The following is a 288,358-nucleotide window of genomic DNA, read 5'->3' as shown; positions in this document are numbered from 1 at the left end:
AAATTTATCATTATAAAAAAAAAATCATACCCTTTTGGAGAAGATTATCTCATATAGTGATTCATTTTTTATTTTTTTAATATTATTTCATATTTTTTCAAAATTTTAAATCAACGTCTTTTTGAACTTAAAAGACCTACTTGCAATGTTTAAAAAATTAAAAATATTAAAATTAATCAAAATATTTAAAAAATTATACGTCCAGATTCCTGACTTTGAGCTCTACAAAAGGGTATTTTTAAATTTTTGTAAAATAATATTTTGCTTGAAGAAAAATAGAGAAAAAATGAAAAGTTTTAGAATTACAGACAAAATGGTGATTTTGTTGCCACATCACCTGACACATAGGCGAGTTCAGTTGAACTCTTCATAATTATAACTCAGTTCGGTCGAACTTAGTTCGGTGAGTTCGGTTGAACTCTTAGCACCATGTAGGCACCGCGAGGCGAGAAAATAGTCCGACCGAACTTAGTTTGGCCGAACTAAGTTTGGATGGACTACCCCAGTTAGCCTAAAGGGTGACACAACTTTGTTCTTTTGCCCATTACAAATCTTCTCTACTTACAAGCCTATTCATACATTTAACCAAAGATATATATTATTATATTTATAGTTCTTTATGGATCCTATGCATAGAAATTTCAAGAACAAATTGCAAGATTATACATAGAAGTTGCATTTCACAATGTTGATTTATGAGTGTGAATGAAGGGTTTGTCCACCTACCAAATTTTATATGTTTTGTCATTATCAATGGGTAAAGATACAAATCCATTGGTGCACCATTGAGGATTTGGCCAATACCTAGCAATTTGAAGTGATTTTTTAAACTTATTATCTTAACCCAAATTCTCAAAATAAATTTAATTTCTAGAAATAATATCTTTATTTGAGAACTAGGAATACTAGTCAAAATGCAGATTACACATTTAATTGGATAAAACTAAACGTTGAAGGATGGACTGGATTGCTTAATTATCTTAGGAAGAAGTTCATATATAGCAAAGAGCACTACCACCTAGAATAATAAGCAGCGGAGCAACAGTCTTTTGAAAAACAACACTTGGGTTTTGTTCGATCTTCCTCCAGGAAAGAAGCCCATTGGCTGCAAATGGGTGTTTAAAGTCAAGTATAAAATTGATGGGAGCCTTGATAAGTACAAGGCTCAATTGGTAGCAAAAGGGTTTTCACAGAAGGAGGGCATCGACTATGAGGAGACATTTGCTCCCACAACCAAGATGAGTACCATTAGTCTTGTTCTCACTCTCTCAGCTCAATTTGGATGGAAAGTCCATCAAATGGACGACAAGAGTGCCTTTCTCAATGGTGATTTGTAGGAAGAAGTCTACATGACACAACCTCCAGGTTTCAAGGTTGCCAGTAACGAACACCAGGTATGTAGACTAGTCAAAGCACTCTATGGCCTCAAACAGGCTCCTTGTGCATGGTACATCAAAATTGATAAGTACTTGATTGATCAAGGCTTTTAGAGGAGTCCTTCAGATCCCAATTTGTATGTCAAACATACTAGTGATGATATTCTATTTCTAGTAGTCTATGTTGATGATCTCATAATTACTGGCAATGCAGCACATCTGATCATGCAGGTCAAACAAAATTTGTGTCATCATTTTGATATGACAGATTTGGGACTTCTCCATTATTGTCTCGGTGTAGAAGTTTGGCAGACTGATAGCCACATATTCATTTCTCAGTCAAAGTATGCCAAGAGCCTACTAGATAAGTGTCAAATGCAAGATTGTAAACTTGCATCTACAACTATGGAGATAGGGCTCAAATTATCAGCCAAATTAGATTCACCTGTAGTGGATGAGTCTTCATTCAGGCAACTAGTGGGCAGCCTCATCTATCTCACCGCCACTAGACTTGACATCAGTTATGCTGTGAGCTATATTTCTCGCTTCATGTCAGCCCCAAAAGTGATCAAAAGGCCTGCAGTGTCTTCTGTAGGGTAGTTAGTAGATAGAATGACCATTAAGGGAGGGTATTAGAATATTTAATTATATTTTAGTCACCTATATTTAGTTCCTTGTTTAATGGTCATTTAGCTTTTTAGTTAATTAGCTTTTAAAGCTTTATTTAGCATTTAGCTTTTTCTTTTAAAAATTAATTAGCTTTTAAGTTTTATTTAGCGTTTAGCTTTTTAGTAGTTCACTTTAAACAACTTGTTCTTAATTTATAACGTCGTCTTGTAATCTCTATATATACGCTTGTATATTGTTGAATACATTATCTGATTATTGAAAAAAAAAATTTTAAAAATCGGTTTTCTGATTTTTTCCACAAAAAATCATGGGAGGGTTTTCATGATTTTTTCCTCTAAAATTGTTCGCAGGGTTTATAATTTTCCCTTAAAAATTATCTCATCTGTAATTTGCGATATTCACGTAAGATTTTAGTTATCTGGGTTTTACCTTTTTTTTCCACAAAAACAATGATTTGTAACCTCAGATTTCTTGGTTTTTGATTTTCTCCTCAAAATCATAAATTCTCTTTTCGAGGGTTCCTATTTTAGGGTTTGATGGTTTTTTCCTCAAAATCATGCTTTGTTGCAGTTAGTTTGGGTCGCACCTGCCAGGGCGAACATCTGCAACTGTGGTATCTTGCAGTCAATTTTGGAGTTGATTCTCTTCTACAAAAGGGTTTGCCGATTTTCCTCAAAATCATGGTTTCAGGATTCAATTTGGTTACCCAACGTCAGGTTGGATGGATTCTGGTATTCTTGGTCATTAACACTTTTCAGATCCAAGGAGGGTCTCCATCGCAACAAAGTGTTCTTTTCGTTTGTGATCAAAAGACCTGCACTGTCTCCGATAGGGTAGTTAGTAGATAGAATGACCATTAGGGGAGGGTATTAGAATATTTAATTATATTTTAGTCACCTATATTTAGTTCCTTGTTTAATGGTCATTTAGCTTTTTAGTTAATTAGCTTTTAAGCTTTATTTAGCATTTAGCTTTTTTCTTTTTAGTTAATTAGCTTTTAAGCTTTATTTAGCGTTTAGCTTTTTAGTAGTTCACTTTAAATGACTTATCTTCAAGTGATCAAAAGAAAAAAAAAACATGATCTGCTGCCCAATAGAGAAATTCTAGAACTCTAAAAAAACATGAACTGTTGCCCAACAGAGAAATTCGCACACAAAAAAAAACTCCAGGTTGCAGGCCCGAAAAATTTCCAGAACTCTAAAAAAACATGAACTGCTGCCCAACAGAGAAATTCACCCACAAACTAAAAACCCTCAAAAAGCCTTCTAAAAAGCAAAATCATTTTTTTTTATAAAAAAACAATAAAAACAAATCTAGAAAATATTCCAGAAAGAAGGCCATGAATTTTTATTAAAAAATTCGCCAAACTTTAAAGAATCCCATCGACCCGCTCTGATACCATGAAAATGGCGCTAGATGATTTGTAACCTCAGATTTCTTGGTTTTTTTATTTTCTTCTCAAAATCGTAAATTCTCTTTTCGAGGGTTCCTATTTTAGGGTTTGATGGTTTTTTCCTCAAAATCGAGCTTTGTTGCAGTTAGTTTGGGTCGCACCTACCAGGGCGAACATCTACAACCGTGGTATCTTGCAGTCAGTTTTGGAGTTGATTCTCTTCTGCAAAAGGGTTTGCCAATTTTCCTCAAAATCCTGGTTTCTAGTTTCAATTTGGTTACCCAACATTAGGTTGGATGGATTTTGGTATTCTTGGTCATTAACACTTTTCAGATCCAAGGAGGGTCTCCACCGCAATAGTGTTCTTTTCGTTTGTGATCAAAAGACCTGTAGTGTCTTCTGTAGGGTAGTTAGTAGATAGAATGACTATTAAGGGAGGGTATTAGAATATTTAATTATATTTTAGTCACCTATATTTTGTTCTTTGTTTAAGGGTCATTTCACTTTTTAGTTAATTAGCTTTTAAGCTTTATTTAGCATTTAGCTTTTTTCTTTTTAGTTAATTAGCTTTTAAGCTTTATTTAGCGTTTAGCTTTTTAGTAGTTCACTTTAAATGACTTATCTTTAGTAGTTCACTTTAATGGTATTAGATTCATCTGATATCCATTTATCTTCAAGTGATCAAAAGACCTGCAGTGTCTTCTGTAGGGTAGTTAGTAGATAGAATGACCATTAAGGGAGGGTATTAGAATATTTAATTATATTTTAGTCACCTATATTTAGTTCCTTGTTTAATGGTCATTTAGTTTTTTAGTTAATTAGCTTTTAAAGCTTTATTTAGCATTTAGCTTAACTAGCTTTTAAGCTTTATTTAGCGTTTAGCTTTTTAGTAGTTCACTTTAAACGACTTGTTCTTAGTTTAGAACATTGTCTTGTAATCTCTATATATTCGCTTGTATATTGTTGAATACCTTATCCGATTATTGAAAAACAAACAAAAAAAAATAAAAAATGTTATTTTTGTTTGTGATCAAAAGACCTGCAGTGTCTTCTGTAGGGTAGTTAGTAGATAGAATGACCATTAAGGGAGGGTATTAGAATATTTAATTATATTTTAGTCACTTATATTTAGTTCCTTGTTTAATGGTCATTTAACTTTTTAGTTAATTAGCTTTGAAGCTTTATTTAGCATTTAGCTTTTTTCTTTTTAGTTAATTGGCTTTTAAGCTTTATTTAGCGTTTAGCATTTTAGTAGTTCACTTTAAACGACTTATCTTCAAGTGATCAAAAGAAAAAAAAAACATGAACTGCTGCCCAACAACAAAAGACCTGCAGTGTCTTCTGTAGGGTAGTTAGTAGATAGAATGACCATTAAGGGAGGGTATTAGAATATTTAATTATATTTTAGTCACCTACATTTAGTTCCTTGTTTAATGGTCATTTAGCTTTTTAGTTAATTAGCTTTTAAGCTTTATTTAGCTTTTCCACCGCAACACAGTGTTCTTTTCGTTTAACACTTTTCATTAAACGAAAAGAAAAAAAAAACATGAACTGCTGCCCAATATTAAGGGAGGGTATTAGAATATTTAATTAAGGTAGGGTATTAGAATATTAGAATATTTAGGGTATTAGAATATTTAATTATATTTTAGTCACCTATATTTAGTTCCTTGTTTAATGGTAATTTAACTTTTTAGTTAATTAGCTTTTAAGCTTTATTTACCATTTAGCTTTTTTCTTTTTAGTTAATTAGCTTTTGAGCTTTATTTAGCATTTAGATTTTTTCTTTTTAGTGTTCTTTTCGTTTAATACTTTTTATTAAGGGATAGCTTAAGGGAGGGTATTAGAATATTTAATTATATTTTAGTCACCTATATTTAGTTCCTTGTTTAATGGTCATTTAGCTTTTTAGTTAATTAGCTTTTCCACTGCAACAGAGTGTTCTTTTCATTAAACGAAAAGAAAAAAAACATGAACTGCTGCCCAATATTAAGGGAGGGTATTAGAATATTTAATTAAGGGAGGGTATTAGAATATTAGAATATTTAGGGTATTAGAATATTTAATTATATTTTAGTTACCTATATTTAGTTCCTTGTTTAATGGTCATTTAGCTTTTTAGTTAATTAGTTTTTAAGTTTTATTTAGCATTTAGCTTTTTTCTTTTTAGTTCACTTTAATGTTATCAGATTCACCTGACATCCATTTATCTTCAAGTGATCAAAAGACCCGCAGTGTCTTATGTAGGGTAGTTAGTAGATAGAATGACTATTAAGGGAGGGTATTAGAATATTTAATTATATTTAAGTCACCTATATTTAGTTCCTTATTTAATGGTCATTTAGCTTTTTAATTAATTAGCTTAAGGGATACATTAAGGGAGGATATTAGAATATTTAATTATATTTTAGTCACCTATATTTAGTTCCTTGTTTAATGGTCATTTAGCTTTTTAGTTAATTAGCTTTTAAGCTTTATTTAGCTTTTCCACCCCAACAGAGTGTTCTTTTCATTTAACACTTTTCATTAAACGAAAAAAAAAAGAAAAAAACATGAACTGCTGCCCAATATTAAGGGAGGGTATTAGAATATTAAATTAAGGGAGGGTATTAGAATATTAGAATATTTAGGGTATTAGAATATTTAATTACATTTTAGTGACCTATAATTAGTTCCTTGTTTAATGGTTATTTAGCTTTTTAGTTAATTAGCTTTTAAGCTTTATTTAACATTTAGCTTTTTTCTTTTTAGTGTTCTTTTCGTTTAACACTTTTCATTAAGGGATAGCTTAAGGGAGGGTATTAGAATATTTAATTATATTTTAGTCACCTATATTTAATTCCTTGTTTAATGGTCATTTAGCTTTTTAGTTAATTAGCTTTTAAGCTTTATTTAGCTTTTCCACTGCAACCGAGTGTTCTTTTCATTTAACACTTTTCATTAAGGGATAGCTTAAGAGAGGGTATTAGAATATTTAATTAAATTTTAGTCACTTATATTTAGTTCCTTGTTTAATGGTCATTTAGCTTTTTAGTTAATTAGCCTTTAAGCTTTATTTAGCTTTTCCACCGCAATAGAGTGTTTTTTTCGTTTAACACTTTTCATTAAGGGATAGCTTAAGGGAGGGTATTAGAATATTTAATGATATTTTAGTCACCTATATTTAGTTCCTTGTTTAATGGTCATTTAGCTTTTTAGTTAATTAGCTTTCAAGCTTTATTTAGCATTTAGCTTTTTTCTTTTTAGTCAATTAGCTTTTAAGCTTTATTTAGCGTTTAGCTTTTTAGTAGTTCACTTGAAACGATTTATCTTTAGTAATTCACTTTAATGGTATCAGATTCACTCTATTTAGCTTTATTTAGATTCATCTGACATCCATTTATCTTCAAGTGATCAAAAGACCTGCAATGTCTTCTGGAATATATTTAGTTCCTTGTTTAATGGTCATTTAGGTTTTTAGTTAATTAGCTTTTAAGATTTATTTAGCTTTTCCACCGCAACAGAGTGTTCTTTTCGTTTAACACTTTTCATTTAATTTTAGTCACCTATATTTAGTTCCTTGTTAAATATTCTAATGAAAAGTCACCTATATTTTAGTTCCTTGTTAAATATTCTAATTTTAGTCACCTATATTTAGTTCCTTGTTAAATATTATATTTTAGTCACCTATATTTAGTTCCTTGTTTAATGGTCATTTAGCTTTTTAGTTAATTAACTTTTAAGCTTTATTTAGCTTTTCAACCACAATAGTGTTCTTTTCGTTTAACACTTTTCATTAAGGGGTAGCTTAAAGGAGGGCATTAGAATATTTAATTATATTTTAGTCAACTATATTTAGTTCTTTGTTTAATAGTTATTTAGCTTTATTTAGATTCACCTGACATCCATTTATCTTCAAGTGATCAAAAGACCTGCAGTGTCTTCTGGGATATATTTAGTTCCTTGTTTAATGGTCATTTAGCTTTTTAGTTAATTAGCTTTTCCACCACAACAGAGTGTTCTTTTCGTTTAACATTTTTCATTAAACGAAAAGAAAAGAAAAACATGAACTGCTGCCCAATATTAAGGGAGGGTATTAGAATATTTAATTAAGGGAGGGTATTAGAATATTAGAATATATAAGGTATTAGAATATTTAGTTATATTTTAGTCACCTATATTTAGTTCCTTGTTTAATGGTCATTTAGCTTTTTAGTTTATTAGCTTTTAAGCTTTATTTAACATTTAACTTTTTTTTTTTTAGTTAATTAGCTTTTAAGCTTTATTTAGCGTTTAGCTTTTTAGTAGTTCACTTTAAACGACTTATCTTTAGTAGTTCACTTTAATGGTATCAGATTCACTTTATTTAGCTTTATTTAGATTCACTTGACATCCATTTATCTTCAAGTGATCAAAAGACTTGCAGTGTCTGCTGGGATATATTTAGTTCCTTGTTTAATGGTTATTTAGCTTTTTAGTTAATTAGCTTTTAAGCTTTATTTAGCTTTTCCACCACAACAGAGTGTTCTTTTTCGTTTAACACTTATCATTTAATTTTAGTCACCTATATTTAATTATATTTTAGTCACCTATATTTAGTTCCTTGTTAAATATTCTAATGAAAAGTCACCTATATTTTAGTTCCTTGTTAAATATTCTAATTTTAGTCAACTATATTTAGTTCCTTGTTAAATATTATATTTTAGTCACCTATATTTAGTTCCTTGTTTAATGGTCATTTAGCTTTTCCATCGCAATAGAGTGTTCTTTTCGTTTAACATTTTTCATTAGAATATTTAGTTCCTTGTTTAATGGTCATTTAGTTCACTTTAATGGTATCAGATTCACTTTATTTAGCTTTATTTAGATTCACCTGACATCCATTTATCTTCAAGTGATCAAAAGACATGCAGTGTCTTCTGGGATATATTTAGTTCCTTGTTTAATGGTCATTTAGCTTTTTAGTTAATTAGCTTTTAAGCTTTATTTAGCTTTTCCACCGCAACAAAGTGTTCTTTTCGTTTAACACTTTTCATTTAATTTTAGTCACCTATATTTAATTCCTTGTTAAATATTCTAATGAAAAGTCACCTATATTTTAGTTCCTTGTTAAATATTTTAATTTCAGTCACCTATATTTAGTTACCTATGTACTGTTCATATGTGGGTGTGAGAAGTTACCTACAAGGCCTATTAGTACACATCCCCTAGGGGAAAGGACCCAGTAGTTGAGCATGTTCCAATTGTTGTGAGGGTTGTTGATACCTTTTGTTCCAAAAATTGAACAAATAAAACTTATTGTTTGAAACAAAAAATATCAATTTTTGTTAGGAAATGTACCAACAGTTGTTAGGAAATGTACCAATAGTTGTTAAGAAATGTACTAATATTGTAATAAGTAACCAATCAGGTGATGCCACATCGGCTGCACAACTATTGGGGTCTCTAATGCACGCCTATTGGTCTCACTTTTTTTTGGGGCTGTTTTGGACACCTTGGCAAAAAGCATGCTGATGTGGCATCATATTTGATGATGTGGCCCTGAAACCTTAGTTATAAGCAGGGGACTTGCCAAGTAAGCTGCTGTAAAAAAATCAGAGTGATTCGAAATTTCCAAGTAAGATTTTGAGAAACGTGAAGTTAGGGTGCACGACTACTGAATCCTTTCCCCTAATACATTATTTTTTAAGAATATATTTGATATAAAATCTTACAAGAAATAAAGTACTCACTTTATTCATTTTAAAAACAAATTCATTAAAATAAAATTATAGATTGTACAAATCTGCTACCATTAAATAGATTGTCTACATCCTTCCAGTACAAATCAAAATTATAGATTGTGAAAATTAAATAGATTATCTATGTCCTCTCAGTACAAATCAATACATTCATTATACTTGTACGGAATCCAAGGTGATTAATTATTTGTCCTAAATAAAAATACAAAACTAGACACTCATTACTGCTACGGTAATTTCTATCGTTTCGGGTGTAGAGTTTCAACTTTCACCGACAGTAACGAATTGAATGAGTTAGATGGGTGAATTGAATGGATGAGACCAATCGAGCAGAGAAGTCGGCTCTCTCTGCACTCATGTACGTGATTTAACACGTAACTATTGCAGGGACCTCACAAGTCGAGACATCCAGCTTTAAATCATCACCCAAATGTTTAACTTCTCTTACACTCAAGGCAAAAAGCTCCAGCGATATGAAGTTGCAGCTGCAGATCTTCTGTTTGATCTTCGCCACACTTTGGGTGGGATGCCTGTGCACTCATGGAAATGCAGGCAAGGCCTCTAAAGAAGGATGCTTCAAAACACTCTTTCAATTCGGAGCATCGCTCTTCGATACAGGAAATGCAGTCATTGCATTTCCACGACAGGCATTTCAGCCCACCAGGCTGCCTTATGGCTCCACTTTCCCTGGCTATCCAGCCAACCGATTTTCAGATGGAAAGCTCATCATCGATTATTTAGGTAATTACTATGCACAACCCATTCTTTTTTCTTATCATGCTTTTTTTGTTTTACAGTGTTGTGTGACTATGGGGTGTTTTCAGCGGATGCTTTCAAATTGGAACTGCTTCATCCTTATCTCGAGAGTGTGGGGCCCGAGACGACGAACAGAACGGTAAGAGACTACAGGAGAGGAGTGTGTTTCTCGGTGGCCATGGCAACTGCACTGTCTGTGGAAGAATTAAATTCCACAGGAATTGAGGGCAAAAAACTAGCGTTGAATCCTTTTACTTCTGATTCACAATTCGAGTGGTTTCAATATTTCAGGGAGCGCGCTTTGGAAAGCGGAACCAAGTCTAGAGGTATGTATGCAACTAATTAATGCTTTTGGTTTTGATTATCAATGTTTCATCATCAAGATGAAAGAATGTTCTGAATTAGAAAGATAGACTATTGCAGATCAATAGAAAAGGAAAGCACAGATGTAGTCGTCTAAAAAAGAAGAATACCCATTTTTGTTCGAAGCAGGAAATTTAAGCGCTGTTTTACCCAGTAAAGAGGCGATGGTAAACGCGCTTTATCTTCCAGGAGAGTTCGGCGTTAATGACTACCGCGTGGGTTTACTGTCTGGTCTAAGGGTTGCAGAGCTGAAGAAGAAAGTGCCTTCAGTCGTTCACAAGATCGTCACTCTAGTCAAGGTACTTTTAAAAAGAAATCTTCACAAATCTTTCATCAAGTTACCAATTAAGGAAGTTACGGCAAAGTCTAATGTGGCGTCAATTTTCATGCAGAAGCTCCATGGGACAGGTGCCAGGAATTTCCTGGTTGTTGGGGTCCCACCTCAGGGATGCAGCCCATTTTACTTGACAGTGTTGAGCGGAAGCAAAGACCGATATAACTGCCTGGTTGAGGTGAATGAAATCCATCGTCTACACGAGACAATGCTAAAAGTGGCACTGCGAGACCTGCGGGAACAGCTGAGGGACTCGAACATAATGTTTGCGGACTATTACAGGGCGTTCATGAGCGTGATCAAACATCCTTCAAAGCATGGTGGGTAGAAAACTGGTAATGCTTGAACTAGTTTTGATGGCTTGTGTTGATTGAAATTGGGTGAAAAACTAATAAAAAGATTTGGACAGGAATGAAAGTGAGAAATGTTGCCTGCTGTGGTGGGGGTGGAGAGTACAACTACAATCCTGCGGCTGTTTGTGGAACGAACTCTTCAAGGCGATGTTCAGAGCCGGAAAATCACATGTATTGGGATGATTTCCATCCAACTGATGCGCTCAACAAAATAATCGCTGCTAAATTTGCTTCCGGGAAATATGTTGAACCTCCAAACGTCTCGCTAGGCTGTTCCTGAGCACTAATAGTATATTTCTTAGATGTTTGTAATGGCAGGTCCCCTCTTCGTGGAAACAAAAGTGTTGTGTCGTGGAAACAAAAGCTGTGGCTTTAGATATCTCTATAATTATATGGCTCAGGGATGCTATCTTCTATGTTTTCTATGTCTCATAGGTTTCTCGATCTTATAGAACTGGGCTTATTATCGTACTAAATGTATTGAAGATAACGATGGGTACCGTTTCTATGTTAAAGCTTCTTTATAATATTATATGTAAAAATGGGAGAGGGCCCTTATTGTTGTTTAAATTATTTGTATCTTTGTGCTTTTATATTATATTTCTTAAAGTGGTTACAAAGCTTGGTCCATGGAATCATCCATACCAAATACGTATCTTTGCATTCATGGAAGGCATTTATTTCTTTTACTATTTATTTGTTTTTTCAAAAAAAAAATTAATACTAATATATTTGATATGTATTTTTAAAGAATAATGATCTTTATTAATCTAACGTTATATTTTCAAGCAAGAATTGAATTCTTAAAATATGGACTTAGAATAAAAACAATAAAATAAAGCTTTTTTTCAACAAATATTTTTACAACATAGAAAAAAATCACTCTTATCAAAAGTGGGATTTGAATGCTATATATAGTGAATAGCAAGACAAATACAATCAATGAGAGTTGCATCTCCAAACATTAAAAATAGGTGGAAGTTATATCAATTTAAAAGATGTAAAACAAATGGTTATGTAATCTTAATAAAAGACAATTAAATAAATAAGAGAGGTGGCACATACATCCCATCAAGAGGATAGTAAATTAACTATTAATGATAGGTGTAAGGAAGATGCTATTTACCTTCATAATAATCATTTATAATAATTTAAAAAAAAAGCTTAAATGAATGTGTGAAAAAAAACTTCAAATATAAAAGAAAATAAAAACTTACACTAGTGCTCCATTAAGGATAGCTTAGGTGGGTTAAAATATGGTATTTTGACATATAAATTTTGATGACAAACTCATGTACATAAAAATTCCACTCAAAAAGTAGGCTCCAAAGAAGTGAAAAGATCACCATCTTGCACCTCTAACAAACTTGTAAATGAAGAGTTTGGTTATGATGTTCATTCTTGGACTATTGTCTATGGAGCATGTAGACCTTGATGCATTTGGATTGTTGATTGATGGCTCAACACATTTTGAGAGATAGAGATAACACTTTTGGTGCAACAAAATAGGAAAAACATGTGGAATCAAACACTATAGGACCTCAATGGTAGCATCTATGGCGCCTTGATACTCAAACATTTGTAGAAGAAAGAGGAATAACATTTTTCTTCTTGCTCAACCAACATATAGGGACCAAAACCAAGTGAGAATCTATAGTGAAAAGTGTACTTGTGATCTCTAGAATTGCTCGCCTAATCATAATGAATGCACCCAACCAAGTTAATATTAATGTCTACTACATAATGAATCCCATAACTATGGTTTTCAATGTAATGGATGATCTACTTAGTTGCCATCTATTGTAGTTCATAGGATCTTACATAAATCCAAGAAAATCTGAAATGTTAGGCCTAGTATGAATGTAATAAACAAAGCTACTAAAAAATTGTTTATGAAAAGTGGTATTAACCATTAATAAATAACATTTTATCTCAATTTTAATTGTAGAAAGATGTGAGTTGAAGCAACTTTTTTACGCCAAAGGCGTCTCTTATATGAGATGCACCGACTGGTTTTCAAAATCAAAGGTTCAGAATTCAGTAAAAGTACTCTTGCAAGACGACTCAAGGTGTTTCATCCATTGATTTTTTCCCTCCACATTGGTTCATTGCCAGTCCTTTTCCATGCAGTTTAGTACACAAATACGATCGTGATTGACTAACCTGTCACTAACACATTGTAGAAAGGTCTGTTTTGGAGCTAGAATAGCTTCAGCTCTCCAATACACCATAATGATCTCATCAAAATTTCACCATTTGGTTTTCTCCGTCGTGGTGGCCAGTTTCACCATGCATAATGCGCATCATATCCGTTCAATCTAGCAAATTGTACTTTAGTTGGGTTTCGTAATATTTTATTTTTCCATTTTTGCTGGTACCGTTGACAGCATGTAGCATTCAATACTTCGAGAGATGCACCATCAATCCGCGTTAAATCCACCTCAACCCATCTTTTGCCATTGCTTTTTAATTTTTCCTTGTTTTCCCATGTAGGGGAAAGGATCCAATAGTTGTGCACCCTAACTTTGTGCTTCTCAAAATCCTACTTGGAAATTTCAAATCACTCCAATTTTTTTACAACAGCTTACTTGGCAAGTCCCCTGCTTATAACTAAGGTTTCAGGGCCACATCATCAAATATGATGCCACATCAACATGCTTTTTGCCAAGGTGTACAAAATAGCCCCCCCAAAAAGTGAGACCAATAGGCGTGCAAAAGAGACCCCAATAGTTGTGCAGCTGATATGGCATCACATGACTAGTTACTTTTTACAATATTAGTACATTTCTTAACAACTATTGGTACATTTCCTAACAAGTGTTGGTACATTTCCTAACAAAAATTGATATTTTTTGTTTCAAACAATAGGTTTTATTTGTTCAATTTTTGGAACAAAAGGTATCAACAACCCTCACAACAATTGGTACATGCTCAACTACTGGGTCCTTTCCTCTAGGCGAGTTTAATTTAAAAGATGAAAAAAACAATTTGATCTTCGTATGAGGGTGGACCCACGTATATAGGGTGTACTTTTTTTCTTAAAAATTGGGTTAATATCACAACTTTTTAAAAGATTACGTAAGTATTTTGTTATTAATAGTTTGTCTTATTTTTGGATAGTTGATTAGGCATTGAAAAGATATTAAATAGATTTATTTATTTTTTTAATTTTTTAAAAATATGATTAAATTGGGTTAATATCACAACTTTTTGAAAGATTACGTAAGTATTTTGTTATTAATAGTTTACCTTATTTTTGGATAGTTGATTAGGCATTGAAAAGATATTAAATAGATTTATTTATTTTTTTAATTTTTGAAAAATATGATCCCTGATGGATCTTTCAAGTTGACAGGCTGTAATTTTTAATTATTTATTTTAAAATAAATTCTTCCTGTTTATTAAATGATCTTTCAGAGAGAGACAAAAGTTGCAGAAAGGTTGTGTCTTTTGTTTTTGTTTGTATTTTTCCAGATATAGGTAAACAATGAATAACAACAACAACAAATATGAAATAGGATGGAAAATAATGTGCAATAATATAATATTCAGCCAATCTAGAATAGCTACAAATCGTACCAGGCAAAATACATAAATGATATGCCAGCAAAGTATCTACCAACCAAAACAATGTTGCCGGCTGCAAGAAAGACTATCCATGCACAATGAAAAGAGATGGCTGATGAATACCAATCAGCAACCCACGTGCCAACTGGAAGGAGGTCGTACGACTGCTGCAGTCACATCCAGGCAGCCAAGGAACTCCCACGTGACAAGCAATATACCCAATGTCCAAAGCCAAAGCTCTTCCAATGCTGAACTTGCACTCCAATCAAAGTCTGAAACCAAATGAAGTTGCTGAAACCTTCTATTGGGGTTTGCATCCCAATATCCAAGCCCTGGGGTTTGCGTCCCAATTCTCCAGAAATCGCTCCTCAGAGCAAATTCACAAATGCCAAGTTTGAAGATGTAAAAAGATAGTAAAATAATGAGCCAACATCTCCTTTTATCTCCCTCTCAAAGCTACTCGAACCCTAAAGGGAGAATATGCTTTTACCTTTATTAAATAATGGCATGTTCTTAATTAAAAGGCCTCTATGTATAGGAAAAAAACCCCTTTCATCAAATAACAAAACTCAAGGTGCCAGAAGGTCTCCGAATGATGAAAATAAGTTATAATAATTCAAGACCTTTCCAACGAGCTATAACACATATGCCCGCCTGACCAGAAGAAGCCAAAATCCCCTTATTACTCCAATTAGCTATATAAATAGCTTTATTTAATTAATAAGATGCTAACTTAGGAAATATTAAAAATATATCCCAAATAGCCGTATAATGCTCATCTGACTCCACAAGTCTGAAACAGAGCCTGCCACCTGTCTGTGATTGTTGTCGGAAATCATGGATCCTCGAGCAATCTTGTCCCTAAAATCTAGGGATGCTTCTAGAAGCTAGGAAACATACCCAAATCTCCTGAAACTGAACCCAAGGAATAGTCTCATGGTAACCCAACCCTGGGTACTGTCAAATCCTCCTAAATAGTAGGAATAGCCTCCACAAAAGAAGGAAATGCCTCCTAAAATTAAGGAACTGCTCCAAACTGGTCCACTACTGCCAGAATACCAAATCCCAAACACTGAATATCCTCTCCGAGTCTCTATCCACCACTGTCAACCTACAAGACCCTAAAATAAGCTGACTCACATGTCTTTGTTAGACATAGCTAAAGAGGGGACATGACAGGGAAATGTACCAATAGTTGTTAAGAAATGTACTAATATTGTAAAAAGTAACCAGTCAGGTGATGCCATATCAGCTGCACAACTATTGGGGTCTCTTTTGCACGCCTATTGGTCTCACTTTTTTTGGGGGCTGTTTTGTACACCTTGGCAAAAAGCATGCTGATGTGGCCCTGAAACCTTAGTTATAAGCAGGGGACTTGCCAAGTAAGATGCTGTAAAAAAATTGGAGTGATTTGAAATTTCCAAGTAGGATTTTGAGAAGCGCGAAGTTAGGGTGCACAACTACTGGATCCTTTCCCCTACATGGGAAAACAAGGAAAAATTAAAAAGCAATGGCAAAAGATGGGTTGAGGTGGATTTAACGCGGATTGATGGTGCATCTCTCGAAGTATTGAATGCTACATGCTGTCAACGGTACCAGCAAAAATGGAAAAATAAAATATTACGAAACCCAACTAAAGTACAATTTGCTAGATTGAACGGATATGATGCGCATTATGCATGGTGAAACTGGCCACCACGACAGAGAAAATAGAATTGATTATATAAAATAGAAAATAGAAACTAAATAATAGAGATAGTTATTATATATAATAAATATACCATTCTATACGATTATTACGTGTGTACCTCCTTCCCTCTCTTTTCCCCTCCCCTCCTATCCTTTTTAGTGTGTCTTGGTCTGCAACTTACCATTTCGCCTCCTTATGCATTCTCATACATTGATGCAAAAATTCTCACACGATTGAATCCAAAAATTGCAAACTATGAACATAATAGATTGTGGAAATCTGATGTCATTAATTAATAATATATTTAAATTTTAATAGTATATAAAAAATATAATAAATAATATTATAATTAATAATAATACAGAATCATAAAATATTTTATAATAAAATATATTTATAATTAAATAATAAATAGTTATACATATCAAATATCTAATACATTTAGTATTTCTCTTAGTCCACATTAAAACATGGATAATATTAAAAAATATTCAAATCCATGTTATTGATACATTAGAAGTAGGCCAACAATCTTAATATTTGTAAACATGGATAAAAGTTAAATGGGATAAACAATCAATAACCTACAACTTACATCAAGTTCTTTAGATTTTTAAATATAGATCACAATAAAATGTAACCCATAATTGGGATATGAAAATTCACTTAACATACTTAAAATTTGTAATTGTAGACCATAATCAAATATTAAAGGTTTGTTGACCTGAAATATGGTCAAATATACTCATCATCAATACAATACAACTTTTATCACATTCACAAGTTTTTAAACTTGTATTAGAGATAGATTGGCACCATACACTATGCTCCAAGTAAGTTTGGATCTTATGATAAAATATACTCCAAATTTGATACACTACAAATTTTCATACATTCCTAAGATTTGTAAGCACGTCTCACAATTAAATGTAACCCATAATTGGTATAAAAACTTACCCCGCATTTTCAATATTTAAAAATATACATTGCATGCAAATTGGTACCATACAATATATGCTCACATTCTTCAAAGTTACATAGTTTACAATCAAATCTAATCGCACAATGGATTCAATAAGAGATCCTATTAATTCCATTAGCCATTCCAAACATATTTTTAAATATTTTTAGCCATGAATTACACACATTAAACAAGACAAGGGGAAAAAGAACAACATGATATTTGATTTCCATAAGAATTGTTTACTTCTAGTCATTAGATGAAGGAGATTTAATAGGAAGGAAAAGGCTTTCTTCTTTTCAGTTTAATATATTATAGTTATCTCAATATCTTATAAAATGATATTACATTAATATTATAGTGTAATAACTCCTATTATCAAATCATGAATATACTTATAACATATTATTTTATACATACAATAACTCACTTTTCTCTATACATATCCCTCTCTATATCTCTCTCTATCTCTCTTTAGAGCTATCTCTTTATTAATAGTCTATGCCACCTTCTTTGTCTCACTCTTCCCCCCTCTATCTCTAACTCCCTATCTTTCCCTCCCCATCTCTATCTATATCTCATTATCACCCTCCCTCTCTCATTCACTCCATCTTTCCCTCCATCTTTCCTATTCTATATCTTTGTCTCTTTATTTATACTACTCGTCATTATATCTCTTTCTTACCTCCCTCTCTATGTCTCTCTCCCTCTGTCTCTTTATTTATACTACTCGTCATTATATCTCTTTCTTACCTCCCTCTCTATGTCTCTCTCCCTCTCTCCCTCCTTATCCCCAGGTATATGTCTCTTTATCTTCACCTAAATCCTTCCCCCTCTATCTTTGTCTCCCTCTCTCTCCCTCCCACTTTCTATCTATATCTCATTATATCTACCTCTCACTTATTCACTCCATCATTTTTCATCTCTATATCAATCAAACATTTTTCATATCTTATTATCTTTATCTCTCCCTCTACCTCTCTATTTCTCTCTATTTATCCTTTATCTTCTCCCCCTTTATTTTCATCTCTCTCTCTCTCTCTCTCTATATATATATATATATATATAGCTCTCCCATCTTCATATATCCTCTCCTATCTCTCTTGAACTCTCCCTCTCCTTCTCCATATTCATATCTATATCTATCTTTATCTTCCTCTGTACCTTTTCCCTCTACCTCTATATCCCCCTCTCCCTATTGCAAATATAACATGATCCTCTTGGTAATGAAATATACTTTTCTTTGTGATTCAAAGGTTTTGTTGTAATTGTTTTTTTATCCTTGTAAGTAGATGCATAGTTGATTTGAAGTTATCACTTCTCCATTGAGACCTTTGTTACATAAACAACATTTGCTAAATAGAGCCTACCAATTGACCACATTTACAACAAATTTGAATGCAAGAAATAAAACAAAATTATTCTTAATTTACCTTCCACACCTTTTCGGCGTACCCATTGCACACCAAGATGCAATTGCTAGTAGGTAGCTATGTGGAAACATGAAATAAAATCAAGTGTTTAGCTATGATACATTATAAAAATTAATTTTCTCATTAGTATGTCTTATAGATATTAACTTAATATGAATATCAATATATATTTTATTAGCTCACCGAAAAATTAACGCATGATTAAATTGATTGTAAACAACCAATCCCAAATCGCTTTCTTTTCAGTATTTCCCCTTTATCTTATATGCACCTTTGGAACCTACATATATTTTACCGCAAATGTTGCATGCCAATATTTTTTGCTCTGCCTATTGGGGTTGCAGGGTTTGCAGAGGCCTGCTCGATTTCCAACTACAGAGAATGCACACCTCCTAGGATCTTTAGCAGTTACACGTTGAACAAGGTTGTATTGCAGAAGGCTGCAGGTGGTAGGTGGCATTTGCAAAGCCGTTCTCATGTGTTGTCTCTGCTAAAACATATTGCGTACATGTAGGGAGCTCAAAAAGATTTTGTAACTATGACCTAACAAAATTATTACAGTGATTGCTGGCATTGAGGGTATGTGGCTCTACCGTTAGATTTCCCTTGCATGTATAGATTGTTGCCTCATGCATGCTCTCTAGTTCATGTGCCTTGTCTATACTTGAACGTTTTTACACAAACCATATAAAAAGTTCATGTACAACATACAAACAATCCATCTACAATAGCATTTCAAGAATGAGCAGGGAGAATTTGTTCAAAATAATCTTCGATTCTTTGTAAATTAAACAACAGTTAGAGGCTTCCACAAGCTTCCCTTCTGAATTTGATGACATCGATGGTCTTCCAGGGGTAAATTTGTTAGGTCCCAGAGACAATTGAGAGGGGGGGGGGGGGGTGAATCAGTTGTCTAATAAATTCAAACCAAAAACTTATTAACCAACTTAATGCTTAATACCGGTAAACCAGTTAAGTATGCCGGTAGACAATGTTAACAGTAAATTGCCATACCGGTAAGAATTAATGCATGAAACATAAACACAAAGTCATCCACAACACATGACACCAATATTTGTACGTGGAAACCTTGTAAGGGGAAAAACCACGGTGGGAAACCTTACCCACAATCAGATGATACTACTGCAGATAGTAAGTGTACAAAGAGGGGTCTGCACATGCAGAAAGGCCAACAGCCTAGAGCTCACTGCTCAATCACAAATGGGAGTCACACTGACTACAATTGGATGGTTATATCCAATAAGAATGTACTGTAGAAAATCGCATCTTCATATGCTGAATTCAGTACCGGTGTAATGCTGATATGCTTCTACAAAAACCTAACTTCACCTTCAGATGATGTCTTCATGTATGCCTCTGCTTGATCTCGCATATACCTTCACTCAAATCTTTTTCGCATTCCACACTTGATCTTACAAATAAGATCTTACATTTATACCATACCCTAAGACCAATTTTAGTAGGTCGGCTCTACAAGATATTACAATAAAACATTTTACAAATAATATAATATCCGATGCAATAATCGATAAAACATGTCGGCTTAATGCATTTATAACAATAATAAATCATCTCCATAGCATGCCATGCTGATCTGGAAAATATAGACCTGCCGGTGTAACCTTAGATAACCTGGACCTATTTGCCGGTAAAAGCAAATATGCAAATAAGAATATATCAATGATTAGTACTTCAAAATTGTATATGGTGAAAATGGATAGCAATAAACAACAATATTGAAAGACTAAAATGGATTCAACCACCAAACCCTAGCCTAACAATGAACAAAGATCCACCATAACATATGAAGATAACCTAAGACAATGCAAAACAACTCAAAATCACAAAGATTATACCATCACATGTCCACTAGGGTTTTGATCTCCATTCTTCCTATCTCCATTGATCTTGTTTGATATACTTGCTCTCAGATTTTTGTATGCACAAGAGCTCAATAAAGAACAGAATGTGGTTGCAAGTGGTATTGTAGTGTAGCCAAGTCCTCCAAAATCAGTCATTAGGGTTTGTCAATGAAGAAAGCATCTCCTTAAATAGAAGACACAATAAGAAATGGAGGGTTAAGATTGAGAGGTGTAAAAAGAGAGGTCGGCTAGGATTGAAGGGTAGGTATAAGAAATACCAAAATAATGAAAGAGGTAGGTAGTGTAGGAATTAAGAGATGAATGACATGTGTCATGTGTAGAAAAGATAATGAATTAATTAAATAAATAAATATTTATTTAATTAATAGAAGAAGTAGGACAATTAAATAAATAAAATATTTATTTAATTTAAGAAAGGGATAATTTAAATAAATAAATGTATTTATTTAAATGAGAAATAAGGCTAGAAGAGGATAAATGAATTAATTAAATAAATAAAGATTTATTTAATTAATAGAAGAATTAGGCTTAGATAATTAAATAAATAAAATATTTATTTAATTAAACATGACAATTTTGGGTGTCTACATTTTGCCCCTCTTTGAGACAATGCGGCTTGTCGCGTTGTTTCAAAGAAAAATAAGATGAACTGATACAAAGTTGCCCCAGAATGGGAATGATATGCCCCCTCGAGAGATTGGATGAAAATGTCTGAAAAGATTGCAGACAATCTCTCGATAAGAAAGATGGGATAGAATGGGTTGAGCGAATAGAGTGACAAAGTCACGGGATAAGGAAGAAGACTGACGCGGGAAAATGCAGGCGAGGGCTAGGCTAGGCTATAAGATAGGCCACGAGCAAAAGACATCCTCATTGTCATCCACACCCATAGAAGATCACAGTGCAGAGCGAGAAAAGAGCAGCAGCAGTCAGCAGCGATGGCATTCATTCATAGATTCGATCGTGTCCGCCGATTCCAGCGACCAGCTGATGCAGGAGAGCCGGTAAGTACCCGAAAACCTCCTCGTACTTTCACGCATTTCGAGTTTTGTCATAAATGCATGTTTAGGAGCAATAAATGCGCTAGAAATAGGATAGTTTAAAAGTGCAAAAATGCGCAACCGCGTCTGTGTCAGCGCCAGGCGCGTCTGTGTCCAACAGGCGCGTCTGTGTCGGGTCCAGGCGCGTCTGTGCCTGGAACCGCGTTTGTGTTGATTGCGGACGCGTTTGTGAAATGTAGCAGCGTCTGTGATTTTTAGGAGCGTTTATGCCATGTAGGGACGTCTGTGTTCCCTGGTCGCGTTTGTGTCTGGCATATGCACGTTTGTGTTCAGAAAACGCGTCTGTGTTGCAGAGGCGCGTTTATGCAGTCTATAAGCGCGTTTAGGAGTTAAAAGCGCGTTTGTGTGGTAAAAGTGCGTTTGTGTGTTTAAATGCATGGTTCTAGTCTTTTAGGTCAAATCGGCAGTTCTGTGATGAACATACGTTGTCGATTGGATAAGCTGCTGAGAGGATACACTCAAGCAGGTCCTCTAGGAAGATTAGGATAGATCAAGGCACTTTGTGATGAACAGGGAGCACCAGGATAGGCAGCACTTTGTGATGAACAGGGAGTGCGAATGTGAGTGACACTTTGTGATGAACAGGGAATGTCACACACGTAGTACTTTGTGATGAACAGGGAGCACTACTAGGATAAATAGCAACACTTTGTGATGAACAGTGAGTGTCACTAGGGTAGATAACCATATGCATTTAGGTAGCAAGTAGCATTTTGTGATAAACAGTGAATGCCATGATAACTGACAAGATTGATTGTGTGACTGCAGGAGTATTTGCCGATGTTGGAGTCACGGGAGAGATTCCCGTCGACTCAGAGACTGCGACCAGAGTTGTCGATTCAGGACATGATTTCCATTGAGGAGATGGGTCTCACACATATGCTCTATGTGCCTGAGTTTCGGGCAAACATGGGGTTTGCTGACTGCGTTGGCTGAGAGATGGCACTCTGAGACGTGCACGTTTCACCTGCCGATGGGTGAGATGACAGTGACATTGGAGGATGTGTACAGGATACTACATGTCCCTATTGATGGAGAGTTGATTCCCTATGACCGTGACGGTGACAGGGAGGCATTGAGACGGGTGTTTCAGGATCCCGGTTTGGAGATGCGAGCAGGTCATGTAGCCTGGGATACCATGACTGCCACAGGGTTAACATTGCCGGCAGTTGTTGGGGGAGTGATCAGTGAGTTCCTCTGTATCAGTTTTGTACCATTTTGTATAATGATGTAGACACCTGCGGGTGATTGTAGCCATATGATTTTGACATCATTGTATCATGACACTTTATAATTATATATGAGATGATTCATCTTTGTGGCAGCTATATGCATGTGTACCTATGTGATGAGATGTTCTTATGTGATGCTTATGATATGGATGCAAATATGTATATGATGCAATGCAATATTTTTGTTCTTTTATGATTCTATATGTGTATGCATGATGCAAATGTGAATGTAAGTAATGCAAATGAATATGATAATGCAAATGTAAATTGTGCTAACAAGTGTTGTATGCAGGATGTGATGCAGTTGTGATATCTATATGTATGTATGAAATGCTTATATGTGGTAATGCAGGTGCAGCTACATGAAATGTAAATGTTTTTGGTGTGTCATTATACTCAGTCATGTGATAGCAGGCTACGCGGACTCGAGAAGGACGATGAAAGTCAATCAAGAAAGGGGGATGGAAGACAGAAGATATGAACGTGAAAGAGCTTCTTGTGCGTTATCATCATTGAGCTTTATTATGGCAAGTAGGTTATGACAATCAAGGCATATGTTCGACCCAGAAAGTCATTGTACCTGTTTGCATGGAGATAAGACAGTCACAAACAAGGAATGCCCCAGTTTACACTAGACTCACAGTGTCCTCATATCCTTGGACCAGTCATAGCATTACTAAGAGACAATCCACAGACAGCAAATGCAAATAGGTGACGATACCCCATCCTCGCCTTTCTAGTCAAAGACATCCTGGAGATAGAATCTCTAGTCAAAGACATCCTGGAAAAGCTAAAAGACATGTCACCAAAAGATAAAATCAAAAGAAAACCAAGACTCGATACCAACATCCACTGTAGTCCTCAAGTTTAGTGTCTCTTGTCACTTGTTTAAGTCTTATTCGATTGTGGTCACAATGTTCACTTTCACAAAAAGGATAGATAGCACTGAACCATATGTTGTCTGAGTCTGTTGAAAGATTTGATTTTGTTGAAGCTCATTGTTGCTACTGTGTCTCATCTGAAACTGACTAAATCCATGAAACTGATACTTTATTGCGGAGAAGATGAAACTTTATTGCGGATCTTCGATGCAAATGTTGCTTTATTGCGGATTGTGCGCGGATAGACTTGAAGGAAGCTGGAAGAAACTGTACTCCTCGAAACATGTGATGTTCTCAGTTCCACACCCATTACTAGACGTAGGAATTGGCCGTAGTCACAGATAGGATCTGATTTATTATGGATGGAAAAGGGAGTGAAAGGGGAGGGTTATGGATGGCTAACCAATCTTAGGTAGATCAATAACAAGCCATGATGGGAATGGGCAAGTTTATTGTGAACGAATAGGTTGTGAGTGTGTGCAAAGTGAAAGGATGAAAGTGAATCCTGAAGGAGGGAGGAGCAAAGTCCCTACGCATGGCGCTGGTGACCCAGTTTTCACCATGGTACTTGCCCAGGGCGCCACCGAAGTGGTTTTCACCGTTGGACGAAATTATTTCTCTTTACTTTTTTTCAATTTTTCAATTTTTTTGTGTCACAAGGCGCCTGTTTGCCAGGTTTTCACCAAGTAACGATTTTTTTGTTTTATAATGTTTTTTGTATTTTTGAATTAGGATATTCCAAAGAGCTTATGTGTAGAACCTGCGAAGGTGCATGCTGTTGATAGGATCCTCCAAGGGTTCACCTTCTGTAGTTGAGAGCTGATATGCCCCAGATCCATATACTGTTGTGATGATGTAAGGACCAAGCCAGTTGTGTTCAAATTTGCCCTTCTTTTCTCTATCTTGCTGATTCTTGGGGTTCTCTCTGAGGACTAAGTCACCTACCTCAAATGTGCGAGGCTTGACCTTGTGATTGTAACTGCGACTCATTCTTTGTTGGTAAGCCTTGAGATGATTAAAAGCAGTGTGTCGTCGTTCCGCCAGCAGTTCTAGTTCTTGTAAGCGAGAGACCCTGTAGTCTTCGTCGTTGATTATGTTTCTTAAAGAGACCCGTAAAGAAGGTAACTCGACCTCAATAGGCAAGATGGCTTCAGCGCCGTAGACAAGTGAGTAGGGTGTAGCTCCTGTAGGTGTGCGGACACTGGTACGATAGGCCCAAAGTGCGGGATTGAGTTGGACATGCCAGTTACGGCCAGCGTCGTCGACTGTCTTTTTAAGGATTTTGAGAATTGTTTTGTTAGACGCCTCAGCTTGGCCATTACCTTGGGGGTAGTATGGTGTGGAGAAACGATGAAAGATATGGAAGCGCTCACAGAGTTCACGAACATCCTGGTTCTTGAAAGGACGCCCGTTGTCAGTGATAATGGAAGTAGGAATCCCGTATCGGCAAATGATGTAGTTCAGGATGAAAGTAGCGATTTGTTTCCCAGTAACTTGCGTGAGAGGCACGGCTTCAATCCACTTTGTGAAATACTCTGTGGCTGTGATAATGAATTTATGTCCATTGGAAGAAGGAGGGTGAATCTTGCCTATGAGATCGAGTCCCCACTGACAAAAGGGCCAAGGAGATGCAAGTGGCTGTAATTCCTGTGCTGGTGCATGTATGAGGTCTCCATGAATTTGACACTGCTTACACTTCTTGACAAACTGATATGCATCTTTTTCCATAGTAGGCCAGTAGTATCCAGTCCTGATGAGTTTCTTAGCCAAGGTAGGACCACTAGTATGCGGACCACATATCCCTTCGTGTACTTCTCGTAACGCAATCTGAGCTTCGTCACTCTCTAAACATCTAAGGAGGGTGCCATCTAGACCTCGTCGGTATAGGATATCAGCTAGGATAACGTATCGGGAGGATTGGCGGATGAAAGTGCGTCGTTGGTTGTTCGATAGATCGGGAGGTAAGATGTTGTCGCGAAGGTATGTGAATATGGAACCATATAACTGGGATTCAGGACCAACAACACATATCATTTCCGTAGGAGTGATCTCATATGATGGAATCAGCAGGTTGTCAACCAGGAACTCATAGCAAGTCTCATTTTGCGGCAGATCAATGAGCGAAGCAATTGTAGCCATGGCATCAGCAGCACGATTCTGTTCTCTTGGTATCTGCTCAAACTCTATCTTTGCAAAGTGCTGTTTCAGATTATCTACCAGTTGTTTGTAAGGCATTAGCTTTTCATCTTTTGTTTGATAATCATCAGTTGCTTGACGGATGACAAGTTGAGAATCGCCAAAAACACGAAGTTCCTGGATCTTCCACTGAACTGCAATTCTTAGCCCCGTTGTTAATGCCTCGTATTCCGCTATATTGTTGGTGCAAGGAAATGATAAGCGGTATGACTTTGGTATAGAATCACCTTGGGGAGTTATAAAGAGTATACCCGCTCCTGCCCCGTGCTGTGTGTATGAGCCATCAAAGTATAGTTGCCATGGCTTTGCAGGTGATATTGTTAGAATAGACTCATCTGGAAATTCTGACTGTAGAGGCACATCATCTATCATGGGAGCATCTGCCAGTTGATCTGCGATGGCTTGTCCTTTGATTGCTTTTCTGTCCACGTATTCAATGTCGAATTCACTCAAAATCATTACCCACTTGGCCAGCCGCCCAGTAAGTGTAGCTTTGTTGAGAAGATATTTTAGTGGATCAATTCTGGCAATCAGCTTAGTCTTGTGAGTGAGCATATAATGTCGTAATTTTTGTGAAGCGAAGACCACAGCGAGACATGCACGCTCAATTGGTGTGTAGTTTAGCTCATATCCCACCAATGTGCGACTGATATAGTAGACTGCTTTTTCCTTGCCGTCAGGTATTTGCTGTGCTAGGAGTGCCCCTAGTGCTGTCGGAGTAGCTGATATGTAAAGTAGCAATGGTTGATCTTGAATTGGTGGCATCAAAACTGGCGGGTTCAAAAGATAGTCTTTGAGTGCCTGAAAAGCCTGTTGACAGTTCTCATCCCATTTGAACTTGATGTTTTTGTGTAGCAGGTGCTAGAAAGGATTACACTTATCTGCAAGTTGTGCTATGAATCTTCGTATGGACTGGAGTCTCCCTTGTAAAGATCGAAGTTGACTGATATTCTTGGGTGGCGGCATGTCCAAGATAGCCTTGACCTTCGCTGGATCAGCTTCTATTCCTCTTTTAGACACAATGAATCCTAGGAGCTTCCCGGAGGTTACTCCAAAGACACATTTCTTTGGGTTTAATCTTACCTTGTATTTTTCCAGCCTATCAAAAGCAACTGAAAGTATGTCCAAGTGTGTATTTCTGTCTATTGATTTAACCAAAAGGTCGTCAACATAATCTTCCACCGTTATATGCATGAGATCATGGAAGATAGTAGTCATAGCTCGTTGATACGTGGCACCTGCATTTTTCAGCCCAAAGGGCATGACATTCCAGCAGAAGGTTCCCCATGGACAAGTGAATGATGTTTTATGTTGATCTTCAGGTGCAATCCTGATCTGATTATATCCAGAGAATCCGTCCATTAAAGATAACATCTCATGTCCTGCTGTGAGATCAACAATTAAATCAATGTTTGGTAATGGGAAATCATCCTTCGGACAAGCCTTGTTGATATCCCTAAAGTCTGTACATATTCGGATGCTGCGATCTGGTTTGCTAACAGGTACTAAATTGGAAATCCATTCAGGATAATCAATTGGGCGTATGAATCCGACATCTAGTAATTTCTCCAGTTCTGCCTTGACTAGCAATGCCACCTGTGGATGCATTTTCCTCAATTTCTGTTTTACTGGTTTTGCCCCCGGTTTGACTGTTAAATGATGCATTACTAAATCAGGGTCTAGTCCAGGCATATCAGCATAAGACCATGCGAAGTTGACTTGTCGTTCCTTAAAGAAGCTTATGAATTTTGCTCTCTCGGTCTCTGTCAATGATTGAGCCAAAAATATGTTGTGTGGAACCTCTGCTATACCAATGTTTGTTTTTATAGTCTCCTCTACCAGCATGGATGATTTTTCCTCGTATGATGCTGGGAGAATGTCAAGCCTTCCATCTTCGGGCGCCTCAGAGAGGTTTTCACCCTCAGATACGTCCTTTCTTTTTACTTTTTTAGAGTCAGATAGCGCCACAGTGTGGTTTTCGCCATAAGACCCTTGTTTTGTTTTTACTTTCACATTTTTGCGACTAGAAGGCCCGACACCCTCACCAAAGTATGCCATGTTATTAAGCTCTATGGCGTATCCTGCTTTATGGTCTCCAAGAGGAAGATCATCGCGAATGCTAAGATAATCAACAATAGCTTCGTCATTTTGAAATGTATCAAGCTGTAGTGGTCCATCCTGATCCCAGTCAATGAGTTGGGGGTGAACGAGGGGAAGGTCTTTAGTGTTTTTAGAGTCCGCAAGGCTAATAGTGAAGATGTGGTTATATTCAGGTATGTCAAGATAGTCATCGAGGTCGTCAATGGCACTTTCCTCATCAGTTTCGATCGTGAGTGAGCCCAAATTATCATCACTAGTAGCACCCTCAGGGATAGGTGTCCTCATCCTATGTGATCCTGACCTAGGGCCTTGAAACGAAGCTTGTGCGGGATCCTTATGGGTCGGTTCTTGACCGACTCTGAATTTCTTGTAAAACTCCTCCTCCTCTGTAGGTTCATCTGGCTCTCTAAATGTCTCATTGAGCTCATAGTCGCTGGAGGATTTGTCTGAACCCCATTCCCACTCATTGGAGTCTGTGGAATAATTATCTTCTTGTTGAACTTCAGCCACTTTGACTCGCCATATTTGTTTTGTTCTCTTATTTTGAATCTTGGGATTTAGAAAACCAAGCCCCTTAGAGCGTTCCCTTCTTGTAGTTAGCTCAGGTTGTAAAGGCTCCACGACACCTTCTTTGCGTAGTCCGAGAGGGCTCTTTCCATCATACCCGAATCTCTGCAGAATTTTGAAACCTTTGCCATAGTTCTCATAGGGTATTATAATTTGATCATGTGTATCATCTTCAGCGTCCTTGTATAGCATTTTATATAAATTTTCTTCCTCTAGTTCGCCCCATTTTTGAAAGACAGTAGGATCCCATTTGAGTAGCATGATGGAGATTTGCTTATTAGGATGTGGCCTCCCGTATTCCTTAGGGGAGTTCATGACTTGTCGTAAGAACATTGTTTGATTCAGAGTGTATTCTCCCATGCCTTTGTCTTGAAACTTGGCTCTAAGTTCACCTTGTTTGGATGTCGAGGGCTTTAATGACTCAAGATCAATATATGCTGAAGAAGGAGTAGCCTCACGATTGCTAGGAATGATAGTCTCAGTATGTGATCTCAAGTTATTGCAATATATGAATGGATTTGGATCACCATTGACCGTTACCTCGACTCCATTATGAGGAAATTTTATGCACTGATGATATGTTGATGGGACCGCTCTCATTTCATGAATCCACGGACGTCCTAGCAATATGTTATACGTGAGGTCTAGATCCAGGACTTGACAAATCACGTCCTTTGTGACTGGCCCTATTCTTAGTGGTAAGATGACCGTGCCCTTGGACGAACGCTCTTCATCATCATAAGCCTTAATGGTGATTTGGTTTGTAGCATTCACAGCTTTGTCAGAATATCCCAATTGTCTGATGGTGCTCAATGTACAAATATTAAGACCTGCTCCTCCATCTATCAGGACTCGTTTTATTCGGTGTTTATGTATGAAGGCTTCAATATGTAGAGGTGCATTATGAGGCTGACTTATGGAGGCGTCATCGGCTTCTGTGAATGTGAGGGAGTGTGGAACGGATAAGTATCCCACCATGGCTTGAAACTGGTCCACGTTTAGATCAGTAGGGACAACAGTATCTCTCAAGGTTTTGTCAAGGACAGCTTTATGTGCAGGGGATATACGTAAGAGCTCAAGAATAGAGATGAGCGCAGGTGTCTTCCCTAGTTGCTCTACAAGATCGTACTCAGGCTTGGTAGATAAAGGATTGGTATTCTTAGTAGAGGCACCTGGAAATGTGATCTTACCTCGACGGGTTGTAACATGACATTCAGAGGTAGATGCGGACGAAGATCCCACACCCTTTAGGACAATTTTAGGTCGCTGAGGAGGATTCTCAGGATTTTTATTTTTGATAGTAATGGTAGAGATATGATTGTCCATTGAGATGTGATTGATGGTAGAATCATAATTGTAAGATGCTCTAGTGTAATTGGCTTGATCATCTGTGACTTTGCCTTTTCCTCTGTCATGTTTTGGGAATGGTTCCTTAAACACCTCATGCTCTTGGTTAGATGAATGTCCCTCAATCTCAATATCTCCTCTGTCAATGAGATCTTGTACAATGTTTTTCAATCGATGGCAATTACTTGTCTTATGACCCTTGCTCTTATGAAATTCGCAAAATTCATCATCATTCCACCAATTCGGTTTTACCTTTGGTTCATATGGAGGAAAATCTGGGACTGTGATCACTTTGTTTGCTACAAGCTTTTTGAATACTGATTCAAGTGGTTCTCCCAATGGAGTATATTTCCTTCGTGGTTTAGCAGCCATTTGATTGTTCACTTGATTGTTGGTAGAACTTGATCCAGAAAAGACGAACTTTGGTCTCACTGTGTTGGCATCAACAACACCATCACTAACTGTGTTCTTGTTCTTGTTCCAAAATTTTGGTTTGTCCTTTCCTTTGAAGTCCTCTTTGTTTTCTTTGAATAGTTTGATAACTCCTTGTTCAATTAAGACCTTTTCTGTTGCTAGGCCCTTTTCAATGACATCCTTGAATGTAGACAAACAAGCTTTTCTGAGATCATAGCCAATAGCCTTGTTAACATTTTGTGTGAACATCTCTACCATTTGTTTTTGCGGGATCTCACAAGAGCATCTGCTAGCTAGGTTTCTCCATCTTTGTAAAAATGACGCAAAGGATTCTCCTTCCTTTTGTTTCGTATTGCACAAGGTAGTAACTGAGACATCTGTTTCAATGTTGTAAGAGAAATGTTGAATGAATGCTTCTGCCAAGTCGCCCCATGACTTAATACCGGGAGGTAATTGAGAAAACCATTCCATCGCTTGATCTCCTAAGCTCTGTGGGAACAACCTCATTAAGTATGTTTCTTCTGCGGCTACCTCAATGCAAGCTGTGAAGAATTGTCTTATATGTGCCTTGGGGTCTCCTCTCCCTCTATATTTGTCAAATTTCGGCGTTGCAAAGTGCGGAGGAAATGGAGGCATTGGAATGCTCTTATCAAAGGGATAAGGGCATATATCTCTCATAGTATATGTGGGTTTTGATGTGCCCATGTCTTCCACTTTCTTTTGTAGATCTCTAATTTGTTGCTCCAAATTATTTTTGGGAGGAGATGGATTTCTTGTAGCATATCCCATGTTTGAAACACCCATTTGAGGAGGAGCTTGTTGCATATATGGATGATACTGATCGTAGACATGTCCATATGGAGGTCTATATTGTTGCGACATGTATGGAGCACTTGGCATAACTTCTTGTTGAGGGACCCCATATCTGTTTTGTGTATATAAACCATATTCAATAGGCCTTTCATTTTCCATTGTGTTGCCCCCAATTTTGGCATGAGGTCTCCTTGTGTCAAAATTTTGAGGAAGTCCTTGAGTATCCATTTGTCTTGGTTGACCCATATCTTGAGCATATGTTTGAGCATAAGGCCTCCATGATGGTCTTTGAGTGTAAGTATCATGCATTTGAGCTTGTGTATGTGGGATTGCTGGTTTCTGAAGCAAAACTGATGGTGACTCCGGCATCATATTATTGGGTCCTCCACTATTTGGTTGAGTTTGTTGTGAAGGTCTACTTTCCATAAGTTGAGATAAGTCAAAATCATGTGGTATTTTAGCTCCACTTTGTGCCATCATGTTTAGGAAATATTGACGATCTCTCCTCATTATCTCTTCAACCAATCTATTGAATTGAGGATCCATTATAGACTCTTGTATGTCTGCTGATAGTATTGAAGAATTGTCCACATTATCATTGTGTGTAGCGTTGTGTATAGCATTTGCACTTTCCATATTTGGATTGTGTCTATAAACATTCATGTTTGGTAATGTAGTGTGCTCAGGATTGTAGAAGACATCATTGTCATACTCATAAGAACTCATGTTTACGGACCCTTGAGCTTCTTTAGCTTTTCTCCTAGATTTTTGAAGACGGGTTTCAACCATGAACTAGGTGTTTAGCAATATGTGAGAGACTGGACGAAAATGACAAGAGTATGGAAGACCAAGAGTTGTATGGAATGTAAATGAATCTGAAGTTTACTTGCAATGTCCAAAGTGTAAGACCAAATATGTATGTAGTAGAGTAGGTGTGACTTCCAAAGAGAGGATAGTTTCTCTTGATGAGGTAAGCTGACCTTGACTCTAAGTAAGACCAAATGAGACCCAAAGGTAAGAAACCTTGATGAGGGACCACTTAGCAAAGTGTAGTTGTATGTTGACAAAGTATGATGAGGACAAGCAAGTGACTTTTTGACTCAAGTTTAGACAAGTATGAATGTAAAATGAGATGTGAAGCAATGATGGATTGTGTAAGACCTTAGAACAGGCTGAATGCTAGATGAAACCTGAGGAGACAACCTAGGAAGCTCAAGTATGCCGAAACTGATTTCTTTGTTTGCTTGACTGTTAAACTTTTCAAATCCTGACACAGACGCCTCTGTATACTTCACAGACGCGGTTTTAAGACACAGACGCTACTCTGTTTGATGCAGACGCGATTCTGAGATTTTCCTGTTGATGTTTGCTGAGACTATAACAGTTTTTTGCAATTATGGACACAGACGCGCCTGTATACTTCACAGACGTGATTTACAGACACAGACGTGTCTCTGTTCGACACAGACGCTGATAAAAACACAGACGCTATTCTGTACTTCACAGACGCGTTTATCCGACACAGACGCGGTTTAAACAGACACAGACGCGTTTCTGTAACCTTAGTGCAATCTTTCCTATCTGTGAATTTGTTTTGCTGTGACCAAATCTGATTTTTCGACTGTTTTTCGTGACAAGAGGACACAGTGTTGATGACCCAATGTTTGCAGACTGTTTAGACTCCAAAAAGTGTGTTTGTTTGATGTAAAAAGTTTTTTGCATACACTTGAAGACACAAAAGACACAAAGTTTTGCTGTTTTGTCTTTGAGTGTTTGAATGTTTATCATAAGTCAAGCACAATTCTTATGGCTGGCCAGGACAATAATTGTTGATCCCACATGGGGTTTTACCCCCGAGGCTACGCTATTCAGAGCGGATACTTAGATGCTTGACCTCACTGGCTCCACCCTCGGCACTCACTTCTCGGGTCAGCCAAGCATCAGTCCCCATGAAAACTCCCCATGGCGAACTTTGTATCTCTACTAAGAACCGTATGTGTGTGGGCCGCTACCAGAGGTCCGACCTCCTGCCTCAACAACTAGAAGGATTTGGGCATCTAAAACAAAGAGGTGCTAGTAAGGGCATCCGCTCGTGTGGCCATACATGCGGCACTTTCAGCTCTGTAAATACAGAAGGCTCCCAGCCGGTAGGGGTTACGCCCTACAAATGATCAAATAAATTTGATCAAACGGGTTTATGGGGAGACATAGTGTCGGTATGAACTAATCAGCACACGTTATTCATAGTTTTCACCATGAATACATTTGATTATAGTGGCTTGGAAGAAGATGGCTTTTCTTTTGCTACCACTTGGGTCGTTCTCTTCTCACTAGTAGTCCTAATGACCACACGGGAAGACAGACCCTCTAAAGAGTAAACAAAAAGAGCCTATTGCTCAAGACACAAAAGACAATGATTCAATTTTAGTGCACCAATTGAAGTGTTTGCTAAACTATGAAACAAGGCACACAATAAAAATTACAAAACCCTAGCCAAGGCCCTGCAACAAAATTGTTAGTAGTTTGGGTTGTTTCAAATGATAACCCCTTCCTGCAAGCACACAAGTTAGGTAAATTTTAGAAAACCCAAAAAGACTTTGTGAAAAGGGGCCTTCAACAAAAACATATTTGCCTCCAAAGCAAGCTGCACAAACCAGGTTAGCTAGATCTGCAAAGGTTAGCCGAAAATAAACCAGATCTGAAACCCTAAATACAAAAATCCAAAAACCCGAATCACAAAAAAACTTGAAAAATTTGCAAAACAGAATGCACAGACGAGGTTATACCAGACACAGACGCGTCTGTGATACACAGACGCGGTTCTGTGATTCACAGACGCGATCTCAGAACACAGACGCCTCTTTCTGCTACAGACGCGATAAGATGATTCACAGACGCGATTCCGAATCACAGACGCGACTTTCGGAAACCTGCAAAATAGAAAATGACAGAAACACAGACGCGATCTAAGATATCACAGACGCCTCTGAAATACAAAAACGCGATCCGAACACTCGCAGACGCGGAAAAAACCTAAAATATCGTCGAAATCGGCCGATCTGCAACTTCAAAAATGCGAAATCTGCAACAAAAATGTTAAATGCAAAGGGACAAGTGTCCCACCGGGCGTGCCAAAATGTATATGGTGAAAATGGATAGCAATAAACAACAATATTGAAAGACTAAAATGGATTCAACCACCAAACCCTAGCCTAACAATGAACAAAGATCCACCATAACATATGAAGATAACCTAAGACAATGCAAAACAACTCAAAATCACAAAGATTATACCATCACATGTCCACTAGGGTTTTGATCTCCATTCTTCCTATCTCCATTGATCTTGTTTGATATACTTGCTCTCAGATTTTTGTATGCACAAGAGCTCAATAAAGAACGGAATGTGGTTGCAAGTGGTATTGTAGTGTAGCCAAGTCCTCCAAAATCAGTCATTAGGGTTTGTCAATGAAGAAAGCATCTCCTTAAATATAAGACACAATAAGAAATGGAGGGTTAAGATTGAGAGGTGTAAAAAGAGAGGTCGGCTAGGATTGAAGGGTAGGTATAAGAAATACCAAAATAATGAAAGAGGTAGGTAGTGTAGGAATTAAGAGATGAATGACATGTGTCATGTGTAGAAAAAGATAATGAATTAATTAAATAAATAAATATTTATTTAATTAATAGAAGAAGTAGGACAATTAAATAAATAAAATATTTATTTAATTTAGGAAAGGGATAATTTAAATAAATAAATGTATTTATTTAAATGAGAAATAAGGCTAGAAGAGGATAAATGAATTAATTAAATAAATAAAGATTTATTTAATTAATAGAAGAATTAGGCTTAGATAATTAAATAAATAAAATATTTATTTAATTAAACATGACAATTTTGGGTGTCTACAAAAATAAAGTGTCCACATGATGTCTTCGACATTACCAAGTGTCTTCCATGTCATTCCAGGTACCGGTGAACATTATATCTTGTCGGTTGATCATATACCAGTAACTGTTGCACAAATTACTGCTTGTCGGTGAATGTTGCTAGATCTCCAAAGTAGGTGTATTTAGTAGGTGTTGACATCAATGATAAAACCATACCAAAATACCAACAATCTCCCCCTTTGGCATTGATGGCAACACAAGATGGAAAAACCATCAAAGTGCCAAAACAGAAATGCCAAATACAAAAACCAACAATCTTCATTTCTCCCCCTGGGAGTAACAATACCAATCTTTCAAAATTTTTTTTCCCTTAAAATCTCTTTTTCTTTCCAAAAGGATAATGTGTTTTTCCATAGATATCTCTCCCCCTTTGACATCAAATGCCAAAGTCACAAAAGGTCAAGTTCATACAAAATACCAACCAATTCAATATACCAACTACTCCCCCTGAGAAGTAGCTTCCTCATCAAATACCGAAATAAAAGATTTGTCCATTTAATTATGCCGGTTGATGACAATCATCAACTGTCTAAGTCTCTACCGGTGGTGGTATGACTCCGAGCTGTTCTCTGAGATACTCAAAAGTTTCCTTAGGCAAAGGTTTTGTGAAAATATTTGCAAGTTGTTCTTTAGTATTCACATAAACCAGTTTTATCTCTTTTTCTTCAACTTTTTCCCTTAGAAAATTTAGTTTGATAGAAACATGTTTTGTTTTAGAATGTAATACCAGATTTTTAGATGTATCAATTGCTGCAGTGTTATCACAGCATATAGTAATAGGTTCCTTCCATTTTACCTTTATGTCTTTCAACATTTGCTTAAGCCAAAGTACCTGTGTACAGTTTGTTGCTGCTGCAACATATTCTGATTCTGCTGTTGATAAAGATGTACAACTCTGTTTCTTACTCAACCAAGAAACTAATCTTTTTCCAAGAAAGAATGCTCCTCCAGTGGTGCTTTTTCTATCATCCACATCTCCTGCCCAATTTGCATCTATATATGCACATAGATCAAAATTTTCATCTTTAGGATACCATAATCCAAGATTTGCTATGCCTTGCACGTACCAGAAAATCCTTTTCACTATTGATTCATGATTTTCCTTAGGATTACTCTGAAATCTAGAAACTATACATACTGCATTCATAATATCAGGTCTGGTTTGTGTCAAATACAGTAAATCTCCTATCATAGATTTGTATCTAGTTGGATTAATAGGTGTAGATTCATCCCTTTGAGATAATTTGTCATTTGTAGTCATAGGTGTGCTTACCGGTTTAGAGTTCTCCATCCCAAATTTCTTAAGTAGTTCTTTCAAGTACTTAGATTGACTCAAAAATATACTTTTATCAGTTTGTAAAATCTGCAATCCTAAAAAGAATTTTATTTCTCCAATCATAGACATTTCAAATTCTTGCTACATTTCAAGAGAAAATTCTTTGCATAATTTATCTTCTCCTCCAAAGATTATATCATCAACAAATACTTCAATAATCAAGATGTCATCATTAGTTACTTTGTAATATAAATTTCTATCCGCATTTCCTTTAGTAAAATCAATCTTTAAAAGATATTTATCCAATCTTGCATACCAAGCTCTTGGGGCTTGTTTTAATCCATATAGAGCTTTTCTTAATCTGCAAACCATATCATTGTCATCTGTCAAAGAAAATCCATTAGGTTGTTCAATATAGGCTTCCTCTTCAAGATCTCCATTCAAAAATGCACATTTAATATCCATTTGATAAACTTTGTAATCCTTGTGAGCTGCAAAAGCCAAGAATAATCTAACTGCCTCAATTCTGGCTACTGGTGCAAAGGTTTCATTGTAATCAACTCCTTCTTTCTGAGAATATCCCTTACACACTAGTCTTGCTTTATTTCTGACAACCTTACCATCTTCATTAAGTTTGTTTCTAAATACCCATTTGGTTCCAATTACATTTTTATGTTTAGGCCGGGGAACTAATGTCCAAGTATTATTTTTCTCAATTTGTCCTAATTCTTCTTCCACAGCTTTAATCCAAAATTTATCTTCACACGCCTCATTGATAGTTAATGGTTCAATTTGAGAAATAAGACATACCTCTTCATTTGCCAATCTTCCTCTTGTCATAACTCCTTTAAATTTGCTTCCAATTATCTAATCTTCAGAATGATTCAGTCTTACATACCGGGGTGTCTTAGTCTGTTGTTGTTCTTCAATTACTGTGGAATCCTCTGATGATACCAGAGTAACTAGATCATCATTACGTACCGATGGATTTATTGTAGGTTCATTTGTCATAATTTTTGTTTCCGGTTCAGAGTCTATATATCTTGAAGTTCCTCTGAATTGTTCATCAATCTTTACATTTGTACTCTCAAGAATTTTCTGTAATCTTTTGTTAAAACATCTATATGCCTTGCTCTTAGATGAATAACCAATAAATATTCCTTCATCACTTCTAGGATCAAATTTTCCAATATACTCATCTCTTCTAATATAACATTTACTTTCAAAAATTCTGAAGTACTTAAGAGTAGGAATATTACCAAACCATAATTCATGAGGGGTCTTACTGGTTTCACCTTTGATGTGAACTTTGTTGAATGTATAGACAACAATTCTTACTGCCTCTCTCCAGTACACATGTGGTAGATTTGCTTCTGATAATATACTTCTTGCTGCATCCAAGATAGTTCTATTTTTCCTTTCAACAACTCCATTCTGTTGTGGTGTCTGAGGTGCTGATAACTGTCTTTTGATTCCATTCACTTCACAGAATGTATTAAAATATTTAGATGTGAATTCTCCTCCTTGATCTGATCTTAAACATTTGATTTTCTTACTGGTTTCATTTTTAACCATTGCTTTGAATAGTTTGAACTTCCCAAGTGCTTCTGATTTTTCTTTGAGAAAAGTAACCCAACACATTCTAGAATAATCATCAATAATTAGCATGAAATATCTATCACCTTGTAAGCTTTTAGTTCTAGCTAGACCACATAAATCAATGTGAATTAAATCAAGAGCATTATTGGATTTTTCTGGAATACTTTTGAAACTAGCTCTAACTTGTTTTCCAAATTGACATTCCTTGCAAATTGTATTATGAGGTTTCACAATTTTAGGTAGATCTCTAACTGCCTTAGAAGTACTGTTTTTTACCATGCAATCAAAATTTACATGACATAGTCTTTTATGCCATAACCAACTTTCATCTATATGTGCAATTAAGCATGCCTTTTCACTGTTATTCAAATGCAAGATATTACCTCTAGTCTTATTACTGGTTGCAATTTCCAAACCAGTTCTATTCATGATTTTGCATTTTCCATTTTTAAATTGTAACTGAAAACCTTTCTCAACTAATTGACCAACACTTAAAAGATTATGTTATAATCCTTCAACATAGTAGACATTGTCAGTGTTATGTTTACCATCAAGAGATATTGAACCCTTACCTTTGATTGAACAGACTTTGTCATCTCCAAATCTTACTAAACCTCCATTGTATTCTTGGAAGTTCAAGAATTTACCTTTGTCTCTAGTCATGTGATGTGAGCATCTTGAGTCAATAATCCATTCATCCTTTGATTCAACTTTAGTTGCTAGGGATTTTTCTACCGGTTGAGCAATAGGTGCCGGTTGATCTTCTGTTATAGCAACAAAGACCCATCCATTGTCTGCTGGATCCTCATCAGAATCATCAGTCACACCTTCATCAACAATGTAACAAGATTTATCTTTGTTTTTCTTAAATCTGTATCTCTGATATTTAGGATTAGGTTTGTATGTTCTTCTAGCTTCTTCTCTTAGTCTAGCATGTATATCAGTGCATCTTGAAGCCATATGACCAATCTTATTGTAGTTAAAACATTTAAAGGGTGCTTTACCTTCATACTTACTTCCAATTGGGCCTTTTGTCATTTTTCTTGCAAATAGTGCTTCAAGTTCTTCAAGCTCTTCATTTTCCTTCCTGGTTTCTTCAAGTTCTCTTGCATAAAATGCTCTCCAGTCTGATTTGTCAAAAGATGGAGCAGATGATGTTGATGCTTTGAAGGCCAAATCAGTTTTTATAGTAGCAACAGGACCAAATTCCTCAATTTCAAAAGCTGAAAGTTTTCCAATCAATGTATCCCTAGTTACTGATGTATTAGGCATTGTTCTCAACTCATTTATAGTAGTAACCTTCATTTTATATGCCGGTGGAAAACCTCTTAAGATTTTTGAAACAATCTCATCCTCACTCAAGGTTCCTCCACAACATTTGATACCCAAAACAATTTCATTTACTCTTTCCATAAAAGCAGAAATCCTTTCATCTTCTTCCATTTTCAGATGTTCATACCTGACTCGGAAGCTTTCAAGTTTTGCAATTTTGACTATGGAATCTCCTTCATTCAGTGTTTCCAAATGATCCCAAATAGCTTTAGTAGTAGACCTATCTGATAATCCCATGATTTGTTGATCTGATAATGCGCACAAGAGTGCTTCTCTTGCTTTGCAATCATTTTCTTCATCTTTAGCTAAAGTAGTTGGAGCAGTCTGACCAGCTACAACAACAGTATAACCATTCTTAGTAACTTCCCAGATGTCTTTACCAATGCAATTCAGATGTGTCTCCATTCTGATCTTCCATATCCCATAGTTGGTTCCATCAAGTTTAGGACTATCCTTTCTGAAATAATTAGTAGACATTGGATCTCTTCAAGTTGTTAAACTTCTGCAAAAAGAGGACTAAGCTCTGATACCAATTGTTAGGTCCCAGAGACAATTGAGAGGGGGGGGGGGGTGAATCAGTTGTCTAATAAATTCAAACCAAAAACTTATTAACCAACTTAATGCTTAATACCGGTAAACCAGTTAAGTATGCCGGTAGACAATGTTAATAGTAAATTGCCATATTGGTAAGAATTAATGCATGAAACATAAACACAAAGTCATCCACAACACATGACACCAATATTTGTACGTGGAAACCCTGTAAGGGGAAAAACCACGGTGGGAAACCTTACCCACAGTCAGATGATACTACTGCAGATAGTAAGTGTACAAAAAGGGGTCTGCACATGCAGAATGGCCAACAGCCTAGAGCTCACTGCTCAATCACAAATGGGAGTCACACTGACTACAGTTGGATGGTTATATCCAATAAGAATGTATTGTACAAAATTGCATCTTCATATGCTGAATTCAGTATCGGTGTAATGCTGATATGCTTCAACAAAAACCTAACTTCACCTTCAGATGATGTCTTCGTGTATGCCTCTGCTTGATCTCACATATACCTTCACTCAAATCTTTTTCGCATTCCACACTTGATCTTACAAATAAGATCTTACATTTATACCATACCCTAAGACCAATTTTAGTAGGTCGACTCTACAAGATATTACAATAAAACATTTTACAAATAATATAATATCCGATGCAATAACTGATAAAACATGTCGGCTTAATGCATTTATAACAATAATAAATCATCTCCATAGCATGCCATGCTGATCTGGAAAAGATAGACCTGTCGGTGTAACCCTAGATAACCTGGACCTATTTGCCGGTAAAAGCAAATATGCAAATAAGAATATATCAATGATTAGTACTTCAAAATAAAGTGTCCACATGATGTCTTCGACATTACCAAGTGTCTTCCATGTCATTCCAGGTACCGGTGAACATTATATCTTGCCGATTGATCATATACCAGTAACTGTTGCACAGATTACTGCTTGCCGGTGAATGTTGTTGGATCTCCAAAGTAGGTGTTGACATCAATGACAAAACCATACCAAAATACCAACAAAATTTAGCATCATATTTTATTTTTTTATTTCATTGTGATTTGTGATCTAAATAATGCAAATTTTGATGCTTTTAATGGTGAAATGTTGGAAGAGTTATGTGGAAAACTATTTCTTTTTTATTTATTTGTTCACTGTAATTGCTAGATGCGTTAAGTTTTTTATGTTGGAGAATATTCGTTGTTTATTGTTTAATTTCTTTGCTTTTCTATGTTTGAATTATGAAAATCTATGAGTAGCGAAATGTAGGGAAAAGTTTGTGTAACAATATATATTCTTTGAAGTAGATTTCAGAGATTTGATCTAATTTGTTTGAGTTCATATATTTTCTTAGCTACTTTGGACGACCTCTTTGAAAACATGGAAGAATCTGTAGTGACCAAAGGTTGCCATTCCTGCCTTCTTTGCTCCCTGTGCAACTTTCTTACACGCTTTATTTGTTGCCGAACAATACAATTGACTGCTTTGAATAATTACCTAAATTGTGATCTCTAGATATGGATCCCCCAGAACCATAGGCACCCCTATCACTAAGAATTTCAAGTGGGTGCGGAGTGTTAAAAAAGGTATTTTGAGTAGTTTGAACTTCAACTATGCCTGAAAGTTCATTCTTATGTTCACTACTATCCTTCTCCTCATGACAGAGAGTGTAAAACCCTCACCTAGAAAGAAGTAATGGATGAGAAGGAGAGAATCCATAGATCCATACAAAAATTTCTATATTTCAAAGACACAATTAATGTACACTTTAAAAAACCAGATGAAACATGTGCCAGGATAGTTTCATTGAACACAAGTGTGAGATTAGTATCTCTCCACCATGCAGGTTTTACCTGAGGCTCATAGTTTGATGTTTTAGGTAGAGTGACCAAATTTTGAGAAATGAGTTGTCGCAATACTATTTCAATGGGTTCCCCTAAGGGAGTGTATGTTCGTTTTTGTTTTTGCTGATGAGGTCTAGGTTCATCATGAGCTGTGATGTGACCTTGATTTGAAGGAACATTTGTGTTATTCTGAGGTGGAGGATTCTATCATGCAAACCAAATGACAGGTTGTGCACTTTTTATAGTCCTGGCATCCACAACCCCATCATTGACGATATTCTTATTTTTGTTCCAGAAGCTTGGTTTATCACTATTGAAGCGTGGGTGAGGACTATCCTTTGGTTCATTATAGATTTTGATAAGTCCCTTCTTGATGAGGGCCCGCTCACATTTCAAACCTTTGGTGATCATGTCATTAAAAGAGTCTGTGTCTTTGACATCCAGGTGAAATTCCATTTCTTCGTTTAAGTTGGAAATGAATATTTCCACTAGTTCTTGTTTAGGTAACTGAAGAGAACATTTGCTAGACATTTGACGCCATCGTTGCAGGAATACTGAGAATAGTTCACCTGGTTTTTGTTTAGTGTTGCACAGATCAGCCATGGTGATGTCGCGTTCAATGTTATGAGAGTAATGAGCTAGGAACTTCAAGATGAGTTCCTCAAATGTTCTAATGCCACCTGGTAGTCGGGAAAAACATGATGTGGTTGTTCTACCCAAGCTTTGGGGAAAAAGGCACATTAGGTATGTGTCTTCATAGGCCACTTCGAGGCAAGCGGAATGAAATTCTCTAACATGATCACAAGGATCTCCCTTTCCTCTATATTTTTTGAATTTGGGTGTTTCAAATCCTCATGGAAAGGGTGGCATATAAAGATTCCTATCAAAAGGATAGGGACATATGTCATTGAGTGAGAATTGGTTAGTTTTGACACCACTATGAAGTTGTTGGGCGAGATTCTCGACTTGTTACCGCAACATCTCCATTTCATTTGGAGGAGGAGGTGGTGGGTTACCTTGAGGAATGTTATATCTGATGGGATCTCTACCTCTTTCCTCTTCATGGTGACTTTGTCGTTCTAATGCTTGTCTTAATTGGGCAAGATCAAAGTCAAAGGGGAGTTTTGCTCCTTCTTGAGCGAGCTTTAAAAAGTGAGCATCCGCATTGCTCCTGAGTATTTCGTCAAAAAGTCTGTTAAAGAGAGGGTTATGCTGGGCCCTTTCTATTGTTGTAGGAGTGGGAGTACTTGGGTTTTCGTCATTTGCATTTCCTCCATGTGCTTCTTAAAATTCATTGAGATTTTCCTCTTCTTCTTCTTCAATTTCTATTTCTCGTTGCCTTGACTGTGATCGGGTTTGGGCCATTTTGTTTACAAGCTTTTGTTGAAGTTGTGTGAAAATGATGATGAGTTGTTGATGAAATAAAAGATTGATGGCTGGTGAATTGTTTTGCATATGGATCTCTAACACTTAAAGGTGGATGTGACCAAAATTCTTTCTGGAATTGCTTGTTGTGTTTGATAAGGTTTGATGTGATAAGGTTTAGAGAAATCTGAGATGTGTTACAGATTTAACTACCTAGTAATGAGAGGATTCACTCATACACTAGTTTTAACCTCTGTAGATATGTCTCTTAGGATGAGCTTATCCTAGATGTAGAAACAATCTAAAAAAGTGATTTGGTTGTGTTTGATTCAAGCAATATCTAAAAGAGATTTTAGGACAAGAACCTCTTAATGTTTTGAGAGTTGAAAGATGGATTGATGATGTGAATGTGAGAATGGATGTTTAACTTCAATAAAAGCTTTGTGTCACAAATGGAACAAACTCTACCTCTTCCCTTTCGGGTGTTGGTGGTATTTCTTGAGCTACGTTGTATGTGATACAGATGTTTGGGAAAAAGTTGGGATTAATCTTACCTCCTTGGTTTTTGTGATAACTCAAAGCTCTATATTGCATAAAAGCTATGCGGTTCAATGACTCTGAATCAAACTCATTTGATTTGCCTTGAAGGTAGAGATGCATGTGACGTAGAAAAACTCTATGGGAGACAAAGATTTGTCTATTTAGATAGAAGAATTTCCTCCTTTTGATCAAAGCCTTTGAGCTCAATGGTCTTCTTTTCAAGTTGATGTTCTGATGATGTTTCTTCTTTCGTAAGATGTGAAGAATGGTCATAAAGTTTGATACTTTGTTTTTGGTATTTTTGTGGTTGCTTTGAAAGATGTTTGGTTGGATGAATACTTTGTTTTGGAATTGATTTTTTTGATGTTTTTTTTGACAAGAAAACAAAGCAAGTACACAAACACAAGGATGTTGCCTTAAAGGCACAAATGAGTATGGGTCTAGATCAACCCAATCCTTGGACTTTTATATGACCCTTCCTTTTAGATGTATTTTAAGGTGTATTTCCAAAGCCTGAAGTCAACTCAATTTGCACTTGGTCTTGACTAAAACGAAAACACTTTCAAACACTTTTTATCCCTAAGGTCAAATGGCCAACTGTGATAAATTTAGCCCACATCTTGACATTTCTTCGACTTTGGTACTACATACCTTATGAATCTTGCCGTGGCAGGTAAGGATGTGATATACTAAGTCTTGCACAAGCATAACAAATAGATGATACCTATGATGGGGGAGTCACCACTTTTATCAAGCCACAAGTGACTTTTCAAAAAGCTATGTTTCTACTCAAGGAAATATGTATGGTGAGTATCTTGGGAGCAAAACCATCTATGCTCTTGCACTAAATTATATCGCAAATATCCTCAATCAATAGAATGGGTGGGCTACTACTTAAAGGTGTTTAGTCATGTTCGATGTTTTTGGACATAAGTTCATTCTGCAGTGACTCACTTAAGAGCCTTGTAACTAGTGGTGGGGCCCATTTGTCCTTTCGGCCAGTTACACTGTAGGAACAACTATACCCAAGGCTACAGCTTTCGCTCTCACCTGATTTCTATAGTGGCTCGAAGGATTTACCGCGCGAGGTCGTTCCCAAGAGTGATGTGTCTCTTGGTAGGCCTCTCTTAAAAAGATAAATTTTTTGAGTGTTACTAACACTTTTCTCTTGCACCTAGGAGCACGGAAGCCAAGGGAGAGGATAGTGTGTGTTAGAAGTAGGACCACTTGACCAACTTTTTGCACAAGTGTGCCAAGCACGAAAACACTTGTTCTTTTTAACTTGCCATTGCAATGTGATCTAACTATTTGGAGATGTTGCTCCAACATTCATGGTGTTTTTTTTAACTTCAAATGCAAAGGTTTGAGTAAACTAGAATTTTGAAAATCCTAGTCAACTGAAATTGAAGCACGTATGCATGAAGGAAAATCACTTTGCAAAAGTTTTAAACAAGTTGATTGTGTATTTTATGTGCACCAAAAATTGAAGTGTGGATTGTAAATTCTTTAGTTTTGATGCAAGAAAATTGAAGTGTTGATTTTAAGCACCAAATAAAGTGTGTTTCCTAACTTGCAAGAAAACAAATTTTGTTTTGTTCAGTTTTAATGCACCAAAAACAAGTGATCCTAACTGGAAAGCAAGGGAAAGTTTGTTTGTTCAATTCTTAAAACACCAAAATAAAGTTTTTGATTTTAAAGAGATGAGTTTTTAAACCTGCACAAACAATAACTAGTTAATAAAATCCATATCTAAGGGGGGCTTCCACAAGCCTAAAATTTTTCACTTTTTCGGTTACAAGGTCATTTTTACAACATTCTGTTACAATAGCGCTAGTCTGTGTTTGAATAGAAGCGCTATTTAACACAAACACGCTAAAAGAATAAAAATGATAGGGAAGGCAAAAGCGCTCAAACAGGATTAATAGTGCCAAAATAGGGTCAAAAGTGCTCAAAAAATTTCAATAGCGCTAAACTTGATACAATAGTGCTATTGTAATAACAATAGTGCTAGAACAACAAGTTTCAATAGCGCTATAACGTGATCAATAGCGCTAAAGCGCAACCTGTGTGACAATTTCAACATTCAAACATGTTATTGGTAAAAAATAAATGATTTTTTGGGTGTTTGGATTCACTAAATGATGCTCTACAAAAAGGAAAAGGTTAGCTAATGATAAATAACACACAACACACAAGAAACCGTTAGTGTTAATCAATCAAAAACTAATCTAAACAGGCATATCAAAAGAGATATCAAAAGCATGACAAAATATCTAACTAAGAAGATAAATATGATGAGGCCTCTCCAAATGCCTCCTAACATGCTCTTGATTTCTTATCCTTTGTTCCTCTCCTCTCCAAATTCCAAAATAGTGTAGCTCTCAGCAGCTTTTTGCACTATGGATGCTTATGGAGGATTGAGATTTAAGTATTTGCTCCAAATGTAGAATGAAAAGTTAAAATACTAGATGCTATTAAAAATGATTGATTTTAACCAAAATAACAAGATATTAGATTGCTATGCTAAATGCTCTCTTAAAATGCCTATAGGTTAAATGCATACAAGTTTTCAGGATCTGGATTATGAAGAAATGAGCTCTATTTATAGGAAAAATGGAGCAATGGATGGTTGAGATTGAGCAATCTCAACAAGGGTCAAGATTGAATGATTTCAAATCCATGTGAGGGCTTTCAACCCAATCCCAGGATGACATGTGTCAATGTGAGATAGGTTGAGAGGAGAGGGAATACGCATTAAATGTTTGACATGACCTTGGGAGTTAAGGTCAAGGTTAGTTGAATGAATAAACTCTTTATTCAAAGAATAAAGCTTTTATCCAATGGATAAACTCTTGTGCAAAGGCAAAAGGGATAAACATGGTCAAAGCAATAAATGCTTGAGGAGACAAGTTGAAATAACCATAAATGGTTATGTAAGAGCCATTAATGGTCATGTAAGAGCCATTAGTGGTTTGGAAGACTTTGGAGGTTAAATTGTTGAACACACAAAGCATTAAATGCTTTTCAAAGACTTTGAAGTCTTTGAGAAGTGACTCCATGTTGCTTAGGAATGTGACAATAATTAGGGGATGGATTAGGCTAATTAGGAAGGGGGTTTAGGAATGCAATTAGATTTGGTGGGTGAGGGAAAATAGGATTTTTAATTAAAATAAATTAATTTATTTCAATAAATGTATGCAAGTTGCATTTTTAGGAGAATGCAAGTGGGGGGGGGGGGGGGGGGATAATGATTTAAATAAATGTTTAATTTAATTTATTTAAAAGAGGAATAGGGGGATTTAATTAAATAAATAGATTTTATTCATTTAATTGATTTGTGAACTTGGTTTAATGAATTAATTAAAATAAATTGAATAATTTATTTAATTAATAGAAGAATATTTTGAAGATGAATTAATTAAATGTTAATTTAATTAACTCACGGCTAGTGGATTTTTAATCAAATAAATAACAATTATTCATTTAATTAAGCTAGACATATTTGTGTGACTACAACTATAAATCTCTAGCAGCTGTTTGTTTTGCAACCTCTCTAGCAACTACCAAAGTAGTGGCCAATGCGGTATCCATAATTGCAGGCATATGATCATATCTAACTTTGACACACTAGAGAGTTTAGTAGACTCAACATGCTATAAATCGGTAGATGTCTGCTGAGTATCTGTATAAGATGCTTTTTTGCTCCACTACAATATCTTCTGCATCCTTCTCACATATAAACCACTCAAAAAAAGAAGGACAATGTAATGACTATAAATCTTTTGTAGCTATTTGTTTTGCAACCTCTTTAGCAGCTACCACAGTGGTGACCAGTGATGTATCCATAATTGCAGGGATATGATCATATCTGACTTTAACATGCTGGAGAGTTTAGTAGACTCAACATGCTGTGAATCAGTAGATGTCTACTGAGTATTTGTATAAGATTATTTTTGCTCCACTGCAATATCTTTTGCATCCTTTTCAAGATTGTTATTCATCTGATTATCATTTGTGCCTGGTCAGGTCTTTTTCTTAGCTCACAGAAGCTAGCATATGCTATAGTTTATGAGTAATGAATACTATGCCTTATGAGTTCACTCCCGTTTGTCAATCTAGAATGAATGCTTTGGACTAAGTGAAAATTTGTATTTATTATGTTAATGATCAAAATTTTAAATAATTTGTATGAGATCTAATAGTTTATGAGATTTTAGAGTTGATTTTTTAGTTTTAAGAAATAAAATTTCTAAACAATAATTCAAAAATTGTACTTTTTATTGTCTTTAATATTTTTTTAGTTCAAAAATGCATATTATACCTCACATTATTTTATACAAGTTGTGAAAGGAATAAGATAACGGGCCACTAATTTAGCTTTACATTTACCTATTATAATTTGTTTGAAATTTTCTAAAACTGTTTCAACAAATTGATTTTGCATGTATCCTGTTACTATGGTGATCAATGACATGAGGTCTCTTTGAGGCATTCTTCTTATATGTTGTGCTCTGCATACAAATTGGCTTGAGCAAATGCAACAAACAACATTTCCTTCCATTATGCTTTTATGGATGTCCATACCTTGTCCAGAATTATGTGAAGTATTTTCCAATTAATTTTTTTTTTGCTTATATAGGTCTTTCACAACTTATCTGGGACTCATGGGGTTCTGGAAATAGTGTCTTTGGCTAATTAAAAGGTGTTTGGAACTGACAAAACATTGAAATATGTAATTTTTAAAGTTTCTAGAATATTTTCAGACAAAATCGCTTATGTTATTTGGTGATCGTACTATGGGAGGGAACTAAAAAGGACTTTGGTGCTGAAGAAGTGCTTAGGAAACACTAAAATGCCAATGAGTGGTCTTAGATCATTCTATTTTGGCAAATTCTATCTCTTCAGTAACCAGTAGTGTTTGTGGAACTGCCTTGCCAACCGAAGATGAGGTGCCAAGAACTACACGAGTGATGAAGGATGGCAAGAAAGAGTAGATCTGAAGAGAGAGAAATTAAAGTTTATCCATCAAGATCAATCGATGGATTACTAATATGGATACTTGACAAGGTTGACATGAATTGCACACTTTCAATCACTAATTGAAGATCACATAGTATTGGGAAAATGTTGATTGCTCTGTTCCCTTTGTAATAATGTAGAGTGCCTTTGAAGAACAAAAATCCATTATTGAGTACTACAAAAGTCATCCATAATAACAATAAATTGCAAGTTGCATATTTATTCACATGACTCAGATGAGATTGAAAATTGTAAGAGATGACATGCTTGGATAAATAGGTGGAAATGTAGAGACATTATACTTTGGAAAGAGTTTAATTTGTGTTGATTAAAATCACCTAACTAAGTTGAGTACAATTTAATAAGTATTGCTATTTGCTGATTTTAACCATCTAAGTCGTTTGATTTTTGGTCTCATAATACTACTAATGATAAATTTGTAATTGGCATTTCAGCAATATGTGGTCTAGGTAAAAAACTTAACTATATCTGTATACAAAATGTAAACAAACAGAGGATTGGGAACATTTTGATGTTCAACACTGATTCTTTTAATATTCGTCATTCTACCTATGCTTGCATTTTGGTGGACATTAGTGTGTCTAAGGGTTTGCCTGCAGAGATCAAGCTTAAGTCTTCTAAGGACCATTGGATTCAGCCTTTGGACTATGAAGGGATTCCCTTCAGGTGTAGAAAGTTCTTTAAAACAGGTCATGTGGCTGCTAAATGTGACTTGGGTGTTACAAAGAAATGTTCTGTGTCTTGGTGGAACGGTGCTTCTCCCAGGTGGTTGCTCAGGCTAGTTTGGTTGCTACTGTGGCTCCTCTGGTAGACTAGGCGGCTTCCTCTAGGGAGGGTGGCTTTGATTCTTCATGGCCTTTGGTGGCTGCTGGGGCTTGTGGTTCTTCTGATGATGTTGTCCTTCCTGTTGTTGATAGGGAGGAAGTTGATACTGCTGGCTCTTTGGATGCTGGTTCTTTGGGCTTGGATGACTCTTTCTTGAGTCCTTTGCACCGACTTCTTGGATGGATTTTGCTGTGAAGGTGGAAGAAGGGTGGATATCGATGAAAAGGAGAAAATTTAAATCTGCGTCTGCTTTTGATATGACCCTTCATTCCCATAAAGGGAAGAAGTAATGTGTTTTCTTTTCTAGTTGAGGGAGCCAGCTAAAACCCTCGTACCCCCTAGTTCAAGGTGCCTGTATTTGGGATAGTATCATGCTATCCTTTTTATTGTGTTGTTCAGGGTTGCTGGTGTTTAATGTCTATCTATTTGGGCAGCCTTATTTGTTGGGTTCCAGTCCCTAGTTCTCTTTTGTAAGGGGTTTCGGGTCCCCTGAAAACCTGTTTTTACCAGAATTGAAAATAGAGGATTGGGAACCACAATTGAAACTGTTAGCTTTGAACTAGAATGGTTGAGAATATATTAATGTTGCCTATCATTTACTTGTGCATTTTTTAAATCTTTGAAGTGTATCAAGAACAGTGTTTTCAATTGGATTGTTTTTTTCGTCTTCAATCAGTAGAAACACTAACAACAAAAATATTAAAAAGTAGTTAAGAGAGAAAAAACCACAAAGCATACATCTGGCTCTTGCGCATACTCCAAGGGTACAATAGTCTTGTTTTATTTGGATGACGTGTGTTTTTCACATCATCCCTCTTCATGCATGAGTATACCTTATCTTTAATACAAAAATCAACAAGTCAATTTTTCCTTTTTTCTGTTCAACTGCAGTGATCAATATAAGTTCATTTGCAAGTGCAACACAATCTTATTTGATTATGATTAAACCAATAGCATAGATTGATTTCATTCAAGTGAAACTACTTGCTTACTTTTAAAGCTTCCCTAGATTTCTAGATGCTATTTTATGCAGTGCATGATCAACTTGAGCTACTAGACAATTTCCTAAGATATCATAGTTATTCACATTTCCAATTTTTCTCTTTACCCTATTATATACATCTATAAAAGCTAGATATTTTTTAGCCTACATATATCTTTGTAACACATACTCTTTGTTGGCCAAATTGCAATTTGTGCCATAATACTTGAAATGACTTTTGGCCAAGAAATTTGTTTATGTCTTTGTAACACATACTCTTCTTTATTTGCAATTTCTTCATTCAGCCTTTTCTTAAATGCAAAAAGTGCATTTTGGGCTTCTTTTTTCCTTCTTTAACATGGAATTTGTTTCTGCTTTTTCATAATTTGTTTAGATGAGCAACAAAGTTGTTGTTTGTAGGATCAATTTCTTTATTTTCAATAAGTGGAGGTTTATCTTTGAATTTTGTCTTCTCGTCGGCAATTAAATTACACTTGTTTATTCCTCTTAGTATATTTCAATGTACATCAAATTTTTTTTGTACTTTTGATGACAACAAAATAAACTCATCAGACAAAGCAAAATAAAACAAATTGTTCTTGCACTCTTTGACAAGAACTTCGCTGCTCTGCAACTCTTGTTATATCCACTTTTTATCACCATAAATTGACTTATCTATTATATATAATAATTTATTTTATACATCATTGTTTATTTTTAAATCATCTTTTTGAGAAATTTGTAGAGAAATATAGAACATTTTAATAAAATTCTAGACTAATATTTATACTCTCTTTTAACATTGTAAACATTTTTTTTCTGTGAAATATATAAACTACAAAGCAAGGAGAATCATGTTAAAGAATCATTTTGAATTTGAATCATTTAGGAGTGTTAATTATATCATCTAACCTTATGTTTCCAAGTGTAACTAATATGATTGTGTAGAAGAACAAAATGAGTATATCAATGATTATGTCATAAGGTTCCAATCCATGTCCAATAGATTTTTTACTCCCATACATGATATTAAATAATTAAAATAATAATTAGGAGATTACTCAAGCTATTTACATTGATTGTATAGTTCTCGATACCTTTGTATCTTTTATGGATTTATGTGCACATGTGAAAATTATAGAATCCAAGTCGCTAGAAAGATTTTATACCTTACTTATAGTAAAATATCAAAGAGAATGGAAACAATATTATACTTTCAATTCTGTGAAGCCCTACCCCGACTCAGTCTAGCATTTCAGTGATTTTTATGTTGAGACTATTATGGATGCTTTATTTTTATGCATTATGGATTTAGAACTTATATGATTCCATGATTTGGATAACATTGCTATATGTTGATGCTTCATTTATATGTTTTATGATATAGAACTCTACATGATTCTAGAATAGGATGAATTTGAGATGATATATGTCATTATTGGATTTGCAGGACTTTACTATGATGATAGAAATAGGATGCATGTTTTATGTGTGGATCAAAATTATGAGAATTATTATAGTTGCTTTTGTGGATCTATTTGGATATAAGGTGTATTGATTTGTTTAAGTGTATATTGTATGTAGAGTGTTTGATGTGTATTCTTATTCATGTGTTTTATATTATATAAGGTTACTTGAAATTACTAATGTGTAATTGAGATGTGCAGGAAAATTATCCATGTGACCATGGAAATATTATGGAGAACCAAACCTAGACCTATGTACATTCGTAAAACTAGGGTTTGTCTATTTGGAGAGACAACACCCCGTTTGTATAGTATTTTATTTGTAAAAGTGGATGTTGCATGTGTTTTAGACTGAATTTATTTATTTGTGTAAATCCAACAAGAGACAAGATTTCATGTATAATTTTTTAAAAGTATTTTTATTGTGTCACTTGACACATGTGTTGATTTATGTTTTGGTTTGTTTAAATTGTCTCTTGGAGGGAGTTGTTTAACCATAGCTTTTTCAACTAATTTAATGTGATTCCATAATTGCCTTGGGAAGAGAATCTTTGGGGTGGTCAACTTAAGTTTGACCCGAAAATTAACTTCAGAGGGGTTTAAAAGAGGTTAAATGGACACCTAGGGGTAGTTTAAGAGTGTTTCCTAAAGCCCATAAGGTATACCTAAGGGTTAGGAGTAATTTTAGGCATGTTTCTACTCCCATGTGACCATTTAGACAGCCTAAAAAGTGGATTTCCTAAGTTGAGCGAAAATTGAAAATTAGAAGGCATCACCTAAGTTGTTAACTTTCATTTTTGATGAGAGATCCTTTTGGATCTTTTTCTGACTTTTCCTTTTTCAATTTTAGAAACCTGTGAGAACTCTCATTGAGGCCCTTTTAGGCAAGAATGAGAGATTTTGCGGGTAATCGCCCACTCTCCATTTTTGGAGACAAGAATTTTTGAAAGAAAAGACAGATTTGGTTTTAGGAATTTGGCTAAGTGTAGAGAAGCCAGGGATTGTGGATTTGGGCTGCTCATCCTCAACTTATCTAGCATACCTTTGGGCAGTTGAAGGTTGGTTAAAATTCTCTTTGTTATGTTTTTATATTGCATGTTATGTTGAAAAGAATTGCATGTGTGAGAAGGCTTGTTTCTTGTATTTTTCCCTTATGAAAATTTATTTTGTGTTCTACATTTTACTCTTGCATATATATTGTGTTTTGGGAGTAACCAAGACCTCTTATTCTTGGGAGAGAGGATGGTCTTGTGGGTGGTAGAATTTTGATAGCCCTCGAGTGAGAGGCTCTTGTTAAGAGAGTGATCTCAAGGGATTCCTATGTAACCCTTGCTGGATGGCTTGTTTATGCATATGGGGGTCATAAGGAGGGAAATAAGGCATGAATGCCTAGGGGGGCATAAGGTTGTGGGGTTGTTATACTTAAGATTTATCATTGTTTGCCATGAGGTGGCCTTGTGTTTTACTATACTTGCAGTCTCCTCAGGGTATTTGGTCCACTACCACCCGTGTTTAGTCATCACATGTGTGGTGTAGTGTAGCCTAGGTTGGGAATGTGTATGTGATTGTTTTTCCCGTGTTTACTGTGTTTGCATGTGTGTTACCTATCTAGGGCTTCGTTCTCCAAGCTCGGGGGTGGTTACTAGTTAGCCTAGGCTGGGAGGTGAGCTCTCCATGGTCATAGCTTTTGATTTATTGTAGGTTGTTGGACGAAAAGAATAGGACATGTAGATGTGGCTAGAGTTATTTGTTGCAAAAAAATATTTGTAAATGTAACTATTATTCTTTGAAAGTCCTCATTTTTTTGAAATGAGAGACCTATTTGTAAAGTGACAATAAAGACTTGGGAATATGTTTTAAAGATATGTAATATTTATTTATGATATACTGCAGAAAAGAAATGAGTAACTTTGGTTTTAGTTTTCCATATTTCTGAAAAATAATATTTGTTGTGTTTAGGATATTTTGAAAAGAAAGTAATTTATTTATTCCCTTTATGCATTTAAAACACAATATTAGAAAAGAAATTAATTAGATTTGCATGCATGTAGAAGGCTGGAAATAAAACAATTAGATCTGTTTATGGAAGTGCAGTTTTAGTTTATTTAAATCTGTCATTTCATTTATTTGCAGAAAAGAAGACCTAAAATATTGTATTCATTTCTAAGGATTCTTTTTAATATTTCCTAGATCTAAATAGTTGCTGTTAGAATTTATTAAATAGTGTCATTTGATATGTGCAGAAAATAATATCTATGGTTATACAGATTAATTGAAATAAATATTTTCTGGAATTGTTGTTTTAAGTATATTTAATTCTGTTATTTACCTTATTTTTGCAGAAAGTAAAATTATAGTTAAATAATCTATCTATTGTTTTTAGCAACTAGGATTTTGATAAAAAAGGAAATAAATACAATGATTTGAATATGAAGAATTTATCTAAACTGCTAAATATGTTTCTTATTGTTTAATATATATATATATAAATTTATACACACACACACACACACACACATATATACATATAAATACACACACACACACACACACACACACACACACACACACACACACACACACAGAGATATATACATATTGTCCTTTTTAATAATAATATACAAAAAAAAATGTGGTAGGGCTCGGGCCAAACACTGTGTTAGCACAGTGGTCGGCGTTTGGCCGGTGCCACTGTGGGCATCCAGGGTCATCCACTGTGGGCGACCATAGTGGTCATTGCCACTGTGGGCATCCACAGTGGACAGCCCGAGGGCCACCACTATGGGTGACCACAGTGGTCGCTGCCACTGTGGTAACCCATAGTGAGCGGCGCCCCCAGGGTCATCGCAACCGCCTCCCCAAAGCTGTCGAACCTTCAATCATGGCCACCGCTCCACCATGAATACATTCGGCCCCTGCATAACATTAAGAATAAAAAAAATAAATATAAAACCCTAGCCCGGGTAGGGCTAGGGTAGTATAGAAGAGAGTAAGGAAATTATAAAATATGAGGTATTTTATAATATACATTCTTAGTTAGGGTTTGCATGAAGATTTTTATAAATATGTGGAAATTATTATAGTATTTATATATATATATATATATATATATATATATAGAGAGAGAGAGAGAGAGAGAGAGAGAGAGAGAGAGAGAGAGAGAGAGAGAGAGATTTTAGATTTAATATTTATTTAAGTGTTTATAATTTATATATGTTTCTAATAAACATATGGATTTAATTAAAGAAGAAAATAAAATGTTTAAATTAAAATATTATGAAGTTTAATCCCTTTAGAAATATTATGACAAATAGGGTAAGTTATTTTGATGAGATTAAACTTTACATGAGAATTTTCCTTATGAATCTAATCGACATCTTTAGTCGATTTAGTTTAAACTACATTTTAATTATTGTTAAAATAAAATATAGACACTTACAAATCTAAGTGCTAGGACTAATTTAATTAGATCCTAAGAACAATTAATGGATATTAGAGATTTATTGTTGCCTACGTTAATTAATTGACTAAATTAGTTTATTGATTAAAATCGTTGAGACAATAATAATTTCTCTGGAGAATTAATATTCCACATTAATTAAATTTATTTTTATCTACTTGTGTTAGTGGTTAAAATTAACTCCCACGTAGTTAAGACAAAACTTGCTAAGTGCATTTTATAATTGCAATTTTAATGTTATTAAGTTGGAATTTCAAATTTTTTTTTTATCCTGATCATGCCCTAAAGTTTGGGCATGACAAATTCCTAAAGCAGCACAATGATTTTCATTTATAAAGCAACATGATGATTTAGCTATAGACCCTCTTCAAACAAGTTGAAATCAAGAACATAAATAATTGTAAAGTTTGTCACAACTGCAGGTTTTACATAAAGGTTAAGTGAAACTAACTATTCATTATGTATAAGAAACAAATTAATACTAAAAAAAAAACCAATTTATTGAGTGAGACACTTAAATTGTTTATTTTTTGTCACATTTGAATACTAAATCAATAAGTTTGTAATGTAATTGACTAAGAGACACAATTGTATGGTGACAATAAAAACCCAAATGAAAGTATATTGGGACTTGTGTTTGGTGACACCTACTTATGTACTTAGAAGATAGAATCACAATTCTTAAGCATAAAAAAGGATGAAGTTATAAGATTTGAACCATTGTATGAAAAGAGAGAATAAAATTTGCCACCTTATATTTTTAATCATAAAACTTTAAAGTCAAACACATGTCAATAATTTGATTAAGTTTGCTTAATTATGACATTGAGAGCGAGGTAATCATTATGGAATATATTATATATTTTATTTTAAAATGTACCAAAAATTAGAGATGTCATCTTTGCCTACCAATTTCTACTCCCTTGAAACTATATAAAAGAAAAATTAAAGTCAATGCTATCAGTAAAGTTATCATAATAGTAAATATATACTATAAATATGAGTCAATACACAATTAATAATACAATGGGTCAATAACTATGAGCCAATTTTGTACATATATAATATGTAAGTCAAAAGTACAAAATACAAATGATCACGTGTCTATCTTGAATATTCAAGATACTCCCTCCATGCTCTCATTGATTATTTGTAATAGTATTAATCATTATCATCCATTCTAAAGTCATCAAAACCTATACATTACATACTTTAGTTATAAATTAATTTATAAATTTAATCTTCAAACTTGTTAGAAAATTATTTCATATTTTTTTACCATCTCCAATTTGCATTCCATCTGTTGTTTCTGGTGTCTGATTAAGATGAATATGAAATGGTAACCTTTGATGTCCACTATTTTGTTGATCATCTAAAACTACAATCACATGTATACTCAATAAATCAACATGGATAAATTGTTAAGTGCAAGAGTGAAATATGTAGTTAATATAAATAATATTGACATTCTTAATTACCTGGAATGGTGTGTTGAAATGTTTGATTGGGAAAGAATCGATAGTTTTTTATTACGGTAAAAATAAGTTTTGAAGGGACCCAAAACCCTTTACAATAGGTCAATCACCAAGATAAAATATGAGAAGCATAACAATTAAGCAAAATGCTGCCAAAAGAGAAAAAAATAGAGAAAAGACAGCCCAACACCACCAAAAAACCTACAAAACACCAACCAAATGCTGAAGACAACTAGGCCAAAGTCTTTAAGGTCTCGACAACCTCTGCCTCCAGCTGATTCATGTTCTGAGCTACTTTCTTCAATTCCTGGATCTCCTCCAGGGGTTTATCAACTTTCCTCTTCAAATTGGCCCGCGTTCTCTTGCTTGGACCCTCAGACTCATCATTTCCTTTTTCCTTTTCCAAGTCTAGCTCCGTGACTAGGTTGCTTTTATATCCCTTCTCCATAGTCATAACCATGGTGTTCATGTTGTTAGTAGTGATCTTGATAACACTGTGACTATGGGACATAATGGAGCGGAGAGTCTCTTTAATGATTTTAATTTTCTTCTCCATGACCACAATAATACTCTCATAGTCCTTTCTCAGGTTGTCCAGGGCTTCAACAATTTTAGTGAGATAATCAATAATTGAAAGCTTTTCCTCTTTCATCCAAAGGTCATTACACTTAGAACCTTGTCTGTAATGAGAGCCCTCATCGCCAGTTTTCAGCCTTTCCACTTTTCTACTGATGGCTCTTTGTATTATATTGAGATTCTTGATCTCATGGAAAGCCCACTTCATTATCTAGAAAGAATTCACCGCCTTGTTTCTAGCGATAGCTAGAATATCAGTGGGTAAGTCCTAGTCCAAATTTAGTACATGAGAGTCTGGGTCAGTTGGTTGGGGAATCGTGGTCTATTCTCCCAGTTTGTAGAAGGGTAATAGTTGAGCGAATGCAGGGGAGATTGGGAAGTTTGGTTATCATGCATAGGCAAATGTCCCTCTAAGTCAAGAGCCTTTCCCTTAGGCAGGGGACGACCTTTTAACTTCTTAGAGGCAATCTTGGCACCTGAGATAGGGGAGGGGCCCAAATCTGAGTCAATAATATTCCCTTTCCCAACATGAGGGGAAACAGTCTTGGCTTTTTTCACAGGGGGTGCAGGGAACTCATCCTCCATGTCTGTGTTCCAATCGACATCATTAGAACTGTGTATTTATGACTCCATATAGTCCATTTGAAATAGAAATAAGGAGGGAATTAGGTTTGGTAGAGATGGCTTTAAAGTGTTCATAAATAAGAACCAAAAGACCCTCATGAAGGATAGGTTTAGCACTAGGATTCTCTCTATGCTTAGAAATGCTAGCATTGAGGGACAACAGAAGATAGAAAGAAAAAGAAACACTAACTTGGTGTTTGAAGTCATTACGAAGAACAAAATGATGCCTGAAGACTCGCGAGTATTGACCATTCATGGTGATGTATTCCATTAACACCTTCAAAACCTCCCTCCAAATCAGTTTAATGGTGTTCACATTGTATAAACTTTTATTTTTCTTCACCAACAATTTCCTTTCTTTGTCATTTTTGGGGAATTTCTTCACTACTAGGTTTGAATATTTTATGTCTCTATAAAATTTGAGACCCTTAGCAAGGAGCCTAGTAAACTCTGCAATAATATTATCATCCACCACCACAACCCTTCCAAACAAGGTAAGTTTGCCATCTTTCCATCCTCTGGCAAAAATCCTAGACACTTTAGGATCCCATCCATGCAGTTTTTAAATATAGGGCGTAAGCTCCCCCTTTTCTAGAGAATTCTCAAGATGGTTTGGTTGGCCCTTAGGCCTTCACAATCCACAGGCTCAACACAATGCCTATCATCACCCATTTTAGCATTTGCAGAGTTCTCAAGTTTAGAGTGGTTAAGCATAATTTGTAGGCAAGTTAGAAGACAAAAGAGCTCATGAAAGACCTAGAAAGCGTGCAAGCAATAATGAAGCAATTTGCCTCCAACCTCACCACAATATCGGCCATGAATAGTAATAATTGTTTTACCCATAATTGAAAATAGAAATTTGATGGAAAGCCACCATGTGTCCCGTGTGATCTATTGTAGCGAAGGAGAGCTTTGACATCATCCTCTATGTTGTTCTCTAAATTCCATGTCATCCTCCCATTGGCAGTTACACCTTTGTTGGTAAAAAAATCCAACACAGTGTTAGCTTCCTTGTAAGCATGGGGTATAAAATATTTATCAAAGGAGAGGATTATCTCTTTCAATAAGTCAATCCAATTGTTGATAGTCCATGAAGCCTTATTGGTCCCCTTAAGACATTGGATGATACTGTTCGAATGCCCTTTGATCCAAACATTTTTTCCATTAATTTGATGGGAAAGTAGCAAGGTCTGATAGATCCCAATAGCTTCAGCAAGGTGGTTGGTTTGGTTTCCCAAGGGGAATTCCGCCACTGCTAAGAATATGCCATTCTCATCCCTTATCACTCCCCCACACCCAGCCGACCCTAGATTTGCCTTGGCCGCCCCATCAAAGTTAATTTTAATCCATCTGTTAGGGGGATAGCACCAAAACATGCCCTTCCTAGACTTTTTAGTAGGCTTAGTGGCTTGAGAGATATCAATTTTTAATTGCCAGCTTTTAGATGTCTCATAGTCATAAGCTTGACAAATTCGTTTCTCCTCCTTAAGTTGATCATCTAAGACATTGATATTCTCTCCAATGGCCCTTATAATCTTTCTGAAAACAATATCAGCTGGAAGAGAGGCATCCCTAAATTTTTTTGTTATTTCTTTCTTTCCATATTCGCCATGCCACATGAGGAAACACAAATGACCATAATAATCGGATAATCTGGTTGTCCTAGGGTGAGTTCCATTGGCAGTAAAAGTCATGAATAGACTCGGGGAAGATCCAAGATAAATTCCACCTCTGTAGAACCTGATCACAAATATCCCAAGCATAGGAGAAATGAAGAAAAATGTGGGAGGAGGACTCCACCTCAGCCATACAAAGAAAACACATGTTAGGAAAAGAGAAACCTCTTTTACACAGATTGTCCATAGTCAACAATTTATTCTATAGTAGAATCCAAAAAAAAAGATGTTAATCTTAGGAATAAGACTAGACACCCATGCTTTAGCCCATAAAGGAGGGGGGGAATTAGATTGAGACAAGAGAGAGACAACTGAGGAAACATAATAAGTCCCAGAAGGAGTTAGGCTCCAAAAAAGAAATATTCTCCACCAGAAAGACTCAAGGAAATAGAATTAAGGGCCAATTGGATGGGCTGGAGAGAATGATTGACAAGAGCAAGATTCACCCATTGTCCTTCCTTCCAATTAACACCAACTAAGTGACCAAATCTATTCTTATAGTCTTCCATAAAAGGAAGGAAAGAGGGAACATTGCTCAGAGGCTCTTGAAAAAGCCAGTTATCTTCCCAAAATAGGGTCTTACTACCATCCCCTATTCTCCAGCTAGCACCCCTCGCAACTACCTCCCTGGATTTGATGACATTTGTAGCGTCATAAATTGTACACTCTTAATTGGGTGGTAAATTCCATGCTTAGGTGTGATAATATGATAAAATAATAAGGATCTGGTCAACTACTGAGAGGGGGGTGAATCAGTAGATACAAAATATACTTAACTTTCACCAAACTTAATCCCAACTCAGAAACAACTTGCTAAACTAACTGGTTTAGACACTGTATCCAAAACTGTCAAAATTTACTGGTTGACCAAAATATCAATGATACAATGTAACATATTTGAAACTTAAATATCATTTAACCAAAACATTAAACCACTTTACTAACACCAATAATAGCTCATTTGAGATCATTTCCGGTCATCTAAACATATCTAAGTTGATTTACCAGTTAATCATATCAACCATATCAAAACACATCTACAAAATCATTCACCACCCGACACAATGATTTTTCACGTGGAAACCCAAATGGGAAAAACCACGGTGGGGATGGATACCCACAAGTATTTTGAACTCTTCTGAAGTTTGCCTTGTTAGGAGCTAAGCCTTGTTAGAATCTTATACAATAATTGTTAGGATAACCGGTGGACAACCCAGTAAAGGGAAAAACCACCATGATTTGTACGTGGAAAACCCGGTAAAGGGAAAAACCACAGTGGGAAGCCTACACACAGTCAGATGATACTTATGCATAAAGTATGTGATACAATAAGGGCCTTGCACATGCAAGAAGACACACTACCTAGAGCGCATTGCTCATTACAAAGGAGTCTCACTGACTACAGAGAGGTTATAACCACCTCAAGATAATTGGACAATAATCCATAAGAATGAACTACCAGAGATAGCATCTACCATGCCTGATTACAGTCCTAGTTAAGCTCAATACCTGAGGCCTTTGACCTCTTACATAAACCCAATTCGATCACCTATGATTGACCAAATCTCCTTCGCATATGATATTTCATTCCATGACCATGACATGATCTACAATGAGATCTTAGATCAATTTATACAAACCCTAAGGCCTAAACCAATTAGGTCAGCCACCTAAAAGATATTACAATAAGATCATTACATACATCCATATTACAATGATATGCCATGTCGGCTTCAGACCAAAAAAACATTAACGAATCCATAAATCATCCTGGTAACATGTAGAGAACACGTAACATGATACTTGTCTATAACCTAGATAGGTACCGAACCTAATCTGGGTCCACCATGCCAAAGGGATGTCTCCAATCAGTCAAGGCATGATCAAGGACCACCTTCTGCATCTTGAATTCCATCTAGAAGCTGCACCAACATTTGTGCATCTTGTCAAAGATTCTCAGCAAAAGCTTTGTCGGTAAAACCTTAAACCCTTACCGATAACACAAGTTCTTCTACCGGTAACCAAAACCTGTTTGTCAGTAACCAACCATAACATCTAGTGTTGACATCAATGACAAAACATCAATGCAACACATAATCAGTTCCTCCATATTGCCAACAATCTCCCCCTTTGGCATTGATGGCAACACTAGATGTGAAAAAGAAAAAAACTAAGTGCCAAGAAATGCCAAACATTTCTCATAGAAGATATAACAATGAAAAACTGAAAAATCCCAGCAACTCCCCCCGAGGAGTGCAGTCCAATCTAAAATTGATTTGAATCTCTCTCCATATAACATTATTTTTCACATATAACTCTCCCCCTTTGACATTAATGCCAAAGATATGACATAGATATCAAAATCATGTGAATCTCAAAGCTGACTACTCCCCCTAAGTAGTAGCACCACTACATCAACCCAGAGCAAAGGATAAAGTTGATGATGCATACCAAAATGATGGTCTGCTCCATCAATTAAGTTTCTATTGGAGGGGTAGATACCCCTAACCTGTCTCTCAAATACTCAAATGATTCCTTAGACAATGATTTAGTTAATATATCTGCAATTTGTTCTTTAGTGTTCACATAAACCAATTTAAAATCCTTTTCTTCCACCTTTTCTTTCAGAAAGTTATATTTTATTGATATGTGCTCAGTCTTAGAGTGAAATATCGGATTCTTAGACATGTCAATTATTGTAGAGTTATCACAATAGATAACCACCGGTTCACTATAATTTACCTTGATATCCTTCAACATTTGCTTCATCCACAAGACTTGAGTGCAATTACTTGTTGCTGCAACATATTCAGCTTCTGCACTAGATAAAGAAATGCATGACTGTTTTTTGTTGATCCATGAAACCAATTTCTTTCCAAGAAAGAAATCTCAAACAAAAGTGCTCTTCCTATCATTAGTATCTCTTGCCCAATATGAATCTGTATATGCACATTAAGTGAAGTTATCATCTCTAGAATATCGTAAGCCATATTTTGTTGTTCCTTGTAAGTACTAGAATATCCTCTTTACAATACATTCATGATTTTATTTAGGATTACTTTGATATCTTGAAACAATACTTACTGCATTCATAATATCCGGTCTATTATGAGTTAGATATAACAAGCCACCAATCATAGACTTATACCTTGTCGAATTTACCAGTGCAGATGTGTCTTTGATAGATAATTTCTCACTTGTCACCATAGGAGTACTTATCGGTTTGGAATTATCCATACCAAACTTCTTCAACAATTCCCTAAGATACTTAGTTTGACAGATAAAAATGTCTTTGTCAGTTTGAGTAATCTGCAAACCAATCATAGACATTTCAAATTCATTCTTCATATTATTAGATAATTCCATGCACAATTTGTCTTCACCTCCAAAAATGATATCATCAACAAATACTTCAATAATCAGAATATCATCATCAGTGATCTTGTAATATAAATTACTGTCAGCACTACCCTTAGTAAAGCCAAGCTTCAAAAGATATTTATCCAACCTTGCATACCAAGCTCTAGGAGCTTGTTTCAATCCATATAATTCTTTCCTTAACCTGCAAACCATATCTTTGTCATCTGTCAGTGAAAATCCAGTAGGCTACTCAATGTATACCTCTTCCTCAAGTTCACCATTCAAAAATACACATTTAACACCCATTTGATAGACCTTATAGTTCTTATATGCTGCATAGGCAAGAAATAGTCTAACAGCTTCAATTCTAGCTATAGGTGCAAATGTCTCACCATAATCAATTCCTTCCATTTGAGAACATCCTTTACAAACCGGTCTAGTCTTGTTTCTTACAACTTGACCATCCTCATTTAGTTTATTTCTAAAAACCCATTTAATTCCAATAACATTCTTATTTTTAGGCCAAGGAACTAAAGTCCAAGTGTTATTCTTCTCTATCTAATCTAATTCATCTTCCATAGCCTTTAACCAATGTTTATCTTTACAAGCTTCAATAACAGATGCCAGTTCAATTTGAGAAATGAGACATACCTCTTCATTTGCCAGTCTTCTTCTTGTCATAACTCCCTTGTTCCTATCTCCAATAATTTGATCTTCTAAATGATTTAATCTTACATACCTTGGTGTCTTCTAAACTTCAGGTTCACTGTTCTGATCATCAGTCATAGTTGAATTTTCTGATTGTATTGATGTAACTGTCTCAGTATCTTGTACCGGTTGAGGCATTGCCATTTGTTATGATCATTTCCACTGCTGGTTCCTTGTCATATGCTATAAATTGATCTCTGTATTGCTCATCCACTTTCACATTTGTGCTCTCCACAATTTTCTGCAATCTTTTGTTATAACATCTATATGCTTTGCTCTGAATTGAATATACAAGAAATATCCCTTCATCACATCTAGGATCAAACTTCCCAAATTGAATCATCCATTTTGATATAACATTTACTTCCAACTTTTTTGAAATATTTAATAGTAGGTGTATGTCCAAACCATAATTCATAAGGAGTCTTACCTGTTTAATCCTTGATATGAACTCTGTTGAATGTATAGACTGTTGTACTCGCTACTTCTCTCTAGTAGATGTGAGGCAGTTTGGCTTCCATCATCATGGTTCTTGCTGCATCTAAAATGGTTCTATTCTTCCTTTCCACTACTCCATTCTGCTAAGGAGTCCGGGGTGTAGATAACTATCTCCTAATCCTATTTATCTCACAAAAACTATTAAATTCGTGAGAAGTAAACTCACCACCTTGATCTGATCTTAGACATTTGATTTTTAATCTAGTTTCGTTTTCCACCTTTTCTTTAAAGATATTGAATTTCTCAAAAGCTTCAGACTTCTCCCTTAGAAAAGTCACCCACATCATTCTAGAATAATCATCAATTATCAACATGAAGTATCTATCACCTTGAAAGCCTCTGGTCCTTGCTGGACCACATAAGTCAGTATGAATTAAGTCAAGCACGTCATTAGATTTATCATGTATTCTCTTAAAAGAAGTTATAACTTGCTTTCCCAATTGACATTCCTTACATATCGGATTATGAGGCTTTATAATCTTAGGTATCTCTAACTGCCTTTGTTGAACTGATCTTAACAATAAAATCAAAATTAACATGACACAACCTCTTATGCCATAACCAACTCTCATCAATATGAGCAATCAAACATGTCTTATTACTAGTGTTCAAGTGAAATATATTATCTCTAGTCCGAGTACCGGTTGCAATCTCCAAACTAGTTTTGTTAATGATTTTGGATTTTCTATCTTTAAACTGAAGTTGGAATCCCTTATCCACCAATTGACCAACACTTAAAAGATTATGCTTTAAACCTTCTACATAATAGACATTATCAGTATTATGCTTGCCATCCAGAGAAATAATACCTCTACCTTTGATCATACATGCTTTGTCATTCGCAAATCTGACTTGACCACCATTATATTCTTGCAGGGACAAAATTTTTCTTTTATCTCCAGTCATATGATGTGAGCATCCACTATCAATTACCCATTCATCCTTGTCTTCAACTTTTTCTGCCAGGGCCTTTTCTTCATTCTTGATAGCCGGTTCTGGTTCATCTTTCTTTATAGCATAAAACACCCATTCTTTTCCATTCACCGATGCACTAGCAGAGTTTGCTGCAGGTTCATCCTCAGAGTCATCACTTACTCCTTCCTCATCCACTATGTATCATTGTTTATTTTTCTTGAATCTATATCTGTTCTGATTAGGCTTAAATGATTTCTTAACTCTTTCTTCAAATCTTGCATTCCTTTCAGGACATCTAGATGCAAAATGACCAATCTTATTACATGCAAAACATTTGAAGGGTGATTTTACTTCATAATTACTTCATGTTGGTCCTTTATGTTGATATGTGGTGACTTATCAGCAAAGTACTATACACTCAGCACGTATCCTCGTTGGGGTCTCGGGCCAGGCCGGGCCCCGGGAACATGGTCGTAACCCATTCTGGGTGAACGTGGATGGTTGTGTATGGTGGACGTAACCCACTCTCGGTGAACCACGTTAAATATTTGTGTTATCCGTGTCCTATTTTATTCCTTTATCTTTTGTATTTAAATCTGCATATAATTGTTAGTTCATATTTGCTTCGGATCTGCTTGAAACCCTAACACTTTAGGTACTCTTCTAGAAAATAAGGCTTCAAGTTGCTCAAATTCTTCATCCTCTTTCCTCATATCTTCCAATTCTTTTGCATATAGGGCTTTCCAATACTTTTCTTGGTAGATGACGATGCATGAAAAGCAAGTTCAAATTTTGTAGCTCTAGAGGGTCCAAATTCTTCAAGCTAAAAAGCAGATAATTTCCCAATCAGAATGTCTCTGTTAACTAAAGTGTTTGCCATTGTTCTCAATTCATTAATTGTAGTTGCCTTCATCTTGTAAGCCAGTGGAAGGGCTCTCAAGACTTTGAAAACTATTTCATCTTCACTCAAAGATCCTCCACAACATTGAATTCCCATGACAATCTCATTTACTCTTTCCATAAATGTAGCAATTCTTTCATTATCTTCCATCTTCAAGTTCTCATATCTTACCCAGTAACCATCAAGTTTAGCAATTTTGATAGTAGGGTCACCTTCACTCAGAGTTTGCAATTTATCCCACGTAACCTTTGTAGATGATTTATCAGTCAATCCCATGATTTGTTGATTAGTAAGTGAACACAAGAGGGCTTCTCTAGCTCTGCAATCATTTTCAATATTCTTGTCCAAGTTTGTAGGAGTAGGATTGCCAAATGCTAGATCATCAGGTGTATATCCTTTCTTAGTGATCTCCCAAATATCCTTGCCAAGACATTTAAGATGAGTCTCCATTCGGATTTTCCATATCCCATAATTTTTTCCATCAAGCTTAGGGATTTCTCTTCTGAAAATAGTTGCCGGTGGATTTGAAGTGTTAGTTGCCATAGGATCTACCTAAAGCAGTTAAGCTTCTACAAAAAAGGACCAAAGCTCTGATACCAATTGTTAGGATAACCAGTGGACAACTGAGAGGGGGGGGGGGTGAATCAATTGTCAACCAATTATATCATTCAAACCACTTTATAACCTTTAACCAGAGCACATAAACATTGAATACCAGTAAGCAATAAAACTTAAGAATAAAATAGAGAATTAACACAATGCAACCATACCACATAACAACATGATTTGTACATGGAAAACCCGGTAAAGGAAAAAACCACGGTGGGAAGCCTACACATAGTCAGATGATACTTCTGTAGAAAGTATGTGATACAATAAGGGGCCTGCACATGCACGAAGACACACTGCCTAGAGCGTACTTCTCTTTACAAAGGAGTCTCATTAACTACAGAAAGGTTATAGCCACCTCAAGATAATTGGACAACAATCTATAAGAATGAGCTGCCAGAGATAACATCTACCATGCCTGATTACAGTCCTGGTTAAGCTCAATACCAGAGGCCTTTGACCTCTTACATAAACCCAATTCGATCACCTAGGATCGACCAAATATCTTTCGTATATGATATTTCATTCCACGACCATGACATGATCTACAATGAGATCTTACATCAATTTATACAAACCCTAAGGCCTAAAACAATTAGGTCGGCCACCTAAAAGATATTACAATAAGATCATTACATACATCCATATTACAATGATATGCCATGTCGGCTTTAGACCAAAGCAATATTAACCAATCCATAAATCATCCTGGTAACGTGTAGAGAACACATAACATGGTACGGATCCATAACCTAGATAGGTACCGAACTTAATCTGGGTCCACCATGCCAAAGCGATGTCTCCAATCAGTCAAGGCATGATCAAGGACCACCTTATGCATCCTAAATTCCATCTAGAAGCCGCACCAACACCACTTGTGCATCTTGTGAAAGATTCTCAGTAAAAGCTCTTTCAATAAAACCTTAAACCCTTACCGGTAACACAAGTTCTTCTACCGATAACCAAAACCTATCTACCTGTAACCAACCATAACAACTAGTGTTGAGATCAATGACAAAACATCAATGCAACACATGATCAATTCCTCCATATTGCCAACAATAATGTCCTATTAAGAACAAATCCGATTAAGGACCACCCGGTTAAGGGATTGACTACAATACCCTGTTAAAGGTAACCTCGGTAGAGGATTTCAAATCCAAGCTAATGGATCACCTTGTTAGAGGATTTAAACAACACCAAGCCTGTTAAAGCTTACCCGATTAAGAGATTTAATTGTTGTAATGGTTAGAGAACAACAAGTTCTTTGCTGATCTGAAAATAGCTCTTCCTTTCTTAATCGGATCCTTTTCTGCTCCTATCTGGCTTCACAACATTCTGCAGACAGTCCTTCTAGTTTGACAACAATCACACTACCACACTTAACCAAGTTTGCCAACACAATATTGAAACAAATCATCGACCTTATAAGCAAATACAATAGGTTGGTAACACAACACAAAACCTACAAATCTCATAGAGATTACAAACATATCAGTTCAATCATAACCATTGGATTACATAGCAATAAACTACATATTATTCTAGACAACTTCAACCACTCCTGGATCACCGCACATTGGATCCTGTAGCTCATCACATGTTTTTCACTTCATGCTATGCATTTTATTCATTCCCAAGATAAATGATTATCTTCATGTGCCAAATCCACTTTGAAACTCATCACGTGCATCATGCTTATGTGTCATCTTCATCTCCAAACATCATTCGGTTATAGATCATCACAACTGATTTACCAAGCTCCATCGGTTAAGGTTCTGCATATCAACTAGTTAGGGTTACCGGTTGATCACTTTGCTTCAATAACAATACCAATATCAGTTTCCTTCACTGCTTTACTACCGATTGCTTTGCTGCATAATTACTGGTTGCAATACAACTTCATTACCGGTTTCTATTGACATAAATGATACCACTATACTTCATCAATGCAATCTTCATGCAATGCCAACAATCTCCCCCTTTGGCATTGATGGCAATATAAATATCAATACCCTTTGTTTGTGATTATTAAGAGTAAAGCACATACATAGGTATAGGTATCTTGGTTTCCATTTTTCATATACTCTCCTTCAACTATATCTTCATCTCTTCAGCTAGTAACTAGCTATTCAAGAATATACAGTTCATCTCCCCCTTTGACAACAATGCCAAAGTGAAGGTTAACCATTCCATGCTTCACCGATCTGCAACTAGCTGCTCCCCTTGTGGAGTAGCTCCACTCTACACCAATCCATCTTCAAGATTTTCAAAAAGCTCTAGGACCGATGCCTGCCACATCTGCTTAATTGACCTCATGTAGGGGTGCAACCCCTAACTTACCTCTAAGATACTCAAATGTAGCCTTAGGTAGAGGTTTAGTAAAGATATCTGCTAGTTGTTCTTTAGTAGATACATGCTCCAGTGACACATCTTTACTTTTCACTTTCTCTCTCAGGAAATGATACTTCAACTCAGTATGCTTTGTCCTAGCATGCAACACCAGGTTCTTAGAAATGTTTATCACACTTGTGTTATCACATAAAATCCTTGCCGGTTCTGATAGCTCTGATACCAATTAATAATATGATGAAACAATAAGGATCCAATCAACTACTGAGAGGGGGCGGGGGGGGCAGGTGAATCAGTTCATAGAAAATATACTAAAATTTCACCAAACTTAATCCCAACTCAGAAACAACTTGCTAATTTAACTGGTTTAGACGCTGTATCTAAAACTATCAAACTTTACTGGTTGACCAAAACATCAATGATACAATGCAACAGATCCAAAACTTAACATCAGTAATAACTCATTTCAAATCATTTCCGATCATCTAATTACTAGTTAATCATATCAACCATATAAAAACACATCCACAAAAGCATTCACCACTTGACACAATGTTTTTTCACATGGAAACCCAAATGGGAAAAACCATGGTGGGGATGAATACCCACAAGTATTTTGGACTCTTATGAAGTTCTCCCTATTAGGAGCCAAGCCTTGTTAGAAGCTTATACAATAATCTGGTTAAGGACCACCTGGTTAAGGGATTGACTACAATACCCTGTTAAAGGTAACCTCTCTAGAGGATTTCAAATCCAAGCTAATGGATCACCTGGTTAGAGGATTAAACAATACCAAGCCTATTAAAGCTTACCCGGTTAAGGGATTTAACTGTTGTAATGGTTAGAGAACAATAGGTTCTTTGCTGATCTGGAAATAGCACTTCCTTGCTTAATCAGATCCTTTTCTGCTCCTATCTGCTTTCACAACATTCTGCAAACCTCCTTCTAGTTCGGCAACAATCACACTACCACACTTAACCAAATTTGCCAAAACAATATTGAAACAAATCATCGATCTTATAAGAAAATACAATAGGTCGGTAACACAACACAAAACCTACAAATCTCATAGAGATTAAAAACATATCTGTTCAATCATAACCGTTGGATTACATAGAAATCAACTACACATTGTTCTAGACAACTTCAACTGCTCTTGGGTCACCGCACATTGGATCCTATAGCTCATCACACATTTTTCACTTCATGCTATGCATTTTCTTCATTCCCAAGATAAATGGTTATCTTCACGTGCCAAATCCACTTTGAAACTCATCACATGCATCATACTTACACGACATCTTCATCTCCGAACATCATTCAGTCATAGATCATCACAACCGTTTCACCAAGCTCCATCAGTTAGGGTTCTGCATATCAACTGGTTAGGGTTACCGGTTGATCACTCTACTTCAATAATAATACCAATATCGGTTTCCTTCACTGATTTACTACCGGTTGCAATACAAATTCATTATTGGTTGCTATTGACATCAATGACAACACTATACTTCATCAATGCAATCTTCATGCAATGCCAACAAGGTGAGCACCTGCCTTAGTGTGTTTGCATCTTGCATCTAAATTTCCCTTTAAGAATTTAATTAATTAATTAAATTAAATCTAAAGTCTTCTTTCATCATTCTACACATCATAAAATTGGGCCCTTTACCCTAAGTGTGCCCCTTTTTATTTTATTCCTCCAATTAATCATTTCATCAAATACCCTAATTATGTCTTATTTTGACCTTCAAGGCCCAATTTCACATATCTAAATGTCGCAAATTCCCACATACTCTTGGAATTTTCTTTAAAATCACAATATCTTGCTTCCCCAACAATTTGGCAAAAAATTGGTCGAACCGTGTGTTCAGACCATCTTGGTACCATGTTCAACATGGTCCCGACTTTTTCTCCCCGAATTTTGGGAGCATGTTTTGGCAATATTTTAATATTCAAATCCAAGATATAGGCAAAAAATATTATTTCTAAGTCAGCGCATGACTCAAAACAAAGTTAGGGTCTCTTACATAAACCCTTTCTTTCCTCATTTGAAGATGGAAGATCTAGCGATTAAAGGAGATTCTTATGAAGTGAAAGTGTAGGTTTTATGAAGACTATAAAAAAAAATCAAGCATTCACCAAGTCCACATCAAGTATTTTCAACACCCTTTAGGAGCTTTGAAGACATTAAAGAATAATAGGAGATCAGCGACTGATGATTGGCTTATACCTCTCCCTTAGGGTTTGGTATGATTTAATGTTGTTTTCATGTCTTTGCATGAGCTTCATTTTCAGATTTACATTCATGATTTAGATCTCTAGATCATTTGTGATTTGAAGCATTTGCATCTACATTTACAAGCATTTAGGGTTTGCTCTCCAAAGCATAGGCTAGAACTCTAGATTTGGTTTCTTGTTCATTTAGGATCTTGCATACACACAAGATTCTTACACACACATTTTCAGTATGTTATCAGCTATTTGTGGAGGTGGAAATTACCAAAATAAGGGGTTTGACTAAGGAAAAACCCTATATAGCCACCTAGATACCCTTTTTCACTTTGTAGGTGTAAGTACAAGAATCCGATGGATGCACTAAATTTGGGACCGACGAAAGACACAGAGATAGTCTCAGGGCTAGAATCTAATCTCAAATCACAAAGACAGGGGCGTGGCGCCCTAGGATAGGACTAGGGCATGGCACCCTAGTCCTCAAGGTTTTGTAGTTTACTATGTCAAATCTGCATTTCAGACCCCCAGGACCTTAGATCCAGAAATCCATCTTTTTGTCTATACAAGGACCAAGGCATCCAACACCCTGGTCCTACTCATTTTGCATCAGTATTTAGCAGCAGGTGCACCTCTGAGTCCATTTTTCAGCCCTTCTTTCTCCATCTCAGTTTCAGTTTACACAAAATCTGCATTTTTAGTTTAAGTGTGCTTCATTTCTCATCTCTTAGTTTAGTCGATTGTTGCATCATATTTCACATATCTACTCCTCATTTACAACAAAGGAATAGAAACCCTAGGATATATTCCTTGACTCTCTCTTCCCTACAAGAAGTAGTCAAAGAGAGATATCTTGGTAGGCTCTTTCATATTCCATTGTGTGTAAATGATAGTGGGATTAGGTGTTAGCTACTTGGTTACACTTTTGTGCTTCACAATTTGGTGAACTCGATGTGAATCCAATCTTCTTAAATTTTTATTTCTTAGTTGGATCTATCTATTGTATGTTTCTTTTCATCAAAAATATTAAAATATCAAAAATATTCTTATATGCATTGTGTGTTCATTTCTTAAACATATAGTTCATGCACTTTTATGTTTTCATTTATTGTATTGGATAATTGCTTCAAATATTAGACATCTAGTTTACTTTCTTTGCTGGAATTGTCTCTTTCATTTCATTTTGTAAAAAAAGAAGGGGACATTTTCAAAAAAATTTATGCCAAAAAGATTTTTTGGGGTATTGCCTCGAGCCCCATCTCTTGCATGTCGGCCTTTGGCCAACTTGTCTTCATATCATGATAGTTTCTTTGACCTTCTTATGACCCTTCACCCCTCTCCTAAAGATACGACTAAGGATTTTATGAGGCAAGAGGATGATTTCAATGACACATGTACTAATTCTCTCCCTTCCATAGATGAAGCATTGATAGATAAATCTATTGCCTCTCCCAAAGTTGTCTCTATGCATGAGGATACCCTAGTTCAAGAAGAGACTATTAATATTTCTTCCAAATATTTCCCTCCCAAGGTTGAGGCTTTGAATAGTGATGTTAATCTTTCTCCTAGAAAGGACCTCTCTCATGTAGATCCTTTGGTGATAGAGGATGATACGATCTTTCCTAATAACACTACACCTTCTTTGGATACTCTTCATTCTAAGGATGAAACATTAATGACTGGAGGTATTCTCTCTCCCAACATTGATATTATTCATGATAACATTTTTGTGCAAGAAGAGACCATCAACACTTCTTTTAATAGTTCTTATCATATAAATGATGTTGATCCTTCTAAAATTCATACCCCTTATAAGGATACTTTGGAACAATAAAATGTTCTTTGGTCACAAGGGTTTACTATCATTAATAATCCCCTATATGAGGATTATCCCTTTCATTCAATTCAAAGAAAGTCCTACCCATGAAGAAATGTTTAAGTTCGATAATCCTCTTCCCAAACCATCTTTAATTAACATGATACATGTGAATGAAACACCTAATAAATCCCTCTTCACAGTTCAAGGTGCTAGTTCTTTTCCAAATTCTCAACCTCTAAACAAGTCTCTCTTGTGGTTCAAGGTGGTTATAGTAATAATGTCTTTGCATCCTAACAAACCAGTTTATTACTATGCAAGGAGGATATCCCACTAAGAGTCCTTGTGAGTATGCTAAACAGATGACCCAAGAGATTTATAATGTGGAGTCTTGCACATATTTAATACATGAAATAATACGCAACCTAGTCCTCCTTCGGTTATTCCTTTTTCATTTCCAACTTCTCAATCTATTCCTCCACTAGCACCTTATATATCACAAACTCTTGGTAAGGAGTATGATCTCATTAAAAAAATTAAAGATACTCCTACCAAGATATCTCTTTGGGATTTGATTCAAACTTTATCAACTCATCGTAGAATGTTACAAGATGCTTTAAATAACTTAGATGTCCCATCTACAGTGACACCTAATAATATGGCTTCTTTGATTGGTCCTATAAAAACTCCTAAAGCTAAAATTATGTTCACACAAGATGAGTTACCCTCCCATGATATTCAACACTATTATGATCCTCTTATGATTGTTGTCATTGTAAATGATAATTCTTTAAGAAGAACCCTTGTTGATAATGGATTTGGCCTTAATATTTAGCGTGGATTTATTGCATAAGATTAATGTGGATCATTTTTTATTCAACCCAATTTTCTTACTATCTATGGCTTTGACAATATTGCTAAACAATCTTTAGGTACTATAACCTTACATATTAGGGTGGGACCTATTACTTTGCCTACACTTATACATGTCATGCCTGATAAGCTTACCTACAATCTTCTATTAGGATGACCTTGGCTTCATAATATGAAAGCTATCCCTTCTAATCTTCATTGCAACATCAAGTTCATCTACACCAACAAGATGCATACTTTGTTTGATGATACTAATTTACAAGTCCCATTGCAAACCAAATCTTCTTATTCAACTACTTCTAATCCTTCTTTCAATTATCCTACATTTTCAAATATATCTATTTCCTTGAATACCCCTGTTCCCTCTAGTGATTCTAAGACTCGTGAAAAGAATTCTACTCAATTTGAATCTTCTCTCAAAGATATCTTTTCTCCCGAAGGGGTACTCTCAAATGACGATTGAGCATCTCTAGACTTTAACCCCACTTTTTTGGGAGGATATAGGGTCTCTTGGAAAGGATCTAAGATTGGGAAAGATAAATCTAAGGAGGAACCTAAAAAACAACCCACTTTGTCTGAACAACTAATTAACAATTTTGTTGTTGCTTCTAATTCAAACGATTCTTCACAATCTTCTTATTATTCATCTAATTATGGCATTGATACCTATCAGGCCCCACCATCTCTTTCTGATATGGCATCCCTTTATGGTCCAGGTTTTCATATCTTAGTTAAGAGTGGATATAATGGCAATGGTTGTGGTATAAATGAACAAAGGATTAAGGTTCCTTTAGAAAATAACATACATGAAGCTTCATTTGGCCTTGGATATATAATCCTTCAAAGCCCACCAAAGCATCTAAAAGAACATCTCTCAATGTGAATGCTATATTTACTAGTGATGATGAATTCCTCTCAATTGAATCATCCTCTATTTCTTTCAAAACTCATCCCTCTCATAAGAAATAGTGACAATTGACAAGTCTCTTTATGAATCTCCCCAAGAGATTTCCAATCCCACTTATGAGGATTTATCTTTTATTCATTCTAATATCTTCTCTTCTAGAAATAAGGCTCCAATGAGTTATACCTATCCGTTTCCTAAGGTTTCTTGTGTGCAAGAGGAGCATGACTTAGTGGCCTATTGTTCTCCTATAAACTACTTTCTTGATCTTTCACTACTCATCATCTTATACATGCTTTTCCTCTCATCGATGGTAGAATGTCATAGTCAAATTATTCATCCAATCTACCATACATTTAAATAAAATTAGCGGCTATTATGTTGCTCATCATTATGTGACATTGGTAGCTCACTTATTGGGGGCTCATTGTCATTCATGATAGTACAATTTCACATCCAATCATACTTTGGAAGCAACATAATAGCCTATTTTTGTCCCATCTCGTCTCTATGTATGGGGGGCAAGACTGATTTCAAAAATTTCTCCTTCTTAAGATTAAAATCTCCCCCTTTGTGAAGTGTTGTCTTCTATAAGTATTTATTATCGATTGTATAGGTTTATATCCCTCTCTCATATTGGAACAAGTATCCCTAATGAGGATCTTAAGTGTAAATGTCCTTAATTGGACCTCTTCCTTGGTGTTGGATGTCTATAATCATTCATTAATTATTTTATTCATTGAGTGATATCTTTTAGAAGAAACACTTCTATGTTGCGAACGTGCATATCCCTGATGAGTATCTCTTTCCTTCTTTTAGAAGAATGTCTCTTTTATAAATGATCTCTCTTTGATGTCCTTACCTCTATAATTGGGGGACAAGGGTGGTATTTCAATCTTCTCTCTTTTTCCAGTGATTCACCTTTCATTTGTTGAGTTGCATTTTTTTTCCTGCATAGAATATGTGCTCCCTATTTAGGACTTAATCTTTGTTGAGGATGGTTCATCTTTCATGAACAATCTCTCCTTAGTGACAGTGTGCAATCCTTTGCTAAGAATCCTCTATTCTTAAATATTGGAGAAGGTGTGTATTCTTATTTCCTTTCTCCTCCCCTTCAAGATGTTATCTTTATCAAAGATCCCCTCTATTCTCAAAGGTGGATGTCTTTGAATAATGATCTCTTCCTCCTTTTTTTCAAAATTTAAAAGGTAATTATTTTCTAAACCCTAATTTTGCATTCTTTTTTCACTTAATCTTTCATCTTGTGTTAGAGATCTCCAATCATAATACTCTTGGTTGTGTTGGAATTGAGTTCAGTTCTCTTTCTTACCAAATGTTCCATCATGTGCTTCGATCTTGTATCAAGCTTCATTGTGAGCAATTGTCATCACCTCTTTTCACAATTCACTGTGGTAAACATGATACCCTATTTCACCTCACTAATTAGCAAGCCGAAATAGGGGGCATATAGCTACCCATGAATTTCATCACTTCCTTAGTAAGAATTTAGGTGATTTTGTGATTTTATCTTACATTTGATTTTGTAGGGTGTGGTTCCTAACAAGTGTACTGTAGATACCACTAGGGGCTTTGTCCAACACCTTATGGATATATCCTTTTTCATGATTTTTTTATACTTTAGCTTTCATACGAACACGGTGTCATATGGCCACTAAAGTGGGGGCTAAATGTAGCATCATAAATTGTACACCCTTAATTGGGTGGTACAATTCCATGCTTAGGTTGGCACCCGCCTTAGTGTGTTTGCATCTTGCATCTTAATTTCCCTTTAAGCATTTAATTAATTAATTTAATTAAATCTAAAGTCTTCTTTCATTACTCTACACATCATAAAATTGGGGCCTTTACCCTAAGTGTGCCCTTTTTTATTTTATTCCTCCAATGAATCATTTCATCAAATACCCTAATTATGTCTTATTTCGACCTTGAAGGCCCGATTTCGCATATCTAAATGTTGCAAATTCGCACATACTCCTATAATTTTCTTTAAAATCACAATATCTTACTTCCTCAAAAATTTGGCAAAAAAGTTGGTTAGATCATGTGTTCAGACCATGTTGGTACCAACATTGTCTCGACTTTTTCTCCCCAAAATTTGAGAGCATATTTTGGTGGTATTTCAATATTCAAATCCAAGAGATTGGAGAAAAATATTATTTCTAAGCTTCTCTATGACTCAAAACAAAGTTAGGGTCTCCTACCTAAACCCTTTCTTTCCTCATTTGAAGATGGAAGATCTAGCGATTAAAGGAGATTCTTATGAAGAGAAACTACAGGTTTTATGAAGTCTACAATAACAAATCAAACATTCACCAAGTCTACATCAAGTATTTTCAACACCCTTTAGGAGCTTTGAAGACATTGAAGAATAATAGATCACTGACTAATGATTGACTTGTACCTCTCCCTTAGGGTTTGGTATGGTTTCATGTTGTTTTCATCTCTTTGTATGAGATTCATTTTCAGATTTACATTCATGCTTTAGTTCTATAGATAATTTATGATTTTAAGCATTTGCATCTATATTTACAAGCATTTAGGGTTTTCTCTCCAAAGTGTAGGGTAGAACTCTAGATTTACTTTCTTGTTCATTTAAGATCTTGCATACACACAAGATTCTTGCACACACATTTTTAGTACATTATCGACTATTTTTGGAGGTGGAAATTACCAAAACAAGGGGTTTGACTAAGACAAAACCATATAGCCATCTAGACACCCTTTTTCAAGTTGCAGGTGTAGGTACAAGAATTCAACAAATGCACAAATTTTGGGACCAAAGGAAGACACAAAGACAGTCTTAGGGCTAGAATCTGATCTCAAATCATAGAGATAGGGGTGTGGTGCCCTGGGATAGGACCAGGGTGCCATGCCCTAGTCCTCTTGGTTTTTCAGTTTTCTGTGTCAGATATGCATTTCAGAGTCTCGGGACCTCAGATCTAGAAATACAACTTTCTGTCTACAGAGGGACCAAGGTGCCCAACACCTTGGTCCTACTCATTCTGCATCAATTTTTTAGTAGCAGGTGCACCTCTGAGTCCATTTTTCAGCCTTTCTTTCTGTATCTCAGTTTCAGTTTACACATAATTTACATTTTCAGTTTAAGTGTGCTTCATTTCTAATCTCTTAGTTTAGTCGATTGTTGCATGATGTTTCACATATCTACTCCTCAGTTACAACAAAGGAATAAAAACCCTACGATATATTCTTGAATCTCTCTTCTTGTCTCTCTTCCCTACAAGAAGTAGTCAAAGTGAGATATCTCCCTAGGCTCTTTCGTATTCCACTGTGTGTACATGAGAGTGGGATTAGATCTTGGCTACTTGGTTCCACTTCTCTACTTCACAACATCATTCCATAAAGAAGAACCAACAAGGAGATTGTTGGATTGAAAAAATTCATTTAGAGAACCAATTAAGAACAAGTATTTGTTGTGCCAAATAGAGTTCCATTCCCTCAAATCAGAAAAAGATCTCCATATCTGTTTAGCTAGAAGAGCTCTGCTGAAAGTTTTAATACTCCTTAGACCAAGGCCTCCCAATCTCTTCGGCTTGCACACAACTTCCCAAGCAATTGGCGTCATTATTTTTCTTTCTTAGACTCTAGACCATAGGAAAAATTTCTGAATCTTCTCAATTATATCAACAAAATTTGGAGGGATTTTGAATAAACTAAGAGCATAAACCAGTATATTTTGAAGAGATGACTTAAGAATCAAGACCTTCCCCACTTGACTAAGTAGATCACCCTTCCATCCAACCAGTTTCCTATTGAATCTATCAATAAGAGAATTCCAAAAATAATCAGATGGTTTAAAACATAAAGGAAGACCAAGATAGGAAGAGGGAAGAGCTTCAATAGGGTAGTTCAGGATGGTAGCAATCTTCTTCTTCTTCCTCTCATCAGGGGTGTTGAAGAAGAAAAGAGAACTCTTCTGCAAATTAACTTTTTGGCCTGATGCCTTCTCGTACAAAGTTGAGTTAATGATAGAGAGCTCTTCCACAAATTAACTACACATCGATGATAGTTAATGATGGTCGAGTTCCACAAATTGTACCTACTAATTGTTTGATTAAGTATACAAAAGAGGTTAGAAATAAAAATTCAGCAATATTACAATCAATGAATCATAATTAATAGTTAGAAAATTACCATCTATAATTTGCATTTCATCTATTATTGATTCGTTTAGATCAATAGAGAAAGCCAATCGAAGTCATAGAGTATTATCTTGATCGTCCAAAGCTAGAGTCACTTTTTTTTACATATGAAATAAAAAGAAGAATTATATTACTATGAAAAACACTAAAATAAACTAGAATAAATATACTCACTATGTTGTTCCCTGATAGTAACCACTTCTTCTTGTATGGCTATGCCTGAAAGATTTAAGACCTTTTTTTTCTTTTGTTTTCTACCACTTATAGAAGGGAATTTGAATCCATGGTCTGGTACTCTTTCAATTATTTCTTGATGAATGGCATCACGTCTTGGTTGAAGAGAATGCCATTTGTGCATTTTGCTTGGACTAAACCATGGTGATTTTTCGTCTCATGGACATGTCCTCTAAGCTAGGAATTGATGAAAACTTTGAAGAGGAAGAAAGAGATACATGTAAATCTTTTTTAAATATCTTGACACATTCAACAAAAATGAGTTTTTCATCTTCTTTGGTTGGTAGATTTTGCAGTAGTGATTTCATATAGTCAACAAGACTTTGAAATTTATTATTGGAAGTACTAGATGAATTCAAACAATCTATAATAAAATAACAATGATTTAGTAAAAAGAATATTACAAAATTTAATATATGTTTAATAAGTTATGATGTTGAAATTTACTAGTTCTTTGGTCTTCACCACTTGCAACCCCAATTACAGTTTGATGTTCTAATGGATTACAAGCATTTGCAATTGGAATAATAATTTACTAAGTTTAAAAACCATAAAAATCAATCAAATTTTTATTCATCAAATACAAGCAAGGTTTATAACTAATACTGGACATGAATAAATTAATAATAAATTCTTTTTTTAGATAAATATACCAATAACTAGATTAATATACATAAATATAGGATCCAAAGGGAAATCCTAATGTTGGATGGTTTCTCCAAGTTGGGGGTATCTGTTGTTCGAACTGCTTGTAGACTTTCCATGCATATGTTCTTATTTGTCAGACAAATTTTCTTTATGGAGGGGTCAATCTACTTAGATCCCCTTTCTTGGCTTTGTTTTGTCTCATCTTTGTTCAGCTTCATTTTGTGGATATCCCTGAATATTTTTAGTTATGGGTTTCAGGTCCTCCCTATTAAACCTGCTTTGTACAGGGTTTCAGGTCCCTTCAAAATCTGTTTTTGACTTAATCAAAACATTGTTCTAGTCACACCATATATATTTGTGGAGAATGTGGAATCCATTGCAATAATTGAGTTATGTGACTATTTTACCATAATTTCCTACATCCATGGTGTTTGGATTCCTATGATGAATGAAACATTTTACCCAGTTTTTGGTGTTTTATAGTAGAAGAAATTATCTTTCTCCTCTACATGCCATAAACTTACACTTTTTGCATCATCTTCATTTTTTTGTGATTGAAGGGAACGTACTCTTTTCCATGCATTCAATACATCTTTTTTCAACAAACATGTGTCTCTTTTATTCAGCAACTCTGTCAGACCATGATCTAAGTAGTTTTGTTCACATATTATATCAGTCCCCACACCCATCGATAATAAGGATTCAATGTATTAGTTACATTCATTTGACAATCTTGGTGCAAGCATGATCCTTGGGTCACTAGAAGGGTCATCCTATCCATGACAAAACTCATCATTAGCATATTGATGACTAAACTCATTATACGTTATAATTGCAACATTTGGCCTACCATACATAACCCTAACCCAAAAGTGGGTTTGACAAACCCTTTTATCATCGGGCCGACAAGCACAATGATATCTTCTTATATGTGTACAAAAATATTAATTGACATAATAAATGGGAAATATAAAAGGTGACATGCTTGATTATTATATAAAATCTAGGAGAACCTTGAATACATCTTGGTAGTGTGGTCAATAGGGTTTGTTGCATTGAACTCTTTATGAAATTTGCGTACAAATGATGTCTTTGTACCATCCAATAAATCTTCTCCTTTGACAAAGTGATGGAGTCTCTCAAGAGGGATAGCAACACATATGTCTAGAACTTGGATATTTTCATCTCCAATAGGATTCCATTCAAGGTTATCACTTGAAAAATGAATTCCTCTGTTGGGAATGTCTTTCTCATCTAGTTGGATGAGTGATTGCCATTTAAATTTTCTATTCATTCTAAATAATATTGAGATTGTTAGTGGCCATCTATCTTGTTCAAATATCTAAGAACTACTATATTGGTATCATTATATGCTCAATAAAATATTTAACTATATCAATTGAATTTCAAATTTTCATTTTCAAGTTCTTTTTCATAATATAATAACAAATAACATTAACATTAACATCACACCAATATGCTGAAAAACCCTAATTGAATATGGTCAATTTTAATAAATCATAATGTCATTTATTCAACTTGATTCTTTATTAACCAATGTCAATTACGCTAATTCAAAATATAACATCAAATGAGCATTTTTATTGCACGTCTAGTCCCTAGCACAAAAGCTTCATAATTCACCATATTATCTTTAGAGCATTGATATATACATAGAACTAAGGATATAATACACAATTGATTGCTACCTTAAGTCATTGCATAAATACTTTAAATTAGAACTTAAGAGATAATCAAAAGAAAGAAAGATATTCCTATTCATTTTAAAAATTCTCTGGAAACACTAAAGCTTTTATATATGTTATAGGGGAATGAAAAGAAATAATTTTTAGATAAAAGGTTTAAGAAAAATATTATATGTAGTTATAGGTCAAATCCATGCAAAAGGGTTAGAATGATAGTTGTGTGATTTGTAGAAGTGGCCCTCATTGTTAAACGAAATTGTTTCAAATAATTTAAACATGGTTATATATATAATTATATGTTATAAAATTCAAATGAATGGTGAGACTAGCATTAGGCTTCAAAATTTGATGTCTCCCTACATACAAATTTCTTTGAGATTATTAGTGATGTTTTTTATGCTAGTCATCGACATTAAGTTTAATACAATAACACTTAATTTGTAGTTCAATTAATATAAAGATTATAATTTTAATTTAAGTTAAATATTTGATATATAGTGTAATATGAATAAAAGCATTTAAATCAATAAAAATATAATTAATATACGTGTTGATGAAATTAATTATTTGAGTTTAATTTTTATGTATTATTAAATTTTATATTGATTTAAATTAAAATAAATTATTTGAAAACCCCTAAATTTATTATATGAACTAATTTTTTGTACTGTAATTTATATAAAAATTAAATGTATTGATTGAATGTATTCTACATACATTAACTTTAATTGTATGTGTTGATTAAATTAATTATTTAAATTTAATTTGTATGTATTATTAGATTTAATATTTATTCTATATTAAAGTAAATCATATGAAAACCCTAAATTTATTTTCTTATAGTATAATTAAACATTATGAAATAGTAAAAATAATCAATTTGTTTGTTGTATATAGAATTTTCAAATTATATTATTACAATAGTAAAAAATTATATATAATTAAAATAAAAAATTAATTTTTGTAATCACGAGATATATAAAATAGTAAAATATGAACTATTTAAAATATATATATACATATATATAAAATAAATGAAATATATTAAAAACTTCAATGCAGCCCGCCTCTCCAAGATTGGGGGTTATTGCATGCCCACAAGTCAACCTAGGATTGTGGCACCGAATTTTTTTTTTGAAATTTTTGATGTAAATCAATAATATATTTAATTTTAGGTTTCTAATAATGTGCCTATTATTCATTCTCTTGAAAAGTAAAAGAAAAATGGTAAAATTTTGGTTTTTTTTGGTTGATTTTATGTATTTAATTATATTGAAAGTTAAATACATAAAACATTAAATAAAAAATTATATGAAAATCTTAAATCATTTTTTTTTTTTGGTCATTCTGATTGAAAACTAAAGAAAAATGGTAAATTTCTGACTTTTTTTTTGGTTCATAAATACATAAAACAATAAGAAAAAATATTATGAGAAAACCTTAAATCATTTTTTTTGACATTCTATTTCAAAAAATTTGTAACATTGAAGAAAAAGACTTTAGAATCCTTACATGTTGCACTCGCTTCTCCGTGGCAAAGAAAATAATCAGACCAACTTCAGTCAGAAATTTCAGCCTTATTTAACAATCCAAGGGGATTGAAGGAGCAAGAATGTTCACAACACAGAGAGTTTGCGAAAAATATGGTTTATTCCTTCAAAAATTGCCAAAAGAAATAGTTGTTGAGGTAATTAATTGAGCATTAAGCGATGCACTTGCAGAGGCAGGGGGATGTGCAGTCATAGGCATGTAGCAGGATAGCCGGCTAGCGAAATATAAGGCTGGGTCGACGAATTGAATGAGTTTGGTGGGTGAATTGAATGCATGAGACCAAGCAAGCCAGCAGAGAAGTCCGCTCTCACTGCATTCATGTACGTGATTTAACTATTCCATCGGCTTGTCAAGTCGAAACAACCAGCTTTAAATTATCACCCAAATGATTAACTTCTTTCTTACTCAGAAGGGAAAAAGCTCCACCAGAATGAAGTTGCAGTTGCAGGTCTTCTGTTTGATCTTTGCCACAATCTGGGTAGGATGCCTCTGTACTGTAAATGCAGGCAAGGCCTCGAACTTCATCTCTAAAGAAGGATGCTTCACAACGCTATTTCAGTTCGGGGCATCGCTCTTCGACACAGGAAATGCAGTCATAGCGTTTCCGCGGCAGGCATTTCAACCCACCAGGCTGCCTTATGGCTCTACTTTCCCTGGCTATCCCGCCAACCGATTTTCAGATGGAAAGCTCATCATCGATTATTTAGGTAATTACCTTGCACAACCCATTTTTTTTTGTTTTCTTATCGTTCTTTTCTTGTTTTACAGTGTTGTGTGAATCTGGTGTTTTCCATCAGCGGATGCTTTCAAATTAGAACTGCTTCATCCTTATCTCGAAAGTGTGGGGTCTGAGGCGACGAGAAAAGCAGTTAGAGACTATAGGGGAGGAGTGTGTTTTTCAGTGGCGATGGCAACTGCACTATCTGTGGAAGAGCTAAACTTCACAGGAATTGGGAGCAAGAAAATAGCGTTGAATCCATTTACCTCTGGTGCACAGTTCGAGTGGTTCCAATATTTCAGGAAGCGCGCTTTGGAAAGCGGAAACAAGTCTAAAGGTATGCAGTACACACATATTAGAATGTAGCCTAAGGGAAAATTTATTGGACGAATGTATGAGTCAGGAAAATGACCCTTGTTTTTTTGTTGAATTGACTGGTGTTCAAAGCAGGAAAACTAAACTCTCTTCTACCCAGTAAAGAGGCGATGGCAAACGCGCTTTATCTTCCTGGAGAGTTTGGTGTTAATGACTACCGCGTGGGGTTACTGTCTGGTCTAAGCGTTGCAGAGATCAAGAAGAAATTAGTGCCTTTGGTCGTTCTCAAGATCGTCACTCTAATCAAGGTACTTTTAAAAAGAAATCTTCACAAATTTTTCGTTTCTTTACCAAATAAAGAAATTATCTCATCAATTTTCATGCAGAAGCTCCATGGGACGGGTGCCGGGAATTTCCTGGTTATTGGGGTCCCACCACAGGGATGCAGCCCATTTTATCTGACCGTGTTGAATGGAAGCAAAGACGAATATAAGTGCCTGGTGGAGGTGAATGAAATCCATCGCCTTCATGAGACAAAGCTAAAGATTGCACTGCGAGACCTGCGTGAACAGCTTAGGGACTCGAACATATTGTTTGCGGACTATTACAGAGCGTTCATGAGCGTAATCAGACATCCTGCAAAACATGGTGGGTAGAAAACTGGTAATGCTTGAACTAGTTTTGATGGCTTGTATTGATTTCAATTGGGTGCAAAACTAAATAGATTTGGACAGGAATGAAAGTGAGAAATGTTGCATGCTGTGGTGCGGGTGGAGAGTACAACTACAATCCTGCGGCTGTTTGTGGAACGAGCTCTTCAAAGCGATGTTCAAAGCCAGAGAATTATGTGTACTGGGATGACTTCCATCCAACTGATGCGCTCAACAAAATAATTGCAGCTAAATTTGCGTCAGGGAAGTATGTTGAACCTCCTAATGTCTCGCTTGGCTGTTCCTGAGCGTCAAACCAAGGACCAATAATATCTTCCTTAGATGTCCTTGATGGCAGGCCCCCTCTTGATGGAAACAAAAGTGGCCTAAGATATCTCTAGATCTATATGGCTCAATCAGGCTATTTCTATGTCTTCTGGTTATATGAAGCTGTAGCTGTCTCATAGGTTTCTAAACCTGATCACTTGACCTTATTATTATTGTACTAAATGTTTTGAAGATAACGATGGGTAGAGTTTCTATGTTAAAGCTTCTTTATAATATTATATATAAGAATGGGAGAGGGTCCTTATTGCATACATTAATTTTTTCTTTGCGTCTTTATATTATATTTCTTAAAGTGGATACAAATCTTGTTCCATGCAATCATTAATATCTTTAAAAAATATGATAATTTGTATATCAAGCTATATATATAGTTTAAAATAGCAAAAATCTATTGAGGGAGCTAGTGTTGGGAATACATAAGACTATTGAATGATGATCTTAGAATCTAAATAATGAAAGAGAGTTAGTTCTCATTAAAGACTTGTAAAACCACATATGCAAAGTTCACTCTCCATCAAAGTGAGTTTTTAATGCTATAAGTAGTACTACTACAACCAATAAGAGTAGCAACTTCTATTATTAAAAATATGTGGAGGCTATATCGATTTGAAAGATGCCAATAAATTGTTACATCACTTAAATAAAAGACAAACACGTAGTTAAGAGATGTGACATATACATCCATCAAGATAATAAGTAACTTGACTATTAAGAATACATGCAAGAAATGTGTCGCTTATAGAAAATGCTACTTACCTTCATTGTTACATCACTTAAATAAAAGACAAACACGTAGTTAAAAATGAAATAAAAACTTAAAGTAGTGCTCCCTTAAGCATATCTTAGGTAGGTGAAAGATGAATTTTGGCCTATTAAATTTGATGAGGTACCCTTGTGTACATGAAAATCCCACCCAAAAAGAAGTCTCACAAAAAAGAGAGAAGACACCCATGCTCTTCTATCTTCAATAGAACATATAAATGAAGAAACTTTCTTTTTATGAAGGGTTCATAAACAATGCTAGCTAATTTCTTAGTGCTTAAGTAATAAAAAGGATCACTGACATGTCCATCATTAAGTTGTCAAATGTAGTGTATGTACTTCAATGTTTTTGGTTTGTTGATGATGGAGCATATGTTGAGAGATTGAGGCATCATGACTTAGGGTGCAACAAATTGTGATAAACATGTGGATTCAAATACTATAGAGCCTCAATTGTAGCATTCATAGCCCCCTTAATACTCAACCTTTGCAGAAGAAAGAGAAACAACATTTTTCTTCTCCCTCAACCAACATAAAGAGACTAAAACCAAGTGAGAATCTATAGTGAAAAGTGGACTTGCAATCTAAGGAATTACCAACCCAATCACAATCAATGCACCCAACCAAGTCAACATTGATGCCTACTACATAATGAATTTTATAACTATGATTGTCATGAGTGTAATGGAGGATATACTTATTTTCCTTCTAGTGTAGTTCATGAGATTCTTGCATAAATCTAAAGTGTATGCCAATAAAATATGAAATTTTAGGTCCATTATGAATCAAATAAACAAGGCTACTAACAAGTTGTCAATGCAAAGTGCTATTAACTATTAATGAAGACAATTTTATCTCATATTTGACTTTAGAAAGAAGAGAGTTGAATCAAGTTTGTAGCTAGCTATGTGGAACCATGAGAGAAAAATTAAGTGTTTACTAGACCTATGTAATGCTAACCTTAGATATAGATGAATGAAACTTAATTTCAAGAAAATAATGCAACAAACACATATTGGTCATCAAAAAAATATCATATAATTTTTTTTTCACTTTCATAAGGATTAAGAGATTGCTATGATTAGCTAGTCATCATCATACAAAACAAAAAACAAAATACATTCATTCTATCAGAATATGTAGATGTTCAAATAAAAATTACATTGAGTGAATCTAACCAAGAGAAAAAATAATCCATCTTGGCATATCAAACATGAAGGGCTTGTTTGATGCCATAAATTTTATAACCATGTATACCAATTAAGAATTGTGTAGAAAACCTTTCCATTACTCCATCCATATATCAAACTTCAGATCCTTTTTGAAGAAAGACACTTTTCACATCCATTTGATGAAGCTTATAACAATATATTATGAAAATAGTAAATGTGAGTTGGATAGATTTTATATTTTTAATAGTGTAAGGTAGGTAAAATTAGGGTTTCACAATTAGAATGGTAAGACCACTAGTTTCACAAGATCAACCTTAAATTTAAAAACGGGGTGTAAATTCCTTAGCTCTAGCCATAATTCAATTAGAGAAGAGGGCTAGGATGATGAATGGATTTACTTTTTTGTTGTTTCCCCCTTTAAAGATTTCAAATTGGATTTGAATTGTAGAGTGGGATCTAGGGCAAAAAAAATGGAGAATCGAACCAAAATAGTGATAACAGAATGTTCTAGAATTCACATAGAACCATAGATAGAGATCTAAGAGTAGAAAGTGAATCAAAGCCTATAGCTGAAAATCTGAGCCGTGTTAGGACCAAGATGGTAGGTTACCTTGGTCCTACAACTTCTGAGTAGGAAAGCAAGATATTTTTAGATCAAGGAGATGCACAAGATCCACTATCAGAAGATTAGGTGAAATTATTGGGACAAGGGTGGTAGGTCACTCTAATCCTCTATTTTTTGTGTCTGTAAAAACTAAACCTGTTTGTCGTCATGTGTTCTATTGGAATCTTTGATCACAATACTTAAATCAATTTGTTGCACAGAGAGAGAAAATGGTGTCGTGGACAAGGGTTTGTTAAGATTAATGATAGTCCCAAAGATATTGAGAAGGGGGGGTGGGGTGAATCAATATCTAACCAGTTAATAAAATATTTAACCTTATTAAGTATTTTGCATTCCAAAATTGTGTACCAGTAAATAAGAATTAATGCAGTAAAGAGGAACAATAAAGACATCATAGAAAACACACCATAACACAAGATGTTTAATGAGGAAACACGGTGTGGGAAAAACCTCGGTGGGATTTGTCACCCACAATATTCACTCATTGGCCAATGAATAAATATTACTTACAATGAGGGGCCTGCACATGCAAGAAGGCCAACTGCCTAGAGCTCACTGCTTAATCTACAAAATAGAAGTCTCACTGACTTACAAAATGGATTATGAAAATCCAATACAATGTACTGCTTCAAATCAACATCAACTATGCCAGGTTTAGTACCGGTTTAAGCTCATACTATACCCATAAACCTTATACAAAATATGTCCTATGCATTCACATATATCTCATCTTCTATTCCATCCACTATCCTTATTACAAAATCATTTACAATATCTCATACATATATGAGTCTATTACAATATGCCATGTCGACTTTACAAAAATATATTTACAATTAAATACAATAAACAAAAGTTTATTCCTGTCGGCTGGGGTGTCGGTATGCATTGTTGTCGTTGCCGGTGAAGTATCTGTCAGTGTTGATGCTTGCCGGTGGTTTACTAGATGAATGTCGGGTGGTTGCCTAAAGGTTACCAGTAGGTTGCCAGTAGATTGCCATCAATGACAACACCATCATTTCTCACTAGAGTGTAGAATGCCAATAGGGTTTTCCATGGGTCAAACCCTAGGTTTTGGATTAACCCTACTTGAAATAGAAATTGAACTTGAATTGAATTAGAAAGGTTTACTTTTGAGGGCAAGGCTAGATCTAAAATTGAAATGCTTGAATTTAGATGATTATACCTTCAATTGGTGATGCAATTCTCTTAGTATAAGTCCTCCATGTGTTGATGCAATAACATGATAAATCACATAAAATCTATCATGACACCATAGATAAAACATAAATGGAAGATACCTTGATATAGTTTGTTGCTCCTTGAATCAAATCTACTCTTGATGAAAAAGAATTTCTCTTCAATTGGATGATAATGTTAGCATAAGATAAGATGATCATAGATGTCAAAATGAATTGAGAGAGATGCCTTTTATACAGATTTAATAATTAAAGTCACCTTTAAGCTGACTTAGATTTGATATATCTTCACACAAAGAAGGATTTAAATTTCAAAAGATTATCAATTTATCCTCCCAAAATTTGCGGAAGAAAGTTGAAGACTAGAGTGGTAGTGCACTCTAGTCCCAACAATATTTTTTTGATTTGAAAGGAATGCAAGATAATGGGGTTCTAATGTTGATTCTAGCTCGGTGGTTCAAAACATAATGCATATATAGGCAAGATATGCTTTGAAATGTGAAATTGAGCTAGGATTAAGACTAAATAAGGATTAAATAATAAAAAGGGTCACACTTAAGATCAAGGGGCCAATTAATGGAATTTTCATTGGTTAAAAAGGACTTAGGTTTACTTTATTTTTTTATTAAATACATAAGGAAGTCCTATAATGCATAGAGAAAAGGGAAATACTAAAATAGGTGCTAAGAGAGTGTGAAATTGGACACACTAATGAAGGTGTACAATTTACAACAGTACAAATAGTATAAGAGATCTCAATGTAGCTATGAAAATCCCTTATCGATTATGAAAACTTTGAACTTGTCAATTGGCCTCCAATATATCCACTTGCGTAGAACTAGTTTCATTTTCTTAGGAAAGGGGGCCAAATGCCAAGTGTGATTTTAAGGTGAGGAATTCTACCCTTTCATAGTTTTATTCAACTTGAGAATTCCTACTATCTCAAGAAAAGACTATGATTGAAAATATGAAGGGAAATGTGGACTAAAAATAGGAGATCTAGGAGGAGATTATACATGTATCTTTAGACTAGAATATTTGTTAAAAGAGGGATGTCGATCCTCATCATGAATCTCATCTTCCAAAGAAGATGAAGATGAATCCTTAGAAATATATTCTTTTGAAATTTTCTGGATTCGATTGTGTGTATTTTTTCCCATCAACGTTTCGAATCACACTCTATGATTCATCATCAGGATGAAAGATCTCTTTGTAATTATTTCATCCCAATGATGAATCACAGAGAGTGATTTGAAAATTTGATGGGAAAAAAATACACACAATCGAATCTAGAAAATTTCAAAAGAATATAACATGGATTGTGGAAATCTCATAGCATTAATTAGAAATATAGTCAAATAAATTTTTCACATTTAAAAAATATCATTTGTCTTAAAAGTACCCCAAGTGACTCAGGAACTATTAAGATTTAGACTTGAGGAGCCCTCCTCAAAGTCAATACTCAATCTATCTGCTTAAATGTTTGTGTATGATTTGGTAGATTTATATGATATTGGCTAGAAAATAAGATACATAAAGAACATCCCAATTTTTATTGTGAATATCCATAACCTTACATTTCTCTACAAGAATGTGGTCGTATGCTAGACATTTGAAGATTCTAAATTGTTTCATTAAAGTTTTTTTGACACTTCAATTTCTAATAGTAGTAACTACTTTCAAGGAATTATGAATAATTCTACTCTATATATAGTTTGCATAGTTAATGGCTTCTATCAAAATTATGATGCAAGGGATCTATAATAGATTATGCAGTTTTCTATTCGATGAAAGGATAATTTTTTGAGTTTTACTACAATTTACAAGGGACTATACAGAGCTGCACATTTTGAGAAAATCCGTCTAAATTTCAAAGCTACTAAAACTAATGGTTGACATGCAACCCAAACGTTATCTATACAGAGTTGCACATTTTGAGAAAATCCCTCTAAATTTCAAAGCTACTAAAACTAATGGTTGACATGCAACCCAAAGGTTATCTATGCATTGAATCATGTTGTCTTTCTTACATAACTTATCTACAAGTGTTTTCAAGTCTTAAAAGTACTCAAAGGTCTTTTACCTATGCCAAATAAAGTGCTCCCTAGTAAATTGAGAGAATTCATTGATGAAAGAATGAAAATATTTGGATCTACTAAAATAGGGATTCATAAATATACTCAAAAAATAATTGTGAAGTATCTCTATAATTTGAGTATCTTTCCATGCTCTATATTTAACCTAATTATCTTACTTATGTTTATTGAGAATGATTTCCTAACATTGGAAACCATTTAACCATGCCTACTACCTAGGTTGTTTTAAATATTGGTAGTTCAAATGATCAAACTATCCATGTCACAACTTACTAACTTCATTATAATGAGTAAGTAGTGTGGTAGATGGTGGATCAACAATAAATGTGAAAAGGCATATACCTAGACTATTGACCTAAACTCTTAAGTGCTTATATGGAGTGACTATGTAACTCATTAATAACCACATAATCTGGAAATAACTCAATCTATCTGCTTAAATGTTTGTGTATGATTTGATAGATTTACATGATATTGGCTAGAAAATAAGATACATAAAGAACATCCTAATTTTTTTTTCACTTGTATTAGTAGAAACTCTTTTTGTATACCTTAGATAAAGAACCATCACCCATCAAAATGTGCAAAAAATCCTAATTTGTTTTTCACTTATATTAGTAGAAACTCTATTTGTAAACCTTAGATAAAGAACCATCACCCATCAAAATGTGCAAAAAAATAGTTAGATTTAATGATGTAAAATTATCTTATTTGAATCCATATGGTGTAAATAATTTGAGTTATAAATCCACGTGGAAATTGGAGATGCAATAGAAAAAAGTGGCTTTCCCTTTCCTTTCCCCTTACTTTTTTCTTCTTAGAGGAATCTTATTTTGATGAACTTTGCTTGATTGAATCAAGTACCACAAATTTGATCTTTTCAAGAAGACGTGTAAGGTGGCTAGTCTACTTCTTCATGAACTCGTTCTTATCATGTCTATATCTTTCACAATACAAATGTTTCTCTTTATTAGGATATTCACCTATAGAAGAAGATGAATCTTATTTTCAGATCATTGGGAGATTTTGTATTCTTACCCTCAAGACCATCTTTCTTGTCTTTGTTCTGTTTTTCTTCTCTTTATTGTTGGTATTTTTTATTATTATGTGTCGTTGTGTGTCATAAACTCATATGAATTATAAGGTGTTAGGGATTTCATCTAAATGTTCTTGTCTTGCTCCACTACAAGAGATAATAAATTCATCAAATGTAGACATGCAAAATGTTGCACTAAGGGTAGATTTTTTTAGCATAAAAAATGGAGATGAACATAGAATAATTAGGACTCAATTGGAAAGAATCCTTTGTGTCCTCTTTTTCTATTCCACATTGCTTCAACTATGCTATGATGATTTTTAATTTTGTAAAGAAATCCTAAATTGTGTCAAAATTACAAGGATTAAGACTGAGGAGTTCATGCTCTAAGATAATTCACATTATATTTTATTTTCCAATTGAATCATATAAATAATTCCAAACATTAATAGTTATGTTTAAAGATGCAAAATGAAATATTTAGTAAAATCCATATACACAAGGCTCAATGGTGCAAATACTGCAAAGATAATTCAGTAGTGTAACTAAATTTAAAAAGATTTGCCAAATTTAGAAAATGAACTAGATTTAGTAGCGCTATAGTAAATAAAGCATCAAATATAAAAAAATACTAGCTAACTTTAGAGGGTCACCAAATATGGAGGAAAAAAAAATATAGTGGAATTACTAAATTTTCTATGGGAGTTGATGGTGAACCCCAAAACTCCTTGAAATAAACTACAAGAAAAATATTTGTCATGAAAAGAGATCAAAACAAGATGTATTTGGTTAACCTAAATTTTTTATTGATTTATTATCTTGAATGAATGATTAAAATTATGAATCCTTGCAAAAATGAGAAAGAGCTTCCCTTGATCAAACCCCAAGTGAGGATTAAATAAAATTATGACAAGTGTCCTCATCTTATGCAATGAGAAAATATGAGATAAAAATATTTCAATATAACAATAGATAAAGTACTCCTAAGTTTATCTTGAATGAATAAATTAAAATAGGTGTAATAATTAATTAATAGCTAGGTGATTACTTATTTACTCCAATACATCCCCTAAGATTAACTTGGGGAGAATATAAAATCTTAATGATGAATACAATAATAGATACATGAATAGGTCTCAATTAGAAGGCTTGATGAGGTACCCATGTATAAATAAATAAATATCTCATAACCAAATCAAAGAAGATAACCTCATGGGAAAAAATCATCTCCAAAAGACAGAAAAAAGAAATAAGAGTTTACATGTGATAAACGAATGTAGGACTCAACATGTCCCTCTCAGTACTACTTCAATCACATAAGTATAATTAAGAAACCCCCATAGGATATTAATAAAGAGATGATGAACCCCTCCAGAAGGATGTAGCTCCTAGTTAAAAGTGAATGCATGAAGAATGCTAAAGATGATCCAAAATTGTCAATCATTATTCCTCCCCTTGTGAAGGAACATGTAGAATAACAAATGTAGATTAAAATCCACTAGGATAAGATGGATCTTGATGAGTGCCTCGAAAATAGCTCAAGCATCCACATAACTGAATCAAAATAATCGAAACTAGATGAAGAAAAATCTAAATAGTTATGATCTGATACTTAGAGAAAATACTCCAAGGGAAATGATAAAGGGATGATAGGTGGGTTGTATATATCATAAAAAAGTGAATATCATCAGTCATATATCCAATATATACAATGTATGACTCAACAAATAAGGCTACAATGTCTATGAATAAGTCTTCTCATAATGTGTTTCGTGTTAAAATAGAACTCGGTAATATTAGGACCAAGATCCACCTTCACACTAACATTGGAATACGAAATCTCCTAATGGAGTGATTGTACTTGACTACTAACTCTTGTGAAAGAGAGTCAAGTGATACTTCTAGGGTTTCTATTCCTTTGCTATTATGGAAGTGAATATGTAATGTTGAGAGAATGCAAGACTATGGTCAAAATATGAAAGAAAATGAATGTAAAGGTAGTATAACAAATTGAAAAAATAGAAAAACTAGAGCAACAACCACAAAAATAACGGGAGAATTTGATAGTGCACCTGTGGTTGAAACCTTATGTTGATTTGGTTGAACTAGGGCACTAAAGTGCCTCGGTCTCCCAAGGTTGAGCTATTGTTAAGAGGCTCAAATCCTGAAGTAGTCTGAGTGCCAACACTAAAATTTGGAGTTGAATTTTGAGGACTAGGGTGACCTAGCACCTTGGTCCTGGGACAAGGGCACCCCACCACCTTGTTCCCTAGGAACTAGCTTCTTGATGCTTTCTAAGGACTTCCAACTACATTAGGTAGATGTAGTTGCACCTGCAAGATAGAAAATGGTAGGGTGGTGGTTATATAGGGGTTTTCCTTGGTCAACCCCCTGTTTTGGTTATTTCCACCTCCACAAATAGCTAGTATTATGATTGAAATAGTTTGCACTTTTGAATCTTTAGTGTTTGACTAAGATTTCTATGAGCTAAAAGGACTAAAATTCACACTAGAGTCTTACTCAAATGTGTTAGGGTAACCCCTATGTGATTGTATTGAGAATACTTTAAATCACAATTAGGATGAAAATATAAAGAAATGATGTAAATTTGAAAACTAATATGAGGTAGATCTAAATCTTAGTTGAGAAACACAAGAACAACATGAAATCATACCCAATCCCTTAGGAAGAGATACAAGCCAATCAATAGTCGGTGATTCCCTTATCATCCTCCAATGTCTCTTGAAGCTTAAATGGTTGAAAAGATGTTGATGAAGAATTGATAATTGATGAATTTTTATATCTGAGACTTCACCTAAAAGCAGTTCACTTTTAATTCATAAGGACCTCAACTTGAATGCAAGATTAGATTCGCAAATGAGGAAAAGGCTTGCCTTATATTTAAAACCCTAAATTTTGAATTTGATCAAAATTCAACCTAGAATTGATATATTTTCACATGGAGAAAGAATTAAATTAGATAAGACTGCCAATTTATCCTCCTACAATTCAGGGAGAAAGTGTGGGACTAGGGTGGTAGGTCTCCTTGGTCCTGACAATATTTTTTGACTTTTGGGGAGTGAAAGATAACGGGGTTCTAGTATTGATTCTAGCTCAATGGCTCAAACCATAATGCATAGGTATGAAAAATATGTTTTGAAAGTTGAAACTGGGGTAGGATTAGGATTAAATTAGGATGAAATAGTAAAAAGGGGTACATCTAGGATCAAGAGCCCAATTTATGGAATGTGAATTGATGAGAAAGGACATGTTTAATTAAACTATTAATAAATGCCTAAGGAAGTCCTATAATGAATAGTACAATGAGACATAGTTAGGTGAGTGCGAACTAAGCATGGAATTGGATGACCTAATTAAGGGTGTACAATTTACGGAGCTATATTAAAGCCCCACTTTAGTAGCCATATGACACTACATCCACAAGCAAGATAAACTATAAAAAGTAAACATTCATGTAAAAAGGATATGTCCAATGGCCATAAATGTTGAATGAAGTCCCCAATAGTATCTATAGTACAATGTTAGGAACGAAATTCTACAAAATGACATTGTTAGTTGAAATCACAAAATCTTCTAAAATGCTTACTAAGAGTGATGAAATTCAAGGGTAGCTACACGCCCCATATTTTGACTTGCTATTTAGGAGGGTGAAATAGGGTATTATATAAACACCACTTCGAGTTATGACAATTGATGAAAAATGCACGTAATGAGGTTTGATAAAAGACCAAAACTATTTGACAATCATTTGGTGTGAAAGAGAACTTAATAATGATTCCAACACAATTAACAGTGTGAGAAACAAATCTCTCTAACTTGAGATATGAAATATTAAGTGTAACGCAAAAAAATAGGGTTCTGAAGAAGAATTGCCTTTTAAATAGTGACAAATACACTATTCATTTGTCTTATTTACCTTTTGTCTTGAAGTGCCCAAGGAGAGTGCACATAGTGAAAATGTCACACCAATGGCCAAATGTGCCCATGAGGATGGAGGATTTGAGGTAGCTAGTAAAGGAGGGTCTTCCACTAGATGAGGTAGGCTTACCAACATTACCTTTTTGATGTATTTTTGAAGAGGGGAAAAGATTGATGAGGTATAAACGTTAGCAAATCATGCAAATCAATCATAGAAACATATGAAATCAAAAGACATAATTTGAATCACACAAAAACAAGAATGAGATGCATATACCTCACAAACCTTATACCTTATCCTTCAGATTGAGCTTGATGAAGTGAAGGCGCCCCTTGATGATGCTCCACTTGATGTGCTCCTTTTGCTTGCTTAATGTGGATGGCTCTCCAATGTTGTGCACAAATGAGATAGATCTTGAGGGATGATAGGGAAGAGATGATCAAGTATGGATAGGAGATGATTTTGGCATGGTAAGGATGATAAGATAACTTTTCTAGGCACAAACTAGCAGCATAAGATTACTAAACTTGGAGATGAAGAATGAAAGGATGGAGTCCTCAATTTATAGGAAGAGGGGAGGAAGAATGGATGGCTAGGATGGATTCAAGATGAACGGCTAGGATTTCTTGTGAGCTCACACAAGGTCCAAGAGCGGGTGTGGAGACCAAGAGATATGCCTTAAAGGCATTTCTTGTCTCCACACTCCTCAAGGTGCATTGGGAAGACTTCCCAATGTGCCTTGAGAAGAGCAAGGTGCATTGGGAAGACTTACCAATGTGCCTTGAGAAGAGAAAGGGATGTGACATTCCTTTGAGAATGGGGAGGAGGAATTTAAAATTCTCCAAAAAGGGATGATCATGGGGATTGGAGGAATAAGAAGGAATTAAAAATTCCTTGGGATAGGAGATGCCTAGAGGAATGTGAGATTTTGAAAATCTCACATTCACTTAGGAAAAGAGCATTTAAAGCTAGTGGTTGGATGGAAGGGACAAGGAGTTGACTTTGTGGCTAATCATGATGATTAGCCACTAGCAACTCATTAGGAGGGGGATTAGAGGAAAGATTAGGTGGGATAGGATTTGTAGGAGGATTTGACTAGGACAGAGAATGAGTGGAGGGAATTAAAAATTAGAAGAATAAGGTTAAGTGAGTTTAGGGAATTTCTAGAAGACTTTATTAGGTTAATGATGAATTAGGAAGGTGATTTGTAGGAATCATGTAGGTTAACTAATTAATTGAAATTAATTATCTAAGAGGAAGATTTGTGAGGATTTAATTTTTAGAAGAATAAAGAGGGATTGATATATTACATAAATCAATTACATACTATAGTGACAATATTAATTTTAATTAATATTGAGGAGAATTTGAATTAACATAATTAATTAATTAATTATGTGAGGAATTAAAAATAATTATAATAATTATTTTTAAGTGTCTACATTTTTACCCCTCTTTTACATAGCAACAATTTTGGCGATGTGTAGAAGATAGAAGAAGAAAAGGATGCCCCAGCATAAAGTATGGGAGGTGTATGCCCCCTTGAGAATTTTTTCAGAAAAGGGACGAAAAATTCTCGAAAAATAAAGGAAGAATAATTTTGGGTGGAAGAGATAAGCGAGGAATTAATATGAAGCAGTCGTGAAGAATTTGGAAAGAAGAATAGGAGATGCGAGACCGCAGAGGAAAATGGGCCCTCACGGGGACCCATATAAGCCACAACGGGCCCAATTAGGGGTCATTGTTACACACAAGCCTTGGAGCCACTCAGAGTGAAGAAGAGGAGAAGGAGAGAAGGGTTTTCTATTGGCGTGAGCACCTGCAAAAGGGCGCAAGCGTCATGGTTTTGGCGCGAGCGCCTGGTAAATCAGTGTGTGCGCTTGGGATGGGGGAAATGCAATTTTGGCTTAGAGTTTTGGAATAGGGGGAAGGGTATGGTTGGTTCCGGAGGTCAGGAGGGGGTTTTGGGATGTGAAAGTAATGATTTGGTGTAATGGATGCAAGTGGAGAGGGGACCACTAGCCTTGAGAGAGCATTGGCCTGCGACGATGAGCCTGTATCATGAGCTAGGCCGCGATGAGATGGAGGTTCTAGATGTGCTGGGATTGCATTATGTAGGCAGGTGCTCGAGGATACGGGCGCATACTGCTATGATGACTATGCTAGTGGAGAGGTGGGATAGTCGGTATAACACCTTCCGTTTGTCGACTGGAGAGGCCACAGTCACCTTGTTAGATGTTTGGAGGATCTTGAAGATCCCTGTTCGTGGCGTGATCCTTGAGTATTAATTGGATGCAGCTGATTTTTATCTGCGAGAGGTGTGCGAGTATGAGACGCCGCCGATGTTAGATAGGAGTAGGATGCACCTGGGTCGGGCGATGGGTGTTTGTTAGATTCCTCGATTGGTGTTGGTGATTTGTGACTTCTTGAGTGGGCGGATCATTCCGGATTTGGGCGGACATGGATTCCCTTTGGGGTGGAGCAGATATGTTTAATTCATGGTTCATGATGGCATTTAGTATGCGTGGGGGTCAGCGATGCTAGCCTAGTTGTATCATGATATGCATCTAGTGGTTTATAGGGAGTATGCTAATTTATCTGTTGGGGTCACACTCTTACACATCTGGGCGTGGCAGCATATTGCGGTGATTCGGCTAGTGGGGGTGCAGGACAGGTGGCCACAACAACCATTTGTGGATAGATACAGGGGAGTGCCGCACTATACACAGACAGTATCTGTGTGGTTCTGGAGGAGGATTTTGGATGAGTTGGCGCAGTTCACCTAGAGAGACCATTTTTGGGGTATGAGTGGTGGAGGGATGACTGGAAGCTCCATTGGGCGGGAGTGGAGATATGGATATTTGGGAGATCAGTCTACATCATGGAGTACTATGCTCCATTTAGGGTGGCTAAAAAATTTGGACATATACAGGATATAGTGGGGGATATTCTATTGTATCCCTAGATTACATGGGAGGTGAGGTATTGGGGGCCTACAACGAGTCCCTTGGAAGGCCGAATGAGCTTCCATACAACATTGCACATAGTCTGGAATGAGAAGATGGGGGCAGGGGAGGATCAAGACATGACAGGTAGTTACAGGAGCTGGTGGGAGGGGCACTTGCTAGTGCGGCTTACCATTCCTAGAGTTTTGGATGATGAGGAGCTGCAGCCAGGGGTTGATCAAGTGGTGGGTGGGGAGGATGATGGCACAGGAGAGAGAGTTGTGGTTCGTGTAGGGCATGGTGTGGGCGGATAGCAGAGGAGAGTCCAGGTTGTGTGGAGGAGGAATTCAGAGGAGGGAGATGGAGAGGGCAAGGATGCCCCAGTGAGAGGCTGCACAGGCCGCAATTGGCAAGGGAGGGGAGGCTGTACCTATGGACATCCCCGAGGCATAGGAGGGGGAGAGGGGAGGGGTGTCGTACGCTGATTTTGACCGTGTTTAGTAGGAGCGGGATACTTATAGAGTGAGGCTTCATTCAGTGGACGACGAGCTATAGGTAGAGAGGGCTCAGAGGGAGACCATGGGGGTAGAGGTGGAGCGGTTGACATGGGAGATAGCTGTAAAGCGGAAAATTGCGATTGAACCCTAGTTGCTCTCCCCTCTTCCAACTCCGAGGAGAGAGAAGGGAGATTCACTAGGGTTGATGGTTTTCACTTAGGGGAGAGACTTTACATTCAAAAGAGGGGTTGAAACCCACAAGATCCAATCCCACACAATGCAAGATTGGATGCTAAACGAGTTTCAAGGGTTAAGAAAGCAAGGCTACCCTCTTTTGTAAAGAATGTGCATAGAAGAATTAAGCTAGGAATGCATAGAAAGTGACAAAGATTCGCTTATAAACTGAGATAGGGATATAGGATGAAGCTGCGGACCTGGAATTAGCAGTGAAATGTCGATACGGCGCTGTCCTGCAAATTTGAGCAAAAGTCGCCGGGACGATGTTGCCCGACCGCCACGGTCCTCCGAAAAATCCGTGAAACGAAGGGGGATCTGTTCGTCTTTGCACAAGGATTCCAGATCTTCAATTTCAGCCGCGTACCTGCAACCTACACACAGAAAAGCGAAGACGATTGGGGGGTTAGGGATTAGGGGTTTTCCTTTAGGTCAAACCCCAGTTTTGGAATTAACCAAGAAATGAGCAAGTGCTATAAATGTAAATGTATGTAAAACAAGTACTAATACCTTGTTGTAAGGATGTTTGTATCCTTATGTGCGAAGGTATAGATGTTGTTGTTTGTTGTATGTTGTATGTTGTATGTAGCATGTAGTATGTGATCTCCTCTTCAATGGTTGAATCCTTGACTTGAATGCAACACTTAGCCTTGAATGGAGACTTGAAATGATCAATTGCTTGAAGGAATGCTTGAATGCTTGAATGCTTGAGTATAGTTTCCACGCTTTTCCATCATGTGTGTCTCTTATCCAAATGAGAGAGGAAAATGTAGTTTATATACTTGTCATTTAGGGCTGATAGACTGATTTTCCTGACCTTAGGCCGACTAGGAAAGATAATTTTCCAAATTGCAAACAAAAAGACCCGAGACCCCTTATGAGACCAGGCCCAAAATAGGACCCAGGGACCAGGGCGCTAGGTGCCCTGGTCCTGAAGGACCAGGGCGCTGGGCGCTCTGGTCCCACCTCCCGGGACAGCAGGGTGCAAAGGAGGTTCAGGCCAGGGTGCAAGAAAATGCAGTTTTCAGTGTTATAATCAGGTTTCGGGGTCTCCATTCAGGTTGCGTGTTGCATCGCCATCGTGAAGACCGAAATGCAGTCGAAATTGCAAGTGTCGCAATTTTAGGACGCTACATTTAGCCCCCACTTTAGCGGGAGTATGGGCGTACGCTCATACTTCCGGTAAAGTACAAGGAAACAACATTGAAAGACTTTCACCACGTCAAGGAGGCAAGATACACCAAGCCCCCAGTGGACTAAGGATCTTACGACTTTGATTGACAAAGTAAAAGGGAAGATCATGAGGGAGAACCATGACTTTCAGTAGTAGGGTTCCCTCACTATGAGTCATGCAAGAAAGATATCAAAAATTTTCAAGGCAAGGCTAAATTTGCCAAGAAATTTTCAAGTATCTTGAAAAGATATGGACGGGATGTATGCCCCCCTACGTTAAAGTGATCGCACACGCCTCACCGGGGGTGATTGTTTTAACGTAGTGATACATATAAGAAATGAGAAAGGAGCACGTTATCGCAAGGATTTAGCCCCCAAGTGTGAGATAAGCCCAAGGATAATAGACACAAAACACAAAGCACGAGGTGACCTTGCTTTCCTCGGGGTCAGTATGCTGTATGATAATTCATGTATATCATATGTATGTATGCATAATTGTTCTTCATTCCCCAATCAAGGAAGGTCACCTAGAAGAAGGGAACACATGTGTCTTTTGAGTCAACATGAGAGAGATCGAGAGATCTCAATGCTTTGCATCATCCTCAAGTAGACAACACTAAGGACAACAAATAGAAGAATGAGAATAACATATAGAAGAAGTAACAAAAGAGAGGGGGAGAGAATCTGCTATGCTAATGTAACTAGTCTAGCACGTCATCTACCCCCCGATCTTGCTGATCAATGTTTCGGGAAGGCAGGGAACACGCTAGAGGAGGAACATCCAACACAGCAGATGGAGCTATCACAAGATCCAAACAAGGGCTATGTTCATGTTCCGAGCCACATTGTTCTTGTCTAGGAGCTAGGATAAGTGCTTTAGAAAATTCATTAGATAAATGGTTATCAATATCAACAAGTTCATATTCACTATCAGAAGCAAGAGAAGTAACATTTTCATCATGAATAACATTTTCATCTATATCATCATCAAGATTTATAAAAATAGGATCTTTAACTCGCACAGGATCAAGACCATCATGCATCTTATGTTTAGGAGATTTAGGCTCAACGTCCGGCTGAGGAGAAAATGGAATAATGCTTGTTGAAGGTGTTTTTGGAGATTGCAAAGTTTGAGAAGCAGCTGCTTGAGCTCTAAGACGACGCTTTCGTCAGCGTTCACGTGCCGAACGATTTCGTCTAGTCTTAGTAGGAAGTTGCGAAGATTGAGGAGGAGGAATGTTCTCATCCCTATCACTTGGGTGTGTAGGTTGTGGTCTCTTAGGCTGGATAATAGGAGAAGAAGAAGGTCTCTTCTCTCTATAAAAAGAAGGAGGAGGAACTGCTCCATATAAAGGAGGGATATTTGGTTTAGGGAGAAGACCAAGTCCATCATGACGAGGAGGTATAGGTCTACTCTTAGAAGGTTTATTAGGCATAGACATAGTCACATCCATAGGGATGGGTTGGGAATCTTCTTGAGGAAAGACATTAGTTTTATCTTTCAAAGGAAGAACTTCCTTCTCAAGAATGATAAGAATATCAAGTTTAGGTGTTCTAGGTTCACTTAGAGATAGGATCATATCTGTTTTCCACTTTTGATAAGATTTGAAAAGATGATCACTTCGCGGAGGAAGAGATTGGAATTGTTTAGGCCAAAAGTAATCAATAGGAACACTAGAAGTTCTTTCAGCTGGTTTAAAGAGACTATGATTGACAGTAACAACTTCACCATTATGGGGAAATTTCAAACACTTGTGAATAGGAGAAGCAATAGCTTTCATGGAAGATAGCCAAGGATAGCCAAGCTTCACACGAAATTGTTCGGATGAAGGAATAATAGCAAAGTTCACATCAAAGGATTTGTTATGGACCTCAATAGGCAATGTAATAGAACCAATTGCAGGAGAAGAAAATGCATCAAATAATTTCACAACCACATTTGTTTCATCATAGATCACTTGATTCAATTGCAAAGTAAAAAGAAATTCTTCAGTAATAACATTAATCATGCACGAAGGATCAATAAGCACTCCATGGCAAGGTGTATTCTTGACTTTTGCAACTATGTATAAAGGACCATCAGGTGCCCTAATGGTTTCACTGGAATCAAATGTGATGGAAGGTTCTTTAGGGTTTTCTTGCTGCTCTACAAAGTTAATCACATTCGGAGTCATAGACACAAGACCATCAGATGAGAGAGAAGAATCATTAGCCTCAATTGCATTAGAGGTATGAGAAGGTAATGGATCAGTGAAAATCTGAAGATTTTGATTAGGAGGAGCTACAGATGTATTGCCTTTATCATTCACTCCAGAAACAGAAATAGTATTATTATCAATCAAATCTTGAATTTTACCCTTTAAAGAAAAACATTTTTCAGTATCATGCCCAGGCTGACGATGAGAGTGACGAAAAGCTTTGTTATTAAAATAAGGTGAAGTAATCTTTGCAGGATCAATTTGTCTTATAGGAGGAAGAGTAAGCACATTTTGTTCCAATAACTTATTCATAATACTATGCAATGATTCATTCAAAGGAGTATACTTTCTTTCTTTCTTGAAAAATTTAGAAATAGGAGGCACACCTGATGCTGCATTCACATTGTTGTTGATGATGTTTTCATTGAATTTGATGGAATCTCTGTTCGGTTTAAACTTCCCAAATGGTTGTTGACTGCTATCACCCTTATCACTCGGAGCCATAGGATGTGATTGTTCCATTTGACTCACAGTCAGTTGATAATTGTGAAGAGTTGCACACAACTGTTGGAAAGAAGTAAACTCAGAAAACAGAAGTTTGTCTCGAATATCTTTTTGTAAATTAGAAATGAAGATTCTTTGAATATCATTGTCAGGCACTGGAAAGGAAATTTGAGCATACAAATGCTTATATCTACCAATGAAATCAGTCACTTTTTCTTTAACACCTTGTTTACAATGCATTAAATCAATCAAAGTAACTTTAGGACTTATATTGTTTTGAAATTGTTGAATGAAAGCATTTGCAAGTTGTTCAAAAGAAGTAATAGAATAGGAAGGCAACGAGCAATACCATTGTAGGGCTTTGTCTCTTAATGTTCTAGTAAACAATTTTGCAAGCAACCTTTGGTCATAAGCAAAATCGGTACATATTGTTTGAAAAGTCTTAACATGTGTTAGAGGATCACCTTTACCATTATAAAGCTCCAAATGCGGGATTTCAACATGTTTAGGAGGGATAGCTTGAACAATGTCAAGAGAAAGTGGGCTCGCAACATCAAATGTGGGCACACTAAACTTCGATTGATTCATAGAGGCAATTTGTTGCTATAAAGAAGAGACAGTTTGTGCAAGATTGTTAATGGTCGCTTCAGTCGAAGAGTTCATATTAGATGTGTTAGATTGAGATGGAGGTGTTATGTTATTGAAAGAAGGTAAAGAGTAAGGTGGTGGGACCCTATGATAGTCAGTCATAGGAGATGATTGGACAAGAGGAACACTACAAGGAGGGATGGAATGGTTAAATGAATTGCCCCCTTGCGTCATGTTCATTTGTGGAGATGTAATAGGGACACTCATTGAAGGAATGAATGAAGAAGTCGGATTAAATGAAGGAAGAGGGTTAATTGAAGAAGAAGGGTTGCCCCCATGACTGGTGATCATAGGAGGAATGTCTTGTGTAGAAGTAGCCATTATGTTTGATGTAAAGGTAGGTATGCTAGCAATAGAAGTCATCAAAGGAATAGAATGATTGACTTGTGTAGGAGGTTGTGTATAACCTAAAGATTCGGCACAACTCTTTATAGGCATCACGTTCGAATTCACAATGTGTGAAATACCACGCAAAATATCAATTCCATTCTTATCACTTTGAAGCATACGTTTTAGACCCTCAATTAAAGGAAGAGCTTGACTATCAGGGTATTCATGAGACATCCATTGGTGAAAATCATCAAATTGGTTATCCAATTTCGAAAGTTGTTCTACAGAAACCTCATGGAGAGCTTCTTCATCATTAGGAGGATTAGAGGAATTACCCATGTCCTCGTTAAAAAGGCTATTCAAATTAGGTTCCATCTCCTCGGTAGTTAAACCTCGGAAAGACTTAATTCTACGGCTTCGTCTAACGGGAATAGTGTAAGTAGGGCTTATTGTTGTAAAACTCATGCACTAGAAAGAGAGAGAAGATTTTGAATTTAGAGGTAGCAATTTTCAGTGAAATCAGCCAATCTTCTGGATTTAAGCTGTTAAATGCAATCACAACAGTCTCCCGAAATTTCGGAAAAAATGTCCGGGACCGTGGCGCTCGGAGTGCAACACGGTCCTTGCAACTTTTTTCGAAATTTGCAGGGATGAAAGGTATGATGATTTTAGAGCTAATCTGAAAAAATTGAGTGATTTTACGATCTGTAGATAAGCCAAATTAAAGTTGCAAATTCAAAATTGAACCCTATCAAGATTGTCGAAAAATGCAAGATTTGAATTTTGAAAAAGAGAGGGACACTGAAATTTTGAATTTTATGATTTTAGAGGGAATACCAAAAGCAATGCAAGTTTTGAAATTTAAAAATTGACTCAATTTCACGCAAAATTCAATTTTGAAAGTGGAAATTAAAGTTGTTGTAGTTAAGCACTTAATTTCAAAAGTCACAAATTGTAAGAATTTGAATAAAGCACTGAAATTTCGAATGAATGATAACACACTTTTCAGATTTAGGACAGTAAGAACACAATTTTGACACAAAATTTCAGTTTCAATGATTTTTGAATGTTTGGAAGCCTTAATCCAAGCAATCACAAGACCAACTTTGACTGTAATTTTGAAAGTGTTAGATTTGATAAAATCAGCCAAAATTCTGGATTTTAGCAGGAAAATACAGTAAGATCTTGCTCCCGAAATTTCGGAAAAAATGTCGGGGACGATGGCGCTCGGAGTGCACACGGTCCTCGCAACTTTTTTCCAAATTTTCAGGGATGAAAGATATTGTGATTTTATTGCGGAATCCAAAGTTACAGCTGATTTGGAGATGTTTTGATCAGTGAAATTGTCGGACAAAGGTTGAATCAAGAGGGTTTCAAAAATTAGGGTTTTGACACTTAACCACTTAATTTTCAAAATTAAAGCATAGATATGAACTGATAATTTGTAATAGAAGGGCAGATCTGAAACAAGCATTAATAATTAAACATTTCACAAGCTTAAATTTTCAAAAAGAAATTTTAGGGTTTTTATGCAATCACCTCTAAAATTTTGCAAAAGATCAAACATGGAAATGTAATCAAGGAATCCAATTTTCAGATCTAACCATGAATAATCAGAAAGGATGTTCACGTCGGGTTCACCAAAATGTAAAGCGGAAAATCGCGATTGAACCCTAGTTGCTCTCCCCTCTTCCAACTCCGAGGAGAGAGAAGGGAGATTCACTAGGGTTGATGGTTTTCACTTAGGGGAGAGACTTTACATTCAAAAGAGGGGTTGAAACCCACAAGATCCAATCCCACACAATGCAAGATTGGATGCTAAATGAGTTTCAAGGGTTAAGAAAGCAAGGCTACCCTCTTTTGTAAAGAATGTGCATAGAAGAATTAAGCTAGGAATGCATAGAAAGTGACAAAGATTCGCTTATAAACTGAGATAGGGATATAGGATGAAGCTGCGGACCTGGAATTAGCAGTGAAATGTCGATACGACGCTGTCCTGCAAATTTGAGCAAAAGTCACCGGGACGATGGCGCCCGACCGCCACGGTCCTCCGAAAAATCCGCGAAACGAAGGGGGATCTGTTCGTCTTTGCACAAGGATTCCAGATCTTCAATTTCAGCCGCATACCTGCAACCTACACACAGAAAAGCGAAGACGATTGGGGGGTTAGGGATTAGGGGTTTGCCTTTAGGTCAAACCCCGGTTTTGGAATTAACCAAGAAATGAGCAAGTGCTGTAAATGTAAATGTATGTAAAACAAGTACTAATACCTTGTTGTAAGGATGTTTGTATCCTTATGTGCGAAGGTATAGATGTTGTTGTTTGTTGTATGTTGTATGTTGTATGTAGCATGTAGTATGTGATCTCCTCTTCAATGGTTGAATCCTTTACTTGAATGCAACACTTAGCCTTGAATGGAGACTTGAAATGATCAATTGCTTGAAGGAATGCTTGAATGCTTGAATGCTTGAGTATAGTTTCCACGCTTTTCCATCATGTGTGTCTCTTATCCAAATGAGAGAGGAAAATGTAGTTTATATACTTGTCATTTAGGGCTGATAGACTGATTTTCCCGACCTTAGGCCGACCAGGAAAGATAATTTCCCAAATTGCAAACAAAAAGACTCGAGACCCCTTAGGAGACCGGGCCCAAAATAGGACCCAGGGACCAGGGCGCTGGGCGCTCTAGTCCCACCTCCCGGGACAGCAGGGTGCAAAGGAGGTTCAGGCCAGGGTGCAAGAAAATGCAGTTTTCAGTGTCATAATCAGGTTTTGGGGTCTCCATTCAGGTTGCGTGTTGCATCGCCATCGTGAAGACCGAAATGCAGTCGAAATTGCAAGTGTCGCAATTTTAGGATGCTACAATAGCTAATCTGACATAGAGTCTCCATACTACCAGGATAGAGGTGGATGCCTTGAGGGCGGATGGGGAGGAGGCAGAGAGGATGTTGGAGGAGGCCCAGACAGGTACAACCATTGCAAGGCTCCAGGATGTTATTGGTTGGCAGGATGCCGAGTTAGAGGAGTTACAGGCCAGAGTGCAGAGGGCGGAGGCGGATGTGACACGACTACGAGGGGAGAGGGATGCAGCCCGCAAGGCATTGGTTCCTGCAGGATTGGTGCAGATATTTTTTGATAGTATGCAACAACAGGAAAGGGTAGAGAGGTAAGTTCGAGAGGCACAATATTATAGGGGTCTATATCATGGAGCATTACCTATTGCACATCAAACAACCTTGTATATTGAGAGTGTGCAATCTCACAGGACCCATTGTTAGCGGTCGACTCAGAGTCAGCAGACAAGGGGATTAGTGGGTTTTTGGCCAGCAGGGGGAGTAGGAGGTTCAGGTGGAGGAGGTACAACAGAGGGGGGGGAGAGACAGGAGGGGAGAGATAGCTCCTTATTTTTCTTGTGTATTATATTTTGATCCTTTGGGGTGATCATTGTATCATGGCAAACACATTTTCCTCTTTATATATATATATATACATGATTTGATTGGTGATAGATAATGTGTAGCGTTTATTGTGATGGATTTTTCTTTTCTTATGATGTCATATATGGATGTGTTATGCTAACTTATTTGTGATGCAGAGTGGATGATTATACATGTATGTTTATGATGTGTTACAGGATGAGTGATTTTTATGCTTTATGTATATATGCAAATGTGTGATGGATTCCTAGATGTGAAATGATTTATGATGCAATCTAAATGTTTTGTGAAAAAATGACGATCTAAATGAAATAAGTAATGCAATATATATGATGTGAATGAATAATACAAAGAGGGAATATACCAATAATAACACAATGATCTTAGATAGAAGAATATGAAATAAATGGGAAATGGGGGAAATTGAGAACTCCATGGGATTATTGAGTTTAGGATATTATGGAATGATGGTGAGATTTTGTGCACAACAAATATGGAGAGCCAACCTAGTTTGATATTTCCCTGGGTGACTTGCACCACTGATTATAGGAATCAGGATGCCATGAGAAACCCAAGGCATGGACTGACTCTTAGATAAACAAGAATTCCTTACACACAGCTATGCAAGTGTTAAGAAACACTAATATGAAGTTGTGGGTACATGTAAGGAGACCCTCAAACACACCAATAAATCTTGTACATGAGAAGGTAAGTGTTGACAAAAACTAATACCAGGTCGTCGATTTATACAAGAGAGATCCAAAAATGCCATGCTATGAAAAATATGCCCTAGTATGCACCTATTGTAACATACCTAGATATGGCAAATCCAGACAGTCGTAGATAGTTGCAGTCGTAGGGAAAAAGATGCAAGTCTAAATGAAAAGATCCAACAAAAATCTAACAAGTCACTTCTTTGTGACCAAATGATACCCCTTGCCAAGAGTAGGACTAGGATGGAGGATTAGGTTTCCAGGAGAGGGAAGAAATCATCCCTAGGGCAAAGTGGACTTGTGGATTTAGGCAAGTGATTTTATGGTTTTTTGAAGAGTGACTTGCGGACTTGGGATTGTTTCTCAAGACTTCTTGAAGCTCACACAAAGGCACATAAGCTCATTTTAATGGGAAATTCTTTGTTCATGACTCAGGTGAACACTCATCATCATACGCGTGTTTTATTGGGAGGCGGAAGGGAAGGAATGCTGTGAATGGGAGGACTGGATGGCGGGTGATTTGCAGTGTTGACTTGATAGAGAATGGATCTGGTTATTTACCTTGGCATCTGCATGGAGGTTTTCACCAAGGCACTTGTCCATAGCGCCACAAAGTGGTTTTCACTAATGGACGAATTGTTTTTTCTTTCTTTTTCAGATTTTTTTTTTTTTTGGTGCCACAAGGCGCCTGTTTGCCAGGTTTTCACCAAAGTGATGATTTTTTTCAGGATAGTTTCTCATTTTTTTTTTGTATTTTTTTTTAATTTATTTTTAAGACTTTTTGAGGAATAGGCATAAAATCTTTTGAGGTGCATGATATTCATTGGATCATCCAAAGGATCATCTTTAGGAGTATCCATCTGATAAGCTCCTGATCCATTTTTTGCTATGATTACATATGGTCCAAGCCAATTAGGCTCGAACTTGCCTTTCTTTTCTCTTTCTTGTAGATTTTTCTGATTCTCCATGAGGACAAGGTCACCAATTTGGAATTCTCGGGTTCTGAATTTTTTGTGATAACTCATGCGCAGATAGTTTTGATATACCTGGAGATGATTCAAGGCCTTGAGGCACCTTTCATCTAACAATTCTAGCTCTTGTAAGTGGGCAATTCTATATTCTTTGTCTGGTAAGATATTTTGCAGGGATACCCTTAGAGAGGGGATCTTGATCTCAAGGGGAAGGATGGCTTCAAAGCCAAAGACTAAGGAATAAGGGGTGGTGCCTGTGGTGGTGCGAATGGAGGTGCGCTAGGCCCACAAAGTGGGATGGAGTTGGAGGTGTCAATCACGACCAACTTCATTGACTGTATTTTTGAGAATTTTGATTAGGGTTTTATAAGAAACCTCAGCTTGGCCATTGCCTTGGGGGTAATATGGAGTGGAAAAGTGATGTTGGATGTTGAATTTTTGGTAGAGTTCTTTGACATCCTAGTTTTTAAATTGTCTACCATTATCTGTAATGATAACTTTTGGGATGCCATATCGGTCAATTAGGTAGTTCAGGATGAATATTTGCTTTCCAGTGGTAAAAGTAAGAGGGATAGCCTCTACCCACTTGGTGAAATACTCGGTCCTGGTGATAATGAATTTATGTCCATTGGAAGATGGAGGGTGAATTATCCCAATGAGATTGGCCCCCCACTGCGAGAAGGGCCATGGCGTAATGAATGGCTGCAATTCTTGAGATGGTGCATGAATCTTGTCGCCATGTTGCTGGAAAGGGATGAATTTCTTCACATAGTTATATGCATCTACTTCCATTTTAGGCCAATAGTATCCTGTTCTCAAAAGTTTTTTAGCCAATGTGAGCCCACATGAGTGTGCCCCACAGATGCCCTCGTGTACTTCACGTAATGCTGATTCCACTTCTTGTTTATCTAAACACCTTAGGAGGGAACTGTCAAAATGCCTTCTAAATAGGGTGTCTCCAAGGATGGTGTAACAAGCACATCAACGAATGAAGGTTTGTTGTTGGGTTTTAGTGAGATGTGGGGGAATGGTGTTGTCTTTGAGGAAAGCGAAGGTTTCTTGGTACCAAGGGGACTCAGGACCAATGAGAACACACACCATTTCGGACTCTGGTAGGTCATATGTCGGTATAAACAATTCCTCAACCAAGAACTCGCACTTATGACTATGTGCTAGCATTTGAAGGAGGGAGCCAATGGTGGCCATTGCATCTACATCCCTATTGTTTGTTTGTGGGATTTGATCAAACTTGATTGTCATGAAATGTTGCTTAAGATCTTCAACCATGGTACTGTAGGAAAGAAGTTTATCATCTTTTGTCTGGTACTCATTATTGACTTGTTTTATGACGAGCTGGGAATCGCCATAGACTTGTAATTCCTTTATTTTCTAGTGGATAACCAAGCACAAACCTGTGATGAGTGCCTCATATTCTGCTATGTTGTTGGTACATGCAAAGGCTATCTTGCATGATTTTGGGATGCCATCTCCTTGAGGTGTGATCAATAATATTCCTGCCCCCAATCCATTTTGGGTGCAAGAGCCATCAAAGTACAATCGCCATGTGGAGGATGTGGTAACTGTCATAATGAACTCATCTGGTAATTCTGTGAGAAGAGGATGGTCACCTGGAAGTGGAGCTTCAGCCAACTGATCTGCAATGACTTGTCCTTTGATTGCCTTTCTGTCCACATATTCAATGTCAAACTCTCTTAAGAGCATGACCCATTTAGTGGTTTTGCCAGTGAGAGCAGCTTTTGACAAGAGATATTTAAGTGGATCAATCTTAGAAATTAGTTTTATTTTGTTGTTTAGCATATAGTGTCAGAGCTTCTATGTGCTAAACACCAATGCCAAGCATGCTCTTTCAATGGGGGTATAATTAAGTTCATACCCCACTAGTGTCTGACTAATGTAGTAAATGGCATGTTCCTTCCCTTGATCATTTGTTTGCACCAGTAATGCCCTCAATGCCACTGCAGTAGCACATATATACAAAATAAGGCATTTTCCAGGAGTAGGAGGCATCAACACTGGAGGTGATGCTAGGTATTCTTTTAGTTTCTCAAAGGCCTTTTGGCACAAGCAATCCCATTTGAATTTCGTGTCGTTGTGCAGGAGGTGTGCAAATGGATGGCACTTATTTGCTAGTTGTAAAATAAAGTGTCTAATAGATTGGAGTTTCCCCTGGAGACTGCGTAGTTGTCTGAGAGTTTTTGGTGGAGGAATTTCCATGATAGCTTTTACCTTTGCACGATCGACCTCGATGCCTTTGCGGGAAACAATGAATCCTAATAGTTTCCCCGATGTGACTACAAACACAAACTTTTTGGGATTTAGGCGTAGTTTGTATTTTTCTTATCTTTCAAAGATCTACTTTAGGATGGGGATGTGTTCTTGCCTTGTCTTAGATTTGCCTAGAATATCATCCACATAGTCCTCTATAATTTTGTGCAAGAGGTCATGAAAAATTGTTGTCATGGCACGTTGATATGTAGCTCCCGCATTTTGGAGGCCAAAAGGCATGACTCGATAACAAAAGGTACCCCATGGTGTTGTGAATGCAGTTTTATGCTGATCCTCATCTACAATCCTGATTTGGTTGTATCTGGAAAATCCATCCATAAGCGACAACATCTCATGTCCTGCTATAAGGTCCACAATCATATCTATATTGGGGAGTGGGAAATCATCTTTAGGACAAGTTTTATTTAGATCTCAGAAATTTGTGCAGATGCGGATGCCCCCAGCAGGTTTTTTGACAGGAACAATGTTGGAGACCCATTCAACGTAGTCTATGGGTTTGATGAATTCTACATCTAACATCTTTTGGAGTTCCGCCTTGATTAGGAGAGGAATATGCGGATGCATTTTGCGCAATTTTTGTTTTACAGGTTTTGCATTTGGGCAAACAACAAGATTGGGAACCACCAAGGCAGGATCTAACCCTGGCATATCGGCATAGGACCATACAAAATTGATTTTTACCTCTGTAAGGAAGTTGATGAAATCTTGTTTCTCTTTTTCTGTGAGGGACTTGGCTATGAGCACATTTCTTGGGATGGCTTCGGTACCCATGTTGATGCTATCTGTTTTTTCTATCAACAAATTCAATCTGTCTTGTGGAAGGTAACCAATGGTAGGGAGGTCAAGTCCCTCATCGTCAAGTGCCTTTTCCAGGTTTTCACTTTCGGATATGCCCTTTATTTTTATTTTTTGCTCATCCAAAGGTGCCTCGGAGAGGTTTTCACATAGGGAATCATGTTTTTTGCTTTGATTATCTTTTTTGCAGCTAAGGGCATTGACCTGACTACCAAAGTATCCATTTTCATGAAGTTGAATACCCTCTACTTTGTTACAATCTTCCAAATTTCGTACCATCAAGAGAGTAATGAGAGCATTATCATCAGTGCATATGTCTAAAGTGGGTTTGTCTCGTTGGCCCCATTCTATGACTTTAGGATGGACAAGATGTAGCTCATGTGAAGTGGAAGGGGTTATGGGGATATTGGTATTGACGTGAGTGTCAAAGAAGATATCATTTTTGTATTCATAAGGCATTTCATGGAAATCCTCTTCATCAGTGCTTTTGATATCCAAAGAAGGACTAGAAGGGGCACCAACGATAGTAATCTTAAGCACTGGGGTGTACCCCAAGCCTTTATTGTATTTGTAGGAGATAGGATTTTTGGGTGCTTTTGTTCCTTTTTCCTCTAGTCCCAGGCCATGTCCTTTGTAACCCATTTTTCAACTATGGCTGATGCTTTTGGGTACATCTTTTTGGATATTTTTGCTGGATCTTCATCTTCTTCTCAGTACAACCATGAAGAGACATCTGCTTCAAAGCTCTCCTCATCAAATCGGCCCCATTGCTGGAAGGTAGTGATTTGGCATTGCATGATTGGTTTTGAGTCTTTTTTGAGCTCTTTCGGTTTGCCAAATTACTTAGGAGAGAGGGGGAGGTTGCCTATTAATAAGACGTCCTCCAATTTGTACTCTCCATAGCCATTGTCCAAGATTTTGATTTGGGTATCTGATTGGGATGAAGTGGAGGCAACATTTGATATGTCAGATGGAGGCATTGGTGGGAGTCTATTTAGTGGGCAATGATATGGATGCTTCCCCTCTAAGAGTTTGCAATATTGAAAAGGTTGGGGATCACCTTTAATAGTGATATCTCTTTCATTAAAGGGAAATTTGATGCATTACTGATAGGTGGAGGGCACGACTTGCAAGGAGTGAATCCATGGCCGTCTGAGGAGAATGTTATAGGGGAGATCAAGATCTAGTACTTGGTAAGGGGTTTCAATTGTAATAGGGCCCACTTGAAGAGGTAAGGTGATCATGCCCTTTGAAACTCTCTCTGCATCATCATATGCTTTTATGGTGATCCTTCCTGATGTGTCTACCAAGTCTTTAGAAAGTCCCAATTGTTTATTAACTTGTTTGTACACAGATTAAGTCTAGATCCACCGTCTATCAAAATATGTTTGACCTTGTGTTTTTGGATAAGGGATTCAATGTGCAAAGGTTTGTTGTGATCTTCATTTGTAGGAGCATCTTTGGAGGTGAATACAAGGTGTTGCTGGGCAACAAGGTTTCCAATGAGTGATTGGAATTGAGTAGAATTGATGTTATCAAGAACACAAGACTCGAGGAGGGCTTGCTCCAAAATTTCCTTATGTACAGGGTAAGTCTTGAGAAGTTCTAGAATGGAAATTTGTGCGGGGGTTTTTCCAAGTTGGTTGAGGAGGTCATATTGGCGGGTGGAAGACATGGGTGGTGGATTTGGTGGGGGAGGAAATCCTTGGATAGTGACTTTACCTTGGTGTGTGGTTACATTACAGTAATTTTGGGGATGAGAGGTGGAAGGCATGGCGCCTTGAATGAATATCCTAGCTAGATTTGGTCTGCTTTGGGGAGGGGGGCTTAACTCCTTAGATAGTTATGATATTAACATGGTTGTCTGTGGGCTCGATGCGACCTACTAAAGAGTCAAAGCCAGTTATGTGATTGGTGTAGTCATAACCCACTACGTTAGATGATGAGCCTTTTCCTTTATCATGCTTCGGGAAGGGTTCCTGGTATATTTTAAGTTTGTCATTGCTATTACTAGGTTTTGCATTTGCTACTTCAATCTCATCCTTATCAATGAGATCTTGTATGTAGATTTTGAGCTTCATGCACTTTCGTGTGTCATCTCCCTTGATACGATGATACTCGCAATACTCATTCTAATTATACCATCTAGGTTTGCGTTGATTGGGGTCAAGCGGGCAGGTGATCGGAAAAACCACTGCACTTGCTTGGACAAGTTTTTGAAACACCATTTCAATAGGCTCATCAAGAGGAATGAAATCTCTTGGAGTCCTGTTATTTGATCAGGGTGGTCGTCCCTAGACAGAGACATTGTTGTGAGGTTTTTGGGATTGATTTTGATTGTTTTGATTGTTGAATTGATTATTATTGGTGGTGGATTTTGGGGGAGCAGCCATGGTTTGGACCCGCTTTGCATCAGTTACACCATCATTGACCACATTTTGTTTTTAGACCAGAATTTTGGCTTGTCGTTATGATAAGAGGAAGAAATTTGTGTTGATTTCTAGTAATGTTTCAAGGTTCCTTCCTCCAACAAGACACGTTCGAGGGCGAGGCCCTTATCAGTCAATTTTTGGAAGGATTTGATACATTGAGACGTCAAAGGTCTTGAAAGTTTGGGTACCAAGTTCTTTTGAAATAATTCAATTTGATGTTGTTTTGGCATGTCCCACTGGAATTTTTTGATAAGATGTCACCATCTTTGTAAGAAATTGGAAAAAGTCTCTCCGGGCCATTGTTTTGTGTTACATAGGTCCATCATAGAAACATCATTAGCCATGTTGTAGGCATAGTGAGCTACAATTTTTTCTGCCAAGTCTAGAAAGGAGACAATGGAGCCTTGTGGTAGAGATGAGAACCATGCAAGGGCGTCTCCTTTGAGACTCTTGGGAAAGAGTCAGTGAAGATATAGGTCACTATAAGATATGAAATTCCCGGACATGGTTGCGGGGGTCTCCTTTGTCTTCATACTTGGTGAACTTAGGAGTCTCAAATCCTAGAGGGTAATGTAGAAGTTGAGAAAGCCAACTTCACAGACCCCGAAGATCACCTGCATGCAAATAACCTGTCACAGAAAGAAGAGATGGAGACAAAACAAGCAAGGGTGCTCTGAAAGCTGAAAAAATGTATTCATCCGAGAGAGAGATAAATTACAATGATGAATCCTTATAAAAGGATATTGTGCAACCCTAAAAGAAACCCTAATAGGTAGACATTTAATAATTAATATAATTATTAAATGTCACAAATGCAAACTAAAGTGAAATCTTAAGAGAGGAATAAAGGTAATTTAATCAACATGATTAAATTAAAACCTTTACTCTAACACCCCCCCTTAAGATGAGCAAAAGTGCAGTTACAAACATGTGCAAGAAAGCAAAGGTAACTACAATGCAAGAAAGTAAACTTGGGTCCCGGCAACAAGGCCTGATCAGGTACCCAATTACAACCAAATCTCTGTAAAGTGGAGAAATAGAGAAAACCTCATGGGAAAAACTCTACTCCAAAAAGAGATGAAAGAAATAAATGCACTAATAACAGAAGGATAGGAGGTGGATAACATGATACCCCCCATAGACAACTTCTATCATATAAGTACATATACAATGGTCTCCATAGGAGAAAAAGAAAGAGACTAGAAGCCCCCCCCATAATGAAGAAACTCCTGTCGCACATATTGATGCTTGAGGTAGAATCCAGAAAGAGATCCTGAAGCGGCATATAATATTCCTCCCCTTGGGAAGAAATGGATCCAAAGAACGAAGATGAAGAAACCCTGTGAAGAGAGAAGAATCAATCTGTCTCAAGATGTGTGCCATAATAGGATGCTGAAGAATCCCTCTGTCTGAACTGAAACAAAAGATGGCAAATCCAAACTGAACTGAAGACTCAAAAACTGCAACCTCTGAATGCACAGATGATGGTGGGCTAACAGCTGGAATATGGCTGTCAACAAAGAGGAGCTGAAAATCCTCAAAGTAATCCTCCAAGTCTGCAATATAGGACTCTACAAACAAAGACGAAATGCCTGCAAGATAAGAATCCCAAGTAGCCATGTCTGAAAGATGTATGATGTCCTGCTTAGCTGAATCAATAGGAGCCAAAGAAGAGGCAATATCAAACTGATCAGGAACAAAAGGAGATGATGTGGATACATGTATAATCTCAGTCTGAAGAGTAGGAACTGTGAGACAATGCTCTGATTCATCAGAATATGTAAGGGTGTCTAAATATTGAAGTTCCTTTAAAGTATCATGATCAAAAGGTGTGTTATCTCTCCAACCAATGGGTACAAGACAATCTGAAGCAGGATCCTTTGGGAATGGAGAAAGACTGGGGTCTCCATAGATCTCCCAAAGACGTGTCCAAAGTGAGTGAGGACAATCAATGCCCGATATAGCCCACACAGTGTCAGAATCAACACTAGACAAAATAACTCCTACTATGTGATTTCTAATGATATCCCAAGCTAGTTTTCCCTCTAAAGTTGCTGGTTCAGGTATGAGATCATACAAATAAGGCAAAATATTAAGCCACCTACAGTGTGTAAGTATGCCCTTTGCCCATGACTCATAATTACCCCGTTCTAGAAATACAACTGAAGGGTGAGTAGAAAAACCCATGATAACTCTTCAAATTAACAAATCTGAGACTAGATGACTTTAATACTGATAAAGCAGATCAAATAAAGCCATCCCACGCAAACAAATCATTTCCAAGTCTGAAACTTCCAAGTAATTTGCAGATGTGTGAAAAAACAAAGTACTGAATAAAATGTACCTGGTGTAGATTCTAGAAAAATAAATGATAGATCTGGAAAGAGCATAGAAACCCCTTTCCAACGCCTATTCGTTTGTGAAAAATGGAGTCCGTATGCAAAAGATATGGCTCCTGGAGTGCAAAAAACTTGTTCTGACTTTGACTGGCAAAAAACACTGCAAAACGGCAAAATCAGAGAAAAAGACCTGCATCAATTAGATCGGGCTCAGAACTAGCTTTCCAACGCCTATTTCCATTTGAAAATCCGAGCTAAAATGCCCGAGTTATGCCCGATTTTGTAAAAAACAGCTCCAAAAAAAAACAAATGGCCCTGCAAGCCCTCAGGGGCTTAAAAAAAATGGCCCCTGGTCCGCTGGGCGACCAGGGGCTGGTGCAGGGGTGAGGTGGTGCTGTGGCGGCGGCGGCGGACTGGCGGCGCGCGGGCGGAGCGCGAGCAGCACGCGGGCTACGGGCGAGCGGCTGGCGGCGCGTAGGCGGCGGGTGGTCGCAGGGCGGCGCGGGAGGTTTACCACCGGCGGCGGTGGCCGCCGGGCTGCGCGGGCGGCGGCGCGGTGCTCCCAACCGGCTGCGCCTTCCTCCAAACTGGCTGCTCTTTTTTTAAATAAAAAACTGCATTTTTTATATATTTTTTTTTGATTTTTTTTTGAAATTTCTGCCTCGAAATTCATGCCCTAGGGCCGTACGACCTTGGGGCATAAAAAAATTTGCCTTCTGGAGCAACTGTGTCCAAATCGAACAAATTTTATATGGAAATAGGGGTTTTTGGGCACTACGAGCTCAACAGTGAGGTCCGTTTGAGCTCAAAATGCACCAAAAAAAAAATACCCCCCTATTCCAAAATAAAAAACAGAAGACAAACACAGATCTGATGCAACCAAAACCTGAAAATCAGATCTAACCCTCGTAGCTCCAAATTCTTCAGAAGACGAACAGGAAGCAACAGGTCTGGAGCTCTGATACCATGTAGAAGTTGAGAAAGCCAACTTCACAGACCCCGAAGATCACCTGCATGCAAATAACCTGTCACAGAAAGAAGAGATGGAGACAAAACAAGCAAGGGTGCTCTGAAAGCTGAAAAAATGTATTCATCCGAGAGAGAGATAAATTACAATGATGAATCCTTATAAAAGGATATTGTGCAACCCTAAAAGAAACCCTAATAGGTAGACATTTAATAATTAATATAATTATTAAATGTCACAAATGCAAACTAAAGTGAAATCTTAAGAGAGGAATAAAGGTAATTTAATCAACATGATTAAATTAAAACCTTTACTCTAACAGGTAAGGTACAACTGATATAGACGGGTCATAAGGACAAGGACAAAATTCCTCAAATGAGTAAGATTTCCTCTTGTTAGTCCCTTATTTCATGTCCTTGATGATATTGTTCATGTCTTGAATTTCCTTGATGAGGTCTTGTTGTGGATTTTAATAATGGTGAATTGTATTTGCCCCAAGAATTGGATGAGTCAAGGAAGGTGCACCACCACCAATGTATTGATATGATGAGGGGGCGGGAACGTGAGATGTGATGACCAATGTCATAGGGATTTGGGTGATAGTTGGTTGTGGTCCGCAAACTGTTGTGATGGGATTGAGTATGGCCCAGATAAAATTTGCGACATTGTTGATAGGAAGGGAAGTTTGTGGAATAGAAATATGTGGTTGAATGGAAGGAGGTGGTATAGAAGCGTGTTGGAGAATAGATGAGATCGGAATTGATAGTGGTATAGATGGTGAAGTGGAAGAAGGTGGGATGGAGACCACGATGGGAGGTGTTGCGGGTGGCATTGATTGAGTTTGGATAATAGGTGCAACATTTTGTGTGGGAGCAAGGTCTCCTTATGGTTGTTGGCCGAGAGTGGATTTATCAAATTCAGGTGGAAGTTGAGCTCCATTTTCAAGGAGAGTTTTTAGAAGTGTGGTAGGATTGTGTTGGATGAATTTTTCAATCATCTCTTGGTTGTAAGAGTCTGCTAAGAAAGTTTGCACTTCTTGAGAGACTTCATCTTGGCATAACCATATTAGGATTTTGGCTTTGATCTTGATTGCAAGGTTGCCCACTTTGTGTAGGATATTGTGTGGGATCTTCATATATGACACTAATGTCCGGCATGCCATATTGTTGTTCAGCCATCTTTTTCTTTTGGGATCGAGTTGTGACCATACATGAATAACCTTAGAAAAGCTTGGAGGAATAAATCTTTGATGAAAGGACTTAGCAAGATGTTTGTGAAATTTTGGATTTTGTCTTTGATGACAAGGGATTTTGTTGATTGGCGGGGTTCTTGGATTAGAGCCCGGATTTGATTAGGATTGACACCTTAGTCCTTGGATGAGGATTTTAGGTAGTGGATGAAACCACAATCAAGGTAATGACCAAGTTGGGTAGAATTTAGACCTTGGAATGATTTAAAAAAGCCTCTTTTCCACCAAGGGTTGACTAATGACCCTAAGCAAAGTAAAGGCGGAAGTTAAGAGTCTTGATCGACTCAAAAGGATAAGGAAAAAGATACTTGGAGAGTATTCTTCTTCAAGCATAAGAGCCAATTGATTAATGATGAGGTCTAAATGGAACTTCACAAGGTATGCAACCTTAATGTGAGGTTAAATTGGATTAAAGGATGATTGGATTTGGATTTTGATAATTGATTTGATAGTGGAGGCAGATTGATTTGATGTGCTAAGTCCTTAGGATTTTGAGGATGATTGATTGAAGAGGTATGATAGTGATGACTAGAAGACGCTTGATGACTAGGTTATTCTTGGCATGAACATGACTCAATAGATGATTGGTTCAGATGGCAATTTGTATGAAGGGACACAACCACCCTGATTTTGATGATAGTTGGTGTTTTAAAGGATGAATCTAAACCTTGATGGAGGGCATGGACTCTTAGTTTTCTCACTTAGGCTGATGAGACATGGGACAGAGGGAGTTTTGACGCAATTTTGGACTTTGTGGGTAAGGACTTGGATAATTGTTTTTGTCTTGACAATTATTTTTGCAAAGTGTTTAAGGATAATGACGCATTTTTAGTCTACTCTTGGCAAGTACATATCAAACAAAGCAAAAACAATGATCAAATGCATTTTAACTCAAAGACACTCATGCTCATATAAAACACTCTTAAGGCTAGCAAGGACAATAATCATTGGATCCCAATTGGTTTCCCAGCTACGCTTACCCAGAGCGGACACTTAGATGCTTGACCCCACTAGCTCCACTCCACGACACTCACTTCTTTGGGGCAGCCAAGCATCAATTCCCATGAAAAATCCTCATGGTGAACTTTGAGTCTCTAATAAGGGCCATAAAAATATGGGCGGCTTCAGAGATCCGACCTCCTGCACCAATGACTAGAAGGTTTTTGGCCACTATGAACAAGGTGTTTAGTAAGTCTTCCCGTTAGGAGCTACCCTTCATAGTTGCACAAGTGCAATTGAGGCTTATAGCTCAACAAAGCACCAATAACTTAGTAGTCACGCAAGCGTAATTGAGATCTTTAGGATCCTACTAAGAACCCAATGTGAGAGTGAGCTCTCATATAGCCCCAACCATTGACTCTTTCGTAGTCAATGGCCTATTTATTATAGTGAGTTGGGAACCCCAGGTCCAGGTGTACTCACTTGGGTCATTCCCCTCTTACCTTCTCAAAGAGAAAGTTGGGAAGGCAGGCCTGCTATGGGTAAACACACAATCAAACAAGAAAAGGTTGGAGGGTTTGAATTTCTGATCGTATAGCTAGATGAGAGCATACTCTCCTACCTTTATGCTTTTCTTAAAACACATAAAACAATGGTTCATTCACCCTTTAATTATCATCTGGGTGCCTAGTTAAAGAAAGTACAAGGACAATGTTTGGTTGAGTCTCCTAGGCAACCTGCAAAAAATGGATTAGTAATTTTTTTTTTTTTTTGAGGTCTTGGATAGTTGAATCAAACTGCAAAACTAAAAAAAGGAAATTAGTACTTACTGTACTGCACATACAGTGCACGCGTTGAAGTGCAGTCAACCACGCTGAAACACCTACGTACGTGTTGTAGTAACTAAAACCAACAAAAAAAAATAGTAAACAGGGAATAGAGAAGGGTTTTATACCTGTCTATTGCGTTGATCTGAAGTGTTCATGCTGAAATGCCTGCACCCATGCCGAAATGCCTGTGCTCGCGCTGAAACCCTTAAAACAAAAACTTGACAGATTAGCAGGCAAAAAGTTTCAAAATTCAAATTTAAACAACAGAGTAGGAATTTTATAAAAATGGCCACACTAACTTAAATCAGTTGTGTCGAAACGCTTGCGCTCGTGCCAAAACGCATGCACATGCAGTAAACAGAAAGACAGAGAGTAGAATTTTTTTAAAATTTAAAAGAGTGGGAAAAATTTAAAATTTATGAGGTGGTCACGCTGATACGCTTGTGCTCGCACTGATGCGCTTACACACACATCGAAATAGGATTTCTGTCGCACTAAACCGAATCGCTCATGTTGATTTGTAGTCTCTCACACTGTTCCGAAACCTGCATCTCAAAACTCACAAAAAATCCCAAAAAATGTTAGTTTTTAGGGATGTGGGTCCCAACGGGTGTGCCAAAATGAAGAGGGGAAAAGATTGATGAGGTAGAATAGTTAGAAACTCATGCAAATCAATCATACAAACATATGAAATCAAAAGACATAATTTGAATCACACAAAAACAAGAATGGGATGCATATACCTCACAAACCTTATACCTTCTCTTTTAGATTGAGCTTGATGAAGTGAAGGTGCCCCTTGATGATGCTCCACTTGATGTGCTCCTTTTTCTTGCTTAAAGTGGATGGCTCTCCAATGTTATGCACAAATGAGATGGATCTTGAGGGATGATAGGGAAGAGATGATCAAGTATGGATAGGAGATGATTTTGGCATGGTAAGGATGCTAAGATAACTTTTCTAGGCACAAACTAGCAGCATAAGATTACTAAACTTAGAGATGAAGAATGAAGGGATGGAGTCCTCAATTTATAGGAAGAGGGGAGGAAGAATGGATGGCTAGGATGGATTCAAGATGAAGGGCTATGATTTCTTGTGAGCTCACACAAGGACCAAGAGATATGCCTTAAAGGAATTTCTTGTCTCCACACTCCTCAAGGTGCATTGGGAAGACTTACCAATATGCCTTGAGAAGAGCAAGGTGCATTGGGAAGACTTCCCAATGTGCCTTGAGAAGAGAAAGGGACGTGACATTCCTTGAAGAATGGGGAGGAGGAATTTAAAATTCTCCAAAAAGGGATGATCATGGGGATTGGAGGAATAAGAAGGAATTAAAATTTCTATGGGAGAGGAGATGCCTAGAGGAATGTGAGATTTTGAAAATCTCACATTCACTTAGGAAAAGAGCATTTAAAGCTAGTGGTTGGATGGAAGGGACAAGGAGTTGACTTTATGGCTAATAATGATGATTAGCCACTAGCAACTCATTAGGAGGGGGATTAGAGGAAAGATTAGGTGGGATAGGATTTGTAGGAGGATTTGACTAGGAGAGAGAATGAGTGGGGGGAATTAAAAATTAGAAGAATAAGGTTAAGTGAGTTTAGGGAATTTCTAGAAGACTTTATTAGGTTAATGATGAATTAGGAAGATGATTTGTAGGAATGATGTATGTTAACTAATTAATTGAAATTAATTAGCTAAGAGGAAGATTTGTGAGGATTTAATTTTTAGAAGAATAAAGAGAGGGATTGATTTATTAAATAAATCAATTACATACTATAGTGACAATATTAATTTTAATTAATATTGAGGAGAACTTGAATTAACATAATTAATTAATTAATTATGTGAAGAAATAAAAATAATTAAAATAATTATTTTTAATTGTCTACAGTTTTCATTTGATTTGTCTCTTTTTTTCTCGTAACAGTCTAGGTTTTCACATGGCCCACCTAGAGTGGGCACCATGGTCCCCACTGGGTGCCAGGGTCCCCTCTCGACACCATGGTCCCCATTGGGTGCCATGGTCCTAGAAAGGACCATGTGATACATTTGGGATTATAATAGTGCAATATGATGATATTGATGCATAATATTATTGTTTGTAGGAGTTTCCCTACATGCGAGAGCATACCATAGGTTGTGTATACACTTTTCTTTGGAGTCTGGTCTCCTAACTTACATAGAATGAGATAAAATTTCTTTGAGTGATTGAATTATATTAGGTATGCCCATGTCAGTGACGAAATACCATGAGCCAATGTTGATGTCCTTATGGAGAGATGAGACCTAGATACATCTACCTTCTACCTTCCTATTGGAGAGATGACGATCACCCTAGAGGATGTGTATCACATCCTACAACTAATAGTATTAGGGAGGACCATGAGATATTGGTCACATTACTCACAAGCTCAGAGGTAGGGAGAGATCAATAATATTGCAGTAGTAGAGTGAGTCCTAGATATTTGAGGGGTTGAATATTCATTTAGTGGCTACTACATCTAATAGGGTATATCCCATTGGTTTGAAGGATCATGATTGCAATAGTGGGGCTAGCTTTGTGTCCTAATAGGTGAGGAAACCATATGCATGGAGGCCTTAATCATGCCATACATGAGATGGAGGAGAACCACACTATATTCTCATGGGGATGCAACATGTTAGCACATCTATACCATGACATAGGATTATGTATATTATGAGGGTAAGAGTTTGATGAATTGCACTCTCTTTCAAGTCTAGATGTTTGAGTATGTCACATGTATGAGGCCCACATGATTCCTTGTAGAGATATCTCTCTTGAGGAGCTTCAAGCATATGCATACCCTTGTAGTAGAGCATGGTAGAGAGGAGATTTGTTATACTCGAGAGTTGTGATTAACCATCTACGACCTACAATATCATATGGAGGCCCTATACATGAGTGTATGTTTGGGATAAGTAGCGTATCCAGTTATAGGGGTGCAATAGAACTATCTAATAGAGGGTTTCCATAGTTACATCATCATCCTATTTTACTTTGATAGGGTGATGTGACAATTAGGTCTACTTCAAGACTATCCTATAGCTGTATTGATATACATATGACATTCTTGAAGTGTCATGAGACTAGGGGACCTGACTAGATCTACATAGTAGGATGTAGAGATTACTGATGATGAAGAGGAGGAGAGACACCATAGATATGTCCCCACACTTGAGGATGACATAGGTGTCTAGTGTGTTTACACTAGATACTGAGATTCTACATATCCAAGAGTCATATTTCCTCTAGACTACTTGTGAGGAGATTTGCAGCCATGGGTGAGTACATCAATTTCTAGTAGTCAAGAGATAGGAGATGAGGTAGCTAGAAATCCTAGTGATAATGATGGTGAGGAGTAGGAGGAAGATGATGGTGAAACTCCTAGTCATCCAGGGGAGGAGATTCCAAATGCCAGCCTTCCACATCTAGAGGATAGGGGAAAGGGTGTAGAGCTAAAGGATGATGATATGTCCCTACAAGGTCCTTCCTCGAGAGTATGCAAGTTATCAACACCTTCATTATACTTCGATATTCCAAGGCACTATGAGAAAGGAGAGACTAGTAGAGCTATGACCCCAACCACAATATCTCACTCTCCAACCTCTTTTGATCCTACTTGGAAGGAAGGGGATCCAGGTAAGAAGATATGATTGGTTTAAGTTTGTTGATTATCTATGATATATATATATATATTGTAGTACCCCTACCCTAATCAGATTTGTAAAATCGGTTTGACCTTGGTTGACTTTTTATGTGGCATTCTTGGATGGTTGATTTACCATGATGAAATGTTATAGTCAAATATAATTATTATTGTGCATACCTGTAAATATGCTTTCACATTGATTCTTATGTAAGTTTATTTGTTCTCCTGATTCATGTTATTAATCTCGGGCTAACACTTTTATTAATCTCGGGCATCGATTCTTATGTAAGTTTATGTAGGTTTGAGTGTACCTCTTTGGTCCTAAGAGATTGGATTAGGTGGTCGTAAGACCCTCATTTTACCCTAGTCATGCTCAAGTGAGTGTCATTAGTCGTCCATTAGTTTCCCCTTTGGTTGGGTATGTGGGTCATGTATTTGGTTGGCTTTCTTAGGTTGCGTGTTTGCGTGCGGTAAAATTGAGTATTTAATTCTTAGTATGTAATTTGATTAATGTGTTCTTTTAAGCTTTAGTAAATTAAGGGACTAAATTAAATAGGACCCCTTTGTGCGAATAATCATTAACTAGAATTTCTCTTTTCATGTTTGTAGCAAGTTCAATTAAATGGTTATTTTTAAATGATAAATTTATTCAATTTATGCATTTTGAAAGGAAAGGTTAAATAGTATTGGAAAATTAATATTTACCCTCTTTGGCATTTTGAAATAGAAATGTTAGTTTTTAATTAATTAGGAAAATCAATTTTAGAAGAAAAGCAAGTTGTTGCATATTTGATTTGTGTGAAAAGAATGATTTTTCCTTTTATTTGGGAAAAAGTATTTTAACTCCAAAAAAATATGAATTTTGGTAAAACTTTTCCATTTAACCTAGGTTTGGAAAATATTTTTTGAGAGAGTTATTTTTGGAATGAAGTTTTTGGGCATTTGGGGGAAGAAGGATTTTCTTGAGCTTGCATGTTGGGCTCTTCATCAAATCTTATCAAGATTGTTGAATAAGGTAGGATTCTTGTTTATCTCTTTGGTTTCTTTGCCTAATAAATATTGTATTGATTTTGAAGGTTTCTGGTTGTGTATGTTGATAATCTCATATATTTTGGAAAAAATGGAAGAGTTGTAGTGAAATCTCCAATTCAAACCCTCCCAACTTCTTTTTTAAACCTCTAGAATAAAATTTTGGTTGTTCAAATTGTTTTTTTTTTAAAATAAAAAATTGGGTTTGATTGTTCTCAATAAAATTTTGTTTAAACTCCATTGAATGTTTTCAGATTCAAGTTTTAATTTGAGAAATTAGTTTGTTTTGGGCAAGATTGGTCAAATGGATTGGATAAATATGTGTAATCAATCCTATTTTACCAATATGGTATTTGGTTGGAAAAATTTGCCTATTCTAAGTTTGGTCATTTAACAAATTTTTATATTTTAAAACCTTGGGTATTTTGGAAAAAAAATTTAGTCTCTGTCTGAGACTGTCAATTAAAAACTGGGGTTTTCCATTTTAAAAGTTTATAAAAATATATATATATAAAAATAATTTTATTGGGTGGATTAGGTTTTGGAGGGCGGGGGAGCTGAGGCTTGACCTGCGTCCCCTCCCATGGTTCGCAGTCGTTGGAGGTCTGCGACCACAATGTGACCGCAGAGGCCTGTGACAACAACATGGCCACAGAGGCCTGCACCCACATTGTGGATGCAGTCCCCTCCCATGGTTCGCAGTCGTTGGAGGTCTGCGACCACAATGTGACCGCAGAGGCCTGTGACCACAACATGGCCACAGAGGCCTGCACCCACATTGTGGATGCACCTGCATCCACAATGTGGATGTTGCGGTCTGCGTCCACATTTGGCCACAACCTCCATGATGAGGGTACAATCTCCACTCCCGTGAATGGGATGTGGGCCCTGCGATTTTCTTTTTTATTTAAAATAACTTTTTTAATTGCAGTTTATAATTTTGGTTAATTTAAAAGTTTTTAATATTATTTATTAATTCGTATTTCATTTTGTAAATTTATATCTATGAAAGGGCATTACCTGATTTTGGAAAGGTTAAATTAGGTATTTCTATTTGAGGGAAATATAAATGTTTATCTATTTTAGTTTTCTTAAATGTATATTTCCATATTCTGGAAAGTGTAACTTGGTTCTGGAAAGGATAAGTGTAGATAAATTATTTTTGAACTAGTATTGAATGATGTTTTATTTTGAAAAATAAATATCACATTTTAGTTGATTAATGAATATTTGATTTTATATCATTGTGTGTTCTGCATATATTATAATTATATTCATGTGATTTTGGTTTGGAAACTCATGATGAAGTATTTATATTATTTTATCATGTAAAATGAATTTTAGTGAGTTAGTAAAGCATGAGCGACATGTACCTAGACAAGGTAGATGAATTGCAATCTAATTATATCTATTACAAAACTAGATTGATTGTAATGTCTAATTGATATGGAAGAAGATTGTCTTTTCCGATTTATGCCTATACATGTTTAATTTTATTTATTCACATTTGATTAAGAAATGGCAAGTCCTTTGTATGTTGATTTGGGTATCTGCTTATGTCCTTGATCTCGAGTATTGATTTTTTTCAAGTGATTGTTTGTATCTGGTCATGTCCTGTATGTGAGTGTTGAAATGTTGGTATGTGGTTGATCATAGCTAGTCATGTCCCCAGTCAGAGTATCGTCAATCAGTGCACCTCGTATGAAGACTTGTTTAGCCAAGTGGGTATTCCTACCATATTGAACTCCGTAATCTTATCCTGGTGTATTCCTTGGTTTAGGAGTTTCATAGGATTATGGTTTAGTGTCATATGGGAAAGTGGCTTTCGAGTGGGGGTCGTGCCCAAAGTGGTTGCAGGGTAACCCATTGAAAGTGTGTCTAAATAAGTGATAACCTAATATCATATTAAAGAGTTTAGTTAATGAAAAAACTAAGTAAGATAATTGTGCTTCACGCATGGGATGAGTGCTAGTACAAACTCGACATGCAGTCAGGAGGCATGAAATGGCAAACCAACAACCTTGTCTTCACGGAAGGACGTGTTGGGTGCACATGAGACTTGGATGGGCTAGAGGTTCAAGATAGGTTGCCAGGGTAACCCAGTAGATGGGGCCGAAAGCTATGGAGGCCTGCCATGGTAACCATAATAAGTTATGTGATGAATTTTTTCCTTATGTTCGCTAGTGTGTTGTTTGTGTTATCTTTGATAGGAGCACTATAGTGGAGTCATATCTTGTTGTTTATGCCCTTGTGAGAACCTGATATTCATGTTAGACCATGGGTTTCTTATGATGGGTTGTGAATACCTAGTCTCGTGGGTGCTCCAATTGATCTTTTGTAATTGCTTCTTATCATGTTCAGTTGGATCCTTTTCCTATTCAAGGATCACTCATGTTTTATTGGACCGATATGGTCGTATGTATTATTGGTTTATGTACTCCGTGATGGAAGAATGTAAATGATGCGAACCTTAAGTATTCTTGACCCTATTTATTTATCAGAGGGGTCTTGCAGTTGAGCAAACTTGGAGATGTAGCCCACTAGGGGTGAACTCCGATATCATTTTGGTGTTATGTGGTGTTTATGTTCTTCTGTTTCCTTTTTAATTTAGCATGTATGGATGACATTATGGTTAAAATGTATAATGTGGATTAGATGATGTTAATCTTAGATGCATGTATGCAGATATCTTATTAAATGCAATAATTTGGATCATGAAGAATGTAGATTTGAATAATGGAATGTTTTCATTTGTTGATAATGCAATTTAAGTATATAAGAAAATTAGATGCATGTCATATGTTTTGAATGTAAGATTGGTCGAAATGTATGGTTAAATTTTAATGGATGAACTCACCATGTTATCTATAATTTTAATTTACTGAACAAATTTATCCTTGTTTAAAGTATTATCATGTCATTAAGTTAATCAACTTAATCAGATTAATTAGTGTGAGTTGGGTTAAGTGTTGAATTAAGTAATCACGTTGGGAAGCTCTTTAGGTTTTATTTAAGTCTTTCACTATGTTATATGAGTTTATGATAACTCATTGTATCGTTATGTTGTGTTTAATTTAAATAAAAAATATTTGCACTGTATTCTTGTGTTTTAGTTTTATCCCTTTGGGGTTTCCTGTCGGGGCATTACATTTGGTATCAGAGCCAAGTTTGCAAACATTGGGATCTCTAGTGTCACTTGTGCCCTTAGTTGGTGTGAGGTGTATATACCTTATGTTGTATGCTTGTCCACCTATTATATGCTTGTGATTGAGGAATAGGATCTTGAAGATCTCAAGGACTCGTTCTCTGTTCTTTTTGTGTATTTTTTCGAGAAAACCTTAATTATGTGTAACATGTGTGTTCACACCTTGCTTTCACCTTCCTGATGTTGGTGCTTTCAAGTGATTATATGTGCTTTGTTTGCTCATTAGATATCTTGGTCCATGATTACTCTTATTGCAGAGAGAGTCATATGTACCTCCCTTATTGATCATTGTACTCTTTAGACTAATACATTGGGTTGGTCAGTGCTTATTTTGAATATGAAAGTATGAAATGTGTTTGTATTATGATTATGATCTAGCTTGGTGATGTGAATTTGAAGGACTTGTATGGTAAATGTTGAATGCTTATGATGTAGCAATTAAATGGTTATCACCCTTCCTCCTCTTTCTCTATAGAAATTAAAATGTTTGTTGTATGGGTATTTGTCACTTATGTGAGTTTTTTAATTGCAAGAGAAAGGTTGTGACTTCTTGAACCCTTGTGTGAGCCTAATGATTCTTCTATGCATTTAGATAATAAGAGGGCTATGGGTTTAAAATATTATAATGGTTATTGGGAGGAAATGATATGTTTTTCATAAAAGAATTCATCATCTGTGTTGTAAGAAGTAACATAATGGAAATTCTATCTTAAGTAATGTGCATTAATGTGCGAATAGTGGTTATGTGAAACTGCCTTGTTTGTAACAAGATGTATGAAAGGGGTCATGTTATACTGGCTTAAGAGTGTGTTAATGTGTTCTAGGAAAGGATTCTTTATGTGTTTCATTATACTGATTCAATTGAGGACCTATTTTAACAATGCTATATTGAACTTTCTTTTGGATATATATAATTGACTTAGTATGAATAGAAAGTGAAAATGAAAAGCTTGTTTGATGTGCATGCATAAATATGTATTATTTAGTTGATAGCTCCTCGTTTACCTTCTTATCGTACTTTGGTTTTTGATAAAAAGTTGCAGATTATGATATGCTTCATATTAATTAAGAGTAGTGAGTGTTCGTAAGAGGTCTTGCATGAACAAAAATATTGTCTGTCTTGATTTCTTGTTTTGGGAAAAAAAAAATTAGGACATTTTGTTGCAACCATAATATTTGGAAATGTCATGTTAGGGCAACTAGCACTCTTCTAAATGGTAGTGAAATGAAAACCGTTCTATTAAGATGATAGGCATGTAGTGAGAAATTTTAGCATGATTTTGTGATCTTGTTAATTTTGTGCATACGTATGAAATAGTTTGACTATCAAACTCTCTTTCCCTTATCTTTACCTAGATTATAATATTTTTAGAAATGCTACTTAAGGATGCATTGATTTAAATAGAATGTATATAAAGCATATGAAATTGTAGTTTTGCATTTTGGCTCATATTGAAAGATGGATGTCTTATGCTTTGGAAAGAAAATTTTCATGGTTAGTAATGTGAATATATATGCTTAGTGGAATTAGTGAAAGAGAGAGGAATGACATTACTTCCTTATGTAATTTTGAATTGTAAAGAATTTCAGTACTTGTATCTAGAATAAATTTTATTCGGTTATTCATGTGGGAAGCATAATTAAAACCTTCCTTGAGTAGATGATAGTGTTACTGAAAATTACTCCCCGTAAATGTGAATTAACCTGTACTGGTGCTTTCATTGTGTATTGTAAGAAACCAATGCTTGGTATATGTGCCCATGGGATGGTGAAATAATCAACCATGGAGGATATATTTACTTATAAGTATGGGAAACCATACTATTTATGTGATGTTGCTTATTTGTTACCCTACTGAGTACCAAACCTCGGGTTGTTGGTAATTCAGTATGTTAAGGGGTAGTATTAGAAGTCACCATTCCTTGAATAGTATGGATCGGCGTACGAGTGATGTCAATGTGAAGCGACTTTAGCTTCTCTATTTCAAGGAAAATAATAGTTTTATAATGAAGCTATATTAAAGGTGTACTTAATACTTTCCCTTTTTGATGAACCAATTTATAAGGTTTATGTGTGCTAGCCTATTCCTCTCTGTTACTTGAGCTTTTTGATGGCAGTTCTTGAGCATAGTGATGGTGTATCTTCGAGGATCTCTTTTCCTTGTCTTCATGAAAGGTATGTTATTTCCACATGAGTTACCAGTTAGGAGGCATTGGTAGACATGTGGGTGGACGTTAGCCATGTGCACTGCTGGCTTATGATGAGTATCCTGAGAGGTACATTGCTATGCGGGATGTGACTTGTACGTGCCTTTTTCTGGGAGGTACACTACCATGCAAGATATGTCCATTATGTGTCTTTTCCACTTGGAGTATTTCCATGTCGCGTGATGACATGATGCGGGGTGATGTCGAGGTGCACACTGCCATGCTGTCTAGATGTTTGACTAGGCCACACCACATGATGAGATATTGTGATACCTAGATGATTGTTCTCTCCTTCCTCATTGGTGGCTAGATACTAGTCACATAGTGATGTTATGTGCAATTATGATATTCTTATTTATTTCTTTATGGACCAGCCATTTATTCTATTTTTGACCTTGAAGGTTTAGCCATGATCTTGCGATCTTTTGCTTACTTGATTTGGTGTTGCGATTCTGGACTTTTCTTGCCTTACTGTTGGAATTGATGATTTATTCTTTATTCATCTGTATATTGGTGGCTAAACCATTTTATCCTTATTGTTTTTGTATGCTAGTCTTGTGTTGAAATGTGAATTCCTCTCCAAGGATGTATGAGACGGTCTTGGTTGAGTGTATATGAGGAAGTAGAGGTAGGGAACCTTGAGGATGGGGGTATGTGAGGCTGTGATATAGCTAGGATCTACTACCTACCTATGTGTGGTGACCTTCTCTTGGAGGCTAACCACCTTACTCAACAAGGGATGTTCACGAGGGTCTTGTATGGAAGGTAGCACCGCTATGGTGTGCCCTAGCACCATCAAGCCTTGAGTGAAATGTTGGATATTTATGATCATGTTGTTTTGTTCTGAGATTGGGCATAGAGATGCTGATCGTGCATGCTATCTATGAACAAGCATTAGACATGCTCACATGTGGCCTTTTGAGTTGTACATTCCAATTATGTGGATGGTTATTATATGTAATCATGGAGTAGAATGTGTTATCTTGTCACTATGCTATGGGACATAGTCATTGGAAAGGTTTTTATATGCCTGGCAAGTGTAAGCAATTGTGTTCTATATGTTGCTCTTATTTCATGAATGTTAACTTGGTTTTAGAACTTGAAATTTGAAGCTAGTTCTATGCAATAACATTTTATGAAGAGAATGGATTGGTAAAAGAAATTGATCATGATGACATGCTTTCTTGTTGTATTTGGTAGATGAGTATGGTAATTGTTGTTTACCTCTTGTAATGCTTTAATTTGGTTTGATGAAAGGAAGAAAATTCTTTTTCACTGCTATGATTGTAGATAGTTCCTAGAATGTTATAACCAATGTATGAATTTAGATGTACCTTACCAATGGAAAATGACATTCGTAAATAATTTAGCAATTATGTTTCAATTATTTGTAGAAAGATTCATATGTACAATATGATATTTGTTAAATGAGTTTCAGGGCTAATGCGTGCTACATGTTTTCTGTCTAGCCTTACGACTTCCAAGAATAAACCAGAGCCTTGGGGGGAGGATGTAGTACCCCTGCCCTAATCAGATTTGTAAAACCAGTTTGACCTTGGTTACCTTTTTATGTGGCATTCTTGGATGGTTGATTTACCACAATGAAATGTTTTGATTAAGTAAAAACATGTTTTTGAAAGGAACCCACACCTTTTACATAACAAGAAATAGATAAAGCATTAAAGCATAATAGAACCATGCTTGATCACCCTAACAAAAAATAGTTCCCAACCCAACCAAAAAGGGAACTCAAAACACATAGAGCCACAAAAAGACAACAAAAGGATAGAAAAAGGACAACACAAAGACAAAGATTGAGACTGAGACTGATAAATATTTTTCATGATATCTTCTGCATGAACCACCATCTACTTCATGTTATCTAGAGAGGTCTTCAAATCATCTAGCTCGCGTCCCTTGATATCACCCTGATTCCTGGTGTTGGCCCTAGTTCTCTTCTCATGACCTTTTTTCTCCATCTGGTCCTTGTTGCCCTCTTTGTCTTTGATGTTATCAAATCTATTAATCAAAATATTCATTTTGTCCACAAAGGGCTTAAGAATCTGGAAATTCTATTCAACAATCCTCTTCATAGTTAAATCCATCTTGTCGACTCTATTGACCATGTTTTTCATGGTAGTTTCCAGCCCATTCGCCTCTCTATTCCCTTCCATTTCCTTATCCTTCTTTTCAGTATCAAGAATTTTACCCACCATAGCTTGAATAGCTTCAGCATTGTTGATCGCAACCACTAATTCTTTAACATTTTCAGAAAGAGGCTTCTCACCTATCGTTGCATTTTTTATCATTAATATCATTCTTCAGGTTGCTAATATCTTTCACAATTTTACTGATAGTATCACAGAATCCCTTAATACTATCATTATCCCCATGATAGTCACTAGGATTTCCCCTTTGATTCTCTTGGCCCTCATTCTGCAATCCTTGAGTACTCATATCCTCACCACAACCCACATCTGGAGTCTCCTCCTCCTCATTACCCTTCACATTGTCATTTTTTCCTCCTCTGCATCCTCGTCAAAAACTATCAAAACCTATTTTTTAGCCTTATTAGCTCCCCTACTGGTATTCTTGTTCCTCTGGGTTTGTTTACCAGTTCCCTTTCCTTTCTTACTTTTGATGAATTTTTCTTCAAAGGACTCATCCTCAGAGTCTGAGAGATCAGAATCAACCACAATCGTCTTTCTTTTCCCCTTATTCCTCCCCTTTTCGCTAAGATCCCGTGATTCTCCTTCAATTTCTGAATCAAAGTTGAAACCACTATCCTCACTTTTCATGTCATCATCCCTGGTACTTTTACCTCTAACTGGTTTCTCTATGGTTTTGCCTTTTAGCAATTTGTAAAATAAAACCATAAGACCTTGATGAAGAGCATGATCCCCCTGAGGGTCTTTTTGCATTTCTTTGATGGTGTGATCCATGGAACAAGCTAAATAATAGGGCAGGCTTACCTTTTCACCATGGCGGAAGTGGTTGAGTAGCACAAAATGGTGCCTATATGCCCTTGTAAATCTTCCATCTAGTATAATGTAGGTTATGGTAGCAAACAACACGAACCTCCATGGCCTACAGATGCGCTTGGGGGAGTGGTAGGAGTTATCCACTTTCACCATTTTCTTCTTTTCGCCATCCATGATAGGAAATCTATCTGCTACCTTATCAGAGACGCTACGATCTCTATAGAACTTAATGCCATCTTTCACCATCCCTATAGCTTATACAATGATGTCTTCATCCACCATCACTCTTCCGATTCTTTATAAAATGTTTGGTAATTGTTGGGTATTTACCACAGAGCTTCTCCATGAAAACACTTAAGCCCCCCTCTTGTAGAATCTCCCAAACCTCTTTGTTCTTCTTCCAATCCAAACATGAGGTTGGTTCAAATCTCTTTTTGTTCCCACCCATTTTTCCTTCAAAATCACTGGAATTCCTAATCTTTACTCTGATATTTCTTCTCTGGTTTCTTTTCTTGCTCTGAAAAACAACCCAGAATCCGTGCCCTGTTAATATGATAGGGCTATTAAATAAATGCTCATCACTGCTACTATGAACCTTCATCGAAAAAAGGCAAAAAAACATTAGGAATTATGATTGATGATTCCACGTTGCCTCATCTGGATACGGTCCAGTTTGAAAAAGGATTTCATCTCACATGCAAGTTTACTCTCCTCATTAATAGTAATGATTTTCTCTGATCGGTAGGCCAGGTTGGCTGCCCAGTCAGCACATGAGTTAGCTTCCCTGTAAATATGTGTGAAAACACACATATCAAAGGTTTCACTTATTTTCTTCACTGCTTTAATAACATTGTTTATAGACCATGAGGGCAGGAACACCTTAGTCAATCAGTTTATGATATTCAAAGAGTCACCTTCACACCATACTCTGGTGCAATTAGCTTCTTTTGCAAGCACCATCCCATGATAAACCGCCATGGCTTTAGCAACATGATTAGTTTGACTGCCAATAGGAATACATTTAATGGCTTTGCATTTTCCCCATTCATCCCTTAAAACCACACCACACCCCGCATTGCTAGGGTTACCCTCTGAAGCGCCATCAAAGTTGATTTTCATCCAGCCCTGCGGAGGACTTTCCCATTTCACACCTTACCACGATGAAATGTTATAGTTAGATATAATGATTATTGTCTGTACCTGTAAATGTGCTTTCACATCGATTCTTATGTAAGTTTATTTGTTCTCCTAGTTCGTGTTATTAATCTTGGGCTAAAATTTTCATTATATCTATATATATATATATGCATGTGTGACTCATGGTTGCAGGAGATTGTAGGAACAATACCGCATAGGTACGAGGTTTGTCTCCACCTGGATTCACAGGTTTGAGTGTACCTCTTTGGTCCTAAAAGATTGGATAAGATGGTCGTAAGACCCTCATTTTACCCTAGTCATGCATAAGTGAGCGTCGTCAGTTGTCCATCAGTTTCCCTTTAGTTGGGTATGCGAGTCATGTATCTGGTTGGTTTTCTTGGGTTGCATGTTTGTGTGCGGTAAAATTGAGTATTTAATCCTTAGTATTTAATTTGATTAATGTGTTCTTTTACGTATTAGTAAATTAAGAGACGAAATTAAATAGGACCCCTTTGTGCGATTAATCATTAATTAGAATTGCTCTATTCATGTTTGTAGCAAGTTCGATTAAATGGTTATTTTTACCCTCTTTGGCATTTTGAAATAGAAATGTTAGTTTTTAATTAATTGAGAAAATCAATTTTAGAAGAAAAGCAAGTTGTTGCATATTTGATTTGTTTGAAAGAATGATTTTTCATTTTATTTGGGAAAAAGTATTTTAAATCCAAAAAAATATGAATTTTGGTAAAACTTTTCCATTTAACCTAGGTGCGGAAAATATTTTGGGAGAGAGTTATTTTTGGAATGAAGTTTTTGGGCATTTGGGAGAAGGATTTTCTTGAGCTTGCAGGTTGGGCTTTTCATCAAATCTTGCCAGGATTGTTGAATAAGGTAGGATTCTTGTTTATCTCTTTGGTTTCTTTGCTAAATAGAGATTGCATTGATTTTGAAGGTTTCTAGTTGTGTATGTTGATTATCTCATATATTTTGGGAAAAATGGAAGAGTTGTAATGAAATCTCTAATTCAAACCCTCCTAGCTTCCTTTCCAAACCTCCAGATTAAAAGTTTGGTTGTTCAAATTGTTTTTTTTTAAATCAAAAATTGCGTTTGGTTGTTCTCAATAAAATTTTGTTTAAACTCCATTTAATGTTTTCGGATTCAAGTTTTAATTTGAGAAATTAGTTTGTTTTGGGCAAGATTGGTCAAATGGATTGGATAAATGTGTGCAATCAATCCTATTTGCCCAATATGGTATTTGGTTGGAAAATTTTGCCTATTCTAAGTTTGGTTATTCAACAAAGTTTAATATTTGAAAACCTTGGGTATTCTGGAAAATTGTTTTAGTCTCTGTCTGAGACTGAGAATTAAAAACTAGGGTTTTCCATTTTAAAAGTTTATAAAAAAAAAATATATATATATATATAAAAAAATTTATTGGGTGGATTTAGGTTTTGGAGGGCAGGGGAGTCGAGGATTAACCCCTGCCCCCTCCCATGGTTTGCATTCATTGGAGGTCTGCGACCATAGTGTGGCTGCAGAGCTCTGCGACCACAGTGTGGCCGAAGAGGCTTGCGCCCACATTGTAGACGCAACCGTGTCCATAGTGTGATGTCGCGGTATCTGTCCACATTGTGGCCACAGCCTCTGTGGTGAGGGCACAACCTCCACTCCCATGAATGGGATGTGGGCCCCACAATTTTCTTTTTTATTTAAAATAATTTATTTATTTTATTGTAGTTTACAATTTTGGTTAATTTAAAAGTTTTTAATATTATTTATTAAAAGGTCTAAAATAGTATTTTTTTAATTATTAATTATTAATTAGTATTGTAGATAGGAATGTGGAAATCATCAAAGCAATATAAACATTAGCCTAGTTCAATCACAAAACTAGATTGCAATGACAAATCCTAATTACATTCAATAGAGATGCATGAAAAACAAGACATTCAATTCAAATGCAAACCATCGCAAACGTGAATGTCTTCTCCAGAATTCTCCATTGTCCTTCTTTCTCCTTCAAATAGCTTTGTTTTGTGGATCTCACCTTCAAGTGCGTAAGTATAATATGAAAGCAAGATTGACAAGATGAGACAATAGCATAAGGGTACTAGAAGCGTGATTGATTCAACCTTTTGATTGAAGAAATTCATCCAATTTATAGATAAATTGGAGAAATGACAAGATTAGCATGAAGAGATTTGAAAGGAAATTTCAAATCAAGAATGACAAATATGACAAATTATGACAAATTGACACTTTCTATGCAAAATTGATTGATTGATAATTATGACAAATTTGCTATGTCATTCCCATGAAATTAGGAGAAATATAGGAGAAAATTGAAAATTAGATGAATTAGAAATTACGAAATTAGAAAATTGATGAAAATTAGAAAATTAGGAATTAGGAGAAATTAGTAAATTGGAAAATTAGGTAAATTAATTAATAATTTTTCATTTATTAATTAATTCACAAAGAGAGGAGAATTAGTTAGCCAATTAAATAAATATTTAATTGTGACAAGAAGACTTAGGATAAATAAATAAATTATTTAACCTAGAGGGAGAAATGACAAACAAGATTAAATGAATAAATCATAAAACCTTGGAAGATGAATTAGAAATGCAAGCATGACAATTAGGTCTTGACAAAAGATAATTAATGTCGATTCGATTTAATCATGATTTTGACTGACAAAGGACCAATGCTGACAAATGATTTGATTGATAAATGTGCCAATTGACGAGGAACAATGACTAATTGATTCAAATTGACATGATTGAGAAGGACAAAAATCGATGACAAACTGATCACAAAATGACAAGATTGACAAGGACAAGGATCGATGATGAATCGATCGCAAGATGACAAGATTGACAAGGACAATGATCGATGACAAATCGATCGTAAAATTGACGAGATTGACAAGAGGAAAAAACCCTAATTCTATCATCGATTAGGATTGACGATGTCCAAAATGAAATCGAATTGATGATGTCAAAATATGCTAAATGAGCATGCACATTGATGCAATGGGATAAGATCAACCAAAATCATGACTGAAGATTGTTATCGGCAAGACCAAATTCAAAAGCGAGATAGATGAAGAATGCAGAAGAGAGACTCAATGCTCTCAAATGATAAAGACCAAGTGCACAACATAGAAGAAATGTTAATGCGATGCAAGAACCCTAAAATAAGGCAATGCGCAAATGTTAAAGTATGACTCCACAAGCGTTGACCGTTTTTAGACGTCTACATTTTACCCCTCTTTGAGATAATGCGATTCTAAGCATTGTTTCAAAGAACAATAATGAAAATGTCCCAGACAATAACAATGAAATATGCATGCCCCCTCGAGGAATTGGCCGGAAAAATCCAGAAAAGAGGCCAAGTGATCGATAAGAATGATAGAAGATGATAGGTTCGAACGGATCAAACGGACTGCCAAGATTGATGGAAGAAATGTTAGTAAGAAGAAATTAGACAGATGACAATTAGAGATGAAGGAAAACTTGCTTTCACAAATGCACATAAGTAGGTGAGAACCTTTATTTAATGTAGCAAAACGGATGCAGAGCATCATGGCATTGAAGGCTAGAGTTGAAACGCAACCTTGTTTGCAAAAGGCAGACACATCGCACACAAGGAATGAGTGAAGCATCCTAGGGTGCATACATCAAGGGTCGAGGTATGTGTGGCATTCACAAAGTGAACATACTTATCACAAACACCCAATGATATAGTTGCCCCAGTTTGTGACAAACATTCAACAAACAACAAACACAACAAAGAAAAGAAGAAGGGACCATGAACCATCCCGGTCACTCTAAATCACTCAGTGACATCCTCGAGCAACATAGGAACATGATCAAAGCCAAAGATAAATCAGTAAAAAGATAAGACTCACAAATTTGACCAAGTCAAACAAACATTCTGATCTCCATTATCAAAGGTGGAAAACAAGAATGATCATGCTGTATGGTTTCAGGGAATGCTGTACCCCGTCTAAGACAGGACACAGTCTAGTTTCGAGTATACCACACCCTGTATAAGACCCATGATAATAGTGACAAGGACAAATGATATTGATGTTGATTGATTGATATGACAATTGTGATTAGTTTGAATGCTTGGTTGAACAGTTCATCTGTGAATGCGTGATTTCATTAAAGCACAATGTTTGAAGCAAGTGTCATTGGAGGTATGCTCAGCAATCTGTCTGTGCACAAAGGGGACCATTTATTGACAAAATGCAAAATGCCAAAGAAATTGTTTTTGGATTTTGATGTTTTCACTTTGTAGGAATTTCGAGTTTTTTACAATTTTTTTGTTCATTTTTCAAGACTTTATTTGAATTTTTAGGGATTTTTTCAGGACATTATATGATTTTTAGGGATTTTTTCAAGACATTATATGATTTTCAGGGATTTTTTCAGGGCATTATATGAATGTTTTTGAATTTTGACATTTTAACTGAAAATGAACACATGATTGTTTTGATGTTTTTGAATGTTTTTAGGATTTTTTTCAATTTTTTTGATTTTGCCCCCAGTGTCTAGCAAGGCAAGGAATATGATAGGTGAATAAATAGGCTTGCTGAAATGTTGGTGGATAGAGGGAAGACAAAGGCCTTTTATCATGGAGACAATACGAATGCAATTTTCAAGGGCTATTGGATGATGGGACAAGAGACTGGATATGACAATGTAAAGCAGTGACATGGCATGAGGGACATGTCAAGAGGTTTTTGAAACCATGTTTAAATTTTGTGTCCTTATGTCAGATCAAGATCAAGGGACAGAAAGAGTGTATGGATAGTGATAAGATATGGATAGGATAAGCAAGACCAAGAATGGATAAGGGACATGGACTGAAGGTCAGGATTGGCTAAGGGATAGTGGCAGAAAGATGCAATAAGCTAGGGAATATGGATGAAAGGTTATAATAAGAAAATGGATAAAGACCAAAAGCTATGATGGACTAAAAGCTGCAAACAAGATGCATGATGCTCATGATGATCCTCAGCCTTGTCAAGATCAAAGGTGGAAAGGGAAACTGGACATGAGGAACAATAGGATATGAAGGGGTAATGACATGGTATGATAGGATAATGAAGGGCAATAGGATATGAAGGAGTAATGACATGGGGTTCGATGGATAATGGAACAATGAAGGACAAAAGGATATGAAGGAGGAAACCTGCCTCCAAGTACAGTATGCAAGAAGTTCATAAATTACACATGACGCCTATTTGCCAAGTTTTCATCATGGTACTTTCCCAAGGCACCTGTTTGCCAGGTTTTCACTAGAGGACGAATTATTTTTGTTTACTATTTTTCTTTTTCTTTTTTTTTTTTTTTGACTTTTTGACTTTTTCAATAGAAGATGGACACATGATAGGGGATGGAATATGGACTCAATTGTCTTTTTGTTTGGATAGTAGCCTTGAAAAAAAAATTGGACCATGACCTTTAAAAGTATGCTCAAAGACGTTGGTAGGATAAGGACATGGAAAAAGAGATGAAATTAAGGCAAGGATTTATGCAAAGGATTGGATCTAAGGGATGGAAGGATGGAAAATATGCATTGGATAATGGATAGGGTATTGGAAGAACTGTGCTTGAGTGGATAGAAATGTTGGCAATATTGACATTGGCACACACCTTGAGGGGTGATGGACTGATGGAGGAAAAATGTATTTTGGATATTGAGATTTTGACGAAAGAAAGGCTATGAATTTTGGGACATAAGGGCCCAAAATGGATGAAGAAGGTGGTTGAGGAATAGACTTGGAAGGTTTGGATGGAGGAATAGCATTTTTGGATGCCAAGTTGGATGTTTCTTTAGGCTTTTGTGCTTCAAGGAGTTGCTTAGGGATCCACATGGTTTTTGATTTTTCATGCTTTTGTGGTTCCTTGGAGTGCATTGCTTGCACAAGGGATTTAGGAACCCATATAGATTTTAACTTTGCTTTATTTTGCTCAGTGGGCCTTTGTGGCCTTTTGGATATTTCTTTTTCTTTATAGATCATATTGTTCTTTGTTTTGACATGTCGATTATATTGGACATGTTGATCCTTGAATACATGTGGATTTTTAGACTTATGACTTTTATGCTTGGCATCCAAATTGCTTGGAGGGGGAAAGGAATGCATGGATGGATATGAATGAAATGGACTTCTTTTGGATGGATGAAATATATCAAGGATGTGTGCCTTTGCTGACCTTGCATAGAGGACAAAGGGATATAAGGACCTAAGATGGATGGAAAGTATGATGGGGAAGGTGTATGTTTTGATTTTGATGGAGGGATACAAACATCTTGAGATTGAGTTGTGTAGACATGACCCTTAAGATCTTCTTTGATATGGAGGGATTCTTGCTTATGGAGATATACTCCTTTGCCTTTATCAATATCTTGACTTGTAGGATACTCTTTTCTTTGGGAAGAAGATGCGAGTCCATTATGAGGTGGATATGATATGAGAGAAATAATGAGATCTTGAAGTGGATCAGATTGCACAAAAGTGGAAGAACCCATTATGCATGTCAAGGGTTCATGAACATCTTGCACTGACACGTTAGAATCATGAGGGGGATTAGGATCATGAGAGGGACTAGTATTGTGTAGTGGACATGGTTCAATGATAGGCTCTTCAAGAGATGGAATGGGAGAAATAATGGGATCATCAAAAGAAATGAGATCTTGGCGTGTATATGGAGCATTAAGACAAGGAGATGGAGGAACAAAAGGATCTTGTGGAGGATTTAAAGGAATAATTTGATCTTGACAAGGAGGCAGATCATTGGAATTCTCTTTAAAGGTGCTTTGCTTTTGACTTTTAATGGGATCATCATAAATAATGGAAAGGATATCTTGATCTTTCTTAGGAAGTGGAATGTCAATGGGATTTGAAAGGACATTGTGTTCTTGGATAGGATGGACAAGAATAGGGGAATCATCGTGAGTGTCTGGGAACATGGGGTCCTGGTCAACAATTGGATGGGATGATAAGGTTTCAAGATCTTGATCTTCATCTATTTCAAGACACGTTTCTTCATGCTCTAAATTATCCTCTTGACATGGGGTTGGACTTTGGATATGCATTGGGGATTTTGGCAAGGGATTAATGTTTTGACACAAAGGGGATGGAGTTTGAATGGGATTCTCTAAAATAGGTAATGGCAATAAAGTGCATGGTTGCATTGGGTCTTGTATCTCTGAAACATGACAAGGATGTGCATCATGAATTGGATTATCTTGGCAATCTATTATGGATAGCCCTTGGATAATTGCATCCTTGGGTGTATTGTTTGATGAGGACAATATGGAAGGTTCCTGTGAAACTTCTAAAGGTGTAGGGATAGATGCCACTGGGGAGTCAATTTGTTTGTAGGGGGATGAGGCATTGCTAGACATAATCGTATTATCTTGATCTTCCTCAAAGAACTCACTTGGTAGATTCCTTAAGATCCTTGCAATAAAGCCATCTTTCTTTCGAGGTTTTGACATGATTGGATCTAGAATTTGAACTTGTTTTTGGTTTGATGTCATGTTTTGATATTGGACTTGGTTCAATTGTTCTGACATGTTTGAAACTTGGGTTGGTGTGTGTTGCAACCTTTGTTTTTGAATGTTTGGTTGTGGTTGTTGACATTGATATGTTGATTGAACTTGTTGATATTCCACCATTGGTTGAACTATTTGTGGACATTGTATAGTTGGTTGGACATATTGTTGAAATTGGACCATTGGTTGTGTCTGTTGAATATGTTGGACCATTGGTTGTGTTGGTTGTATATGTTGGACCATTGGTTGTGTCTATTGGAAATGTTCGAACTGTTGAACAATTGGTTGTGATGGTTGAAAATCTAATTGATAGTAAACACCTTCTTGTTCTTGATGTGGAGGCACATAATGTTGTTGTCTCTTTTCTTGAAATTGTTTCATCATCTCTATTTGTGAGAGGAGAGCTGGTATGTCTGATCATTCAAGAAGAGATCTTACATCAATTGACTCAATCTTTGGATTTCGACCTGGAAATTTTTGAAACATTTTGCACATTTGTGATCTATTCTTCTCAATGTTTTTCACTCTTTGTTACAAAATCTCATTTTCTTGAGCTAGTTTCTCCTCTAGTTTTTGTATTTGGAGACTTGTTTCATCATAAAAAGTTTGATCAATGTTGCTTTGTTGTTGGGTTGAATAGAATTGTGATTGCATTGTCGGTTGACATGTCAAACTTTGTTGCATCATTGGTGCTTGGAACCTTGTTTCAATAGACATGTCACTATGCAATGTTTTTGGGATTTTTGATTTTAAAAGGATGATGTATGATATGCAGCTAAATGCAAACTAAATAGATGAAAATGCAATCTATGGCAAGAATGCAACCTATTGTTTTTGTTGTTTTTCAATATTTTGACAAACTTTTTGGAATGCAAATCTAAAAAAGAGACCCTTAGGAAATTGAAATGATGTCTAGACCTCAAAGGACAAAAGGACCAAGTGACAAAAGGACAAAATGACAATGTCTCCCCTATATGCTTGGATACTAAGCTAGGTTTGACCAAATGACATTGATGACAAAAAGACAAAAGTTTGATAAGGTCTAGACTTCCTAACAATGACTTAGGGTTTATCAAAGATTTGGATTACTCAAGTATGACAAAACCTAGTTTTGATACTATATGCAAAGGGAGAATTACTATGAAAATGACCCTAATATGATATGATAATGACCTAAGCTTAATGAAGAGACCTAGGGTATGCAAATGTGACCTAATGTTATGAGGACAAAGATGCAAATGCAAATGTATGACAATGTCAACCTAAGGTTGAATTATGAAATGGTATTGCTCTAATGAAAGAGGACACATGCAAATGGATGACCCTTATTGATATGCAAAGGAGTATGACCTAGGTGAAACCTAACCTTGGTAATTGACAATGAATTTGCAAAATACAAACCTAGGATGAACCTAAATCTAAGTGACATGAATGTTGAGACAAGATTTTGAAAAATGTTTGACAACCATGTTTGAAGGTGTTTTGAACTTTGTTGAATGAAATACTCTTGTGTTTAACCTTGTTTTGAATCAATTTGTCTTGTTTTTGAAATGAGACACAACTCAACTTTTGACAAGAAAAGAAGACAAGATATTTTAACTTAGACTCAAGACAATCATGCTCATTCACACATTTCTTATGGTAGGTAAGGACAGTAGGTACTTGAGAGGTAGACTCGTTATGAGATTCAAGGAGAATACATAGATGCTTGACCCCACGGGCTCCCCTCCACGACACTCACTTCTCAGGGTAGCCAAGCATCAGTCCCCATGGAAATCTCCCCATGGCAAACTTAGTATCTCTTCCAAGTATCCGAACTCTTCCTTCTCAAGCAACTAGAAGGATTTTTGGCTTCTAAATACAAGGTGTTTAATAAGGATTTCTGTTAAGCGTTACTCCTTGGTGTCACGCAAGTGTGATTGAGACATAAGTCCACCAAGATACCAAACAAATGTAGTCGCGTAAGCATGATTTAGATCGTGAGGCCCTACTTAGATGCTGATATGAGAAAGAGTCCAAGGGTCATCACTTCCCAAGTAACTACAATTCCCACGTAACCCTTCCTTCAAAGCTTTCGCCCATCAGGTATTTATTTATAGTGAGTTAGAATGCCAAGGTACTCTAGCTGTGCTCACTTTGAGTCATTCCCTTCTCATGATTGTCACTTGCTTGCAAAAGAAAGAAAATGGTCGGGAAGGCAGGCCCTCTAAAGGTAACAAACAATCCAAAACATGAGAATGGTATCGAAGATCTAGATTTCTAATCACCCTAAGAAGGATGAGAGCATACTCTCCTACTCCAATGTCAAACTCAACAAACAAAGTAAACACATGTTCATTCCATCCTACTTAGCAAACATAATAGGTGCCTAATTATGAATCACAAACACAAAGTTCGGTTGGAATACAAGGCAACCTGCAAAATCACTAAGTTAGAAGTTTGATTTGTTTGGTCTTTGACTAGCGAACCTACATAAAATTTGTTAGTAGTTTCATTTTTGTCTTTGCCATGCGTAATACCAAGGTGCTGCACAAAGAATCAGTACCAAACAAAAACCAAAATGCAGAAACATAATGCAAAACAAAGTAATTTGCAAGTAAAAACATTGATTTTTACCTCTGTTTCTGGCCTTACACAGGCGTAGAATGTCTTACACAGGCACAAAATGCAGTAACACAGGTGCAGATCGCTTTGCCACAGGTGCATAATGCAGTAACACAGGTGCAGATCACTTGACATAGGCACAGATCTCTCCTACACAGGTGCATAAGTGCCCAGAAAGCCCTAAATTACCCTGTTTCTTGGGTTTTTCACCTGTAAATCAGCTCAAAAGCACTCAAAACATAGTTAAATGGTTAGATTCACATTGGGTTCACCAATTAATGTAGATAGGAATGTGGAAATCATCAAAGCAATATAAACATTAGCCTAGTTCAATCACAAAACCAGATTGCAATGACAAATCCTAATTACATTGAATAGAGATGCATGAAAAACAAGACATTCAATTCAAATGCAAACCATCGCAAACGTGAATGTCTTCTCCAGAATTCTCCATTGTCCTTATTTCTCCTTCAAATAGCTTTGTTTTGTGAATCTCACCTTCAAGTGCATAAGTATAATATGAAAGCAAGATTGACAAGATGAGACGACAACATAAGGGTAATAGAAGCATGATTGATTCGACCTTTTGATTGAAGAAATTCATCCAATTTATAGATAAATTGTAGAAATGACAAGATTAGCATGAAGAGATTTGAAAGGAAATTTCAAATCAAGAATGACAAATATGACAAATTATGACAAATTGACACTTTCTATGCAAAATTGATTGATTGATAATTATGACAAATTGCTATGTCAAAATTGATTGATTGACAATTATGACAAATTATGACAAATTTGCTATGTCATTCCCATGAAATTAGGAGAAATATAGGAGAAAATTGAAAATTAGATGAATTAGAAATTAGGAAATTAGAAAATTGATGAAAATTAGAAAATTAGGAATTAGGAGAAATTAGTAAATTGGAAAATTAGGTAAATTAATTAATAATTTTTCATTTATTAATTAATTCACAAAGAGAGGAGAATTAGTTAGCCAATTAAATAAATATTTAATTGTGACAAGAAGACTTAGGATAAATAAATAAATTATTTAACCTAGAGGGAGAAATGACAAACAAGATTAAATGAATAAATCATAAAACCTTGGAAGATGAATTAGAAATGCAAGGACGACAATTAGGTCTTGACAAAAGATAATTAATGTCGATTTGATTTAATCATGATTTTGACTGACAAAGGACCAATGCTGATGAATGATTTGATTGATAAATGCACCAATTGATGAGGAACAATGACTAATTGATCCAAATTGACATGATTGAGAAGGACGACGATCGATGACAAACTGATCGCAAAATGACAATATTGACAAGGACAAGGATCGATGATGAATCGATTGCAAGATGACAAGATTGACAAGGACAATGATTGATGATAAATCGATCGCAAAATTGATGAGATTGATAAGAGGACAAAACCCTAATTCTATCATCGATTAGGATTGACGATGTCCAAAATGAAATCGAATTGACAATGTCAAAATATGCTAAATGAGCATGCACATTGATGCCACGGGATAAGATCGACCAAAATCATGACTGAAGATTGTTATTGACAAGACCAAATTCAAAAGCGAGACAGATGAAGAATGTAGAAGAGAGACTCAATGCTCGCAAATGATAAAGACCAAGTGCGCAACATAGAAGAAATGTTAATGCGATGCAAGAACCCTAAAATAAGGCAATGCGCAAATGTTAAAGTATGACTCCGCAAGCATTGACCATTTTTAGACATCTACAAGTATATATTTTATTAATTATAAATTAATATATATATTATTTAATATTTAATTCGTATTTCATTTTGTAAACTTATATCTATGAAAGGGCATTACTTGATTTTGAAAAAGTTAAATTAGGTATTTCTGCTTGGGGGAAATAAAAATGTTTATCTATTTTAGTTTCCTTAAATGTATATTTCCATATTCAAGAAAGTGTAACTTGGTTCTGGTAAGGATAAGTGTAGATAAATTATTTTCAAACCAGTATGGAATGATGTTTTATTTTGAAAAATAAATATCATATTTTAGTTGATTAATGAATATTTGATTTTATATCATTTTGTGTTCTGCATATATTATAATTATATTCATGTGATTGTGGTTTGAAAACTCATGATGAAGTATTTATATTATTTTTTGATGCAAAATGAATTTTAGTGAGTTAGTAAACCATGAGCGACATGTACCTAGACAAGGTAGACAAATTGCAATCTAATTAGATCTATTAGAAAGTTGGATCGATTGTAATGTCTAATCGATATGGAAGAAGATTGCCTTTTCCGATTTATGCCTATGCATGTTTAATTTTTTATATTTGTACTTGATTAAAAAATGACAAGTCCTTGATTGTGATTGTTGGATATTGTCGTATGTTGATTTGGGTATTTGCTTATGTCCTTGATCTCAAGTATTAACTGTTTTCATGAGATTGTTTGCATCTGGTCATGTCCTTTATTCAAGTGTTGAAATGTTGGTGTGTGGTTGACCATAGTTGGTCATGTCCCTAGTCAGAGTACCATCAGTCAGTGCACCTCATATGAAGACTTGTTTGGCCAAGAGGGTATTCCTACCATATTGAACTTCGTAATCTTGTCCTGGTGTATTCCTTGGTTTAGGAGTTTCATAGGATTATGGTCTAGTGTCATATGGGAAAGTGGCTTTCGAGTGGGGGTCGCGCCCAAAGTGGTTGCACAGTAACCCATAGAAAGTGTGTCTAAATAAGTGATAACCTAATAGCATATTAGAGAGTTTAGTTAATGAAAACACTAAGATAATTGTGCCTCACACATGGGATGAGTGCTAGTATAGATTCGACATGTAGTTAGGAGGCATGAAATAGAAACCCAACAACCTTGTCTTCACGGAAGGACGTGTTGTGTGCACATGAGACTTGGATGGGCTAAAGGTTTGAGATAGGTTGCCAGGGTAACCTAGTGGATGGGGCTGAAAGCTATGGAGGCCTGCCATGGTAACCATAATAAGTTATGTGATGAAATTTATCCCTTATGTTCACTGGTGTGTTGTTTGTGTTATCTTTGATAGGAGCACTGTAGTGGAGTCATATCTTGTTGTTTATGCCCTTGTGAGAACCTGATATTCATTTTAGACCATGGGTTTCTTATGATGGGTTGTGAATACCTAGTCTCGTGGGTGCTCCAATTGATCTTTTGTAATTGCTTCTTATCATGTTCAGTTGGATCCTTTTCCTATTCAAGGATCATTCATGTATCTATTGGACCGATATGGTCATATGTATTATTGGTTTATGTACTCCTTGATGGAAGAATGTAAATGTTGTGAACCTTAAGTATTCTTGACCCTATTATTTTATCAGAGGGGCCTTGCAGTTGAGCAGACCCTAAGATGTAGCCCACTAGGGGTGAACTCTGATTTCATTTCGGTGTTATGTGGTGTTTATGTTCTTTTGTTCCCTTTTTAATTTAGCATGTATGGATGACATTATGGTTAAAATTTATAATATGGATTAGATGATGTTAATCTTAGATGCATGTATGTAGATATCTTATTAAATTTCATAATTTAGATCATGAAGAATGTAGATTTGAATAATGGAATGTATTCATTTGTTGATAATGCAATTTAAGTATATAAGAAAATTAGATGCATGTCATATGTTTTGAATGTATGATTGGTCGAAATGTATGCTTAAATTTTAATGGGGGTGAATTCACAATACCGGTTCCCACTTTTTGACCAACTTTGACACTTAGATGAATATTTTGAAAAAAACCTTCACTTTCCAACACCTATAACTTTTAAACCGTTAAGAATTTGAAGATGATATAAACTAGTGATTTTTAGCATCTTGTTTGTATATTCTAAATATATTTTTTTCAAATTTGTTTTAATAAAATTTTATTGATTTTTCCATGTCCCTCAAAAAGTAAAGTTTTACAGCAAACAACATTTTTTAAGAGTGATGTGTACCCCGAAATGCATAATTTTTTTTCTATAAATGATAAAAACTTAATTCTTTTGAATTTTGGTTTGTAACATCAATGCCTAGGGCATGCAGTTGGTTTGATAGTGATATGTTGAATATTTTTTATTTTATTAAGTTTTGAAATTCAACTAATTATAATTTAGATATAGGTGTATGTTTGAACACATAACTTGTTCTATATATATCAAAATTCAATTTTCTTTCTTTTGTTAGAAAGAAAACATCAATACCTAGTGCATAGATATTTTTCAGATTTTTTTTGGGTTAGTTTACTATTTTTTCCAATGCATTGAACAAAGAAGTTCATGTTCGGTGAAAAACCTACATTCATAAGAAATAAAATAAAAATATATTAATGAAATTAAATATATTAAAAGTTATAATATTTGGAAAGCTTATAATAAGGACTAAATAATTACAAAAAAAAAACTTTTAAATGAATTAATTTGACCCCCCAAAAGCTAATGTAAAATTGGTTTTTATCAGCATTTGATAGATGCAAAGGAGACTCCATTGCAAGTATGATTTAGAAGTAGAGAGGTTCTATCCAATAAGTTTTGATCTAAGTGCCTTTGATTTAACTATCTTCAATTAATTACTTCAAATGGGACCTCTTAAAGCTTAAATCATTATATTTTCTAAAAAATGTAGGACTTCAGCAAAAATCAGGACGCACCAAAAAGTGGGAACCAGCGTTGTTAGTTCAGCCATGGATGAACTCACAATGTTATCTATAATTTTAACTTATTGAACAAATTTATCCTTGTTTAAAGTATTATCATGTCATTAAGTTAATCAACTTAATTGGATTAATTAGCGTGAGTTGAGTTAAGTGTTGAATTAAGTAATCACGTTGGGAAACTCTTTAGGTTTTATTTAAGTCTTCCGTTGTGTTATCTTAACTTATGATAACTAATTGTATCATTATGTTGTGTTTAATTTAAAAAATATATATTTGCACTCTATTCTTGTGTTTTAGTTTTATCCCTTCGAGGTTTCCTGACAGTGCATTACACATATAGTTAACATGAAATTATGTATCTCTCTACAACTCATGCACATGGATGGCATGAATTTATTCATCACATACTAGGTGACATCATCACAATGGTGCACATTCCATGGTCCTCACAAATCACATGTAGATCCTAGAAAATTGCTAGTCAACACAAGGATGTTTTTTATGTTGTTAGGATGGAATTGGAGATTGCATAGGAGGAGAGGGAGTCACTACAACATGAGCTCATGTTATCCCAAGTAGAGAAAGTGATTTATAGAGGCATCGTGTTGGAGAGGGATAGGAGCTCCTTTGGGAGTCACTCGTGTTTTATTTTGACTCACTGATGCACCTCTTTGGGCCCACTACGTCTAACACCAAAGGGATCAAGTAGCCACCATCCATATATATATATATAATTATCTTTTCTCGAATTTGACCCTTGTAATACAAAATAATGTGTGATTAAAAGTAACAAATATGGCAAAGAACATGTATGTCTAATTTAATATCCATATGATTGATTACTCAATGTCATCATGACTAAATTGATACATGTTTGATTTAACTAAATAGCCTAAATGTTTTATTAAATACTACTATTGATGATGTAATGTATCTATGTTAAATAACATGTCAATGTGATCTAATTAAAATAGGTCTTAACCAAACACACCATGATGTAATCTAACATAATACATAGAAGAATTGAATGATAAGTTAGACATATAGAAATGTAAATTCCTATGAAGTTATATAATGAATCCAAGACAACCAATTTTTGTCAAGGATGATGCAATATATATCAAATATAAAAATTATCTAATATATCATGCTCTAATGAAGACACACTAGCATATCACTCAATAAAGATGATGAAAGAAAGAAGGGAGAGAAAGGAAGAAGATTAAGCATAATATCTATGAAGATGGATAACATTTATGGGTTCCTTAAGAGGTGTAACTTCCACATCCACTATCTTGTAAGAACTTGATCAATAATCATTGGTAATGATGTATGGTTCAAGCCAATTTGGATCGAACTTTTTTTTTTTTTCCTAGTAAAGCATTCACATTATGTTGATTCTCGTAGAGCATCAAATCACCCACAAAGAAAGAACGTTGGATAACCTTATCATTGTAGATTTTTTGTAGAGTATTATGATAGGCTTTAATATGCTTGAGATCATGTATACATTGTTTATCAAGCATCTCAAGTTGTTGAAGACATTGTTCTCTATAATAATTATCATCAATTATTCCCTTAAGAGAAATTCTTAGTGAAGGAATTTCTAACTCCAAAGGTAGAATTGTGTCAACATCGTAGACAAGATTATTAGGAATTGTAATCATAGATATATGAACACTAGTCTAATGGGCCCATAAAGCATAGGTTTTAAAATGAGTGTGCCAATCCTTAGGTCATGCTTATCAACGGTCTTACAAAAGATTTTCTCAATAATTCAATTAAAAAATTCAGCTTGACCATTTGATTGAGGGTAGTATGGACTAGAAAATTGATGTTGGATATGATATTCCTCAAGGAACTTCACATATTTATTCTTAAATTAAGTACCATTGTTTGGAATCAAAGTGGAAGGTTTACCAAATTGAGAAATGATGTTTTTTAGAATAAACTGATAGATTACATCAACTGTAGTAGATCAAAGAGGAACAACCTCTACCCACTTCGTAAAATAATTTGTGGTAGTGATAATGAAAGTATGTCCTTGTGAGGAAGGGGGGAAAATTTTACCAATAATATTCAAACCCCATAATGAAAGAGCCAAGAAGTAAATTGTGATCTAAGTTCATGAGTGGGAGCATGAATCAAATTGTTATGTTGTTGACATTGATGAAACCTTTTGACAAAGGCAAAGGATTCATTTTCCATGGTTTCCCAATAGTATCCCATTTAGATAAATCATTGCACCAAAGACTTTCCACCAGAATTCCCCCTACAAGTACATGAATTTTCCTCTTCAAGGGCAATGGGGATCTCGGTTTTGTTGAGAAAATGAAGAAGACCATTGTAACCCCTTCTATAAAGAACATTTGAGAGAATAATATATTATGTAGAAAGTTTAAAAATTTAGGCTCTAGTGTTCTTACTTAGAATATGAAAATGTACCATCAGTTATATATCAAAAAATATGAGAATACCATTAATCAAAATCTAAAGTATAAAATAGCAACCAACTTCACTAGAGTTATCAACAATAGTGTTGGGTGAATATTTTTTCACCAGCATACCAATCAAAAAATATGTATTTCACACATAGATATGTTGAGACAAATTCTCTCCTCTCATCAAGCAGAGGTTCCTGGTAGAATTTGTTGGCATTGCATGAAGATTGCATTGATGAAGTATAATATTGTCATTGATGTCAATAATAATCAGTAATGGAGTTGTATTATAACTGGTAGTGAAGCAATGTTGGAAATTGATGAATACTAAGAGTGGGGGGTGAATTAGTATGCCAAAAATCTTTGTACTTAACCACTTTGCAAGACTAACAGTAAATCGGTAAAACAGTTTAGTAGACAAATCAGTTAGCACACATGCAAACCAAATAGAAAATAATGCATTCACCCACAGAAGCATAAACACCATAACACAAGAGTTTTGTACATGGAAACCCAAATGGGAAAAACCATGGTGAGATGGAACTCACAAGTAACTATCTGCAGAATAGGAACCAGTCCGGTTAAGGTCATACAATGTTCTTTACCAGAACAGATCCTGTTAGGAATCTCAATCTTTGTTAGGAGATAAGTCCGATTAAAGACTACCTTGCTAGAGGATTTTAGATCCATAGATGTGAACCACCTTGTTAGAGGATTTACAAAAGGCTTTTGGGCCTACCCGGTTAAGGGCTACAAACTTGTCGAAGATGTGAGTAATCAACAAGTGAGTGATCTAGAAAATAGCACAGATTGCTTGGTTAGATCCTTGATAGCTCGTTCCTAATGCATTCCAGCATTACTTCAGTCTTCTACACATTCATACTCTCTCTGACTCCTCAACCACCTTAAACCCTAGCAACAACATTAACCGCAACAACAACCTAAAACCCTAGACATGATGTCCTTATAAAGGAATCTGATTTCATGTCAGTCCAATTGGATTACAATACAATTTCCTAGGTTCAATGCATCTAGACGTATCTAGTAACACAACACAAAAAGCACCGTTAAAGTGTCAGCACCATCAAACAATCGGTGGATGGTAACTCATCACAAAATGCCAGTTGGTAACTCATCACAGATTATTACTAGTTCATACAAAATACCGGTTCAAGCAAAATGTCAGTTGCAGGTTTGACAAAATGAAGACTGGGAAATATGTGTTATGCCACTTTGATCCTTCGTGCTGCTTGAGATCCTCAAACCACTTGGGATCAACATACCGCTTCAGATCGGTAATTACTTTCTGCAAAACACCAATAGTCTAAGAACTATAATGCATCATACCAGTTGGAACAATTGCCAGTTGAGCATAAATCATACATAAAAGTAGTTTCAATGCAAGTGTGTGTCGATCAATGACAATCACAACATAATCATCAAAAAATGCCAATAGAAACCGGTATTACTATTTGAAGTAGAGTGATCAACCGGTAACCCTAACCCGTTGATAAGAAAAACCCTAACCGATGGAGCTTGGAGAATTGGTTATGATGATCTATGATCGAATTGTAATCATAGATGATTATGCTGCATATGCATGTTTCACGTGATGAGTTAAAGTGATTTTAGTGCCTGAAGACAACTATTTATCTTGGGAATGAGCAAGTACATAGCATGAAGTGGAAACCGTGTGATGAGTTACATGATTCGATGTGCGGTGATCAAGGAGTGGTCGAGGTTGTCTAGATCAATGTGTAGATGATTACTATGTAATCCAACGGTCATGTTTGAACTGATATGTTTGTAATATCTATGAGATCTTAGGTTTTGTAATAGTGTTCACAATTTTGGTTAAGTTTGGTAGTGTGATTATTGTCGAACCAGAAGGAGTATCTGTGAAATGTTTTGAAGGCAGATGGGAGCATAAATGGATCTGATTAAGTAGAGCAGTGTTATTACTAGATCAACAAGACCTTGTTATTCTCTAACAATTACAACAGTTAAATCCCCTAACTGGATAAGCTTTAATAGGCTTGGTGCTATCTAAATCCTCTAACCAGGTGATCCATTAGCCTGGATTTGAAATCCTCTACTGAGGTTACTCTTAACAAGGTATTTTTCTTAACATGGTATTTTAGTCAATCCCTTAACCGGGTGGTCCTTAACCGGATTTGTTCTTAATAGGACATTTTTGTAAAGCTTGTAACAAGGCTTGGCTCCTAACAGGCTAAACTTTAGAAGAGTTTAGAATACTTGTGGGTATTCATCCCCACCGTGTTTTTTCCCATTTGGGTTTCCACGTAAAAAATCATTGTGTCAAGTGGTGAATGATTTTGTGTATGTTTTTTATATGGTTAAAATGTTTAACTGGTAAAACCACTAAGAGATGTTTAGATGATCAGAAGTGATATGAAATGAGCTATTACTAATGTTAGTAAAGTGTCTTGGTGTTTTGGTTAAAAGGAATCTAAGTTACAGATCTGTTACACTATTATATTGACATTTTAGTCAACTGGTAAACTTGACAGTGCAGTTACAATTTATGGTACTGTATCTAAACTAGTTAGTCTAAGAAGTTGTTTATGAGTTGGGATTAAGTTTGGTGAAAGTTTATTTTATTTTCTATCTACTAATTCACCCCCCCCCCCCCCCCTCAATAGTTGATCGGATCATTATTGATTTATCATATCATCAATTGGTATTAGAGCATTTCAGGTCCTCTTGTGTTTAATCCTAATAGCTTGAGGTAAAGATCTAGGAGAACATGATGAAGAAAGAAGGTCTGAAATTCAATAGGGAAAACCATAGTATCTTGAGTGATAGGATGAAGATCTATATCAAGAGCTTAGGAAGTCAATATTGGGAACATGTTGTTACTAAATATAACTTACCTAGTGAGATTATGTAAGATGATCAAAAGAAGGAGCAATAGGAAAATAATCAAGCATTGGAGGCCATTATTAGTTCTTTGTCTCATTTAGAGTAGTTTGATGCCCATGGATTGGAGATTGCTTATGAAGTGTGGAAGAAACTTGAGGGTATCTACAACAGTGATTAGCATGTGAAGTTTGCCAAAGAAGAGAGTTTGAGAGGTAAATTTGATTACATGCAGATGGCTGAAGGTGAGAATATTCAACAGTATGGTCAGAGGATCAAGGAGATAGTCGGTGAGATCAAAAGTGCTGGTGGCACAATGGAGGATACCACATTGGTTAGTAAGGTGTTGAGAACCCTTCTATCGGTCTACACTATCTGAGTTGCTTCCATTCAGAAACTCAAGTCTATTGATAAATCAAAGGTAACTCTTGACTCCATCATTGGTAAATTAACTGCATTTGAATTAGATGGTTATGATGGAAGTGTTTAGAAATCAGAATCTGCATTTAGAGCTTCAATTTCTAACCCACCGGTAAGGAAAAGAAGAGAAGCTAGTTACAGTCATGAGTTCGGATCCAGTAGAGAGGTTGATGATGAAGACAGTCTGCTTGAGCTTGAAGCATTGTTGGCCAAGCAGTTACCCAGAGGTACCGGTAAGTATAGAGGTAAATTATTGTTGAAGTGTTTTGCATGTAACTGGATTGGACATATTGTTGCTAATTATCCTAATGGAGACAATGAGAAATAAATTTGAGAAGTAGAAGAAGTATAAAGGCAAAGGTAAAAGAGATTGTCTCATTGCAGTGGATGGATGAATCATAGATGAAGAGTCTAAAGAAGATGCAAATGAGGACATTGTTTTTATTGCTATTAAGGAAGAGACATTAGATCAAAAGGCATTAGTCTCTCACATGGATAGTTTTGATGATTGGATTATAGACAGTGGTTGTTCACACCACATGACTGGTGACTGGAGTAAGTTTCTTACTTTGAAGGAATTTGATGGAGGTATTGTGAGATTTGGAAATGATTCACCATGTATGGTAAAAGGAAAGGGAACCATATCTTTGAATGGAAAGAGCAGTTCAGATGATGTCTACTGGGTTGAAGGATTGAAGCATGATCATTTGAATGTTTCTCAACTCAATGACAAAGGTTATCCACTAGAATTCAAGAATGGAATGTGCAAAATCTTTGGAAGCAAAGGTAAACTGATTGCAACTGGCAAGCCGAAAAAAGGTAACTTGTTTCACCTAAATTCTAAAGTGAATAGCTGCTTAATTGCAAAAGTAGATGATAGTTGGCTTTAGCATCAGAGATTTTGTTATGTAAATTTTGATAACATTGTAAAAGTCAGTAAGTCAAAATCGGTAAGAGGTTTTCCTCAATTGGACAAACCGGTGTATGCTTTGTGCAAGGAATGTCAGTTAGGAAATATGACATCCTCAACTTTCAAAGGCAAATATTTCTTAGTCAAAAATTTGCTAGATTTGGTTCATACAGACCTCTGTGGACCAATAAGGACTAGGAGTATTCAAGGTGATTGGTATTTTATGATCTTCACTGATGATTGCTCAAGAATGATACGGGTCACATTCTTGAAGGACAAAATACAATCCTTTAGCAAGTTTAAGGCATTCAAAGCCTTAGTTGAAAAATAAAGTGGAAGAAAGCTTAAGTGATTAAGAACTGATCAAGGTGGCAAATTTACTTCAGAGGAATTCACTAGATACTATGAAGACAATGGAATTAAGAGGCAACTTTTTGCACCTAGGACACCACAACAAAATGGTATTGCAGAGAGGAACAATCAGTCAGTTGTTGAAGCTGCTAGGACTATGCTAATACAAGGAGGTGTAGCTAAGACATTCTGGAGAGAAGCTGCCAGCACAGTTGTTTACACTATGAACCAAATACTGGTTAAAAGAGGTAAGGATAAAATTGGGTATGTGCACAAAGATGGTGGTCAGAAAAGTGGACACCATCCAAAAAAACATGAAAAAACAAGCAACGCGTACACGGTTATTAAATTTGAAATCACCCCAAGCCTAAAAAAAGGTAGCGTGTACACGTTACTTTTAGGAAAGTGAGCTCTTACATGCTCATAAGCCCTAAAGACCTGTGGACACGGTACTTGTCAAAAAAAGTTTTAAAAAAAAAAATTGGGTCTTATTTTCCCATGACCACTATGTTTTTTTCCCCATTTCCTCCACGAAACCATGAACGGGGTGCCTCATTTTTCCTCCAGACGATATGGATCAAGGTTAGTTTTTCTTAATTTTTGTCTTTCTTTCCCATTTATTCAATTTGTTTTACGTTTTGAATTTAATTTCAATAATTTTGATTAGGTTTTCTTATTTTTTGTTTCAAAAACCAAATTCTGATAATCCACAACAAGAACAACAAAATGCACCTCTTGAAAAGCCACAAGATACACCCCTAATTCCTCCTTTTGACCGCACACTTGAAACACAGGAGAAATTAATTAATCAGTTAGGGCAAAACACATCTAAAATAAATAGACTGATTAATAAATTGAAAACATCTAAACTTGAGCATCATAACTCCCTCGCCACTAGCATATAAACATTAGCTAGTGGTGCCATAGTTGTTTCCACACAAATTACAAAATGGGGAAACTTTAGGGATAGGTGTCACCAATACTATGCTGATGGGTTATCATAAGAGGGAGTGAAAAACAAAAATATTAGTAAACAACAAATATGTTCCCTTTTTGTTGATCCTAGAACTGGTGAGTCATTACCTCTTAATACAAAGAGGTTTCCCATACATTGGTGTACCAATGTGTAAATGAAGAATATTTTTTGGCAGAGGTGGTCGATAGTCTTTGATGATCCACCTTGTAATAATTATGAGGTTCCATTTTATTTTTTGAGAAAAGTATACTGTGAGTTTGTGCTCAATGTGCGGCCAAACTATTTTGACATGAGAGAGTTCCATGGTAGAGGTGGCAGCTCTGCCCAAGATAATCCTGGAGCCCGTAGGCGAGTAGCCCTAGAGAGTCATCACCCCCTATAACCCAAACCCAAGGTGCATCAGGTTGTCCAAGTAGAGCTGAAAGAGTCGATGGAGCTACAGACTCTTCAGGCAGCCACAACATTGACTGGTTTCATCAGCCAGCATGGGACGTTGTTAGCACACTCTATTATACTGGATGATTAGCCATTAGTTGCTTCAGGTGGTGACAGAGAGCCCATTCAACATATGTGTGTTTTTTTCTCGAGGATATACTCAGGGACGGATGATGTGGCCACTGCAGATGGATCCACATCTCGTTCATGCATGATTTGTGGGAGTAGATGTCAGGCCTACACAACTGAGGATTTGGCTCTGATAGATGAGTTGATGGACATGGTGTTTGCCCATCAGCGATAGACACAGGTGTGTTGATTTGAATTCATAGCATTTTATTTATCAATCACTTTAAATTTATAATTACATAAATGAATTTTTATTTATACATCGATTTAAATTGAGATAAATAATATGCATTTCAGGATGCAACAACGGTATCCCATACTCCTTCGGTAGTTACTACAGCTGCAAATTCAATGCCTAAGGTTAAATTTTGTAACATGCTAAAATAGAATAGTAAACTATGAATTCAAAAAAATTATAAGATATACTAACTATTTTTAATGCTTGGTCAAATTTTGGGTTTGTAGGTGTTGACAGGGGACCAAATGTCCCAAATTGATGACATCACACTCTCAACGATCGATTTTGGCCTACAAGGCTATACTGTATCATATTTTGTACAACCTTTTTTATGTATTGTTTTGATGGAATATGCAAGTCATTTCATTTTAGATTTTTTAAATTATGTTTAATATATTATTTGTACTAATATCTTATGTTAATTTTGTTTTTTAGGGCACCCCCTCTATGTCTAGGCCTCGTCCTAAGAAAAAGAATTCCTCGAAGATGCCAAAACATGGGAAGAAGGTAATTGAACACATTTTTAGTTGTACAATTGTTTGAAAATGTTGAAATCAAGTCTTAGTTGGGGTTTGTAGATTGATTAGTGTTTTTTGTCTATTTTACATGTACAACAACCATTGAGCTATGTGGATTTGTTGAATGCACTTGATTTTCTCGTGGATCAAGAGAGGGTGGAGGTATGTATCTCTACTTTATTTTCTTGATTTCATGATTATATGCATGCGTTCATGTGAACTTGTGATAAATTATAATCTTATAATTTTTTCATACATGAAATATCCATAGATGCTTCATCAATGGCGAGCCCTCCTCTGTGCACTGGAGAAGCATCTCAGGATCCGGTACACTTTTGTTTGATATATTACATTAATTATTTTTAACCTACAATACCTATCATTATATTAATTGTATTTAATCTTTGATCATTTATTGTATAGGTAATAGCGACAGTTTCTCCATCAATGGTGAGCCATCCTCAGTCCATTGGAGAAGCATCTTAGGCACCGGTACATCATTGTCCTCTATATTATAGCTTTTAAGTGTTTTTGTTGTATTTCTGTTAGTACATTGTATTAACTATACATTTAATCTATAATAGACCCCTTCGCAGTTCGGCCATAACGTGGATCCTTTTAAGTTTGTCTTCAAGAAAAATCCTAAGAGTGAAAAGGAGAGGAGAGCGAAGACATTAGCTCTGAGATCAGTCGATGAGGTTATCTACATTTCAATTACAAAGAAATTATAGTTAAATGCATAGTTATGTTGTTAATTGTGAACTATTTTCTACAAAAGAATTCTAACTTGGCTTTTGAATTGTGGTTTTGCAGCCATCTATAGAGCTGCGTACTGCATCGAAGTGGCTCAATTTTGATGATCCACCACAATTTTAGGATCATATAGTGTTATATGTGGTCATAGAATGACCAATACATGTAGATATATTCTACATTTGATTGTATATCGATTTGGACATGGCATATGCCACATTTCTGTAATACTTGTATTGACTTGGCAGACATGCCTTTTTTTTATATATATAAATGTTGATGTTTGATCCAATAATTGTGTACTGAGTTCATTATTGTGTATTCATTGTATTTAGTGGCTATCCTTTTATAAATTTAATTGATCATTTGCCTATGTAATCAACAATATGAATATAAACAACAAAAATCTATGATATAAACATTGCAATTGTGGAATATGATTTGATAAAATTTCTAAAATGTCGAATTAACCCTACAAAACTCCTTGTATTTAGCTCATTATTATGTATTCGCTATATTTGGTGGCTGCCATTTTATAAATTTAAATGAATATTTGCCTATGTAATCAACAATATGAATATAAACAACAATATGTGTGTTGTGCGGGAGCACCCTCATACTCACAATGGTCAAATTTGGTTCTCGTGTGCATAAACCAACATCACAAGAACATCTGGGTGGATAGGTTTATGCTAGGCATGCTCCTCTCATGCATCCCAAAGCACCAAAACCTTGAGAGTCATACCCTATCGACATATCTCTCAAGTGCCATGAGTCCAAATAATTGTCAAACTTTGACAGACTATTTCTCCCAATCCAGGACACATATGATTATTCTATTTGAACCTATAGGGTCATGTGAGGCTCATCTACAATGCCCTATCTCAGTTTTTGATGACTCGAAGTCATTTTCAATTGGTAGCATTTTTTGCATGCTACAAAAACCATCAGTTACATGCAATGCAAAGTTACAGGATAGGCTAGAATTGATTCGGTTCGTCGTGTGCACAAATCAAAATTGCAAGAATATCCTGGTGGGATGGTTTTCACTAGGAATTCTCCTCTTGTGCATCCCAAAGTGCTAGAACATCGAGAGTCATACCCTACCGATGCGATCTCTCAAGTGCCCCGAGTCCAAAAAATTGTCAAACTTTGACGAACTGTTTCTTCCAATCCAAGACACATATGATTGATCTATTTGAACCTGTGGGGTTGCGTGAGGCTTGTCTATAATGGCCTATCTAAGTTTTATATGACTCAGAGCCATTTTCAATTAGTAGCATTTTTTTGCCTGCTGCAAAAATCGTCAGTTGCATGCAATGCAAAGTTGTAGGATAGGCTAGAATTGATTTGGTTCATCGTGTGCACAAACCAATGTTACGAGTGCATTTGGGTGGGTAGTTTTATCCTAGCCATTCTCCGCTCGTGCATCCCAAAGCATCAGAATGTCGAGAGTCATACCCTATCAGCGCGATCTCTCAAGTGCCCTGAGTCCAAAAAATTGTCAAACTTTGACAGACTATTTCTTCCAATCCAGGACACATATGATCAATTTGTTTGAACCTATGGGGTCATGTGAGGCTCCTCTACAATGGCCTATCTTGGTTTTTAATGAATCAGAGCCATTTTCAATTGGTAGCATTTTTTTGCGTGCTCCAAAAACCATTAGTTGCATGCAATGCAAAGTTGCAGGATAGGTTAGAATTGGTTTGGTTCGTTGTGTGCACAAATCAACATCACGAGTGCATCTACATAGGTAGGTTTATGCTAGCCATGCTCCTCTCATGCATTCCAAAGTGTCAGAATGTCGAGAGTCATACCCTACCGGCACGATGTACAAGTTGCTTGACAACTTTTTTGACAATTGTTTTGACAATAATGACAATTTTTGCTCAAATTGTATCTAGACTCAATCTATGACTGCTATGACCGGATAAAGACTCAAATAATTCTCCATGATTATACAAGAATCAAGAATTCTCATGATTGACCTTATCACATCACATAAACTCAAAACATAGTCACAAAACATAGACACAAAAAATAGTCACAAAACATTATCACATATTATTCAAAAATTTGCCTCTAAATATGGTCAAATTAGCTCTTGGCTATTTGAATATACAAAAAAATTTCTTACAAATCATCTCATGGGCTTTTATATAAAATTTGGCATTACAATATGTGCGATTTAGCTCATCGCCATTTTAATATATAAAATTTGGCATCTACATATGTACAAATCAACTCATTGCCATTTAAATATACAAAATTATGCCCCTAAACATGTAAAAATCAGCTCATGGGCATTTATATATACAAAAAATAAATATAGAATAATTCGTTGATGATATATACAAAATTCTCAAAATCATTCTACTCTAAACCATAGAATCAATCAAGTGAGCCTTTAGGATCGGCTCTAACTTGTATTGTGTCAAGCATTGCCTCGTGGTCAGATTCATGAACTTTTTCATAAAATCTTGTTATGAGGTCTACCATGATACTTCATCAAATGAATATTTATTGCAACAACAAGGTTAGAGAAATGAAGAATATGTCTATTTGTTTCAAAGTCCTCGAACAACCAAACATCAGAATTCTTGATAGGGTATCTCCTAAGCCATGTTCCTATCATGACAACAGGCCCTATTGATACCCTCTCTCTCAATGATTGTGGTTGTCAATTTTATTTTAGGCTCAACACAATGAAACAAACAATAATCCGTTCATTCTTCATTGTTCTCTTTTGCAACAACTGCATACGCATGACCTACATTTTATAAAGTGATAATTAATACCAAAAATAAAGTATGATGTACAACAAAATGAACCAAAAAGAATACTTGCAAAAAAATTAACTCAAAAAATCACCTGAATCCACTAGGTCAGATACATGGTCAATATCCACTGATGTCTTCATTTGGCTCAAATGTAGTGCTTTGGGAATTTGATATGTATCAATGGGAACCAATGGTCTAAAAGACCATTTGTCAACCCACTCTTGTGATTCACATTCTTCCCACAAATAATACATGCATGAAGAGAAAAAACATACCATCTGTCTCGTATATAATTACTAGTGAACTTGCATTTGAGCTCATAAATGAGTGCATGTCACTCGATCCTGCAACTGTACAACAATCTAGATATTTTTCAATCTTAGATTCAGTGATCAACCAAAAATATCTATGAACCATTGACGTACCTAGATTACCTGAACCCATCGTAGACTTACACCATCACACAATTGTTTATGCATCTATCAACTCAACACCACCTTCATACTTCAATTCTTCTCTTGCTAGGGCTCTTTTTACACATGCTCCTGCACCATCGTGCTCTCCCTTAGCATGTCTAGCCTTAGTAAAATTCCAAAAATGTTTTACAACGCTTGTCATATGCATCCTTGTCAACCAATAAAATATCTCCACATTCTTGAATTGTGCGGTACAATTATCTGACCATATTAGGTGTCGGTTGTATTGTATGTTCCTTTTCCTTAAACTATCATAGAAAACTTTAAGCATCCTTGTATAAACTCCTATGAATGATTATGATCATCACTTATGTAGAAGTGATACTCTCTTACAACCTTTCTATCCTCCTCTGTGTTATCATTGGCATGCATAAATGCTATGTGTACAAAAATAGAAACTTGTGTAGAATGATAATACATAGATTGCACTTTATTTTGAGGTTGTAGTAATTATCAGCAAAATCAATGATAGAGACAATGGTGCCAAGAGGGAATATGTCCTTACATAACTTGAATTTCTCATCTAACCATCGAGCTCTATGAGTATGCATTATGGACTCATAAACTAGTTTCTCTTGAAAAAAATTCATAAATTCAGCTACACATATATCATATTTCACTAGCTCACATCTCTTCAAATATTTTCCATCTTTAAGTCCATATGTGACTATCTTGTATTTTCCAAAATAAACTAGTTTCCTACCAATTTCATGTGTGCTCTCCAAATGTACACATCTTGGTAAATGTTGCAAACCACCATGTATAGCACAAAAACTTTCCAAACAAGGCATCTTATAATAAATGCAGCCATCATGTCTATTACATAGCACACTTGAAATAAATTATCTTACCGACTTAGGAGGTGCTTGTATATTGCATTCCTACAAAACAACGTTAGTGTGCAAAGTAGAACAAATATGACGAAAAATATCATAGTGCATGGAAAATTCAATATGAATCCTACAACAACACGTGGTGCATACATGATTAATCTTAATATAAAAAGGTTTTACAATTTCAAAAAATTTGAAATTCTTACTTGAGGAAACTTTTGAAGGAATATTTCATAAAGATTTGTTTGAGTCATATCCAAATAGTGTTTGGAATGTGGCTCATGATTTGTAGACCTGATTAGCTTTCTAACAACATCTCTTTGGTTGGGTGAAACTCTTGTGTTGTCATGCCAAAAAATGTCAATTAATGTTCTTAGTGCATCAACAAAAACCTTGTCTTTGCGTGGTAGTCAACCTAAGAATGCCCAAAGAGAATTATTTGTTTTTCCTTTTTAGCCTCTCGTTGTTCCATCGTTCCTTGCTTGTTCTTTCCCATGGTTGATATTGGTTGTCCTAAATAGAATCATATTACATATATATGTAAATAAAAGTTCATAAACAAACAAATAACCATAAATATGTATCTTATCATTATTTTTTTGAATCAAAACTATTAAACAATCACAATAATATTGACAAAACTAATAAGAACAACAATTCAATCATTTGAAATCATGCAAAAACAAAAAAATAACTTACTTCTATGTATAAAATAGTGATAGAAGTGCAAACACAATTGCAGTGGGGCCTTCAACGACCTCAAAAAATTCTTTTGAGGCCATTGAGGCTCTTGGGCAAATAAAACTATGTCTAAGTACCCCGTATTTACTATATCAATAACCCCATTTGTGTTGCTAGTCCCTACAATGTTGGCAAGCCCAACGATATTTTTTTTCCACCCTATACTAATTATTAGTGCATACGCACTCCTACACCTTAAAAATGTTATGGCAGGGCAGAAAACTAATAGGCTCAGTACCCCGTATGTGCTTACAAGTAATAAGTAGCTCGTACGTGCTCCTACGCCTTAAAAATGTTATGGCAGGGCTACGAACTAATAGGCTCAGTACCTTGTATGTGCTATTTATAGTAAAGAAAATGTGAAGGAAAAGGAGGGAGGGAGAGAGGGAAAGAGAGGGGGAGAGAGAGGGAGGGAGGGAGAGAGAGGGAGAGAGGGAGAGAGAGAGAGAGAGAGAGAGAGAGAGAGGGAGAGGGAGAGGGGGGAGAGAAGGGGGGAGGGAGATAGAAGGAGGGGGAGGGAGGGAGGGAGGGAGAGAAGAAGGGGTATGGATGAGAGGGGAGAGAGAGAGAGAGAGAGAGAGAGAGAGAGAGAGAGAGAGAGAGAGAGAGAGAGAGAGGGAGGGAGGGAGGGAACGAAGGAGGGGTATGGAGGAAGAGAGAAGGGGAGAGAATCAAGTCTCTATTTTTCACTTAAGTCTCTCTCTCTCTTCCCCATTCTTTATCTTTGAAGTCTCTTATCCTCTATCTCTCTCTATCTCACTCTCCCCTTCTCTTAGGTCTCTCTCTCTCTTATTCTCTCCCTCTCTCCTCCCCCCTCTCTCTCCCTTTCTCATTACCTCTCTTTCTCACTCTCTCCCTCTCTCCCTCTCTTCGTACCTCTCTCTCTAGTCTCTTATACTCTCCTTCCATCCCTTCCTCCTTCTCACTCAGACTCTCTCTATCTCTCACCCTCTCTCTCCTTCCCTCCCTCCACCTCTTAAGTCTCTCTTTCTCTCCCAATCCCTCTATCCACCTCTTATATCTCTCTATATCTCCCCCACACCCTATCTATCTCTCTCCCCCTCTCTTAGGTATCTCTATCCCATTCTCTCTCTCTCTCTCTCTCTCTCTCTCTCTCTCTCTATTTCCCTCTCTCTCCATCTCTCTCTCCCCCTCTATTTCTCCCTCTCTCTCTCTCTCTCTCTCTCTCTCTCTCTCTCTCTCTCTCCCTCTCTCTCCATCTCTCTCCCCCCCTCTATTTCCCTTTCTCTATCTCTATCTCCCTATCTCTCTCTCTCATTTATCTCTTGTCTCTCCCTCTTAGTCTCTATCTATCTATCTATCTCACTCTCCTTCTCTCTTAGGTGTATCTCTCTCCCATTCCATCCCTCTCCTCTCCCTCTCTCCCTCTATAGGGTCATATGGTATTCTTAGGGGTCATATGGTATCCTAGGAATCCATGCATGTGTCCTAAGGGGTCATAAGACACCATATGACTCCTTAGGACACCATATGACCCACAACAATACATAAGAGGTCATATGGAGTTCTAAGGGGTCATAGGAGACCATATGAACCCTTAGCACACCATACGACCCATAATGACACCAATTGGTGTCCTAAGGGGTCATAGAACACTTTATGACCTCTTAGGACACCATACAACCCATAGCAACACCATATAGAGTCCTAAGGGGTCAAATGGTGTCCTAAGGGGTTGTAGGAGACCATATGACCCCTTAGGACACCATATGACCCCTAACGACACCATATGGTGTCCTAAGGAGTCATAAGGTGTCCTAGGGGTCATAGGACACCATAAGACACATAACGACACCATATGGTGTCCTAAGGGGTCATAGGGTGTCCTAAGGGGTCATAGGACACTATATAATCCCTTAGCACACCATAGGACCTATAACGACACCAAATAGTGTCCTAAGGGGTCATAGAACACCATATGACCCTTTAGGACACCATATGGTGTTGTTATGGGTCGTATGGTGTCCTTGTTACTACTTATTAGATTGCCATTAGTTTTATGTCAAAGTTATACTATATACTCTAGTCGGTTATCTATTACCGAGATATTCAGTCGGTATGCACAGTCTAGTCGATTACAGAAGAAAGTAGTCACAAAATGCAGTATACACTGAGTTGTCTACCGAGTATCTTTACATGTCTACCGAGCAACAAAGATGACACTCCGAGTTGATATACACCAAGTGAAACGTGTTACCAGATTCATTGAACCTGGACATGCATATGAAAACATGTTACAAGATCGAGGCACATCTAACCATTATCACATTGGAAATTGCACTTAAAGATTGTGTATAATTTTGAGGTCATTTAACCAATGAAATAATTTGCATGGTTATTCATTCAATAAATCGTGTTTGTAAGATCGAAGCAATGAAAGGATCACCGTCATAAGAGATCTATTTATACAACATGAGTTAAGAGTTAAAGAGGTGTGTGCATGAGTGTAAGAAGACTATTATAGAGACACAGAGGTCACCGAGAAGGTTTTTAGAGAACAGTCAAAGAACAGAGTAAACAAAAGGGTTTACCGAGTTACTATATGGGTTACCTAGGTATGCTATAAGAAAGGTAATCTTATTCTGAGCACATAGAATCTACTATAACATTCCAGATGTAAAGTTGCAGATATTTTTATTAATTTTATTGTAATATTTTGAAGTTGTAAGAGAAACCTTTAACAGGGTAAAAGACTCTAATCAAGTCTATAAATTGTAAAGCCTCTAACCAATTGCAACATTTAGTTTAAGTGTTGTGAAATCCTTTAGCAAGGTAGATCTAACAGATCTTGATACTCCTAACAGGGTAAGCTATCAGAAATAGCTAAACATGCAGCTCTAACCCAGCACTCTTTATTATTGTAGTAGTGAAGTTGTGGGTGCCATCCCCACTGCAGTTTTTCTCTCTAACCAAGAGTTTCTGCATAACCAAAATATGTGTTATGGAGTGAATCATGTATGATTGTTATCTATTTGTTTTAGCTTTATATTATGTTATTGTACTATTCGGTTTATGCATAACAGTAAAGTTATTATTGAAGAAACATTTTGGAGTACTGATTCACCCCTCCCCTCTCAGTACATTAGCTTTCCATATTGGGCCTAACAGTCCTAAGGGGTCATATGGCATCCTATGACCTCTTAGGATACCATATGGTGTCGTTATGGGTCGTACGGTGTCTTAAGGGGTCATATGGTGTCCTAAGGGGTCGTAGGACACCATATGACCTCTAATGACACCTAAGGGGTCATATAGTGGGCTAATAAAATGATATATTATTTAAAGTTATGAATAGAACATCATACAATATAACATCAGTAGTTTAGTTTTTATATAGCTAAGTTAGACCATTGCCAGCATAAGAGAGGCTCCAGGCAAACAAACAGCGAGGCTTCGCTAAAAAGTAAGTGTAAGAGATTGACCTAACCCTAAGAGTACTGCCTTTCTAAAACATATGATGCTCTTAAATTTGCAAGGCTATAGGACTGATGTCGATTGTGACTATAGAAATTACACACTTGATTTCTTTCATGGGTATGTATCCTTCTAGGCCTTTTGACAAGGGATGATCATCATATACTACCACTGCCATGCTTACAACAAACTTCAATTTCTTTAGATGACATGTGTGGTGTAACAAAATGGGAACTCTCACATACCCACCACTATCATTCTCTATGACATCATCTATGTTACTCTCCCTCTTTCTCTTCCTACCGGTTGTTTCCTTTTGAAAAACATATTGCAGGTAGAGTGACTCATCATTTGGCTTTATTGACACTATTTTCCACATCTTCTCTGCTAATTAAAAACACATTCGAGAAGAATATTGCTGCAGTTTTCCTTGTTTGTCACAATAATGCACCCATGGTTCAATTTCAGACCCTTCTTCCTCCTATTCAATATACACACACAAATCCATCAGTCAATTTTTTTAGGAGAGCATACACGATAAAAATCAAAGAGGAAGTTGCAAACAAGAAATAAATTCACTTACTTCTATAGAAGTGTAGACATAGTTGCAGTGGGGTATGGAGGGAGGGAGGGAGAGAAGAAGAGAGAGGGTGTTAGGATTCCCAAAGATACTGAGAGGGGGGGATGAATCAGTATCTAACCGGTTTGATAATTTTCTTAACTTAAAACATGTAAAGCATATCAGTACTGTATACCGGTAAACAAAAAGTAATGCAATAAATAGAGATAACATCAACCACATGAAAAGCACACCATAACATAGTAGTTTAACGAGGAAACCCGATGTGGGAAAAACCTTGTTGGGATTTGTGACCCACAATATTCACTTACTAGCCAATAAGAGAATATTACTGCTACAATAGGGGCCTGCACATGCAGGAAGGCCAAGTGCCTAGAGCTCACTGCTCAATTACAAAATGGGCAGTGTCACTGACTTACAAAATGGATTATGCAAATCCAATGTCTTGTACTGCTTCAAAATAGCATCTACTATGCCAGATCCAGTACCGATTTTAGCTCTACTTCATACATAAACCCTTAACCTATAATTTGCATAATAGGTCTGCCTTATTTCGCCTATATATTTTCTTTTAAAATGTTCTATAATGATCTCATACATATATGAGTCATTTTACAACTTTCCAAGTCGGCTTATAATGATTTTACAATTAATTACAAAATATATTATAAACAAAATTCCTGTCGGCTTGGGTGCCGGTATACTTCCTTTCACTGTCGGTGTTCTATGTGCCAGTGTAGAGTCTATCATTGTTGGTGTCGGTAAATTGTCTTGTTGCTGTCATAGAATTGCAAGGTTGCCATCAATGACAAAACCTTCAATCACCTACAATATCTCATTGGAGTGTGCATTTGCCAATAGAGGGATGGGGTATGGAGGAAGGGAGAAGGAGAGAGAGAGAGAGAGAGAGAGAGAGAGAGAGAGAGAGAGAATACACTTATATGTGTGTATATATATACTTAATATATTATATATAATATACATATATATAAATATTATATATTATATATAAAAAATTATATATTATATGTATATACATATCTTATATATACAATATCATATTATACACACTCCCAAAATTAAAAAAAACATAGTGCATATGCGTTGTTTATAGTAAACATAGCGCGTACGTGTTGTTTATAGTTAAGATAGAGCGTATGTGCTTCTTACACCATAAGTACCCTGTATGCTCTTTTTATACCATAAGTACCCCATACGCGCTTTTGACTATTTAGGCTTGGAAATAGGCTTGGATGACAAAGCTACAGTTTGGAAGTTTGATTTCCCTCCATTTCCCTCCTTTTTGACATGTTTTATTTTATCAACTTGGTTTCTCGATTTTATCATCATTAGTATTACACTTCATCAAGTGGGTATTTCTAAAATTTCCACCATATTTTCATCCATCTTCTGAGCTTTCTAACCATATAATTTTTTTAAAATTTGAACAACAATAACATATTATTATTGAATTTCTTTTACTAGTGTCTCCATAGTTCTCACAGACATAGGTGCACCATTTTTTTATTAACTTTTGATATACTAATCCAAATTCATTTTTTTTTATATATTATTGTAGTGCACTTGATTCTTTACAATTTAAAAAAAAAATTGTATTTTTTGATTTGTTTAGTGCAACTTATGCTTCGCGCACAAATAGGTACCTAATTTTCAAGATGTGATTGATTGGAAAAATCATGAAAAAAAAACTCAACAAAAAATTACAAAAAAATACACATCTTCTAGTGCTCAGTCTAACTATCTTTCTGCCAAAGAATTTGTCAAAATATTAAATCTAACTATGAGTTTTTTGATATGCATGTCAGACACTATGTTATGTTTTTCACAAAAAAAAAAGGTCTATTGTTTCGTGGGCAAAGGATTTGACCCCCTTAATCTTACCCAATTTTGAAAATGTTTAGTAGTTTGGAAACTAGATTCAGAGTAATACACTATTTTTTCTTTGATTATCTTAATATATTGAGTGGATGACTTTCAAATTTTGCCTCCAAGTTTAGGTTGACCTGATTTCAGAAAAAAAGTGTCCACTTATACCCCCCTTTTTGACCACCATCTTTGTGCATTTACCCAAATCCTTATGAATATTGGTATGGTAGATCACCTAATGTCAATTACTTTAATATTTTTGCAAGTAGATGTTTTATCAAGAGAGGTGACTATGTTGGTAAGTTTGATGCTAAGAGTGATGAAGGCATTTTTTCTTGGTTACTCCACCAAGAGAAACGCTTATAAATGTTACAACAACCAGATAAAGAAGATCATTGAAAGTGCTAATGTCCAAGTGGATGAGTTTCCTAAAGATTTAGGAGAAATTAGTAAGGAGAAGGAGGAAGATGAACCTTACTTTCTTATTTTGGAACCAAAACTGGTGAAACTAGAAATTGGTGAAATGAATACTGCATCACTAGTTCAACCGGAATAGGTAGATTCTGTAGAGGATGAAGAAATTGAAAAACAAGAAGACCATGATCATGCTATTCCAAGGTATGTGATACTCAATCATAATCCTGATTAGATTATTGGAGATAAAGATGCTGGTATGTTAACTGCAAGAAGAATAAGAGAGAATTCTTGTATGATCTCCACTATTGAGCCTAGAACAACAAAGGAAGCGTTTGGAGATGATCACTAGATCAAGGCTATGGAAGAAGAACTTGACCAGATTGAAAAGAACAATACTTGGACGCTAGTACCCAGACTGGTGAACAAAAATGTAATAGGTACAAATGGGTATTCAGGAATAAACTAAATGAAGATGGAGTAGTAGTAAGAAATAAAGCCAGATTGGTATGCAAAGGTTATGCACAAGAAGAAGGTGAAGACTATGGTGAGACATTTGCACCAGTTGCAAGATTGGGAGGTTTTAGGACTCTACTTTCATTTGTAGCATACAAAGGATTCAAGGTATATCTATTTTAAAAATTTAATCTTATTAATTGTCTTCGAAAACATGTAGAATGACAGTCAATGGCCTCCCCAAAATCAAATCCCTAAGGAAGGAAACACGTGATGGGATAGTAATAACCTTTCTAAATGGAAAATTGGATGTGAAGTTAGCATTTCTAAATGGAATATTGGAAGAGGAAGTCTACATTGAACAACCAGATGGTTATGCTTTGACTGAAGCAAAGGATATGGTGTGCAAACTACACAAGGCACTATATGGACTGAAGAAAGCACCAAGAAAATGGTATGAAAGAATGCATTCTCACTTGGTGAAGATAGGTTTTTCAGAGACCCAATGAAGACAACAATATATATCTCAAGACTGAAGGAGATACGATACTGGTTAGTGAAGAATTTGTGGATGATATCATTTTTGGAGGCAATGATGACATGTGTGATGACTTTTCTAATCAGATGAAAAGTGAATTTGAGATGTCTCTAGTAGGAGAGATAAAATTATTTATAGGTTTGAAAATTCAACAGATGAAGAATGGTATTTCTATCACACGGTCCAAATATGTGAAAGAGGTATTGAAGACTTTTGGAATGGGAGACCGTAAACCAATTGGGACACCAATAGTTATAGGTTGTAAATTGTCTAAGGAGGATGATTCTACATCAGTTGATGAAAAGGAGTACAGGTCAAAAATAGGGAAACTACATTATGTTGTTCATAGCAAACCAGACATTTCTCATGCAGTTGGATTAGTTGCTAGATTTTAGAAAAATCTTAAGGAGACACACATGGTAGAAACTAAAAGAATATTCAGATATTTGAAAGGCATAATTGATTATGGATTATGGTATCCATATGCTGGAGACTTTGATTTGAAAGTCTATAAAGATGCAAACTAGGTAGGAAATGTTGATGATAGGAAGAGTACAACCAGAGGAGATTTCTTTGTTGGAGTAAGTCTAGTATCTTGGAGAAGCAAGAAACAAAGTTTCATATCACAATCAGCCGTAGAAATTGAATATGTTGCAACATACATGAATTGCACTCAAGTAATCTGGATGAAACACATTTTGGAATGTTTTAAGTTCAAGATTTCAAAACCGGTAAAGATTTTCTATGATAACACTAGTGCAATAAACATTTCAAAGAATCTGTTGTTGAATGCAAGAACCAAGCATACTGAGTTGAAGTATCATTTCTTGAGAGAGAAAGTGTAGAGTAAAGATTTGTCACTAGAGCATGTTTCTTCTAAACAACAGCTTGCAGATATCTTTACTAAACCTCTACCTAAGGAAACATTTGAATAATATTAGAGGTAATCTAGGAGTTGTACCCCTACATGAAGTTCATTAGGAAGATGTGGAAGACATCAATCCCTGAGCTTATTGGAAATCTTGAAGTAGGATTGGTATTGAGTGGAGATACTCCAGTAGGGGAGCAACTAGGTGCAGTACAGTGAAGTATGACATTGTATGTTTTAATTTCACTTTGGCATTGTTGTCAAAGGGGGAGAAGAGTTGAAAGATTGAAAGAGGAGAATAACTATAGCTAGTTACGAGCTGAAGACATGAAGATACAGTTGAAGGAGAGTACATGGAAAAATCTAAACCAAGATTCCTATACCTGTGTATGTGCATTACTCTCAATCATCACAATCAGGTGGTATTGATATTTGTATTGCCATAAATACCAAAGGGGGAGATTGTTGGCATTGCATGAAGATTGCATTAATGAAGTATAATGTTGTCATTGATGTTAATAGTAACCGGTAATGGAGTTGTATTACAACTGGTAGTGATACATTTTTCCACCAGTAGTGAAGCAACGTTGCAAACTGGGATTAGTATTTCAAGCAGAGTGATCAACCGCTAACCATAACTTGTTGATAAGTAGAACCCTAACCGATGGAGCTTGGAGAATTGGTTATGATGATCTATGATCAAATGATAATCGGAGATGATTATGCCACATATAAATGTTGTACGTGATGAGTTTCAAAGTGATTTTAGCATGTGAAGATAACTATTTATCTTGGGAATGAGAAAGTGCATAGCATGAAGTGGAAACCGCATGATGAGTTACAAGATTCGATGTGCGGTGATCCAAGAGTGGTCAAGGTTGTCTAGATCAATGTTTAGATGATTACTATGTAATCCAACTATCATGTTTTAACCGATATGTTAGTAATCTCTATGAGATCTTAGGTTTTGTGATGTGTTACCGACCTATTATATTTTCTTATAAGGTCAATGATTTGTTTTGTAATAGTCTTGGCAATTTTGGTTAAGTGTGGTAGTGTGATTGTTGCCAAACCAAAAGGAGTATCTACAGAATGTCTTGAAGGCAGATGGGAGCATAAATGGATCTGATTAAGCAGAGAAGTGCTATTACTAGATCAACAAGACCTTGTTGTTCTCTAAAAATTACAATAGTTAAATCCCCTAACTGGGTAAGCTTTAACAGGTTTGGTTCTATCTAAATCCTCTAACCAGGTGATCCATTAGCTTGGATTTGAAATCCTCTACTAAGGTTACTCTTAATAGGGTATTTTAGTCAATCCCTTAACCAGGTGGTCCTTAACTAGATCCATTCTTAACAAGACATATTTGTAAAGCTTCTAACAAGGCTTGGCTCCTAATAGGGTGAACTTTAGAAGAGTTCTGAATACTTGTGGGTATTCATCCCCATCGTGGTTTTTCCCATTTGGGTTTCCAAGTCAAAAATCATTGTGTCAAGTGGTGAATGATTTTGTGTATGCTTTTGATATGGTTAATATGTTTAACTGGTAAAACCACTAAGCCATGTTTAGATGACCGTAAGTGATCTGAAAAGAGCTATTACTAATGTTAGTAAAGTGTTTTGATGTTTTGGTTAAAAGGAATCTAAGTTATAGATCTGTTACACTATTATATTGATATTTTAGTCAACAGGTAAACTTGACAGGCAGTTACAGTTTATGGTACAGTGTCTAAACCGGTTAGTCTAAGAAGTTGTTTATGAGTTGGGATTAAGTTTGGTGAAATTTTATTTTGTTTTCTATCTACTGATTCACCCCCCCTCTCTCAATAGTTGACCGGATCATTATTGATTCATCATATCATCATAATTTTGGTATTTCAACACTTTGAAAGTAAATTCGGGGATAATCTTAGGGCATATAATTCTTTTTTTTTTTCCAGAAATTGCGTATATCCCCTTACTTGATGAAAATTCTTACAAAATAAGCAACTAAAGAAACTTGCATAGAATGACTAAATTATCTCTAAAACCACATAGGCACATAGTCTTATGTGAGTACCATCTAACTTTCAAATTAATTACAATTATAGCTAATATAGCTTGTATCTCAAAGTCTTCAAGATATACATATGAAAATTTTGATAATTTAAAGCAACCAGCAATAGTACAAAGCCTATTACCTAATCACTGTATCACAATACTAATTCCTAAATATGAAAATAGCTCAAAGTCTATTTGCCACAATTTAGGTGCTCCCTTAATCACATGAACAAAAATGCCACCAATATCAAGGAATTAAAGAACATATATAAGCAATGAACATAGGAACATCAACTCATATAAACAATCTTTAACCCAACACAAAGTTTGGAATCAAAAAGAATTGCTCTCTTTATTTTCTTGATTGAATCTTCACAACAAAAAGCTGAAAGTCTTAGTTGAGGCAACAATTCAATAGAGGTTCTATTTAGCATATAAAAGATAAATATTTACAAATGAGGCTCCTCCTTTTATAGGAAAGGCGTGGAGAAAAATGTGGGTGCAGTTAAATAATTAACTGCAGAGTCCTATCTACTTCAACTGCGTAAAATGAAAATGCAAATGTAAGAAAATTTGCAATCAGAAATGATGCATCTACATGAAAACTACATAGTCTCAATGACACTTTATTCTTTATTCCCCCCCTCATTGATTTTTTGTAATTCCTTGAACCTTGTTAGTGTAGCTGGCATCTTGGATTTGTCTGGCTCTGAAATCGCATTTGAAATAAAATGAACATGAGAGATGGAAAAAATGACTTTTACATAAGCCCTTTTAGCCTTCTTCAAAGCTGATGCTAGATCATCTAAGTTGACTTGAATTTCAATCAACTTATCAAATGACACCAAAGAAAATTGATCATTTACCAACTAGTCAATCATGGTGATGAATTCCTGTTTGACGACCACATTGGGTAAAACCTTCTATTCTGTATCAAATAACTAATAAGATAATTCTCATATCCCTGATGAAATATTTGTAATTGCATCAACACATTCTTTCTTATCTTGATTCATGTCCTTTACCAGTATTTTCATTATCTCATCTTTGTATGCCAATATTGATCGGGTTTGGATGTACTCACCCCAAGTCAATACTACATTGTTATCAACAAGGATGTCTACTTTGTACTCTCTCATATTATCACAAAGCCCTAAATCTTTCTCAAGTTCTGTTATTTCTTGGGATAATAGAGATTGTACATCCTAAACCTGTACTTGAACATTTTCAAAATCTGTCAAAAGATTGACTGCAAAATCAATGAGATCTGTCCCTTTTGATTTCAAGCGATCATTGATCCATTCTTCCATTACTCCACCCCTTCTACTCAGTCGTTCTACTTTTTTGAGTGGTTATGTATCGACTAAAGATACTATTGGTTGTACCTCTTGTGATGACTGCATTATTTTATGAAGAACACTAGTCAATTGTTCACATTTATGCTTCCATTCATTTTTCTCACCCCTTTCCTGATCAAATCTATGCATGAGATAATTGAAAGTAGTTTGAGAGTCTTTCCTAACACTCTCATGTGTCTCTACACCAAGTTATATAGTTTGCATAGTATAATCCATAGGTTGAATGTTGTCATTGTCCTTATCTGAAGATGACACCAAGACCTCAACATATTTCATTTTTCTTATAGGACCCAATTGATCAAAATCAAAATCATTTGGTGAGATTACCTGCTTCTTTCTTTTGGGCGCAACCATATCCAACCATGGAGGAGGATTTGATTTCGTTATTGGAGTTGTGGTATCAGTTTGCATAGTTGCAAATACTTGTATTGTAGCCCAGATTGAAGTTACAACAACCTAGGACACTGGCACAAGAGATGTTGTATCAATGCCATTAGGAACATGAGAAGAAGATACTATTACTATAGTGGTAGAAACCAATATCAGAGTCATTGTAGTGACAATGGTAGAAATAAGTGGTGGAGCCTCTGTAGTAACAATGCCTGAAGGAAGCATCACTATCTATTGTTCTTGAGACATCTGTGTCATTGCTTCTGTAAAGTCTAAGATTGAAGATTCAATCATAGACATGGGTACATCATCCAAACTTGGATGTCTTGACAAAGGTACAAATTCTTCATTATCTTCTTCATCATCTAAGCCTTCACCATCCCATTCCTCATCCTCTTTATCTAAATCAAACTCAATAGAATGAATGGTTACCTGATTTGCAGCAGGAACTTGTGTTTTTGTAGAAATGGTAGTAATAAGCAGTGGAAGTGATTCTCCCACATCATGGATTTCTTCTTCTTGTGGTATTTCTCCCTCTTATTGTTCTTTTCTTGACTCCTTTGATGCTGGCTCCACAGAAACATGCTTTTGTATGGATTGAGAAGAAGATTCTCCTTTCTTCGGCCCTTTGATTGTGAATTTGTAGGTGGGTCCTTTCCCCTTTGTCTTAGGAGATAAAAATGGTAGGGGCTCCTATATATCTTGTCTATTTTTAGTTCTTATTTCTAATGTTTTTCCAATAGGAACTTCATCATCCTCATCATCACCAGAGCTTGTGGGAAGTTGCTTCATCCTGATTCCTTTCTTCAGTAGCCATGCATTTGTGTTTTCTCTGATAGGTGTAAACCTTGTAGAAATAGATTTATTTTCTTTCTTCAACCACTGAATGGGACGGAGATGAGTAAAAGCAATATTATTATTATAATAAATAGGATCCACAAGATCATCAATGGTATCCTCCCAAGTGTCTGGAAATTTGGCCAAATCCAAGTTCTCAATCTTCTCAAGTGTAAGGCGACTAAAATCAAGTCTCCTCACATCTTCATCATCTCTACAATCAACCCAAACATCCTCAAGCCTGTGTACATGCACAAAATTCTGGTGGATTTTATTTTTCATTCCATGGAAATCAAAATTATTGCGGTATTTGAATCCTCTCATTGTTACCTACTGCATTTCCTCCTCCATGTGTTTGGCCTTAGGAGTAGTGATCACTGAATATTTGCCAGTTGATTGAGAGGACTTTAGACTAGTTTTGTGTGAAGAAGACTCTTATGTACAAACATTAATTGTCTACATAGCTCCATGACAACAATTTTGTCTTATGGGTATCTTGGTAGCATAAAAGGTTCACTAGTAAAGCAACCCACCCAGATGTATGTGAATTTTGGAAACTGTAGGAAAACACACCCATACTCACAAACTTTGTTATAAGCAACATCAAAAAGCCTCCTTTTTTTGCAAATCCTTGTCAAACAAACATTTCCATGTTGCAAAGAATGCATCATTAACTCTATGGAAATGACTTCTCTAGTTCAAGATGGTCAACTAAGCATAGTAATCCCATACTCGAATTTGTCTTCTATCACCTTTTGCAGACAGACCAGAAAATTGACTCATAGAGGCAGCTCCATACACAAGAGAGGAAGTCATGTAGAATTTAAATGTGGTTTTGTCAACTGATCTCAAATTGCACCACTAATTTTCTCACCCCAGTCAATCTTATCATTCCCTTTCCTAATGATGTTCATATACTAGCACATCCATGGTTGAAAGTAGTGAGAAACTAGAAGCCATTTCATTCAAGACACTAAGGTGACCATGTCATTATATTCTTCAGTGAAATCACTTCTATGAAAATATTTTGGGCACCGGGAAGTTGTAGATGTTCGAGCACTTGACAAGAAAATAATATAGATTGTTTTCTTACATTTATCTTCATTTTCCTCATACCATTTTTGCATAGTTGCCTGAGTGATATCCACTACTTCCTCTGTATAAGAACCTTTGAAGACACTGTTAAAATACTGAGTGTCAAGACAGATAACCACATAAATCCATCTACATCTTTAACATGTCTGATAGCAAGATCAAACCGTTATGTTGTTTCCAATACAAAATCAGGGTCATGAGTAGCTACTAGAAAGGATGCGTACTTATCCAACTCACTGGCTATGAGGCGAGCCAACCTTGAAGGAGTGTCCCGAACTCTCTTAAGAAATTCCTCCATGTCCACACGTCATATCTCTGTGTCCCAAATTTGGTCCACATTTTATTTGACGAAGCTTTCTGGAAACATATTCAAGTACTTGGTGTACTTGTACTTCATTTTCTTGCCTATAGACTTGCTAGGAGAAGGCTCAAACATTTGTTGCAAGACTGCATTTCAACACCAAAAATTATTGTTAACAAATAATCAGCATCATTTGAGTCATATCTTCATTGATCTGAATCAGAATGGGAGGGAAAAATGGCTTAGGAACAAAAGTAGTGAAAATTAGCAGGTCGAGTTCTTAAACTCGACCTGCTCTAAGAAGGATCAAAACTACATATCAAGTTTAAAAACCTGATCTACAGTGAGCACAAGAAAATTGACATGTTGCAAAAAATAACCCAACATGTCAAAGGTAGAACATTCATTGACAAGTTGGGTTTTAAAACCTGACCTACGATAAGGGTAAGTCAAAAGCTGCAGGCCAGTCTTGAAAACCCAACCTGCACTTGGTGGAAGGCCATCCTGAATGTTGGGAAATAAATCCATATATGCATCTCAAAAGAATCAAAGGCTTTTGGCAGGCCGAGTTTTAAAACCTGACCTACCCAAAAGTGTTGGTCAACCGAGCAAATCCTGACCTGCTAAATGGAAAAGGCAACAACCAAGTCATGTTTTAAAACCTAACCCACACACTACTAGCAGGTCAGGAAATAAAGCCCATCCTTCCCTAAAGGGTATAACAAGGTGCATGTTAGTTTTTATATTTTGATATGCTCAAGGTAGAAACAAATACTCTACAGGTTGAAAATTAAACATCAACTTGCAGAGGGCACAAATGTGACCCGAAAGTGTTAGGAAATAAAAACCCTACCCCATAGTCATGAGTTTGTAGATAGGGTTAAGAAACCAAACCTACAAAATGGAAGAAAAATAATGTCAGGGTATAAAAACCCTGACACATTAAAAAGGATAGAACAAATAGGAAAGAAAAGTTGAAACCCTAAACAAGTAAAAACATGAATAGAGAAAAATGACAGGAAAAACACACACATACCTGGAAATAGCCAAAAAACAATGAAAACTAAAGAGAGATAACAATCCATTCACTTTCTTGATAAAAGCATGCCTCGTGGAGCTCGGGAAGACAAACTATCAACTTAAAAATACCAATTAAAAACCAAAACAGGTTAAAAAGGGTTAAAAGTACAATTAATGCACAATGCGTGCTATGCAGGTCAAGAAAAATTTCTCGATCTACACTAAACAATCACTTGCAGGTCGAGAAAAAATTCTTGATCTACTACTCAAGATGACCTACAGGTCAGGAAAATTTTCCCAACCTGCAACTTAACATGACCTGCAGGTCGGGTTTTAAAACCCGACCTGCACCAAGGCAGACCTACAGGTCAGGAAATAAAACTTGACCTACACAAAAGAAGCAAAGGACTTGCACCTTGAGTTTTAAAACCCGATGTGGAAGTCTAAAAGATGAACACGTAGTCCAGGTTTTAAAACCCAACCTACTCGAAAAACATAAAATAAACTCTTATAAAAAGCAAAAAGAAGCTTAAACAAGACATAAAAAAAGGCATGACTTATGAGGCAAGTCGATCAACCTCGCAATATGTGAGATATGAAACAGATAAGTTTTGTAGGGGTTCTCATGATTCAATCTAGCTGAAATCGGCAACAACAACTATCTTTGACTGGGGAATGACTGTCACTTATAAAAATTGTATAATCCACAACTCCAAGTGCCTACATCCATTGTGCTATAGAGTCAGGTGACAAAAGATGATGCAAAAAGATAGATGTATAAAAATTTACATTTACAAATTTTTTACAAAGCTCCTCATTGAGTGAAAAGCTTGAGATGTTCTCCACTGCGAGGAAGTGAGAATAGGGTTCCATCAGCATATGCAAGAAAATAACTATGTGATAACTCAATGATGAGAAAATAGTACCAAACCGGTACTAAGAGGGGGGGGGGTGAATCAGTATAGACAAAATACAATCCTAAACCGGTTCAACAACAATTACTCCAAATGACTGGCAAATAGTGACACCGGTTTGAAACAGAGTGCAACCGGTAAAACTTAGAAGAACTAAAACAATCATAAACTGGTTACTCACTGAGTTTTCCACTCAACTCAAAACTACACTACCATTTCACCCTTATGCATGAACAGGTAATCTATTATCATATCTTCACAATAGCTAGTTCAACATGTTTTATTGACATGCATAAAATGTAGAACCATCATATGCTTAAAAAGCAATAACAAAGCATCACATATGACACACATATTTTTCACGTGGAAACCCAACTAAGAAAAACCATGGTGGGGATGAATACCCACAAGCTTGTTGTTGAACTCTTTGGAAGTCCGCTCTGTTAGGAGCCTTGTCCTATTAAACATAGATACAATAGGTTCTGTTAGGAACCGAACCTGTTAGGGATCACCCAGTTAAGGGTACCTTATTAGAGGATTTCAAGAACTCAATAGCTAAAGGATTTCCAGAGCTCTCTAGCTTTCCAGATCTCAATAACTTTGAGTTACCCTGTTAAGGGATTTACAACAAGTCGGTTAAGGCTACCCTGTTAGGGGATTTTCCAACTGTTGAGGTGGTTAGAGATCAATAGGTATTACAATGATCTGGTAACAACACTCAATGCCAATGCAAATCCGCTTAAGCTCCTCTTCACCTTCTGCACTTACACTCTGGAGGTATCACTTCTCTCCTCTGGTCTGGCAAGGATCTCATATCCCTTCTCTTGGATACTCACACATAGCTTTTGCCAACAACCTCTGAAAGAATCACAACATCAACCTTATAGGACAACAGACAGGTTGGTAGCATAAACCTTAAACCCTAGACCTGTTAGGTTAAGGAATTCAAACAGTTCAATCTCGATCATTGATCATACTGTATTAAATGTAGCAGATCTTGAATAAATCTCAAGACATTCTCCATCATTCATTATCCACCGATTTCATGGCGGCTAATAATCCATCACGCGTTTTCACCATTTACAAACTTCGCACATTCCCGAGGTAGATAGGGATAGTCTTCTTCATGCAAGATCCTTCATGCACACAAGGCTGACATGGCAACATGATCTGTTCTTTGTTATACTACTTACCTATTACACAAGATCACCTGTTGAGCCATACAGGCTTGAAGCACTTCAACCGGAAACCCTGAAGTTGACACTACCAACTGGTAGTCATACATCACTTCCATGTGCTAGTTCCCATAACCATATGTCGGTTCACCTTGAACAAGCACACCGCTTCACTTTGGCACAAATGTCGGTTCATAGTGTTATACCGGTTCTCACATATGCCAGTTCATACCTCTTCAACATATTGACATCAATAACAACATACAATGTCATTATGTCCACATACCGGTTCACATAATGCCAAAAATCTCCCCCTTTGGCATTGATGGCAATATACAAAGATATCTCTCCGCTTTTCATCTCTGCTTTACATCTTCTCCCCCTTTGACAACAATGCCAAAGTGGAGGCACAAGCTTCTTGGTTCCATTATGCTGGTCCCCCTGAGGAGTAGCATCCTTCAACACATCAATCCTGGAGAAAGATTTGACTATGCAATACATGACTGATGTGGAGCATATACCTTTAGTTCACCTCCTGAAGGGGCAATACCCCTAATTCACCTCTTAAGTGTGTAAATGTAGTCTTTGGGTGAGGCTTGGTGAATATGTCTGCTAATTGCTCCTTATTGGACACATGCTCCAGTGCAATCTCTTTGTTCTAAACCTTTTCCCTCAAGGAATGATACTTAAGCTCAAAGTGCTTGGTTCTAGAATGTAAAACCAGATTTTTTGAAATATTGATAGCACTTGTGTTATCACAGAATATACTTACTGGTTCAGATATAGGGATTTTGAAGCCTTTCAGTACATGCTTCATCCAAATTGTCTAAGTGCAGTTCATGAAAGCTGCAACATACTCTGCTTCCACTGTAGACTGAGAGATACAACTCTACTTTTTACTCATCCGTGAGACAAATCTACCACCAAGGAAGAATGCACCACTGGTTATGCTCTTCTGGTCATCTACATTACCAGCCCAATTAACATCTTTGAACACTTTCAAGTTGAAGTCCTTGCTATATGGATACCACAATCCATAGTCAATAGTCCCCTTCAGATACCTAAGAATCCGCTTGACTGCAACCAAGTGGGATTCTCTTGGACTTTTCTAGAACCTTGCAGTAATGCCAACTGCATATGCAATATCCGATCTTCTATGTACTACATAATGCAACTTACCAATCATTGATCGGTATTCCTTCTCATCAACTAATGCAGAGTCATCCTCTTTGGATAGTTTACAACCGGTCACCATCAGTGTACCAATTGGTTTGCTGTCTTCCATGCCAAACGTCTTCAATACCTCTTTGACATATTTGGACTGAGTGATAAAGATTCCATCCTTCATCTATTGAATCTGTAGTCCAATGAAGAACTTAATCTCCCCTATGAGTGACATCTCAAACTCTTCCTTCATCTCATCAGCAAACTCATGACTCATCTTGTCATCACCACCAAAGATAATGTCATCAACAAATACCTCATAGATCAAGATCTGATCTGCTTCAGACTTCAAGTAGATATTACTATCTTCACTTGTTCTCTCAAATCCAATCTTCACAAGATGGGAATGTAGGTGCTCATACCATGCCCTAGGTGCTTGCTTTAGACCATATAAGGCTTTATTTAGCCTACATACCATGTCACTGTCTTCAGATAGGGAAAACCCATCTGGTTGCTCAATATACACCTCCTCTTCAAGTACACCATTTAGGAATGCAGATTTTACATCCATTTGATATACTTTGAAGCCTTTAAAAGCTGCATATGCAAGAAGCATATGAACTCCTTCCAATCTGGCTACAGGAGCAAAGGTTTCTCCATAGTATTCTCCTTCTTCTTGAGCATATCCTTTGCACACCAATCTAGCTTCATTCCTAATCACTGTGCCATCCTCATTTAGCTTGTTTCTAAACACCCATTTGGTGCCAATGACATTTTTATGCTCTGGTCTAGGTACCAAGGACCATGTACCATTTTTCTCTATCTTGTCAAGTTCCTCTTCCATTTCCTTGATCCAGTCTTCATCTTTATGAGCCTCTTTGAATGATTTAGGGTCAAATTCAGAGATCATACATGAGTTTTCTCTGATCTTTCTTCTTGTAAGGATTCCTACATCCTTATCTCCTATGATCTTCTTAGGATCATGATTCAGCTTGACATACCAAGGAATGATCTTGACTGGTTCTTCTTGCTTTTCCTCATCATCCTCATCTTCATCAATATCAACATTCACCGGTTCAAGAACACTATTACTGGTACTTGGTTGACTGACAACCGGTTCCCAGAAGGTTACAACTGGTTCATTTATAGCTTGCTCACTACCGGTTTCCTTAGTTTTCTCAGAGGATTCATCAACTCTTACATTGATACTTTCCATAATTCTCTGAGTCTTATTGTTGTAACACTTGAGAGCTTTACTCTTAGTGGAATATCCTAGGAATATTCCCTTAGTGCATTTAGCTTCAAATTTGCCCTGATGTTCACTCCTCTTGATGTAACATTTGCTACCAAATACCCTAAAGTAGCTAACCATAGGTGTCTTACTGGTCCAATACTCATAAGGAGTTTTGTCTTAACCTTTCTTGATGAGTACTTGGTTCATTGTGTAGACTGCAGTGCTCACCGCTTCTTTCCAAAAGGTGTGAGCTACCTTTCCTTGAATCAACATGGTTCTAGCTACTTCAACCATAGTCCGGTTATTCCTCTCTGCTAGGCCATTTTGTTGTGGAGTCTGGGGGGCAGAAAGTTGCCTCTTGATGCCAAATTCTTCACAATACTTGTTGAATTCACCAGAAGTGAATTCCCCTCCTTGATAACTTCTGAGACACTTGATCCTTTTACCACTTTCCTTCTCCACTAATGCTCTGAAAGCTTTGAACTTCACAAAGGCTTCAGACTTGTCTTTCAAGAATGTGACCCACATCATTCTTGAGCAGTCATCAGTGAGAATCATGAAGTACCCATCACCCTGCACACTTCTAGTTTTCATAGGACCGCACAAATCAGTATGCAAAAGATCAAGCAAGTTGTCAGCAGTGAAAGATTTACCTTTAAAGGTTGAGGAAGACATTTTCCCCAATTGACACTCTCTGCACAAGGTATTATCTGAGTTTCTTAGCACCGACAACCCTCTAACTACCTTGATCTTACTAGCCTTCACAATGTTATCAAAGTTTACATGGCAGAGTCTCCTATGCCATATCCACCTATCATCAAAATTAGCCATAAGACATGTACTTGTATTTGCATTTAGATCAAATAGGTTACCTTTGGTTTGCATGCAGGTGGCCACAAATTCACCATCTTTTCCTTTGATTCTACAAACTCCATTCTTGAATTCCAGAGTGAGGCCATTGTCATTCAGTTGGGCAACACTCAGAAGGTTGTGTCTGAGACCATCAACCTAGTACACATTGTCAGCACTACTCTTTCCATTCAGAGAGATGGACCCTCTGCCTTTGACCATGCATGGTGCATCATTGCCAAAGAAAACCACACCACCATCATACTCCTCCAAGGATAGAAACTTGCTCCAGTCACCAGTCATATGGTGAGAACATCCACTATCAATGATCCACTCATTGGAACTATGAAACCGGGAGACAAGGGACTTCTTGTCTGACACATCTTCTTTGACAGCAACAAACATAATATCTTCATTTTCTTCATCCTCTGATTCTTCATTTGTGACACCTTCATCAACTATCATTAAATAGTTTCTCCGATTTCCTCCTTTGAATTTCCCGAACCTTTCTCATTTGTCCTTGATATCCCCATTAGGACAGTTTATAGCAATATGTCCTATCCAATTACAAGAAAAGCATTTCAAAGGTAGCTTACCTTTGTATTTACCAGTTCCTTTAGGAAGCTTCCTAGCAAGTAGAGCTTCAAATTCCATTAGAAACTCCTCATCATCCATTACTCTGCTCTGTCTTGGTTCACCACTAGTGCTTGCTTTTTTTCCTTTCCTGGATGGTACAATAGAAGCTCTGAAAGCTGATTCAGTCCTTTGAACACTACCATCAAAACTATTTAGCTCATAAGCTGTCAACTTGGCTATGATGGAGTCCAAGGATACCTTAGTCTTGTCTATTGATCTCAACTCCTGAATAGCAGCAACCCTTATTGCATAGACCGGCAATAGGGATCTCAGGACTTTACTTACCACAGTGGAATCTTCTATTTTACCACCTGCACTCTTGATTTCTCTAATAACTGTTTTGATTCTTATTCCATACTGCTTTCTTCCACATATATTCAAACTTCCCTCTCAAGCTTTCTTCCTTAGCCTATTTTACATGCTCATCACCACCATAGATATTTTCAAGAGCATCCCATACCTCTTTGGGATTTACCTTGTCCTGAACATCAATAAACTCAATGTCAGATAGACTACTAATAAGGGCTTCCATGACTTGCCCATTTTCTTGTATCTCTCTCTTTTGGTCATCGGTGAGAGTACCGGTAGGGACAACATAGACATTCTTAACATAACTCTAGTGTTGAGCACCCATGCTTCTAATGAATATCTTCATCCTATCTTTCCATATACTGAAATTTTCCCTATTAAACTTTGGACCTTCCCTCTTCATCATTTGACTAGGATCTTTACCTCAAGTGGTTAAGCTTACAACACAGAGGACCTGGAGGACGCTTTGATACCAATTGATAACTCAATGATGAGCAAATAGTACCAAACTGGTACTGAGAGGGGGGGGGGTGAATCAGTACAAACAAAATATAGTCCTAAACCAGTTCAACAACAATTACTCCAAATGATTGGTAAACAGTGACACCGGTTTGAAATAGAGTGCAACTGGTAAAACTCAGAACAACTAAAACAATCATAGACCGGTTACTCATTGACTTTTCCAATCAACTCAAAACTACACTACCATTTCACCCTTATGCATGAACAGGTAGTCTATCATCATATCTTCACAATAGCTAGTTCAACATGTTTTATTGACAGGCATAAAACATAGAACCATCATATGCTTAACAAGCAATAACAAAGCATCACAAGATAAAAGCATCACATATGACACACATATTTTTCACGTGGAAACCCAACTGGGAAAAACCACGGTGGGGATGAATAACCACAAGCTTGTTGTTGAACTCTTTGGAAGTCCACTCTATTAGGAGCCTTGTCGTGTTAAAGATAGATAAAATAGGTTCTGTTAGGAACCGATCCTATTAAGGATCACTCGGTTAAGGGATGGCTACAATAACCGGTTAAGGGTACCTTGTTAGAGGATTTCAAGAACTCAATAGGTAAAGGATTTCCAGAGCTATCTAGCTTTCCAAATATCAATAACTTTGAGTTACCCTGTTAAGGGATTTACAGCAAGCTGGTTAAGGCTACCCTGTTAGGCGATTTTCCAACTGTTGAGGTGGTTAGAGATCAATAGGTATTACAATGATCTGGTAATAGCATTCAATGCCAATGTAGATCTATTTAAGCTCCTCTTCATCTTCTGCACTTACACTCTACAGGTATCACTTCTCTCCTCTTGTCTGGAAAGGATCTCGTATCCCTTCTCTTGGATACTCACACAGAAATTTTGCCAACAACCTCTAAAAGAATCACAACATCAACCTTATAGGACAACAGATAGGTCGGTAGCATAAACCCTAAACCCTAGACCTGTTAGGTTAAGGAATTCAAATAGTTCAATCCTGATCGTTGATCAAACTGTATTAAATGTAGCAGATCTTGAATAAATCTCAAGACATTCTCCATCGTTCATTATCCACCGATTTCATGGCAACTGATAATCTATCACGTGTTTTCACCGTTTACAAACTTCACACATTCCCGAGGTAGATAGGGATAGTCTTTTTCATGCAAGATCCTTCACGTGCACAAGGCTGACGTGGCAACACGATCAGTTCTTTGTTATACTACTTACTTATTACACAAAGATCACTGGTTGAGCCATACAGGCTTGAAGCACTTCAACCGGAAACCCTAAAGTTGAGACTACCAACTGGTAGTCATTCAACACTTCCATGTGCTGGTTCCCATAGCCATATGCTGGTTCACCTTGAACAAGCACACTGCTTCACTTTGGCACAAATGCTGGTTCATAGTGTTATACTGGTTCTCACATATGCCAATTCATACCTCTTCAACATACAATGTCATTATGTCCACATACCGGTTCACATAATGCCAACACTATGCTCCCCACAAACTTGATGAATAGTGAAGGGACCTATCCATAGAGAATCAAATTTCCCATGTAGTCCTTTTGGTTCTCTCCTCTTGTCCCAAAGCAAGACTTGATCACCTACATTGAACTCACGAGATGTTTCCTTCTTGTCTAATACCACATTTAATTGACTTTGATGAGTAGAAATATGATCCACCACTTGAGCCCTTGCTTCTTCCAACTGAGAAAGAAACATAATCCTTTTGTCAAGCGAGCTTTAGTAGGTCTCATCTTCAATAGCCTTGGAAAGATTCAAAGCTGGAAGTTCCAATGTGATAGGAATTTTAGCATTCATCCCATACAAAAGTTGGAAAGGGGACAATGCCTATTTCCCTCTTAAGCGTGATACGATCTACCCAAAGCGCATAAAAAAGAGCTTTGTGCCAAGTCCTCTATTTTTCATCAATAGGCTTCTTAATAATGGTAATCAAGTTCTATTTGCTTGACTCGGCTTGACCATTTCCTTGTGGATAATAGTCAGATGAATGTGAAAAGGTGATACCATGATCAAAACAAAATTCAATTATCTCATAAGATGAAAAGCAAGAAGAATTATCGGTAACAATCTTACAAGGAACACTAAACATTGAAACAATGTTCTCTTTCAAGAACTGACAAACCACTACTGAAGTAGCTTTTTTTGTGGGATTTGCCTCCACCCATTTGGTGATGTAATCTATCATAGTGAGTATATATATATGGCCTATGTTGGATGAGGGATTCACTGGTCCAACAAAATATATCCCCCACTACTGAAAAGGCTCCTCAATTACCATTGGCTTGAGAGGTAAATGAGCTAGCTTAGGCTTACCAACAATGTAATGCCCACCAAAATACTCTAGAGAAATACACCTAATATAACTACAAATAGAGATAATTTTTTTTTTTTAAAAGCTCATCTACCAAAAAAGACATACATCTATAACATCCATCTAATGCATATCAAATACATCATCTACTAAATGCATTATTATAAATTACATCTTTTGCTAATTACAACAAAGAATAGAACACCGTAACACAACTATGCAAGAGGTATAAAAAATCATATCATTCTTTCCCCTAGGGTATCTCAACGTAACTATTTAAGAGTAACATCCTATAAACTAGTTTCATTTTAGAGCATCAATTCAAAATGTTCCTAATCCCCATCATTACATATCCTTTCAATTCATTATGAATCTAAACGCATATCCCTTCATAAGATAGTACTAGATCATAATCTAAGATTCACAATGCTTAACAATAGATTACTAACATATACAAGTATATGAAGTATAACATTAATGCTTATCTATTCTAGGTTCATGATGTCACCTAAGATACCTATATAATTTCCATCTAATCCATACATAATAGCATCTCTTAACATATACCATATGAAATGTCAACAACACACTATTACAATTTTCATTCAACTTCAATCTCTAAGATCATTTATGACACTAACAATGCTTCTCATTCACATTCTTACAAGAATCATCTAACTTTCAATGAAACCACATATTCAACTCTATAAGTGGAACTAGATCATTTCTTAAAGATACATATCATCACATCAAGATTACTAATCACATGATTATACACAAATTATAACAACAAGTAATAACCCTTCTTAACACATAAATAATCTAACTCAAACCCATTCCTAATGAAAACTTTCACAATATTGATCACATTGCATAAAATTATCTTAATAGATTCCAAGGTCATAATCTTTCAACATCATATTACAAAATATTATGAAACACAAGAGCACATATTTTGTATCCATGTTTATCAAATAATCATGATGCAATATTAACCCTAATGGATAGAAATAAGCTCCATAACTCAAACACATAATAGAGATTCATTGAATCGATACAAATCTACAACTACTCATTCATTTGCATATCCCAAGAGTAACTGACACTAAGGATTAACACCCTTCAAATCAAGACATACATGATCATTATATATTCATTACCATCCACAAGATATACACAATAATTGCAATCATTTAATTCTTGCTAGCTGGAAATTAAATTCATCATGAATAACCATTTACAATAATCTTATCTTATATCTCACTTCTAAATCAATATTCTACAAGTCACATTACACATATTCCAAGATATTGATTACATGTATTCCTTACAATTACATCCTTTTCAGTTACATACCACATGATAACAATCACCATTACATATATTATGTTCCAATATACATCACATGAAGAGATAATATAAATCCAAGTCCACGCATGCAACATCCAAAGATTAATATCACAATGAGAGAAGGCATCAAACCACCAAACCATGTGGAACCAAATATGAATCAACCCCCATGGTAGGAGATGACATGGGGTTCCAACACTCACTCATGACCTAGGATGACACCTAACAACCATGGGACTCAACATATCACATAATGAACCCAACAAAACAATAATCACATGACAACACAAGGCTGAAATCAACAATAAACTCTCTGAGAGGCGTATAGTAAAATCATGGCATATGGACATGGTCACATGTAGTAATGGATTGTCATCACATGTTGTCCTCATAAAGAAGGGAATATAATCATCCTTAATAGTCACACTCCTACGTGCTAGCCTCACAAAGAATGTAAATATCCACCCATAGTAGACATGTATGCTATCCTCACAAAGAAGATAAATCCATACTCCTAATAGTCATACAATCTACCCTCACAAAAGAAGGGTGAAAACAATCCCTTAACAGACATGTGGAGCCATCTCAACCTATGTGAGTACAAGGGAGATTGACTTGCCATCTCATATGGACCAACCAAATAGAATTATCTTATTAGGTGAAACCCAAACCCAATCAATGATTACATGTTATCATTGAATTACAAAGATGAAAAAACTCCCATTGTGCCTTGGTGGTCTAGGAGCCAAGCAACCTAACTCATGTGACCTTGATCATCACAAGGAATCCCACTCCCCCTAATCATATGCAAAGACATAGGGTAACATATAAAATGACATCATAACACATGAAATAATGTTCACAAGAAGGCCTTCAAGAACACATTGTTAGACAGTTCAAATAACTAGAAGACAATTGAGAAGGTGGGGGGGGTGAATCGGTTGTCTCAGATTACTAGAACATTTAACAATTAAAAATTTAATACAAAAACAAACATTAATACCAAAATACTTAAACCAAATACCAAAATTGAAGTTAAACCAATTAACCATAAACAATAATAAGAAAATAAATACCATCCACATGACACCAAGATTTATATGTGGAAAACTCGGTAAAGGGAAAAACCATGATGGAAAGCCTACCCACAGTCAGATAATACTTTTTTAGTAAGTATGTGAACTATAATTGAGGGGCCTACACTTGCAAGAAGGCCAACAACCTAGAGCGCACTACTCATTACAAAAGTAGTCTCACTGACTACATAGAAATTCAGACTACAATCTGAAAGGAGTGAACTTCAAAGACAACATCTCCTATGCTTGAGTATAGTTCCGATTAAGCTCAATACCAGAGGACTAAATCATCTTAGATAAACCCAACTCAATCTCCAATGATCTACCAAATCCTCTACTTGAATGATATTACATTATTCACACATTACATCCATTGACCATAACCATGATGATCTACAATGAGATCTTACATGATATATATATAAACCCTCGATCATAAACAATAAAGTCGACCACTAGAAAATAAACCAATTACATAATTACAAAACATGTCAGCCTTAGACCAAATGAACAATAGTCAACATATAAGACATCCTGAAAACATATCAAGAGGTGCAATCTACACGTTTCATTAAGTCGGTCCATAACCTAGATCAACTGGGACCCAATATAGGTCCACATGCTAAAGCAATTATCTCCATCTGCCAAGTCTCAAACATGATCACCATTAGCATCTTGAATCTCCCCTAGAAGTTGCACCAACACCAATTATTCATATCATCAAAGATCTTCATCAAATCTCTGTCGATGAAACCCTCACTGGTACCACAAGCCAAGCTTCCAAACCAACTTACCGAATATGAACAGGAGTATCAAGAATAAGCCAATTCCATAACCAATTAATACTAGATCATGTCGGATCCAAACCAACCAGAAACCACTCATCCTACCAGGACCAGAAGGGTGTCGGTAAAGAATCCAAAACAGCTAGTGTTGACATCAATGACAAAACATCAATGCAACATGTAATCAATTCCTCCAAATGGCCAACACATATAACATCACTGAGCACATACTGAACATAGACCATACATATGAACCATTACAAGCATGAAACATGAAACATAAGAACATCATAAACTACTGCAAGTCTTCAACAGTGAGGTACAAAACATCCCGCTAGAGCCATAGAAATAATCCTCAAAATAGCAAGGCAACAACCTCTTGCTGGAGCAACTTCTGCATAAGGAAACTCCACAATGGTAGGGCATAATCCCACTTATCGGAGCACAAAATAAATCATGAAAGATAAAATATCACCAAGGACATATTAGAATTTCCTAACACAGTCCTCACAAGCCTCTAGGAAACTCAAACAATCAAGATGGACCTTCAAAACCCAAAAAATGACTTCCTAGGCCTCCCGGGCAGTTCAACTCTCTCGGTATGCCGAGTAGAGTCCTTGGTATGCATAGTGGTGTTTTTGGATAGCATGATAGCATTTTTGGTTGATTCCATAGCGTTATGGGTTCATTCTATAGCATTTTGGGTCCATTGGGTTAGCATTGTCAGTTAGTATGCCAACTCTATTAGTAGGTATGCCAACACTTTGAGAACATTTCCCAGCCCTCTTGGGACACATAATGGAATTCTTGGTAAGTGGAATAGCATTTTGGGTAGGTTTGATGGCATTTTGGGTATTTTTGGTGGCGTTTCTGGTCAAACATGTAAAATCACAAGTTTAAGAGACCCTGGTGATGAAATTGCTGCCCAGATCAAGTGAGGAGGTAAAAACGGCCTCAAGGACATGACCAAGAGGATGGATGAGAATCAAAAAGGGTTTACACATGGTTTATGAAATAAATACAACTCACAGGAATGAGTTTACAACTCAGTGGATAAGCAACTTGGCCAAAACTACATTGTGGGAGTCTAGGTGTATGGGAGATAACTCTAACTCTGCATAAGCCAAATGGACTTAAAAAATACAACTCAAAACACCCAAACACACTTGCAACATGATTATAATAGATTAAAACATGCCACAGATAGTCACAGGGAGCTTCATGAGCTCTTACATAGTCACAGAAGTACTCAAGAGATAGAAAAATAGCCCCTATTACAACTAGGAGTTCATAAGGAGTTCAATACCCAAATGAACATTCAATAACAATAAGAACATTTTACAAACACATAGAAAAAGTAAATACATATATGAATTTATCCACTATTCACTTGCATAGAGAAATCAACTCAAGAATCTCACTCAAACATAAGGAACAATCTAAAATTTTCCCAATTTATTCATTTAATTCCAAAGGATTTAAACTATAATGTCTTTCATTTCCCCATCCATTCAATACTTAAAAATAAATCATTTTCACAGGAAGACACAGAGAATACAAAATTTCATAAAATCTAAAAATGGAAGAAGAACTCCAACCTGGAGATTGCAAATCCAAGGATGAAAATTGAAGAAGAGCTTCTACAATCCAAGCTTCCAAAATCCAAATACAAACCAAGATCCAAGACAAAATCTCAAATCTTCAATCAAAATCCTGTCGACTGGTAACCCCACAACCATCTAGAAATTTGAAATAAATAGAAAATACACAACAAACTATGCAAAAATCCCAGCCAATCAAAATAATCCAAAAATCAATATTTCTTACCTATCGTGTATAGTTCCAAGGTAAGAATATTTTATTATATTTCTTACCTATTATTCCAAATTCACCCAATCAATTAGGATTGTAGGTAAGATTAAATTTATTTTATTTTTAGACCTCCTATGCATAGTAAAAGCATTATAATATTATTATTACTTTTAAGAGTGTAGAAATAGAAATAGGTTTTATACTTTCATTATTATTAATTAATCAAAATCAACTTTCCAACTATATCTAAAATAAATTGAAATAAATCAATGAACAATAAATACAATAAAAAAGATAAAATTAATTAAATAAAACAATATTCAATAAATCAATTAAATAAATAACAATCAATTAAATCCAAAATAAAACCAATTAATTAATAAATCAAACATTAATAAATTCAATAACAATAAATAAAAAAATCCATTAATTAATTGATTAATTATAACTTTAATAACTATTACTCAACATTAATTAATTAATAAAATAAACATTATCCAGCCATAGGATAATTAATTCAATCCATGATTAATCATACACACACACATAATCAACTGCACAAAGATAGGACATATACCGACTCATGATTGGACAACACTTACACCCAACACTACTGACAAGGTGAACATACTAGACCATGCGTAGGTGAGGGAAAACCAAGTCATCTCCAACAACTGCCATTGGGATTAGGACATGCTTAGACCTATGAGACCAAGTGGAGTCGATGTCCGGTACCTGTAATCCTGCATCCATTGATAAACACAAAAGAACATATATATACAACATCATAGTAGTAGACATGTGAAAGAGAGTCGCAACACCTTATAATGATTGCAGTGAGTGATAAGGCATCGTCCCTTTCACGAAGATAGTCACCTAATACAAAAACATCTTATAAAATAATCATCATGAAGTAGGGTTAGTATCATCATCATATATCATGAAATCATATAAATCATATAAGAATCTTGAATACATATAAGTCCATCAAAAAATATCATCCATCACATAGATCATCAAAAGTCACCAATATAACACATGTCCATATAGCATCATAAATGTATACTGCATAGAAATAAAGTCATAACCATCATCATAAGTATAGATAAGTCTATTGAATCATGAAACAAAATGTAAGTATAGGAGGGACACTACAGACAAATTGCTAACATTGCTCACAATTTTAGACCCAGTTGTATGCATCCTTATACAAGGTTGTCCAATAGTATCTTGCACACAAAAATTTGTGTGCCATGACAGGAGCTAAAAAATGTCCTCCACAAGCCAGATCATGAAATGCTTCAAGTAACCTACCTTGTTGTTGCTTATCCACGCAACGTAAGAAATTTCCATCTACGCCTTTCTTATATAAACCATTGTCCCAAAGGACAAAGTTCATTGCTTTCAATTTCAAAGTACACTTTTCATTGCCTGACAAATGTGAAGGACACTCACCATACGTAAAGAGGTACGCTAAATCTGAATACCACTCATCAGTGGTGCTAACAAATAAAACTTTGGGAAGATCTTCATTCATGCCTTCATTCTCAAGCACTATTTCCTCATTAGACTTATTATTAGCAATTAACTGACATAAACCTTTACCACAAACCAACTTAGTAGGCTTTCTCTCCATGTCATATTCTTGAAATTTTGCAACCCAGTTGCCTCTTTTAGTTCCAAATTCTTGTTGTGTTAGAATAGACTTGACAAAAGTGTCAGGAACAAGAGAAATAACATGAGAGTTGAGAATATAGAACCTAAAATGTTTTACCTCTTTAACCATGACAAGGGCATGATTCTCCATTATAGAAAACTTTAACTCATGAGATTTCAGAGGATATCTCATAAAAGTGATAGGTGATTCAACACCTTCACTGTTGTTTTGCATCAATATAGTCGAACAAGTATGATTTTATGCATAGCTATACATTATGAATTCCTTGGTATAATTTGGACATACCAAGATAGGAGCATGAGCAATAGCTTCCTTAATTTATTAAAGGATTTCTTACTTTCAGGACTCCATTTGAAAATACATTTCCCTTTCATCATGTCAACAATGTGACGAGTTTGTTCCGCAAAGTCTGGAATGAACCTTTGCAAGTAGTTTACTTTACCAAAGAAAGAATGGACACCAGTTTTACTTGTAGGGAATGAAAGATTGCAAATATCTTTAACTCTTTCGGCATCGATCTTGATACCTTCCTTAGACACAACATGTCCAAGAACTTTCCCTCCATAACCCCAAAAATTGATTTCTTAGGATTGAGAGATATTCCATGCTGTCGACACTTCTCTAGCACTTGTTGCAGATGATGAAAATGATTCAGATGTCTCTTAGAGAAAATAGTCAAATCATCAAGATAAACCACAATGAACTTAGCAAGGAAGTCTCAGAAAACCAAATCCACTACACGCTGAAAAGTTGCTCCTATATTTATTAACCCGAAAGGCATTTTGTAGTATGCAAAAGTGCCTCATGGGGTTGTAAAAGCAGGCTTAAGCTGATCTTTCTCAACAACCTCCACTTGGTTATATCCAGAGATATCGTCCAACGTAGACAACATCTCAGACTCGGTAAAAGTTTGCAAGACTTAATCCATGATAGGCAACATATAATTGTCCTTCAAAGAAGCTTGATTTAAATTCTGGAAATCAACACAAATCCGAATTTCTCCATTTTTCTTGTGCACTGGAACAATGTTAGCTATCCAAGTGGAATGATGAATAGGAAAAATGATTCCTTCCTTTAGGATCTTTTGAATTTAAGCAAAAATAGTGTCAGATATCTTTGGATTATATTGCCTTTGTTTTTGTCTAAAGGGAGCAAAACCTAGCTTGAGGGGAATTTCATGACGAAGTTCTTCAGGATGGAAAGACTTTAAATCATCATAGGAATATACAATAACATCAAAATATTGCTGCAATAATGCAACAAAACTTTTCTTTTCTTCACTGGAACAACATTTCCCAATATTAATCAGTTTTGGATTATCAGTTGTTCCTAAATTTACCTGCTCATATTCCATTGTTCTGGTAGTTGTCTTTTGTTTCTTCTTGACATAAGGATCATGTTTGTCGAAGAGATACAAGACCTTTGGGAGTCTATTTTCCCTTTAACTATAAGAACTTCTCACCAGTTTGAGGATCAACTTCTTCTATCGCATCTCTTGAAGGAAATTGGTTTCCTTCAAAGTAAAGATCATAAAAATTATCAACTTTTTGCAAAAAATTCATATCATGCTGATCATCATTAAACACTTGCGAATTTTTGAAATTATCAGGAACACTTGGTTGGAATATCATTTCAATAGTGTATTGAGGACCCATGAAATTCTTATGTGGAATTAGTAAGGTAGCAGAAACTGCCAAGGAATTGCTCTATTGTTAAATTATCTAGGAACAATGGATATATCAATGGCATCAAAATCCTCTATTGAATCCCACACAAGATTTCAATAGTGCTTCAACCTATCACTTCTTGTTTGGTAGATACTCCTAACTTGACACACTATATATTTTGTATCCCATTGAGCATGCATATTCATGATTCCTTTCTTCTGAGCAACATTCATGACCAAAAGAAGAGCTTCATACTCAGAAGTATTATAAATGTTGTCAAATTGCAATTTGAAAGAAAATGGAATTTTTTTACCATTAGGGGACACCAACACAATACTTGCTCCTGACCTAGAAAAAGAGCAACTACCATCAAATTCCAACATCCAAACATCATTAGGACCACCCACACTGATAGTATCAAAACAAAGAGGTTCCTCTTGTGGATTTGAAGAACCAACGAACTCCACAATAACACTTTCATTGTCACTTGAATTCTCTTCAAGAGAATACACATCTTCTAGCTAAGATAAAACTACAAATTCATCATCAACATACAAGAAATAATTTCCCATACTAGATGACTCAAAAATAATTTGAGCCCATTGATCATCAGACTTCACAACTGTGTATTGTGATTCTTTTTCAAGTAGTAACTTCTTGATTTCGCCTTTCACAAGAATATGAGCCTCTGTCATATCCATACTCAACTCACCTCCAACATCTCTGTAGAAATTTCTTCCAACAAGAATCCCATATGAAGCTGGCACATCAACAACCAATACTGTCATTTTAATTTTTTTCTCTGGAAATGCAGCAAATACAAATTGTGCATCTTTTATTTGGCCTATCAATGGTACTTGTTTATTATCCATAGAAAAACACCTACCAAAAGTCTTAGTCAAGGTGAGACCAATAACATTTGCAACCTTTGCAGGCATCACTATAGGAGTTGAGAAAATACAATACCACAGGAGCTCAAATAATCTCTACAAGTTGAAAAACCTGTTACAAGGAGAAGCAATGAAGCAAATCACAGAAGGGAAGAATACACAGGAAACATATGCTCCAAAAGATGAGAGATCAATAATCTCCAAAATGTATTGTCAATAGTAATCCTTCTTCATACAATGAAAAGAAAGAACTCAACCTTTAATAGGTCAAGAAACCCTAAAAGGGAAAACCTAGGTTTGCACATAATAATTAATTAAAATAATTAATTATATGCACCTAAAGTTAGCTTAAGTGTAAAATAGATAAAGGAAACTTAAATAATTAAACAAATAATGTCTAATTAATCAAGTAAATACCCAAATTCTCTAACACCCCCCCTTAAGATAGACTTAGGGAGAAGTTAAAACCTAGAACAACTACTGAAAGCAATAAAGATGGGTCTTAACAACAAGGCCTGATCAGGTACCCAAATACAATGAAATCTCTATGAACTAGAGAAATAGAGAAAACCACGTGGGAACAAAACTCTACTCCAAAAAGAGATGAAAAAGAATATCACTGAAGCATGAAGAACCTACAAACTCTATTGAAGAATAACTGCTGATCTGAAGAACATCCACTGAACTAGAACATGACTAGGTAGAGAAGACTGTAATCTACATGAGTGCCCTCAAATGACACTACTTGAATTAGGAGGCAAACAAGGAAAAAACAACTAAAATCGAAGATACAGATGGCATGAGAAACCAAAGCCTAATCAATCGAACCACGGAAGTACTAGAACCAACACGATAAACCTCCCCATAATGCGGAAGTGGGAGAGGGACAAGAACACTGAAAAGGACTGCCAAAAAAAATTGCATGAGGAAGAACCAAGAACATCAAAGGTGCTGAGATACATCATCATGAGGTGAATGTCGTGGAAGGAACACTCACTAGACAAAGGAAGATGGCAAACAACAGGCAAACATCAACCCCCTCATGGCACTTGATCAATAATGCATGTACAACAAGACACAAAATATGCAAGATTCCAAGCAAACAATGCATGATGGCACTTTATCTCAGTGCGTTTGCATAAATACAAGCTACAATGATAAGAAGACTGGAAATAGAAATGTGAACCAAAATAGAGACATCCTACTAAGAGAAGAGATCCCAAGACCTAAAACAACCATGATATCCACCAGAGTGCTGAAAAGCAAAAAACTGAATAACATATGCATGGAACAGAATTTGGAAATAAAACTCAAATGGCTGGAAAGTACATAGCACATGATTTCCAAAAATATAAAATTTTCAAAAAACGGAGGTCAGATGCTCATTCTATGGCTCCTAGAGTGCAAAAACTAGACCTCACTTTGACTGGAAAAAAACATAGTCAAACAAAAAAATTGGAAAAAATTACCAACACTATGAGGTTGGCCTCAGAACCAGCTTTCCGACACCTATTCGTTTTCAAAAAAATGACTCCGTATGCCCAAGATAGAGCCAAAAAACCAAATCCCCCCTGAAAAATGCCAAAAAAGAGGTCTGGTGGCTTGTTTGGGTGGAGGAGGCCAAGGAGCGGTGCTCTGATGGCACTCTAGTGGTAGCCTAGTGGTTCTCTGGTGGCAGAGAGGAACTTTGGTGGTAGCCTGGGTGGAGCAGCACTCGCATGCGGAGTAGAGCCGCTAGGCGGCGTGACGGCAGTACGTTCGAGCGGAGCGGGGCCGCTGGGGCGGCAGTCGGGGAGTTGCATTAGTCGGTGGTAGGGGATTGGGTAGTAGGAGCCATAGGCAGTGTTCATGGGGTAGCGAGGGCCAAGAGGCAGTATCTAGGAAGCGAGGGGCCACAGGCGGTGCAGGGCCACCGAAGGAGCCTGGTGGGCGGTCGCCGAGGAACGCAGGGAGGCTGGTGGGGGCTGGAGGGGCTGCCAATGGGGGCCGCAGAGGCCAGACTGAGAGCTCAATACAACACCACAGGAGCCCAAATAATCTCTCCAAGCTGAAAAACCTGTTACAAGGAGAAGCAATGAAGCAAATCACAGAAGGAAAGAATACACAATAAAAATATGCTCCAAAAGATGAGAGCTCAATAATCTCCAAAATGTATTGTCAATAATAATCCTTCTTCATACAATGAAAAGAAAGAACTCAACCTTTAATAGGTCAAGAAACCCTAAAAGGGAAAACCTAGGTTTGCACATAACAATTAATTAAAATAATTAATTATATGCACCTAAAGTTAGCTTAAGTGTAAAAAAGATAAAGGGAACTTAAATAATTAAACAAATAATGTTTAATTAATGAAGTAAATACCCGAATACTCTAACAATCACATTCTCCAATGCACCAGAATCTATGACAAAATTGCTTAACTTGTGACTATTAATCAATAATGAGATATAAAATGGTTCAATTTTCTCCAAAGGGGCCAGAGAAGTCACTAAGTTATTTTGAGAAACTTTAGACTTTTGTGGAGGATTTGGGGTATTATCTTTTCTTTGACAAAATTAACTAACCGAGCAAATTGATCTAGATTAGACCTCAAGTATTCTACTTCAGACATTTGAACCTATATTTTCTTAGCATAATATATTATATCAAATGCTCGAAAATAATTTATCAAAGATTGAGAAAGATTCTCATTTTGAGGATTTGAAATATTTGGTGCACTAGTCTTCAGTGTAGTTGCTGAAAAATTTGGAGGAGTTGGAGCACTTACATGTTTATCCTTTGCATTATCTTTTGAGGGATTTGAGTTGTCCTTTGGTGGATTTGGAAAAGGAGTTCCATGCTTGGAAATGGTAAATGAAAAGCGCTGAGAATCCTTCACTTGTGTTGAATCATTACTCTTTGCATTCGCTTGCAACTGATTGGCTTGAGCTTGCGAATGAGTGAATACTGCAAAGACATATCCATCATGTCCTTCTTGCATATGATCTTCTTCATATAGTATGCATCAAATGATAGAGTTTCTATCCAATTATACCTCTTCATCTTATGGCATATTTGCATCTTCTTCACCAAAAGGTGGAAGATCATTTTGTTTCGCCTCATAATGACCAATAGCTGAATTTTGAGGTGATGCTTTCAATGCAAGTCTCTCCGGAGTAGGAGGTAAATTTTTTTGATTATGAGCAACATAATTGTAAGAATTGTTAGGGAATTTTCTCCTTGGAACATCATGGTATGGCACATTCCCTTGCGTGGAAATCAGCTTCTTGAGTGCTAACAATTCATTTTCTAGCTTTTGAATCATAGGATCAACAAAATTTGCTGAAGAAAATGATGCATCAACAATTTGATTATTCCTAACCTTTTTAGGATCCTTTCATATCTTACAAGGAAGGATAAGATTATCTTCAACTGATATGGCCATCTATTGTGCAACAACTAAATCTGTAGGATTATTCCTACGTGAGAGAAAAAATACTTCTAGTAATTGAGAATTAATAAAGAAACATTTTAAGTTTCCACTAGTAGGTTGTGATTTCGTCGGGATGCAATTCTACAACTTATTGAATTTTGCCACAAATTATCTCATAGGTTTTGGTGGTTCTTTCTTCATTTCAGTCAATTGCGCTAAAAGCGCATGATCATCTTCAACGAGATTGAACCTTGCTTCGAACCTTGTTATGAGGCTATCCCAATTTGTGATAGAGCCATTAGGAAGATGTTAGAACCAATGAACAACAACACCTTGCAAAGTTTCAATAAATAATCTTACAGAAACATCTTCATGCTCTACCCTGAGAACACCACATGCAATATAAAAAGCAACGATGTTCTCATCAGGGTGTTGAGCACCATCTCCCAAAAATAGGAAAATTATTTCTTGTGCCTTTTGGAAGTTCATGTAGAGGTGCTGTATGATTCCAGGGACTACAAGTGGTACCCCAAGGACCTTGGGCAGCCATATTTAATGGATTATATGGGGGAATTACAAAATGATTGGTGGTTGGGATAAATGCAAATTGCAAACTTGACGCCTCACTTGGAACAAGAGACTGCTATGCAGTAGGAGGGAAACTCCTTGTTCAATGTAAAGGAGATCTTGATTGTGGAGGAGTCAGAAAATTAAAATTATGTTGCTGCAAAAACTAAAAGGTAGGATCAACAATTCATGCTGCTCATTTTCCATGAGTGTAACTTCGATCAGCCAGATTAGTACTTTGAGATAATCAACAATATACATATTACAATGGAAAAATACATTGCAACCCAAAAGCGAATACTGGTTGCACGTTGTTCCCTATTGGAGTCACCAAAAAACTATTGGGTGAATATTTTGTCACCAACGTATCAATGATAAAATATGTATTTCATACACAACTATGTTGAGACAAAGTCTCTCCTCTCATGAAGGGGAGGTTCCCTGATAGAATTTGGGTATTTCAACACTTTGAAAGTAAATTTGCAGGTAAGCTTAGGGAATATAATTCTCTTTTTTCAGAATTCATGTATATCCCCTTACTTGATGAAACTTCTTACAAAATAACTAACTAAAGAAACTTGCATACAATGACTAAATTATCTCTAAAACTGCATAAGCCCAAAGTCTTATGTTATTACCATCTAACTTTAATATTAATTACAATTATAGCTAATATAGATTGTATCTCAAAGTCTTCAAGAATATATATATATAAATAGATGAAACTTTCGATAATCTAAAGCAATCAACAATAATACAAATACTATTTCCTAATCAATGTATCACAATACTAATTCCTAAATATGAAAATAGTTCAAAGTCTATTTTCCACAATTTAGGTGCTCCATTAGTCACATGAACAAAAATGCCACCAATATCAAGGAATTAAATAACATATATAAGCAATGAATATAGGAACATCAACTCATATAAACAATATTCAACCCAACACAGAGTTTGGAATCAAAAGGAATTGCTCTCTTTATTTGCTTGATTGAATCTTCACAACAAAAAGATGAAAGTCTTAGTTGAGGCAACAATTTCGCAGAGTTTTTGCTTATCATATAAAAGATAAATATTTACAAATGAGGTTCCTCCTTTTATAGGAAAGGCATAGAGTAAATTGTGGGTGCAGTTGACTAATTAACTGCAGAGTCCAATTTGACTACTTCTACTAGATAAAATGAAAATGCAAATGTAAGAAAATTTGCAGTAAGAAATGATGAATCTACATGAAAAATACATAGTGTCAATGGCACTTTATTCTTTATTTCCCCCCTCATTGATTTTCTAGAATTCCTCAAACCTTGCCAGTGTAGCTTGCATCTCGGATTTGTCTAGCCCTAAAATCGCATTTGAAATAGCATGAACACGAGAGATAGAATCTCTGACTTCTACATAAGCCCTTTTAGCCTTCTTCAAAATTGATTATATGTCATCTAAGTTGACTTAAATTTCAATCAACTTATCGGATGATGTCAAAGAAAATTGATCATCTACCAACTAGTCAATCATGGTGAGGAATTCATGTTTGACGGTCTCATTGGGTAAAACCTTCTATTCTATATTAAATAACCAAGAAGGTAATTATGATATCCTTGATGAAATATTTGTGATTGCATCAACACATGATTTCTTATCCCGATTCATGTCCTTTACCATTTTTTTCATTAGCTCATCCTTGTGTGCCAATATTGATCAGGTTTGGATGTACTCGCCTATAGTCAATACTACATTGTTATCAACAAGGATGTCTACTATGTACTCTCTCATTTTATCCCAAAGCCCTAAATCTTTCTCAAGTTTTGTTACTTCTTGGTACAATAGAGATTGTACATCTTGAACTTGTACTTGAGCATTTTCAAAATTTGTCAAAAGATTGACTGCAGAATCAATGAGATGTGTCCCTTCTGAATTCAAGTGATTGATCCATTCATTTATTACTCTTCCCCTTGTACTTAGTCATTCTACAATTTTGAGTGCTTATGTGTTGACTAAAGAAACTATTGGTTGCACTTCTTGTGATGACTATGCTAATTTATGAAGAATGCTAGTCAGGTGTTCACATTTCTACTTCCATTCATTTTGCTCATCCCTTTCCTGATCAAATATATGCATGAGAGAATTGAAAGTAGTTCAAGAGTCTTTATTAACACTCTCATGTGTCTCTAGACCAAGTTCTACAGTCTTCATAGTATAATCCGTAGGTTGAATTTTGTCCTTGTCCTTATCTGAAGATGACACCAAGACCTCAACATATTTCCTTTTTCTTACTGGGTGAACCAAGATTCTAGACACAGTCTTGGGCTTCTTGGTGAATTTCTTCTTGACAAGACCCAATTGATCAAATGAAAATCATCTGGTGAGATTACCTGCTTCTTTCTTTTGGGTACCACCATATCCAACCATGGAGGAAGATTTGATTTTGTTGTTGGAGTTGTGGTATCTGTTTATGTAGTCACAAATACTTGTATTATAGCCTAGATTTAAGTTACAACAACTTGGGACACTGGAACAAGAGAAGTTGTATGAAAAACATTAGGAATAGGAGAAGAAGATGCTGCTATGATAGTGGTAGAAACCAATAGCAAAGCCATTGTAGTGATAACATTAGAAACAAGTGGCAGAGCCTCTGTAGTAGCAATGTCTGAAGGAAGCATCACTATCTATTTCTCTTGAGACATCGGTGCCATTGCTTTTGTAAAGTCCAAGATTGAATATTCAATCATAGACGGGGGTACGTCATTTAAACTTGGAAGGCTTGACAAAGTTACAAATTCTTCATCATCCCGTTCCTCATCATCTTCATCTGAATAAGACTCAATAGAATGAATGGTTACCTGAGTTGAAGAAGGAACATGTGTTTTTGTAGAAATGTTAGTAACTAGGAGTGGAAGTGATTCTCCCGTATCTTGCAATTCTTCTTCCTATGGTATTTCTACCTCTTCTTATTCTTTTCTTGACTACTTTGATGCTAGCTCCATAGAAATATCCTTTTGTATGGCTTGAGAAGAAGATTCTCCTTTCTTTGGGCCTTTGATTGTGAATTTGTAGGTGTTTCCTTTCCCCTTTGTATTAGGAGATGAAATTGGTAGGGGCTCTTGTATATCTTGTCTATTTTTAGTTCTTATTTCTAATGTTTTGCCCACATGACCTTCATCATCCTGATCATCACTAGAGATTGTGGGAAGCTACTTCATCCTGATGCCTTTCTTGAGTAGCCATGCATTTGTGTTTTCCATGATAGGTGCAAACCTTGTAGAAATAGATTTACTTTCTTTCTTTGACCACTTAATGGGAAGGAGAGGAGTATTAGTAATATTATTATTATAAAAAATAGGATCCACAAGATCATTAGTGGTATCCTCCTAGGTGTCTGGAATTTTGGCCAAATCCAAGTTCTCAATCTTCTCAAGTTTAAGGCGACTGAAATCAAGTCTCCTCACATCTTCATCATCTCTACAATCATCCCAAACATCCCCAAGTCTATGTACATGCACATAATTCTAATGAATTTTATTTTTCATTCCATGGAAATAAAAATTGTTGAGGGCTTTGAATCTTTTCATTGTTACCCACTGCATTTCCTCCTCCATGTTTTTGGCCTTAGGAGTAGTCATCACTGAATATCTGCCAATTGATTGAGAGGACTTGAGACTAGTCTTGTGGGAAGAAGACTATCTCTCATGTACATACACTAATTATCTACATAGCTCCATGACAACAATTTTGTTTGATGGGCATCTTGGTAGCATAAAAGGTTCACCAATAAAGTAGCCCACCTGAATGTATGTGAATGCTGGAAACTATAGGAAAACACACCTATACTCACAAACTTTGTTATAAGCAGCATCATTAAACCTTTTTTTTCTGCAAATCCTTGTCAAACAAACATTTCTATACTGCAAAGAATGCATCATTAACTCTGAGGAAATGGATTTTCTAGTTGAAGATGGTCAACTGAGAATAGTAATCCCATACTGGATTTGATCTTCTATCACCTTTTGAAGATGGTCAACTGAGAATAGTAATCCCATACTGGGTTTTGACTTCCTACAACTCATCACAAACCGCATTACTGATTTGCTCACACTAGTCAATCTTATCATTCCCTTTTGTAACGATGTTCATATACTAGCACATCCATGGTTGAAAGCATTGAGAATCTAGAAGCCCTTTCACTCGAGATAGAAAGGGGACCATGTCATTATATTCTTTGATGAAATCACTTATGTGAAAATATTTTTGCCACCAGAAAGTTGTAGATGTTCGAGCACTTGACAAGAAAATAATATTGATTGTTTTCTTACATTTATCTTTATTTTCCTCATACCATTTATGTACAATTGCTTGAGTGATATCGACCACTTCCTCTGTATAAGAACCTTTGAAGACACTATTAAAATATTGACTGTCAAGATGGATAAACATATTCCCGTCTACATCTTTAATATGTCTGGTGGTAGGATCAAACCGTTTTGCTACTGCTAATACAAAATCAGGGTCATGAGCAGCTACTGGAAAGGATGTGTACTTATGCAACTCATTGGCTATCTTGAATGAGCCTCCTGAAATCTCTTGATAATTCCTCCATGTCCACACATCCAATCTCTTTGTCCCAAATTTGGTCCACATTTGATATGACGAATCTTTGTGGAAACATGTTCAAGTACTTATCGTACGTGTACTTCATTTTCTTGCCTGTAGACTTGCTAGGAGAAGGCTCAGAGATCTACCAGAGGACTGCATTTCAACACCAAAAATTAGCATTCATAGAGAATTAACTGTTAGGCACAATATGGAAAGCTAATGTACTGAGAGAGGAGGGGTGAATTAGTACTTCAAAACTTTTCTTGAATAATAACTTTACTGTTATGCATAAACATAATAGTGCAGTAACATAAAATAAAGTTAAAACAAATAGATAACAATCATACATGATTCACTCCATAACACATATATTTTGGTTATGCAGAAACTCTTGGTTAGAGAGAAAAACTGCGGTGGGGATGGCACCTACAACTTCACTTCTGCAATAATAAAGAATGCTCGGTTAGAGCTACATTTAGCTATTTCTGACAGCTTACCCTATTAGGAGTAACAAGATCTATTAGATCTACCTTGCTAAAGGATTTTATAACATTTATTCTGAATGCTACACCTGGTTAGAGGCTTTACAATTTATAGACTTGATTAGGGTCTTTTACCCTGTTAAAGGTTTCTCTATCAACTTCACAATATTACAATAAAATCATTACAAATATCTGCAACTTTACATCTGAAATGTTATAGTAGATTCTATGTGCTCAGAATAAGATTACCTTGCTTATAGCATACCTCGGTAACCCATAAAGTAACTTGATAAACTGTTCTATTTACTCTACTCTTTGATTATTCTCTGAAAACCTTCTCGATAACCTCTATGTCTCTGTAACAATCTTCCTTCATGCATACATACACTTCACTTATGTTGTATAAATAGATCTATTAAAATGGTGATCCAATTCATTGCTTTGATCTTACAAACAAGATTCTTCGAATGAATAACTAAACAAAATATTTCATTGGTTAGATTGTCCTTGTAATCATACACAATCTTCTGGTGCAATTTCCAATGTAATAACGGTTAGATGTGCCTCGATCTTGTAACATATTTTCATATGCATGTCCAGGTTCAATGTATCTGGTAACACATTTCACTCAGTGAATGTCAACTTGGTGTGTTATCTTTGCTGCTCGGTAGTCTCAAAAAGATACTTGGTAGACAGCTCGATGTATACTGCGTTCTGTGACTGCTTTCCTCTGTAACCAACTAGACTGTGCATACCGACTTCTCTATGTGTATCGACTGCATGATTTGGTAGTGTTAACCGACTAGAATATATAGTATGACTTTGAATATAAAAACTAATAGCAATTTGATAAGTAGTAACAATCTCCCCTTTTGACATTAGTTGAGATGTTTGACAAAAACTACTTTCAAAGTCATAACTCAAAAATCTATATATATTGCAAAATGACTATACTGGACAATATATACAATAGTCAATGAAATAGTATATTCAGATATACTCCCCTTATCATTATACTATACATAACTCTGATTTTGTGCATGCTCGGTTCTGTGCTTGTGTGCTCTGCTTACTATCCTTGGATATTCTACATACTCTGCTCGGTATACTCCCCCTCTATACAATACGCCGAATGCTGTATCAAAACTGTATTACCAAAACTATATCTCCCCCTATATAGTATCACTCCCAAATATATAGTATTACTCCCCCTTTTTGACAAACATCAAAAACTTAATTTCCATCCGGGGGTGGTAATTGAGCAAAAATAGATTTATACTTCTTCCGGGCGTCAGTGAGTGCGACAGAGAGTGCATCCTTTACACTTTCCATTAAAGAATTTTGTGCTTGAATATCAGCCAATAGTGATATTAAGCCATCAAGAGTGCTTCCCTCTTGTGTAGTAGATAGGTGTGTAGCTCTATTAATCTATTCATGAACTGATGAAAGATGAGGAAGGAATAATGTCTGGAGTGTCATTATATCCATCCGGATCTTATGTTCTTCATTTCTGAGTTCTAACTATTGAGCCATGAGCAGTTGAAGCTTGGTATAAAATTTTTGAACTGAATTGGGCTCTGTGGTCAGCTTATTTGAGAGATCAGTGATCTCTTTCTCAATTGCATCAGTTTTATTCTTGATATCTTTTAATGAATATGGAAAATGTGCAAAGTTTCTGAAATAAATAAAGAATATGCTTGAGTTGAGGGGACAACTCAGTAATGAATTTGACAAGCTTGACTTTTCCAATAGTGAGAGCTTTTTGTACCTCTTCAATCATTTTTGCAGTAAGCTCCTTGTCTTTGAGCTTGCTCAAGTACTCAGATGCATCAACTCCAGAAGTTTCTATTTGAGTAAGGAGTTCATCCAATTGAAAGTGGATGGTTGCATCAGTTGACACTGGAGTTGTAGGTAGCATATCTGTCAGCAGTGTCTTTACCTTCTGAAGTACTTTATTCTTCTTTTGAATGGCCATTTGTTTTTCTTGTTCGGCCTTTGCTTTGCATAGTTCACCGAAATCAATAAGTGCTTGCCCCTTTAATTTTGAGATATCCACATTGGGAAACACTATCGGTTTGGATAAATCAACTTTAAAACTATTCTTTTTCACCTTCTTCTCTTTACCTTTGGTTGGTTGGACTAAGACGATAGCTTGTGAGGCTTGCTGACCCTCAGTAGGTTGCTTGGTAGAGGCAACACTTTGGTTGATACCTGTAGCTACTGTGGTGTCTTTGGGTGTCTCGATACTGGGTGTCTCAGCTGCTACATTTTTAGTGCTTGAGAGGTCCGATCTTGAGTTGTACCTTCTTCTATTGCTTTAGACTGGTGACCTTCGGTGCCTTGTGCTATATCTTTAGGAGCTTCGGTAGAGACAGGTTGAGTGATTGGTGGATAAGGCTGAACTTGTATTATCACAGATTCACTAGATACAAGTTTTTCATATGTAGTGCCTTCTATAGTCTCCTACTCCTATTCTTCTGCATCCATGACATCTTTATCAATTTGAATAGTGTCAGCCAGGTCTTGCTTGGTAGCATCAGGATCATGCTCGGTAGCATCAAGATCGTGCTCGGTGACATCAGGATCTTGTTCGGTGATATCAACAATTTCAACTTTAGATTGTTCACTGACATCTTTTATTTTGAAGATTTCATGCCATTTTTCTTTTGTCTCATTTTCTACATCAATGTATAGCCCATTCATCAATTTTAAGGCTCTTTGTTTGACAAGAAATTTAGAATTGTAGGTTGTCAGATGCTCCTTAATCTCTGCGGTGGACATATCAAGAAATAGATGGACTAGACTTCTTTCTCTAATTTGTTTCTCTGAGTCCATTGCATATTTCCACCTATTATCAATATGTAAGTACAGTTCACTCGGAAGTGACTTGACTAGTTCTAATGGAGCTAGCCGAAACTTTAGAAGTGTGCAAATGACAGCTTCTTCAATTTGTCTCTTCTCATCATTATTCCTAGTCTCATACTTGACATATCTAAAAGAACCAAATCCACCATATTCTTTTAGATTTGCACAAAAGTTTTCAACACTATGAATATTTACCTTCTTGCTTTTGACAATCTGGAATTTGTTGGCATCCTCAGATTCTGTATCACTAGACTCTTTTGCCAGAATGAGTCTTCAAGTAGATTTCTTGTAGGTCTTGGTTACCTTGGGAGTAGTAACACTCTTTTGTTTCTTACTCAGTGATGCAGCTGATGCTCTTGTATTAGGTCTCTTTGTTGGAGGAGTCGGTAGGGCCTTTGGAATGTCCTGTTTCTTTCTTTTCAATACTTTACCCTTAGGCAGTTCGGTGCTCAATGTTATTGCTGCCTCTTGAGCTTCTGATTCCTCTTCGGTAATAGCAAGAGTACCTTTGATAGGTGTGGAGGAAGATTCTTCTTCGAATTTCTCAGATAATGCCTTAATCATCTTTGTAGCCTTTCTTGTAGCTTTAGGTACTACAATGCTCATTTTACCTTTTCCTTAACTTCTTCATAAGTTCCATATCTCAGTTTGGTAGCATGCCTTGGCAGTCTAAGAAATGCATCAATTTGTTGTTGTGTGATATCATAGTCAATCTTGTAACCCATTGGTGGCAAAGATTGAGTCCTTGGTTCCACAACATTCACATAACAGTAATCGATGTCTACCTCAAAGCATATATCACCTTTATATTTCTCTACCAGTTGGGGTGGAATCCGGTACCTGTTGTGCATCTTCTCTTGAAATTTGCTGAAGTAGTCATCCATGATATCATTGAAATTATCTCCCAATTTCTTGATAAAATCATTAATTTGATGGGTGATTGGTCAGTGTAGCTCCCAAACTACTTTACCGACTGATGGAAAGAATTTCTCAAAGTAGAAAAACATGCATACAAGAAGTGAACCAAACTTCAGTGTATTTGCTGAGTTGTTCTTCTTCGGCTTCCTTATTGTGTTCAGGTTCTCAAACAAGTTTTTCAATAACACTTAACATAAATCTACTTTCATTCCCTTATTTACTATTTTATAGGCTAAGTCAACTGTTGCATAGGGTACACTATTTTCCCTTGCTGATTGGAAGAAACAGTAACCAATTACTCTAATTGCAAACTTAAGTTATGCATCAGTGACATTGTTCAGTTTCAGTCCTCGGTAATCAGATTTTACTCCAGTTAAACTGATTAACTCCTTCTATGATATCATCTTCTGTGCTTGTGCATGATCATAGATAGGATAACCAGTGATCACATGAATGATTTCCTTAGTGATTTTGAATGGTTTCTCCTCTAGCTACATGAAATCATCATGAACTCTACTCAAAACAAACTTAACCCACTAGAGTTTGAACACACGGGGATAGGCTAGGGCTTTAATTAATCCCTTGATTTTGATATGCTCATACTTGCTATCCATTTTACAATCAGTACATAGCTCATCATATGTGTCCTTAATTTCAACATGACCGAGTTCTTCAACACGACATTTGGTGAAGAATCTCACATCTTTGACTAACAAGACTCAATCCGGGATGAGTGAAAAGACATTTTTGTCATCCGGTTCAGAGGCGACTTTAGGAGTCAAAGTATATTTTAGTGAGGGCTTCTTGACATTCTTGACAACTATGGGATCTTGGATCTTGAGTGCCATTTGTAAATTTCAGATAAAACTAGCAAACTATCCTTAGGGTTTGATGATTTACAAATGGCAGACGCTTCACACTCAGTAGATAATGGCAATTTGACAAGATCAGTAAACATGCTTAACAGTGTGATGAGATTTGTGTAAATACCTTGGATTTGCTTTGAATGAGATTTGATTGCCTTGATTCACTTTGCTTTGCTCTCTTGAAAACTTGGTGAATGTAAATGACCACAAAAATACCTTTAAGTACACAAAATACCTTATTGGGCTCTGTGCGGGTTAGGTCAAAACATTAATTGCACTTGGTTTACCTTTAACTGATTTACTCCCTTTTTTTTTGTTTTAACCGAGTAACCAAATTTCCTTCATTTACCGACTTGACAGGCTTCTTGTATTCATCGACTTGACAGGTTTCTTGTAAAGTACTTTTGATAGAATTTCAAACCTACTAATGCATCTTAACTATGCAGATTTTGAATGTAGTACATAATAGAATAGGAACTGTTATGATTTTAACCTTCAGAGAATGCAGTCCCTTCATACCTTTCCTGATTAATTTGGAATAGGTGAACCTAACTCGGTAGGTAAGGTGCTTTCTTCATCTGACACAACTTCCTTCTTTTTCCAAATCATCTTTAATTTTTCTTAAATCTCTTCAGTGTCTCCTCTAGGTTGATCTCTACAATCTCCAGCTAAATGTCCAACTTTGTGACAATGAAAACACACCATACCAAGATTTCTCCATGATCTTCGGTTGTTCATTCCAAACCTTATAAAACAATTGACACTTATATGTCCATATCTTCCACAACATTCACACCATATCCTTGTATTGTAATCCCATGGAACTACTACATATTGTTGGTAAGGATCTATGTGAGTTCGGTAATATCTAGTGTTTGCTCGGTGTGCATACCACATGTAGTTCTTTTGCTTAAGCCATCACTTCTTGGTACTATGTCCATATCTATTGCAGTTTCTACAAAACCCTTTGAATTTTGCCTTCTGATAATTGTTAATAGACTTTGTCCTACATTGATTAGATGTATGACCATATTTATTGCAATTGTAACAATAACCATTTGAATTAGTGATAGTTGGTTGCTTACCTTTTCTGATTTGGCATATGTTGGTAGTGTGACCTTGATTTCCACAGTAGTAGCAAATAGGCTTCTTTCTTTTGATGGTATTCCTATTTCCAGCTTGCTTTGATGATTCTCCTCTCTCGGTAGTATGAATTCCTTTCTTGGTAGATTGTTTTCCTTTGTAATCAAGTCCTGCATCTTTGTTGGATCTTCTTGTATTCAGTTGCTCATCCAACATCTTTGATTCTTCATAACTTTTCTTCAATGTTTCTATGGATTTCTTCTTTGTTTCAAGTTCATTGGTCAACCTTGATGCTTCAAGTTTCAATGCTTGATTTTCATCATTCTTCAGAATTGCTTCATGATGTGCATAACCTAGTTGATCTGTCATATTTTGTTGAATACCAGTCAGCCTTGTGATTTCATCATTCTTATCAGATACTAAGACTTCAAGTTGTTGTTTCTCTCTTTGTAGATCTCTTGCTTTATCCTCTACTATCCTCAATGCATCTAGATTTTCAGTCATCTGTGTGCTGAAATGTTCATGTTCTCTTTTTATTACTTTTAGTTGATCAGCCAATGCTTTGTTCTTTTCTTTCAACACTCCAATCATTTCTTCAGTTTCTTCAGATATACCATTCTTAGATGATGTCTCAATTTGTTCCACTAACTCTTGAGAATCCTACAAGTCATCAGATAATCTTCTTCTTACTTTCAGAGATTTTTGCATTTGCCTTTACATGTCTGCAATCACTTGATTAGCATGATCCAGCTCTTCTTGCAGATACACAATCCTCTGAGATTGTTTATATCCTTCCATTGATAAGATCTTTCTATTTAGGTAGTTAAACCCTTTTCCCAGATTCGAGCTGTGATACCAATTGTTAGGCCCAATATGGAAAGCTAATGTACTGAGAGGGGAGGGGTGAATCAGTACTTCAAAACTTTTCTTGAATAATAACTTTATTGTTATGCATAAACATAATAGTGCAGTAACATAAAATAAAGTTAAAACAAATAGATAACAATCATACATGATTCACTCCATAACACATATATTTTGGTTACGCAGAAACTCTTGGTTAGAGAGAAAAACTGTGGTGGGGATGGCACCCACAACTTCCCTACTACAATAATAAAGAATGCTCGGTTAGAGCTACATTTAGCCATTTCTGATAGCTTACCCTGTTAGGAGTAACAAGATCTGTTAGATCTACCTTGCTAAAGGATTTTATAACATTTATTCTGAATGTTGCACTTGGTTAGAGGCTTTCCAATTTATAGACTTGATTAGAGTCTTTTACCCTATTAAAGGTTTCTTTTTCAACTTCACAATATTACAATAAAATCATTACAAATATCTGCAACTTTACATCTGAAATGTTATAGCAGATTCTATGTGCTCAGAATAAGATTACCTTGCTTATAGCATACCTCGGTAACCCATAAAGTAACTCGGTCTGTTCTCTGAAAACCTTCTCGGTGACCTTTGCGTCTCTGTAACAGTCTTCCTTCATGCATACATACACTTCACTTATGTTGTATAAATAGATCTCTTAAAATGGTGATCCAATTCATTGCTTCGATCTTACAAACAAGATTCTTCGAATGAATAACTAAACAAAATATTTCATTGGTTAGATTGTCCTTGTAATCATACACAATCTTTTGGTGCAATTTCCAATGTAATAATGGTTAGATGTGCCTCGATCTTGTAACACCTTTTCATATGCATGTCCAGGTTCAATATATCTGGTAACACATTTCACTCGGTGAATGTCAACTTGGTGTGTTATCTTTGTTGCTCGGTAGTCTCAAAAAGATACTCAGTAGACAGCTCGATGTATACTGCATTCTATGACTACTTTCCTTTGTAACCGACTAGACTGTGCATACCAACTTCTCTATGTGTACTGACTGCATGATTCGGTAGTGTTAACCGACTAGAATATATAGTATGACTTTGAATATAAAAACTAATGGCAATTTGATAAGTAGTAACATTAACATCATTTGAATACTATCTTCATTCAACAGAATCGGAACTGGAGGGCAAAAATGCCTTAGGAACAAAAACAGTGAAATCAACAGTTTGGGTTCTAAGAAGGAGCAAAACTACATATCGGGTTTAAAAACTCGATCTACATTGAGCACAAGAAAATTGATGTGTCGGGAAAAATAACCTGACATGTTAAAGCTAGAAGATTTATCCATAGGTTATGTTTTAAAACTTGACTCGCGATAAGGGTAAGTCGAAAGCTGTAGGTCGGGCTTTAAAACCCGACCTGCACTTTGTGGAAGGTCATCCTGCATGTCGGGAAATAAATCCTGACATACATCTCAAAAGAAGAAAAGGATTTTGGCAGGTCGGGTTTTAAAACCCGACCTACCCAAAAGGGTTGGTCAACCAAGCACGTAGGGGTTTAAACCCCGACCTTCTCAATGGAAAAGAAAACACATGGGTCGGGTTTTAAAACCCGACCCACACACTAACTCCACACACTATTGCAAATCGGTATATAAACCCCGACCTACCCTAATGGGTAGAAAAAGGTACATGTTGGTTTTTATATTCTGACATGCACAAGGCAGAAACAAACACTTTGTAGGTCAGAAAGTAAACACCGACTTATAGAGGGCACAAATGTGACTCGAAAGTGTCGGGAAATAAAACTCGATCCCATAGTCAAGAGTTTGTAGGTAGGGTTAATAAAATGAACCTAAAAATAGGAAGAAAAAGAATGTTAGGGTATAAAAAGCCCAACACGTCAAAAAGGATAGAACAAACAGGAAAGAAAAACCAAAACCATAAACAAGTAAAATCCTGAACAAAAAAAATGACAAGAAAAACACGCACATACCTGGTAATAGCCAAAAATCAACGAAAACCAAAGAGAGATAACAATCCATGCACTTGCTTGATAAAAGAACACCTCACGGAGCTCGGGAAGACAAACTATCGACTTAAAAATGCTAATTAAAAATAAAAAATGAGTTAAAAAGGGTCAAAAGTGCAATTAATGCACAATGCATGTCGCACAGGTCGGTAAAAATTTCCCGATCTGTACTAAACAATCACTTGTAGGTCGGGAATAAAATCTCGATTTGCAACTCAAGATGACCTACAGGCCGGGAAAAATTTCCTGACCTACAACTTAACATGACCTGCAGGTCAGGTTTTAAAACCCGACCTACACCAAGGTAGACCTGTAGATCAAAAAATAAAATCCGACCTGCACAAAAGTAGCAAAGGACTTGCAGCTCAGGTTTTAAAACCCGATGTGCAAGTCCAAATGACGAACATGCAATTCGGGTTTTAAAACCCGAGCTACTTGAAAAACAAAAAATAAAAACTATCTTATAAAAAGAAAAAAAGACGCTTAAACAAGACGTAAAAGAGGCATGACTTATGAGGCAAGTCATCCAACCTCAGAGTACATGAGATATGAAATGAACAAGTTTCGTAGGGGTTGTCTCATAATTCAGTCTAGCTAAAATCGACGACAACAAATAGTAGGTGAAGAAATATTGTGAATGATAAATTTATAATTCACAAAAGGATCTTCAAGGGATATAAGGAAAGTTGCGGTTGTCATGGAATCTATGGTATAACAAGTGATGAACACTCAGTAGGACTGAGAGGGGAGGTGAATCAATTCAGAACTTCAAAAATAGTTATTAATAAACTTACTCAATATCAACACTTTAACCATCAACACATTAAACAGAAGCACATGAACAAATGAACACCAGATATATGTGGAAACCCCAAACAAGGAAAAACAACTGTGGGAATCTAACTCATGAATATGAATAACAATGTTTACAACATTTTATGCTTGTAGTAGAGGAACACCAACACTTGAAATATTTATAGAAGTAAGGTGTATTACTTTAGCAAAGATACAAAAGGACTTGTGTAGCTCAAGAACACTTATTTAGGACAAGACACAAACTACTATTGAAGTACTCACTACCAATCAACATTGAATGAAATAGCTGTGTTGGTCCCAATCGGTGCTGAGAGGGGAGGGGTGAATCAACACTATACTGGTTCTACCAGATTTAACCTTAATCAAAGTTTCTACTCAGACTTAACACTTATCAGTATAAGAAGCATTAATAAGAAACATGTTAGGATGACTGGTGAACAACTGAGTGGGGGGGTGAATTAGTTGTTAATAGATTATATCAATCAAACCACTTAATAACTTTTAACTGGAGCACATAAACATTAAATACCGGAATGAAAAAAAATACCAGTAAGCAATACAAGTTAAGAATGAAATAGAGAATTAACACAATGCAACTAGACCACATAACACCATGATTTGTACGTGGAAAACCTAGAAAGGGAAAAACCACAGTGGGAAGCCTACTCACAGTCAGCTGATACTTCTGCACAAAGTATGTGATACAATAAGGGGCCTGCACATACAGGAAGGCACAATTCCTAGAGTGTACTTCTCAATACAAAAGAGTCTCACTGACTACAGAGAGGTTATAGCCACCTGAAGATAATTGGACAAAAATCTAGACTAATGAACTACCACAGATAGCATCTATCATGCCTGATTACAGTTCCAGTTATGCTCAATACCATAGGCCTTTTACCTCTTCTTTAAACACAATTCGATCACCTATGATCGACCAAATCTCCTTCGCATATGATATTGAATTCCACAACCACAACACACTTATTTCATTCCATACCGTCCCATACCATGATCTACAATGAGATCTTACATCAATTTATATAAAACCTAAGGCCTAAACCAATTAGGTCGGCCACCTAAAAGGTATTACAATAAGATCACTATATATATCCATATTACAATGATATACCATGTTGGATTGAGACCAAAACAACAATAACCAATCTATAAATCATCCTGGTAACATGTAGAGAACACGTTATCATGATACCGGTCCATAACCTAGATAGGTACTGGACCTAATCTAGGTCCACCATGTTATCAATGTTTAAGAAATGGGTTTTTTTTTCCCATGATTGGCTAGGTTTTTTGAAATTTTGAGTCAGGTATGCTATTAACTGCTTCAAATCCGTGTTAGGTCTTTAAGGGTTAAGGGTTTTAGTTTTAAATCGCTCAAATGTTTGATCAAAACCCTCTAGTTTCTATTCCTGCATTACTTTATTCACTTAAGTAATGGGTCTTGGGGTCGTGTGAAGTGTCTCCCTTTGTTATTTACCTAGGCGGCCGTTAAATAATTGTAAAAAATTTTATGCCTTATGCCTTTTTCCTTCTAAATGTTGTCAGTTCCAGTAACCGTCGTGCAACTTCCAGATGAATCTATGACTTTCACTATTTTGTTAGGCAAAGTTGTAGGTGTGTTAAGCTATGCGAAATAGTGAAAGGAAAAAGCATGTTCGGCTGTGTGCATTGGATCTGGTTTAACGAGACTCCATCTCGCTCAAGATCTAACAGCTGGCATTGATTCACAACCAAAATGAGCGAGTAAATTACCTTTCGCAAAATGGCAAAAAGGTTTGGCAGGACCCAGTGGTGAAGACTTTTCTGTGGCTAAAAGGCGACCAAGTTCAAAAGAAATCAACGGCTCACGTTGTTTCGTGGCTGATAGATGCTCACATGTTATGCTCTATGAAACACGAAAGGTTTTTTGGCCCACGCAAAAGATGTTTATAAGAAGCATAATAGATGTGCAAGTTCTCAAAGATCTAACGGCTAGCGCAGTTTCACAAGAGAAAGATGCTCGAAAGATAGCTTTCGTGAAACAGCAAAATGACATGGCGTTCCAAGCAAGCAGTCCAATTGGTTGAGATGGCAAATGAGATAATGACACGTGGCCGAAAATCAAAGTGGTCAGCAGATTGGATTTAAGGACTAATGGGTGGTTCCAAGAAGATGAGTCATGTTGCAGGATAAGAAGTGACCTGGCAGATAATGGTGGCAAGGATACAGTGGATCTCGATGTTTTCTCTCAGCGAATAAAAGGTTGACATGTCAGTTCAGGAGTGACTAGACACCAGGTGGATAAAGTTGAGTCAGATGACCCACGTCTGCCAGGTTCAAGTAGGTTGTTAAGCATCAAACAAGTTTGATATAATCTAATGGTCCGTGTGTGTTTGCGAAGGTAAGATGCTTGTGTTTTAAAGCCTGTGAAATGGCGAAAGAGCTAGTGGGCCCAAAGAATAGGTAAAGTATAAAAGTAAAAGAGGATCAATTCTATTTTGATCCAAGGGTTCTCGTCGTTTCGTGGATGTAAATCAAATGAGGATTAAGGCCTACGAAATGGTGAAAGAGAAAAAGAGGTTCTTCTCGGCATGATGTGGAGTGATAGCTGTTACTTCTTGTAAAGCTTGATGGTGATGTGTCGATTGACACGTAATTCAAAAGGTGATTAAGGGCCCACCAAGGTGTAGCCAGTAGTTATGCAGGAAGTGAGACACGTGGTTGACTCTGAACTAAACCCAAAGAGTTTTCTAGGGCTAATGGCCGAGTGCCACGTGGCATTTGTTAACCGATGAATAAGTGGGGTAAACAATGTCCGAATAAAGGTCTCACTTAAAAGATGGTAATCTCAAGATTGATCCAATGCTTCTCGTTGTTTCATGGCCTAAAGATGCAAGCGGATTAACCTCTGCGAAATAGCAAAAAACCGTTAGCCATCAGGATGAGTTGCGGTTAGTGAAAAAGTTGACGGTCCCGGTGGGAGTTAAAGGCCGGATGGTTAGAATTCTATCTAATGCTTGGCGTAGCTTCGCGAAAGGAAAGTGCTCATAGGATAAAGCTTGCGAAATGGAAAAAAGGAGGTAGGGCTCGATGCAAAGGCAAAGAGGTTAAAACAGTGTAAAGACCAATCAAGTCTCATTTGATCAGACGGTTGGTGTGATTTCATTTGGCAAAATTACTAGGATGTTATGCTCTACAAAATGGCAAAAGAGGGAAAAGAAAATATACAGGCATGTTGTGACCCGTTGGAGTGAAATTTTTGAATTCTTCTATGAATTCAATTCTAAAAGGATGGTGGAAGCATGTGGTATCAATGTCATAGTTAAGAGCTCGACTACCGTATATGATCTCAGATCAATTGAATGAAGGCATCATTTTGAAAAGTTGTTGCAGAGAAGCACTTGCAGAGCAATTTTCTTCACTTGTAGAGAAAATTTCTTCAATTGCAGCGGATTTCTTCAAGCAAAAAATAGGTTCTCTTGTACTCCTGCTTGTCAATTACTTGACAGTGTGTTTTAGTTGAGGTTTTGATTTATTACAAAATAGTTGGGGATAGTAATTAAATTGCTTGCATAGTTTTTAAGATGGCACCTAAAAGAGAATTCTCAGGAAAGGTTAATTACCAGGAGAGGGCTATCTGTGATGATTTCCTAGAACAGTTGACAATGTCAACTAATGTGGCAGCAAAGGTAAAAGAACTAGTGCCAAGAGCTCCTCGCCTAAAAATAGGAGAAGGATTGTATGACAAAGGCAACTAGCTAAGAGACTCTCAAATTGGGTTGTTTGGGTTGGGATTATTTAAAGTTGGATTCGGTATGAAAAACTCCCCAGCCCCAATGAGTAGTATCTGGGAGCTAGATGTAGGCAAATTGGTGGTCCCTGGAGTATTCATGGATGTGGATCTCCTAACTCGGGTTGTACACAACTATGACCTAATCACAAGAAGTGTTAAGGATATAAGTGGGAAAACCCTCATTGAAATAAATAATGAGGAGTTCAGAAATGATTTTGGGCTTAGTGAGTTTACCAATTTTTTAGAGCCTATTAACTTTAAATCACTAGCTCAGGTTTACAGTGTGTAGAGGAATCACCTTAGAAATGGGCCTCTCAAAGAATTCTTTGTGAAGATATGTGGGTTAACAGTTGTAGGACCTAACACTGAGGAGCCTTTTTCTTTAAATCTATTTACCCTTAGGGCTAAAGGATTGTACTGGTCACTTTGCCAAATTTTAGGAGAAGATGCTAAGGCAAATATGCCAACTCATTATATTTTAATGATTGCTCAAACTTTGAACCCTTCTTTAGTAGTGACTTTTGACTATGCTTCCTATATCACTGATGCCATCCATGAAGGATTGATAGGAATAAAGAATGGGAAAGTGGATAGGCCTTTTGGATGGTACTCCCTCATGCATTTATTTTTGTTCAAGAGTGGTGACTATTTTGCAAGTGGAATGGATATTGTGAAAGAGAAAGATGGAGAGAAGATGCCAGTGCAATTATGAAGTACAGTGCTGTCATGGGACAAAGAAGATGCAAGCTTCTTAAAGTTTGATAAATGTTTTGCATATAAGATTAGGACTCTTATCTATTTAGAGAATCCAAGAGTCCCTAAGGTTCTTTTGGAATTCATTAGGCCAAAAGAGTTTGCTGAGAATGTTAAAATTGTCCACAATTGGGGTGATATTTACTTATACCCTGTCTCCACAGTTTTTCAAAGTATATGGTTTCAAAGGTACTCCATTTTTGTTGCCCTATCAGGTCCCTCTTAAAGTGGGAATTGCAGAGATCCTCAAACAAATTGGTAGTGTGCAAGAGGCAGAGTTAACAAGCAGAGGTAAAGGGACCATTTTCCCTATAGTTACCATAGCACATCAATTTGTGATAATTAAAGGAGGTTGGAAGTGTTTTGAATATTTCCTTCAACCGTATCATTTGTCAACTGTAGTATCCTGATGTGTTGACCCTGAAGATTTCTTCAACGACATGTTCAAAAAGAGGGCAATATGTAGAGGTAGACCCCACCAATTCCAGTTTCCTGAAGACCTCATTAGGAATGAGTTTGATTTAGATGAGCAAGAGCTAAGGAAGGAAAAGTGGGTGGCCTACAAGAAGGCTTTAGACTTTGTGCACCAATTTGACATTAGCTATGACACTTTGTCTAGCTTTCACCCCTTTGAAGAGAAGATAAAGTTCTTAATTCTTTGTTTTGAGGATGTGATGCAAACATTGAAAGAAAAGAGGGAGGTTGCAATTAAGAACAACCCTGAGAAAGAAAGAATAGTTCTAAATAGGTCTGCATCTACCAGAGAAATCCCTCATGATGATTACATGTTGCATAAGAAGTCCAACTACAGTGTGTTGATGCCTACAATAGGGGAGCCCTCTACCTCAAAAGGGAAGAGGAAGATACAGGATGTCATTGACATTCAAGATAGCCCAAAGAAGCAAAGAGTGGGAAAGGAAATACAATCTGATGAACCTTTGTATTCCCCATCTCAATCCCCTACTCATATAGGAGATGAACAGGCAGCAGCTGAGCAACTGTTACAGCTAGGTAGTCTTGGAGAGATAGCATACACATATGATGAAGTAGAAGAGGGAATGCTAGAAGAGCCCCTTACTGCTGAGATGAACATTACTACTAATGAGTTCAAAGGCCAGGAGTGGGATCCCGAGATCAAGAAAGCTAGTCATGATTTCTTGGCTGACAATAATTTTGTCACATCAGGAGCTTTCATGCAATTTGTATGGAAGTAGAACATTGATAAATTTAATGCTAGGTGTGAAAAGAGGAAAAGTGAGAACCCCACAAGGATCCAACTATGGTGGAGGAAGAGATAAAGAAAGAAATGGTTGATGAGTTTAAGACCATCACTCCTAAGTAGGGAAGAGACATAGTAGCACAGGCTGGGGTACTCATTCTCCTCGAATGGGACATAGTAGATGCCTTGGTTTTAGAGGCAGTAATAAAAGAGACCAAACCTATGGAGGGAGTCACTTTCAGCAAAGATAATGCTGCACTAGTCATGTGGTCTCTTAAAAGAGATGAAAATAAGAGGAATAAGGACACCACAAGGTCAAGTTACCCTGGAGGAATGATAGTGAAAAGAGTACAGAGCACTGGGGTAGTGGGGTAGTGGAAGCTGCTAGCACTATGCTAGAGATTGCAAAGTTTAGTGTTGCAGTAGTAGAAAGAGAGGCTAAGGAAAAGGCAGATCTCCAAGTTAAGTTGGAGACAATTTTGAAAGCTTACAATAGTGCCAAGGAGGAGGTAAGGGGTAAAGATAGCATCATCGCCAAGCTACAAAGCCAGTTGGCAGGACAATACCATCAAGGTGAGTCCTCAACATTGATGATCTCCTCTTTTCTTGCAAGACCTCCACCTACTAGCCCCATAATTGAGCTCCCACCATCTCCAGCACCTTCTAGTTCTCAGTTGATTGAGATCGCTCCCCATGAATTGGAGAATTTAAAACAAGCTCAAGCCATATATGCAAAGAAATATGAAGAGAGAGTAAAGGCTACAATTTTAAGTTTTGCTGACACTATAGGGTCTTCACTAATGTATAACAACATGAGTAAGATTTTGGAAATGTGGAATGAGTTAAATGGAGACAAGGTTGTATTAATGCCTATTTTTGATAAATGGAGACCTAGAGAGCAGGATATAGAACTGATTTGTGTATCCTATGATGAGGCAGGGGCTGACCCTATTATTAAATCTACAAATGATATGACAAAGGATTTAGTAAAATTGGTAGAAGGAGTAGATAATGCAGATAGAAAGATAAACTTGTACAAGAAAGAGTACACTGATCAAGTTTTTGAATTACTCCTAGGAGCTTTTGTCAGCCCAACCCAATTAAAGGAAAAACAAATATGGCTTAAGGAATTGGAAGCGAAATTGTCATTGAGAATAAAAGGAATTGTTAAATCAGAGGATGCCTCCATATTTGTCAAAACAATTGAAGAGATTGAGAAAATCAAATCTCATTATGGTTTCCTAAATTCAGAGGTCAATAAAATGAGGAATTCTTGGAAAAGATTATCCAAGACAAAAGCAAAAGTAATTAACTTCTCATGGTCTGCTGATGAGGTGTATCAAGAATGGACAAGAAAGTATGCAGTGCTTGATGTGGAGCAGTTAGAAAATGTTGCAACAGAACAACAAGAGGAAGAAGCCGTGGATGTTGAAAGAGACTTGTAACCGCATTTGTAAAAGGTTTTGTAACTTCTTTTTAAGAAGTAATGATTGTAACAAACTCTCCTAGGAAATTCCAAAGCTATGTGTACAACCATATTGTTATAAATGGATACTAGGACTAGTAGAAAAAGGATCGCAAGGAATTGTAAGAAAACGTTGTAGAAATTTATCTGAGCTTTTTTCAAGTTTTGATGGAGAATATTCGAATGTTTTTGTAATACTTTCAGAAGAAATATTAATACACAGACCATTGGTTTTGAGTTTAAACTTTCTGTTGTCTTCAAGTATGTTTGCAAATGTTTACTATTTCATTCTGAGTAATCTAGGGTTATTCCTTTTGAATATGGGTTGCAAGGCAATTTTCAGTAAATATGTTTCTTAGCTTTTCTCTTCAGGAGGGGAATTAAATACACAGGAATCATTTTTTACCAATAAATTCTTTGTGGGATACTTTGAATTTTGATGAACACAGTTTAGTCTAGTATGAATAAATTCTTATGTGTGTCAAGCATATATAGGGATCTGCAAAAGCCAAACTGATGGAATATGTAGAGATGTTTGATTGTGGAAGTATTGTTTGAACTTAGATGACTCTGTGACCTTGGATAAGGCACTGATATCTATTAAGGTTATCTTCTATACATCTTGTAGATCAATACTAAACATGAGTATAAATTTCATTCCTTAGTTTCAGTTAGTTTTAAGGTGATAAGATCCACTGGTTTTTGGACTGGTTTACTGTGGATTTATCTTTTAAAAGTGTGAATTCAGATCACAAAGGTATACCTGCCTGAACTTTGGATAAGTTTGAAGTGTAGAAGGCTAATCAAACCTTGTCATATATTGTCCTGAAGGTTTCCTTCTCTTTAATCTCTCTTTTGCATATAGAGTTATCATGTCACTATAAGGATTTTAAAGTGAATTAGATTTTGAGAACAACACACCATGCCAAAGAAATGTCTTTAATCTGTTGAGGCATGATCAAGGATCACCTTCTGCATCCTGAGTTCCATCTAGAATCTACATCAACACCACTTAGCATTCTATCAAGGTTTCTCAATGAAAGCTCTACTGGTTAAACCTTAAACCCAGACCGGTAATACAAGATCTTCTACTGGTAACCAAAACCTGTCTATTAGTAACCAACCATAATAGCTAGTGTTGACATCAATGACAGAACATCAATGCAACACACAATCAATTCATCCATATTGCCAACAATCTCCCCCTTTGGCATTGATGGCAACACTAGATGTGAAAAACATTTAAGTACCAAGAAATGCCAAACAAGTCTCCCCCTATGGAAGACAACCAACAATCTCCTGTATATCGTTTTGAATATCAATAACTCTCCCCTTGTGAATAATATCTCCGTAAAGTTCTAAAATTTATTTTTCTCATCACTATCTCTCCCCCTTTGACATTAATGCTATAAATCTGATAAAAATATAAAGCTTTGAATCTCAAAGCTGACTACTCCCCCTGAGTAGTAGCATCACACATCAGTGCTAGAATGAATTGTATCTCTGATAATGCATATCAGACTGATGCTAGAATGCATTAATCAAGTCTCTGCAGGAGGGGCATAAACCCCTAACTTGTCTCTCAAATACTCAAATGATTTCTTAGACAGTGGTTTAGTGAATATATCTGCAATCTGCTCTTTAGTGTTCACATAAACCAATTTGATTTCATTTTCTTCCACCCCGTCCTTTAGAAAGTTATATTTTATTGATATGTCCTTAGTCTTAGAGTGAAATACCAAATTCTTAGATATGTCAATAGCTCCAGAGTTATCATAATAGATAACTATCGGTTCACTACAATTTTTCTTGATATCCTTCAAGATTTTCTTCATCCACAAGACTTGAGTGCAACTAGTTGTTGCTACAACATACTCAACTTCTATAGTAGATAAATAAATGCATGACTATTTTTTGTTGATCCATGAAACCAATATCTTTACAAGAAAGAAAGCTCCACCAGAAGTATTCTTCCTATCATTAGTATCTCTTGCCCAATCTGAATCTGTATATGCACACAAAGTGAAGTTATCATCTCTAGAATACCACAAGCCATATTCTATTGTTCCTTGCAAATACCGAAACATCTTCCTTACTGCACATTCATGATTTTCTTTAGGATTACTTTGATATCTTGAAATAATACTTACTGCATTCATAATATCTGGTCTAGTTTAAGTTAGATATAACAAGCCACCAATCATAGACTTATACCTTGTCGGATTTACCAGTGTAGATGTATCCTTGATAGATAATTTCTCATTTGTCACAATAGGAGTACTTACCGGTTTGGAATTATCCATACCAAACTTCTTCTACAATTCCCTCAGATACTTAGTTTGACAGATAGAAATGTCGTTGTCAGTTTGAGTAATCTGCAAACCTAAGAAAAATCTCATCTCACCAATCATGGACATTTCAAACTCATTTTTTCATATTATTAGAAAATTCCATGCACAATTTATCTTCTCCTCCAAAAATGATATCATCAATAAATACATCAATAATTTGAATATCATTACCAGTGATCTTATAATATAAATTACTATCAACATTGCCTTTAGTAAAACCAAGCTTCAATAGCTTCAATTCTAGATATAGGTGCAAATGTCTCACCATAATCAATTCCTTCCATTTGAGAATATCCTTTACAAACCAATCCAGCCTTGTTTCTTATAACTTGACAATCCTCATATAGTTTATTCCTAAAAACCCATTTAGTTCCAATAACATTCTTACTTTTAGGCCGGGGAACTAAAGTCCAAGTCTCATTCTTCTCTATTTGATCTAATTCATCTTTCATATCCTTTAACCAATGTTTATCTTTACATGATTCATTAACAGATGTTGGTTCAATTTGAGAAATAAGACATACCTCTTCATTTTCCAATCTTCTTCTTGTCATAACTCCCTTGTTCCTATATCCAATGATTTGATCTACAGAATGATTTAACCTTACATACCTTGGTGTCTGCTAAACTTCAGGTTCACTACTCTAATCATTAGTCACGGTTGAGTTTTCTGATTGTGTCGGTGTAACTGTATCTGTTTCCTATACCAGTTGAGGCATTGTCGGTTCAGTTATGATCATTTCCACTGCCAATTCCCTATCATATGATATAGATTGATTTCAGTATTGCTCATCCACTTTCACATTAGCGCTCTCCACAATTTTCTGCAATCTTTTCTTATAAAATCTATATGCTTTGCTTTGAATTGAATAACCAAGAAATATCCCTTTGTCACATCTAGGATCAAACTTCTAAATTGAATCATCCCTTTTGATATAATATTTACTTCCAAAAATTATAAATTATTTAATAGTTGGTGTATGTCCAAACCATAATTCATAAGGGTACTTACCGGTTTCACCTTTGAATGTGTAGACTATTGTACTCACTGCTTCTCTTGAGTAGATGTAAGGCAATTTAGCTTCCATCATTATATATCTTGCTACATCCAAAATGGTTCTATTCTTTCTTTTCACTACTCCATTCTGCTGAGGAGTCCGAGGTGTAGATAATTGTCTCCTAATTCCATTTGTCTCATAATAACTGTTCAATTCATGAGAAGTCAACTCACTTCCTTGATCTAATCTTAGACATTTGATTTTCAATCTAGTTTTTGTTTCTACTTTAGCTTTAAAGATCTTGAATTTCTCAAAAGCTTCAAACTTCTCCCTTAGAAAAGTCACCCACGTCATCCTAGAATAATCATCAATTATCAACAGGAAATACCTATCACCTTGAAAGTTTCTAGTCCTTGCTGGACCACATAAGTCAGTGTGAATTAAATCAAGTACATCATTAGATTTATCATGTATGTTGTTAAAAGAAGTTCTAACTTTCTTTCCCAATTGACATTCCTTGCATACCGGATTATGAGGCTTCATAATCTTAGGTATATTTTGAACTGCCTTTGTTGAATTGATCTTAACAATACAATCAAAATTAACATGAAACAACCTCTTATGCCAAACCAACTCTCATCAATATGAGAAATCAAACATGTCTTATTACCAATATTCAAGTGAAAGATATTACCTCTAGTTTGAGTACCGGTTGCAATCTCCAAACAAGTTTTGTTAATGATTTTGCATTTTCTATCTTTAAACTGAAGTTGGAAACCCTTGTCCGCCAATTGACCAGCACTTAAAAGATTATGTTTTAAAACTTCTACATAATAGACATTATTAGTATTATATTTTCCATCCAAAGAAATAATACCTCTAACTTTGATCATACATGCTTTGTCATCTTCAAATCTGACTTGACTGCCATTGTATTCTTGTAGGGACATAAATTTTGTTTTATCTCTAGTTATATGATGAGAGCATCCACTGTCAATTCCCCATTCATCCTTGTCTTCAACTTTTTCTGCGAGGGCCTTTTCTTCATTCTTGATAGCTGGTTCCAGTTCATCTTCCTTTAAAGCATAGAACATCCATTCCTTTCCATTTCTAGATCCACTAGAAGAGTCTGCTGCTGGTTCATCCTCAGAGTCGTCACTTACTCCTTCCTCATCCTCTACATAGTATTGTTTACTTTTCTTGAATCTATATCTATTCTAATTAGGCTTAAATAATTTCTTAACTCTCTCTACAAACCTTGCATTACTTTTAAAGACATCTAGCTGCAAAATGACCAATCTTATTACATGCAAAACATTTAAGAGGTGTTTTTACTTCATACTTACTTCCTGACGATCCTTTAGGTACTCTTTTAGAAAATAAGGCTTCAAGTTTCTCAAATTCTTCATCCTCTTTCCTCATATCTTCCAATTATTTTGCATATAAGGTTTTCCAAGCACTTTTGCTAGTAGATGATGATGCATGAAAAGCAAGTTCAGACTTTGCATCTCCAGAAGGTCCAAATTCTTCAAGCTCAAAAGGAGATAATTTCCCAATCAGAATGTCCCTGTTAACTGAAGTGTTTGCCATTATTCTTAGTTCATTAATTGTAGCTGCCTTCATCTTATAAGCTGGTGGAAGGGCTCTCAAGACTTTGGAAACTATTTCAACTTCACTTAGAGATCCTCCACAACATTGAATTCCCATAACAATCTCATTTACTCTTTCCATAAATATAGCAATTCTTTCATTATCTTTCATCTTCAAGTTCTCATACCTTACCTGGTAACCATCAAGCTTATCAATTTTGACAGTAGGATCACCTTCATTCAGAGTTTGCAATTTATCCCACATAACCTTTGTTAATGATTTATTAGTCAATCCCATGATTTGTTGATCAATAGGTGCACACAAGAGGGCTTTTGTAGCTCTACAATCATTTTTAATATTATTGTCTAGGTCTACAGGAGTAGGATTGCTAGATGTCGGATCATAAGGTGTATATCCTTTCTCAGTGATCTCCCAAATATCCTTGCCAATACATCTAAGATGAGTCTCCATTCTAATTTTCCATATCCCATAATTTATTCAATCAAGCTTAGGGATTTCTCTCCTGAAAATAGTTGGCAGTGGATTTGAAGTATTAGCTGCCAAAGGATCTACCTCAAGCGGTTAATCTTCTGTAAAACCAGACCAAAGCTCTGATACCAATTTTTAGGATAATCGGTGAACAACTGAGAGGGGGGGTGAATTATTTGTTAACAGATTATATAAATCAAACCACTTAATAACCTTTAACCGGGGCAGATAAACATTAAATACCAGAATAGCAAAAACAAATATCGGTAAGCAATAAAACTTAAGAATGAAACAAATAATTAACATAGTTTACCCATACCACATAACACCATGATTTGTACGTGGAAAACCCAGAAAGGGAAAAACCACAGTGGGAAGCCTACCCAGAGTCAGATGATACTTCTACAAAAAGTATGTGATACAATAAGGGGCCTACACATGCAGGAAGGCACACTGCCTAGAGCGTACTGCTCATTACAAAAGAGTCTCACTCACTACAAAGAGGTTATAACCATCTCAAGATAATTGGACAACAATCTAGAATAATGAACTGCTAGAGATAGCATCTACCATGCCTGATTATAGTTTTGGTTAACCTTAATAACAGAGGCCTTTGGCCTCTTCTTTAAACCCAATTCGATTACCTATGACCGACCAAATCTACTTCGTGTATGATATTTCATTCCACGACCATGACAAACTTATTTCATTCCATACCATCTCATACCATCATCTACAATGAGATCTTACATCAATTTATACAAACCCTAAGGCCTAAACCAATTAGGTTAGCCACCTAAAAGATATTATAATAAGATCATTACATATATCCATATTACAATGATATGCCATGTCGGCTTGAGACCAAAACAACAATAAACAATCCATAAATCATCACAGGAACATGTAAATAACACGTTATCATGATACCGTTCCATAACCTAGATAAGTACCAAACCTAATATGGGTCCACCACAATAAAGCAATGTCTTCAATATGTTGAGTCACGATCAGGGATCACCTTCTGCATCCCAAGATCCATCTGGAAGCCACATCAACACCACTTAGCATTTTTTCAAGGTTTCTCAGTGAAATCTCTGTCGGTTAAAACTTAAACCCTTACCGGTAACACAAGATCTTCTACCGGTAACCAAAACCTGTCTATCGGTAACCAACCATAATAACTAGTGTTGACATCAATGACAAAACATGAATGCAACACATAATCAATTCATCCATATTGCCAACAAACCATGCACATATAAAATCAATCACACATGAACACCAAGGTTTATCACATTGAAACCCAAATGGGAGAAAACCACGGTGTGAGTAGAAACTCACAAAATCTACACTCTTTTGGAGTACACCCGGTGAGGAGCCATCCTTGTTAGGAGATTACAAAGACACTGTCAGGTGCCACCCAGTTAAGGGATTTTCTTCAAGGCCTATTAGAACCTTTAACCTATTAGATGTAGCCTTGTTAAAGGACTAAGGATCATCAATTAATATGTCACCCGGCTCAAGAATTTTATAAAGGGACCTATTCAAGTCCACTCGGTTAAGGGATTTTACTGTTGTAGTTATTAGAAAACAACATAGAGAATTATCTTCTGTAATAGCTACTCTTAGCTTAATTAGATCCAATTGAAGCTCTTTGTTTTGACCACATGTTGCACTTGCTTTGTATGCTATTGGTGCTCTGCATTTTACTTACTCTGCACTCTATCAGTGCTCTGCATTCTTCCTCTACTCATCACACTATCTGAGCTTTGCATAGTCTCTTCACCACTCTTCTATTTACTTAGAAGTTCTACACTCTTCTCACCTTGCTAGATTGCCTCTCTTCAAGATTGCACTTAGCAATCTTATGATCAAACTTTTTGGTTTACACCAAAAACCTTTATACCATGTTTTGCCAACACATAAATATTGTTCCTTAAATGAGTTCAAACCTAAAACTCAATAGATTTGAAATTTAAATCTTCCCGCACTTTCTTTGCGCACTCTCCATCATTCTCACGAGCAACTCATCCTTATATGTCACCACAACTCATAATTTTAGGAAATTTTGGGTCGTGTTCTGCATTTTTAATGTGAACTGGAAAATCCACACAAATCTCTCCTTAAGTGGTTGTTAATTAATGTAGACTTCACTAGCAGTTTGTTTGATGATATCACACCATGACTAACTCACCTTTGGTCATCGCACCCATCTTACCAATCACCGCTCTAAGATTCTCGGTGGATAGCATCCTTCAACCTATATCACCAGCTCACCAGTGTAACTCTTCATGTTTTGCCACCAGTCATTGATCATCAGGCGGACTAATCACCTATGTGTCCAGAGTGTTCCGGTCGTACATAAGACACTAAACTACACTCTGAGTCACCTCCTGTGACCGCATCATCATTTCAACTGCCAGTTTAAGAAACTGATCTCAACACCTATTGGATGCTTGACTGATTCATTAGATACTCTGTTTATCCTTCAGCTGATTAGTCTTCAACCAACACACTGCTTAAGTGTGTCAATAATGCATATTAGGGAAAGACTAGATCCTCCATACGGATTGTAGCCATGAGTAAACCATTGAGGTTTACCACACCTCCTTTCCTATGAGCTTGGCCTTATTCACCGATAAGTGTTAGTCATCAATGACAATATTAACTGATGAACCAGTTGTGCCAACACCATTGGTTATGCCAACAATCTCCCCCTTTGGAATTGATGGCAACACTAGCAACCAATCACTTCTGCTTCTATTATACCAATCAGCTACCTTGTTTGATCTTGAGTAATAATCTTATTCCCCCTTTCACTAGCTTCCATTCATGTCACATCTGACTTCACTCCCCCTTTAACAACAATGCCAAAGGTGTAGTCTAGACATCCTATTGCACATAATGCAATGACTGCTCCCACTAACAGGAGTAATCCATAATAATCAATCCAAATACATAGAATTTTTAGGTAAATCATACCGGATTGATGTCGTTTCGATCTTCACTCAATTTAGAGCATGCAGGGGAATTACCCCTAGCTTACCTTTGAGATACTCAAAAGTATCCTTGGCTAGTGGCTTGGTGAATATGTCTGCAACTTGTTCCTTGGCTGCCACATATTCCAGTATAACTTCTTTATCTTGTACTGTTCCCTAAGATAATGATATTTTATTGCAATATGCTTGGTTTTAGAGTGCATTACCGATTTTTTTGATATGTTAATGGCACTTGTATTGTCATAGTGTATCACCATAGGTTCAATCACCTTTTATTGGATACCTTCCAAGATCTGCTTAATCCATACTACCTGTGTATAGTTGATTGCAGCAACCACAAACTCTGCCTTAGCTATGGATTGAGAGATACAATTCCCTTTCTTTCTTGTCCATGACATAATCTTATCTCCAAGAAAGAATGCACCTCCACTAGTGCTCTTTCTATCATCAATGTTCCATGTCCAATCTACATCAGTGAAGACACTTAAGTTGAAATTTCCCTTATGTGGATACCAAAGACCATACTCATCAGTCCCCTTAATGTATCTGAATATCCTCTTAACCACCACCATATGAGTCTCTTTTGGATTTGTAGCAAATCTAGAAACTAAGCCAACTACTTGTGCTATATCCACTCTACTAAGCATTGCATACTGCAACTTACCGATCATGGATCAGTATAGTGTCTCATTCACTTCATTAGCCTCATTATCTTTGGAGAGATTGCAACCTATAACCATCGGAGTTCCAATAGGTTTGGAATCTTCCATTCCAAAGATATTCAATATGTCTCATATATTTGGTCTAGCTAATGAATATACCTTTCTTTAGCTAAGATACTTGCAGACCAATGAAGAATTTTATTTCACCGATCATGGACATTTCAAATTCTTTCTTCATTTCTTGTGTAAAACCTTTGCTCATTCCATCATCTCCTCTAAAGATGATGTCATCTACAAAAATATCTGTAATTAGATATTTTCCTTCTTCTCCAGTCTTCAAATATAATTTAGTATTGTCACTGGTTCTCATGAACCTTATACTTATCAGCTATGACTGTAGTCTCTCATACCAAGCTCTTGGTGCTTGTTTTAGCCAATATAGAGCCTTATTTAGCTTACATACCATATCTCTTCCATCTTTTGAAGCAAACCCTTCCAGTTGCTCAATGTACACTTCTTCCTCTAGAACACCATTCAAGAATTTTGATTTGACATCCATTTGGTAGACCTTGAACCTCCTGTAAGTAGAATAAGCAAGCAAGATTCTAACCCCTTCCAGTCTGGCCACCAGTGCAAAGGTCTCTCCATAATCCAAACCTTCTTCCTGTGCATACCTGGTGTAGGAGAACCCTTCCAAGCTCTCCCTCCTTCTTGTTTTGTTGGTGTTATGCTTCTTTTGAAGCCTTTGTATATAAAATAATGAGCCATGTGCTCATAGGTCCTAGTTAGGGTCCTACTTGAGGTCTTAAGGGTTATAAGTCAAGATTGAGGATTTATTGAAAATTGAGGGTATGTGTGCCTTGGATGTGTTTAGGGGTCCTTTATAGCATGGTGGTGTCCTTAGGTTGGCCCAATGTGGGTATAGGAGTCAAGAAAAGCAACATTGGGAAAGTTGCTCAAAAGTTGCAAAAGTTGCATGACAACTTTTAAAAGTTGTCAAGCAACTTTTCCACCATGAGGTCAAAATTCTTAGTTTGGCATGGACAACCCTAATATGGGCACACAAACTGAGGAGAGGGTAGTATAAGTGTTTCCAAACCCTGAGTTAATGGGTTGGATGTCAAACATTGTATGACCCAAGCAAAGTGACCTGACTGAGACTGACAATTGGTTACCAGTCAGTTTGAATGAAGCTACCAAGAAAGTTAATGGATTGAATTGCATGAAAAACTGTGTGGAGTGACTTATATGGTTTAAATACTTTCACTGTGAGCAACTAGATTAGGTTTTTATTTGCAGGTTGTATGTGTTTGTAAATACTTTGTAAATTGTCTTTTCTTTGTCCAGTTTTGGACTAGTTTGTGCAAATGAAGTCATAACTCCATTCCCCATTGTGGAATCACCATGAAACCATGGGTAATGGAAGTGAAGACCTTGTACCATAGTACAATACAAGAAGGGCCCATGAAAGTGCAGGGAGGCCATGTAAAGACCCACTCCTAGGTGAGACTGGACAGTTCCCGGCTAGGAGAAGTCAAGTTGCAGAGGCCTTGAAGAGAAAGGTTGGTCAGAGAAGAGTGCACCCTTTTGGGAAATTGCAAAGGGGTGAGTGAAGCACCATTGGTGTGAAGGAGGATCCTCCACCAATCTTGACAAGGTGGAAAAAATACAAAACATTCACTGCGACCCTGGCCGCCCCTAAAAACCCTCACAAAAACCCTTGAAAACCTTAAAATCCACCTAGGGTAGTGTACAAACACTTGGAGGCCTAAAACCTAGAAAATCCTTGAGTTCTTGTCAAATGAATAGCAGGTCTTTTAAGAAGTTTCACAAGCAAGTGCATCATTTGTTAGAGGGAGCCCTAAAGGACCGGGTAGGAGGCCTATTTGGTCCTAATCCTTGTAGCCCTATTTTGTAAGCAAAAAGACAAAATTGTGAAATCGGTAAGAGGTAGGAAGCTTGTAACCTCCTGGGGGCACATGAATGGGTGAAAAAACAATGAAATTTACCTAACCTAACCTTTCTAAGACCTTGGGAGGGGTGGAGCAAGCCAAGCCCTTATTAGCCAAAGTAAGGGGTTTTGAGTCTCATGAGTAGGTGAGACCTTAGGAGCAGCATTGCAACTCATTGGTGGGTGGATTGGGAAAGGTTAAGGGATTACACAAGCAAGGGAAGTCCTAGAGACCCTAGGGTGTGAAGAGAACACTAGGTGATCAAAGGGAAGGATCCGAGAGCATAGACTAGACTAGTCTATCCCAAACCCCATCCCATCAGATTCATATCAGAGCAAGTTAAAGACTTGGAGGATTGTGTATGTCTCTATATACTGGTGAATCAATAGGGGAGAGAAAAATGGTCACTAATGTAGAGCTGGCTAGAGAGGTAGAAGAGAATAAGGAGAAGAATAGACTCCTTGAAGAAGCTATGAGTGAGATAAGGGATAAACTGCAGGAAGTGGTGGATTAGAGGACACAAGGACCTTAGGGAGAAGACACAAAGGATAAAGGCAAGAAAACCATTGACATAGATGACATTATTCCTGAACCAGATCCCTTGTTTAATGAAGAACCTTTTGTGAAGGCTATTAAGGCTTTGAACACCAAAGCTTTTGAAGGATTGCCACATTTCAGTGGAAGAATGGACATAGACACTATTATGGAATTGATTGAGGGCATGGAAAACCACTTTGAGTGTGAGGGAGTGACAAAGGCTCAGAAGGTTAAAGTTGCCAAGTCAAGATTAAGGGGAGCAACTTTGACATGGTGGATTTACCTACAAGAAGAGAGAGTTAGTATGGGGAAGCTACCTATTGCCAATTGGAAGGCCATGGTGAGTAAGATTAAAGAGAACTACTTGCCAGAGGATTATGAAGTCCAACTTCATAAGAAGAGACAAGGATTGAAGTAGAAGGACCTTAATGTGACCTCCTACACTGAAGAATTTCAAAAACTTTGTCTTAGATCCAAAGTCCAAGAAGATGAATCTATTAAGGTGGCTAGGTATCTAAGTGGCCTAAAGTGGAACATTCAAGAGGAGATAAGCCTATGGACTCCTACTACTATTCAAAAATGTCATCAGCTTGCTGTCAAGGTAGAAGAGAGGAACAAAAGGAAAGGAGACTCCAACAATAGGGGTAGAGGTAGAGGTAGAGAACCAGTCAAGAATGAACCTAAGCATAGGAGAGCATTGTTTAGGGTGAGATGCAAGATTCTTGGTAAAGTTTGCAAGGTGATAGTTGATTCAGGGTCAACTGATAACATAATATCAGAAGAGGTAGTTAGGAAGTTGAAACCCACAAGGATACCCCACACTAACCCATACAAGGTGACATGGTTGAATCATGAGCAGAGTGTGCTGGTCAATGAACAGACTTGGGTAGAGTTTTCTATTGGAGGATACAAGGATAAGATCCTTTGTGATCTGTTACCCATGGATGCTTGTCATCTATTGCTAGGAAGACCCTGGAAATTTGATAGGAAGGTGATCTATGATGGAGAGGAGAACTCCATTTCCTTTAAGAAGGACAACAAGACCTTCAAGATTCAGTCTTTGATAGAGAATGAAGAGGGAACCTTAAGAACACCTAGTGTTTTATTAGCTACCGGTAAAGAGTTCTTAAACTTGCTACATGAGGAGGAGATAGTGAAGTGTGCCATCTTTGTGAAGCCAAAGGAAGAAGAACACAAGTTGCAGACAGAAGTACCCAAGGAGGTGAAGCACATGTTGCAAGAGTATAAGGACATAGTGAGTGATGGAACACTTGCAAAACTCCCACCAAGAAGGTCTATAAGTCATCAAATAGACTTGTTCCTAGAGCATCCCTACCTAACAAGGCTGCATATAAGCTTACACCTAATCAGAATAAGGAGGTGGCAAGGCAAGTGCAGGATTTATTGGAACAACGACTAATTAAGAAGAGCATCATCCCATGTGCAGTCCTGGTAGTGCTAGCATCAAAGAAGGGAGATAACTGGAGACTTTGCACTAACTCAAGGGTAATCAATAGGATCACCAGAAGGTATAGGTTTCCTATTCCTAAAATAGAGGATTTGATGGACTGTTTAGTAGGGGCTATGTATTTCACCAAGATAGACCTTAAAAGTGGTTATCACTAGATAAGAATTAAGGAGGGTGATGAGTGGAAGACTACTTTTAAAACCACAGAGGGATTGTATGAATGGCTTGTGATGTCATTTGGACTCACCAATGCTCCAAGCACCTTCATGAGGTTGATGAATGAGGTGTTGAAAGACTTCACAGACAGATTTGTGGTGGTGTACCTAGATGACATTCTCATCTATAGTAGAACCAAAGAGGAGCACCTTGAGCATTTGAGGTTAGTCTTAGAGAGGTTGCATGAGCAGAAATTATCCATCAACCTAGAGAAGTGTGACTTCTTGAAGCAAGAGCTGGTCTACTTAGGATTTGTGGTGTCTAAGGGAACCTTGAAAATGGATCCAAGCAAAGTGGAGGCAATCTTGAATTGGCCTGCACCTAGAACAAGGACTGAAGTGAGGAGTTTCCATGGTTTAGCTCAATTCTATAGGAAGTTTGTGAGGAAATTCAGTGGCATATGTGCACCGGTCCTTAACACCATAAAAGGAGGCCTTAAAACTAAGTTTAAATGGACTGAGCAGGCTGACAAAGCATTTAAATTGTTGAAGCAGGAAGTAGCCACAAAGCCTATCCTTCTCCTATGTACTTTTGATAAGCTATTCACTTTAGAGTGTGATGCAAGTGGAATTGTAGTAGGGGGTGTATTGAGTCAAGAGGGAAGACTTGTGGCATTTTTCAGTGAGAAGCTTAATGAAGCAAAGAAGAAGTACTCAGCCTATGACCTAGAGATGTATGCATTAGTGCAGTCTCTAAAGAAATGGAGGCATTACCTACTCCCAAAGGAATTTGTGGTGTTCACAGACAATCAGGCATTGAGTTACATTAAAACTCAAGAGAATATTAGCAATAGACATCTGAAATGGATGGAATACCTCCAATCCTTCACCTTCACCATCAAGCATAAGAAGGGGCAACTTAACAAGGTGGCAGATGCCTTAAGCAAGAAGTTGTTGACAGTTAAAGAGTTACAGTTGCAGAGCATAGGAATAGAAGGTTTCAAGGACCTCTATGAAGGAGATGAAGACTTCTCATCAGCTTACAAGGTTTGCAAGGAGTTTGAGAACCATTTCCATGGTGAGTATGTAGACTACACTCTCCAAAATGGTCTCTTGTTCAAAGGTAATTAGTTGTGTATACTAAGAGGATCCATGAGGGAGAACCTCATCCAAGAGAAACATAATGGTAGTTTAAGTGGACACTTTGGAGTCAACAAAACCTTGGATTTAGTACAGAGGTACTACTATTGGCCAAAGTTGCCAAGAGATGTGAAGAGGTATGTGGAGCAATGTGGTGTGTGTCAAAGAGCAAAAGGTGGATCAAGCAATGCTGGTCTCTATCAACCATTTCTGGTCCCAAATAGGCCTTGGGAATGTATAAGAATGGACTTTGTAGTAGGACTTCCCAAGACTAAAATAGGTATGGACAGCATCTATGTGGTAGTAGATAGATTTTCCAAGATGGGCCATTTCATTCCATGTAAGACTACACATGATTCTAGCTATGTTGCACATCTCTTCTTTAAGGAGATTGTTATGATTCATGGGCTCCCTTTAAGCATTGTTTCAAACAAGGACAACAAGTTCATGGGCCATTTTTGGCAAATATTATGGAGGAGACTAGGAACTAACTTGTCATTTAGCTCAGCTTACCATACACAAATAGATGGTCAAACTGAAGTCATCAAAGGGTGTTAGGCAATTTGTTGAGGTGTTTAACTAAGGATTATGGTCAGACATGGGACCTAATCATTCCTCAAGTAGAATATGCATATAATGACAGTGTGAATAGGACCACTAGGAGAAGTCCTTTTGAGGTTGTATATGGCAATCATCCAAGGGGAGTATGTGAGTTGAGAGACCTTGGTACTTTGGAGATGAAGAGTGGGAAAGAAAAGGACTTCACTCAAACCATCAAGGAAGTTCAAGAGTAAGTCAAGAAAGCCATCCTTGAATCCACTCAAAAACTAAAAGCAAAAATGGATGAGAAAAGGAGAGAGGTTTAGTTCAAGGTGGGTGACTATGTGATGGTCCATTTGAGCAAAGCTAGGATGCAAAGTGGTAAGCCTACCAAACTGTAGATGAAGAGGGTGGGACCTTGTAAAATTCTAGAAAAATATGGTGAAAACTCATATAAGGTTGATTTACCTTCAGACTTAGCCATTTCACCAATCTTTAATGTAGCTGACCTGATCATGTACAAGGGTGAAATAGCAGGGCAAAAGGAGAACCAAACCCTAGATGTTAATGTCTTACCACAAGTGAAGAAGCTTATGGTAGAGGAGATCTTGGAGTCAAGGATGAAGAAGTATACTAGACACCAGGTCTACATGGAGAACTTAGTGAAATGGGTAGATCAACCAGTATCTGAAGCTACTTGGGTGGAGGAGAGCAAGTTCAAGACACTTGGCATAGACCCGACTCTCATCTCTTCTTCTATTTCTTAGTTGTGTGTAGAGGGGGAGTATGGTGTAGGAGAACCCTTCCAAGCTCTCCCTCCTTCTTTTTTTGTTGGTGTTATGCTTCTTTTGAAGCCTTTGTATATAAAATAATGAGACATGTGCTCATAGGTCCTAGTTGAGGTCTTAAGGGTTATAAGTCAAGATTGAGGATTTCTTGAAAATTGAGGGTATGTGTGCCTTGGATGTTTTTAGGGGTCCTTTATAGCATGGTGGTGTCCTTAGGTTGGCCCAATGTGGGTCTAGGAGTCAAGAAAAGCAACATTGGAAAGTTGCTCAAAAGTTGCAAAAGTTGCATGACAACTTTTAAAAGTTGTCAAGCAACTTTTCCACCATGAGGTCAAAATTCTTAGTTTGGCGTGGAAAATCCTAATATGGGCACACAAACTAAGGAGAGGGTAGTATAAGTGTTTCCAAACCCTAAGTTAATGGATTGGATGTTAGACATTGTACGGCCCAAGCAAAGTGACCTGACTGAGACTGACAATTGGTTACCAGTCAGTTTGAATGAAGCTACCGAGCAAGTTAATGGATTGAATTGCATACAAAACTATGTGGAGTGAATTATATGGTGTAAATAATTTCATTGTGAGCAACTAGATTAGGTTTTTATTTGCAGGTTGTGTGTGTTTGTAAATACTTTGTAAACTGTCTTTTCTTTGTCCAGTTTTGGACTGGTTTGTGCAAATGAAGTCATAACTCCATTCCCCATTGTGGAATCACCATGAAACCATGGGGAATGGAAGTGAAGACCTTGTACCATACTAAAATACAATAAGGTTCCATGAAAGTGCAGGGAGGCCATGTAAAGACCCACTCCTAGGTGAGACTAGACAGTGCTCGGCTAGGAGAGGTCAAGTTGCAGAGGCCTTGAAGAGCAAGGTTGGTCAGAGAAGAGTGCACCCTTTTGGGCAATTGCAAAGGGGTGAGTGAAGCACCATTGGTGTGAAGGAGGATCCTCCACCAATATTGACAAGGTGGCACACTGAGACCCTGGCCACCCCTAAAAACCCTCACAAAAACCCTTGAAAACCTTAAAATCCACCAAGGGCAGTGTACAGACACTTGGAGGCCTAAAACCTAGAAAATACTTGAGTCCTTGCCAAATGAATAGCAATTATTTTAAGAAGTTTCACAAGAAAGTGCATCATTTGTGAGAGGGATCCCTAAAGGACCGGGTAGGAGGCCTAATTGGTCCTAATCCTTGTAGCCCTATTTTGTAAGCAAAAAGACAAAATTGTGAAATCGGTAAGAGGTAGGAAGATTGTAACCTCTTGGGGGCACATGAGTGGGTGGAAAAACCATGAAATTAACCTGACCTAACCTTTCTAAGACCTTGGGAGGTGTGGAGCAAGCCAAGCCCTTATTAGCCAAAGTAAGGGGTTTTGAGTCTCATGAGTAGGTGAGACCTTAGGAGAAGCATTGCAATTCATTGGTGGGTGGATTGGCCAAGGTTAGGGGATTCCTCAAGAAAGGGAAGTCCTAGAGACCCTAGGGTGTGAAGAGAACACTAGGTGATCCAAGGGAAGGATCCGAGAGCATAGACTATACTAGTCTATCTCAAACCCCATCCCATCAATACCCTTTGTAGACTATCCTTTCTTTATTTCTTACTACTTGACCAGTTTCATCCATTTTGTTTCTAAAAAATCACTTGGTGCCTATCACATTTTTGTTCTCCAGTCTAGGCACAAGGGTCCAAGTTTCATTTTTATCAATCTTCTCCAGTTATTCATCCATATCTTTGATCCAATCTTCATCTTTCAGAGTCTCCTTTTCTATTTTGTTCTCAATTTAAGAGAGTGGATGGGTACTCTCCCTTGCTTTTCTTCTAGTCAATAATCCTGCATTTTTATCACCAATAATATTGTCAGCAGATTGATTATTTTTGACATACCTTGATGGTGTCGGTTCAATTCTTTGAGCTTCTTCTACCAATTGTGCAGGTTCTACTTCACATGCTTCCTCATTTGTAGCTACACTGGGATTCTTTGCAACAAGTTTGATGGGTAAAATGTAATTGAATCCTTGATAGTCCTCTTGTTCACTCTTGCTATCCTGTTCATTTTTCTCAAAGAACTCGTCTACTTTGACATTTGCACTCTCCACAATCTTACCGGTCCTTTTGTTCAAACATTGGTATGCTTTACTCTTTGTGGATTAACCTAAGAAGATTCCTTCATCACTCTTAGGATCAAACTTTCCAGAGTACTCATCCCTCTTGATGTAGCACCTACTTTTAAATACCTTGAAGTAAATCACATTGGGTGAGTATCCACACCATAATTCATAGGGAGTCTTATTTGTCCCCTTCTTCACCTATATCTAGTTCAAGGCATACATAGCAGTACTCATTGCTTCTCTCCAGAAGACATGTGGAATATCCTTCTAAATCATTAGAGTCCTCGCACAATCAATTAGAGTTATTTTTCTTCATTCAGTAACCCCATTCTGCTGAGGTGTTCTAGGTGCAGACATTTGCCTCATAATCCCCTGTTCTTCACAGTAATATATAAACTCTTGAGGTGAAATCTCCTCCTCTATCTGATCTCAAACATTTCAGACTCTTACCAGTTCCTCTCTCCACTCGAGCCTTGAAGACCTTAAACATGTGAAAGGCTTCAAATTTTTCTTTCAAGAATACAACCCACATCATTCTTGAGAAGTCATCTACAAACAACATGAAGTACCGGTCTCCATAGAAACTCTTAGTCCTAATAGGACCACACAAATTTGTTTCCACTAAGTCCAACACATTCTCAGATGAATAAGATTTGCTACTGAAACTAGATCTGGTCAACTTTATTAGTTGACATTCTTTACACATAGCATTCTCAAGTTTTATAATGTATGGCACACCTCTGACAGACTTAATTTTAGTAACCTTTGCTATGCTATAAAAATTAACATGACACAATATTTTGTGACACAACCAACTTTCTTCTACCTTTTCTATTAGGAAATTTCTTACAGTGGTGTCTAGGTAGAACAGATTACCTCTAGTTTGGTTACCAGTAGCAATTAGACCTCCTGATTTATCACTTATTTTGCATATTCTTTCTTTAAAATCTAACCGGTAACCTTATTGTTAAGTGTTTCAACACTTAATAGACTACACTTTAGCCCTTCTATCCACTAAACATCTTCACAATTGGTTTTATCATTTAGGGCTATAGATCCCTTACCTTTTACTGCATAGGGACCATCATTGTCAAATCTCACCAATCCTCCATCACAATCCTCCATGCTGAGGAATTTGTTCCTATCACCAGTCATGTGGTGAGTGCAACCACTATCAATTACCCAGTCTCCACACTGGTTTGAACTAGAAATTCATGCCATATCACTTTCCTCTATTCTATCTTCCTTTACCACTACAAATGAAATCCCTTCTCCATCAGATCCTTCCGATTCTTCATCTGTAACTCCTTCTTATACAAGATAGGACTCCTTCTTTCTATTCTCTTTGTATATTCTAAAGCTATCCTTCCTATCATTTTTAGGACATCTAGATGCAATATGACCTATTTTATTGCAAGAGGAACAATTTAGGGGTAGTTTACCTTTGTACTTTCCTTTTCCTCTTGGCAACCTTCTTTCTATTAGTTCTTCAAGTTCATCTTGTTCCTATACTTCAGATAGAAAGTTGTCATGTTCATGAGAATGACCGGTTCTTGTAGTAGAACTACTTCTGGTTTCTTTTGTTCTCATTGTTGGTGCAAGTGTCATGGAAGATTTGAAGGCAACATCAATATTTGGCATACTATTATCATAGTTGCTCAGTTCAAAGGCAGTCAACTTACCAATCAGGGAGTCAAGTGTAACATTAACTATTCCCAAAGATCTTAGTTCCTGAATTGTAGAAACACCTTATGGCATATTATGGTCACAAGGTTCTCAAAATTTTGCTGACCACATCATCTTCCTCAAGTTTTACTCTAGCATCTATGATGGAGTTTACCACATCCTTTATTATTTTGTTGTACTATTCTATATTCTCTCCTTATTGCATCCTCATCTGATCAAATTTGCCTCTCCAACTGTCCACCTTAGCCTTTTGTACATGAGGATCTTCTCCATAAATAGTCTTCAGTTTATTCCACATCTAGTCATAGGTTTTTTTCAAATCTTGAATCTCAGCATACTCGTTATCAAATAGAGTACTAGAAATCACCTCCATAGTTATGATGTTATCTTGTTTCTCTTTGATCTGATCTGCAATGAGAACCCCTGTAGGTTCATTGTACTCTATGCTTACATGATTCCAGTATTGATCTTCTAGGGTTCTTAGGTAGAGCTTCATTCTACAAGACCATAATGTGTAATTCTCCTTAGAGAACTTGGGGCCTTCCTTTCGTATCATCTTGGATCTTTCCTTAAGCTATTAAGCTCTTTTGAATTTAAGGACCAATGCTCTGATGCCAATTGTTGGTCCCAACCAGTGCTGAGAGGGGAGGGTTGAATCAACACTATATCGGTTCTACTAGATTGAACCTTACTCAAAGTTTCTACTCAAACTTAACACTTATCACTATAGCCAACATTAATAAGAAACATACACACATAAATCAATCACACATGAGCACCAAGGTTTATCACGTGGAAACCCAAATGGGAAAAAATAGAGTGTGAGTATAAACTTACAAAATCTGCACTCTTCTAGAGGACGCCTAGTGAGGAGCCATCCCTATTAGGAGATTACAAAGACACTATCAGGTGACACTCGGTCAAGGGATTTTCTTCAAGGCCTGTTAGAACCTTTACCTTGTTAGAGGTATCCTTGTTAAAGGACTTAGTATCATCAATTAAGATGTCACATGGCTAAGGAATTTTACAAAGGGACCTGTTAAAGTCCACCCAAGTAAGGGATTTTACTATTGTAGTTATTAGAAAATAATAGAGAGAATGATCTTCTATAATATCTACTCTTAGCTTAATCAGATCCAATTTAGGCTCTTTGTTTTGACCACCTGTTACACTTTCTCTACACTCTACTAGTGCTCTGCATTATTTCTCTACTCTTCACACTATCTGAGCTCTGTACACTCTCTTCACCTTTCTACTATTCACTTAGCAGTTCTGCACTCTTCTCACCTTGCTGGATTGCCTCTCTTCTAGATTGCACTTAGCAATCTTACGATCAAACTCTTTAGTTTACACCAAAAACCTTTATACCATGTTTTGCGAATACATAACTGTTGTTTCCTAAATGAGTTCAAGCCTAAAACTTTGTATATTTTGTTAGGATAACTGGTGGACAACAGAGGGTTGGTGAATCAGTTGTTAATAGATTATATCAATTAATCCACTTTATAACCTTTAACCTAATCAAATAAACATTAAGTACCAGAATAGAAAAAATAGATACCAGTAAGCAATGAAACTTAACAATAAAGTAGATAATCAACACAATGGAACCATGCCACATAACACCATGAGTTATACATGGAAAACCCAGAAAGGGAAAAACCATGGTGGGAAGCCTACCCATAGTTAGATGATACTTCTACAGAAAGTATGTGATACATTGAGGGGCCTGCATATGCAGGAAGGTACACTGCCTAGAGCGTACTGCTCATTACAAAAGAGTCTCACTAACTATAAAGAGGTAATAACCATCTCAAGATAAATGGACAACAATCCAATAGAGTGAACTACCATATATAGCATCTACCATGCCTGATTACAGTCCTGGTTAAGCTCAATACTAGAGGCCGTTAACCTCTTTGTTAATCCCAATTCAATCACCTATGATCAACAAAATATCCTTCACATATGATATTGTATTTCAAAACCACAACACATATTCCCCATGATATACAATGAGATCTTGCATCATTTTATACCAACCCTAAGGCCTAAACCAATTAGGTCGGCAACCTAAAAGATATTACAATAAGATCATTACATAAATCCATATTACAATGATATGCTATGTTGTCGTAAGACCAAAACAACAATAACCAATCCATAGTGTTAGGTCCCAGAGACAACTGAGAGGGGGGGGTGAATTAGTTGTCTAATAAATTCAAACCAAAAATCATTTAACCAACTTAATGCTTAATATCAGTAAACCAGTTAAGTATGCTGGTAGATAGTGTTAACAGTAAATTGCTATACCGGTAAAGATTAATGCATGAAACATAAACATAAAGTCATCCACAACACATAACACCAATATTTGTACATGGAAACCCTGTAAGGGGAAAAAACATGGTGGGAAACCTTACCCACAATCAAATGATACTATTGTAGATAGTAAGTGTACATAAGTGGGGTCTACACATGCAGAAAGGCCAACAACCTAGAGCTCTCTGCTCAATCACAAAATGGGAGTCACACAGACTACAGTTGGATGGTTAAATCCAATAAGAATGTACTGCACAAAATAGTATCTTCATATGCTGGATTCAGTACCGGTGTAATTCTGATATGCTTCTACAAAAACCTAGCTTCGCCTTCAAATGATGTCTTTGTATATACCTCTGCTTAATCTCGCATATACCTTCTCACAAATCTTTTTTTCATTCCACATTCGATCTTACAAATAATATCTTACATTTATACCATAACCTAAGACCAATTTTAGTAGGTCGGCTCTACAAGATATTACAAAAAAACATTTTACAAACAATATAATATCCGATTTAGTAACTGATTGAACATGTCGGCTTAATGCATTTACAATAATAATAAATCATCTCCATAGTGTGCTATGTTGATCTGGAAAAGATAAACCTATCGGTGTAACCCTAGACCTATTTGTCGGTAAAAGAAAATATGCAAATATGAATATACCAATGATTAATTATTCAAAACAAAGTGTCCACATGATGTTTTCGACATTACCAAGTGTCTTCCATATCATTCCAAGTGCCGGTGAACATTATATCCTGCCAGTGAACCATATACCAGTAACTGTGCAATAGTTGCTTGCTTGCCGGTGAATGTTGCTGGATCTCCAAAGTGCTAGTGTTCCAGTAGGTGTTGACATCAATGACAAAACCATACCAAAATACCAACACATAGAACATCCTGAAACATCCCGGTAAGGTGTAGAGTACACATTAACATGATATCGATCCATAACCTAGATAGGTACCAGACCTATTCTAGGTGCACTACGCCAAAGAAATGTCTTCACTCAGTTGAGGCACGATCAAAGAACATCTTTAGCATCTTGAAATCCATCTAGAAGCCGCACCAACACCACTTATGCATCTTGTCAAGATTCCTAAGTGAAAGCTTTGTCGGTTAAACCTTAAACCAATGTCGGTATGGGTTTACAAGAGTGTATGATAGCATCAGATTACCAAGTCAATACCAACTAACCCAAACATACTCCATAGATCCAAACATGTCGGAAGTGTCCAATAGATAGTCTCTTCTGCTAGTAACACTAGATCTTCTACGGGTAACCAAAACCTATTTGTCGGTAACCAAAAACCTATCTACCAGTAACTAACCATAACATCTAGTTTTGACATCAATGAAAAAACATCAATGCAACACATAATCAGTTCATCCATAATGGCAACACTAGATGTGAAAAAAATCTAAGTACCAAAAAATGCCAAACAAGTCTCCCCCTATGGAAGATGACCAACAATCTCTTGAATATCAATAACTCTCCTCTTGTTAATAATATCTCTGTAAAGTTTTGAATTTATTTTTCACATCACTATCTCTCCCCCTTTGATATCAATGCCAGAAATCTGACACAAATATCAAAGCAAGAATATAAACCTTTGAATCTCAAAGCTAACTACTCCAGTGAGTAGTAGCACCACTCATCAGTGCCAAAATGAATAATATATCTGATAATGCATTCTAGACTGATGACACACTGCATCAATCAAGTCTCTGCCAGAGGGGTAGAAACCCCTAACCTGTCTCTCAAATACTCAAATGATTCCTTAGACAATGGTTTAGTGAATATATCTGCAATCTATACTTTAGTGTTCACATAAACCAATTTGACTACCTTTCCTTCTACCTTGTCCTTTAGAAAGCTATACTTTCTTGATATACGCTTAGTCTTAGAGTGAAATACCGGATTCTTAGACATGTCAATAGCTATAGAGTTATCATAGTAGATAACTATCGGTTCAATACAATTTACCTTGATATCCTTCAATATTTGCTTCATCCACTAGACTTGAGTGCAATTAGTTGTTGCTACAATATATTCAGCTTCTGCAGTAGATAAAGAAATGCATGACTATTTTTTGTTGATCCATGAAACTAATTTCTTTCCAAGAAAGAAAGCTCCACCAGAAGTGCTCTATCTGTCATCAGTATCTCCTTCCCAATCTGAATTTGTATATGCACATAAAGTGAAATCATCATTTCTAGAATACCATAAGCCATATTCTGTTGTTCCTTGCAAATACTTGAATATCCTCTTTACTGCACATTCATGAATTTCTTTAGGATTACTTTGATATCTTGAAATAATACTTACTGCATTCATAATATCTGGTCTAGTCTAGGTTAAATATAATAGACCACCAATCATAGACTTATACCTTGTCTGATTTACCAGTGTAGAAGCATCCTTGATAGATAATTTCTCACTTGTCACCATAGGAGTACTTACCGGTTTAAAATTATCCATACCAAAGTTAGATAAAAATGCCTTTGTTAGTTTGAGTAATCTGCAAACCTAAGAAAAATCTCATCTCACCAATCATGGACATTTCAAATTCATTTTTGATATTATAAGAAAATTCCATGCACAATTTATCTTCTCTTCCAAAAATGATATCATCAACAAATACTTCAATAATCAGAATATCATCATCCGTGATCTTATAATATAAATTACTATCAACACTACCTTTAGTAAAACCAACCTTCAAAAGATATTTATCCAATCTTGCATACCAAGCTCTAGGAGCTTGTTTCAATCCATATAAAGCTTTCTTCAATCTACAAACCATATCTTTATCATATTTCAGTGAAAATCCATAAGGTTGCTCAATGTATACTTCTTCCTCAAGTTCACCATTCAAAAATGCACATTTTGTTAGGACTCGAAGGCAACTGAGACGGGGGGGGGGGGGTGAATCAGTTGTCTATTAATTTCAACCCAAATATAACTTAACCAAACTTAGTGCATAATATCGGTAAACCATACTTAATGCCAATAGACAGTTCAGTAGTTAATAACAGTACCGGTAAAGTTAAATGCATGAAACATAAAGACAAATAACTCCCACAACACATAACACAATTATTTGTATGTGGAAACCTTGTAAGGGGAAAGACCATGGTGGTAAACCTTACCCATAATCAGATGATACTACTGTAGATAGTATGTGTGTACAAATGGGGTCTACACATGCAAAAAGACTAACTTCCTAGAGCTCACAACTCAATCACAAAATGGGAGTCACACTGACTACAATTGGATGGTTAAATCCAATAATAATGTACTGCTCAAAATAGCATCTTCATATGTTGGACTCAGTACCGGTTAAACTCTAATTGTCTTCTTCATACCTTCCTTGAATCTTTAAATGATGTTTGCATGTATAGCTCTGCTTATATTCGCATATACCTTATTACAATTCTTTTTCTACACCTCTTTTTTTTTCTACTTAATCTCACGAATGAGATCTTACATATATACCAAAACCTAAGACCAAATGTGTAGGTCGGCTCACTAAGAATATTACAATTAAATCAATTACAAATGAATCATTATGTGATGCATGATGTCGGCTCAATGCATTTACAACAATAACCAAACAATAAAACATCTCCATAATGTGTCGTGCTGATATGGAATAGATAACGCTTGCCAGTCCATAACCTAGACCTATTTGTCAGTAACAACAAATATGCAAACTTGATTTAGACTAGTAATCAAACAATGTCTTCAACATAACTAGGTAATCTCCAGATGATAACAAATCATCCTCAGTGTCGGTGAACAATATAACCTGTTGGTGAACCAGATACCAGTGACTATGCATAAGTCATTGAACATGTTGGTGAACATAACCAAAGATCTCCACAAGGATAAGGGTTGATAAGTGTCGACATCAATGATAAAACCAATACAACACATCCATAATACCAACAATCTCCCCCTTTGGCATTGATGGCAACACAAGATGGAAAAACCATCTAAGTGCCAAAGCAGAAATGTCAAAAACCAAAAACCAACAATCTCCCAAAGATATCATCAACCAGAAATCAAAATACAGAGAGTAATAATCTCTCTCCAATGAATAATCTCTCCCAAAATATAATGTGTTTTTCCATAGATATCTATCTCCCTTTGACATAAAATGCCAAAGCAATACAAAACCAAATACAATCAGTTCATAGAACTTATTACAAATACCAATTGTTATCCAATTTATCCAATCTACTCCCCCTGAGAAGTAGCTCTCCTTCATCAAAGCCAAAAAAATATTTCTCTGTTAATTCCGTTGGTCTGATGTCATGCTCCAACCGTCCAAGTTTCTACTGGTGAGGGTATAACTCCAAGCTGCTCTCTTAGATATTCAAAAGTTTCCTTAGGAAAAGGTTTAGTAAAGATATCTGCAATATGCTCTTTAGTATTCACATAAACCAATTTCACTTCTTTTGCTTCAACATTCTCTTTCTGAAAATTGAATTTGATAGAAACATATTTAGTTTTAGAGTGAAATACCAGATTCTTTGATATATTAATTGCTGCCATATTATCATAGTAAATGATTATAGGTTCTTTTCATTTTACCTTTATGTCCTTCAACATTTTCTTAATCCATAATACCTGTGTATAATTAGTTGTTGCTGCAACATATTCTGATTCCACTATTGATAGTGATGTACAACTTTGTTTCTTTCTCAACCATGAAATTAGTCTACTGCCATAGAAAAATGCTCCGCCAGTGGTTCTCTTTCTGTCATCTACATATCCTACCCAATTTGCATCTGTGTATGCACATAAATCAAAATTTTCATCTTTAGGATACCATAAGCCAAGGTTTGTTGTGCCTTGTAGATACTGAAAAATCCTTTTTATTGCTAATTCATGATTTTCCTTAGGATTACTCTGAAATCGTGAAACAATACACACTGCATTCATAATATCAGGTCTTGTTTGTGTCAAATACTGTAAACCTCCTATCATAGACTTGTATCTTGTCGGATTAATAGGTGTTGATTCATCCTTCAATGATAGTTTGTCAGTTGCAGTCATAGGTGTACTTACTGGTTTAGAGTTTTCCATGCCAAATTTCTTAAGTAATTCCTTCAAGTACTTTGATTGATTTATGAATATACCTTTATCATTTTGTGAAATCTACAATCCTAAATTTTTTTTATCTCCACAGTCATAGACATTTCAAATTCTTCTTGCATCTTATTAGAAAAGTCTTTACACAATCTATCTTCTCCTCCAAAAATAATATCATCAACAAAAACTTCTATAACCAAGATGTCATCATTAGTCACTTTGAAATATAGATTGCTATCAGTATTACCTTTAGTGTAACCAAAATTCAAAAGATATTTGTCCAATCTAGCATACGAAGCTCTAGGAGCTTGCTTCAAACCATACAAAGCTTTCCTTAACCTACAAACAATATCTTTGTCATTTGACAATGAAAATCCATAAGGTTGTTCAATGTAAACTTCCTCTTCAAGATCACCATTCAGAAATGTACATTTAACATCCATTTGATATACTTTATAGTTCTTGTGTGCTGCAAAAGCTAAGAATAATTTGACTACCTCAATTCTATCTACCGGTGCAAAGGTTTCATTATAATCAATTCCTTCTTTCTGTGAATATCCCTTACACACTAATCTTGCTTTGTTTCTGATTACCTTACCATCTTCATTAAGTTTATTTATGAATACCCATTTAGTTCTAATTACATTTTTGATTTTAGGTCGGGGAACCAATGTCCATGTGTTATTCTTTTCAATTTGTTCCAATTCATCTTACATAGCCTTAATCCAATGTTTATCTTCACATGCCTCATTAATGGTTCCTAGTTCAATTTGAGAAATTAGACATACCTCTTCATTTGACAGTCTTCCTCTAGTCATAACTCCTTGATACTTGTTCCCAATTATCTAGCTTTCAGAGTGATTCAATCTTACATACCTAGGTGTATTCACTTGTTGTTGTTCTTCAGTCACTGTGGAATTCTCAGATGATGCCGGTGTGATTGGATCAATATTTTGTACTGGTGTACTCATTGTAGGTTCATTGTGATTATCTCAACTTTCGGTTCAGAGTCCATAGACCTTCAGGATTGTTCATCAATCTTCACATTTGCACTCTCAATGATTTTCTACAATCTTTTATTAAAAAATCTATATGCCTTGCTCTTAGATGAATAACCAAGAAATATTCCTTCATCACTTCTAGGATCAAATTTGCCAATATAATCATCTCTCCTAGTATAACATTTACTTCCAAATATTCTGAAATATTTAAGAGTAGGAGTATTACCAAACCATAGTTCATGAGGGATCTTACCGGTTTCACCTATTATGTAAACTTTGTTGAATGTATAAATATTTGTATTTACTGCTTCTCTCCAATACACATGAGGTAGGTTTGCTTCAAATATCATGCTTCTAGCTGCATAAAAAATAGTTATGTTCTTTCTTTCCACAACTCCATTTTGCTGGGGTGTCTGAGGTGATGATAATTGTCTTCTGATTCCATTCACTTCACAGAATGTATTAAATTCCTTAGATGTGAATTCACCTCCTTGATCTGATCTCAAACATTTGATTTTCTTACCGGTTTCATTCTCTACCATCACTTTGAATAGTTTGAATTTCCCAAAGGCTTCTGATTTCTCCCTGAGAAAAGTAACCCAACACATTCTAGAATAATCATCAATGATTAGCATAAAATATCTATCTCCTTGTAAACTTCTAGTTTTTGCTAGACCACATAAATCAGTATGAATTAAGTCAAGAACATTATTGGATTTTTCTGGAATACTCTTAAAAGTTGCTCTAACTTGTTTTCCAAATTGACATTCCTTACATACTAGATTGTGAGGTTTAACAATCTTAGGTAAATCCCTTACTGCCTTAGTTGTACTGATTTTCATAATGCAATCAAAATTAACATGACGAATTCTCTTATGCCATAACCAACTTTCATCAATATGTGCAATCAAGCATGTCTTCTCATTGTTGTTCAAATGAAATATATTACCTCTAGTTTGATTACCGGTTGCAATTTCCAGACCAGTTCTATTCATGATTTTGCATTTACCATTCTTGAATTGTAATTGATCCTTTTTCAACTAATTGACCAACACTCAAAAGATTATGCTTCAAACCTTCAATATAATAAATGTTGTCAGTATTGTGCTTACCATCAAAAGATATAGTGTCCTTTTCTTTGATCAAGCAAGATTTGTCATCCCCAAATCTTACTAGACCTCCATTGTATTCCTGAAAAGTTAAGAATTTACACTTATCACCAGTCATATGATGTGAACATCCAGAATCAATGATCCATTCATCCTTTTCTTCAATTTTAGCTGCCAGGGCCTGCTCTACCTATTGAATAGTAGGTGTCAGTTGATCTTCTATTATTGCAACAAAATCCCATCCATTGTCTACCGGTTCCTCATCAGAATCATTAGTAACTTCTTCATCACCATAGAAACATGATTTGTCTCTATTCTTCTTAAATATGTATCTCTGATATTCAGGGTTAGGCTTATATGTTCTTTTAGCTTCTTCTTTCAATCTTGCATGTCTATCAGGACACCTAGATGCCATATGACCAATTTTAATGCAGTTAAAACATTTAAATGGTGCTTTACCTTCATACTTACTTCCAACTGGACCTTTAGGCATTTTCCTTGCAAATAGTGCTTCAAGCTCTTCAAGTTCTCTAGCATAGAGTGCTTTCTAGTCAGATTTTTTCAGATGATGATGATGATGCTGCTACAAATGATGAAGCTTTGAAATCCAAATCTGTCTTAATTGTAGCAACATGACCAAATTCTTCAAGTTCAAAAGCTAAAAGTTTTCCAACCAAAGTATCTCTAGATATTGATGCATTGGACATTGTTCTCAATTCATTACTAACAATTACTTTCATTTTGTATGTTGCTAACAATGCTCTTAAAAATTTAGAAATAATTTCATCTTCAATTAAGGATCCTCCACAACATTGTATACCCAAGACAATTTCATTTACTCTTTCCATAAAATCAGAAATCCTTTCATCATCTTCTATTTTCAGATTTTCATACCTGACCCAGAAGCATTCCAGTTTTGCAATTTTGACAGTGGTATCACCTTCATTCAATGTCTCCAATTTGTCCCAAATAGTTTTAGCAGTAGATCAGTTTGATAATCCCATGATTTGTTGATCTAATAATGTGCTCAAAAGTGCTTCTCTTGCTTTGCAATCATTCTCCTGATCTTTAGCCAAAGTTGGTTGATTAGGTTGACTCTATGTAGGACCAACATAGCCATTCTTTGTAACATCCCATATGTCTCTTCCAATGCAATTTGGATGTGTCTTCATTCTGATCTTCCATATACCATAATTAGTTCCATCAAGCTTCAGACTGTCCTTCCTGAAATAGTTAGTTGCCATAGAATCTCCTCAAGTTGTTAAACTTCTAGAAAAAGAGGACTTAGCTCTGATACCAATTGTTAGGACCTAGAGGCAACTGAGAGGGGGGGTGAATTAGTTGTCTATTAATTTCAACCCAAATCTAACTTAACTAAACTTAGTGCATAATACCAGTAAACCAAACTTAATGTCGGTAGACAGTTTAGCAGTTAATAACTATACCAGTAAAGTTTAATGCATGAAACAGAAAGACAAATAACATCCACAACACATAACATAGTTATTTGTACATGGAAACCCTGTAAGGGGAAAAACCACAATGGGGAACCTTACTCACAATCAGATGATACTACTGCAGATAGTATGTGTGTGCAAATGGGGTATGCACATGCGGAAAGGCCAACTACCTAGAGCTCACTGCTTAATCACAAAATGGGAGTCACATTGACTACAATTGGATGGTTAAATCCAATGATAATGTACTACTCAAAATAGCATCTTCATATGCTGGATTCAGTATCAGTTAAGCTCTGATTGTCTTCTTCATACCTTCCTTGAATCTTCAAATGATGTCCGCGTGTATAGTTCTTCTTATATTCACATATATCTTATTACAATTATTTTTCCACACCTCTTTGTTTTTTTTTCTACTTAATCTCACAAATGAGATCTTACATATATACCAAAACCTAAGACCAAATGTGTAGATTGGCTCACTAAGAATATTACAATTAAATCAATTACAAATGAATCAATATGCGATGTATGATGTTGTCTCAATGCATTTACAACAATAACCAAACAATAAAACATCTCCATAACATGTCGTGCTGATCTGGAATAGATAACACTTGCCGGTCCATAACCTAGACCTATTTGCCAGTAACAACAAATATGAAAACTCAATTTAGACCAATAACTAAACAATGTCTTCAACATAACCAAGTAATCTTCGGATGATAATAGATCATCCTCAGTGTCGGTGAACAATATAACCTGTCGGTGAACCATATACCAGTGACTATGCATAAGTCACTGAACATGTTAGTGAACATAACCAAAGATGTCTACAAGGATAAGTGTTGATAAGTGTTGACATCAATGACATAACCAATGAAACACATCCATAATACCAACACATGTAACATCTATTTGATAAACCTTGTAGTTCTTATAAGCTGCATAGGCAAGAAATAGTCTAACAACTTCAATTCTAGCTACAAGTGTTGTCTCACCATAATCGGTTCCTTCCATTTGAGAATATCCTTTACAAACCAATCTAGCCTTGTTTCTTACAACTCGACCATCCTCATTCAATTTATTTTTAAAAATCCATTTAGTTCCAATAACATTCTTATTTTTAGGTCGGGGAACTAAAGTCCAAGTCTCATTTTTCTCTATCTGATCTAATTAATCTTCCATAGCCTTTAACCAATGTTTATCTTTACAAGCTCCAATAACAGATGTCGATTCAATTTGAGAAGTAAGACATACCCGTTCATTTTCCAATCTTCTTCTTGTCATAACTCCCTTGTTCCTATCTCCAATGATTTGATCTTCAAAATTATTTAATCTTACATACCTTGGTGTCTTTTAAACTTCAGGTTGATTGCTCTGATCATCAGTCACAGTTGAATTTTCTGATTGTACTGGTGTAACTGTCTCAGTTTCCTGTATCGGTTGAGGCATTGTTGGTTCAGTTATGATCATTTCCACTACCTGTTCCCTATCATATGATATGGATTTATTTGTGTATTGCTCATCCACTTTCACATTAGCTCTCCCCACATTTTTCTGCAATCTTTTGTTATAACATCTATATGCTTTGATTTGAATTGAATAACCAAGAAATATCCCTTCATCACATCTAGGATCAAACTTCCGAATTGAATCATTTCTTTTGATATAGCATTTACTTCCAAAAATTTTGAAATATTTAATAGTAGGTGTATGTCCAAACCATAATTCATAAGGGTTCTTACCAGTTTCACCTTTGATGTGAACTTTGTTGAGTGCGTAGATTGCTATACTCACTTCTTCTCTCCAGTAGATGTGAGGCAATTTGTCTTCCATCATCATAGATCTTGTTGTATCTAAAATGGTTATGTTCTTTCCTTCCACTACTCCATTCTGCTGAGGAGTCTGAGGTGCAGATAACTGTCTCCTAATTCCATTTGTTTCACAATAACTATTAAATTCATGAGGAGTGAACTCACTGTCTTGATCTGATCTTAGACATTTAATTTTCAATCCAGTTTCTATTTCAGCCTTTTCTTTAAAGATATTTAATTTTTCAAAGGCTTCAGACTTCTCCCTAAGAAAATTCACCCACATCATCCTAGAATAGTCATCAATAATCAACATGAAATACCTATCACCTTGAAAGCTTCTAGTCATTGCAGGTCCATATAAGTCAGTGTGAATCAAATCAAGTACATCATTAGATTTATCATTTACGCTCTTAAAAGGAGTTCTAACTTGCTTTCCCAATTGACATTCCTTGCATACTAGATTATGAGGCTTCATAATCTTAGGTATATCTCTAACTGCCTTAGTTGAATTGATCTTAACAATACAATAAAAATTAACATGACACAACCTCTTATGCCATAACCCACTCTGATCAATATGAGAAATCAAACATGTCTTATTACCAGTGTTCAAGTGAAAGATGTTACCTCTAGTCTGAATACTGGTTGCAATCTCCAAACTAGTCTTATTAATGATTTTGCATTTTCTATCTTTTAACTGAAGTTGGAAACCCTTGTCCACCAATTGACCAACACTCAAAAGATTATGCTTTAAACCTTCTACATAATAGACATTATTAGTATTATGCTTGCCATCCAAAGAAATAATACCTATACATGCTTTGTCATCTCCAAATCTAACTTGACCTCCATTGTATTCTTGCAAGGACATATATTTTCTTTTATCCCCAGTCATATGATGTGAGCATCCACTATCAATTACCCATTCATCCTTATCTTCAACTTTTGCTGCCAGGGCCTTTTCTTCATTCATGATAGCCAGTTCTAGTTCATCTTCCTTTAGAGAATAGAACACCCATTCATTTCCATTGCCGGATCCACTAGCATAGTCTTCTGTCGGTTCATCGCCAGAGTCATTACTTATTCCTTCCTCATCCACTATGTAGCATTGTTTACTTTTCTTGAACCTATATCTATTCTAGTTAGGCTTAAATAATTTGTTAACTCTTTCCTCAAATCATCCATTCTTTTTAGGATATCTAGATGCAAACTAACCAATCTTATTACATGCAAAACATTTAAAAGTTGCTTTTCCTTTATACTTACTTCTTGATAGTCCTTTAGGTACTCTTCTAGCAAATAAGGCTTCAACTTGCTCAAATTCTTCAATTTTTTCCTCATATCTTCCAATTCTTTTGCATATAAGGCTTTCCAATCACTTTTGCCGGTAGATGATGATGCATGAAAAGCAGGTTTAGATTTTACAGCTTCAAAAGATCCAAATTCTTCAAGCTCAAAAGTAGATAATTTCCCAGTCAGAATGTCTCTGTTAACTGAAGTGTTTGCAATTGTTCTCAACTCATTAATTGTAGTTTCCTTCATCTTATAAGTCGATGGAAGGGCTCTCAAGACTTTGGAAACTATTTCATTTTGACTCCGAGATCCTCCACAACATTAAATTCCCATAACAATCTCATTTACTCTTTCCATAAACACAACAATTCTTTCATTATCTTTCATCTTCAAGTTTTCATATCTTACCCGATAACCATCAAGTTTAGCAATTTTGACAGTAGGGTCACCTTCATTCAGAGTTTGCAATTTATCCCACCTAACCTTTGTTGATGATTTATCAGTCAATCCCATGATTTGCTAATTAGTAAGTGGAAACAAGAGGGCTTCTCTAGCTCTGCAATCATTTTCAATATTCTTGTCCAGATCTGCAGGAGCATAATTACCAGATGTCAGATCATAAGGTGTGTATCCTTTCTCAGTGATCTCCCAAATATCCTTACCAAGACATCTAAGATGAGTCTCCATTTGAATTTTCCATATCCCATAATTTGTTTCATCAAGCTTAGGGATTTCTCTTCTGAAAATAATTGTCGGTGGATTTGAAGTGTTAGCTGCCATAGGATCTACCTCAAGTGGTGAAGCTTTTGCAAAAGAGGACCAAATATTTGATACCAATTTTTAGGATAACTAGTTAACAACTGAGAGGGGGGCGGGGGGGGGGGGGGGGGTGAATCAATTGTTAACAGATTATATCAATTAATCCACTTAATAACCTTTAACCTAATCATATAAACATTAAGTACGAGAACAACAGAAACATATACCGATAATCAATGAAACTTAACAATAAAGCAGATAATCAACACAATGCAACCATACCACATAACACCATGATTTGTACGTGGAAAACCTAGAAAGGGAAAAACCATGGTGGGAAGCCTACCCACAACCAGATGATACTTTTGCAGAAAGTATGTGGTACAATGAGGGGCCTGCACATGCAGGAAGGCACACTGCCTAGAGCATATTTCTCATTACAAAAGAGTCTCACTGACTACAAAGAGGTAATAACCATCTCAAGATAAATGGACAACAATTCAATAGAGTGAACTGCTAGAGATAGAATCTACCATGCTTGATTACAGTCTCGGTTAAGCTCAATACTGGAGGCCATTAACCTCTTCCTTAATCTCAATTCAATCACCTATGATCAACCAAATCTCGTTCGAATATGATATTGCATTTCAAGACCATGATACATATTCTCTATGATCTAAAATGAGATCTTACATTATTTTATAACAACCCTAAGGCCTAAACCAATTAGGTCGGCCACCTAAAAGATATTATAATAAGATCATTACATAAATCCATATTACACTAATAAGCCATGTTGGCTTAAGACCAAAACAACAATAACCAATCCATAGAACATCCCAAAACATCCTAGTAACATGTAGAGTACATGTTAATATGATATCGATCCATAACCTAGATAGGTACCGAACCTATTCTGGGTCCACTACGCCAAAGCAATGTCTTCACTCAGTTGAGGCACAATCAAAGAACATCTTCAACATCCTGAAATCCATCTAGAAGTCATACCAACACCACTTATGCATCCTATCAAGATTCCTCAGTGAAAGGTGTGCCAATTAAACCTTAAACCAATGCCAGTATGGGTTTACAAGAGTGTATGATAGCATTTGATTACCAAGTTAATACCAACTAACCAAAACATGCTCTTAAAGCATGTAACACATAAAATCAAACATACTCCATAGATCCAAACATGTTGGAAGTGTCCAACAAATAGTCTCTTATGCCGATAACACTAGATCTTCCATCGGTAAGCAAAAACATCAATACAACACATAATCAATTCATTCATAATGCCAACAAATTTGATGAAATATTCTCCCACTTTCTCTACGCACTCTCCATCATTCTTGCCAGCAACTCATCCTTATCTGCCACCGCAACTCATAATTTTAGGAACTTCTGGGTCGTGTTCTCCCTTTTTAATGCTAACCAGAAAATCCGCATAAATCTTGCCTTAATGGGTTTTTAACTACTATAGACTTCACTAGTGGTTTGTTTGATGATATCTCACCATTACTGACTCACCTTTGGTCATTGCATACAACTTACTAGTCATTGCTTCGAGATGCTTGGTGGATAGCATCCTTCAAACTGTATCACCAGTTTACTGGTCTAACTCTTCATCTTTTTGTACTAATCATTGATCATGAAGTAGACTGAACACCTATCTGTCCAAAGTATTCCAATCGTACATAAGACTAAACTACACTCTGAGTCACCTCCTGTGAGCGCATCATTATTTCAATTGCAATTTTAAGAAATTGATCTCAACACCTATCAGATGCTTGACTGACCGGTCAGCTACTCTATTTATCCTTCAACTGATTAGTCTTCAACCAACACACTCCTTAAGTGTGTCAATAATGCATATTAGGGAAACATTGGATCCTCCATATTGATTGCAGCCATGAGTAAACCATTGAGGTTTACCATGCCTCCTTGCCTATGAGATTGGCCTTATTCACTGGTAAGTGTTAGTCATCAATGACAATATTAACTGATGAACCGGTTGTGCCAACTCTATCAGTTATGCCAACAAGTTGAATTTAAATTGAGAAGGATTCTCCTAATCATGAAATTGTCCTTAAAATATAATCAAGTAACCAATAACATGGAAAACATCTCTGATGATCTCCACTATGACAACACTATGTCTGGTAGAATATATCAACTTCATAGTTCTTCCCAAACTGACTTTGACACCACCATAAACTCAAATATGCTTGAAAATTATTCACATACACTTCTCACTAAATTCACTTCTCATCCATGCTCAATTCATCCTTCCACACATCTTCTTTATGAGATACAACATTGAAATTCTAAACAAAGGTCCACTAAGACAATATTACATAAAATAAGCCACCTAGACCAAAAATACTTAGATTGGTCCACTCTAGGAGAAAGAGGGAACCAAAACATATCATAATACATAATTCCATGAACAATCTGACAATTTTCACATGCTAGCACTAATTCCAAAAGATGTACAAAGCATTAAGTGTAGATATAATCAATTAGTCAGCCATATAATCACTTTCAATACAAAATACTCTGCACAGATCTCCACAAACCAAAGTGAGACCCAAACAATCACCTCAACACATCTTCCAACACATATTCAAACCAAAAGAACATGGTTCACTAAACCACAATGCAATTAACATCATATCTGGAGGACACCAAAAACATTCTAGACAAACATGAATATACAAAGAAACAACTGACACCAAAAAGAGTATCCAAACCAAACTCTATCTAGATAACCAAGATATGACAAAGCATATCTCATCCAATATCCATTCAGATAACTAGGTTTGACATCAATCATAACCATAAAAGCTCATGCCTCTAACAATATCTCCCTTTTCATTGACGACAACACCAATAGATTAATAGTCATCAATACCATCAATACCTATGCAAAAATATAATAATCTCAAAACAACTCTCTCCTATAGTCTCACAACAACTCTCTCCCCCTTTGACAACATTGAAAAATGGGTACATAAATAGAAACATACTGACCATTCACACCACTGCTCTCCTTGAGAGCAACACAAAATCAATCTAGGAACAAATATAAGCACTAAGTCTCCAACTGGAAATATGCATCACCAAAACTGCATCTAGTTTGCATCTTGTTCGAAGGAGAGGCGATAACCCCTAACTTCTGTTTGACATACTCAAAAGTATCCTTCACCAAAGCCTTTTTAAAAATATCTGTTATTTGCTTTGATGTAGAAATATAGTCTAGTTTGACTTCTTTTTCAACAACTTTCTCAAGAAATTATAATAGATTGAAATGTGTTTATTCCTTGAATTCATAACTAGATTATTTGAAATTTTTATAGCTCTTGTATTATCACACATAATAGGAATAGCTTCATCATATACAACTCTAATATACTTAAGAGTCTACTTTAGATTAGCTTGAAATATTTCAACCAAACATATAGCTTGCATAATATTTGGTCTAGAAGCAGTAAGATACAAGAGTCCTGCAATCATATATTTTTACTTCTTTGGATCAATATCTAGAGATGCATCATCATTGCCTAACTTGCATCCAACAACTAAAGGGGTAGTAACATGTTTACAATTCTCCATATCAAACTTTTTAAACATCTCTTTAACATACTTAGCTTGAGAAATAAAAATTCCATCATCCAATTGAGTAACTTGAAGGCCAAGAAAAAAAGACACATCTCTAAACATAGACATCTCAAATTCTTTCTGCATTTCTTCTACAAATTATTTGCACAAACTACCACTCCCTTTAAAGATAATATCATCAACATAGAGAACAACAATAAAAAACTTAATGCCTTCAACCTTGAAGTAAAGATTGTTGTCAGCAATACCTTTCTTGAAATTCTGTTGCAAAAAATATTTGTGTAGTCTCACATACCATGCTCTAGGTGCTCGTTTAAGTCCATGCAATGCTTTCTTTAATCTACAAACCATGTATGGATTTTTTGACATTTGGAATCCATTCAATTTTTTAATTTACACTTCTTCTTCTAGCTTTCCTTTAAGAAATGTTGACTTAACATCCATTTGATATAGTCTAAATTTCCTGTAGGCAGAAAATGCAAGAAACATTTTGATAGCTTCCATCCTAGCAAAAGAGGAAAAAGTTTCTTCAAAATCAGTACCTTCTACCTGAGAATACCCTCTACATACCAATCTTTCCTTATTTCTTGTGATTTCACTTTGTTCATTCAATTTGTTTCGTAACACCCGCTTTGTTCCTATCACATCCTTGTCCACCGATCTAGGTACCAGTTCCCAAGTTTGATTCTTTTGTATCTGATTTATTTCTTCTTCCATAGCTTTAACCCAAATTTATTCTTTTCTTGCTTCATCATATTATTTAGGTTCAATAAGTGAAAGAAAATAACAATTAGTTTTCTCATTTACTTTTGTAACACTTCTTGTGTGAACTCCTTTATTCTTGTCTCCAATTATCTGATCTTCTAAATGATTCTTCTACACATATTTTGGGGTTTTAATAATTTTTTCCACCTCTTCTCTATCTGCGTCTTTTTCTTCATCTAGTTTCTCCTTATTGCTTCCTTTTAGAGTTGTCTTTGTTAGGTCCCGAAGACAATTGAGAGGGGGGGGGGGGTAAATCAGTTGTCAAATAAATTCAAACCATAAACAACTTAACCAACTTAATGATTAGTACCGGTAAATCAGTTTAATATGCCAGTAGATAGTTTTAACAATTAATTGCTATACCGGTAAGGATTAGTGCATGAAACATAACCACAAAGTCATCCACAACACATAACAACAATATTTGTATGTGGAAACCCTATAAGGGGAAAAATCACAGTGGCAAACCTTACCCACAATCAGATGATACTACTACAGATAGTAAGTGTACATAAATGGGGTCTGCACATGCAGAAAGGCCAACCGCCTAGAGCTCACTGATCAATCACAAAATGGGAGTCACACTGACTACAGTTGGATCGTTAAATCCAATAAGAATGTACTGCACAAAATAGCATCTTTATATGCCGGATTCAGTATAGGTGTAGTTCTGATTGTCTTCACAAAACCCTCCTTCAATCTTCAAATGATGCCTGCGTGTATAGCTCTGCTTATTCTCGCATATACTTTCACACAATCCTTTTTCACATTCCACATCTGATCTTATAAATAAGATCTTACATTTATACCATAACCCAAGACCAATTTTAGTAGGTCAGCTCTACAAGATATTACAATAAAAACATTTTACAAACAATACAATATCCGATGCAATAACCGATTCAACATGTCGGCTTAATGCATTTACAATAATAATTAATCATCTCCATAGCATGTCATGCTGATTTGGAAAAGATAAACCTGCCGATGTAACCCTAGACCTATTTGTCAGTAACAACACATATGCAAATATGAATATACCTATAAACAAAACTCCAGGACAAGATGTCCAAATGATGTCTTCGACATAACCATGTGTTTTCCATATCATTCCAAGTGCTGGTGATCATTATATCGTGCTAGCGCACCAGATACCAGTGACTGTGCATGAGTCACTTGCTTGCTGGTGAATGTTGTTGATTCTCCAAAGTGCCAGAGTTGATAAGAGTTTAGTAGGTGTTGACATCAATGACAAAAACATACCAAATTACCAACAATCTCCCCCTTTGGCATTGATGGCAACACAAGATGGAAAAACCATCAAAGTGCCAAAACAAAAATGCCAAATACCAAAAACCAACAATCTCCAAAAAGATCATAACCAAAAATCAAAATACAGATACAGAGAGTAATGATCTCTCCTGAACAACAATTTCTCCCCTTGTGAGAAACATGTGTTTTTCTTGTGTTTTTCAAAGTTTTTCCATACCAATCTCTCCCCCTTTGACATCAAATACCAAAGTTACAACAAAACAAAGTTCATATACAAAATACCAATCAATTCAATATACCAACTACCCCCCCTGAGCAGTAGCTTCCCATCAAAGACTGGAATAAAAGATTTCTCTATTAATTCTGTCGGTTGATGACAATCATCAACTGTCTAAGTCTCTACCGGTGGTGGTATGACTCCAAGTTGATCTCTGAGATATTCAAAAGTCTCCTTAGGCAAAGGTTTAGTGAAAATATCTGCAATCTGTTCTTTGGTATTCACATAAACCAGTTTTATCTCCTTTGCTTCAACATTTTCCCTTAGAAAATTTAGTTTGATAGAAACATGTTTGGTTTTAGAATGTAATACCGGATTCTTAGATATATCAATTGTTGTAGTGTTATCACAATAGATAGCAATAGGTTCCTTGCATTTTACCTTTATGTCTTTCAACATTTGCTTAAGCCATAGTACCTGTGTACAGTTAGTTGTTGCTGAAACATATTGTGATTCTACTATTGATAAAGATGTACAACTTTGTTTCTTACTCAACTAAGAAACTAGTCTATTTCCAAGAAATAATGCTCTGTTGGTGGTGCTTTTTCTATCATCCACATTTCCTACCCAATTTGCATCTGTGTATGCACATAATTCAAAGTTTTCATCTCTAGGATACCATAATCCAAGATTTATAGTGCCTTGTAAGTATCAAGAAAATCCTTTTTACTGCTAATTCATGATTTTCTCTAGGATTACTTTGAAATCTTGAAACAATACATACTGCATTCATAATATCAGGTCTAGTTTGTGTCAAATATAGTAAACCTACCATCATAGATTTGTATCTAGTCGGATTAACAGGTGTAGATTCATCCCTTTGTGATAATTTTTCATTTGTTGTCATAGGTGTGCTTACTGGTTTAGAGTTCTCCATCCCAAATTTCTTTAGTAACTCTTTTAAGTACTTGGATTGACTCAAGAATATACCTTTATCAGTCTGTGAGATCTGCAATCCTAAAAAGAATTTAATTTCTCCAATCATAGACATTTCAAATTCTTGTTGCATTTTAATAGAAAATTCTTTACATAATTCGTCTTCTCCTCCAAAGATTATATCATTAACAAATACTTCTATAATCAAGATGTCATAATTAGTTATTTTATAATATAAATTGTTGTCTGCATCTCCTTTAATAAAACCAATCTTTAAAAGAGACTTATCCAATCTTGCATACCAAGCTCTTGGAGCTTGTTTTAATCCATACAAAGCTTTTCTTAACCTGCAAACCATATCATTGTTATCTGTCAAATAAAATCCATTAGGTTGTTCAATGTATACTTCCTCTTCAAGATCTCCATTTAAAAATGAACATTTAATGTCCATTTGATAAACTTTGTAGTTCTTGTGTGCGGCAAAAGCCAAAAATAATCTGATTGCCTCAATTCTAGCTACCAGTGCAAAGGTTTCATTGTAATAAACTCCTTCCTTCTGAGAATATCCCTTACACACTAGTCTTGCTTTATTTCTGACAACCTTACCATCTTCATTAAGTTTGTTTCTAAATACCCATTTGGTTCCAATTACATTTTTATCTTTAGGCCGGGGAACTAATGTCCAAGTGTTGTTTTTCTCAATTTGTTCTAATTCTTCTTCCATAGCTTTAATCCAAAATTTATCTTCACATGCCTCATTAACAGATGATGGTTCAATTTGAGAAATAAGACATACCTCTTCATTTGCCAATCTTCCTCTTGCCATAACTCCTTTAAACTTATTTCCAATTATTTGATCTTCAGAATGATTCAATCTTACATACCGGGGTGTCTTTGTTTGCTGTTGTTCCTCAATTACTGTGGAATCCTCAGATGATACCAGGGTAACTAGATCTTCATTCTGTACCAGTGGATTTAGTGTAGGTTCATTTTTCAAAAAATTTGTTGCCAGTTCAGAGTCTATATACCTTGAAGTTCCTCTGAATTGTTCATCAATCTTTGCATTTGTACTTTCAACAATTTTCTACAATCTTTTGTTAAAACATCTATATGTCTTGCTCTTAGATGAATAACCAAGAAATATTCCTTCATCACTTCTAGGATCAAATTTGCCAATATACTCATCTCTTCTGATATAACATTTACTTCCAAAAATTCTGAAATACTTAAGAGTAGGAGTATTATGAAACCATAGTTCATGAGGGGTCTTACTGGTTTCACCTTTGATGTGAACTTTGTTGAATGTATAGACCACTGTACTGACTGCTTCTCTCCAATATACATCTGGTAGGTTTGATTCTGATAACATACTTCTTGTTGCATCCAAGATAGTTATGTTTTTCCTTTCAACAACTCCATTCTGTTGTGGTGTCAGAGGTGCTGGTAGCTATCTTCTGATTCCATTCACTTCATAGAAAGTATTAAATTCCTTAGATGTAAATTCTCCTCCTTGATCTGATCTTAGACATTTGATTTTCTTATCGGTTTCATTTTCTACCATTGCTTTGAACAGTTTGAACTTTCCAAGTGCTTCTGATTTTTCTCTAAGAAAAGTAACCCAACACATTCTAGAATAGTCATCAATGATTAGTACGGAATATCTATCACCTTGTAATCTTTTAGTTCTAGGTGGACCACATAAATCAGTGTGAATCAAATCAAGAGCATTATTTGATTTTTCTGGAATACTTTTGAAACTATCTCTAACTTGTTTTCCAAATTTACATTCCTTACATACTGTATTCTGAGGTTTGATAATTTTAGGTAAATCTCTAGCCACCTTAGTAGTACTGATCTTCACCTTGCAATCAAAGTTTACATGACAAAGTCTCTTATGCCATAACCAACTTTCATCTATATGTGCAATTAAGCATGTCTTTTCATTGTTATTCAAATGAAAGATATTACCTCTAGTTTGATTACCGGTTGCAATTTCCAAACCAGTTCTATTCATGATTTTGCATTTTCCATTTTTGAATTGTAATTGAAATCCTTTCTCAACTAATTGACCAACACTCTGAAGGTTATGCTTTAATCCTTCAACATAGTAAACATTGTCAGTGTTATGCTTACCATCAAGATATATTGTACCCTTACCCTTGATTGAACAAGCTTTGTCATCTCCAAATCTCACTAAGCCTCCATTGTATTCTTGAAAGTTCAAGAATTTACCTTTGTCTCCTGTCATATGATGTGAGCATCCTGAATCAATGATCCATTCATCCTTTACTTCAACTTTAGCTACCAAGGCCTGTACTACCAGTTGAGCAGTAGGTGTCAGTTGATCTTCTGTTATAGCAACAAAAACCCATCCATTGCCTACTGGATCCTCATCAGAATCATCAGTCACACCTTCATCAGCAATGTAACAAGATTTGTCTTTATTCTTCTTAAATCTGTATCTCTGATATTTAGGGTTAGACTTGTATGTTCTTCTAGCTTCTTCTCTTAGTCTAGCATGTCTATCAAGGCATCTTGAAGCCATATGACATATCTTATTGTAGTTAAAACATTTAAAGGGTGCTTTACCTTCATACTTACTTCCAACTGGACCTTTAGGCATTTTCCTTGCAAATAGTGCTTCAAGTTCTTCAAGTTCTTCATTTTCTTTCCTGCTTTCTTCAAGTTCTCTTGCATAAAAGGCTTTCCAATCAGATTTGTCAAATGATGGAGCAGATGATGTTGATGCTTTAAAGGCCAAATCTATCTTTATAGTAGCAACAAGACCAAATTCTTCAATTTCAAAAGCTGAAAGTTTCCCAATCAATGTATCCCTAGTAATTGATGTATTAGGCATTGTTCTTAACTCATTTATAGCAGTGACTTTTATTTTATATGCCGGTGGAAATCATCTTATAAGTTTTGAAAAAATTTCATCTTCACTTAAGGTTCATCCACAACATTTAATACCCAAAATAATTTCATTCTCTTTCCATAAAAGCAGAAATCCTTTCATCTTCTTCCATTTTCAGATGTTCATACCTGACCCGGAAGCTTTCAAGTTTTGTAATTTTGACTGTGGAATCTCCTTCATTCAGAGTTTCCAAATGATCTCAAATAGCCTTAGCAGTAGACCTATCTCATATTCCAATGATTTGTTGATCTGATAATGAGCTCAAAAGTGCTTCTCTTGCTTTGCAATTATTTTCCTCTTCTTTAGTCAAGTTATCTGGACTGGGTTGACCTTGCACAGCAGCAATATAACCATTCTTTGTAACATCCCAGATGTCCTTTCCAATGCAATTTAGACGTGTCTCCATTCTTATCTTCCATATGCCATAGTTGGTTCCATCAAGTTTAGGACTGTCCTTCTTGAAATAGTTAGTAGACATTGGATCTCCTCAAGCTATTAAACTTCTGCAAAAGAGGACTAAGCTCTAATACCAATTGTTAGGTCCCGAAGACAACTGAGAGGGGGGGGGGTGAATGAATTGTCAAATAAATTCAAACAAAAAATAACTTAACCAACTTAATTCTTAGTACCAGTAAATCAGTTTAATATGCCGGTAGACAATTTTAACAGTTAATTGCTATACCGGTAAGGATTAGTGCATGAAACATAAACACAAAGTCATCCACAACACATAACAACAATATTTGTATGTGGAAACCTTGTAAGGGGAAAAACCACGATGGGAAACCTTACCCACAATTAGATGATACTACTACAGATAGTAAGTGTACATAAATGGGGTTTGCACATGTAGAAAGGCCAACTGCCTAGAGCTCACTGCTCAATCACAAAATGGGAGTCACACTGACTACAATTGGATGGTTAAATCCAATAATAATGTACTACACAAAATACCATCTTCATATGCTGGATTCAATACCGGTGTAGTTCTTATTGTCTTCACAAAACCCTCCTTCAATCTTCAAATGATGTCTGCATGTATAGCTCTACTTATTCTTGCATATACCTTCACGCAATCCTTTTTCGCATTCCACATCTGATCTTATAAATAAGATCTTACATTTATACCATAACCTAAGACCAATTTTAGTAGGTCGGCTCTACAAGATATTACAATAAAAAAGTTTTACAAAAAATACAATATGCAATAACCGATTCAACATGTCAACTTAATGCATTTACAATAATAATTAATCATCTCCATAGCGTGCCATGCTAATCTAGAAAAGATAAACCTTCCAGTGTAACCCTAGACCTATTTCCCAGTAACAACAAATATGCAAATATGAAAATACCTATAAACAAAACTCCAGGACAAGATGTCCAAATGATGTCTTCGACATAACCATGTGTTTTCCATATCATTCCAAGTGTCGGTGATCATTATATCATGTCCGTGTACCAGATACTGGTGACTGTGCATGAGTCACTTGCTTGCCGGTGAATGTTGTTGATTCTCCAAAGTGCCAGAGTTGACAAGAGTTTAGTAGGTGTTGACATCAATGACGAAACCATACCAAAATACCAACAGTCTTTTCTTCTACAACAGCTAATGTTATCTCAAATCTAGCTTCCTGAATAGGTTCTAGGGCAATCTGATCCCATGCTTACAAACTTTCACATTTTTAGTCTCCACTATCTTGTTCACATACTTTTAGAGTTGTAACACCACCAGTTTTATTGTTTGTTGCATATACGAAGAATATTCCTTCATCTCCTCTAGTGTGAAACTTTCCAAGATCATTCTCATCTCATTTGATATAGCACTTGGTTCCAAAGATTCTGAAGTATTTCACAATAGGTGGTCCTCCATACCACAACTCATAGGGTGTCTTTGTATGATTTATCCTTATTTGAACCCTATTAAGAATATAAATAATAGTATGCGAAAATTCTTTTTAAAAAACATTAGCCAAGTTAGAATCTTTCATCATATTTCTGGCCATTTTAGTAATAGTTTTGTTCTTCCTTTCTACAACACCATTATACTGAGGGTTTCTCGGAGCAAAAAGATGTATCCTTATACCATATTTCTCATTAAAATTGTCAAACTCATTTGAAGTAAATTTTCCACCTCTATTAGATCTCAAACATTTGATTCTAGCATCAACCTGATTCTCTACCATTGACTTGAAAACTTTAATTCTTTCAAAAGCTTCAAATTTTTCCCTAAAAAATGTAACCCATGTCATTTTAGAGTAATCATCAATGAGTAGCATAAAATACATTTCACCATAGAGTCCACATGTCCTTGTAGGATGACATAAGTCTGTTTGAATTATCTCCAATTAGTGTGATGTATAATACTCCTTGTTCATGAAACTTCTCCTTGTTTGTTTTCCTAATTGGCATTCTCTGCACACAATGTCAATTGGTTTGATAATACTTGGTAAATCTCTTACTATTTTATAGTTATTGATCTTTTCCATGTTATCAAAGTTAACATGCCCCATCCTCTTGTTCCATAACCAACATTCATTACTTTGACTCAGATAACACATATTTCCATTTCTATCCTTTATGTGGTAAACATTCCCACTTATCCTAATTCCTTTTGCTACCAGATTCTGGTTATACCTTTTCTAATCATACATCCAGTTTCTATGAACACAATTTCATAACCTCTACTGTACATCTAACTAATAGTCAAGAAACTATGTATCTATCACTCTACATAATAAACACCATCAGTTTTATGCTTACCTTTAATAGAGATGCTTCCTTTTTCGTAGATTGGTGCAACTTCCTCTCCTACAAGTTTTAAAAATCCACCATCATACTTCTTGAGGGTAATAAACTTGTCTTTATCTCCATTCATGTGATTTGAGTATAATGATCCATTATCTAGGTTCAACTTTATCATGCAGTGCAATCTTCTCTTCTAGTCTTATGATACAATCCCGATTCTTCCCTTCTATTGCTAGAAATAAGGACTATTCCTTCGAGTTTTCAACATCTTCTTCTTAAGATGAGTGTTCTTTCATAGAGCACAAAATCATTTTCCCTATATCTCTATAATTCATTCTTCTCTTAAATTCATTTCTTCTATACCTAGTTTTCTTTTCATCATCCTTAGACTTTCTATAATCTTTCTTATATGTACATTCTAAAGCATAATGACCAATTCTTCCACAATTAAAATATTTCAAGGGTAACTTACCATTGTACTTCTTAGTTCACTGCTTCACTATTCTTACAAACTTTGCTTCAATCTCATCCATGTTCTCACTAGTTTATGACTAATCTCATGCCATCCTTCAAACATTAAATGTGGCTTCTCTTCAATAAGACTTTATATCTTTCATCTCACCAATCTCATAGGAAGACAATGTACCAATGAGCTGATCAATTGTGTAGTTGTTCAAGTTTAAAAATTCTTTAATTGCACACTTCTTCAGTTTATAAAGTTTTGTCAATGTAAACAAGATATTCCTGATAACATCACTTTCTTCAAGCATTCCACCAATGACTCAAATAGCCTCCGCTGTATCATTTATTCTAGGTATGTAAGTTTCAACACTTGCATCATCAGCCATTCAAAAACCTTCAAACTTCCGCTTCAGGTTCAAGATTCTTGCTTATTATGTCTTCAGATCTTCTTCATATGCATAACTCAACTTGCTCCAAATTCCCTTATCTTTCTTCATCCCTTTGACTTTGCCAAAAAATTCATCATTGAGATAGCTGATCAAAATTGTTCTAGCCTTCACATTTGTGTACTGAGCCTTAATCTCATTTGGAGTTGATTGTCCATTATGAAGTCATTAATAACTAGTTTGGATCATCTCTTTGATTCCATTTTTCAATGCTTCCAAATAAGATTATATTCTTTCCTTCCAATAGTTGTAGTTTGTTCCATCAAACATTGAAGCTTTAACATGAAGGTCCCACACCATTTTAGATCTACCTCATGTAGTTAAGCTTTCCATAGATAAACCTTGATCTAATATCAATTGTTGAACACCCAATGGAACTGAGAGGGGGGGTGAATTAGTCTAGAACTTCAAAAATAGTTATTAGTAAACTTATTCAATATCAACACTTTGACCATCAACGCACCAAATAGAAACACATTAACACTAGATGCATGTGGAAAACCCAAAGAGAGAAAAACCATGGTGAGAATCTAACTCACAATATGAATAATAAATTTTATAACATTTTAGACTTGTAGCCAAGGAGAACCAACACCTAAAAGACTTACAAAACTTAGGTGCACTACCTTAGGCAATATATAAAAGGAATTGTGCAGCTGAAGAACACTTATTCAGGACAAGATACAAACTATTTCCAAATGACTCATTGTTAATTAGAAATGAATTAAATAGATAAACTTAAATTGAGAAGGATTCTCTCGATCATGAAATTTTCCTTGAACAATAATCAAGTGACCAATAACATGGAAAACATCTCTGATGATCTCCATTGTCACAATACTTTGTCTAGCTACCAAATATGTAAGCTTCAAAGTTCTTCCCAAATTGACTTTCACATCACCACAAACTCAAATCTACTTACAAATCATTTGCATACACTTCTCACACAATTTATCTCACATCCATGCTCAATTCATCCTTCTACACATCTTATATATGAGATACAACATTGAAATCCTAAACAAGGGTCAGCCAAAACAATATTACATAAAATAAGCCACCCGAACCAAAAATACTTAGATTGGTCCACTCTAGGTGAAAGAGGGAACTAGAATATATCATAATACATCATTCCATGAGAAATCCGATAATCTGCATACACTAGCACATATTCTAAAAGACATTACAAAGCATAATGTGTAGATATAATCAGTCAGTTGGCCATATAATCACTTCCAATGCAAAATAGTCCATGCGGATCTCCACAAACCAAAGTGAGACCCAAATAATCACCTCAACACATCTTCCAACATATATTCAAACCAAAAGAACATTATCCACTAAACCATAATGTAATTAGCATCATTCCAAACCACCCTAAATATAGGATGAAACAACCAACACAAAAAGAGTATCTAGATGAAATTATATCAAGATAACCAAGGTTTGACAAAGCATATTCAAACCAATATCCATTTGGATAATCAAGTTTGACATCAATGACAACCATACAAGCTCATGCTTCTAACAAGAAGCAAACATTTTTAACAATGGAAAGGCTAAGTTACAATATTGTGAATGTTTATTTTGTTTGGCTTGATATGTTCCCATAACTTGTCTTATAATCAATTGTGAATCATTGTAGATATGCAAATGTTGAATATTAAAGGATAAAGACACCAAAAAAAAGGGATTCAGACTCAGTGATATTATTACTACATAGCAAATTGAGTTGATAGGATAAAGGGATTGGTTTTCCTAAAGGTGGCATCAAAATAACACCAACTCGTGAACCAGTTTGACACTTAGATCCATCAAAGTACAATTCACAAGTCTTGTTAATATCTAAAGGGATAACAAGGTCATCAGTAAATGAATCTTAATTAGGTAGAGTAATAGAAGGAGCATCAACCAAATGGTCAGTTAAAGCTTGTACTTTAAATTCTTTTTGAGACACAAACTTAATGTCAAATTTAGTTGACAACATAACCCATTTCACTAAGCATCCAGATAAATTTATTTTGTATTTAAGAGATGGTTTAAAATATAAAATTTGATTAAGACACATGTCTTAGCATTTAAAAGATAATTCTTTAACTTCTGGGTTGCAAAAACAAGCATAAGACATTGCTTTTTTATTGTACTATATTAGATCTCATAATAGAGTAAAGTATGACTTATGTAATTAACCAAACACTATTTACCATTTCTATTATGTTGCACCAATAAAGCTATGGGAGCATGAGAGGAATCAATAGTATAAAGAAGGAAGGGTTGATTAGAAATAGCAGGTTGTAAAATAGGAGGATTAGCCAAATATAGTTACAAATCTTCAAAATCTTTTTGGCAATCTTATCTCCATCAAAAAGTAGTATCTTTCTTAAGCAATTGAGTAATTTAAGGGAAAGTTCAATCCACAAGTTGTGAAATGAACCTATGAATAGCTCTGAATTTTTCCTTGCAAACTTCGCAATTACAAAATATTTCAAGGAGGTGGTATTCTCACAATTGCATCTATTTTCTTTGTATCCACCTCAATACTACACTGCAAAACAATGAATCCTAATAGTTTTCTACAATCCACACCAAAAACACATTTTTTGGGATTCAAGAAAATGTTGTATTTACAAATTATTTCAAAAATTTGGTGAAGGATCTTGACATGATCTTGGCATGAGATAGACTTAACTAGAATATAATCACCATAATATTCTAAGATTTTATGCATATAATGAAATATTAGGGTCATAACACATTGATAAGTTACACTAGTTCTTTTTAATCCAAAAGGAATCACAACCCAACAAAATGTATCCCAAGGAGTTGTAAAAGTAGAATTTTATATTTATCTTGAGGATTAATAAAGATTTGATTGTATCCAGAAAAAACATCCATGAAAGATAATAAATCATGACTAGCAATAAAATCAACTATCATATCAATATTCGGAAGTAGAAAATCATCCTTCAAGGAAGCCATATTGAGATCTCAAAAGTAAATGCACATTCTAATCTCACTATTTGATTTAGCAATGACAATATTTAAAATCCAAGGGAAGTAATCGATAGGGAGAATGAAGCCAACTTCTAAAAGTTTTTCTATCTCAACTTTAACAAGAAATGCTATTTTGGGATTCATCTTCCTAATTTTTTGCTTTGCAAGTTTAGCATCGGGAATTAACACAATGTTATGAGTCACAATCTTAGGATCAATGCCAGACATATTTGAATAAATCCAAGTATTGTAGGAAATTCATGTAATAGAGAATAATGTTCATTCTATTCATCATTTAAACACTTCCTAATCTTTATGATTTTCTCATCATTGTAATGATCCATTTTAATGTTAATGGTATTACTCACAAAAAGATTACTCTATTGAGGAACATCCATCGGTTGAGGGAATTAATGAATAATCTCTTCATTATTACTTTCTAATTTGGTGTCTTTAAAAATTTATTCTTCAACATTTAAACAATAAAGAAATCCACAATTGTGATGATAATAAGAAAGATCATCATAAACTCCTAAAAACTCAACCAAGGAATCATTAGTAGACAAGAATTCAAGGGAAGGTGAATGGGAGTCAAAATAAATCAATTGAGGGTGCATTGAGAAAGAGATTTAGAAGAAAAGACGACATTCACATTAAGAGATGGTTTCTTAAATTCTTTGGTGGTCTTAGAGGGATTATATCTGAGTCCAAAAGATGTCTCAAAATTATGATTTTATAAAGGAAATTTTATCCCTTTCTCATGTGTGCCACAACTATTTCCATTATATCCACTTTTAGCTAGGATACGAAAACTATGACCATAAATGGAGATCATTTACATAAGGGATGGAAAATCCTCATATGTCTCAATGTCATAAGTAGATGAAGTGTTTGATTTTGAAGCAACCACAAAATTGTTACTAACTTTCTTGGAAAAAAATAGGTCGCTCTTTAGGTTTTGAACCATATCATCATACTTTTTAGTCTTGGGCTCTATTGGGAGGATTTTATATTCTCCTATAAAAGAAGGTGTAAAATCTAATGATCGTCAATTGTCTTATATGAGTACCTATTCATATGAGAAAGTATCTTAAGGAGGAGATGAGATGGTATTTTATCTTGAGTAGTAGAAGAATTAGAAGAATGTGAAGAAGATTTAGAATCAGATGAAGTTTGCAAACAAGCTTGTAAATTAGTATCAAAATGCAAAGAATACATCTTGTTGTTATAAATGAATTTGACTTGAAAATGAAGAGTATAAATAACAACTTACATACAGTGAATCCAAGGTCGTCCTAATATAAGATTTTAAGGCTATCGAGCATGAGTTAGATAGGTGTAGGTAAAATAACAGTTCCTACCTTAATAGGCAAGGTTATAGTACCTAAGGATGCTCTAACAACATTGTGAAAATGACAAAAAGAAAGAGATTCAAGTTGAATAAGGAAAGTTTCCATATTAATCTTATGCAACAAATCAATGCTACAAACATTAAAGCCAAATCTGTTGTCCATTAGGACTCATCTTATAGCATTACCATTGATAAGGATAATAATCATATGTAAGAGGATCATATTGATTTTGAATCTCCTTATAAGGTAACTCATCTTGAGAAAACACAATTTGAGCTTTAGGTATTTTCATGGAATCAATCAAAGAAGTCATATTATTAGGTGCCACCATAGGTAGAATATCTAAGTTCTTTAAATCATCTTGTGACATTCAATAATGTGTAGCTGAAGCTTGACTCAAATCCCAAAGATATATCTTGGAAGGAGTGGCTTTAAGTTATTTAATAGAGATAATACTCTTTGCTAAGATGTTGTAACAAATGAGGTGTTGTTGGAAGTACTGGTTGAGAAGAAGAGAAGAAGGGATAACTGGAGGAGGCTTAGGTTTTTGGATCACAGCAAACTGGTAAGACAACCTAATGGTTATAAATTCAATGGAAAATGCTTTAATTGTAATAAGTATGGTCATAGAGAAAATGAATGTAGATCTAGAAATTATCAGAATATCAACACACCCACCGGTCAATGTTCTAAATACAACAAAGTAGGTCACAATTTTGAAAACTGCAGAATGAATGTGAGATGTTATATTTGTGGAAGATTTGGACATTTATCTAATCAATGCAGAACACAAACCGGCATAGGTTATGGAAAGCTATTCAGAAAAATAATGTAACTTGTTATGCATGTAACAAGATTGGGCATATTGCTAAATTTTGTAGAAGTAAAGGAACATCGGTAGACAATAAAATTTCTAGCTTGAAAGGTAAAGAAAAAGTTTAAGAGGTTAAGAAAGAATTCTCTAAACAATGGATTAGAAAAGCTGATCTAAATATTGGGAATACTCCGCCACTGGTAGAACAAAGTGATGCTTCACTAGAAGGACAGAGTAGTGCTCCCTCGGCAGGAAGTTCTTCATCTAATTGAAGAAAATTTCCTTGAGGGTTTGGCAATCTATTGACACATGTGTTATTATTCCCTCAGTTAGAGATAAGAAGTTGGAAATTACTTATTACCGGAAAACAATGTTAAGTGAATACTTAACCGGCATGCAATTAATGTGGTAGATGGTGAAAACACACTATAAAATCAAGGTTTTGGCTCCATTTCATTTCACTGAGATTTCAAACTTACGAAGAGTGCGAAGATTCCGAGCTAAGGCATTTCGAGCAAGAAGCAAGAACACTCCAAGCAATCATCCATCCTAAGGCAGTAAAAGGTATTTAATCATGGCATCCACCTCTGCAATTGAATATATAGCAAACCCTATTGTTGTTGAAGTGATAAAAAGACCTAGGCCCATATTTCAGTTAGTTCCTGAGGTAGCAAAGAAAGATGATACCTTAGGTGCTTTTTCTCAAATTCCTAAGGGATTTGTTTATGTTGAAGACCCTAGAATGTACATCCACTACAACATTGAGGAACTAGGAGATGAAGAAATTAAGACTATGTTTAAAACTGTGATATGTGATAAAACGGGCAATGTAAAAGATGAAAACAAGTTCATTGAGACCCTAGGATTTACAGAGATCCTTAGCATTCCTAAATTTCCCAAGGATGTGATTAGGATAGTCTTAAGCAGGGTACATGGTGAGTTTTTCTGGTTAGATGCAGTCCACAAAATCACCAAAGAAGCTGTAAAAGTTGTCACAGGGTTATCGACCACCGGTAAAAGGCCAGATAAAACCAAGAAGGTATCCAATGACCTAGTTACAAACCTAACTAGTGCAACATTCGACAAGAGGTCCCTAAGAGTTAATGATGTAACAGACATTAATGTGAGATTTATCAACATGATATTAGGATATAAAGCTACTCATGCAAATAGACTCAATTCAGTTTCAAGTTTATGCATTAAGAGTGCTTATGATATGGTCATAGATAATGCAAAAATTGATGTATGTGAGTGGTTAAAAGATGAATTAATTGACAACCTTGGAAAGATCAAGAAGGACAAGAAAGGAACCTTCAGGTTTGGAAATCTGTTAGTATGTCTGATGCTACATGTAACAAAATAGGTTCTTGGTATAGGCTACAAAGAACTTGGATATGATATACCAGCAGGCAAATAGTTAACATAACTATTCAATAACATGGGTGAAAACAAGGAAAACAATATTCATGACTTCTTTCAAGCATTAAAGGCCAAAATGAAGAAAAGAATAAGGTTATCACAAAAGATTGTTGACAAATACAAAGATGAAATATGCTTTTTCATCAAGAAAGATGAAATCTGGATGGAAGTAGTCATCCCTAGGACAATTTGGGTAATCGAGATGGGCTATGAAACAGATGATTACATAGTTGAAACATATGCTAAAGCACTTTTGGAAGCCCCTAGAGAACCCAAGGAAGAAGTATTTGGTAGTGCAAAAACCATTGAAAGCCAAATACAGTCAAAGAAAAGAGTGAAAAAGGTTGAGGCAGTTGTAAGGAAAGGTTCTAGACAAGCAAAAGCCATCAAAGAAGATGTATTGAAGAAAACTGGTATAACAGAGGTTGAGTTAGCAGCTCCACATCCTGAAACTCACCTATCACTGGTAGGTACTTCTTCAAGGAGTGACATGCCTACAACTTTCAAAAGAGTTGTAAGGAGAAGAGATCCCTCACCGGCAACCACACCCTCACCCAGGAGGACAAGACAAAAACAGCAAGTAGTGAGATCTCTGGTAAGAAAGGCCACACCACAGAAGAAACTGACACCCAAGAAGAAGAAGAGGACAAACAAAGACTTGGCCCTTCTTGATATACTGCTGAATGAAATCACAGAGGAAGGTAAATTGAATAACATAGAGAAAATATATGACACCTTAACAGCTGATGAAAAAGAGCAAGTTGAAAATAGTGTTATATTGCACATGAATATGTACAAGAAATTTTTGATGGAAGTAGTCAGTAAAATTCCAGATGAGCTATTTAAAAGACTAGAAGTAAGAAGACAAGCAGTAATAGAAATAGATAAGAAAATAAAGATTGAAAAGCTACTTGCTGTATATCCAGTAAACTCACCCAAATAAATTGATGAACTAATTGCTCAGGCCAACTGGACAGTATTTTCTACTGCACACCGACACATTGCTTTAATGGTTGGAAGAATTAATGAGGTGATTGAGGAGACAGAAAATGGATGGGACATATTCCTAGTTGAGAAAGAAAAAAAAGAAGAGTACAAGAACCCCAAACCCATAAAAGTTTATCAGAAAGATAGAGACAAGGGTAAAGGTAAAGTTGGTGGACCACCTAGTATCAAGGTTAGAGACAACTTACCCCCACCTCCTTTAATTACTCCACCGATAAAAAAAACAACTACAGAAGATCAACCGGTAGCTGAGAGTATGGATGCAGAGGATGATAATCCTAATCCTAAAGTTTTATATACTGTGGATGTTGATACTCAAAAGATCAACATAGTGGTAGACAAAGATACAACTGATAAGACTGATATAGCTAGTGACCCTCCGGTAGTTGAGGAAACTGATAACACACAGGAGAAACTAGTAGAAGATAAAGAGTAAAAGGTAGAGACTCAGACACAGACTGAGACAATGCAACAAACAGAGGAACAAACAGAGAAAAAGGCTTTGGAACAAGAACAACAACAACAACAGGAACAGGTACATAAGGAAATGGTACCACCGACAACTAGTGAAGTAGAAAAACCATTGCTTAAAGAAATGTAGACACAAACAGACCTACTAGAGGTCAATACAAGCTTGGTTACTTCCACCAATACTCAGATTGTTGATTCATCATTAGGCTACAAATCAACTAATGTGACTGAGGTACTATTAGATTCTATCAAGAAAATAACCAATTGCAGCTTACAAGGCAATTGATGATACCATACCAATTTTGAAGGTAATTGCTCCCAACTGTAATATAGACAATAAAGATTCTTTAGGACAACTTGATACACTGTGTAAATATATCTCAGAAAACATTGAGAAAATAAAAGAAGAGTCATTGAAGGATAAAGTAGAAGTTGAAAAACAAAAATTCTTTGATGAGCAAATAAAGAAGTGTAATAGAGATTTTGACACACTTCTACTAGAGTTATGTAATTTATTGAAAGAGTACAAAAATCTGTACAAAGATACCTGTAAAACAAACTTTTTGACTATAGATATAGACAAGAAAATGAGCAAGGTACAGGATGAGATCAATAAACTTGCAGATAGTTTTGTCAACTCACCTAATACACTATCAGTTTTTGAGGAAAAGATAACAAATTTTGAAGAAGAATTACTTAAATTTGAAAGAGAGAAAGAAAGAATAGTGAACAAGGCAAAACATTTGAGATCAAAACTAAGTCCAAGATTGGACTATCTAGCATCACTACAGAAGGAAGTATCTAAGGCACTAATACAGGGAAAGAAAACATTGGCAGAACATTTGCAGCATCTCACCGGTACAGTGAAGAGAACAGAGACAGCAATAAAGGATAACAAAAAGTTTATGGATAGTATAAACTTGATTTTGGGAGATCTTTTTCAAATTGTAACTATCTAGTTACAAGGTTGAAACTACAAACTCTACTGACATCTTGACAACCTTTGTCATTGATGCCAAAGGGGGAGTAGTAGGATGAGAAAATTCAAATCGCAGGAATCATATGCTCAGGGGGAGCACACACATTTTTGGTAACATTTTTGGACTTCACATTTTTTGGATCATTTTTGAAATTTCTCATGAGTGTTGCCATCAATGCCAAAGGGGGAGATTGTTGGCATATACACACTCCAATGAGACATTGTATGTGATTGAAGATTTTGTCATTGATGGCAACCTTGCAATCCTATGGCACCAGCAAAGGCATTATACTGGCATCAGCAGATCACACTCTACACCGGCATTGACACAGAAGAAAGGAAGTATACCGACACAGAGGCCGACATGATTTTTTTTATATTATATTTTGTTTATTATTGTAAAAATGTGTAAGCTGACTTGGCAAATTGTAAAATGACTCTTATATATATAAGAGATCATTGTAGACATTTGGAAATAGGAGATATAAGAATTAAGGAAAATATTAGGTAGACCTATTATGCGAAATATAGGTTAAGGGGTATATGTAAAGAACAGAGTAGGAACCGGTACTGAATCTGGCATTTAAGATGCTATTGTAAAGCAGAACAAGATATTGGATTTGTATAATCCTCATTGTAAGTCAATGAGACTTCCCATTAAGCAGTGAGCTCTAGGGAGTTGGCCTTCCTGCATGTGCAGGCCCCTATTGTAAGTAATATTCTCTTATTGGCCAGTGAGTGAATATTGTGGGTCACAAATACCACCGAGGTTTTTCCCACACCGGGTTTCCTCATTAAAATCTTGTGTTATGGTGTTCTTTTCATGTGGATGTTCTTGATTTTGTTTATTGCATTATTTATTGCATACCGGTACACTGTTATATTATGTTTTGCATGTTTTAAGTTAAGAAATTCTATATACCGGACAGATACTGATTCACCCCCCCTCTCAGTATCTGTGGGATTCCTAACATAGGTTTCTTATTGTTCCTCATATTTAATGTGTGGGCAACCAAGTTGTAATTATTGGGCGATTTGTTTGGCATATTCATAAGGACTCTTGGTGCCATAACCCCCTTGCACAGTAATAACTGGTTTGTTTTGAGTAAAAAAAGTATCATTATTATAACCACATTGAACCACAAATACTGGTTTATTAAGAGGTTAATAAGTTTGAGGAGTACTACCACCTTAAAAAACAATCACAAGCTTATTAGGTGTTCGGAATTTTTTTTCATTTCCTATCACATTTATCATATTGATCAATCTTTTAGAAATAGATGTTGTAATATTTTTTGAGGAATTTTTAGTAGAAATGAAACCATCAAGAACATCATCTAACATAGAATAATCATTACTACTAAATGGTTGACTATTGGATTGGATGGTAGTTAAATCATCATAAAGAGGATTCTCATGTATCACCATGCTACTAGATTTAGAAGATGGTTTGATAGGGATGGATTTGTAAGAAGAGTCATCCAACTGACCCAAGTCAATACTATGAAATGGCATAGTAACTATGTTAATCAATTTTTGTCAAAATGTTTATCTAGAAGGCTTAGGATAAAGGAATTCATCAAGAGCCTCATCAAGTTATTCCTTACTAAAAGAGTAATCATAATAAGAAAAAGGATTATCATAGGCATGAAAATATTGCAAGTAAAGATCTAACATTAATATTGAAAAGAAAAAAAAAACTTTTGAAATGAAAAATGCATACAAATCTAAACATACACAATGCATGAATTGAGATTTTTATTTTTATTTTTATGATTTTGACATGAAAGAACCATGCGATGATAAGATCTAATCAGAAAATGCAATGCATGAGGGTCAGGTTCACCAAAATGTTTCTTGTTAAAATAAAATCAGGTAATATTAGGACCAAGATTCACCTTCACACTAATGTTTAAATATGAAACCACTTAGTGGAGTGATCATACTTGACTAACTCTTGTGGAAGAGAGTCGAGTGATACTTATAGGGTTTCTATTCCTTTGTTTCTATGGAAGTGAATATGTAATATTGAGAGAATGCAAGACTATGGTAAAAGTATGAAAGAAAATGAATGTAAAGGTACTATAACAAACTAGTAAAACAACATCAATAGAGAAAAAGACACATAAGTATGGGGAGAATCTAACTATGCAGCTACGATCAAAACCTAATGCTGATTTGGTTGGACCAGAGAACCAGAGTGCCTTGGTCTCTTGAGGTTGAGTTGTTGTTAGGAGGTTTAGATCCTGAAGCAGTCTAAGTGCCAACACTAAAATTTGGAGTAGAATCCTGAGGACCAGGGCACCCCACTACCTTGGTCCCATGAAAAGGGTTTTCTATTACCATGGTCTTGTTGGGACTCATTAAATTTGAGTCAAGTTTTGAGCCCCATTTCAAAATTTTGATATTGCATTTTAAGAAAGGCACCTAATCTCATTTAGGTGGCCTAGTTACAGAGAGGGTAAAATGGAGCCAGTTGATTTTCAAGGGGTAAGGCTTGGGAAGTGTGTCTTACACCTTTCATTTAGATAATTAAGTATGTTGCAACTTTCAATTTTCAGTTTGGATCAGTTTGTCAAGTACCCATTTCAAGGGGTGAGCTGAAAGTGCATTTTAGGTGCAAATCCAGATTTTACCAAGTAGCCTACTTTGAGTGTTTATACCTTTTGCCCTGTTGATCGTTATGGTAAAATTCAAAATGGATTGAATTATATGCATAAATTTGAGTCAGCATGCAAATTGTCAAGTCTTTATGAATCCATTTGCTCATTTTTCCAAGCTCAATCTGTTTGCAGTTTGTATGGTTTGATAAGTCCCTGTTTCAGCTGCAAGTCGGAGCCCTATTTTGCATAAGTGTAAAAGCTGCCTTGGTGAATGTCATGTCAAAATGTTTGTTCCAGGATATTGTTGGTGCAAATGAAAAGCTATGTTTCTAGTTTCAAGCTCCTGCCAATCCGTTTTATCGGTTTTCAAAAGGGTTTATTAGGCCATCTATTTCAGTGATCTGTACTTTCATTGCCATATTAGTTAAAGTGGCTATTTTCATGAGTGCACCATTTGCACCCAGTCATCCTTTTGGTCAAACTAAGCATTCAAATATTTGATATGTATGTCAAGGTACCTATGCCTCATATTTGAGGGTCTACAGAGATCATTTGATATTTTTGAGAAAGGCATCATGAGTTGCCTGCGCATTGACTTCATCATGTCCGCAGTGCTAACAAAGCCAGTTGGTCATTTTTGACCATTAATATCTCTTCACTTGGGATTCGTCTGGAGAAACCATTTGGTATATTTCATGGTTGTATATCAAAGTACACACTTGTCAGATGGCAATGTCCAAAAAGGTGTTTTGACCAGTTTGAAAATTGCGTCTTCATGATTAAATGCAAAAATGTGGCGCAAGTGCCTAAAAGTTGCAAAACTCAGTTTAATGATCCGAAAATGGTGTTGATTGATTCCAGAGGTATGTTTAAGATTCTTGAGGCATTTCTAAGGTCATTTGCATGAAAATGAATTTTTTTTTAGTCGGACCCACTTTGGGGCCCGACCTGGCTCATGCCTATGCGTTAATTTTAATAGCGAAATGTTCTTTTTTCTTGGCAATATATGCATATCCATACCGGCTCGACTGCAATTCACCAATGGGACAATGAAAAGTTATAAAAATATGATGATGAATGGTTTATAAAGTGAATAGTTGTGTTTTTCCTTTCTTGAGAAGGGGAGGCATTAAACTTCAGCATTAAACTTCAGCCAATGCAACAACAGGTAATTCAATATTTTCCCTATGCATAGTATGGAGTGGTAAAGGGCCACATTTGAAATTGAATCATTGCAATTGGTAAGTGAATTGGAGTGGTAGCTGAATATGAAGGAGGGGTATTCATCAAACTTTTAACCAATGGCATTATGGTAGGTGTAATGCCAATTTCTGCCTCTGCGTGGTTTTAAGAACCTATAAACTTCAGCAAATGCTAAAGCTCCCCCATGTGAGCAGTAGAAGGAAGTTGAATGCTTTTTCAACTTCAACAAATGGCAAATCCCATGTGGAGGAGACACTGCAGAAGTTTTCAAGCAAATGCAATTAGAAGTTGTAGAAGCAGCTCCACGCCCTCTGCCAACAAACAGACTCTACAACTTTTCTAGCATACTCCTCTCCCCGTGTGGAAATCAATGTAGCTCCTGTGTGGTATGGTGGAGGAGAGGAAACATGAAATTTTAGAAATAGTATCAACCTCCTCCTGCATGGGTTTTGAAAGGGGCATAGAATTTTTTAAAAACAAATGCATCGTGGTAGGCATAAAGCTCTGCGTGGGGGTCTTGAGGTTTCAACAAATGGAAATTGGTAGGTGTTCACCTAGAGTCTCATCCTTCCTTGTTGTGTGGTGTTTGGAGGGTATTAAAATAGGTTTTCATAAAAATGCAAAATGGCAACTCCACGTGACTTTGCCAGTGTCCTCCCTGTGTAGTGGTTGTTGGGAAGCCATGTTTAAAATGAAGCAAGTGCTATTGGTTCCCTAAACTCCTCCAGCATGGAACATTGAGCAGCATGCAGAAAGCTTCTTAGCAAATGCAATCTGGTAAGTCCATTCCCCCCTCCTCTGCATGGAACATGAAATAAATGCAAATTGATAGGTTTGAAGCATCAAATTCTCTTCCCCTTTGCCTAGCTGGTGAATAAGGCATCACTAGAAAAACTCTCAAGCACATGCTTTTGGCATGTGAAGTGCCAGCGATTTTCCCTCCTCTTGCGTGAAGTGTGGTGTGGCAGATTGAAAGCCATTGAAAATTTCAAATAAATGCAATGTGGCAAGTGTAAGGCTTTTCCCTCCTGAGGATAGGTAAGAAAGACACTAAAACTTCCAGGCGGATGCATTTGGCAGCCATTAAAACTCAAGAAAATCTCACAAAATGCAGTCCCAAGCTAAATGCATATATCCCACATTGGTGGTGAGAGAGAAATCTTTGATATTTATAAGCAAGACTCCATACTACCATAGTGTCAAAGCCTTGGAGGCTTTTGACACAAGGTGCCAGTTGGCCCCAAGTGGAACCTAGGCGCGTGGGTGTGCTTCTTGAGGTGACCAATGAGGTCAAGTGATGATCAAGTGGACCCCACACAAGCATGGTTCCCGAGGCAAGTTTTGCAGAGAAAGGGCAACTTAACCAGCGAACAAGTTGCAGGAGATCCAACAACGCACGTTGATTCATGAAGTAAAGATGTGGGAGAGTTAAGCATCATGAAGCAGCGAAAAGACTAAAGATCGAGCATGTTTTAGGAGATCCAATGGTCGATGCGATTTTGCCCAAAGGAGATGCTTGTCGTTAAGCTTCACGAAATGGCGAAGTGTTAAAGACCCTGCAGATTCAAGGAGATCCAATAGTGCATGTGGATTCACAAAGAAAAGATGCACGTCCATTAGCCATTGCGAAATGGCGAAAGATGACATGGTGTATAGGTGGCAGGTCCAGGTGGAGGTCCAGCTCACGGGTCCCGCTGACATGGCAATGAAGTGGTGATGATGTGGCAGATAGGTGGTGTACATGTGGCAGTGATGTGGCATACATGTGGCAGATTGATGAGGTGTCATCTAAGGTGGAAGTGCATCAAGCCAAAAATCAAAGTTAAATATATAGTGCAGACTATATAAAAATTTGAAAACTTTAAATGGAGGCATAAAGTGGATTAATTCACCCAGAGGCTCATTTTTGCCCAAAATCAAGTATTATATATCATCAGAAAGCTCTTGGGATAAGGAATCAAATCATGTAGTTAATTTTAGTAGATTTGAGATATTTTGAGAGCAGTTTCCACAGGAAAGAGAAAGGAAAATGAAATTCAATTAGAAGAAAAGACACATGGCATGTTTTGCAGACCTAATCTTTTTCCCCCTCTTCTTATTCCCATTTTCTTCTAATTTTTAGGGGTTCCAGAATTCTATGAGAGGGGCTCTAGATTTTCTTGGTTTCCAATTTTGTGTTTGTTTCAAATTTGTAGTAAAATGTCTTCTTTCAAGTGATAGAGTTTCTTCTTATTGTAAATGTTTTCTATTGCAGTCACATGTATGTAAGGCATATATACATTTTATTGGATTGTCTCTAGGCATCCTTCATTTTCAATAAATCCAGTCTTCAAGGGAGTTTGGGTTTATCCTCCTAAATGAGAGTGTAATTCCCATTCTTAGGCATCCTTTATCGAAGGGATTTAAATTCTATGAGTAGAAATTATGAATCTGAATTACTGTTTGGATGTGTATGATCCTCTGTCTAAGCTTAGAATGCATTTTGTAAGGCATTAATGTAGGGATATCTTTCTTCACATAAATTGGATTTGCAATAGAGACTTTCATTTGCAGATTGATGTATGACTCCGTTGCCCTTGGATAAGGCACTGATCTTGCAGATTTTGGGGTTTTCTCAGAGATTTAAAATCAATATCCTCATTTAATTTTTATGTTTGTAATGTTAGTTTGTTCCTTCCAGCTCATGATTCAAACATTGTTGAGTTGCAAGTGTGGAACTAGCCCATCTGTAGTAACCTCCTAGTTTTTGAACCTTTTAAGATCCATCTGCTTTTGTTGATGCAATCTTGTGTGTAATAGGTCTGATTAAATGCATCAAATATATACCCACCTAGGTTTTGCAGAGCCTGAAGAGTAGAAGGATTTAGATCCTTGTCATGTTGTTCAAGCCCTGAGGTTCTTCATAGATTGAATTGGGTACTTCATAGATCAATTGCAGGTGTACTTGGGTTAATCAGTTTTGATGAACAACAGGTCCTTGAAAACCAGGTTCACAT

At 36.1% G+C, this 288,358-nt stretch overlaps 2 protein-coding genes across 4 annotated transcripts; both read left to right on the top strand.

The window, feature by feature from the left end:
* The first annotated feature begins 9,355 nt into the window (after window positions 1–9,355).
* LOC131074968 (GDSL esterase/lipase At4g01130) lies at window positions 9,356–11,495 on the top strand. 2 transcript variants are annotated; one of them, XM_058011724.2, is made up of 5 exons: window positions 9,356–9,860; window positions 9,944–10,201; window positions 10,368–10,537; window positions 10,634–10,892; window positions 10,982–11,495. In XM_058011724.2, exons 1-5 carry the CDS (start codon window positions 9,593–9,595, stop codon window positions 11,203–11,205), a joined length of 1,179 nt encoding a protein of 392 aa, XP_057867707.2. In that variant the 5' UTR covers window positions 9,356–9,592; the 3' UTR covers window positions 11,206–11,495. The 2 variants fall into 2 exon arrangements, with proteins under 2 accessions (XP_057867707.2, XP_057867706.2); XM_058011723.2 differs by having other exon boundaries at window positions 10,631–10,892.
* Window positions 11,496–83,454: 71,959 nt separating this feature from the next.
* On the top strand, window positions 83,455–85,433 carry LOC131074971 (GDSL esterase/lipase At1g28600). 2 transcript variants are annotated; one of them, XM_058011728.2, is made up of 5 exons: window positions 83,455–83,877; window positions 83,968–84,225; window positions 84,339–84,511; window positions 84,590–84,851; window positions 84,947–85,433. In XM_058011728.2, exons 1-5 carry the CDS (start codon window positions 83,556–83,558, stop codon window positions 85,159–85,161), a joined length of 1,230 nt encoding a protein of 409 aa, XP_057867711.2. In that variant the 5' UTR covers window positions 83,455–83,555; the 3' UTR covers window positions 85,162–85,433. The 2 variants fall into 2 exon arrangements, with proteins under 2 accessions (XP_057867711.2, XP_057867710.2); XM_058011727.2 differs by having other exon boundaries at window positions 83,458–83,877; window positions 84,938–85,433.
* Window positions 85,434–288,358: the final 202,925 nt, after the last annotated feature.

This window comes from Cryptomeria japonica, chromosome 2 (genome assembly GCF_030272615.1).
Source record: "Cryptomeria japonica chromosome 2, Sugi_1.0, whole genome shotgun sequence".
Lineage (NCBI taxonomy): Eukaryota > Viridiplantae > Streptophyta > Pinopsida > Cupressales > Cupressaceae > Cryptomeria > Cryptomeria japonica.
Note: the sequence above shows the minus strand (reverse complement) of the source record. Positions and strands in the feature narration are given on the sequence as shown.

Bases quoted from the DNA above. Each gene is read 5' to 3' on its own strand.
- LOC131074968 (XM_058011723.2), top strand. From the start codon at position 9,593: ATGAAGTTGCAGCTGCAGATCTTCTGTTTGATCTTCGCCACACTTTGG. The intron at 10,202-10,367 runs GTATGTATGCAA...TGTTCGAAGCAG, and splicing joins AAGCGGAACCAAGTCTAGAG to GAAATTTAAGCGCTGTTTTA. The intron at 10,893-10,981 runs GTGGGTAGAAAA...AGATTTGGACAG, and splicing joins CAAACATCCTTCAAAGCATG to GAATGAAAGTGAGAAATGTT.
- LOC131074971 (XM_058011727.2), top strand. From the start codon at position 83,556: ATGATTAACTTCTTTCTTACTCAGAAGGGAAAAAGCTCCACCAGAATG. The intron at 83,878-83,967 runs GTAATTACCTTG...GTTTTCCATCAG, and splicing joins GCTCATCATCGATTATTTAG to CGGATGCTTTCAAATTAGAA. The intron at 84,512-84,589 runs GTACTTTTAAAA...ATTTTCATGCAG, and splicing joins AGATCGTCACTCTAATCAAG to AAGCTCCATGGGACGGGTGC.